Source organism: Artemia sp. Qi Xiang Cuo, unplaced genomic scaffold (assembly GCF_049724085.1).
Source record: "Artemia sp. Qi Xiang Cuo unplaced genomic scaffold, ASM4972408v1 HiC_scaffold_3386, whole genome shotgun sequence".
NCBI lineage: Eukaryota > Metazoa > Arthropoda > Branchiopoda > Anostraca > Artemiidae > Artemia > Artemia sp. Qi Xiang Cuo.
This window is the reverse complement of record NW_028300811.1, coordinates 1121781-1344280: the sequence shown is the minus strand read 5'-3', so window position 1 is coordinate 1344280 and position 222500 is coordinate 1121781. Positions and strand designations below refer to the sequence as shown.

General features: G+C 34.7%; 2 protein-coding genes across 3 annotated transcripts; one reads left to right on the top strand and one right to left on the bottom strand.

The window, feature by feature from the left end:
• The first annotated feature begins 4926 nt into the window (after positions 1-4926).
• Positions 4927-119298, top strand: LOC148938343 (xyloside xylosyltransferase 1-like). Of its 2 annotated transcripts, XM_089107874.1 has the most exons (4): positions 4927-4963; positions 10385-10527; positions 89750-90103; positions 118815-119298. In XM_089107874.1, exons 1-4 carry the CDS (start codon positions 4957-4959, stop codon positions 119139-119141), a joined length of 831 nt encoding a protein of 276 aa, XP_088964000.1. In that variant the 5' UTR covers positions 4927-4956; the 3' UTR covers positions 119142-119298. The 2 variants fall into 2 exon arrangements, with proteins under 2 accessions (XP_088964000.1, XP_088963999.1); XM_089107873.1 differs by lacking the exon at positions 4927-4963 and having other exon boundaries at positions 10317-10527.
• A 6478-nt stretch (positions 119299-125776) lies between these two features.
• LOC148938342 (uncharacterized) lies at positions 125777-126472 on the bottom strand. Its single transcript, XM_089107860.1, has one exon. The coding sequence runs from the start codon at positions 126470-126472 to the stop codon at positions 125777-125779; it is 696 nt and encodes a 231-aa protein (XP_088963986.1).
• Positions 126473-222500: the final 96028 nt, after the last annotated feature.

Genomic DNA, 222500 nt, shown 5'->3' with positions numbered 1-222500 from the left:
GTGGCCAAGTATTCTTTGTTTTAAGGATTTTGTTTTCTCTACCTCCCACACGGACAAGCTTTGCTTTTTAGGGGAGGCAGCAATAATTTTTTGTTGATATGTTTTGTTTTTTCAATAAATCCTTCTTTTTCTTTAAACACAAAAGAAACAAACACACACACACACAAAAACATACACACACATTTTTTTTCATTGAAATGTAACACTTGGAATATTTTCATAGCGTTGTGGCTTGTCATTCCTATACTTTGTTGATGTTTTAAGATTCAAATTCAGGATTTTTTCGTTGAAATGTAAGACTTGGAATATTCTTGTAGCGTTTTGATCTGTCAATGCTCTGTTGATCTCTTTCACTCTGTTGATCTCTTAAGGTTCACTCTAGAAATTATTTTCACTGAAGTGTTAGACTTGGAATATTTTCGTAGTAGTTCACCTTATCGCTGCTACACTTTGTTTGTCTTTTTAGGTTCACTTTGGAATTTTTTTACTGAAGTGTAAGACTTTGAATATTTTCGTAGTAGTTCGCCATATCACTGTAAAACTATGTTGGTCTTTTAAGGTTTACTTTGAAAATTTTTTCATTGAAGTGTAAAACTTCGAATATTTTTGTAGTAGTTCACCATATCACTGCTACACTCTGTTGATCTTTTAAGGTACACTTTGGAAATTTTTTGCTGAAGCTTAAGGCTTGGAATATTTTTGGAGTAGTTCACCATATCATTGCTTCCCTCTCTTCACGCTTGCACGTTAAATACGGAATTTTTCCGCTCACTCTAGAGACTTCGAGTTTTTTCAAAGTGATATATCAGGATTTAACCTGACTCTATTACGCAATACTGACATTTCTGTTTTACCTTCAGAGTTTCTTTATCGAAGTGTGAAACAAAAAATGCTCATTTGGTAGTTCACCGTGTCACTGCTACACTCTGTGAACGTTTCAAAGTTCATTTTGGAATTTTTTCATTCAAGTGTAAGACTTGGAATGGTTTTTGTAATATTATGTTGTGATTTACATTATCGCTGCTACACTCTGTTGGTCTTTCAAAGTTCATTTTGTATCTTTTTCTTTGAAATAAGAGACTTGGAATATTTTCATAGTGTTATATTATGATTTACCTTGTCACTGCTACACTCTGTTGATCTCTTAAGGTTCACTTTGGAATTTTTTTATTGAAGAGTAAGACTTGGAATATTTTTGTAGTAGTTCACCATATCACTGCTACACTCTGTTGATGTTTCAAAGTTCATTTGGAATTTTTTCCTTGAAATATGAGGCATGGAATATTTTCATGGTGTTATGTTATGATTTACTTTCTCACTACCACACTCTTTTTACGTTTAAAGGTTCACTTTGGATTTTTTCATTTGAAGTGTAAGACTTGAAATATTTTTATAGTAAGGTTTGTTTACGTTAGGTTTCTCTACGTTTAGGTTTCCCTACATTTAATTTACGTTCATTTAACTTAGGTTATCATGAGCGATCACGATCAATGACAACAGACAGCAGAGTGTATTAGTGACAAGGTAAATCATAACACAACACTATGAAAATATTCCAAGTCTTTCATTTCAACGATAAAACTCCTAAATAAACTTTGAAACATCAACAGAGTGTAGCAGTGATACGGTGAACTACTAACAGAATATTCCAAGTCTTGCACATTAATAGAAAATTATTAACAGTAAATCTTAAAGATCAACATGGTGCTACGATGGTATAGCGAGCTAGTATAAATTTATCCAATATCTTACACTGCATTTACAAACTTCCGAAATGGGCCTTAAAACATCAATAAAGTGTAGCAATCGTGTGTAGAACTAATACGAGAATATTCCAAGTGTTAAACTTCAACGAAAAGATTTCCAATCTGTACTTTTAAAGATCAACAGAGGGTAGCAGTGATATGGTGAAGTACTACAGGAGTAATCCGTATCTAACACTTCAGTAAAAAAAATCTCAAAGTAATCCTTAAAAGACCAACATATTTTTACAGTGATATGGCAAGCTACTATGAAAATATTCCAAGTCTTGCACTTAAGTGAATAAATTCCGAAATGAACCTTAAAAGACAAACAAAGTGTAGCAGGGATATGGCGAACTACTACGAAAATATTCCAAGTCTTACACTTCACTGAAAAAGTTTCTGGAGTGAAAATTAAAATATCAACAAAGTGTAGCAGGGACAAACAAAAACGCTAAGAGAATATTCCAAGTCTTGCATTTTGAAGAAAAAGTCCTGAATTGAGCCATAAGAAATCAACAAAGTGTAGCGGTGATAAACCACAACGCTATGAAAATATTCCAAGTGTTACATTCATCAACAAAGTGTAGCGGTGATAAGCCACAACGCTATGAAAATATTCCAAGTGTTACATTTCAATGAAAAAAAATGTGTGTGTATCTTTGTGTGTGCGTATCTGTTTCTTTTGTGTTTGGGTGTTTGTGTTTGTATTTTTGTGGGTGTGTGGGTGTTTGTGTTTTTTTTTGTTTCTGTGTGTGCGTGTTTTTGTGTGTGTGTGTTTTTGTGTGTTTTTTTTGTGTTTGCGTGTTTTTGTGTTTCGTGTTCGTCTGTCTGTGTTTGTTTGTGTGTTTTGTGTGTGTGTCTTTTTGTTGTGCGTGCTTGTGTGTGTACGTGTGTGTTTTTTGTATGTGTGTTTGTGTGTTTTTTGTTTGTGTTTGTGTTGTTTTTTTTGTTTGCGTTTGTTTGTGTGTGTTTTTTTGTTTGTGTGTTATGTGTTCGTGTGTTTTGTTTGTGTGTTTGTTTACATGTTTTTTTGTGTATGTGTGTTTTTCCGTGTGTGTGTGTTTTTGGGTCTGTGTTTTTTGCATGTGTGTTTTTCATTGTGTGTATGTGTGTTTTTTTCCTTTGTGTGTGTTTTATTGTTTATGTGTGTGTGTTTGTGTGTATGTGTGTGTGAGAGAGTTTTTTTTTGTTTTTTTTTGTTTTTGTGTTTTTTTTTTTTGGTGTGTGTGTGTTTGTTTTTTTTTTTTTCTTGGTGTTTTTTGTTCATGGGTGATTTTCATTGTATGTGCGTGTTTAAGTTTTTGTGTGTTTTTGTTTGTGGGCTTTTTATTCGTGTTTTTTTGTGTGTGTTTGTTTCGTGTTCGTGTGTTATTTTGTGTGTGTGTGTGTATGTTTGTTTTATTTTCGTGTGTTTTTTTTTGTGTGTGTGTGTGTTTTTTTTTGTTCGTGTGTGTTTTTTGTGTGTGTTTTGTGTTCGTGTGTGTTTTTGTGTTTGTGTGTGTTTTTTTGTAAGTGTGTGTTTTTGTATGTGTGTGTGTGTTTTTGTGGCTGTGTTATTTTTGTTCAGGCGTGTTTTTCATTGTGTGTGTGTCCTTTTGTTTTGTGTGTGTGTACGTGTGTTTTTTTTGGTATGTGTGTTTTTGTGTTTTTTGTGTGTGTTGTGTGTGAGTGTTGTTTTTTGTTTATGTGTGTTTGAGTTTGTGTGTTTTTGTGTGTTTTTTGTGTGTGTGTGTGTTATGTGTTCGTATGTTTTTTGTGTGTGTGTGCATTTTTTTGTGTGTGTGTGTTTTTTGCGTCTGTTTTTTTATGTGTGTTTTTCATTGTGTGTGTGTGTGTTTTCCTTTTTGTGTGTTTTTTTGTTCATCTGTGTGTGTTTGTGTGTGTGTGTTTTTTGTTTGTGTGTGTGTGTTCGTTTTTTTGTTTTTGTTTTTTTAGTGATAGATTCTTTGGCTATTGTTTCAGCTAAAAAAATCGATTCAGTTGACTTTACTACTCTGTATACAAATTTCTCACTTATTTAGTATTCGAAAAATTGAAAATGGTCCTAAAAGAATCTTTTCTTTGTCTAATATTGGATTTTGGAAAATTGAAACTTTTAATAAAAAAGCCCGATGGATGAACTTCTTTAGAAGTACCATTAATTCAAGATGTTGTAGCTTGAATGTGATTTATGGTATGTGATTTATTGGAATTTCTTCTGTTTAATACTTTCATAAGATTTAATGGTAATTTATATAAACAAACTGTTGGCATTCTTATGGGTGGGAAAGCGAGTCCATTCATAGCGGACTTGTTTTTAAGTCAGTTAGAATAAGAACATATGATGAATAAAATAGCCCAAGCAATGTAAAATATAACCTTTGAAATAATAAAAGATATCTGGACGATCTCTTAGTAATAAATTGTGCAGAGTTTATTGAGATAAAAAAAACATTTATTCACAAGAGTTAATTCTGGAGCCTAGCTATGGGACAGGACACTCTGACCATTTCTTAGATTTAAATATTAATATTTCAGATAATAGTAAATTAGTTTTTAAAATATATTATAAAACGGATGATTTTAATTTTGAAGTAATTAATTTTCCATTCCTTTAAAATAACATACATTCAAATATTACTTATTCAGATTATTATTCCCAATTATATAGGTATGCAAAAATTTTTAGTAATTACACAGATTTTAACAATAGATGTAAAAAGCTTAGCCAAAAACTGATCTTAAGGGGTTTTTCTGCCAAAAAAATCAGTTGGCAATTTAAAAAATTTAGTTTTAAGTGTTATGAACTCTTAGGTAAATATACAAAAAATTGTAAAAAAATGCTGAATGATATTTTAAAATTATTTCTCTTTCGCTTTTCTTTTTTGGAATTTTGAATTTGTACGTTGTTTTCAAATAGCTCGAAGAACTTTAAATCTGTAATTGGCTCTGGATACCAATAAAACATTTGTTTTATAACTCACATCTGGACCAGTTTTATTTGTTCCAGAATGGTCTTTGCTCAGTGACCTCTGGGATTTCAATAAGGAAAGAATGAAACTCATTTTGTATGTAATTTTGAACAGTTTTACTAGTATGCATGTATTTCACAAGTTTTACCTAACATAGGGATACCGTGAAGATCTTATGGTAGCGGCTCCACTGTGCCGAGTAAAGAGAGTAAAGCCTCGAAACCCGTTAAGGCAGGTGATATTTCTTCTGAAGAGCCCTAATGAAAGGTACTACTTGGAAATATTTCGCTAGATTTAAGGTACTTTTGCTTGTAAATTTACAGCGACTTTCATTTATTGATGAAGACTTTGAATGTATTTGGATATTTCTATTTGGTTGATGTTTCGGTTAAACTGTTTGGTCCTAGGTAGTTGGATAGATGAGTGAGATAAAAACCTCGTTCAAGTTCACATTTATCTCAATTGCTGGATTAGGATGACAGTCTTTTTCTTCTTCTTCTCTCTCTCTCTCATTGTTTTGCCAAGTAATTACCTCTAAAACACTATATATATATATATATATATATATATATATATATATATATATATATATATATATATATATATATATATATATATATATATATATATATATATATATATATATATATATATATATATATATATATATATATATATATATATATATATATATATATATATATATATATATATATATATATATATATATATATATATATATACATATATATATATATAATCTGTACAAGTGGGTATAGCAGAACAACATTTATACAATCCTTCATTAACAGTTCCCTGTTTAAATTTTCAAATGCTCCTCTTAAATCCAAAAAGCTACATACAACTTACCTTCCTTTTTATTTATAAACGTATCAATTAAAGACTTTAACGTAAAAATTTTATCAATCGGACCATGTCCCTTCCTGGATCCTGACTGCTCCACGGCTAACCTTTCAGTTTTCTTCAGCCAAGTTCTAAGTCTGTTTTCTAATACATTCATCCCTAGCTTTCCTATTGTGTTACGTAAATGTATACATTTATAATTTTCTTTTCCCTTTCTTAAAAATTGGCACTCCTGCTGCCAGAACCCACTCACTAGGAAATTCCAGATCGACGAACTGCTGTAAATATAAAAGAAAAATTTACGGTGTTACGGTTCTACTATACTTCCATAGAGCTTCTGGAAAATCATCAGGACCAGGAGCTGAACATCCCTTTATGTCTTTTAAGCTTATCCATGCATCTTCTACCCTTACTGGCTTGATTAAAGCATTATATTCTTCCTTCATAGCGCCATAAACTTGATCTTTGAAACTTTTTTTTTAATTACCTTCAAATACACACTCATTTACCGTTCTATCCTTGCCTCTCTGATTAACTCGACCAGGTATCTTGGCTTGTCTCCCTTCTGGTAGAACTTGAAGTTTTCTTCCAAAAAACTTTGCTATCCTTATCCTTTAATGCCTGCTCTATTTCTTTAATATCTTCTTCTTCTTTCATCTTCTTTCATTTTCCAACTACTTTCTTATTCTCTCTCCTAATTTTTTGTTATGCCAATAAATTCTTATATCAAGCCCCTGTTTCCTGAAGCCTGACTACATTTAACTTTTCTTGTAGCCTAGCTTTTAACTTTTACTTTCCATATCCAAGAACCTCCACTCTAAATTCCTAACCTCAATTATATATTATATATATATATATATAAATATATACATATATATATATATATATATATATATATATATATATATATATATATATATATATATATATATATATATATATATATATATATATATATATATACTGCTACTGTTGCTGCTACTAGCAAAACTAATATTTTTAATGGTAATATGCTACTACTCCTTTTCCTAGTATTTATGCTATTACTACTGATACCCTACAACTGAGATTAAGGATATAAGGGTGAAACTTCCAAATGAAGGCAGGAAAAAATATTCAATAGATCAAAATATTTTTATTTTTAAGTAATTTGTTAAAAGCGTGTAACTGCAATAACTCAAAAATGACTTAGGGTCTCCATTTTTGAATTTCAGGGTGTGTTAAGACGGATATTGAAATAATTCCAATTTATGACTTCAAAAACTGTGACAGTGACTTTCTTTAGTTTTGAGTACTTGTGGCTACATGGACTCGTGAATGGTAGTAATTTTTAATATGACTCTGGCTACTTCTTGCAACTCTGAATGCAACCAGACATGATAGTGACTACTCGTAACTATTGTTCAACGCAATTTTGACTACTTATATCTGCCGTTACTAACTACTATGACTTCTTGTGATCACAGCTCTGACTACTTTTGACTCAACATTGACTTCTTGTGATCTTGACTATTTGTGACTATGACTATATGTGGCAGTAATTACTCACAGCACAGCCACTTTCAGCTGTAGGTACAACTACTTGACACTGCAACTTTACTTCTAGTAGCCTTAACTCCTTGTAAATGTTGCTATTACTAATGCTGCTACTTCGTTTGAGACTGTTATACTTATAGCACTACTTTGTATACTACAAATAATAGTTCTGACACTACTACCACTACTACTAAAACTAATATTAAAACCACTGCGCTAAGTCATAAGAGTTGAAATATATTCATGTCGTCGAAATCGCTATTGGGTAAAATATCTAGTAAAAATAATACGATTTAAAATTTGAACTCTCGGGAAAGTTTATGGGAACTATAAATTTATCAAAAGACATTGTGTGTAACCAGAATATTAAAGGGTATCGATCCAATATATCAGGAAAGGGTAAGATTATTAATTTTTGAAAAGGGATATCTGCAACACTAAAAAAAAATAAGCTTATAAAATTTAAATTTAAAAGACATATTTTTGTGGGACGTTGAACTGTATCTAATGGAAATATATTCATTCATGCTTTAATGATTAGACCTTCCGAAAGTATCAGCAATACATTAGGAAGGTTTAAGCGAAATAGGGTATAAGTCATAAGGTGCCCTATAGGGTTTCAGGGCACCACATGAAAACCAGATGGTAAGAGGAACGTCTTAGCAAAATCCCCGGTGAGGCTCTAAAAATGACTTTTGGAGCATATTGGGAGGGAGGTAGATTGACAGAATCAAAAGACATGTTGTGTAATTAAGGTTTTTAGAAGGAGTCATTTGTGATTGCTCAGGTCTGTTTAAGGCCTTAAAATTGAAACATTTGGCAGTGGTTGAGGAATTTTTTGAATTAAACAAAAGGTATTGTGAGCACATTTTTTGTACTTTTACTACTAATATGTCTAATACATCTATTATTTATATTACTACTGCTAATAAAACTACCACTGCTACAACTACTACTACCGTTATTATTAATACTTTAGCTGCTAATCCTACTTCTAAAACCACTACCGATGCTAAAATTATGAGGGTGTAACTCTTGGAGAATTTTGAAGAATATGTTGAGCTGTTTAAATATATAATAAGCACATACGAGATGTCAAAACTGTAGCAAAGGTACTTTAAGAAAGGCCTAGATTACAAAGTTAAGGTTTCCAAAGCATGCTGAGGAGGATGTTTAAAAAACTAAAAGGCACTAAATTCTTACCACATTTATTGATCCTATTCCTTCAATTTCTACTATATTTATTACTGCTACTATTACTTTTACAATTAATGCTAACAGCATTTCAAAGACTAAGGGTATCAAGGTAAAATTTTGAAGAAATATGTAAGAAGAATGTTATCTAAATTAAAAATTACTATGGACAAGAATTTTGTCAAAAGGATATATTAGTAATTTCTTTGGGAAAACTTCGAGCGTTAAGTTTGAACTTTCAAGGCTTGGTTGGAGGGGGCTGTCGAAACAGTAAAAACTACTGCTACTACTATTACAACTAAAACCACTATTACGACTGTTATTACTACTACTATAAATGCTACTGCTATTAAAACTACCATCACTACTGTTACTAAGTATTGTGTATGTTGAACTAAATACACAGAAACAATGTTATGACATATTTTCAAAAAGACTTACCTAAGATATCTCAAGAATGGCTAAGGTACTATATTAAAACTTTCAGAGTATGGTGAGTATGATTAGGAAATACTGAGACTGTTTCTGAGACTGATCTAAGCTACTTGAAACTTGTGCAAGTTCTTGTGGATGTAACTACTTGTAACTTCAATTGCAGCTCTATACCGTTATCTTTACTGTCACTATGACCTAATACTACAGCTTTTACTACTATGACTACTGATATTACTATTACTATAACTGAGAGTACTAGTTCAACTATTGAATGAAATTGCAAAATTTGAAGTCAAACCTAAGGGTATTAATTTACTTACACATAGGAGATTATCAAGGCAGATGTTAAATTAAATACAAGGAAGATATTTGCTGTTAAGGTTTTCAAAAGGTTTTTTCAGACATCTTAGAAACGGCAAATAAAATAACGTAGAAATTTATTCTAGTAACCAATCCATCCAAAGTTATTTAGTATTGTTTAAATTTCCCATCCATTTTATCAATAGAAAAACCAAATTGTTTGTTTTTAGACAGAAGAGACGAACACTTTTGGAGAACCAGGAAAGCCAATAAGTAAAACTATAAAGATTTTTCAAATAAAAAACCTAAGTCGTGTGGAATTAAAGATATACTAAATTGGGTTGAAAAATCCTAAGTCATCAACAATAAACACGTGAAACAACTAAACAACCAAAAATTATAATAAAGAATCTAATTAAACTAAAATGGATTGAACCTATCTCGAATGGGAGCAAAGGTAAGGCCTCCTATACCTTTTAAAGCAAGGAAAGTTATCTGGACGCTGAAACTGAACGTTAATTTGCAATTAAATATTATTAAAAGTTACTAAACACAAAATATATTTGCAACATTGTTTCTTTTGTCGTATTAGTAAATTCTTATTTCTCAGAGTTTAAAAATCCCCAACATATATCAAAATTTCTTTTTGAATTATACTAAGTACTTTCAGTAGTTTTGATTAACATTTTGTTTGTTTTTAATTTATGTTATGAGGAAAAAGTCGTCCACTAAAATGAGACGTATTTGAAGGGAAGCATAAGTAAAGTTCAAATTTCTAGTTGCCAAGGGGGACAATAGAGCAGGGCCTGTTTTAGGTATCTTCTGTACGATTTAAGCTTAACCTCGTGATTCATTGTAATTTCTTTTCTTTTTGAGTTTCGTTTTTTATTGATACTAATTTGTGTTCTGTCTACTCTTGACTCACTATTTGAATTCATTTACCTTTATCTTTCCTTCAAAATTTGGTTATATTTACCTTTTTATTTCTGTGCACTAGAGTCTTATAACAGCCTTCACAAAAGAAGTTAACTACAAAAAAAACACCCATTATTATAGAAATTATCACAATTTTTCTTGTTTACCATAAAAACCTGTTTCTTGAAAACTTTATATCTTCGTTCACATTTACTTTTCAGATTTGAAACCTCTTTCTTAATGTTCGTTGCATATTCAAAATGAAAAAAAATTTAAAAGTAATAATATTGTTTGTTCTCGGATTCATCTTAGTTTATATATTGATAAACCTGAAAAGCAAAACGAAAACTATTAAACATTCGAACAATGAAGTTTTCCAAGTGATTATCATGAGTTCTACTAGGCAGTCTGTGCTTAAGTCTTTTAATATAACATCATTCGCAGTCGTTACTCAGCTGAAAAAGTTTTTGGATAATCTTGTCAAGTATTCAAAAGACACTAGAATAAACTTAAATGTTATAACGAACAATGAGGAAACAAATGTCATGAGAGAGACCATTGAAGATGTTCTAAAAAATAGCGGCCAGGTATGCATTAACATGGATTAGTAGTATTACTGAAAGTGATATTTATCTTAATTTTTAGTTTATGGGACTTTATCATAGAAATAAAAAAAATTCTTGCAACTACAAAAGTAGACGGAGAATGAAGGTGAGGTGAGAGTATTTTTATAATACCTAGTGAGAGGAAGCGATTGTTGAGATACACTTACTTTAAACAAATAGACTCTAAACTAGCTAAAATTTTAAAAGACAATCAGCAAATAAATTACTGATATTGACCTTTGACTTCAATTGTCTTACATAAAAAAATACCAACTGAGCATTAATATTTTTTGATAAGCATACCTTTAACAGGATTTGGGTATTCTCAGTGTCATTTTTTTTCTATAAGTTCGGTTTCAGGGTTTCTTGTTTGCACTTAATACAATGGATTCGTTATTTATATTGCAAAGTCGAAACTTGTTAAAATATTTTCGGTTTTCAGTTATATTAAATTCAAAATGAACAAACAATTTCACCAATAGGTAATATATTTTACCAAAACTTTCCTTGTCTTATTACCACTTTAAGTTCCATGCAATACCATTTTCCCAACGTTCAGCATTTTCTAAATTTCAATTAAATCCAATTTCAAAAAAAGAAGTCATTCGCAAGAAAAGTAAAGAACCATGTTAAATATTAAATCAGTAAAATAAATTTCTATGAAAATCCAAACACATATAGACTAGAAACTGCAATTACAAACAGAAATTTGGCTACTGGAAAATTAGCATTTTGGGAACAGCAATGGGAGTTATGGTCAGGTGATGTAATAGCTTTAATCAGTATGACAGTACCCATCCTGTTGTTTATAAAAGACATCCTTATGTTTGCAGAGAACATATGCAGTTGCGTGTCAAATCTCTTGCTCTATTTAATAATTGTGTTTCAAGAACATAAGAACTGCCCTCAATATTGTATTCTTTATTTCATCAGGATTTCGCTTCTTTCAAATACTGATGAGATATTCAAGTGAAGTCAGATTACGGAGTATCTTTTAAAAATTTCTTTGTAATTAGTTGAAGAATATGGCAATTTTTCTTTAAATCAAATCAAGCAAAATCTGATGTTATTATTTTTAAGTTCTTAGACAATTATTAATAACAGATTATATTCCCTTGTATTAAAAATATTAATTATTTTGACCATGTGTCATGCCTTTTTTATTGTATCGGTACTTCTTTTTGCCAAAGTTGAAATACTCTGATTGTTCAAATTTGCCACCAATCATACAGCTTCTATACTTCAACTCTCTCTCTCCCTCTCAAAACTATATTTTTACAATATTTGTTTTACAAGTTTTAAAAGTCTTTTAAAATGCTTTATTTCCTGCGTGTTCTGCATTTAACATAGATTTTCCAATAAACTGTCTAAACAAAAATTTTTTAAACCTTCACGAAATATATATTCCGTCATAGAAACACAATTTGAGTTGAAGGAAAAAAAATTACATTGTCTACTCGTAAGCTGCAATTTCAAAGCTTATTAAAAAACACATAAAGAAGCTATTTCATCCATGGTTGGAAATTCTTATTAGCCTAGAGTTTAATTCTTCAATTTTCCTACCTCACAATTAAATTGAAATTTATAACTTTTATTTTTGCTACTGTATATGTTCATTTTTCCTCTTCTTTTACTGTTTTATCTTCCGTCCTTCTCAAGCTTTTTAATACAAGTCCTCATTTAAAATAATGGAAAAGTAGTCAGTTTTGAATTAAATATTGGTAATAAAGTCAGAAGAACAACCGTTCCTTTATAAAATAAATAAAAAAAATTACTTTTTTAAGGTACGATCCCTGACCTTTTTTAATTCTTTAAAGAAAGCAGTTTGGCTAAGGGAAAGAGCATTTCAAAGATTTCCCATGAATTTTATATTTCAGCTAACCTTTGAAAGTTAGAGTTATCTAGATGTACTGAATTATTGAAAATAAAGAAAAACAATTATCGACCCAGTCATTGTTTAAGTAAGCGTGTTTGAAAATTAATAATTTTATTTCTAAGAGAGATGTTTTTAATTTTATTCTGAAATCTACCAGTGTTATGGCCAGTAAAATATTACTGAACACAAGTAAGTCAATGTTGTTTTCCTTTGCAAACAGATATTTTTTTATTAAAGCATTAATTTTTTAAATCTAAATATAAAGGGTAGTATCATAAGTCTGTCTGTCTGAATTTATTTTGTATATATATATATATATATATATATATATATATATATATATATATATATATATATATATATATATATATATATATATATATATATATATATATATATATATAAAGATACAGGACTTTAGTAACTTTAGTAAATATATAGTAAATATAGGACTTTAATCTTTAAAACATTCCAAAGTGTTGGTTTTTGCATTTAATATGGTGGAATTGCTATTGAACATGAATAGTGCTCTAAACTCTTACCATCTCAAGAGCAGAACAATATTTGTGCTTCATTGAAAAAAAAAAATGAATGTGCATTGTCAGCTTAATATATGTTTGCTTATATTTATTCCTTAAAGTCTTAATAGTTTTCGGTTTATTAAAATTAAAAAAGTTGCATTGTCAACACTACTCATATTTTTTTTCTTCTTATTTTGAGTTTGAATCGGTTATTTATTGCCTATTTAACATGAGTAGTGCTCTAAACTCTTACCATCTCAAGACCAGAACAATATTTGTGCTTTATTAAAAAAAAAACAAATGAATATGCATTGTCAGCTTAATATATGTTTGCTTATATTTATTCCTTAAAGTCTTAACAGGTTTCGGTTTATTAAAATTAAAAAAGTTGCATTGTCAACACTATTCATGTTTTTTTCTGCTTATTTTGAGTTTGAATCGGTTATTTATTGCATTTACTGTTCGTATTGGGTTTTGTATATTTATTGATGGTGATTTGTTGTAATTTTACGGTTGGTAGACTATTTGATTTGATGTCTAACATTTTGTGTTCAATTGAGTCCTTTACTTTTCCGCGTAATACTTGTTGCGTTGAATTTATTTTAAAGTTAATCTCTGTTCGGTTCTTGTTGGCATAGTCTTTTTAAAGGAAAAATAAAATAATATTTTATGTTCCTAAGGTTACTTATGAAAGAATCGATAGTTTGGCATGTTATTTATTTGCTGGAGAAATTTTTTCAACAATTTTTATAACATATAACCAAATTTGGATTCTTGACATAAATAATATTATTTAATTTATCTTTATAAATCCTCTACCTGACTTGTAAAATAACACTTAGTTCCTTCACCAAAAATCCCATCCATTGTCTTTGACAACCTTGATAAGGTAACACCCTTTTAATTTGTTGAAATTGTAAGAAACTAGGTAATTTTACTAGTGGCCCCGAAGGATTCAACCTAAAACCTTCAATTGTTTTTGGATATTACTGAGATGGCTTATTTGCAACCGGCACACAAACAGTTCCTTTTCATTTAGTTTTAAACCAATATTTATTTTTTGTGTAGAATGAGCATATTGAATAGTTGGGGGGGGGGGGTTGACAAACCCAGTATCTCTAAAGACATAGCTACTGAGCCGTTCAACTATTTTGAACGATATGGCTTCCTCAAAATTCTGATTGGAAGTGTTTGGAACGTTAAGGACTAAGGAGGAGGGCCGCTTGCCTACAATCCTACAACCCTTTTAAATATTTAAATAGGTACTTGAGCTTTAAATTTAAAATTGAAATTATGTTTTTCAGCCATGATAGAGCACCATCGCCTAGGATGTTGATTATATGCCCTTGTGAAATCAGCATGCATATAGTCTTTTATTTAAAAGAAAATCTACAAAACCCTTCCCTAAGAGCTTCACCGTAATTTCCTTCTTCTCTTTAGTTATAGTAACCGTTGAAGAAGTATTAAATTTACAAACAGAGGGTCTTCTAGTTAGTTCAAAATCCGCCACATATTGCCCTGGACTGTCCAACTTAATAATGGAAGCCGTTCTAGAAATATTGTTTTGTCACCCTTTTGAAATCTACATCCTCACATATCGGTTGGATTTCGTTCAGCATCCACCAAAATACTTCTTTAAAGTTTCGCCTTAATATCTTTAGGTTGTGTACTATCAGTAGTTGTACTAGAGTTAGTGGCAGTATGCACATACCACCTTTGGTTTTCTTAAAAATCCTCTTCAACACAATGTGAAAGTTTCAAATCAATATTATGAACTGATCCTAAAGCATTGCTGATACGTTCTCTTGACTACAAATGAGGACCTAGTATGTTTCAGTTTAGTTTAATGCAGTTTTAATATTGCCCAGATTTTCACCTTAATACCCTTAACCTCAGTAGTAGTAGTAGTAGTAGTAGTAGTAGTACAGATAGTAATAGTACTAGCAGTAGATATCACATTAGTAGCCTCAGCCTCAGTAGCAGTAGCAGTACCGGTAGTGGTTGATGTTGATATATTTATTTATCTTTAACAACAATCAATATACAAAAATCAATATGATTCACCCAAAACCATTCGGATGACGTGGGGTGAATCAGGTAAAAAAACACATAGATATAACATCTTTTAAATTCACTATAATACGAAAGAAGGAAAAAAAGAGAGAAAAGAAATGAAAGAAAAACAATAAATAAAAATAAGAATAATACTAAAAATACTACAGGGCCAGCAATTACATACCATATCCATGCTCTTGGGTTACAGTCACCAACCAACTGAGAATTACAACTTAATTTAGATCAAATCTCCTCCAAAACAAACAAAACTAAAGTTTATACTTGCTTATTAATTTTCTTTCAATTTTCATTTAAAATCCCTATTTTTAATTATCTCCATCTTCTTCATATCATAATCCAAATTATTCCATAGTAATAATGATAGAAGCAGTAGTAGTGTAGTACGTTGTTTTGTGAGTAGAATCAGTAGTAATAGGATGCAAATATTGAATTTTGGCTTGTTCAACACCTTCACAACAACTCTTTTAAGTCTAAGGTTCATACGCAATACCATTCTTAATATATTGCTTATATAGACAACCTCCATACAGATAAAGTATTATGATTCAACTCACCTTCCTCCCTAAAAATTCCATTAAAATTTTACATTCATTCGCTTATGTATAGTTTTAATATTAATCACAATAGTAGAGTTAATATTTTGAGTAGTTTTATAATAGTAATAGCACTAGAAATAGAAGCAGGGTGGTTTGAAAAAACAGCCTTTTGGTCAGTTGAACATCCCTCTCATCAAGTCCGGGAAATTTCAACTGAATTAAATTAGCCATTGCTACGACAACGGCAATATTTCCTCTTTCTAACTTACATATTCATATCTTTCTTGTAGATTTCATCTTAATGCTCTTAGCCTAAAAAGTAGTTGCAATAGAAGTGGTAGTTGGAGTTTTAGTAATAATTGTAGCAGAGATTGTGAATGGTATATTCATAATACTATTAGCATTAGCGTGCACATATTACATTTTTGTCAATTAATCTTCCCTTCTTACCAATCATTGAAAGTTCCGTCTTAATACCTAAATCAATTCTTGAGATATACCCTTTTGACAATCTGAATACCGATAGTGTCTGTTGATTTAGTTTACATTTGCCCATAACACTCCCTCAGACTTTCATCTTCATAAAATTAGCCTGAAAATTACTAGTATTGCAGTAGTAGTGGTAGTATTAGGAGAAGTAGTAGCAGCACTGGTGCCTTTTTAGTAGTAGTAAGAACAGCATTATTGAAAATAGTGGCTTGTACATGTTGCCTTTGGTCAGTTGGACGTCTCCTCGAGATTCCCCTGACGTTTCACCTTGATACGGTGAGATGTCACAAAAGTATTATTGATTTGCCCTTTTGACTGATTTTTGACACAAGCCTTATCATAATGCTCCAGGCCATACAAGTTGTTGTAACTAAATTAGTAGTATTTGAGATAGTAATAGTGACAGTACTGACTATTATAGTGTTACGTTTAGTTACGTTTTTCTCAATTAATCTTCCCCTTTAAGCATTCTCTGAAAGTTCAAGCTTACTGTAACACCAAAATACATTCTTGAATTACTTCCATTTGACATTCTCCATGCAGAGAGTGTGTTTTGATTCAATTAAAATTCCTCCTTAACATTGTGTCAAACTTTCACCTTCATACATTTAGCCTTAATTGAACTAGTATCATAGTATTTTTGGCAGTAGAAGAAACTATATTATCTGTAATATTGCTTTATTATTAGTAGTAGTAACAGAAATAGCAGCAGGATTAATAGCAATTGTAATAGAAGTATATCTTGCCTTTCGTTCGGTTGATCATCCCGCTCATGATGCTTCTAAAGTATTATGTTGAAACACTAGGTTATTTTAGGATATTCCTGAAAGACCTCTCCAAGTAATCTGCATTTCCTTTAGTTTTGATTTAGTCTCAACAATCCGCTCATAGTTTCTTCAGGTACTTCTTTCAATATCATCAGTTTTCGTGTCACTTTCTACAGACTCAGTTATTTTAGCTGTAGTAGTGGTAGTAGTAGTAATAAAAGCTGTGAAATCAGCAGTGTAGTAGTAATAGTAGTGGAGCAGAAACATTGCTTTTTCGATTAATTGATTAACTGCTTTGTAAATCTCTTGTTTATATACCTTTTATATCGGTTGTCGTAACGGTTTACTAAGTTCTCCAAGATTGTCAATAGCTTCAATATATGGTCTGTATTAAATAGCGTAAGATTATACGTACAGTAAAGTTAAGGTAGCTGATAAGCCGACACTAAATACGTAGGTAACACATAAACGCAAAACTTAGACGAATGCAAAAGAGGGACTATTTTTAAAAGTATACGTTTGGCCCGAACTCCCCTGGAATAAAAGTTTCAGTGATTGGCTTTTCGACAAGGCCTGGGGATGAAATGAGCTTCACGATATGTTGTAGTCCTAAAGCATCCCTAGAAAGAAACCTCGTTGAAATATAAATGACAAATCAAGAAAGAAATTAGATAACACCAAAGCATTTAGAATTTTTAGTTCCAAATACCTTTCATATTCCCCCCTTATTTTAAGTTAAATTCCCCAAATTTTGCCTATCTCCTTAACACTAATACCTCAAACCTTAGTTAAATTCAAAGCATTCCATATATTTTCCAAAGTATTCACTTAAGGTTCATACTTTTATTTTTATTTTTCGACTGTTAAAACCCGATTTGGCTTACAAAAAGAACCACAAAATAAACTAAAACTATAAGTCATTGGACAACACTTTTTGCAGTGTTGATCACGGTATTGTTTGCAGTGTTAAGACCAGGTCACTGCTTGTTAGTATTCTGATAACGGCAGCATACTTAGGAAAATTACAATTACTACCAATCACCCAGGTTTAAAAATTTAAAGAGTTCGGTACATAATAAATTTACACTTGTTTCTCCTGAATACGAAGAGGTGTTCGGCTCACTTTTCACCTCACTAACATCCTACGACATACTATAATAAATTTCCGTCTTTAACACACTTATATAATATAAAAGAACCATATTAATAGCGGGAGTCAAAATTTGGATATGTTAAAATTTTAGTTTTCTGTATAAACTTTGAACTAGACTTGTTCCCTGTACTCCTAAATTTGGTGACCACGAGAAATGATAGGATTATTTATAAATGCAAATTAAAGTTAAAAGAAGCAACGAGAAAGGTTAATGAATTCTGAAAATACCACTGGTGAATAAATGAAATTGCATAAAATTATGAGTAAGACAGACAAAATAGACATATCAAACATAGCAGTTTGATTGGCTTACCATGATGCAATGACGTCAATATATCATTTCCGATGTATTCCCTGGGGTTTAATTGCTGCGAATTCCCTCGGTTTTTTTACCTATTTTACTAACCCACGGTTTGACTCCTGGCAGTATTACTGGGTATTATGTAATAACATTGGGTAATGAAAAGATTGATCAGGTGGGCAGCTTCACTTACCTTGGTAGTATTATTAGTAAAGATGGTGGGAGCAGTGAAGATGTCAAAAGTTGAATAGCAAAGGCTCAGTGTGTTTTATCACAGTTAAAAATAGTTTGGAACAATGGGAAGATAAGTTTGCAAGCTAATATTAGAATATTAGAAGCTACAGTGATGACAGTGGTCAAATATGGTTCTGAAGCATGGGTGCTCAGAAAAGCGAATGAAGATTTGCTAGAATACGCTTCTGAACAGTTATATCTGTAGGAATAGCAAATTTTGACGAGACAATCACTGAGATGGTTACCTCCTATCCCTAGTTTTGCATTCAAGAATAATTGATTAATGGTATAGGTTCCCTGGAATGTTAGGTACCTATTTTACTTCTTGGTTAAAAGCAGTGGTTCCTTGAGTTACCTATATTTCTTCGACTTTGTCCCTGAACTACCGCTACACTTACGTTTAAGGAAATATTTTTATATGCTGACCTAACTGCTTTACGTTATTTACAGAATTTCCCAATTCCATAGTGACTGGTTTTATTTTGGTTACCTGCTCAGAATTATCCAGATTCTGAGAGTTCTTGACAGTACTTCTAGTAACCTTTTTGTTTTATTTCTGCAACAGGAAAACTCAGTTTGGTTGTATTACAATCATTATCATATATGGATCACGAAAAGTCCATTTTAGCCCTTTCCCGGTCAAATTCTTTATATAGGTAATTTCTCCCTCTTCTAGACTTTCAAGCTTTATATTGTGTCTGTTTTTTTATTTGACATGAACTTGTCTTAATCTTTCCATCTCCTTGTGACAAACACTATGGAGGAAAAAATCTGTTGGATTTGGCTAGCAGTGAATGCTTTTTAACTTCCGTAGTCTTTCGGCTGCGGTCACAGCAACTTTTAAACAAGATAGGATATGGATTGGCAACTGAACATAAGCAGGAATCGTGGAAATTTTGTGGTAGATGAGACAGCGCTATTGAGTGCCAGTTTATTACTTGTAATATAATCTGACCAATCAGACTTTGATTCATAACAGTAAGCTTTGCAGATGTTTCTGCAAACCTTTACTTGGTTTTCAAATTAAGCAATCGTAAATGGGTTATAACCGCTAAAAATCGGTGACCAATCATGTGCTTAGCGCAGAAATCCTCCACCATTTTAAAATGGTATCTTGCGTGTTATCAGTGCGCAATATATAAAAAGAAACAAAATAGAAAAACATATTTTCATTTAAAAACTTCAAAACTGACTTTGTGGAAATATTTTTAACACAGTCAAAAGCAGCACTTTTTATGATTTTGATATTGTTATTTTGCTTTAACCACTATTTAGACGGTCATTTAAAAAAAAAAAAAACCTGTCTAAACATGCTTTGTGGCAACACTCCTCGTAGAAGACATTTATTTTATTGACCGTGAGTCAGTTTCTTTTTGTTGGTGTGACAGTCATCATCAAAAAATGCTTTACACATTTCCATTATGCTAATATACATTTGGCAGTTGGTCATCCTGTGAGAATTGTACCTTTAGTGATGATTATAATTATAAGTGTAGACAAAGCAATCCATGTAAATTGCATAGAAAATATGCTGTGCAAATTAAAGACTGTAATTCCTGTCTTGGAGATTTGTGACTCTCATACTAGAGGTTTTCCATGTTCCAATTGTCACGGTAATAAATGTGAACAATGGGAAGACACTTACCCTTGCATGATTGCAAAAAACCCTAGACGTGAGTTCAGTTTATTTTCAAGAGACTGGTTTCTTCATGGTTTTAAATAGTTTTAGGAAGAAGAACCTGGTCTACGCTTCAATTGCTGGATTAATAAGAGAGTCTGGTTTTTACGACCTCGCTGTGAAGGTATCGGCCACAATAATTATAAACCTACATACTTTAATTTGGCTGTTAAAGAAAGTGATTCCTCATATGTAAAATTGGTGTGTGACAATTCTAGAATGAGCAAATTGAAACACGTTTATTTTATAATATGAATCAGAATAATATTAATGACTTTACAAGGAGATTTAAGAAAATTAAAGTTACAATATATTGTAGAAATTGTTACCCCGACTTTGCATGCCAAGATAAATACAAGTTAAATCCTAACGAGCCACTGCTACTTATCGTTTCTGATGATTACATATACGTAAAAGAAGAAATTTAAAAAGACACAGTGTTTTTTGTAAATACAAATTTTATTAATAAACAAAACTAAAAGGCAAAATACTTTGTTAATAAACAAATCATTTCAGTCTTAGGGCACCGAAATTTATATTATAGAGGTTGGAAAGAGTATTTTCAACTAGAAAGTCCTTCAAAAGAGGATTGTCACCATAAATGTTGAGGAATTCACTGTAAATTTGTCCGTGAAATCGAAAAACAAAAAAATAATAGTGCATGAAATACAGCATTTGTTTGATAAATCTTGTACTCACTTCCAATTTTGAATAATAGATTTTCCACTATGCTCATGAGTATTTTGATGTTGGATCCAAATTGCTACCTGTCGAAAAAACTGCTGGAAAGAGAGACTCTATATGTGATGATCGAGAAGCAGTGTCTTGCAGGGGTTTTGGCCCTCTCATGAGTCCACTACTACCTATATGGGTGACATTTTGAGGTAGTAACGGACCATAATCCCCTGTACGGCTAAACTCTGTGAAAGGTAGTAACCATAGCCTTGAAAGATAGGCCCTGTCTCTTCAAGAATACAGTTACACAATCTGCGCAAGACCAGGGAAATTAAATGCTAATGAGGACGCCCTCTTGCGCCTCAAAGTAGCAGGCGCTGCTCTGTATGTAAAAATGTGCGTTAATATTATTCTTTTTTAGATTGTAGACGATGCAGAAATCATCCTGCTGGAAGACAGGGACGTTCAAATATACGAGATATTTGCTAAGCTTATCGGCATCGCAAAGGGTTTTAACGAGGACTTTGAGGACCTTCCGGAACACGAGCCAATTGGGGAAGCATCCGGTGCCACCCGAGAGCTCTGACCAGCTGTATCGGCCGTTAACAACGCTACCGAGATCCTATTTTTGGACAACCACGAAGTCAAAAAGGAAACGTCCAGGGGCAGCTGTACGGAGGAAACAGTGCAATTCCCTTAGAAAAAATTTTGACTACACTCCTCCTGCTCCCCCTCTACCAACTATTGCGACAAACAAAATGGTTTTACACCAATAACCATGGCAAAAGAATCATAATCCCAGAGGGAACAGAGCTATCGAGTGATAGGCTCGCCATGTTTAACGCAACACAAACCATTGAAGCTTGACAAACTCCGAGGAAAGGGAGGAATCGTTATGCACCAACTAATGGGTTACGTTACCTTTCCAATGAGCTGAACTCAAATGTACCAATTAATGGCTTACGTGACCTGTTGCATGGGCTGACATCACAGAAGAGTTCACGCCGAGTGAAAAAGCAATGAATTGATAGTATAAAAGCAAGTTTTGTAAATATTACAGTTAGTTGAATTCCGGCTACGGATTAAAACGGTTCATAATAAATTTTTGACTTACTTTGTAATATACACCGTATATTAATTGAGGTAGGCCTATCCTACCTATGGAATGAAGGATTAGGTGCACCGGGCCTACCTACAGACATAGCGGAGCAGACTACCGAAATTATAGAACACCAAGAGTTAAAGCCGTGGTTCTCTTCTGTAGAATCATCAGAGAACCTTAGGACCTATAAAGAAATAAAACTATTTTTTGGTCTTGAAATTTATTTCAAGATAGATTTACCAGCTGAGTGCCTTGGGGTGTGGTTGTAGCTCAGAGGAAATAACTTTCCATTTCGTGGTTGTTGGAAAGTATTTAATAGAAACAGAAGTTTAACGGAGTTGGAGTACTCTTGCCCCTTTTGTAATCAGGGTGTTGAGGATGTAAACCATCTTCTCACGCAGTGTTGGAAGCTTTCAACCCTAAGACAGATATTTGGAAAGGAACGCCCCTTCTCTCCCTGGTATTCTTGAGTTGAGGGCAGAACCCGTGATAGACGCAGTTTGCAGCTACCTTAAGGAAGTTTTGAATTTAAGGAAAAGTGTGCAGTTAAAAAATGACGAGATGAAACTTTTAGTTGTTTGTATAAATTTATTTTCTTGTTTCAATAGTTTAGTTGAAGTTCATCATATTTGTTTAGTTGATTGAATACTCAATCAACATATGGCCTTTGACTTTTAATTACATTATCTATCTATCTATATATCTATCTATATAGTCATTCATGAGTGTTACTCTTTTGACAACCAATATATACAAAATATGTTTTGATTTTGTCGAACACTCTCCTAAATATTCCCTGAAGTACTAGGCTGAATCTCTTTCGTAATATTAGAAAGTAATAGTCAAACATGCAAACATTTTTCAATAACATACACTGTGTGTAAACAACATGCCTAATTTACAGCCCTTGTCCAGTGGGCGTTGAGGGGAGAGGGGATTGACATCCCGAAAGGCACGAGTCCTAGACTTTTCAACAATGCCGAAGATACTAGATATTATGAATTTTTGATTTGATGTTTGTTTCGTGAACTGATTGGCGTTTTGGGTGGCTAGCTTCCCTCAAGTAACTTTTGTTTCTAAACATGTGCACAATAACTCCCAACGTCATCTCAAATAATCCCCATACGAAGTTTATACGACCACCTATTCCATTAAAACCTCATATACCCCTATTAAAAATATGCTACGGTTGCCAAAGGGCTCGGGGAAGGCGGTATGTAAACGCTGCAGGCATTGTTATATATTTTTTTGATTATTCTGAACAAAATGACTATCTCATAAGTTTTATTAGATTCTTTTGAAGAAACGAGGAATTTGGAAGGGAAGACTAGGTGTCCTCTATCACTTTTGACCCTTAAATGGGAACTAAAAGTTCCAATTTATAACTAAATGAGCTTCCTTTAATATTTATACTACCATCCCTTTCATAAAACCCTTATTTGCACTTGATGCATCAATTAAAAACATTGCTCTCAGGTTCTTATGGGTTGGTTCAACCTGAAAGGCCTTGTTTATATAATATTTCAACTATTTTGGGCTAAATGGTCATCTAAAAATTTCTACAGGATATGCTTGGGGAAAAGAGAACGTGGTGGGGCTAGTTGCTCCTCTATTTCTTTTGACTCTTAAATAAGTGACTAAAAATTCTGATTTCCAATCCAATGAGAACCAGTCGATGTTTATACGACAACCCCTTACTCAAATACGTCATATGTAAATAATGGGCAACAAGTATAACTTAAAAGCCTTTCCTTGAGGGCTATGGGGGTTTTTAATCATCAAACTGATTTTTTCTGGACCCTTCAATGAGGCCGAAAAAAATTTCATATCAAAATTTTTATTGTGTGTATTAAAAGAAATTAATGATGGGAGGGGGAGCTGGTTACCACTCAATAAATTTCAACCATTACAAAGGGCACTAGAACTTTTCATTTCCAATTAAATGTCCCCCTTTCAGAGCTTATATGACAACTACCTCTTTACCAAGTACCTTTATCAAAGTCCAAGAAAAGAATAAGACATTGTACAAACATTATTATTTACCTAGGCAGCGTTATTGTGCTTCCTGTGATCTAAGTACTATAAATATATGTTTTGATTTTGATCATCGTTCCTCTAAACATTCCAGGAATGCTTCGCTTTACTAACTTTAGCTTCACTAGTCGCAATATTTGTAGTTGTATTAGTAAAATCAGACGCAATATGCAAATAGTCCCTTTTCTTATCAACATCACCCTAAACAAAGGCTCAAAGTTTCCATTTAATTCCTTAAATAGCATTTTAGGAATGGTGGAAACATCCTTTAGACAACCTGTATTAGCAAATAGTTTTCAGCACCTTAATGCTGTTCTTTTTACAGAAAAATTAAAACAGAAGACTGGGTTTTGAATTAAATTTAACAATTTATTTAAATTTAACCCTTTTATCTTTCGAAGTATTTTTAACTTTATTAGCATAGCGAGTTATGATTTTGCTCAATTCTGTCTCAGCGTTTCATAAGAGTTTTCCTTCAATATTTTGACCCTTCTTAGTTTTAGCATTAGTGGCAGTAGTGACATTTGTTGAAGTAGCAGTACTAAAAGTAGTATTGTAACAACTAAAAGATTTTAGTTCAATACATCCTGGAAAAAGCCACGTTTGTCTCCACTTTAAATTCCAAGCTATTACTAAGATGTTGCTGGTGCGGAATTTTGACAACCTACTTGTATGCAGTGTGTTTGAACTTATTTCAACCCCCTTGATATTTTAGTAGTTTTCACCTCCATACTCAAACTCTTACACAACACATAACAAACAAAAGGAACCACATAAATGAATAAATAAATAATAAAACGGGTAAAACTTAAATTGAATTTACAAATAAAGCTGAATACGAACATAAAATATTTTACTATTAAATAATACATAAGACTCAAAAGGAACATAAATTATGTGGATAATCATGGCAAACAAACATACAACCTTTACTAATATAAATGAATAAATAGATGTTAAAACAAGTGAAACTCAAATTGAATATGAAAATCAAACAGATCGTGGTAACGAACTGTAAGTAAGAAGCGACCCGGCTCAATAGTAACCGAAACTTCAAAAAACAGAATATTGATGCCAATAGAAACATCAAAAGAATCAGATTTTTATGCTAATTTCAAATATATATATTTCATCCAGTTTAGTTTTACTCATCAAAAGTTAAGCGCCTGAGAAAATTTGTCTTAATTTCGAAAAAGTGGGAAACACCCCCTAAAATTCAAAGAACTTTGATGAAAATCACACCATTAGATTCAGCGTATCAAAGAATCCTATTGTAGAAGTTTCAAGTTCCTATCTGCAAAAATGTGGAATTTTGTATTTTTGTCAGATGAAAGATCACCCATGCGTGTTTATTTTTATTTATTTTTTTCCCAGGTGTGATCATATCGATCCAGTACCCCTAGAATATCCTAGAACATCGTAATTTCTGCTCATTTGAACGGAAATTAAAAGTTATAGTGCCCTTTTTAAGTGACCAAAAAAATTGGACGGCAACTTGCCATTTTGTTCAGCCTAGTCAAAAATCTAACAAATATGTCTTTGAAGATGACTTAAACCCCCACAGTTCCCGGGGGAAGGGCTGCAAGTTATGAACTTCGTCTATTGTTTACAAACAGTATTGGTTATCGGCAAGTATACCGACGTTCAGGAAGGATTTTTTTCTGGTAGGGGGGGCTGGAGGACGGGGTTACGCGGGAGAATATTTCTTGGAGGATGTTTCCTTGGGAGAAGGGACATTTCTAGAAGGGGATGCCGGATTTCCCAGCATTATTAAAAAAACCATCAGATATTAAATAAAAAAAATAAGTTATTTCAATTGAAAGTAAGGAGCAACATTAAAACTTAAAACGAAAAGAAACTATGGCGTATATGAAGGAGTTCGCTCCTTAGTCAATACCTTGCCCTTTACGCTAAAGTTTTTTTTTAGAACTTTCAAACAAGCTATCAATTCTAATCAACCGACCTTTGTGATGCAGGGGTTTGTGATTCGAACAAAATTTGAAACTAAGCGTAAAGAGCGAGGGATTAACTAGGGGGATAAACTTTGTAATATATTTAATAAAGACATACGAATATAGAAGTGAGTTACGTAAGTTAATTCGTAAGTTATGTCAGAACAAAATTTCGAAAAAGCCATTTAGCCAAAAAAAAGTAAAATTAATATGCAAATTTTGTTTTAATTATTCATGTAGCCTACGGTGAGTCAAAATCAAAACTGTATTAATTCAAAAACGTTCATAAATTAAATTAAAAAAAAATTAGATAAAGGCAGTGTGGTCACCGAAATAAAAAAAAACAAGTTTTTTAACTGAAAGTAAGGAGCGAAATATTAAAACTTAAAACGAGCTGAAATTATTCCTTATATAAAGGGGCTGTCCCGTCCTCAACACCTCGCTTTTTACGCAAAAGTTTGACTCTGTCTCACAACTTTATTTTCTAAAAAATAAACAACTTTAGCCTAAAGAGGGAGGCGTTGAGGAGGGGACTTTTCTTTCATATACGGAATAATTTCTGTTCATTTTTAGTTTTAATGTCGCTCCTTACTTTCAGTTTAAAAAAAACTTGTTTTTTTTTTAATTTAATCAAACTTTAAACGAACAAAAAGTCTTTCACTCCTTAGGAATAAATATTTACCCAAAACGAACATAAATTTATTTAAAAAATCATGGCAAACAAACATACAGTAGTTACTAATATAAAACATAATAATTAATATTAAAACAAATAAGACTTAAATTGAATATACAAATCAAGCTTAAAACGAACAAAAGATACTACTAAAAAGACTTTGGCTACTGGCCCCTTCCCTAACTATAAAAAACCTAATGCGTCTTAAGTAATTTTCACTTACTGGAAACCACATGTGTTATGGACAGCATTGGAAGGAACTAATAAAAATTAAAATGAAGATTTTTTATATAAGGATATTAATTGACAGAAGCTTTTCAGTTCAAGATTTTATTTAAATGTAATTTTTATTTTATTTTCAGTATTGTAATAACAGCAAAAGATATATCTGTAATATAAGTCGTTTTGAGTAAAGCTTCAATGACACATGAAACTCTATGCTTTAACAGCAAGGGATGGGGACAGTACCCAAACTTTGTTTGTAGTGATTTTGTTCATTTTAAGCTTGATTTGATTATCAGGGCTGTTTTTTACACGGGTTGGTTTGAATACTGAAGTTATAAAATCGAGTTTTGCCCGAAGAATTCTGCCAAAATACAGGGTCAAGTATTGTCGAGTAGCCAACTTTGCGCAAAAGTTTCAAAAATTCCCTAACACGTGCATCAAATATATTCTCTTTGAACCACTTTTTCAGCTATTCTTTTTATTTCTACTAACAATTGCCATTTTTTGTCGTTGTTTTGTTTATCTGAGTACATAGTTGAGTGTTGGTAAGTACTTAGACTTATCTTGTCATTAACTAATTCTAGTCACTCATTGAACTCCCCTTACCTATTTTTTTTCTAAGAGCCATTTTTCTTTGAAATTGGGCCGTGTAGGATTGATTAAGACTTTATATTCAGGATCGCACTGAATACGTTTTGAAAGTGTCTGAATCAACCCCTATTTTGTCAAATTAACCCCAGGATGAAAGATACAAGTGCAAAGAGAGATACAAAGAAGGTTTATAGCATTAGATACATAGCATCTGTGTTAAGCCTAATGATATATGCTACGACTTTGCTATTGAGTTAAACATAGAGCAGTTTACATTTTTAATTTGCGAAAAAAGTGAACATGCTACTCGATTCTTTTTTTGGCACTCTTTCCTTGTCTCATCTTGGAAAATGAAGGCACAACCTTCGATAGACTGGATGACTAAATACCTTCAACAGAACAGTGAGATTTCTATCAGATCCTCCGAGACAACACGTCCTAGAGCAAGTAGTTTTAAGGACGTAGTCGTATGGAGATTCTTCGATAACCTGGCCTTAGTCAACGCTAAATGTTAAATCCCTCCGGATCGTAATTGTATAACTAACAAAATACTTGGCCGAGCTGTAGTAACTTCTCCTAGAGTGCTTGCCAAGAAAGACCTGAAGCAAGTGGCCTAACCAACATCAGCAAAACGTAGTCAAACTGTAACCGCGGTCCGTTTTGGTAGTTTGACAGGAAACTACCTACCTCCAATTTTTGTCTTTCCAAGGATTATTTTCCAGCCACAGATGCTGAGGGATAGGCCCGTTTATACTTTGGGTCTTTCTCATTTAAATATTGGGATTAGTTCTGAAAACTTCTTGGAGACAATGGAATGTTTTATGGAGCCTACGAATTCATCAAAAGAAACAAAAACCTAAGCTTAACAGGACAATAATAACAGTCACCTGGACATCCAAGTAGTCAACTAATGGAAATAAAATGAGACAATTCTAAACATCTTCCAAACTCACTTCTCGCATCACTTGCAACCTTTAAATGTTTTAATCCATAGACCATTCAAAAACTGCTGAAAAACAACTTTAATGAGTAGTTGAACCTTCATCCAGGTTAACGTATCTCTATATATAAGATAGCAGAACTCAGCCATGTTCCATATCTGAGAAGTTCCATGCCTCTGAACTACCGTGCCGACTTTTTTGCTGCTTCGGTTACAGATCGACAATTGCTTGATAGCCATTCTCAGCTTGTAGAGCCAGATCCACATAAGTCAGAAAAAGGTGTTGATGAAATCCAAAAACCTTCTGTAGTTTTTCCATAGCTTCCAAGCTACTAACACCATTTCCCCGTGTGCCATCTACAACTACCAAGGGTAGAGGAGAAAAAGAGGAAAAACTAGAATACTTACAGAAACACTGGAAAAAAAATAGAGCAAATGGATAAAAATAGAAAAAGATCTCAGAAGAAAGTTGTGGGTACCCTTCCAAAGATAAAAACAAATCTGATGGTGGCTGACCGGGATAAAGATAGTAAGGATGAGCTACAAAATGTCTATTCATGGATGATAGTTTCAATGAATCTCTACTTCTCGGAGAAGCGGAACCAGAATATGTGTTTAACGTAAATATGTTAGCTGCTGATAGATTTGTGCTTGTAATATTTGTCGTCCGAAAAGGAAACTTTTTTCATGTTCTATGTGAAGGAGAAAGTTGTTATGATAGTGTGACGGTGATGTTGCTAAGAATTTGGGGCAAAATTTGTTTTTCTTGATCCTATTAACCCGGCTTCTGTTTCAAATACATTCTAAGGCCACACTGGCTATACATGACAAATGAAACTAAGAGAGGAAAAAAATAACAAAATAAAAAATAAAATAAAAAATTTGAGAAAACTAGGATTTAAACAGCCAGTGGCGAAACATGAAGAAGAAGAAATAAGCAAATATTTCGACAAGGACCTCCACCAAGTCGTCCTCAGTGCTAAGCAAAAAAAAGAAAGAAAATAAAAAGAAAATAAAGAAAATAGAGGCTTTCGAAGTCTACATCACAACGCCAGAACAAAAACTAAATAAAAACCAGGTTCGAATCAATGAAAAAGAAATCTACCAAGACCATTGAGCAATAACCCTTTGTTTTGCTGCAGCCTTAGCTGGCCAACAAACTCGTTCATCATTTGATGTCCAAATAATTTTTCTCTAAATATACCGGGCGAAAGTATTAATTGAGTCCTTCAAAATTAAACTGTCGTAAATTGGGCTTATTGAAATATCTCCAGTATCTCTATTTATTGCAAAATTTCGGTTTTTGTATTTTTTTTATCTCAATTAACTCTTTAAAAGTTTGTGGTAGGCCATTTACAATAGATATTAAGGTTTCCTCGTCAGAAAGAGCCAAGTGGGTTGGATTTTCGAAAATATGCAGGGCCAATGCCGAATCAAAGTTGTCATTGTTATTTTTCAATCTCAGGAATTTATCTGTTAAAATTTTGTGTTCATGCAAACGTTCACCTAGTTGTTGATGGGTCCTACCAATGTAAAACTTCCCACGTGAACACGGGACTCTGTAGACACCACTACCCAGTATAGGGTCGGTTTTATCCTTTCCTGAGTTGAAAAAATATTCAACTTTTTGTTCAGTTTTGAAAGAAACAGAGATTATGTTTTTTTTTAATTTTTCCAAGTTTATCGCCAAGTTTCGGGATGTATGGTAAAGTGATAAAAGTTTTTTTCTCAATTGCCGGGGAAGTGAACAAGGGGGACGGGATCCCTATTTTCTTGTTTTATCTTTTTTAATCGTCTGTCTATGATATTTTCAATAAGTTTTATTTGGTAACCATTGCAGAATAGAATATCCTTGACATAGTTTAATTAAGAAATTATGTGATTAGAAGAACAGATTTTAAAACTCTGTCTACTAAAGAGATTATTACCCCTCTTTTCACAGAAGGAGGGTGATGTGAAGAGAAATGTAGATATCGACCATTATGGGTCGGCTTTCTGTAAATGGAAAATTCAAGGCTGGGAGCAGTTTTTCTAATCAAAACATCCAAGAAAGGCAGCTTGCCTGAATCTTCGAGTTCCATTGTGAACTGGAGATTTGCATCAAAAGAGTTCAAATGTGCCAAAAAAATCTCTGGGCAGAGTTTTGTCCACGTTCTCAAACAGAAAGGATATAATAAACGAAAAGATACCAGATAGAGTGTTTTAAGTGGAAACTATTCAAAGCAGAGTGTTCTATAAAATCCATGTAAAAATTTGCCAAAAAAGGAGACAAAACAGTGCCCATGGATAGGCGCATGGTTTGAAGGAAATTTTTTTTTCGAAATTTAAAATACGAGGGAAACTTGTTTCAAAGACGAACAAGGGTAATTTTTGTGTCAATTTCCAAAGTTTTGCAAATTGACCAAGCTAAACTTTCCAAAGTTTTGTAATCCGACCAAGCTGAACTTTCCTCTAATTTTCTTTGTAAGGCCTGCTCACATTTATGGACATCGCATGAAGTGTATATTGAGACTGGATTAAAACTAGATAAAATAGTTTTTTCTGTTGCACTTTGATTTTTTAACTTCTCAACAAAATCTATTGAATTTTTTATATAGGATTTCTGTGTGCTTAAAAGAGGCTCAAAATCGGTGGCTAAGAAACTTCCTATACACGTAGCTGGAGAACTATAAGATGCTACATTAGGACGTAACGGAATATTTTTTTTTGTGAATTTTAGGCGGACCATAAAACTTTGGGATTGAACAACCTTTGGGGTAAAATTTTTTGTACATTTGAGGGGTAATTAGTCTACTGTCTTTCAAATTTCCTTGTTCTTTTCTTAACTGCTGTGTTTATTTGTCCGTGGGATCAATTTTTATTTCTTTGTGAGTATTTTTATCCATTAAAAGGGTGTTAACATTTATTTCATAATCTGCAAAATTCATAATTACAACTTTATTTCTCTTGTCCATTCTAGTAATCACTGTATTTTGTTCTTTTTTCAAGTTTCGGAGGATTTTGATTTCGTCCTTTGATTTAGTTGAAAGAGAAAAAGATGGACTATAATCAAGAATACTCTTAACAGTTTCACCTCTGAGTAGGTTCGGATTTTTGACATCACCATGAGAGCTAAGAATAGCAGACTCCACGCCCGTAATAATTTCTGATGTGTTTACGTGTGTTTGAGCCAATGCAAATTTTGGTTCTTTTGAAAGAATACCTAGCTCCTTGGAGGTACAAACCTTAGAGGATAGATTTTCCAAAGGAGGGCCAGGACAAAATCTAGGAAGGAAAATCCGTGTTTGTTGAAACTGTTGAAATTCCAGCTTTGAGAATTTTTCCGGTAAACGAGTTTTTGCTAATTGGAATATGCGTCGGAAAGACCTATGTGAGATTTCTAAGATTTGGTGAAAATCTTGAAGGGACAAAATCTGATATAATAAAGATTTGAAATTTAATATTTTATTACTAAGGACGTATCTTTTGGATCTATAGTATTTTAAGATATGTGTTAAAGTTTTGAAACCCATTCTCTGAATATACGGGCCTTCAGATTGTTTGCCTAAGTGTAGGTCGAAGTGTAAAGAAGGTGGAAGAATTCGATATCTTTTGCATATAAAAAATTTAATAAAAATATAAAAATTTAGTAGAGTTATATAATATTTCGTACCTTTATATCTGGTTGGCAGAATATTTCTTTAGAGTACTCCGCAAGGAATATTTTCTAGGGGACGAGCTCTAGAAATTATTGCATTAAAACCCTATTAGTGAAATGAACAGGCTTAAAAGTTGGCGAGGTGTAATAACCAGCTTCACTAAAATAACAATTTTATATTGATCAATACAAACTAGCCGGTGCTTATTATTAAAATTTAGCAGTCAAAATGATAAAATTAGTAGAATTAATAAAAGATAGTTGAACTTACTTCAAAAAGATCGGAAGGAATTCGGCAAAACTTGCCTTCGTCTGTTTAACAAAAACATCGCCTCCTAATTCTAGGAGGTCGGGCCTGCCCACTGACTAATTAAGGGCCATGGACACTGACCATGCGATGGTAGCATAATGATTAGCCTCTTGATTTGGAGCTGAACTGAATGGTCTGACGAGAGACAGCCTGTCTCCCCTACGAAATTGAATTTAATCTTTAAGTGAAAAAGCTTAAATATTCTTGGAGGACGATAAGACCCTATAGATCTTTACATTTAACTCTTTTACTCAACGGTTGGTAAACGGGCAAAAGAAAAGAATGTTTGAAGTCGATAGGAGAATAAACACTCTAGAATGCATATACATCAATAAATGACCATTGATCCTTAGATGAACATAGAGTAAGTTACCTTAGGGATAACAGCGTAATTCTTTTTGAGAGTCCAAATTGACAAAAGAGTTTGCGACCTCGATGTTGGTTCAGGGATCCTACTCGGTGCAGCAGCTTAGTTAGGCAGTCTGTTCGACTATTAAACCCCTACGTGATCTGAGTTCAGACCGGCGTAAGCCAGGTTTATTTTCTACTCCCAAGACAAACCCACCCGAGATAGTACGAAAGGACCTACCAGGGTTTTATCAGCTTGCCAGACAAGTGCATTAGATTTAGGATCTATTTATAAGGAAACCTTAGTTGATAGCACGGGCATAGATGATCTATTTTATTTTTCGTCAAGTAGTTATGGTTTTAGTTTCAGTTGCTTTTTTAACAGTACTAGAACGAAAGGTGCTAGGATACATTCAATTACGGAAGGGTACAAACAAGGTGGGGATTTTGGGAGTGCTCCAGCCATTTTCCGACGGGATCAAACTCTTAAGTAGGGAGGTATCACTTCCGTCAGTTTCCGATTTTACACCCTATTTTGTAGCTCCTGTGTTCAGTCTATTTCTTTCTTTCTTCTTATGGAAATTAGTCCCATTCATATCCTATGGGGCGAAATTCAGTTTATCATTCCTTTTGGTTATTTGTGCTATTTTCTAACTCTAAATACTCTCTGTTAGGAAGAATTCGAGCAGAAACTCAAACAATTTCTTATGAAGTATCTTTGATTATTATTATTCTTTCTCATTAAATATTGTTTAAAAATCTTGACTTAGTAAGATATTTAGTTAAGACCTCATATTTAGGGTGGCCCCTATACTTGGATCTCCCCCTAAGAGTCTGTTGATTTATTACAATCATGGCAGAAACCAATCGTACCCCTTTAAATCTGGCCGAAGGTGAGTCTGAACTAGTGTCGGGTTTCAATACAGAATACATGGGGGTCGGCTTTGCGCTCATTATATTATCAGAATACACCAGCATTCTCTTTATAGCTCTACTATTTAGCATCGTTTTCGGGGGGATAAGTTTTTTAATATTTTCTTTGGTTGTCTATTTTTATCTTTGAAGACGGGGTCCTCACCCCGTCTTCAAAGATATAAAATTCAATAGAAACTCTATTAATAGAGTTATACAATTTAATAGAAACTCTAAAAGATATAAACCCGATTAGCCTCATATTTATAACTCTATTAAATTTTAAACCCTCCTAGGAGGATTGTTCTAAATGAGATAATGATTTTATTTACCCTTTGAACATCAAACATTCCAGGGTAAATATAAATCAATATCTCTGTGTTATTACAGATACCCTCCTAGGAGGGCTTAAGTAAAATTTAATATATAGATATAATTTTTTTCACATTCACCAGTTTCTTATTATTCTAATAAGAGTGATGAATGCAATATACTGAACAGTATATATATTAATAATATATATGTATATACACATAGGCTTGGCTTCTAAGTAAAACCCCTCTCGGACATGTAGGTCTATGCCTAAATGTCCGAGAGAAGGGGGGGGTACTACGAAGTCAGCGTACGTGTACTACGTTATCACATTGATATACCGTCTTTGATATTACTATCATTTGTTTTTAAACAGATTAATTAAAAAAAAATTTTTCACAAACAAGTTCTTCAAAGAAAAGTAAAGAACTCCATTAAACAAAAATTTGAGCAAAAAAAAATCAAATAATCCACTAAGCGTGAAACTACCACAAATCAGTATCGATAAATAAATGAAACCCAAAACGAACAGAAATTACAATAAATAACCGAGTCAAACTCAAAGCGAGCAGAAATTAACATAAACTGGACCCAAAACCCCTATGCCTTCCCACGGCCAGACCATAAATTGCACTTTACTGAAAAAAATATAAATGTTTTTACTTTTATAACTTTAGGAAATCAAACGATATTAACATTTTGATTACTAAATATAAGTATATGTATACTAAACAGAAAATGCAAATTCATTTGTATTTTTCCAGTAAAGTGCAAATTATGTTCTGGCCTTGGGAGGGCATAGGGGTTTTGAGTCCAACTTATGTTAATTTCTGCTCGTTTTGAGTTTGACTTGGTTATTTATTGTAATTTCTGTTCGTTTTTGGTTTCATTTATTTATAGATGCTGATTTGTGATAGTTTAAAGCTTAGTAGATTATTTGATTTTATTTTTGCTCATTTTTTGTGTAATGGAGTTCTTTACTTTTCTATGAAGAACTTATTTTATGAATTTTTTTTAATTAATTTCTGTTGGTTTTATATTGACATAGTCTTTCCAGTGAAAAAAAAATAATACTTTAAATCTTTTTGTTTTTTAAACAATTTATAGTTTGGCCTGCTATTTGTATGCTGGAGAAAAATTTTCAGCCATTTTTAACAACATACAACCTTTTAAAAATCTGGACACTAATAGTAGTGTCTAATTTGGTTTCATACCTCCTCTAGTTGACCTGAAATGGAAAACTTGATACCATTCACAAAAAAATCTGTTTACTTTCTTTTGATAGCTTGGATATACTTACGCTATTTTGATTTGATTAAATTTTAAGAGCAGAAGTAGCCCCCAAAGTTTTAACCTAATACCCTCAGTCGTTCTTGGAATACTTCTGAGATGCATTATTGGGAATTAGCATTAACACAGTGCATTTTGATTTAATCTTAAGGCAACATTTAGTTTTTAAACATAAAGGGAAAGGGTGGACGTGGGAGGGGGATTAGTTTCCCTCCAATCACTTTCGACTATTAAAATGGGCAACAGCCCTCTCTATTTTCAATCAAATGAGCCCTTTTCGAAGTTCCTATAACTGTTCCTTCGATACTAAGTGTTTGGGGGAATGATAGGCATGGGGGGAGGGGGCTTGTTACCCCCCAATAACTTTCGACTATTAAAAAGTACTAGCCCTCGGAATTTCCAATCGAATGAGCCTGTTTTGATGTTCCTACGACAATGCCTTCTATAAAAACCTTATATGCACTCCGGGCATAACTTATAACCCTTTCCCTGAGGTTTGTGGGAGAGTGTCCTCCTCAAAAACATATTTTTTATCTGTGAATCAACCACACTGAAAAAATAGCTATCCCAAAATTTTGATTGGATATGTTCTGGGGAATGATGGGCGGGGGGGGGGGGGGGGCTCGTTGCCCTCCAATTACTTTCGACTATTAAAAAAGGCACTAGAAGTCTCAATTTCAAATCGAATGAGCCCCTTTTGAAGTTTCTACTACGACCATTTCCATATGAAGTAACCAGCTCCAAAGGGAAAAATATTAAATAGTACATTGTGCCAACATCGTTCTTATATGCCCTCAGGGCATAAGTTAAATCCCTTGCCCCGAGGGTTGTGGGGGAGTGTCCTCCTCAAAAACACAATATCTATCTGGAAATCAACTACGCCGAACAAAATAGCTATCTCAAAATTTTGATTGAATGTGTTTGGGGAAATGATGAGCGTGTGGGGGGGGGGGGTCTAGTTGCCCTTCAATCACTTTCGATAATTAAAATGGGCAGTAGTCCTTTGAATTCCAATTGAATGAGCCTGTTTTGAAGTTTCTACGACAACGCCTTCTATAAAATCCTTATATGCCCCCAGGGCATAACTTAAAACCCTTGCCCTGAGGGTTGTTGGGGAGTGTCCTCCTCAAAAACACATTTTGTATCCGGAAATCAACTATGCTGAACCAAATGTCTATCTCGTAATTTTGATTCGATATGTATGGGAATAATGGGCGGGGGGGGGGGCTCGTTGCGCTCCAATCAATTTCGACTATTAAAAAGGGCCCTAGAACTCTCGATTTCCAATCGAATGAGTCCTTTTGAAGTCTCTACGACGATCCCTTCCATATGAAGTGCTCTGCTCTAAATTAAAAAAATATATGAGGTACATTGTGCCAACATTGTTCTTATATCTCCTCAGGGCATAACTTAAAACCCTTGCCCCGAGGGTTGTGGGGGAGTGTCCTCCTCAAAAAGATATTTTCTATCTGGAAATCAACTACGCTGAACAAAATGGCCATCTCAAAATTTTGATTGGATGTTTTTGGGGGAATGATGGGCGTTGGGGGCTAGCTGTCCTCCAATCACTTTCGACTATTAAGAAGGGCAATAGTCATCCCAATTTACAATCGAATGAGCCGTTTTTGAAGTTTCTACGACGAATCCTTCGATAAGAAGTGCAGGTCGAAGAAAGAAGAAGAAAGAAAACACATTGTGGCCACATCGTTCTTCACTTAGGCAGCACTAGCGCGCTGCCTATGATATCACATAGAGATATATAGAACACTAATTATACGGCAATTACTTCATTGTTTATCGAAGATTTAAGGTTCCTAGGGGTGGGTTAGTTCCCAATTTTTCCTTTACATTTGATCTTACTCTTCTTTAAACCACAAGTATACTAAATTAAGTATTTAAACAAACTTCTATCAATCATTTAGTTCTTATCATACTCGTTACATTGAATCTCATTTAACAACTCATTGTGATCAGTTTTTATTTAGCGCTCATTCCTCGGTATTAATTTCCATTTAAGTAATTTCTATATCAATCAAGTAATTAATAACAATGCAATAAAATTTGTTTCTCCATTAAACGTCGTATCAATGTAAATCTATTAGTGGAATCTTTTTTTGTAATTTTGGGTCAATTTTTACTTTCAAATAGGATTATTTTGTCGTGGGTCCACCTAATAATGGCGGTCAAGAAATGGGATTCAACCGCTCGCTGGGCAGACTGCTTCCAGTTACCTTTAACTATTACTTGGGGATAGGGATTCTATACAGTTCAATTTCATCATCTTCGTGTACTAGTAGGCAATATGGGGTATAATTGTCCTTCTTTAATCATTCGGATGTGTTTTTATATTTTAGTAGATCGGTGCAGATGATCTGTCACTTTTGCAGGTCGCGGTGAAAGTTTGATTCTAGCTGGGCTGTTTACTTTTTTTTCAGGTCATATGCAAGACATTCTTTTTGCTTAGTGATGCAGTGATTGGCATTATTACTCTTACTTCTTAGGGATAGCGATTGAGAAGATAGGGGGATTACCCTGTGCCATCATCCACGGTCATACAGGGCCCTAGAGTAAATATTTTAGATGAATAAGGGGGATTTGATACAAGAGGGTTTTATATTAAGAAGGGTGAAATCTGTACTCAACTTAAATTTCTTGGCTAAAGTTTCTTTTTTGTGGTTAAGCGACTAGGATTAGATTGTCCCCTAGAAAATATTTCTTGTGGAGTACCCTAAAGGAATATTCTGCCCAACCAGATATAAAGGTACACAATATTATTTAACTCTATTAAATTTTTATATTTTTATTAAATTTTTTAATATTTATATTATATTAAATTTTTTATATGCAAAAGACCTCGAATTCTTCCACATTCCTTACGTTTCAAATTGCACTTAGGCACACAATCTGAAGGCCCGGTTATTCACAGAATGGGTTTCAAACTTTAACACATATCTTAAAAGACCAAAGATCCAAAAGATACGTCCTTACTAATAAAATATTAAATTTCAAATCTTTATCATATCAGATTTTGTACCCTCGAGATTTTCACCAAATTTTACAAATCTCATATAGGTCTTTCCGACACATATTCTATTTAGAAGAAACTCGTTTATTGGAAAAACTCTCAAAGCTGGAATTTCAACAGTTTCAACAAACACGGATTTTCCTTCCTAGATTTTGTCCTGGCCCTCTTTTGTAAAATCTATCCTCTAAGGTTTTTAAACCCAACGAGCTAAGTGTTCTTTCAGAAGGACCAAAATTTGCAATTGCTCAATCACACGTAAATACATCAGAAATTTATTACGGGCGTGAAGTCTGCTATTCCTAGCTATCATGGCGAAGTCGAAAATCCGGACCTACTCAGAGGTGTGATTGTAAAGAGTATGCTTGATTATAGGCCATCTTTGTTGCTTTCAACTCAATCAAAGAAGAAATCAAAATCCTCCGAAACTTGAAAAAAGACAAAAACACAGTGATTACGAGAGGGGGAAACTCAGTTGACAATTATGAATTCTGCAGGCTATGAAATAAAAGTTAACACACTTTTAATGGATAAAAATACTTACAAAGAAATAAAAATGATCCCACGGACAAATACACACAGCAGTTGAGAAAAGAGCTAGGAATTTTAAAAGACAATGGACTAATTACCCCTCAAATGTACAAAAAATTTTCCCAAAGGTTGTTGAGCCCCAAAGTTTTATGGTCTGCCTAAAATCCATAAAAGATATTCCGTTACGTCCTATTTTAGCATGATAGAGTTCTCCAGCTACCGGTATAGGATGTTTCTCAGCCACCATTTTTAAGCCTCTTTTAAGCACACAGAAATCCTATATAAAAAATTCCATAGATTCTGTTGAGAAATTAAAAAATCAAAGTACAACAGAAAAACTTTTTATCTAGTTTTGATGCAGTCTCTATGTTTACTTCATGCGATGTCCATAAATGTGAGCAGACCTTGAAAAAGAAAATTAGAGGAAAGATCAGCTTGGTCGGATTACAAAACTTTGGAAATTGATAAAATAATGACCCTTGTTCGTCTTTGCAACAAATTTCTCTTGTATTTTAAATTCCAAAAAACAAATCTTTCAAACCATGGGCCTATCCATTGGCACTGTTTTGTCTCCTTTTTTGGTAAATTGTTACATGGATTTCATAGAACAGTGTGCTTTGAATAGTTTCCACTTTAAACATTCTATCTGGTTTCGTTTTGTTGATGATATCCTTTCTGTTTGGGGACATGGACAGGACTCTCTTAGGGATTTTTTGGCACATTTAAACTCTTTTGATTCGAATATTCAGTTCACAATGGAACTAGAAGATTCAGGAAAGCTGCCTTTCTTGGATGTTTTGATTATAAAAACTGCTCCTAGCCTTGAATTTTCCATTTACAGAAAGCCGACCCATAATGATCGATATCTAAATTTCTCTTCACATCACCCTCCTTCTGTGAAAAGAGGAGTAATAATCTCTTTAGTCGACAGAGTCTTAAAAATATGTTCTCGTAACCATATAAATTCTGAATTAAACTATGTCAAGAAGTATTATATTCTGCAATGGTTACCCAATAAAACTTGTTGAAAATGTCATAGATAGACGATTAAAAAGATAAAACAAGAAAATAGGGAGCCCGTCCCCCTTGATTCATTTACCCCGGCATTTGAGAAAAAAACTTTCATCACTTTATAATACATCCCTAAACTTGGCGATAAACTTGGAAAAATTAAAAAAAAACATAATCTCTCTGTTTCTTTCAAAACTGAACAAAAAGTTGAACATTTTTTCAACTCAGGAAAGGATAAAACTGACCCTGTACTGGGTAGTGGTTTCTACAGAATCGCGTGTTCATGTGGGAAATTTTACATTGGTAGGACTCATCAATAACTAGGTGAACGTTTGCATGAACACAAAATTTCAATAGATAAGTCCCTGGGATTGAAAAATAACAATGACAACTTTGATTCGGCATTGGCCCTGAATATTTTCGAAAATAGGACCCACCTGGTTTCTTTTTCACGAAGGCAACCTTAATATCTAGTGTAAATGCCCTACACAAACTTTTAAGAGGTAATTGAGATAAAAAATACATAAACCAAAATTTAGCAATAAATAGAGATTCTGGAGATATTTCATTAAGCCAATTTATGACAGTTTAATTTTGAAGGACTCAATCAATACTTTCACCCGGGATATTTTGAGAAAACCTGCTTGCACATCAAATGATGAACGAGTTTTTAGGCCGGCTAAGGCTGTTGCAAAACAATTTATATAGGTTAACAATTTATGTATAGGATAATAGCTCAATCATCTTGGTAGATTTCCTTTTCATTGATTCCAAACTGGTTCTTATTTAGTTTTTGTTCTGGCGTTGTGAGGTAAACTCTGAAAGTTTAGATTTTCGTTGGTTTCTTTTTCTTTTCTTGCTATGACTGTTTATTTAATTTCTGTTCGTTTTGGGTGTAATTTTTTCTTTAAGATTATTTTTGGGTCTTTTTAATTTTGATATATTATAGTTTTTATTTCTGCTGATCCTAAGCTTAATATCACCTTTCTTTGAAAACTTCTTTTTCAAAAAGTTTGTTTTTATTTAATTTCTGCTCATTTTGATTTCCAAAGTTTAAAGTTTTTCAAAATTCCCAATTTAAAAATTATTTTTTTGTCAACTTCAGTTTGATTAAAGTATCAACACTAGTGTCAAAGTAAACAAATTAATGTAACAAAGTATCACAGTAGGGAAAGTATCAAAGTAAACAAAGGATCAAAGTAACAAGAAGCAACTTGCATAATCTAGAGGAATGCCCCATAACTCGTAAATTGGAGAATACAAGTATCAAAGTTATCAAAATAGCAAAAAGTAACTTGCATAACACACAGCCGTTTACCATGGAGCTTGGGATCTCAATTCCGGAGGTACAGTTTTTTTGCCTTTGAACTATATTGAACAAAATGGCTGTCCCAAAATTTTGATCGTATAAATTTAGGGAAAAGAGGGCATTGGGGCAGTTAATTGCCTTCCGGTCCCTTTTGGCGAAAGAAGTCAAAACTACAAAAATGAACTAAATTTTACAGTTTCCAATCGAATGAAATCTTCTGCAGTTTATACAGCCACCCTTTCAATAAGAACCTTTTAGCTTAAATATCAACCTTACAGATTACAACACTTTCCCCCTGGGTTCTGGGATGTTGCAGTGACCCCGTTGTTATTGTCATCTGATCTTTGGAATATTTTTAACAAAATGGTTATATCAAAATTTCGATCCGAAATATTTGAGTAAATGAGGGTGTGGGGGTCAATTTGCCCTTCATGCCTCTTGACGGTTAAAAATGGAACTTAAACTTTCAAGGTCCGTTCAAATGATCCTCTTCTGAAGTTTACAAGACCATCCCATCCATAAAAATCCTATATATCTCCAGGTTATAACTTTTAAAACGTGATTTCTGGCTCTTAGGGGGGGGGGGCTCTTTTGACCGTGGAGTTTTTGTCATGTTTTCTTTGAAAGATTTTGAACAAAATGGTAATCTAAAAATTTTGATCGGATATATTTGAGGGAAACGGGTGAGGAGGAGGTCTAGTTGCTCACCGATTATTTTTGACTCTTCAAATGGTACTATACCTTTCAAGTTCCAATCAAACGTTTCCCCTTTGAGGTTTATACGACCACCATTTTCATAGAAACCTTATATACTCCCGAACATAGTTTAAAACTTTTGCCCTCTGGATCAAGGGGTTGCAAATGCCGCGATTTTTTTATTATCCCATCTTAGAACTATTTTGAACGAATATACTCTTTCAAAATTTTGAACAGATACATTTAAGGAAAGAAGAGTGTGATCTGGAAGGGGGTTAGTTGTCCTTCAATCACATTCTACTCTTCAAAAGGGTAATAGAACTTCGAGTTTCTAATCAAATGAGTTCCCTCTTAAGTCCTTACAATCACCCCTTTCACAAAAACGTTATATACATTCAGGACATATATTTTAACTTGTGCCCCCTGTTATCCCCTATATCTGGGCGGGGGATGTTTTGACATTGAATTTTGCTATCTGATCTTTGAACTATTTTGAACAAAATGACAAACTTAAAATTTGATTGGATAGATTTGGGGAAAGGAACGCGTTGAGGTTTTGTTATCTTTCGATCACTTTTCACTACTAAGAAGTGAAATAGAACATTCAAATTTCAATCAAATGAGCCCTCTCCGAACATTATACAACCACATATCCATAAAAACCTTATATAACCCTGGGGTTAAATTTTCAACACACACCCTTGGGCTCTGGGGGGTTTTGTTCATCTAGGTTTTTACTATCTGACTTTGGAAATATATAGATAAAAGTGACCATCTAAATTTTCTTATCGAAGGCATTTGAGGAAAAGAGAGAATGGGGCTGCTAGTTGTCGTCTGATAACTTTTCACTCTTAAAAAGGGCACTAGCACTTCGGATTTCCAATCGATTGAGCCTCCTCCAAAGTTTTTACTGTCACCCCTTTCAATATGATGTGCCTCTGGGAAAAAATTAAACATTGAAGTCTTATGACCTTTAATAGAGATAAAACTATAGTGCTGCCTCTATTGCCTCCGTTAAAAAAATTTTTGGCATTAATGAGAAACTTGCATAAGTGACAGATGTTACCATGGGGATATTAGGGGTTTTTTAACCCCTGACTCCGTAGCTATTGTACTGTTTATTTTGTTAATGGTCTATTTTTAGCAAACCGGTTAGCTAAAAATTTTAATTGGATGTTCTTGGGGATAGGAATTCACTAGGGGAGCGGGGTTGTTGCTGATCACTCTCCGACAACTTCACACTCCTAAAAAGGGAACTCAAACTTTTAGTTTCCAATCAAATCAGTCATTTTCATATTTTTTGGGACAGTGTTTTGAACACAGATGATATTAATAGAGATTCCAGAAATTCCATAGTATTTGTTAGTGCATATACGGACTGTTGCTGCAAAAAGCGTACAAAAATTACTGGATGGATAAATCAACCTAGCATCTAATGGATTATTCGTGGACTGCTCCAGTCTATAAATAAGAAAAACAAACTATGGACTAATCACATAAATTACCCATGCATAGCAACGCTTGAGAAATATGAGAATTATAATTAATGTCTTTGATCAATTCTACGAAAAGTCAAGAGAGATTATTTTAATGAGAAAATAGAAAAAAGTGGAAAGAACTCTCGTAAAATATGGAAGGTTGTAGACTCCATACTGCGCCCCTGCAGCCCTTCCCCTGAGCTTCCATTGAAATTATATGTTGATGGGGAAAATCTAACGGGACCAGAAAGTGTTACAAATGCATTGGGAACATTTCTTGCAGAGGTTGGCAAGAAATAGCAGATTCTGTTGGAAAGCCCAGCAAGAATTTTAAAGATTACTTTGGCCCGGCAAGCTTCAAGTCAATTGCACTCGTACTTGTCTCTCCATCTGAAATCCTCTTAATCATACAGAATCTGTGAAGCAATTTGGCTTCTGGGTTTGACAGAGTACACACAAAATTTTTAAAAGTAGTTGTCTTGTCTATCATTGAGCCCCTTGCTTACTTAATAAATTTGTTGTTGCAAAAGACTACTTTCCCAGAATTGCTAAAGAAAGCTAGAATAATTCCCCTGCACAAATGAGGTTCTCGACTTGACCCTGCTAATTAAATACCTATTTCTATTCTTTCAGTATTTATAAATTTTCTTAAAAACATATGCAGCAGCAGCTACTCCTGTTTTTGGAGAAGAAAGGTCTTCTTAATAATCACCAGTTTGAGTTCAGACCAGGGCGCTCCACCCAAGATACATTAAAAGCTTTAAGTTGATGGATAGACCCAGTTCTGGACTCTGGTCTACCACCTGCATTGGTTCTGCTTGATATCAGAAAAGCATCTGAAAGTATGTACCACTCAATTCTCGTCGGGAAACTGGAACATGTAGAAATACGAGGCAAAGCTTTGGATTAGTCCAAATCTTATTTTAGGGACCGCAAAATTTGTGTTCGAGAAGATCCAAGGAACGATGTACTCGTCAACTTTGGTGTCCACCAGGGCTCAAGTTTAGGCCCGCTACTATTCCTAATCCATGTTAATGATATAAGTTGAGTGATGAGCCCCACACAAACTAATCCTCACTGCAGTAAACTAAGCCACGATGGAGATTATTTTCAGTCAAAAGATGATGACGATGAGCTTGCGGCCTTTACCGATGATTTGACGCCTGGTTGTTATGAAAAGGATAAGACAATGCTCATGTATAAGCTGAGGGATGTTCTGGAGGAGACATATCTCTAGATGGATGCTAACCGACTAGTCATTAACGTTGATAAATCTTGTGTTTTGTTTTATTCCCGGGTTGGAGGTGTCGATCCGGACATATGTTGTATCCAAAATTTCACAGGTATGATTAGTCGCCCAGAAAAAGCGCTTCATAAAATATCTGCGAATCCTCCTTGATGAGAACCTGTCGTTCCTGCATCACATCCAAACATTAGAGCTGAAACTATCCTGTAATCTTGAAAAATAAAAAAAAATCAAGCACAGCTTGCCGCAGAAAACATTTGTCCCTCTGTAAAACGCCTTCATAAAGCCCCATTTATAGTACTGTGCAATGATCTGGCAGTCTAAATTCAAATCTCATCTGCGAAACCTGAATTCTATTCATAGACAATGTCTCATGTTCAGTGGTAAAAATGAAGAGTGCTTGCCACTAGAGTCTTTGCATCAACTGTCATGCTTGACCTTTCTGTTTCAATTTCTTGCTGGTGAGCTGCCATTTTCATTTAAAAGATTATTCCGGCCTATTTCGAACCATCGTAATTTGCAGACTCGATCGTGATGAAACCAGCACATACCCTTTGACCCGACTGTAAGATCAGATTTCGCTCCAAATATAACCTGCGCAAACATATGGAATCTGATCCTGGAAGAGCTGAGAGGTAGGAAGTCCCTTGCGTTATTTAAAGAAGAGTAAAACTTTTGGCATTACAAAAGAAAAGTTAGAGTAGACTGTGATAAATAGTGTAAAATATAATAAAAAAAAGTTCAAGTTTAAAATACAATTTACTAAAGTATTTTTTTTTTATTATAATTTATGATGATATGGCTTCCCATGGGAAAAGGAACAGGAAGGTAATGATTATTTTTTTTATTAATGAGAAGTAATGTTGTGTCTGGAAGTAAGAGCGGTGACCACTCTGAGTATTATGCTGAAATGATATTTATTGGGGTTCTTGGCATCTAGAAATGGACTGCTTATTTTGTATTATGTGCTATTTACTTTTTGTCTCTGTAAAAAAAACAATTGAATTGAGTTGAAAAAAGAAACTATTACATGAAAACCTAATAAATTAACAATAGGCAAGTAACAAAACTTGTAGCCTTTGACTAAAACAACAAAATAACAAAATGTTGTATATGAGGTTGTCAACCCTAGAGGCAAAGTTTTTTGCCTTTGTCATATAGAACTAAGGCTGTCTGCATTAAAAAACCGTCTCCGAAGTTAACATAACGCCCCCTTCCACGAACTTCATATGTTAACAATGGGCAACTTGCATAAGTTACAATCATTGTACCAGGGGCTATGGATGCTTTTTCGACTCCCTTGTTGTAGTTGTTTGAATTTGGGACTATTTTGAACAAAAAAAGCCTCTTCAAAACATTTAGCGGGTCACATTGGAAAAAAGAGGATGAGCAGGGAAGGTGGAGGTTGGCTACCCTCTGAACACTTTTGACTGTTAAAAGAGGCACAAGGATTTTTGATTTTCAAACAAATGAGCCTCTTTCAAAGTTTATACAGCCATGCCTTCCATAAGAACTTTATATATAATAATTGGGCGGAGAGTCGGTCCACGGTAGGTCAGGGGTCAGCTCCCATAACTCTTAGGAAAAACCTTGGTTTTTTATTTGGGGGGAGGAGTTCCAGCCATGAAGGGCCAGGGGTTAACTCTAATAAGTTTTTGACTAAAATATAGTCAATTATTTTTTACGTATAGGGGAATTGGGCTTTCGAGGACCAGGGTTACCTTCCTTAAGTTTCGGAAAAAATTTTACTTAAAATATTTCTTGGGGAAGGAGGGGGTGGCTGGGTAACAGAGGACCAGGGGTCATTTACCACTGGTTTTGAAACTGAATATGTTTAATAATTTGTTTGGGGAGGGTGTGGGACAGTGAGTGCCAGGGGCTAGCTCTCTTAATATTAAAAAAAAGTAGAGTTAATGAGCTGTTTTTTGCTTCGGGATTGTGAGGTCAGACTATGGAAGGAGGGTCAGGAGTCATCTCCATTGAGTTTAGAAATAAAATATAGTTAATAAGTTCTTTTTAGTGGCGGGTCTGGCTTATCTTATTTTTGAAGTATTTTCAAAACCTGGTCATAAGAACCATATATGCTCATTGGGCATAAATAATAAAACGTGCCCCGGGCTCTTGAACTATTGTAACAAAATAGTCATTTTAAAATCTTTACCGGAAGAATTTTTCGAAAAAAGCGAGAGCATTGGAAGAAGGTAGCCTTTAGGTGGTGAAGAGGAGCTAGTGGCCCTCCAATTATTATTAACTCTTAAATAGCGCACTAGAAATAGTAGATTGTACCTTCTGGATACTAAAACAGCCATAGAAAATTAATACTACAACGGCAATAGAAATTAATACTACAACGGCTATAGAAAATTAATATTAAAACGGCAATAGTAAATGAATACTACAATGGCCTTTGGAAATTAATAGTACAACAGCTATAAGAAATTAATACTACAACGGCCATAGGAAATTAATAGTACATCAGCCCTAGGAACCCCTGAAGCAAATCAATTCGAATGAACTTTATCAAGTTCATCCCCTAGGGCACTCTTGAGGTTGAATGAACTTTATCAAGATCATCTTCTATTGAGGTTGAACGAAATTACTGAACTCTGAACAAACCCGAACTGGGCAATTTTTATTTTCCTGATGCTATTACAATACAGATCTATAAGTGAATATCAACTGAGGTTTTAAGTGTTTTATATTAAAAGACACTGAGAATAGAATTTTAGAACAGAATGCTTAGAAATCTAGAACAATCCCTAGAAATCAAGTAGCAGGGGTGGGGGGAGAAATGGACTTGACGACGCTCATAGGGGATAGGCTATACTTTTGGAGTTACTACAAATAACTTTTAAAAAATACGAAATAAGTTTCATGCTCTATTTTACGCAAAAAGTTCGATGAAAAAAACGCAGTAGTGAGGGGGATATGGATTTGGCGATGCCCATTACGGGTATATTGGAGCTACAAAAAAAAGCCGCATATATTTTTGGCGATGATACGACAGTCCTTACTCATCAATGAATCAACCTCCAAAGGCCCCAATGCCCCTTCCTCCAACTCCCCCCATTTTCTTATATTTTTTTGAAGCTTATTTTTTGAACTTTTTTGAATTTTTATTTTTTATTTTATTCCATGAAAAGAAATCCAGTAGAGAGGGGCTTATGGATTTGACGACGCCCATACTGGGTACACTACTGGAGCTCCTACAAAAAGTCGTATACGTTTTAGGCAATGATACCGCAGCCCTTAGTCATCGATGACCAAACCTCTAAGGATGCCAATGCCCCCCCACCTATTAACTTCCTCTCCCCAATTTTTATACTTTTTCGAACTTTGATTTTTTTATTTTCTTAACTTTTTTTCAACATTGAAATTTTCAACTTGTTTTTTACATGTCTAGGAATGACATTAAATATACCTAAAAAATCACATTTAATATTTCAATAATTAAGTGAAATGTCATTTTGACTTGTTTTTTATTCAGTTACCCTTTCACCGTTACTGAGAAAGGGTCGTCCAATTTTAGTTTTGTGTTTTTATTTTAAGGTTTGGTTTTTTATATTTTGATAAGTTTTATTCTGCAGTGAGGACGGTCAAGTGGAGGTCTTTACGGAAATGTTGTATATTTTTTAAATTTTTCTACTGTCTCTTAATTGTCCTTGTTTTCATCCTTTCTTCTCGATTTTATGTTTTATTTAATATTTTTGAAATACAAAGACAAAATTATATAAATATGTTAGTCGTGAATTTTACTATTAGAAAAATAATGTTTGTAGTTGCAAATTTATTTTTTTTCTCCCTTGAATTTCTTTGGACTTTCTTTTTGAATTTTCTTTAGATCTCATCGTCATGTTTCCGGTGTTATTATTCAAATGAAAGCACAGGAAAAAGGAAGATAGTCTTCGATGACCCAAACTCCAAAGGCCCTAATACCCCTAACTCACCCCTCAAACTTTCTAATCCCTTCCAAAATTTTTCCCCCCTCCTCATTTTTTATACTTTTTTAAGTATATTTTTTGTTACTTTTTTTAATTTTTATTATTTATTTTTTATATTTTTTAACATTGGAATTTTTTTCAACTTTTTTTTACATGTCAAAATAAAATGAAATATACTTAAAACAAAAAATTTTTCATTTAATATTTTTGAAATAAAAAATGAGAATGATATAGATATGTTATTCGTGACTTTCACTATTAGAAAAATAATGTTTTAGTTGCACTCTTCTTTCTTTTTCGGACCGAATTTTTTAGACTTGGAAACTATTCAAATTTAGTTTTGATATTTTTATTAATGTAGACGTACTATTGGTACTCTATGGCTGGTCATTGACAGCACCGATATTAGAATCTCAATATCATTGAAATAAAAGAAAAAAAAACTAAGTAAAAAATGAAAAAAGAATAAAATAAAAATAATAAAAATGTCATTACAAATGTGATTTTTAAGAACTAAAAATCACGAGTATCATAAGCATTTCATTTTCATTTTGTATTTAAAAATATCATAAGTGAATTTCTTTGGGTTTTTTAATGTTTAGACTGGTGAACATGGTTTTTGGATATTTCTTATGCGGCCAACCAGACGTACTTTATGCCTGGTCATTGACACTTCCTAGTTTATTGTATGTATTCAATCAGTATCTTTAGTATATTGGAAGGATAGACACTTGCATCATATTTAAAAAGGTGCGGATGAAATATTCAAAGAAAGTTTGTCCACATGATAAGGTTGTCGTTGCGTTGAATACTGACAAGGACAAATATTTGAACTATAAAACAAGTACTAGTGGTAACATTATTGGAAATGTATGCGCGCGCTGTCATGACGGTAACAGATTGATTTACTTTGGACTACCGAAACAATTCGACATCGCTGATGGGGGAAATTTAAGAGTTAAATATCCAGAGATCATAATGCTCAAAGTTAATGCAAACATAAAAATAATAGTTGACGAGGAGAGTCAACTTCTTGCTTAGGGTTCTGGCAACACGTTACCTGTCAATAGATCCTATTGCCGTCACTCGGGTATTAGTATTCAAATGAAAGCAAAAGTAAAAAGAAAGGCTTATTTCATAAACCACATCTTGTCTACGTGCCAGAACTGTTACCTATGCAAAAATAATTTGGTAATAGACACTGAAATCGAAAGATGAATAAAAAGGGCATTGGCAAAAAAATGTAACAAAGGGGTATAAAGCTGAATTGATGGAGAACAAAGGGCATGTGAACTTTATTACTACCATTGATCGTGTACCAATTAATATAGTCAATGAACCCAATAATACGAATGATGAAATGCGTATTCAACCTTTGGCCAGACATAACAGTAAAAACTGTGAATGACTTAACGTGGATTAATGATTATTCTAATGGTTACGAACTAAAAAAAGACAATACTTAGACAATCAAGATAGTACAGGATGAATTATTTTATAGAGCAGATTCAAAATTTCCAAAGTTGTTCAATGATATTGTGTAATAATGTATGTAACATTTTTTTATGTTGAGATTCTATATGTGGTTATTTCAATAAAAATATTTTATGCATTACTTTTTTGGTTTTCGGAAAATATTAGTTTTACGATGCGTTAGCATGTCAATCTTTGTTCTGTTGATGTTCAAAAGGGTGCTGCTCAAAATGTATTGACTCTTAAAATAAGATGGAAATAAGCAACTGCATTATTCAAAATACAAAACATATTATTCGAAATACTTTATTGCTTGAAATAAAGATTAGAAAATATGAAATGGTGTTACTGAAATTCCATTGTTCCTTGAAATAAGATGAGGAAACATGCAACGGTGTTACTCAACATGTATTGATTCTTAAAATAAGATCGAAAAAAGCAATTACATTATTCAAAAACCAAATATATTATTCGAAATACTTCATTGCGTGAAATGAGATGAGAAAAAATGCAATACCTTTACTCAAATTGTATTGTTTCCTGAAAGAAGATGAGAAAACATGCAATGGTGTTGCTCAAAATGTATTGATTCTTGAAATAAGATGGAAATAAGCAATTGCATTATTCAAAATACCAAATATGTTATTTTCGAAACACTCTATTGCTTGAAATAAGATGTGGAAATGTGCAATAATGTTACTCAATATGTATTGTTCTTTGAAATGAGCTAAGTATATACAATTGTGTTGCTCAAAATGTATTTATTCTTGAAATATGATTGAAATAAGCAATTACATTTTTCAAAATACCAATTACATTAATTGAAATACTTTATTGTTTGAAATAAGATGAGGAAATATGCAATGGTATTATTCAAATTGTATTGTTTCTTGAAATAAGCTGAGGAACATACAATGGTGTTGCAAAAAAATGTATCGATTCTTGAAATAAGATGGTAATAAGCAAATGTATTATTCAAATCAAAGTGTGTCATTTATTGAAATAAAGTGATGGAACAAGCAATGATGTTGCTCAAAATTGATTCTTGAAATAAGATCAAAATAAGCAATTGCATTATTCAAAATGCCAAATGTATTATTCTTGAAATAAGATGAGGAAATATGTAATGGTGCTACTCAAATTGAATTTTTCTTGAAATAAGATGAGGAAATATGCAATAGTGCTGCTCAAAATTTATTGATTCTTGAAATAAGATGGAAATAAGAAATTGTATTATTCAAAATACCAAATATATTATTCGAAATACTTTATTTCTTGAAATAAGATGAGAAAATATGCAATAGGGTTAATCAAATTGTATCGTTTCTTAAAATAAGAAGAGGAAACAAGAAATGATGTTGCTCAAAATGTACTGATTCTTGAAAAAAAGATGAAAATAAGCTATTACATTATTCAAAATTCTAAATATATTACTCGAAATTCTTCATTGCTTGAAAAAGATGAGGAAATGTGCAATGGTGTTATTCAAATTGTACTGTTTCTTGAAATAAGATGAGGAAACATGCAATAATGTTGCTCAAAATGTATTGATTCTTGAAATAAGGTTGAAATACGCAATTGCTAAACACAAAATACCAAATATATTATTCGAAATACTATATTGCTTGAAATAAGATAAGAAAATATGCGATGGTGTTACTCAAATTGTATTATTTCTTGAAATAAGATGAGGAAACATGCAATGGTGCTGCTCAAAATTTATTGATTCTTGAAATAAGATGGAAATGAGCAATGTTCAAAATGTATTGGTTCTTGAAATAAGATGAAAATAAGCAATTGCACTATGCTAAATACCAAATATATTATTCGAAATACTTTATTGCTTGAAATAAGATGAGGAAATACGCAATGATGTTACTCAAGTTGTATTGTTTCCTGACATAAGATGAGAAAAGATGCAATGATGATGATGCAATGATGATGAGAAATAATGCAATTGCTTATTACCATCTTATTTCAAGAATCAATACTTTTTAAACATAGCTTTCCAACTTGCTTCAAGAATCAATACATTTTTAGCAGCACCATTGCATGGTTCCTCATCTTATTTCAAGAAACAGTTTGAGTAACACCATTGCATATTCGCTCATCTTATTTCAAGCAATAAAGTACTGCAAAATATATATTTGGTATTTTGAATAATGCAATTGCGTATTTCAATCTTATTTCAAGAATCAATACATTTTGAGCAACATCATTGCATGTTTCATCATCTTATTTCAAGAAACAAAACAATTTGAATAGCACCATTGCATATTTCCTCATCTTATTTCAAGCATTAAAGTATTTCGAATAATATATTTGGTGTTTTGAATAATACAATTGCTTATTTCCATCTTATTTAAAGAATCAATACATTTTGAGCAACATCATTGCATGTGTCCTCTTCTTATTTCAAGAAACGATAAAATTTGAGTAACACTATTGCATATATCCTCATCTTATTTCAAGCAATAAAGTATTTTGAATAATACACTTGGGATTCTGAATTATGCAATTGTTTATTTCCATCTTATTTCAGGAATCAATACATTTTGAATCACATGTTTCCTCATAATATTTTAGGAAACAATACAATTTAAGTAACACCATTGAATATTTCCTTATCTTATTTCAAACAACAAAGTATTTCAAATAAAATATTTGGAATGTTGAATAATGCCATTTCTTATTTCCATCTTAGTTCAAGAATCAACTCATTTTGAGCAACACTATTACATGATTCCTCATTTTATTTCAAGAAACAAGACAATTTGAGTAACACCATCGCATATTTCCTCACCTTATTTCAAGCAATAAAGGATTTAGAAAAATATATTTGGTATTTAGGATAATGCAATTGCTTTTTTCCATCTTATGTCAAGAATATATACATTTGAACATTGCTTATTTAAATCTTATTTCAAGAATCAATACATTTTGAGCAACACCATCGCATGTTTCCTCATCTTATTTCAATAAACAATGCAATATGAGTTGCACCATTGCATATTTCTGAATCTTTTTTCAAGTAATACAGTATTTCGAACACTATATTGGGTGTTTTGAATCATGCAGTTGTTTACTTCAATCTTATTTGAAGAACCAATACATTTTGAGTAACATCATTGCATGTTTCCTCGTCTTGTTTCTAGAAACAATACCATTTGAATAACACCATTGCATATTTCCTAATTGTTATTTTAAGTATTAAAGTATTTAGAATAATATATTTGATCTTGTTGAATAATACAGTTGCTTATTTCCAACTTATTTTAAAAATCAATATATTTTTAGTAACACACTTTTAAACATTAACAGAATGACAATCGACTTGCTATCGTACCCAAAAACTAATATTTTCCAAAAACCAACAAAGTAATGCATAACATATTTTTATTTAAATAACAACATAGAGAATCTTAACATAAAAGATATGTTACATAAATTGTTACATATTATTAATATCATTGAAAAACTTTGAAAATTTTGAATCTGTTCCATAAAATAATTCATCCTGTTCTCTCTTGATAGTGTAGGTATTTTCTTCTCTTAGTTCATAGCCATTAGAATAATCATTAATACATTTTGAGTTATTCAAAATTTTTACTCTGGTGTCAGCAACAGGTAGCATATGCGTTTCATCATTGGTATTAATGAGTTCATTGACTATATCTGCTGGTACAAAATCAATGGTAGTAATAATGTTCACATGCGCTTTTTTCGCCATCAATTCATCTTTATACCCTGTTGTTATATTGTATGCCAATGCCCTTTTTATTCTACTTTCGATTTCACTGTCTATTATCACATTATTTTTACATGGGTAACAGTCCTGGCACGTAGACAAGATTTGGATTATGACATAAGCACCGCAGTGAGCCTTTTTTTCTTTTACTTTCATTTAATACTAATACCCGAACGTCGGCAATAGGATCTATCAATAGGTAAGGTCATTCCAGAACCATAAGCAAGAAGTTGATCCTCATCTTCAACTATTTGTTTTATGTTTTATATCTCTTTGAGCAATATCATCTCTGGATATTTCACTCTTGAATATCCACCATCAGCAATTTTGAATTGTTTCGGTAGTCCAAAGAAATCCAATCTCTTTCTGTTATGGCAGCACACTCATACATTTCCAATAGTGTTACCACTAGTACTTGTTTTGTAGTTCAAATATTTTTCCTTGTCAGCATTCAACGCAACGACAACCTTATCATGTGCACATACTTTCTTCGAATATTTCATCTGCACCTTTTTTAATATGATGCAAGTAACTATCCTTCCAATATACTAAAGATACAGGTCGGAAACATACAATAAACTAGGTACTGTCAAGGGCCAGGCATAGAGTACTTCAGGTCGGCCGTATGAAAATATCTAAAAACCATGTTCACCAGTCTAAAAATTATAATTGCCAAAGAAGTTCACTTGTGACATTTTTATATAAAAAATGAAAATGGAATATATATGATACTCGTAATTTTTCGCTTTAAAAAACATATATGAAATGATGTTTTATTATTTTTTATTTTATTCTTTTTATTTTTTTTAATTAGTTTTCTATTTCTTTTATTTCAACGATAGTAGAATTCTATGATCAGTGCTTTCAATGACCAGCCATAAAATACCAATAGTACGGTGACATAAATAAAAACATAAATTTCATTAATTTCAAAGTCCACAACATTTGGTCCAAAAATGAAAGAAAAGTGCTAATACCGACATTATTTTTCTAATAGTAAAAGTTACTGTTAACATATCTATATCTTTCATTTTTTGTTTCAAAAATATTAAATGTGAATTTTTGAGGTGAAGTATACTTAGTCATTTTTAGATATTTTAATAAAAGTTGAAAAAAAATTCCAATGTTAAAAAAAAATTAATAATAAAAATTTAAAAAAGTAACAAAAATAAACTTAAAAAAGTATAAAAAATGGAGGGGGGTACCAAGTTTTTGGAGGGGGTAGAAGGTTTGGGGGAAGGGAGGAGTGGAGGTATTAGGGCATTTGGAGGTTTGGTCATCGATGATCAGATTCTTTTTTCCTTTACTTTCATTTGAATACTAACACCGGATAAATGACGATAAGATCTATCAACGGGTAACGTGCTACCAGAACCATTAGCTAGAAGTTGCCCCTCTTCATCAACTATTATTTTTATGTTGGCATTATCTTTGTGCGGTATCATATCTTGATATCTCACTCTCAAATATCCTCCATTTGCATGATGGAAATCCTTGGGTAGTCCGAAGGAATTAAATTTATCACCGTCATGGACACGCATTCAAACATTTCCGATTAGATTTCCACTAGCACTTGTTTCAGAGTTCAAGTATTTTTCTATGTCAGCATTCAACTCAACGGTGATTTTATCATGTGCATATAATTTCTTTGAATATTTCGTTTTGAATTTTTTTTAATATGATGAAAGTGTTTATCCTACCAATGTACGAAAACTACTGATTTAATACATACAATAAACTATTTAGTGTCGATGAGCAGCCGTAGAGTACCATAGAGACAGCCGCAAGCATATTTCATGTCATTTTAAGATATATACTAAAAATTGAAAAAATTCTTGCGTTGTAGTAATAAGGCCCCACTAAGGCGTTCCCAAATCTTTGCAAAACAAATTCCAGAACCATAGCCCGTAATTGTTGACTGATCTTTGTTATATTCCATGTACAAAAATACTGTTTGAAAATATATAATAAACTATGTTTTGTCGGTCAGTAGCCACTAAGTACCACTAATACAGCCATAAAAATAAAAAAATAATTAAATAAAAGTTGAATAAGTTTTCACGTCCAAAAAATTTCTAATCAGAAAAAAACAAAAGTGCTACTGCAAACATTATTTTTTCAATAGCAAAAGTCACAAATAACATATCTATATCATTTTCAGTTTATAGTTCAAAAATATTAAATGTGATTTTCTTTTGTTTTAAGTATATTTCATTTCCTTCAGACATCTAAAAAAAGTTGAAAAAGCTTTTATGTTAAAAAAATAAAAAAGAGTTAAAAAAAGTTAAAAAAATCAACGTTCGAAAAAAGTATAAAAATTGTGGGGGGGGGGCTAAAAGTTGGGGGCACTGGGGTCTTTGGACGTTGGGTTCTTGATTGCTAAGGGCTGTTGTATCATTGCCTAAAATGTTTACAACTTTTTTTTAGCAGGTCCTATAGTATACCCACTATGGGCTTCGTCAAATCCATAAGCCCCTCGCTACTGGATTTCTTTTAATGGAATAAAATAAAAAATAAAAATTAAAAAAAGTTCAAAAAATTAACTTAAAAAAATATAAAAATGGGAGGGGATAAAGAGTTGGGAGGGGGAGTAGCAATGGGGCTTTTGTAGGTTCGGTGATTGATGACTAAAGACTGTCGTATCATCGCCTAAAATGTATACGAATTCTTGTAGTAGCTCCAATATACCCACTATGGGCATCGCCAAATCCATAACCCCCTCACTACTGGATTTCTTTTCATTGAACTTTTCGTGCAAAACAGAGCACAACACGTATTTTGTAAGAAGTATTTGTGGTAACTCCAATAGTATAGCCTATCCCTTATGAGCCTCGTCAAATACACCCCCCCCCCCGCTGCCGGGTTCCTAGGGATTGTTATAGATTTCTAAGGATTATAATCTAAAATTCTATTTTCGGCACCTTTTAATATAAAACATTGAAAATCTCATTTTATATTCACTTAATGATCTGTTTTGTAATAGTATCAGGAAAAGGAAAATCGCCTTGTTCGGGTTTGTTCAGAGTTCAGTAATTTCGTTCAACCTCAATAAGAAATGGTCGTGACAAAGTTCGTTAAACCTCAAGAGCGCTCTAGGGGATGAGCTTGATAAAGTTCTTTCAACTTGATATGCTTCAGGGGTTCCTATGGTCGTTTTAGTATTAATCTCCTATGGCTGTTGTAGTATTTATTTCCTATGGCCGTTGTAGTATTAATTTCCTATGGGCATTGTAGTATTAATTTCCTATAGCCGTGTTTGTATTAAGTTCCTATGGGTGTTGTAGTATTAATTTCCTATGGCCGTTGTAGTATTAATTTCCCATGGCCGTTGTAGTTATAATTTCCTATTGCCGTTGTAGTATTAATTTCCAATGGCCCTTGTAATATCCAGAAGGCGCGATCTACTGGAAATTTTCATATGCAAATGAATTATCTTGCTCAAAAGTTTATACAACCACCCCTTCCACATGAAGTGAAACTAGGGGAAAAACAACAAAAAATTGATGCCTCATGTAATTTACTATGTTCAACGTCATGGCCTTTTTCTCTGATCGATTTTATACCTTTGTGAAAATTCTTGTGCATATACAACGTTTTTTATTTAATTTAACTTTGTGTTCAATATTTACCCAAATTTCCACCTTTGTAATTTCAGCGCTAGAAGTAGTCACCACAGAAAGATGATTTGTAGCAACAGTATTAGTAGCGGTATTAGTACTAGTAAAAGTAACAAAAGTTGTAATAATTAATGCATGCAGATTTTCTCCTTTTATCGATTTTGTCATGCCGCTCATCATTCAATGCAATTTTCAGCTAAATACCCTCAGTCATTCAAGAATTATACCCTTATGACAAAATTTACGCACATAAGTGATTTCAGTCAGTTCAACACTTCCTCACCATTTTTTTTAAAGCTTCAAATAAAGGGTCTTTTTTCCTTTTTGACAACCAAGATCCATCAAGACGCTATTTTTTTGTAGTAAATACTGTATGTAAACAATGGCCAAATTGTATAACTTACAACATTTGCCCAGAGGGGTGTGGGGCTTAGCATCCCATGAGACCTATCCAATTGACTTTATAACTTTTTTATTTAATAATCCAATATAAAAACACAAAGAAAAAGTGGGGTATACAAAATTAAGAGAAAAATATACTTTAAGAATCACTTAAAGCACTATTCACGAAAAAGAGGCAATAGGTCCGGCTTTACTTAAGCTGACTTGCACTTAGCATGGAATCCAATACTATCCGAATGATGGAAAGGACCCCAGATTCATGATTATTTTTAATTATTGTTCCTAGAAGGAAGGTATAGGAAATATTTACAAAACTTCAAATTGTTTTATCTAAGACGTGACATATTTCTTCCTGTCAGGGGGAGATATACTTCCAACTTCTCCAGAGTTTCATAGCCTTGCTCTGACTTAAATGAAATACACGTATCAAGAGGTGCTCGAAGTAGACCTAAGAATCATTACGTTTGATTCCTAGGCATCTTGATTGACGAAAATCTTTCCTTCAAGCATCATTTTAACCTGATTAAAATGAAAGTCTGCTGGAGTCTTAAAATCCTTAGAAAGCTCAAACACATATTTCCAGAGTCAATTCTTAGAATCTTGTTCTACAGCCTAGTTCAGTCTTATGTTTCATATTGTTCTGTTATTTGGATGTCAACGCTTCCCTCGTCTCTGATGCCACTTTCAAAACTTTATGATAAAGCAAGGACTCTTATTAGGGAAACTAACCGATCTTCACTTAAACCCTTGCTTGATTTGAAATATCTGTTTTCTTTCTTGTTCTTCTTTCATCTTTTTACAGTTGCAAGGCCATCTTCCTGCTGCTCTATGTAATAATATATCTTTTGTTTTTGATCAATCGACTTATCATCACCGCACTTCCAACAATTTACATAATGTTCATACTCCATCAGTGAGGTCTGACTTCAACTCTCTGACAACTTGCAACAGGATTTAAACACGCTCCCTGTGTCTGCACGAAGCTGCCACTCGTTTGGTATGTTCAAAAATTATGTTAGAGATTTTCTAGCTAGTAATTAAGTTTTTTTCGGTTTTCCTTGGAGTTGATGCCTCTGGATTGAGCTGGATATTTAATTTAGTTGGTGAATTCATGTGTTATCCCCTGTCCAACATGTCATTCTGGGGATTATTAAGGTGGGCGACTGGATTTTTTTATCTCCTGTTTTTTACCGGCCATGGTGCCTTACGGGGGAGATTTTGCTGATGTAATGTTTTGTTTATGATTTTTATTGTTAAATAAAGAACTCACTCACTCACTCACTCAAAACACAGGTAACGTGGGATGTAACACAAGACAAAAAAAATCTCTCCAAGATCTTTCCGGCAAAATTTTTCCAGATTTGGTACAATCAAACAATAATAAGACAAGAAACTTTCAACTATTTGACATCTTATTGCCTCTCTTGTCTGACGTTACGTACGAGTAAACTATGCTCTGAGATACATAAATGAATCAATTTCACTTAATAGTAGAAGTAGCGTTAGACGCAGAAACTGAGTAACTACAGTTACTTGTCTACTGGTACTACAGTTACTGCAGTTATAATTCACACTTTGAGCCCACAATTATCTTGAGCAAAATGGCTATCTAAAAATTGAGATTGGATGAGTTTTAGGAATGAAAGCTACTTTTGGACGAGTCGCAAGGTGTCGGTGTTTAATATTTTTTCAACAAGCACTTCGCTTGGAAGTGGATCTGGAAGTTGAATAAAAATTAATAATTTTCATAGCTTTGAAAGAGCCAAATGTTAAATATATCAAAGGGAAATAAGCTCTCTCTCAAGCTCTTTTTCCACAAATAAAATTGAAGAAAATTTTGAGACAGCTAATTCGTTAAAAATATTCCAAAGATTAAATGAATAAGCCTGAAGGGCTCATTAATTACGCAACAACGCCTAGATAAGGACTGTAAGCTTTTTTAGCTACCCATAGTTAACATAAAGGGATTTTAATGTAATATGAGGACATAGTTGACCCCGGGTCTCCAAAAGGTCTACTATATTAATTTAAAACTTTAATGAACTGTTGACAGGGATGCCAAAAACATTTAAAACACTCTTTCAGCTTATAGTAGCAATATATATAGCTGAAATAATAAGGTGTTGCCGAAAATATTTAAAACTCACTTTCAGCTTATAGTAGCAATATATATAGTAGAAAAATAAGGTGTTGCTTGTAAGCAGTGTTGAGTCTATATTCAAGAGGGAATAGAGGGCAACCGCCTTCCCTCTACTCTTTTTCCAGAGCTCCCTCTACTCACCAATGACACAATTTTACTCACCACCGACACCACCAAAAATTTTTAAATTGATGATTTTTTTCAAATTAGACATTAAGTGTAACGGCTCCGGGGATGATATGCCTATGGCCCAACCCATTTGAATTTGTGGGGTCCAATACTGATACTAATAAATCAGTATCGTACCGATACGATCCCACTAAAATTTGCCGATAAATATTTCTAAAAAAAAATTCTTTTACCCGAAGTCTATACCCCTTGCTCTTTTTCAATATTCACACTCATGTTTCTCCCTTGTATATTACACACCAAAGTATAGCCTAAATTTATCACTGTGGATTTTAAAAATTATGCCATTACAAGAAATGTTTGATTTTCTTTACCTATTCTGATCAGCAGCTTCTTAACCCTAAAATGAAATGGTTGATATTTCCAGAAGTGAGGAATAAGAAAAAAAATAATCGAAGAAGCCGGTTAAGTTATATAAACACAAATCTGTGAACATTTGATTGAAAGGAGCGTAAAGTATTTATTGAAATTGATTATTCAAAATCCAAATTTAAACAACAGGACTTTGAAACTTAATGATTCACATATTAACTTGAAAAATTTACTTCACATTCATATGAAATGGTCTCTCACTAACAAATCCTTGCTAAGCCCATTAGAGACAGGGATTGCAGCTAGAGTTTCAAGCTTAAAAAAGGGATTTACAGAATAAGTCGACAAAATCTTACAAATGTGGCAATGCTGATACTGACAATGCTAAATTTCCAAGGTAAACAGATAAATTTTCAAAGGTGTTGGCACATGGTAATGAAACCTTGGAACTCCCCCTCTAACCACCTTAACATATCCCCTCTCCCCTTTAGCTGGCATATCCCCTCTCCCCTTTAGGTGGATTTTATGGTTTTAACCAATTGAATCTTCGATCTTTTACCCACGCAAGTGAACATTCATTAAGCAGAAATATATTGTCAATTGTATTCCTTTTAGTCATCTTGGTTGAATATACACGTTCTTGAAGTCACAGCACATTTAGAACGTTGCTGCGCCAGGTGTGTATTGACAAGTATTGACTACAAGCATAATTTGACTTCATTTGACTCACTCCTGCTACCCTCTCTACCATTGCCAGACTTTATTAGCAGCCCCACCCCAAAGGACTGGAAAAGCAACAATTACAAGAGAATATCTGATGCCCTCCTTTTGACAAGTTGCTCACAAAATAAAGACAAAAAACAGTGGATAACTGAAATATTTTCCAATAGTAGTAATGACATCATCCCTCATATTGGCCTGATAATTTCAGTAGGCCGATACATCAGTTGGGTCCTAGTCATGGCCCCAACATTCCCGGGGCAGGAATTGCAAATCATGAGCTATACCGATTTTTTACATGTAGAAACAATCATTAGGAAAAAAAAAGAAAATGTTTGATTATATGTATATTTGAATAGGCTAGGGTGTTAAGATCAAACTTTGGAGAAGGCTGAGGGTAATTTTAAACTAAATTAAAAGGTGCTGTCCAGTTCATCAAAAAGAAGAATGTCCAATATCTGAAGGTCAAATGTTTTGGTCATGTTGCATGAGATGTTAAAACGCGGTTGAGGGGCTGCCAGTCCCCCGCCAATGCCATTTTAGCTACACTTCCTCCAAAATATATTTAATAAGATTTTGAAAAAAACTTTTCTTTAAAAAAAATTTAAAAGCCAAATAACTATGCCTTTGGGTAATACATAACACCCAAATATTTTGAGAGGGTTCCAAACCTTTTCAAAACCCAAATTTTATATGCTGGTTGTCAAAAGAGCTCGTCAACCATATCTAAAAAACTGCTGAGGGTATCGTATTAAAATTGTCTTGGTATTTGAAAGGGATTTTAAGGAGCTACAAGATGGTAAACAGCTCCCCATGCTCTATTTAGATTTTTTTTCCCCTTAACACATATCAACATTTAAAAAAAATTGATTTTTCTCAAGATAGTTGAAAGATCTTTTAACCATGCATCTGAGGTTGAAACGTCCCAAAATATGTGGGGCAAGAATTGAATATTTTACAATTTGCACTTTTACATATGCAGGTTTAACATGAGGATTCTGAATCTTTCGGAAAATAAAAATAGTATAATGGTGATACTTTGAGGATTACTTTTTTTTTAGATAAATCACAACATACTTTGCCAATACATTTTATAAAGAAAAGTATCAGCAATATCTTTGGCAATATGTCTTTAAACAATTTTTATATAACAATTTTTTACCATGATTAAACACTACTTTCCTTTCTGTATTCTATACCTTCATGGAAGATTTTTCGGAAACTGATAAAGTGAAAATCCATTGAATCGTCTTATATTTCATTCCATATGTTAGGTATACTATTAAAAAGAAGTAACTTAAAACAAATGACCAAATAAACAGTGATCGACCCAAAACATGTACTATGCACATTTCCCACCAACGTGGTCTATGTTTCACCAACAGATGCTGTACACTCCTCAGAAACAAGGCTAGAAAACTTATTGGATATGTATTCACAATAATTTTGTCAAATGTTTTTGTCCCTTAGCTTCTGCACATCGAATGCTTTAAGAGCTGTTTTATACTTTACAATAGTCTTTAGCTTCAGCTTAAAACCTGTAATTACCTGTAACAAACTCGTTCATCATTTGATGTGCAAACAGGTTTTCTCAAAATATACCGGGTGAAAGTATTGATTGAGTCCTTCAAAATTAAACTCTCATAAATTTGGCTTAATGAAATATCTCCAGTATCTCTATTTATTGCTAAATTTTGGTTTATGTATTTTTTTATCTCACTTACCTCTTTAAAAGTTTGTGGTAGGGCATTTACACTAGATATTAAGGTTGCCTCGTGAAAAAGAAACCAGGTGGGTCCTATTTTCGAAAATATTCAGGGCCAATGCCGAATCAAAGTTGTCATTGTTATTTTTCAATCCCAGGGACTTATCTATTGAGATTTTGTGTTCATGCAAACGTTCACCTAGTTATTGATGAGTCCTACCAATGTAAAATGTCCCACATGAAAATGGGATTCTGTAGAAACCACTATCCAGTACTGGGTCAGTTTTATCCTTTCCTGAGTTGAAAAAATGTTAAACTTTTTGTTCCTCCAAACATCGTCTTTGTCACCTCCTGATTAAGAAATGGTCAAATTGGCTTCTTGTCAGTAGAAAGGCCTCATTAGCTCGTGACAGCACACCATATATGGGCATAGAGTCCCTAGGGAGATGGTTTTCTCACTGAGAATGAAAAACCAGGATTTTTCTCACTTGAAAAAACAGGAATTTTCCCACTTTTATGGATGTTTCTTGGACGGTTATGAGTGTTGGTCAATTTATTTGATGTTTTTCATGGATGTTAACATCAATTTATGCCTGTTTTATGGTTTATGTCAGTGAGAATGGAAAAACAGTATTTTTCTCACTTTGATGGATGTTTTCTGGATTATTGAGTCCAACGGGGACCGGAGTCAATGACACTTCTTACGAATGTTATGATCCATGAAGTATGAAACATGATCACGTGTTTCCTTCTCAGCCAATCAGCGAGTCGGTTTAGATATTAGCGGCGGAGGGTATATGAGGAAAGGATTTTTCTATAGTTTTTTTATTTGTCTTTAAATAGAATTCAAAGGAGTGAGAAGAACAATTTGACTTTACTCATTTGGATATATATATTTGTGCTGATGATGAGTGGAATGTTTACCCTATTAGAAGTTGATAGTGGAGTTGATGGTAATAATACAAGAGCACCAAACATTGCGGTGGAAATCACGAGAGGATCACGGCTTTGTCTGGAATGGGATGAAGTATATGCAAGATATGTGATATCCTTGAGCAAATTTAAAATGGAGTATCAATTTTGTTTTGCTGCAAAAGTTGATATAGCACATGTGAATTGACTTCAATGTGCTTTAAGTGCATTGGTGAAACATATTGAACACAATAAACTCTATTGCTAATTGTACATGCATAGTATTATTGTTGTTGTTGTAATTATTTAATAAAATTGTTTCAAAATCGAAAATGTTCTCTTTCTTTTCTGGTTAGGGGCTAACGAATGAGGGCTAGTCTAGAGTCAGAAGTCAGAGTGAAAGGATTGAAAACTGAATAAATTTGAGAAAGAGAGAATTAGATCAAATCTAGCGTTTATGGAAAAACTTTGACTTTGGATGATGATTTTCTCGAGTTATCACTTCAACGCAGGATATTCTCTCGCCAGGGAACACTTGACAATATAATGAGGAGTGATTCTCCCCCATTGGATTATTGTATGAAACTTTTAAAATGTGATTCAAATGCTTATACTCAAATTATTGATATATTAATTTGAACAAAGCAGAATCATATCGTGGATATACTTTTGAAAACATTGCCAATGGATTCAATGTAGATGGCTCCTCCTTCGAAAGAGGTAATTTCACAGAGTCACTCCTCTCCCCATTCCTCCAACCTGAATTTATCGAGCGAGGACGATCAGTTTCGTTTTAGCTGTGAGAGAGTTGACATCGGAAACCGAAAAAATGTTCTATACATGTCCATTGTGCATGTGTACTCTTGGCAGTTGGACTCAATGTAAGAATTGTACAATTATTGATGACTATAGTGAAAAGTGCAAATTATGTAATCCTTGTAAATTACATAGAGGCTATGCAGTACAGATTAAAGGATGTAATTCATGTCTTGAGGATATTTGTGACTCTCACCCTAGAGGGCACCTGTGCTCCAATTGTCACTATGATAAATATGATCAGTGGGAGAATACTTACCCCGCTATGATTGGAAAGAATCCCAAACGTGATTTTAGTGTATTTCTACGAGATTGGTATCGTCGTGGATTTAAATTATTCTGGGAAGAGGAATCTGGTCTACGATTCAACTGTTGGGTTAACAAGACAATTTGGTTTCTACGTCATCGTTTTGACGAAACTGCCTATTATGGCTATAAAACAAGTGATTTTTATTTGGCAGTTACCGAATGTGATTCACCATTTGAAAACACTGTATGTGATATTGCTTCAAATCGACAGATTGAAACTCGTGAATTTCATAGAATGAATGCAAATAGTATCATTGACTATACAAAGAGATATGACAAGAATGAAGCTACATTATACCGTAGAAAATGTGACCCTGACTTTGCAGTCAATCAAGATCAATATACAGTGAATCCAACTGATTTACCGGCATTAGTGGTTCACGACAGTTGCCTATACACCGAAGAAGAAATCTAAAGTGAAGATTTAAAGACATTGTTGTATATATATATGCATTTTATTAATTAACAAGATCAAACAAACTTTTTAAAAACTTTACTCTTAGGGCACTGAACTCCATACTGCATCGGTGCGACAGGATAGCTTCCACTAGAAAGTTATTCAGACATGGATGGTCACCATAAATGGGGAAATACTGCTGGTAAGTATAGCCACGCCATTGGAATACAAAACATAGTAGTGCATGGAAGCCACGGCTTTTAGTCGTTAGATCCTGCACCCTTTTCCGATTTTGAATAATAGTTTTCTCACTGCTCTTTATAGAGTTGCTAATGTATGGCGTGTAAAATCACGAGCCCATAACAAGATGGTAAAAATATTAAATCGACTTTAATGTATGACAGACGTGCAACCACAGAAACATCAATATATTTGACAGGCTGATACTGTCAATAATTAAAGTACTGCTGACTCTTTGAATATTTCCAAGAAAGTCGAGGTTAGACAATAGGATTTGTACTGGGACATGTAGGCGTCCATATTAAATACATTGATTATTTGACTGGTGTTCATGGTGTCAAGTCTAGTGGAACACTGCCTTCGGGAGTGACTTCCCAATAGGTTTCGAATTGTTTTAGTGAGATTAGTGCAATACTCTCAGCTAATGGGTCGGCAAATGTACACTCTAAACGCAAACTACCCGTAAGTACTATACTCATATCCTGGGTGCCATACAAATTCAGTACAATGATAGCATGTGTTTTAGCAAACATATCTTCGGTTATACGATTTTCAAATAGTTGAGAGTCATGATCTAGGGTTTGCAGGGTCAACTCATACAATCCTCTATAGGATTTATCAAAAGGTAGATTTTAGATTGGGATACTGTTTACTTTGCACAAAATAGATAAAAGTCCAAACATCTCGAATTTATGGGGGCATTCAGTCCATGATCCTATTGCACTAGCACTTTTTGCAAATGCCAAAGCGAGTTTCGACGGAATTTCGCCATTGATAAAGGATGAATCGGTGAAGGTGCGTGACCCCATGGCAATATGACGTTGATTGGTGATTGTATGAGGAACAAGTAGTTTAATATTATTTCCATTGGCTCTCAGTTTTTGCACGGCCAGTGCAACAGAACTCATGACCTGTTGTTTGCGTACATGAAGTATTGCCGAGGTGAGGGAGAGACTTACATCAGGATTGGCAGCAAGTTCTTTTCTCAATATGAAATTGGAGGGTGCAAGCGTCAGTTTTATATCCACTTTAACATTGAGCGGCATCCATTGGGGTATATTAAATATTTCATGATATATTTTTCCAACTAGATGTAATTGGCTAGTTGTAGCATTTTTAAGTGCATCTGTACTATCAGTATCAGTAATATATTCATATCGTTTGAAGGTGCCTCTCGATTTCTTGTATGACTTGGGTGTCATAAGCATGAATTGCATATAGCTAGTATAATTTGAGAGATTGTTGCTTGTGCTCACCAGTGTGCCAATGATGTAGACACTAATTTGACGAAATAAATTATGTAGTATACAATTTTCATAGGATATTCCATCGGCCCGAATTGGCATTGTATTATTGGATTTCCGGACTTTCATTTGTAAATCCATAAATGTTGAAGACATGTCCATAAAGTAGTCTTCATTGGAATAAATTTGAAAGTGGATATTATCGGAGAGGGGTTGTTGAGGATAAAATTGTTCATAGTATCCGTGCTTAACACTCACATCAACATTTTCAGCATTGAATAGATTCACTGATATGGTGATTGAAAGTTGGGTATCCTAATATGTTAGGTAGGACATCCTAGGGAAACAAATCTAGTTTTGATCTAATAATTCTCTTCCTGTGAATCCTTCTGCTGTTTACAGTACTTGTCTTCTTTTTCCTTCTTCTCTTTGACAAGAAGGATGATGTCTTTCGTTTCCGACCTGAGTGGAGACTGATGAATGATGCATTGTTTCTCGACCTTTTTAAACCTTTACCATTTTGTTTTAATTTCTTGCCAAGGGTTCGCGCACTGGACCTAAGATTTTCCGAAGCACTTTTTTTAAAATCCTTGCGAGAGCCCCAATCGTATAGTGTAGAGAATGCAAAATCTGTCACAGCCGGTACAAGATATTTTCTAGCCAGCGGAAGTGAAGAGCGAAACAGCTTAGCAAACCAACTGCCAAGACCGTAGCCAGACATTGACGAGCGACCCTTGTAATAGTCCATTCCATTGCCCTGTTGTCTTGGGCCAAGAGTATTAACATATCAGTCAATATCAGGACAAGTGAATACCACTTTTTATTAGACATCTTATTGAATTTGAATGATTGGACGAAAATGGCCTGCAATCACATCAAAAACCATTGAAATTGCTAAAGAATCCATTAATTCGGTTAGTGGTTTTGACTGTCAGATTTCGATACAGTTAGTTATAACAGTACTATACCTAACATGATCTATTCCGTAGCGCTGAATACACTTTCGATTGGTTTTTCATTACACAGCTCGCATTACGTGGCCTCTTTAATCATCGAACCGAGATGTTCACAAATGAGGCGTAGAGAAATATACAAGTGTCCGTGGAGAAGGCAGGCGGGTAGTCAGCAAAAATGAAATTAGTGTTCCCGGCACTTTTACCGTTGATTATATTGAGCTTAAAGCCAAGAACATCCTTTAGGTTATCATTGAGAATAACCTTTTCGCTGGAAATATTTGAACTAATGTAGATCTTACCCCCCCTCCTTTGAATAGTTGAAATGAAAAGCTCCTTTTTTACGAGCGGAAATTATTTTATTAATAGAACGACATAAATCCTTCATACAGGTGAGTTCCTCATAGGGTAATTCAATATGGATAATCCATCCAATTGATTTTTTGAATTTGTTCTTGATCACTTGAGGGTGGTGGTGGCCAATCATAGGGTCTAATTTTTATTTCATATTTACGATCCTTTCTCAGGATGTCATAGGTATTATTGAGAATACAGTCGACAAGAGCCACTTCATACTTTCCCTCGTCGAATTTGATGGTGGGAGAGAGTTTTGTCCAAAAATCACTTGTTTTATTCAAGTAATTGCAGAGAGGATCGGAAACAATGGACATGAAAGTCACATAGAAATCACTGCGCATTATCAATATTTTCAGCACTGACCCAAGAATCAAAATCTGAGTTTTATCCTAGCCAGCAAACAAGTAACTGTCTCGTGCCCCTACGAGTATGACTCATTAATATCTTTTCAATTTGATATATTTCACTAGTGTTTCTAACTTTTTGAAGTTCATATTCATAAAAACCGCCGAGAATCTCGTCATCTTTGGTGTCTCTCAGTCGATAAGTCGTGGGCTCGGTGTCCAGGATTTTGGACACTTTGAAAAGTTCGGTTCTCCATAAAAAATTCCCCTTTTCAAAAATATTGGTGGTTCTATTAATTCGAACAGTATCACCAACATTGAATTTTTTCTTCACATTTTTTTTCTTTTTCACCATTGGAATACTGCTTTAGAAAAGCATCAAATGTATTTTCATTGCAGTGAACATCCCGAGGGCTTGAGTTGAACAGAGATCGATGAGGTCGATGGTTGAATATCAGCATGATTTTATCTAAATCATGAATAAAAGCCGATGTATTTTTCAGTGTACAATATCTTCAAATTAATCGACGAATCGTTCTTATTAATCGTTCAGCCAATGCGGCCTTTATCGGACTGTGACTATGATAAAGTGTTGTATTATATTTCAATAGAAGCTTTTGCACATGGGGATTAACAAATTCACTGCCACGATCCGATTGAATTTTTCTATATGAATCCTGTTCAATAATACTTTTAATTGCCTGAGCAACATCAACACTTCTCTTTGACCTCAGTGGAATGTCATAGGCGTAGCGACTAAAAGCAACAATTGCAACCAGAATATATTTGTGGGGTGCAGTGTGATACTGTTGAAGTGCGGCTAAAGTTAAAAGATCCGTTTGCACTACATACAGAGGGTAAAAAGGCTCTAGTTTGTTAATGTTGTTTACCGCAAAGCCTGTTATTCTAATGTAGTGTGTAACTCGATTAATTTCATATATACTCTTTTGCATTTTTTAATTTGGTGCCGGAGACAGCTCTAGAAAGCGTTTTGGGAGAACTTAAACTTCCTGCTTCACCAAAATTTTCATAGACAGCTTGCAGAACTTCATCCATTTTGAACGTAAACACATAGTGTAATTTCCACTCCCCTTTTGCACACTGGAGGGTGAATCAATTCATCTTCGCTTTTGACTAGCAGCCACAGGTGTTGTAAAATCATTGCTGCTGCTGCTAGTATTTTCCAATATTGAATCTTCTTCTTTTTTAAATGGTGGTGTTGGTGTTGTAGGTGGACTATATTCTCTAAGTTTCTGAAGAATTTGCTTATTGCCAATAAGACTTTTGGGGAAGTTTGATACACTTATAAAGGCATATAAATTATCGTCAAAGGCTAAAAGTCCTTTACGATTCATCACCATGTAACTAATTAAATCAACTAGATTATAACTTTTTTCCTGAATTATAATTCGTTTCCCTGTGCTAGCGACTTGAACTTGTTCACCAGTTTCCAATACGAGATATGATAGGAATCTTTTACTCTGTTAACGATAGGTGACTGACAATAGGTTTGCAATTTTCGATACAATCGAATTCAAGTCTTTCTCCTTTGATGCTGCAGCAGAGTCTTGAGGTGATATTTCCTGATTGGAGGGATCGGTAACAATGGCGGCGGTGGGTCTCTCACGATAAGGTTTATGTTTGTCAACACGCCGCAATGCATCTTGAGGTAAAAGCAGTTTTTTGTCATCGGCAATATTCCCATCATTAATGAATTTGCTTAGATTGTCTTAAAAATGTTCGACGGGCGAGAGGACAAGTTCAAATGGTGTCAATTTATAGGGTTTAGCCATTCTCTCTCTAGAGAAAACAGTGTACAAGTCCTGCAATCATTTGCAGTAAAAGTGTGAAAAAGCTACTGCCCACTTGAAGGAGTCGTTTTCTTTAAAAAAATTTTCCCTTGTTTTTACAAGCCAAGGCGCGTACAGTGGAACGATGTTGCTTTGTCTGTTGTCTAACACATTCTGACAGTTGAACATTGACTTCCGTTAAATTAAAACAAAGTTCAGATATTAGATAAATGAATTCATTGTCAATACTATGTTTAAGTATAGCTTTCCTAAGCAAGGGTTTTGAAGTGCTTAAAACGGAAAATAAATGCCGTTGTTCGTGTAGTTTCTTCAGTGTCATAACGCCAACTAATAGTCTTTTCTACTGGTCACCGGAAGATATACTGTAATTTCATTGTCGAAAACGTCGGTGACTACACGTAGGTCCTCGGGTATGCTCTGATTAAGATCCAGCAAAATGTAACCGTAGGGTTTATTAGTCGCCTGAGTATACGCTGACAACAGACATTTATGGGCGCCGGGGTATATCTCTTTATTGAGAGTTATTAGCGAGCTAGAATCACGAACGAGTCGATAAATAATATAGATAGTGAAGTTCAATGCAAGGGTTTGCATACATTTCCTCTGATGAAACAGATTGTGCAGAACTAGGGTTATGGAATTGTGTTCATGATGAGAGCGAGCGGTGAACAGTCGTAGCATTTCCTGTGAGAACTGTTCAATGGATTCGGCCAAATTATCAATAATCAGCCACGATTTCAGATCAATATTATTGAAAATATCAAGTCCCCGGATGAATTGTATTGGTATGGTTTTAGCAATAGCTTTTATTTGATCATAGGACTCCTGCCAGATACTATAGCAATTGTAGATTTTTTTCGGCTTTTCCAAAAACATTTTATCGCAATTTTGAATTATTTTAGCTAAAAGTTTTGTTTTCCCCGACATTGAGGGCCCACACAGAAACGATCTGAAGGGTGTTTTAAATTGATACATGTTGCTGCTGTTGCCGCTGTTGATAACAGTCGGACTATAACTAACTGTAAATCATGCGTGTCCAATGAATAAGTAATAGTAGTAGCAATAATTTCCCCACAGATCTATCTAGTACGTTAACAAGAACAGTTGACAAAATTTCATGGCAGCATTTATTTCGGCAACATGAAAACGTCTATTTAATCGACGTGAACAACGATAAAAATAACACTTTGTGTACAACAAAAAATAAAAACACTTTTTGTCCATGAAGAGCAATAACACTTTTTTGTACAACACTTATTGTCTTTAAACACTTTTCTGTACAACAACAACACTTTATGTACATTAGTAGCAAACTTTTCTGTACAAAACAAGAGCACTTGAAAACAACACTTGAAAACAACAGAAAAAAAAACACTTGGAACATGAACTAGCACAGTTGAACATTATGAATTTAAAAATGGGGTCCCCCCCCCGGGGCTGCGGGGCCGAAAGCCGGCCGGTCACTGGCGGGACCCCCCCCCCCCCCCGAGGCCGGCCGTGGGAAGGGCCCCCCCCACCCAACACCCCCATCCCCGGGGGCCGCAGGGCGAAAATGGATTGTACACAATAGTTGTCGTCACTGCTGCTGCTACAGGTTAGTTGATGTTGGGTTAGTTGAGGTTAGATTAGTTAATTTATGAACGGGTTGGGTTAGTTAATTTATGAATGGGCTGGTGGTGGTTAGTGCTTGGGTTAGTCAGGTTAGGTTAATTTATCCAGACCAAGTGGATTGCGATAGTCTATGCGTTTAACTCGGTCTGAAAGACGATGGTAGCCATATGGCAGGACACTCAGACCATTCTCGAGCACATAAACTTTGTCAGATATACATGACATTGCATTTTTTTCTACTCTCACAGCATAATTTCTATACTGTAGAGAGCGAATTGCAAGCACTTATGCTCTCGGCACTAGGCTACTTTCTACACAGTCTCTGTACACGCTCATGTTGAAATTGCTCTTTACAAAATGTGCAGACACCCCTTTACACGCCTTCTTTTCATCCCCACTATGTGTTTCAACGAAATAAACTTTAGGGCCCGGGAACACCCCCCTGGATATCAAATCACTCCCCGTCTCTGATTTTAACATTAATAGTTGGTTGGGGGCTTGGCGTTTCACCACCTCGGGGTAGAGGAATTGATTCCAGTTGGTGAAATCCATCCGCGAGCTGATGTGTTCCCCCTTTTCTAGATCACCCAATAAATCCTCGGTCCCATTTACCTTTAACAGCAGAGAATCTGTATCCCCATAGTAAACTTGAACCTACCCCTCTCGTGGCCATTGCACCTTGCACAAATTGTAAAAAAACGACAACATGAGCTTTTTGGAAATTTCCAGTACTGAACTACCTCCTGCTATATTCTTGTTCAGTACCATATTTCGCTTTCGCCTGTGTAGAAGAACCATGCCAGTCTCTATGCTCGTGAGAGATGTAAAATTGGGATCGGCAATAATTCGTGCACACTCTAGAGGGTCAGTCACGACGTCGCAGCGAGATCTGTTACGTACAATTTCACCCATTTTGCCAAACGCTGAATTTAGAATCAGTTTGTACATTTCCTTCTCCACCTTTGAGTTTGCCCTAGAGCGTTTATCGACAAAAGTGTCGATAAACGTTTTCAAATATGGTCGCTGATTGAACTGCAGGACCCTATGTATTTTGGTGATTTTGAAACCATTGTTCACCATCCAGTGCAAAAGCACATGGTGAACAATGATATTCTCCTTAGGGTCCAAATCAGCAATCAGTTTTTGCTTAGAGGGAGTCCAGTGCATCCCCATATCCTCAAGCAATGATCGATTGTAGGGGCTCAATGAGTCCCTGTTCACGGGTCGATTGATACAGGGAAAAGCAAAATCTTTGACGGAGTCGTGAAGCGCCAGAGGAATGTGACCGTCAATTTCAAAGAACCATCCTTGTGGCCCATTGTCCTCGACGGTGGTAATGTCGGGGAACTCACAAGGATTCTCAAGCCATTGATAGTTCCCACACGGCAAAGAGTAGTGAGACATTGCCGAGGGGTACAATGAGTTCATGTCCAAGAACACTGCATTTGACTTTGCACCGGTGCTGTTTTGTCCGCTCGGATCGGTTGACAAGACGCGGTCCCCATGAAAAACATACCCTCCCCTCATTGAACGCTCTACAAAAAGGTGCTGATCTACGTCGGTGATTAGGCTTATTTCCTTCCTACTAATTTTTAAAATCAAATCCATCACCAAATGGGGTGTGGAAAAATAGTAGCCTATATCTAACCCGAACTCTGAATAGATTTGATCTGTGTTCTTGCAGACTATATCCAACAGAGTTAAAACGTCACTGGCCAAGTACAGTCTACAATAATCCCACCCATTTTTACAATCCCCCTTAGACCACACCTTCTTGGCAAACTCATAGTCCTCGGCTGTGCATTCACTACTGGTCAGTGAATTGTAAAAAGCTTCAATTGGAGGTAGTTTCACCTCGCTTAAGCGATCGCCAGAACAGTAATAGTCGTATGCGTATACACCTTTGCAGGTCAACAGGTCATACATTTCACCGTCTGGAAAGTGCTGGTTAAGCAAGGGAAAGCTATCAAAATTGTCGCTTTTCTGCACATGAATCAATTGACTAAATGCCTTGGGAAAAAAACTAAAAGAATCTAAAAACCTGATTTTATTCCAACACGTATGCCCATTATCCACTGCCTGCCATTTCAGCTCAAAAAGCAACAACTTCTCGGCCAATTTGGGAATAATGTAATAGGTAAATGAATTGTTTACCCATGGACTGTCGACTCCCCCTCCCTCCCTGTGCATACGTGCCAGTGCCGGTAAAATAAATTTTAAGTCGTAATTTGAGTTGTGGATAAAAACAGGGATAAAAAACTGCTGGCTAACATTTAAGTTACACGATTGATGAGCAACCCCTCTAAAATTACTACCCCCCGAAGATAGTTCCTGCCACTAGTGATTATGATATCTGACTTTCCCCCTCCCACCACCTCTTTTCCCTTTAGTCCTCTTATCCCCCTCTAGAAACTCTCCCTTACAAACCCAACATATTTTTTGATTTTTAATCGCGAGACGATCCTCTGCAGACAAAAACCATTGGGTAATTGGCATTTCTCAAACGAGAAATATCACCATTAGCTGTGCCAATTAGTTTAGTCAGTGCCTTGACCATAAACTCCCACTCATCCAACGTTTCAACTATTTCTAACAACCGCATGGTGCTAGAACTGTCTCTTTGCGCATGAGCATAGGACACTGCCATAGCTTGATGTTCTTTGACTCGGTTTGGAAATTGGGGATCGTTCACCTCCACCAGCTTAGCTTCACAGTCCAAAGATATTTTGTTGCATTGGAGGAGGGTGTTTTGGAAATTTTTGAAACGTAAAATAGACCTATCTCCTGAAACCATTTCCATTGTATGATAGCCATGTTGGATACAACACCTCATATGATTTTGCAGCTTTAATTCTGTCCAAATTTGAGAAAAGCATATCGAACAGCTGAAACGTGTTCCCCCATTCTTACCCTCCCCCAGAACTCTACTAATGTCTGTAATAGGATTAAAATGGCCAATTGAATTGGCAAAGTCACTAGATGGTGGTGTATACAACAACCAAACCCAGTGTTTGACCAAATCAATTGACGGGACCCTTACAGGGAAGACCACCCCCTCCTTTTTTGAACGAACCCCATCTTCAAATTCAGTTTCATACTGAACCACAGTAATGCCGATATTTAAATGGGCATTAGCCCTTTCAAAAATTTCAATAGATCTTAGACTCACTGGGTATTTTCCCTCTAAGCAAGAGAAATCTACAATTGAAAAATTGGACCCTTCCTTCCCATGTACAGCCCAATCTTCTAAATTCGTCTTGGTAGCGTCACGTGCTATAGGCTCGAATGCTGATATGAGGAAAGCATAATTGAAACATTTTTGACCTGTTTCAAAACAGATCCGCTGGACACCTTTACAACCTTCTAGATCTGGATTATATTTTAAAAACTATTGCCCTTTCCCCACCATCTCTTAAAATAAAATCTTTCTTAAATTTACAAATATTCACACTTAAATTTTCAATAAATAAAACTGCAGACCCGCTCCCATTTTCGTTAAAGTTCTCAAGATGCGCTATAATTTGACCTACCCACTCCGAAAAAAACACCCTCAAAATTTTCTAAATTTGAATAAATTAAACGTATCTCGGAATGTACATAATCATAATAAACTTCGCTTTTCCCCTTATTTAAATAAAACCCCTTTAAAACAATTGAAACCTTAACTGAATCCCTCCCCCACCATAGAATTTGGTTCCAGCAGTGCACGAATTTTATCTAAATAGGCATGCACAATTTCTACGGGATCAAACACAAATTTTCCCCCCATAAGTGAATTAAATGGATCCCCAAAAGTCGCAGTGTAAACAACTATTGCATTTAAAATTGTGTTGGACAGCTGAAAGTCTGGAAAATTCGTGAATTGGACATTACCCTCCTCACCCTCTTGTATATCATCAACACTCCCTCCACATTGTTCAACAATATTTGGGGTATGCGAATGCTCCACTTCAGTTGTTTGAAGTGGATTCGTTAGGGTATCGGAGGCTGGAGGAGGAGGGTTCCCCGTTAATTTGTTTGTAAAATCTTCCAAAAGCTGTAGTGTATTTTGACTCAAGTCTCCCTGCTCAACTGTGATATTATCTACATTAAAAAGAAAATCATTTAAAAACTCATCAATATTAAACGGTATTTGAGTGTCAGGGAAAATGTTATCGTCCCATGTTAAATTGTTGGGGGACTCCACGTGTGCCTCCTCTCCTCCAACTGATGATGATGGCGACAATGAATATGGTACCAATGGCTCATTTTCCTATAAATGAAAAAATAGCTTATTTTCAAAGTGTTCAAATCATCCCTACTGTTTTTAAAATTTGGATTATTATTTACATATTATTTAAAACGCGCTTAGTAGTAGTAGTAGTAGCAGTATGCACATAGTAGCATTTGGTTAATTCAACTGAAATAAAATTCAACTTAACGAAAATCTAAAACCCAGCTTTACATAGAAAAACAAAATTCTATTTTGTTCAAACAACTCCCCTCAATTTCCAATATTTATTGCTCCTCCCTCCGAGCCGGCCCAGTGGGCCATCGCAGCACATCCCGTGGCGCTTTCCCGCGGCGCTTCCCCCGGTACTTCTCGGGCCCACCGGCGCTTCCCGACCGCCACCGCGGCTCCCAGCCGTTTAAAAAATGTCAAAAAAAAAATGCTGTTAGACTGCATAAGTTGTTTCTCTCTCTCTCTAATTCCCTACACTGGGATGTCTAGGACTCATTGGCTTAATTATTGTAAGCCGCGTATGTTCTGTTCCATGCGTATTCTCAAGAAAACACTACAATTAAATGGGATACCGTTAACTCTAATTGCCAATGCTAGGCCCTAAAATCTTGGCAAGTTGTAAACTGTCAAAAATATTATGCAAATTAGAATCCATATGTGCAATGAGATAAATGGGATAATCTCTGTCTTTCCCCATAAAACTATAATATTCAATTGTGAAAAATAGCATTTTGAGTTTCATAGTGGAGAGATAGCAGTAAAAACTAGAAATTACCTAAAAATATTATTATGAGATATCGAAGAGATAGCAATAGTGGGGGGAACAGAGAAAATAGTAAAGATTAGAAAAAAAGAGCAGTTTGACATGCAAAAACAAAAAAAAATTACATTATATTTATATATCTCTGAGGGAGGGAGGGGGGGCAGAGAAATTTAAAACAATGGTTGGGGGTGAGGGGTTAATATTTTAATATCCCTGAGATATACTTTTACACAGTGTTAAAAATAGTGAAAAAAAGACTAAAAAGACATTGGAAGAAATAGATATATATTTCTATGAGATAGGTAGGAAAAATGCTCACATTTGCAAATCCTGGCTGCACTTGAGTGCCCGAAGGCCCAGGCAAAGCATGCTGCACCATCGGCGGACCTTGTGTTGGTGGGGCATCGACTTTACCAGGAGCGGGACTCGCCATCGTGTAGGAAGCTGCCCATTCACTTTTGAATTTCCTGCTAGTGGATGGACCATCGATGTCACAATCCTGCGCAGATTGGGCTGCGGCCCGGGCAGGTAACACATGTTTAGGAGGCTTCGGCCAGCGACCATATTGGACAACTGTCGCCTTTGCAGGGGGCATATTATTACCCCTTGCTCTCTTACTGGGTGGCGGCGGGCATTCTTCACAATCTGTCGCCTTCGCAGGGGCCGCATTATTACCCCTTGCTCTCTTACTGGGTGGCGGTGGGCATTCTTCACAATTCGCCTTAAAGAAGAGAAAAAGTTAGTATCGAAAATAATTTCCCCCTTTTTTACAGAAAGAAAATTAGTACCCCCATCCACATAATTTGTCTAGAAAAGCATTTATCACTAAGAAAGCCCCCCCCCCTACGCCGGCATTTTCAGTAAAGCTAAAACTAAAAATATACTAAACTCAGAAATCAAACGTTTTTATTACACAACTTGTGAAAAAAATCATGAGAATCAGTAGTCTATAGCCTTAGGATAGAAATCAATGTTTCTATTTTTATCATTTAGAAAAAAAATTTAATGTTCCAGTCTATAGGCTTTAAATTAGATAAAAAAAAAAGATTGTTAACCCAGCATCCTATAGGCTTAAATTTTGCAAAAATTTCCTATTCAATTTACGCATAATATAAGCTTCATGCAACTCCCAAAGACTTTTTCTTTCTAGCCTTGCATATCAAAGTTAAAAACCATAGTTTTCACGCACCTCTCCTGGGAATATAAAAAAAAAATTATCGAAAGAAAGCTTGAAAAAAATTAAAAACATGCCTAGAGACGCAACGCATATATTTACACATTAGTTTTCTTGTCAAAGGGTGTACATTTCTACACAACGAATCCCCCCCCTTACCTTTCATGCGAAGAAACAGTTTGTTTTCATTTTACAATGATGGCGATAGAATTGAGGCATGTCACCCCCCCCCCCCAACCTTTCAGCAATGTCCTAAAAAATATTGTTAGACCTTAATTTGAAAATAACTCGATTCACTTCTTCAAATAGAGATTGCATAGGCCTGCGCTTAATAAATTGATTTTGTCTGAAAACCCGTTTTAACTTGACGGGAGGAACAATCCATTTGGATGTGTGAAACTTTTTAGAGGAAGTGCTTTAAAAAGGGTTACAGCTAATTTTAACCTCGCGCTGGAGAGCCTAATGTCAAACAGAGCGGCATAATGCCTTAAGAATTGACGGAAGTCAGTGGTCGCTTTTAGCTAGGATGTAGAATGCTTAAAATTTTATAAATTTAACGAAAAAAGAATTATTTTTATTGCGATTTTTACCGTTGTAAAAACAGTGGGGGAGGGGTTAGGTTTTGAGGGTAAAAACAACATATTTTATGATTTCTATTGAGTATAAAGATAGCATGGAGGTGTTTTGGATTGTGTGGGGGGGGACTTAGATATACTGGAGGGTGACCAAGGAAAATAATTTTATTTTGAAAATAAAAATTAAAAATGTACTAACATTGCTAATTGTGGTTGCCAAAGCTTCAAGCTCATCAATAATATTTAGTGTTATATCCATTGTCAGGTTACTTTACTTTCTAATAATTTAATCACAATGAATGCCCGTTATATATTAAATTTCAAGGGTGAATTGTTATGTAACGGGGAAAACCATAACTCGCTGATTGGCTGAGAAGGAAACACGTGATCTAATTGTTTCCTATTCCTGGAAACTCATAACATTCGCCTCTAGCATGCACTTGGCCAAAACAACAACAACAACAAATACTGTTTCCTATTTCTGGATCGTAACATTCGTAAGAAGTGTCATTGACTCCGGTCCCCGTTAGATTCAATAATACAGAAAACATCCATCAAAGTGAGAAAAATACTGTTTTTCCATTCTCACTGACAAAAACAATAAAACAGACATAAATTGATTTTGACATCCATTAAAAACATCAAATAAATTGACCAACACTCATAACCGTCCAAGAAACATCCATAAAAGTGAGAAAATTCCTGTTTTTTCAAGTGAGAAAAATCCTGTTTTTTCATTCTCAGTGAGAAAACCCTCTCCCTAGGGACTCTATGCCCATATATGGTGTGCTGTCACAAGCTCATTAGGCCTTTCTACTCTTGTCATTTCATCAGAGGAAGCCCAAGTTTTCTTGTTAATTTTTCGGTAAGAAAACCACGAGATACCAATAATTGGGCCATGGCCTAAAAAGAACAACCCTCTTACTGCTAATTCTGCTCCTGCTAATACCAATCCTTCTATGATACTATCACTATTAAAGCCAAGTGTATGAAAGTAAAAATTTGAGAGATACTGAGGAAAAATGTTAACTAAATAAAAAAACCCACTATGTGCAGGGAAACTGTCAAAACGAGTATTCTTGGGAATTAATTTTGGTACTAAGTTTGAACTTCTAGAGAACATTTACATGGAAAGATTAATTGACCAAAAGGCAATATGAGCTACTACTAAAACTAATACCATTGCTACTTTAACTGCTGCTGCTTCTAAAATTTCTGCTAATCAAGTACTTCAACAACTGCTTCAGTGGTATCTACTTGCAAGGCTAAAAGTAATAAAATGAAAAACCGTCAAAAAGGGGGGGGGGGGCAAAAGGGTGCATCAGCAATTTTTTTTCAACGATACCATATCAAGATGAAACTTCTGAGATTTTACGAGCAGAAAGTTCAACTGACCAAAAGACAACATTCAAATGCAAATATTGCCGTTAACACTTCTGCTACTACTACTACTACTACTACTACTACTACTACTACTAAAACAACACCATCACTACTGGTACTATTTCTCTGACTACTACTAGTACTGCCATGATAGTATCGTTATTAAGACTAAATATTTGAAGATAAAAATTAATGAGAATATTGAGGGAATATTTGATCTAAATCCCAACAACTATATGCATGTGTATTGTCAAAAGAAAATATCACAAGGAGGAATTCGGCTATTAGGTGAAACGGTCTGAGAATATTTAAAGCGAAATATCAATTAACTAAAAGGCAATATGTACAAGTTACTAGTAACACTGCTACCGCTGCTAATTTAAAGTTGAATGAATTACATTTATTCAACCAAGAAATAACGATTAAAAAAAAATTAACTTGTAGCTAGATTTCCAAGAATCCTGAAAACTCATCTCATTCTAATTTTGCAATATAAAATTCGTAGAGAGTTCTGGCTAACCTTGTATTTTCATGGAAAGCTGAAAACTTGCCCAAAATTTTAATTGGTGGGTAAAAAGAAATTGGACTTTCCAAATGGGAAAGATGGGTTCTAATGGGTTAAGATATTTCCTTTTGATCTTTTAAACATTCCTCTAGACAAGTTCTGTAAGTTTCAACTTTATACAATCAGCCGTTATTTCTACATGAATTTTGAGTTTTGTGTGTACATGTTGTGTTATTAAAATTAACAGTGGTAGCAGTGTTATATTTAACTTGTACTTATTGTCTTTTGGTCAATTGATATTTCCCTTTAAACCTTCTCTGACAGTTTCAACCTAATTCCCAAAATTCTCACTTTGATGCTCGCTTTTGACGACAGACATGCATGTAGTTGTTGGGATTTAGATCTAATATTCCCTTAAAATTCTCGTAAATTTTTATATCTAAATATTTAGCCTTAATAATGCAACTTTCATGGTAGTACTGGTAGTAGTACGAGAAATAGTAGCAGTAGGAATAGTGTTGTTTTAGTAGTAGCAGTAGAAGTAGTAGCAGCAGTATTAATAGCAATAGTTACACTTAAATGTTGTATTTTGATCAGTTGAACATTCTACCCGTGAAATCTTAGAATTACATCTTGATATAGAGCCTTAAAAAAAATATTGCTGATGCACTCTTTCGACCACCCCCCCCCCCTTTGACGTTAATTTCATTATATTTATTTTAGCATTACAAGTAGATACCACTGAAGCGGAGGTTGCAGTACTTTATTTGCAGATATTTTAGAAGCAGCAGCAGTTAAAGTAGTAATAGTATTAGTTTTAGCAGTAGCTCATATTACTTTTGGTCAATAAATCCTTCCCTGTAAACATTCTATAGAAGTTCAAACTTAATGCCAAAATTAATTCTAAACAATGCTCTTTTTTAAAATTTCCATACACGTAGTGCTTGTTTTTTATTTAATTCAAATTTTCCCTCAATATCTCTAAAATTTTTACTTCCATACACTTGGTTATAATAGTAACAGTATCATAGATGTAGTGGTATTAGTAGGAGCAGAAGTAGCAGTAAGGGGGTTGTCCTAGTATAAGCAACAATGATAAGAAGATTAGTATAAATAGAAAAAGTAGTGTTTAAATATTGTCTTTTTGTAAGCTTAGCACCCCCCTATTATTGCTCCAAGTGTATCATCTTGATACGGTAAGCTGTTTTAAAATTATTTCTGATACGCCCTTTCAGTACTGTGTATAAACATAGTAAATTTTGACTAAGTTCAAGTTTCTCCTCAATATTCTCTCGAATTTTTACTTCCATAGGCTTATCCTTAATAACACTAGCATCATAAAAGCAACAGTTGTGGTAGAAGCAGTAGTAGCAGCAGTAGGTCTGAATTAATAAAAATAGTAGCAACATTAGTAAAAGCATATTTAATTCCAGTAGTAACCTGACTATGTTGCCTTTTGGTCAGTTTCAAATTCCCTCAACTTTTGATTACTTTAATGATTTACTTCAAATTTCTTTCCTATATTTTCTAAGATGTTCCTTTCAATATCCTCAGCTTTGGTAGTAATAACTACTGAAGCAGTAGTTTTATTGATAGCAGTAGGAGGAGTAGTAATGGTAGTAGTATTGGTATTGATTGTTTTAGTTTTAGTTGCAGTAGGTCAGTTCCTGTACCTGAGCACGACATTTTAGTCAAATGTGGTGATTTTATTGCTAAAGCTGGTAATAGCCATAGCTATGGACCAGAAAAGATGGAAAACATGGTTTGGGTGTCATAAATGATAATGGTGTGTAATTGAGAGATATGTGTGCTAGCCATGGATTAATTATTGGTGTCTCGTGGTTTCCCCACCGAGAAATTAACAAGTATACTTGGGCTTCCTCTGATGAAATGACAAGAAGCCAAATTGACCACTTTTTGATCAGGAGGTGACAAATACCATGTTTGGAAGACGTACATTCCTTTCGTGGTTCTGATTTGTTCCCTGATCACCAACTAGTGATAGCAGGTTTCAAGCTGAAGCCAAAAACTTTCATAAAATATAAAAAAAACTCTTAGAGTATTTGATGTGCAGAAGCTAAGGGACAAATACATTTGACAAAATTATTGTCAATGCGTATCCAATAAGCTTTCTACCTTTATTTCTGGGGAGAGGATAGCACCTGTTGGTGAAAGATGGACCAAGTTTGTGGAAAATGTACAAAGTGTAGCTAATGCGACTGTTGGTGTAGCTAAAAGGAAAAGAGAACATTAGATAAGTGATTCTTCTTGGAAAATAATGTCGGTGAGGAAAGAGGCAAACGTTCAACTAGACTTCTGCGACCTTGGTGCCACCTCTTAATCTAAGGACTATCTAAGGAATAAGTGACAAGAAGGCTATAAAAATCAACAAGGCTTTAAAAAGCTGAACTAGAGCAGATTTTCGTTGCTTCCTTAAGGCAAAAGCCACCACCAAAGTATAAGCTACTGCTAGTAAAGGTGATAGCAGGGTAGTTTATTGTATAGCAAAATACATAATAGGATATTTAAAAATGCCTGCCATTGTAATTGAGAGTAAATTGAGACGACTGCTAAAGTGCAAAGATGAAATCGATAAGAGATGGAAAGAGTTTTTTCACAAAATTTTAAACTTCGATCCTCCTGCAGATCCTGCACACCTCCCAGATGGTCAAATCCTTTTCCAATTAGACATAAGAGGAGAGCCAATTATTTAAAATGAAGTACAGACAGTACTAAGTTAACTAAAGAATGGAAAAGCAGTGTTAATGGTATTAATGGTATACATCCTGAACAAGTGAAATACGGTGCTAGAGCTGACCCGCTGCACCAAGTGTTAATGCAGATATGGGACACTGAGGATAGTCCCACAAAATGGAAGAAAGCGGTGGTAGTAAATCTATTTAATAAGGGTAGAACTGCTGATTACAACAATTGGTGAGGTATCACCCTAAGTCTGTAGAAAGCAAAGTTCTCTGCCCAGTACTTTTGAATAATATCCAGACAAAAGTTGAAGCCACACTCAGAGATTAACCGCATGGCTTCCGACCATGCAGGTCATGCACTGACTTGATCCTTAGTCTCATAATACTTATTGAAGAATCAAATGAATGGCAGACTTAAATCAAAATTATTTTCATCCATTCCGCGAAGACTTTCGACTCACTCCATAGAGATTCAATGTGGAAAGTATTGTGCTACTATGGCTTTCCTGATAACATTGTCAAAATTATAATGGCGATATAATGACATTTTAACAAAGAATTATAATTATATTATATTGTCAGAATTATAATGGCAAGCAAATGTGTGCTGTTCAAACTGATGATAGGGACTTGAAGGAGAGGTTCAACGTCATTTCAGGCTTTAGGCATGGTTGTATTTCGTCCCCAGTACTGTTTACAATGCTCTTTGATTTTATCCAGCGAATGTGCAACTTCATTGGTGGCACCCAGTTGAATAAAAATGGTACTTTATTTAACGCTGACGTCGCAGACGATATAACTCTCATTTTCCGCTTAAAAGAGGAGCCTTAGTACCACATAAATGAGCTCTTGAAAGTAGGTGATCGAACAGGTTTGGCAATAAGTACTCAAAAGATAAAACCACTCACAATAATGTGAATAAGCCACCTGTTCTGCCACTGACAGATAAAGCAAAAGAAATTAAAGAGATAAACATGAATATATATATTGGGAGTCTAGTGCACACCGATGGAAGCCCCGAGTATGAAATTACCACACGGACCAAGTGTAGAGGGAGCTTGTTTGATAAGTTAAGAAACGTTTGGAGATGTACCACTTTCTCTTTGATTCTGGAATTGAGGCTCTTTAATTGTAACATCCTATCAATACTAATGTATGGTTCTGAAAGCTGGGCACTGATAAAACATCTAGAGAAAAGGATTGAAAGTTTTGAAAGTAATTGCCTTTGACGGATTCTTGGTATCAAGTGGGTTAACTAAATCACCAACTCATTCATTATAAAGAAGACTGAACAGCCACCCGTTACTGATGAAATCATAAGCAGAGGACGATAATGGGGACACATGGTTAGAATGTTCAATAATCGTCTGCCTCATGATGATTGGTGTTGGACTTCACCAGGACTTCGACAGTACGGATGACATGAGGGTATACTTGGGTGATGCCTAGAAAAAGACGCAGCACTTTCAAGAACATCCTTTGAGTATCTTTGCCCAGACGCTAGAGAGGTCATCGTAGAGAGGCATCTGTGCCACCTTATGTGCTGACCGGCGTGGGAAGTCCTAATTCTAAGTAAGTTAGTTGTAGTATTGTGCATATATTGGCGTTTTGGTGAATCGATCATCTCTTTTACCATTTCTTGAATTCTCCAAATATATATACTCAGTCATTCTTAACTTACACCCTTTTGACGATCCTTATACACACACAGAGTTTTCCTTTAGTTCAAGTTTCCTCTCAAAATTTTCTTAAGGGCTCTTCTTAATTTTGGAAAGTAAACGACATACATATGATCCTTTCTCAATTGCATATACCATATTTAAATAATGGACAAATTTCTATCTTCCATTTTTCGTCCTGAGGGCTTTTAGGGGGGAAGGGGTTGATTTCCCAAAAGAATGCTAATTGGGCCTTTCAAATATGCTGAACCAAATAGTTGTCCCAACATTTTCATAAAATGTGTTTTTGAAATGAAAGGTGTAGGGGACAGGAGTTGGTGGCCTTGTAATTACTTGTGACCCTTAAAAAGGAAATAGAAAATATCAATCTAAGTAAAAAATTTATTTTCTCAGTCATTCCTAAGTTACACCCTTTTGACTATCCCTGTGCACACACACTCTTTTGCTTTAGTTCAAATCTCCCCTCAACGTTTTCTTATGGGCTCTTCCTTATTTTGCAAAGTAAACGACGTACATGCCAACCTCTCTTCGTTACATATACGATATTTAAACAATGGACAAATTACCTATCTCCCATTTCTTGCCCTGAGGGCTTTTAGGGGAGAGGTGGTTGATTTCCCAAAAGAGTAATAATTAGGCTTTTCATATATTGTAAACCTAATAGCTGTCTAAACATTTTCATCAAATGTAATTTTGAAAATGAAAGGTGTCGGGGAAGAGAGTTTGTTGCTTTCTATTTACTTTTGACTCTTAAAATAAGAAATAGAAAATACCAACCTAAGTAAAAATTTTATTTCCCCTGGGACAAAGCCTGCAACCCTTGCCCCCTGACTTTGATGTGCTGTGTCAACACTTGATGCATGTAATACAATGTTCAGACTATTTTCAATAAAATGAGTATCTAAAAATTTGATTGTTTGCATTTTTGGTAAAAAAGGCTTAGTAGGGGGGGGGGTGCTTTGTTGCCCCTTCTCACTTTTGAATATAAAAAAAAAGTAGCAAGAACTTTTAATTTATAATTAAATGGGCCTCCTCCAAAGCTTATACGATAGCCTCTACCATAAAATCCTTAAAACTACAACTTTCAGTTTTCAATGAAATGGGTCTCCTTGGAAATTTCTAAAACCAACTCTTCCATAGAAGCCTTGCTTAAGATCAATGGGCAACTAGCCTTATCTATAGCCCTTGCCTTGAGGCCAGGGGTTGATATCCCCAAAGATTTAGTTAAGAACCTTCAAACTGTGCTAAAGAACATGCTTATTTCAAATTTTGATTGGACATTTGTCTGGAAATAAAGGACGTGGATGGGGGAAGGTTTTGTTACCCTGCACTAACTTTATAATCCTATAACAGCACTAGAACTTTCAATTTCTAATTGATTGAGCGCCAAATTTCTGTTTATGTATTTTCTTATATCTCAAATGCTCCCTTAGAAGATTCCTCTAAATTGCTTCTTCAAAAAGAACTAAATGTTCAAGGTTTTAGTAAATATGCAGGACCAAGCTGAATCAAACTTATCAATTTTGTTTTTATTTTCAAAGCTCAGGGACTTATATATTGACATTTTGTATTCATGCAACTGTTCCCTTAGTTGCTAACGGGTCCAACCAATGTAAAGTTTTCCACATGACCACGGGACTCTTTAGACACCACTACCCATTGTAAGGTTTGTTTTGTCCTTTCCTGAGTTGAAAAAGTTTTCAACTTTTTGTTCTGTTTTGAACGAAACGGAGAGATTATGTTTTTTTTTTAAATTTTCCACGTTTGTCAGTGAGTTTTGAGATGTATGGTAAAATGGTGAACGCTTTGTTCCCAATTGCTGGACTAAATTAAACAGGGGCGAGGGCTCCCTGTCCTTCTGCATTACCTTTTTTAATCATCTATCAAAGGTCTTTTCAATAAGGTTTACTGGATAACCATTGCAGAATAGAATATCTCTAACATAATTTAATTCAGAATTTAGATGATTACGACGATATAATTTTTAAACTCTGTCGACAAAAGAAATATTTACCCCCTCTTTTCACAGAAGAAGGGTCATTTGACGAGACATGTGGATACCAACTACTATGACTCTGCTTTCTATATATAGAAAATTCAAGGCTAAGAGTATTTCTTATATTTAAAACATCCAAAAAAGAAAGTTTTCATAAATCTTCTAGTTCTATGGTGAATCAAAGATTCGAATCGAAAAATGTTCAAATGTGCCAAAAATCTGCCAGAGAGTCTTTTCTATATTCCCAAACAGAAAGAATATCATCAATGAAGCGAAACCAGAGAGAGTGTTGCAAGTGAAAGCTATTCAAAGCAGATTATTCTATGAAAAAAATGTAAAAAATTTCCAAATAAGGAGAAAAAACAGTGCCCATGGATAGGCCCATGATTTGAAGGAAAAAAGTTCTCGGAACTTAAAATACTAAGAGAACTTTTTGCAATGATGAACAGGCGTCATTATTGTATCAATTTCCAAGGTTTAGTAATCTGACCAAGCAGAATTTTTTTCTCATTTTCTTTCTAAGGTCTGCTCGTATTTATAGACATCGCATGAAGTGTACATGGAAACCTCATCAAAACTAGATAAGATGGTTTTTCTGTTATACTTCGATGTTTTAACTTGTTAACAAGATCAATGGATTTTCTTTGTATAAGAGGTCTGTGTGCTTAAAAAATGCATAAAAATGGTGACTATAAACTTTCCTATATCTTTATGTGGAGAACTATAACATGCTACGATAGGACGTAACGGAATATCTTTCTTATGGATTTGTATATTCGTCTTGATATTCCACCGCTGAATGATCAAATTTCTTGTTTTCTCACCTATTTGATTTTATTTTTTCATTTATAAAATCCTTTCCTCTATTGCTTTCTTACTTTAAACTAATTTATTCATCTATACTAATGTAAATTGCATTTTAATATAAATTGATAACCTTTTCTATCTTTGTTTGTTTTGGGTTTCATTTATTCTTCTATACGAATTTCTGTTCGTTTTAAAACTAAAATATTTAATTACTTGACTTTATTTGTCTTGAGTATTATATTGCTCTTTACTTTGCTTTCCGAAAGTTTCTTTAAAAGTTATATTTTTCTAATGATTGTCGTGGTTTTAAAGTAGTTCAACATATTTTTACTCCTACCGAGGTTTTCACTTAAGAATAAATATATCCAATCTTGAATTAAATTTCAAGTTGCATCAAGAGTTCTGTTACATTTACGAGAAAGATTAAAATATCGTATATGACTGAAAATGGAAGAATAAAATGGAAATACATCAGGGACATCACTCAGTTGTCCTCATTCTTGAATCTTTAAACTGTTTTATTTGCGACTTCTATATTGGTTTTTACTAGCTGTAGTGTGGAAAATTAAATATATTTAAGCAAATCTGTAGGTGCTTTGTGTTTTTTTAATTGAGTGGAATCCCTGTCCATGTGTCCAGGGAACTGAAACTGAGCAGTCTCAATAGTAGTCTAATGTAATATATATAAACTTTAAAAGTAGTTAAAATTACAAAAAGGTTCAATTTCTATTCTCGGGTAGTCTCGGTAAAATATTCATGGAGTCTCAGTTGCAAGTAGTCACAATTAGTGAATGAAAAAAAAATCGCAGTCTCAAGTTGTTACAGAAAGAGTGGTCTACCTGAAAGTTTTAAGTTAGTAGCATTGGCTGTTCCTAAGAAATTACACTTATAACTGTTTTGCCATGGATGGACATAGTGTCTTTTAATAAGTTTTAGCATCTTAAATGTTATCTGAAGTTTCACTTAAATTCCTGAAATCTTTTAGGACACACCAAGGATGAAATACTTCCCATTTTCCAAATAATTCATCCTGTAAATAAACAGTTAGTAAGCTGCAGAATTTACATCCCTTTTTCATGAGGCTGGGGGGCATCTTATAACCAAGGGCAAGGAAATTTGACCTATAGATCACTTAGAATTAAGTATTATTTCAAAATTTTTATCAGTACTGCTGTTGGTATTTAAACAAGATAAGGAGGTAGGCGTTTTGCCTTAAAGCTATTTAAAGTATCTGGCTCAGTATGTTCTGAAACTTAACTTTTAACTCTCTCACACATTTTGAGATTTTATTGATTCTTCCTCTTGACCACCAGCTTGCAGTCATTGTTCATTTATCTGATTATAAATCTTCTTTCATTTGTTACCAGGAGGAGGAGTCATGGTCACCGGTTTTGTTATAATCAGAATCATAGATAGTCAGTGTCACAGTCGTAATTAGTCGCAGTAAGAATCGCTAGTGGTCGGAGTTGCAATGATTCAGAGTTTGACCTATCAGTGTCGCGGTCACAACTAATTACAGTTACAATCAAAGTAGTATCCATATTATTAAAAATAAGAAGAGCTGGAGGTTGGAAAATTATTAACTCTAAGAAGACCTAAAATCTTGGTATTGAGGCATGAAAATAAAGTTGTAACAAAATTGTATATTATTGCTGTAGTTGTGGTAAATTTACTTTTTGGAAATCTAAAAAAAAAACTTTTTGATTTAGAAATTAAATTTTAAACGCAAAAACTAAGCTAACTCTAATACACAGTTTTTTCAAAACTGTAAAACAACATAATTTTTTTTACAGCTGAAAATTATAAAATTACAGCCGTTATCATCTCTAAAGCCATATCACCATGTAAAACCTGAATAATATTTAGCCGATTTTGTTTTTCATTTTCTAAGTTTGTCAGTCGGAGAGTATATTAAAAGAAAATAATATTAGTCTTTAGATTTTGCCTGCCAGTAATGATTTATCTCGGGGTTTAATTTCATCGTTATTTTAATTTTACGTGATACTATTAGTCCAACAATTTCTTCCTCAAAAACTAATACATGGTGGCACGTGGAGAGTTAAAATTATAAACTTTTGAAGTGTTTTTTAAAGATCAGTTGCTTTAAAAAAACTTTGATTTTACAATACAATCAACAAAGACTATTTCTTTATCTTGCAAGTTAACATTACAGATTTGTGAGACAATTTGAAGACTATGTTTTGTTTTATCTAGTTCCATCATTTTTAGATTACATATGAGTTAAAGACATTGGAAAAAATACAAAAAATCTACGACGTTGTCATATCCAGGTCAAGACACTTTATCGGGAATGATGATGATTTTTCAAAAGAAGGAGACGTTACGTTTCACTTACGATTTCTTTACCATAAGATCTTCACATATGAAAAAGCCATTGCTCTTGACATTGACACAGAATTCAGAGCTCCATTTCTTGAGCTTTACAATCAATTTGAAAAGATGAATAAGGAACAAATAATTGGAATAGCTTACAATCAAAATTCTTACTATAGAACAATGTTCAGAAGTTACAGGATTAAAAATCCCGAAACTAGGATTGGAGACTATCCTCCTGGTTACCCTGTAAGTAAAAATAATATGTACCATAGTATATATCATCTTTTAGTACAAATAGAAGAAAATTGGTTATGAAACTGGGTCTAAGGGCCTTAGCTTATGAATTAAAAAGCAAAAGAAAATGCTGATAAATTACACAAGATTAGTAAAAATGACAAGTAGAAAATAACCTAACATCATAAAAAAGCTGCCTTGCATGAACCAATGATGAAAAAATTAGGTGAAAAAAAACGTTTTTTTTTTCAATGCTAAAATCTTTCGTCTTGTATTATTTCTTCTAAACAGCAAGTGAAGTTTATTTTAATCCTTTTGTCAACTTGGTATTTAGTGATATTCTACTATTTATTTTGATCAAACGCATAAACTACAATGCATAATAGTGACATTATTAACAAAATGTAGCTTTTAATTCAACTTCATAATAATGGCAGTATCTCCAGAAAACCCTCATCATAAAATTGTCCAAGATAACTGATACTTACGACAATGTTTAAGTTTCTCTGTTTTTGCTTACTTTCTTTTCTGCTTCTCTATCCCTCTCTTTTTCATACTTTTTTCTCTTTATCCCTCTATCGTTTCCACTGCGTCAGTTTCAACCTCTTACTCATCCTCCTTTTAAATACAGTTTTTTCTCCTTCACTCTTTCTCCTTCTCTACAAAAAGACAAATAAACGACCAGCCCGCTACTGCCCTAAAAACAAAGGGCAAAAAAAACCCGGGAAAACCCCTTTAAAAAAATATCCTTGTAATTGAACCATGTGAAGGTCATGTACCAAGGTACTGCTCTTTTAAGCCGATATCTCTTTCAAAACATTGTTTGAGGCTTGGCGATATTTCTAATTCTCCTGATTTTTTGATGCTTATAATTGGTCTAAAATTCATCAATTCTGCAGTTAGTAGCCAAAAATCAAGAGACCCAGGAACAAATAATAAATCATTTAATAGGGGGAACGCAACCCAAATAATAGAAAAATATTTTAAAAAAATGATCCATTACATTCAGCCATACAAAAACCATTTTTTAGAATAAAGCAGCTCCTATCTTAAAAAAGGTGTATTTTACATTTTCCATAAAGTTTTATAACATGTTTAAGTATCTTTGTTTGGTTTGTTCTTTTCTATGGAGTAAGCCATAAGAGCTGATAGTTTGAAATTCTTAGGAAGGAATCACTAATGTTAATATTTAAAATTCTAGTGTCCTCTTTGTGAATTGGAAGAAATTGTGACACATCTGTTGGGTGTTTCTTGCCATATTCAGTAAAAAAAAATTCTAGATCAACTCCAAAATAATGAAACAGCCAACAATTTTAAAAGTAAGGAAAAACCTGAAATTCAGCTTTTAAGTTCGAGTGGTAGTAAAACCGTGTCCTAGCATATTCTTTCCTAGAGATGTAAGTAGTGTTTATAAACCTTTTTTATTGTGCTTATGAAACTTTTTTTGTATAGACAATTATTTCAGAGCTTCATTTAACCTAATTTATTCTTCTGAGGCTTGATTAAATTTTGTTAAATTAGATATATTGAAATTTGACTATTAGATATTAAACTGTTATGTTGAAGTGCTAAAGATCTTAGATTAATATGGTCAAGTTAGAGCTCTTGAAATTAGAAAACTGTTAATTTTTAATTGATACTGAATCTCATCTCTAATCTCCTTATAGTTGTAAGAGGATCACAAAGCTAAGACTAACTAGTTTGGGATTGAGGTGGACTTTTATTATTTTAAAATTGACACGGTTAGGCTTTCAATTATTTCTGTACCTTTTGTAAAAGGAGTTTTGATTTTTCCAAAATAATATAGTTACTTACCAATATTTTTTAAGAATGTTCTTTGTCATATCTATCTCATCGTTAGTGTCTTACATTATGTGTTATATGTTATTTGCCCTTTTAAATTCTAATAGTACTACAAATAATGGATTTTTTTTTAATTTTCTTATAAGAATTCATCACGAAATATCGTGGCTGCCGCTTGTACACCTCGTTTAAAGGAAAAGTAAAAAATGATTTCTTCAATCAAGAGAAGAAAAGAAGAAGATCAATTCAATCAAGAGAAGAAGATCATTTTTTATCTTCATCAAGAGAAGATAAAAAATGATTTTGTTGGTGCAATTTTTAAGATAAAACTAATAAACTCCACATGACTCACAAAACAATCTTTTTACCTAGGTATAACGTTTAATTACCATAAGCAGTTTGAAGTGTTGTAAAAAGCTCATAAAAGTTGTGCAAGGCTTCCATTTGCTTTATGATGGGTTTTTGAACTGACTTTCATTGAAGATGAAACATTTACGAGGTATGCACAAGTTTATTACAGTTAAGAGAAATCAAAATTTGCATAAGTCCTTAAGGGCAAACGATCGGTTTTTATGGCATTTTGGGCATAATAACATCGTAGGCAATAGGTATCAGATTCAAAACCAGCGAATTTATTTTAAAAATAATCATTCTGTTTTTTGAAGAAAACTAAGATGGTTTAAATTCAAATAGCTACATCACTTTGCTTTGATACCCTTGAAGAAAGCATAAATATCTTGTGGCAACGAATCTAGCAATTCATTGAAATCATTTACCTTACATGCATTGTTGTTAAGGATCCCTTCATAAAGTGGGTAAATTCGAATTTTTGGTCTTTCAAATTCGGGTTTTGGCAGGACCCAGAAATTTTCGTATGCCTGAGATTTCAGTCAACAGATATGCCGGGAGTGTGGTGTTAAGCAACTTTCCTGGTCATTGTTGAATCCCCATTTTAACATCAAGGTCTCTAGTCTGGTGAATAACTTAGGTGCATTCAAAAGGTTTTCATTCCTTTTCAAATATGAACATCCATCTAATACTACTACGAACAACACACTTTGATACCAAGTGAATATTGGTCAACATAGCTAAGCATGTTCATCCTCAATTGAAATTTATTCAAACCCTTCCTCTTAACCTTCTAGGAAATTCCAATTTCTTTTAACTTGTTCCTTACGACATCCTCCTACCCCAACTAAGGAACATGATTATTTGACCTTTGACTGCTTTTCGGTTGAACGGTAGCCAATGAGGACTTTTAAATCTTTCATCCCAAAATCACAGAACGTGTCCTAGCATAATCATCCTTTTACTCATTTTTGACATAGAAAGTGAGATTAAAACAGAAGCTTTATACAGCCTACTGTTTTAGATACGGTTAGTCAGTTGGCAACCCAAAGCACATACTCTGTAATAAATTTCCCTAGAAGACACCTAGAAAATATATTTTTACGAATGACACAATAAAAAAACCAAATAAAAGTACCACAAGAAATAATACTATCCAAAGCTCTTGGGACAGGGACTGTAAAATATAAAGTTTTTTTTTAATATATCGTAATAATCTTTTGGAGGGAGACAAATTTGATCCTGGAGTCTTGAAAGGCTAAGAGTATGAAGGTGAAATTTTCAGGAATAGATTAAAAGGATGTTTAACTGAATCAGATATCACAACTTGCATCCACAATATGAAATGCATGCATCTCCACTATATTTATGAAAGCTAATATTTGGGTGTGTTTTTTGGAATTTTGACCTGAAACACAAGAGAATGTGTGCAAATATTTTGTGAAAAAGACTCCAATATCTCAGGAACAGGTAAAAGTGGTATATTGAGACCTTCGAGATATTCCGCGACACAAATTAGACTAGAGTCAACGAAGCTATATGAAAGTATGTGCCTATTTTCATTTTTTAGAATGAGGAGCAACGTGGAGTCCACGTCTGTGGTGAGCGTTGTACTTTCAGACACCTTCCCCTGAAAATTTTTGCAAAAGGCGATAATAAACGTGTTTTAAGTAGTCTGGAAACATATTTTAGGATATTCTTTTATAATGTTGGCAAAAAACTAAACAATATAAAAGTAAGGGCTGTATTGGCCGGCCCGAAGTTTTCTATAGCAATTTTTTTTCCAGGAGTAATGAACTAAATCATTATTCAAAAAATGGTGGTATACATTTATCTTTAAACACTTTACACAATACGAAATGAAAAAAAGAAAATAAATCAAGGGAGAATAAATTTCATCTGACAGTCCTTCTTCTATTTCTGTTCTGTGGTAGACGCTAACTTTTGGATTCGTGACACCTAGTTTGCTTGGCGCGAATCTATCATTGTACACTTACCTTACCCTCTCAAACTCCATGCAAAACTAGCACTATGGTAATTCTTGCCAAAAATATATTATTTTAACCCTAGATTGGTAAGCATTCGTCAATTTTACGACCCAAAACACGTTTTCACGGTTACCATGGAAACGGAAGCATTACGCAAACCTACCTCCCACATATGCTAATATAATCATTAGACAGTGGTTGTGCCATCATCGGCGTTTTGTTATCTGAACTGGTTGGGGAGATATTAAAGGTGAGACGTAAAATTTACGAAAGCTTACCATCTCCTTAACTTCTTTACCTGTTCAGGAAAACTGATTTTTTGATTAAAATTGTGTAAATACTAAGCCTCTTGGAACTATTTGGTCATATCAGTTCCCTAACGTTGTTTACAAGCTTTATAGTAAATTTCGTCAGGTATAGCATATAAAAATGCTGAATTTGGTTATTTTTCGATTTAACCTATTTTTTCCCCAATCTGGGGAAATAACAAAATATCACGCTTGACAATAGGTTTACATCGATTGCATTTAATGAAGACATTTTGAAAGAGCCGTATTGTCTGACGACAGGTGGGAATGTACGAAAAAACAATCGGGATGTTTTGGAAGAGCTGCTTTTGAGCAAAGGGAGAAATACACGAACCTGAATGTTTTGTTTCAATCAGGAGCTGACTCTAGTGTCTGATCTTGCTAAGCCATCAAAAATGGTTTTGTTTCGGTCAACTTGCCATGACGGTACCTTTATCACATATCCAATCCAGAAGCATGAGACAATTGACTACTATAATAACACCAAAGGCTTTGTTGAAATATATAACCTACTGTGTAGTTTAAAATCAACCGCTCGGAAGACGAACATGTAGTCCATGTGCATGTCTTGTGGGTTGATCAACATCGAGTGCATCAACACTTATGTCATCTATTCCTTTACTATCTCCAAATCTGGTGGAAAACCACATTCACAAAAGGGCTTTGTGAATATTCTCTTCAAAGAGTTCAGACTCAATGTCAGTCGAACAATGGAGGTGAAAGGAGAAAAATGTTTAATCACGTCTATGAAAGGGAAAAGACTGACCTGCAGCCTTTGCCCAGTGTGCACTCGTCAAATGACTACCCAATTTTGGCAGCCACTTAAAAAAAATGTGTTGTGTTGTGAACAACATACGAAGTCATGCATATCACGTGACTGCAAGATATGACACCAATATTTTTTGTTACTGAAGACATTATTTGGATATCTGCTTTTGATAACTCCAACTTACTTTTAAAATATACTTAAATGATGAATTTTAAAAGTCAATGTTTCTTCAAATAGTATTCTACGAAAGCTTACAATTTACGTAACTTTTTGGGAAGCTTGTCTTTCTAGGGTTAATAAAAAACCAATTAAAAATGTGTAATTTTGATTTAAAATTCTGGTTTTATAATTTAAAGCTTATTTTAAATGTTTAATGACAATATCTCAAGAAGAAGAAAAACTATTAAGTTGAAACTTAGTTAATGTCAAACCAAAAAACGCATCCTCTTTTTTTATATTATAGTCAGTACTTATCTGCAATATCTTAGGAGCAGTTTAGGGTGTTAAGTCAAAAATTTATACATATATTGTGAAGAATTTAGGATTAAATTAAATAAACTATTTACCTCCAACTTGCCAAAAGAGTGTTTGTGTAATATTGCAAGTGCGGGCATGAGTTTTAGTTTGAAATGGCTTGTTTACAGAAAAATTTGAACCATATAAGAGCTTCAAATGTGTTACAACTTTGTCATTGAAGTTACTCTTCAATGTGGCTTGGGACATTCCTATTTGTGGATGACCAGATAATAAAACCTCAGGATAAAGTTATTCGAGTGTTCAACGGGAAAGGACCTGGCGATTCAGTAGCCCAACTATATATTCAAATTATAACTTTGAATGCTTCAGGTATTAGAGACTAAGTCTCAGGACTTTGGCAATTAGGAGGGTTTACTGGTAGTTGATATGTTGATAAATGATACTCAGATTGAATAAAATTTTGGATGCGGTTCTTTTTTTGTATTGTTCACTGTAATGCCCCTTTTGCAAGACATAAGTATGGCCATTTGTTAGCTCACACGAGCATTATGCGCTTATGTATGTTGTAAAGCTTTTCTAATTGATAAATAAATACTGAATTATAGGCAGCGCAATAGCGCTGCCTAAGTAAAAAACGTAAATTTTAGTAAGAATTTTTTTTCTTCTTGGTTTTAGACCAGGTCACTTCGTAGCGAATGAGTCGTCGTAGAAACTTCGAAAAGGGCTCTTTCGATTGAAAATTGGAGTGGCTTGTGCCCTTTTTAATAGTCGAAAATGATTGGAAGGCAACTAACACCCCTTCCACGCCCACCATTTCCTCAAACACATCCAGTCAAATTTTTGAGATAGCCATTTTGTTCAGCGTAGTTAATTTCCAGATAGAAGATATGTTATTGAGGAGGAAACTCCCCCACAACCCTCAGGGCAAGAGTTTTAAGTTATAGCCATGGGGCACATAAAACGATGTTGGCACTATGTATCATTTATTATTTTTTCCCTTAGGCCAGGGCACTTCGTATCGAAAAAGTTGTCGCAGAAACTTCGTAAAGGGCTTATTCAATTGGAAATTAGAGTGGCTTTTTCCCTTTTTGATAGTCGAAAGTGATTGGAAGGCAACTAACACCCCTTCCACGCCCTCCATTTCCCCATACACATCCAATCAAAATTTTGAGATAGCCATTTTGTTTCACGCAGTTTAAAGTTCAGGAAATTATACCTTTGAGCAGGATACTTCCCCACAGTCTTCAGGGCGAGGGTTATAAATTATGCTCTGGAGGTATATAAGGTTTTCAATGAAATCTTCGTCGTAGAAACCTGAAAAGGGGCTCATTCGATTGGAATTTCAAAGGGCTTTTGCCTTTTTTAATAGTCGAGTGTGATTTGAGGGCGTCTAACCCCCCTCTCACGCCCACCTTTTCCCCAAACACATCCAATCAACATTTTTATATAGGCATTTGATTCAACGTAGTTGCAAGTTTTAGAAATTAGGTCTTTAAGGATGACAACCCCCCCCCCCACAGCCATCATGGCAAGGGTTGTAAGTTATGCCCTGGGAGCCTATAAGGTTTTTATAGAAAGTGATATTATAGAAACTTCAAAAGGGCTTATTTAATTGGAAATTGAAAATGCTAGTGTCCTATTTAATAGTCGAAAGTGATTGAAGGGCAACTAACCCCCTCTCTCGCCCATCAATTTCCCAAACACATCCAACAAAAATTTTGAAATATCCATTTTGATAAACGTAGTAGAAAGTTCTACAATTTAGGTTTTTTAGGGTGATAACCCCCTCAGAGCCCTCAGTGCAAGGGCTGTAAGTTATACCCTGGGGTAAAATAAGGTTCATATAGAAAGTTGTTGCAGAAATTTTAAAAAGGGCTCATTTGATTGAAAAATGAAATTGCCCTTTTTAATAGTCAAAAGTGATTGGAGTAATTAAATAGCCTCTCACGCCCACCATTTCCCCAACGTAGAAGAAAGTTTTTGAAATTCGCCATCAGGAGGGGGGGAAAGGTTTTCACCGACATATAAGGTTTTTATTGAAAGTGTTGTCGTAGAAACTTCAAAAGTGCTCATTTAATTTAAAATTAAAAGAGCTAGGGCATTTTTTTTTATTGTTGAAAGGGATTGGAGAGTGACTAACGCACCTCTCACGCCCACCATTTTCTCAAACACATCCAATCAAAATTTTGAGATAGCCATTTTGTTTAACGTAGTTGAAAGTTCTTGAAATAAGATATTAAAGGATGATAACCGCCCTAATAGCCCTTAGGGTAAGGGTCGTAATTTATGCCTTGTGGGCATATAAGGTGTTTATAGAAAGTGGTGTCGTAGAAATTCAAAAAGGGCTCATTCGATTGAAAATAGAAAGGCCTAGTGCCCTTTTTAATAGTCGAAAGTGATTGGAAGAATTGAAATTTTTATAGTAAAGATCGATGTGGATATAATGTATTATTTTTTTGTTGTTCTTGTTGTTTAGACCAGGGCACTTCGAATCGAAGGATTTGTCGCAGAAACTTCGAAAAGGGGCTCATTCGATTGAAAATAGAAAGGGCTAATGCCCTTTTTAATAGTCGAAAGTGCTTGGAGGGCAACAAATCCCCCTCCGCGCCCACCCTCGCATTTGTTCATTATGTTTAAAAACTAATTGTTGCATTAAGATTAAATCAAAATGCACTGTGTTAATGCTAATTCTCAATAAGGCATCTTAGCAGTATCCCAAAACGACTGAGGGTACCATGTTCAACTTTCGGGGCTACTTCTGCTCTTAAAACATAACCAAGTCAAAATAGCGTAAGTGTCACCAAGCTATCAAAGAAAATTCAAAAGGGCTAGTGCCCTTTTTAATAGTCAAAAGTGATTGAAGGACAACTATTGCCCCTCTCACGCCCACCATTTTCCCAAACACATTCAATCAAAATTTTGAGATATCCATTTTGTTCAACGTAGTTGAAAGGTCTGCAAATTAGGTCTTTTAGGATGATAACCCCCTCAGGACCCTCAGTGCAAGGGCTGTAGGTTATGCCCTGGGGAAGTATAAAGTTTATATAGAAAGTTGTTATAGAAATTTCAAAAAGGGCTCATTTGATTGGATATTGAAATTGCCCTTATTAATAGTTAAAAGTGAGTGGAGTAATTAACCCACCTTTCACAACTACCATTTCTACAAAAACATTAAATCAATGTTTGATGCGATAGCCATTTAATTCAACTTTGTTGAAAGTTCTGTAAGTTATGTATTTAAGGATGACAAACCCACAGAGCCCTCCAGGCAAAGGCAGTAAGTTATGCCCTTGGGGCATATGAGATTTTTATAGACAGAGTTGTCGTATAAACTTCAAAAAGGGCAGATTCAATTAGAAATTGAGAGGGCTAGTGCTCTTTTTAATAGTCAAAAGTGATTAGAGGGTAACTAACCCCCTCTCACGCCCATCATTCCCCTAAACACATCCAATCAAAATTTTCGGATAGCTATTTTGTTTAACTTAGAAGAAAGTTCTGGAAATTGGGTCTTTGAGGATTACACCCCCCCCCTTCCATCCCTCAGGGCTAGGGTTTTAATTTATGCCTTTTGTATCATATGAGGTTTTTATTGAAAGCGTTGTCGTAGAAACTTCAAAATGGCTCATTTGATTGGAAATTAAAAGGGCTAGGGCATTTTATTATTGTTGAAAGTGATTGGAGATAGATTAACGCCCCTCTCATGCCCACCATTTCCCCGAACACACGTAATCTAAATTTTGAGATAGCCATTTTGTTTAACGTAGTCGAAAGTTCTGGAAATTAGGTCTTAGAGGATGACACTCACCCTAATTGCCCTTAGGGTAAGGGTTGTAATTTATGCCTTAGGGGCATATAAGGTGTTTATAGAAAGTGTTTTCGTAGAAACTCAGAAAGGGCTCATTCGATTGGAAATCAAAAGAGCTAGTACCCTTTTTAATAGTTGAAAGTGATTGAAAGGCTTGAAATTTTTATAGTAAAGATCGATGTGGGTATAATGTATTATTATTTGTTGTTGTTGTTGTTTAGACCAGGGCACTTCGAATCAAAGGAGTTGTCGTATCAAATTCAAAAAGGGCTCACTCGATTGAAAATAGAAAGGGCTGATGCCCTTTTTAATTGTTGAAAGTAACTGGAGAGCAACTAATCCCTCTCCCATGCTCACCCTCTCATTTGCCCATTAGGTTTAAAAACTAAATAGTGCCTTAAGACTAAATCAAAATGCACAGTGTTGATGCTAATTCCCATTAAGGCATCTCAGCAGTATCCCAAAACGGCTGAGGGTATTATGTTCAAACTTTTGGGGCTACTTCTGCTCTTAAAACTAAACCAAATCAAAATAGCGTAAGTGTATCCCAACTATAAAAGAAAGTAAATAGATTTTTTTTGCGAATGGTTACAAGTTTTCCATTTCAGGTCGACTAGAGGAGCTATGAAACTAAACTAAACAATACTATTTGTGTCACTATTTTTATAAGGGTGTATATTATTAAAAATTGCTGAAAATTTTTCTCCAGCATGCAAATAGTAGGCGAAACTATAAAGTCTTAAAAAAACGAAAAGATTTAAAGTATTATTTTCTTTTTCCCTGAAAAGACTATGTCAATATAAAACGAACAAAAATTAACCAAAAGATAATTTTCCACAAAATAAGTTTTTCAAAGAAAAGTAAAGAACTCCATTAAAAAAAATTAGCAAAAATCAAATCAAATAATCTACCATGCGTGAAACTACCTCAAATCAACATCGATTAATAAATGAAACCCAAAACGATTAGAAATTGCAATAAATAACCGAAGCAAACTCAAAACGAGCAGAAATCAGAATAAGTTGGGCTCAAAACTCCAATGCCTTCCAAAGGCCAGAACATAATTTGCACTATACTGAAAAAATACAAATGAATGTTCATTTTTAGTTTAATATACATATACTGTTATATAGTAATCAAAATGTTAATATTATTTAATTTATTAAATTTATGAAAGTAGAAACATTTAGATTTTTTTCAATCTTTACTATTAGTAACTTACTAATAGAACTATCCATCTTTACTAATATTACTATCAAGGCAAGTGAAGTTGTCCACCTGATGAATCGTTACCCAGCGTTACCCATTCGTTACCCAGTGTCACCCTTTCATCTTCACTTATTCCTACCTACTACAATTACTACTACTAACAACTCACCGCTGCACCAAGCCGCCTGAGGCCACCAGAGCTACGCACGCTCCTCCTCCATCCCAATCTACTCAAAGCCTCCCTTTTTACACCCGCCCACGAAGTTCCTATTTCCTTTAAATCTTTCTTTATGACGTCCTCCCACCCCAGACGGGGGAAGGACCTGCTTTCCGTTTAGCCCCAGATGGTTGGCCGAAAAGAACAATCTTCGGCAATCTGTCATCCTTCATCCGCACCACGTGCCCTAACCACCTCAACCATTCTTTCAATATAGCCCCCAGAGAGCGGTATTGAACCACATTTTTCGTATAGACTAGCTGTGTGAAATACGGTCAGTCGGCCGGGTACCCAGAACGATACCTTAAGCAATTTCTCTGGGCAGCATCTTGCCAAATCTTCATCCGCTTTTCGGAGCGTCCGATAATTACCACACTCACTTTTATCAACTTTCTTATAAAGTTTATTAATTTAGTTAAAATATTTTATTTTTAATACGATAGTTATTTACTTCCCTTTTTCAAAAATCCTATTAATAACATACAATAAATTATTTATAACGTACATACAACAATATTTAATAAAATCATTTATAACCTACACATCAACTTGAGAAGTATTATTTTTGATTTCTTTTAGTAATGTTGATCATTCATCCTCACACAACAACTAGCCATTCACATCCTAGGTCTCACACACTTTTTCAGTTTCGTCTATATTTGTTACTTCAACTCTATCTCGGTTAATGAAGTTCTCAAAATGTTAGGCCTATATCGCTTTAGATATTTAAGTATAAATAATTGAGACAACATTACTATCTTTAAATCAGACAATTCAGGATTGACTTGTCCCTCTCATTTTATTGAAGTGCCATTACAATAGTTTACTATTATGCAGTCTAGCTGCATCTTTCAGGTCCTCGGCAATTTTATCCATGTCCTCAACTTCACACATACTTATTTAATATTTGAATTCTGTATAAAATTGATTTAGATTTCTTTTGTTTTCATACAATCTCTCTCTCAGATCATTCTTTTACAAGTCCTTTCTCCTTTCTATTAAAAAAAAAGCTTTTTAACTCATATTATTATATGCAGGTCTATCTTTCTTCCCTACTTCACATTTAGCAACTTCACAAATTATTTTCATCAAATTATCACAAACATATTTAACATGATCAAATTTTAAACTCAAGTTTAATATTCAACTGGTACTGTAAATTTTATCTCACCGTCTCATCATGGAGTCTCCGAACATCATAACGTCCCGGTACGTAGTTACCCGTCAGATATAGCAGCTTTTAATTAACACTAGACACGACACACTTTCAATAGTCTGTATAACGTACTGTTTTCTTGTCCTCCACAAAATTTACATATTCTGGGAGACAATCTCTCCCTATTTCTACCAACCTGGGTGTTAAAATATTAGAGTAATATAATAAGATTTCTACCTGGAACCGTGTCTCTTTGCTCCTGTAAATAAGTAAAATTCATCTGAGTCACCAGTGTATCAGTCAGTCGGTTCTACAGTGGCTTATACTACTATAACTGATACACTGAACTTTCTATTCATAACAGGAGCAATTAGTATTCTATTATTAATACCTTACCAGCCTAAACAAGACTTACCAGCGTCTTTGTTGACTGTGAGCCCTACTCACTGTCTAAGTACCTCATACTTCAGGCCTGACTAAATTAAGTCTAGCTCATCTAATTTCATGTGTCCGCCCCCTGGGATATGAGTTTCTGAAACTCCTAATAAGTCCAGTTCAAATCGTCTGAATTTGTCAGTCAAAATGTCGATACGAGATTCATTTTTTAACGTCATAACAGTCAAAGTTATAATTTTCGTGTTATTGAAATCATTGACATTCTTATCGCCTCAGGAAAAGCAATAATCTTGGATCCAAGTGCAAGACGGGGATCACACATCTTCTCAAATCCATACAAAAGCGCTTAAGTAGGATGAGAGCCAAACAGCACGAAGCACCTGGGACCTCCTAGACTGGAGGCTTTTTGCACTCCGGGGCCCATCGGGGTCACACCATGGTGTTCAGCACGTGGAGATGCTCCTCTATCAACAAGAGTCGAAGACCTTCACAGACAGTCTCACGCCTAGTACCTCATACTCAGTATATATTCATGCCTACAAATATTATTATACTCTTGGGAGGCACCACATAATAGATACATTATCGAGGACGAGGTTTTTCAGCCCACAGACGCCCATCAAACAGAACCCGCCCAGACGACGTGTCCAATAGTCAGACTCCAGTGCGAATGCTGCGTCGGTTTCGAGGCTATAAGGTCCTCGAGGGGCACCACTCCTCAAGTGGGACTAGAGTTGACTGCAAGGCCCCCAGTCTTGCAGGTACCCCAAAAAGGTCGAGGCAGCCCTTTGTAGATGCCGTTGTCCATAGATCTGGATCTAGCCGCCCCCTTCCACAGATGTCCTCCCAGTAGAGGATCCTCCCGCGATGGTGTTCTGCATCACGCAATTTAGCCCATTACTGGGAGAAGGTTTGCAACTCATGGGACCTGTGGACAAACCAGTGGGCCCTTTTGATGGCCATCGAGGGCCTTTCCTTCCTCCGCCTGTATTTATTACCCTGGCGAGGGTGCCACAGATTCTATTATGGACCCCCAGGGACAAGGTCCCCCCTTGGTCCGTGCCTCCTATGGAGGTACCCTACATATGCAGATAGCCCCCTATCGCCACCTGGGGACACGCTGAATGGCCTGGGAGGCCAGTGCACTACGCTCATGTGTGTAGATGTGTGTTGTTTTTTGAGAGTATAACCTTGTGAAAACCAAATCAAAAACAACTGCCGTTTTCTGCTAAAACCTATCTCTGAACAAAGGGTAATTAACATAATTTAAGGCCATTACCTGGAAGCTCTGGGTGAAATGTTAACTTTAGAAGCCTAATTTTCAACATTTTGCTGGAGACCTTTCAACATTTTTGAACAAAATGATTACCTAAAATTTTAATTTTTTTTGTCTCCATACCCGGGCACTTCGTATCGAAGGAGTTGTCGTAGAAACTTCGAAAAGGGCTCATTCGATTGAAAATCGAATTATTCCTAGCCTTGCTGACTTAGTCTTCTTAACATTTATATTCAGCTTATTCTAGCACCTTGAGCTCTAAAAATCCCTAAATATTTATTGCTTTTGCTCACATTTTCATCTAGGATGCTTAAATCTTCTGCATAATCTAAGTCCAGGAGAGTTTTTCCTCCCTATTTGATTCCGTGGTCTTCCATTGGATTTCCTGTTCTTCTAAAGCGGAATCCATCAAAATGATCCATGTAAAAGGGGATAGAACACAATCTTGCTTAACTCGTGATTTAAAAAGAAACCAGCTACTAACCTCATTTCCTACCTTAACCGCAGCAGCGCTATTTTCGTATATAACACTAATCACTTTTATGTATTTGTCTGGCATACCATAAGAAACTAATACATTTGCTAAGGTTCTTCTATTAACTGCTTATAATCTATAAGACTGAGGACCAAAAGTGTTTGATAATTTAGGCGTTTCTCAATCATTAATCAAAGAGTGAATATTTGGTCGACACATTGCTCACATTTTCTAAAACTGTACTGTTCTTCTCTTAAAGCTTTGCCTACAGCATCCCTCAGTCTAACAAGTGCAATATTACTCAGTAATTTGCTACCTATAGAGATGAGACTAGTGCTTTGATAATTACCACACTCACTCCTATCACCTTTCTTACACAGTGGTTTAATTAAGGTTCTCCTAAAATCGATAGGTACCTCCCCTTTTTTCAAAAAATCATATTCATAATGTTCAGTAAATTTTTCTAACCTCAGAGCCACCATATTTAAGAAAGTCAACTACCATCTAATCAGCACCTGGAGCTATATTCTTTTTTGATCCTTTTAGTACTGTCGCTAATTCTTCCTCATGAAACAAACCTTATTTCACATAAGGTATCACAAGCTTTTTCATTTTCTTTCATATTTTTTCTGCAACTCTGTCTCGGTTTATCATATCCTCAAAATGTTCTGTTCATCTCTCTTTAACTCTTTCCATAAAACTAATTGTGGCAAGGTTCCTATCTTTAGCTGGGACAAATTAAGATTGACTACTCCTCCTCTGCTAATTTATTAACATGCCTGCTCAATATTTTACTATCATTACGTCTAACTGTATCTTCCAGATACTTGGGAATTTTATCCATGGCCTCCAATTTACACCTCCTTAGTTCGTATTATATTATTTTCTCCACTTTCTTTAATTTCTTTTGTATCTGCCTCATATATCACTCAGATGATTCATGGACGAGTCCTTTCTTCTGTCTATTGAATATTAACTTTTTTCACTAATTTTTCTGGCTGTGGTCCTAACTTTCTTCCCTAAGACACCATCGGAAACATCAAAAATTGTTTTCCAATCATTATTCCATTTATCTTCCCCGTTATCAAATTTTAGACTCTTTATAATTTAGTATTCAAGTGTTCCTGGAAAGTTTGTCTCAAATTCTTATTATGGAGTCTATCTTCATTATAACTTTTTGGGAGGTATTTACCCTTCCAGAATTTCAGCTTCAAATCAATGATAGACACTACCGGATGATAGTTTTACTTTTACTTTCAATAATAACACATTTATATACCCTAGTATCTTGTATTGATCCTACCAGTATTCGGTTTACAATAACATAATCAATAAGGTTTGCTGTTTTACCATCACGGTGAATACTATGTTAACTAATGAGCTATTTTATTACCAAAGACCGCATTAGTTATAACTTGATTGTTGTATATACAAAATTACAACTGTATGTATCCATTACTGTTTTCTTTTCCAACACCAAGTTTACCTAGGCTAGGATACTATCTATTCCTATTTCTACCAACCTTGGCGTTAAAGTCCCCTAATAATAACACCTTATTTCTACCTTGCACCCTGTCTATTTGCTCCTGTAACTGTAAGTAAAATTCATCTGAATCTCTAGTATCTGCGTCAGTTGGTTCTACTGGGACATATGCTGCTATAACTGATACCTTGAACTTTTTATTCGTAAAATGAGTGACTAATATTCTATTTTTAATACCTTCCCAGCATAAGCAAGAAATAACAGTACCTTATTCATCATGATATGTGGCTTACAACCCTTGCCTTGTGGGATGAGGGGGAGTGTCCTCCTTAAAAACATAATTTTTATCTGAAAATAATCTACGCTGAACAAAATGGCTATCTCAAAATTTTGATAGGAGGTGTTTTGGGAAATATTGGGAGTTTAAGGTGTGTTAGATGCCTTCCAATCACTTTCGACTATTAAAAAGGGCAGCTGGAGGCTACTCCAATTTCTAATTGAATGACCCCATTTTGGAAGTTTCAACGACAACTTCTTCTATACGAAGTGCCCTGGTCTAAAGGAAACAAAATAATTAATAATACATTGTGCCGACATCGTTCTTATAGGCCCCCAGGGCATAACTGGCAAAACCCTTGCCCTGAGGGTTGTGGGGGAGTTTCCTCCTCAAAAACATAATTTCTATCTGGAAATCAACTACTCTGAAAAAAATAGCTATCTCGAATTTTCATTGGATGTTTTTGGGGAAAAGGTGGGTGTGGAAGGGGTGTTAGTTGCATTCCAATCACTTTCGACTATTAGAAAGAGCACAAGCTACTTCAATTTCCAATCGAATGAGCCCTTTTCCAAGTTCTATGACAACACCTTCGATACGAAGTGCCCTGGTCTAAAGGATAAAAATAATACATTGTGACAACATCTTTGTTTACTTGGACAAGTGAGCATCTCGCTATATTCTGCTCTGCGCTGGCGTCATGCAAGTATTCTGGGGTGGATTGCAGAACTATATTTCGCGATGCAGTGACAATGACATGGAAATTGATAAGAAATATCTGTGCGTTGTGATTTTTACAAAACAGTATCGATTTTGAACTCGAGAAAATGTTTAGTTAAAGCTGGTGGTCAGATAAATGCCCATAAGGACGGTAAAAAGGAAGAACCAATTAGTGAACTACACGACTACTATGTCCTTTTCGAGAAAAGAATATTAGAGGTGAGGTGGTTTTCTATATGTATGATCCTTTGGAGGTCCCCGAACCCAGTTTTAAGGCACGTGCAGATATGTCTCGCCGGCTGTTAAAAATCGAACGCAAGTTGGAAGAAGCACTGAACATAAAATTCGAAACGCGAACGAAATCATCCGTGAAAGGTGCTGTATTTGCGAACAAGGAGATAGCGGACATTTCTGAGAAAAGACTGTTCTCGGTTGTTGTGGCTAATCAACCTGAAGTATTAAACCTCATGGAAATAATTCAGTTAATTGAGAAGTGTGGCATTAGCGATACTGATGTTTGTATCAAGTCATCAAAAATGTCTTTGGCTGATAAAAGTTTTCGACCGGTTTTGGCAGAAAATATTGCAAAAACCTGAAAAGTCATAATGCAAGATCAAAATTGACCGAGCCTGTCTTTATCGGCGTTGTGAAAGGGATACCTAGTTGTGTAGCAGAAAAAGACTTAAAAACTGCCTCACAAGAATGCACAAGAGCTATCCTAATTGGAAGCTCGTCAACTTTCAAAATGTAATTTCCGACCGAAAGTGCCCTTTTCTCTGCAATCCGACACGGTGTTTGGATCGTATGTGATTTCTGTTGGATAGAGAGATTCCTGTTTATTCCGAAGGCTGCTACAATTGCCAACATTGTGGACACGTAGCTTCCGATTGTAAAAATGCGGCAAAGTGTGTTAGATGTCCTGGAGGACATACCTCCAGTCGTGAGCAACCGTGTTCTGCCCCTATAAAGTGTGCAAATCGTGGTAGTAAAAGACATCCTTTTTATAGTATCAAGTGTAAGAAACTAAATGATATTTAAAAATTTCCTAGCTGTCTCACCAACTTATCCGTTGTTACCCTTGCTGAAAGTTTTCTTATGCATAGTGAACGAAGAGATGTCTTCCTGCTATCATATTGATTTGATTATTCATAGCGAAAATAAGTTTTAGTGCTTAAATTCTATTTTTCTTTGTATATAGTACCCTGTCATTTCTCTTTTGGAGTCGGGTAAGAATGACATTTCTAAGGCTATTGAAATTTTGACAAAACAACATTTCACCTTAATTTTAAGTTATCCATTTCTTTTCTCTGGCTTTAGTTCTGAAAATACAATTTCTGTTATTTGAGTAGAATTTTAAACCATATCAAAGTTTTTTTTCAAAATTTAAGAAATGTATTTGCATTTCTTTAAAACCTTATAAATTGGGATATAGCAGTCATGAAGATGAAAACAATATTGTTGTACTTCATTGAAGCAGAAGATCTATTTTGTAATACGTCCTGCATGCTTTACCAAACAAACTTTTATCAATTTCTTCACGGTATCAAACACAAAAATTATGCCAACAGTAAGTGGAACAAAGCAAGGATAGAGAAAAAAGCTACTGCTTTGCTCAGCATGTCTGTGAATATATAGGGGATAGGGGAATATGCTCTATCTTCCTTTAATCTGAAAACTTTCTTGTTAATAAAGATAATGTAACTGTGTCATTGAAATCTTTGTACTAAATGGTTTTATCCTTTATTTAAATTCTTATTAATGTTTGGTAGTGGATATATCCTTCTGTGTCAACAAATCCATATAAATATATTTAGACACCACAGAAAAAATTGCTGAAGCCTACTGTGAATATGCTGTCTGTTGTGAATTCCCTTAAAAAAGTTAAGTCACTTCTAAAATAAAAAATTATTCCTAAATATAAGTTTCACATGTTGGAAATGTAAATAAAGTGCTGTTGTAATATAATTTAAAATATATAGCCTATTGCCAATGCTATAAACAAAACTTTGCAATTATTTTTCCTTGTAATATTTTTGTATTTTTCTAATATTTTTTCCAATCAAAACTTAGGTCATACTGTACAATTTCATCATTTTGAGAAAAAACAAATAGCCTTAAATAGCCCATACTGAACCCAATCATGGGAAATGATAGTACAATGCAAGCTAGCATAATAGATCAGCAGCTTCATATGAGAAAATAGGTTAATAAACTTAAAACAAATTACCATTAGATACCTTATTTTATATTCTTTTCATGCATCGTGCACCTGATCTTCCCTTAATGGTCCTGGATATATCCCTAAGCTAGCCTATATAAAACTACTACACTGCCAAAGAAATTAACTTAGTCTTTATTTTTTCTCAATGATCCTAAATCTTTTTCATTCGAGAGGATGCTGTGAAACTAGTTCAAACTATATATTTAGATGTATCAAAGTAGGTTAGATCCTAATCTAAATTTATTCTTGCTTGAACTTCATAAAGCACCTTTTAAATCTTGAGTTAAATTGCAAAAATCTCCTAAGAAATCTTTTAAATCTCCTAAATACCATTTTAAATGATTAACTGCACCACAGCAGTTTTTATTTTAACCTCAAACCCAAATCAAATTGAAAAAAATAGCAATATTTATCAAAGCCTAGCCTATCCTAGTCTAGGCCTACAAATCAAGACAGTCTATACTTACTACATTCTTTCCTGCTGATGAAAAAATTGGAAAAAATGTTTTCCAGAGAGATTCCTTAAGGATTGTTCTGGGTACCCAGCTGACTGACCGTGTTTCAAACAATAGGCTATACAAAAAATGTGGTTCAATACCGCTCTCTAAGGCTATAATGAAAGAAAGGTGGATGTGGCTAGGACACTTTGCGTGGATGAAGGATGACAGATTGCCGAAGATTGTTCTTTTCGGCCAACCATCTGGGGCTAAATGGAAAGCTGGTCGTCGCCGTCTGGGGTGGGAGGACGTCATAAAGAAAGATTTAAAGGAAATGGGAACTTTGTGGGAGGGTGTAAAAGAGGAGAATTTGAATAGATTGGGATGGAGGAGGATTGTGCGCAGCTGTGTTGGCCTCAGGTGGCTTGATGCTTCGGTGAGTTGTTAGTAGCAGTAGTTAGCTTACTAACTATTCTGGATAGGAAAGATTTATTTGAATGCTCAAAAAAGAGAATTAGCTCTTATGAAATAAAAAAAAGAAATTTTGGTATGGGGGGGCCGGGTTTTGACGGGGGAGGGTGAGCCCACTCATATATATTATGATTTCTGTTCGTTTTAAGTTTTAATATTACTCCTTACGACTTTCAGTTGGAATTTTTTTTTTTCTGATTGTTTTTCAAATAATGCTGGGAAATCTGGTACCCACTTAATGGAAAATTCCCTTCCCCCACGAAACATTCCTGCATGGAAAGATCTTCCCATTTAAACTTCTGAAGACTTTTTTCTACATGGAACTGTCATGAATCTTCTTTTATTTGCATTACAAGTTTTAAAACTAAGGTTTAAGAGTCAGTCAAAAATAGGGAATTTGATGATGATATTTTAGTATAGAATAAACATAAGTATGTAACTTTACTTCAGAATACCATTCAGGAAAACATAGATGATATGCATCTCCTTCCCGAAGCTTTTAGACTGTCTTTTTTTGTACCTAAAACTAAAGCAGTTGCATTTCATAATAAAAAAAAAAAACCCTCTCTAAACTCTTAATGAAATAAGGGAATACCATAGCTTATGAGCAATCAGTTTGTTTCCTGAGTATGACCCTTGGTTCTTGATTGGAATGGAAATCACACTTGCTAATATTGGGAACTTCAATCCAAGAAAGACAAAATATCCTAAACCAACATGCAGGATACAAGTTCGGGGTTTCACCAAAGTTGATTATTTATTCTCCTGAGATTGAAGTTAGACATAAACTGGAATTCCAAATTCAACCTTTTGCAAATATTCCTGTAGTTTGGTTCAATACCTTAGAGCAGTGGTTCTCAGCCGATTTTACAAGCTAATGTTGAAGTAAATAAATAAATTAGGCTAAAAATGAGCTTTATATTAGTTTTACATTAGTTTTTTACATTATTTTTACAAGCTAATTTTGAAGTAAATCAATAAAACAGGCTACACATTAGTTTTAAATTAGTTTTTACATTAGATTTACAGGCTAATGTTAAAGTAAATCAATAAATTCGGCTAGAAGTTAGTTTTACAATTTAATGTTGAGTTATATTAAATAAGAAAACCAAAAAGTCTTCTATATAACTTTGTTCATACTTCCCTATAGTAATTTGATGTTTAAAAAGTCATACAGAAGACTATACCATTTCCCATGTTTAAGGAAACATAATATTTTAAATTAATTTCATTTTCATGTTCGTGGCCTCTCCCAGGCCATTCAGTGTGTCCCCAGGTGGCGATAGGGGAACGCTCTTCATATATGTAGGGTACCTCCATAGGAGGCACGGACCAAGGGGGGACCTTGTCCCTGGGGTTCCATAACAAAACTGGGGCACCCTCGCCCGGGGTCATAAATACAGGCGGAGGAGGAAGAAGGCCCCTCAAATGTACACTCAAAAGGGTCCACTGGTTTGTCCTAAAGTCCCATGAGTTACAAACCTTCTCCCAGTAGTGTGTTAAATTGCATGGTGATGCAGACCACCATCGCGGAAGGATGCTCTATAGGAGGACAACTGCGGCTGGGCGTAAGATCCAGATCTATGGACAACGGCCTCTGCAAAGGGCTGCCTTGACCTTTCCGGGGTACCCGCAAGACTGGGGACCTTGCAGTCAACTCTATTCCCACTTGAGTAGTGGAGCCACTCGAGGAAATTATAGCCTAGTAGACGAAACAGCATTCGCACGGGATTCTGACTAATGGACTATTTTTCTGGGCTTTTTATGTTTTGATGGGCGTCTTTGGGCTGAAAAACCTCTTCCTAGCTAATTTATCTATTATCGGTTGCCTTCCTGTAGCAGCATAATATTTGTAGGCATGGTAAAGGTAAAGGAAAATATTTGTAGGCATGAATATATAATGATTCGGAGGTAATAGGCTTGTGACTGTCTGTGCAGGATTTCAACTCTTGTTGATAGAAGAGCATCGCCAAGTGCTTAAAACCATGTTGTGACCAAGATGGACCCAGGATTGCACAAAGCCTCCGTTCATGGAGGTCCCAGGAACTTCTTGCTGTCCGGTTATAAGCCGGCTTAAGCACCTCGGTGCAGACTTGAGAAGATATGTGATCCCCGTCCTGCACTGGTATTCGGGATCATTGCTTTTCTTGAGGCGAAAATAATTTCAATGATTTAAAGAACATGAAAATTGGAACTTGGAATGTAACGACATTAAAAAATGACTATCGTATTGACATTTTGACTGACGAATTCAAATGATTCGAACTGGATTTATTAGGAATTTCAGAAACTCATATCTCAGGGATTGGAAGCATTAAATTAGGCGGTATAGCATTTATTTACTCAAGCAGGAAGGATGGGGTACATGGGGGAGTAGGGCTCATGATGAATAAGGAAGCTGCTAAGTCTTGTTTAGGCTGGGAAGGTATTAATAATAGAATACTAATTGCTCATTTTATTACTAGAAAGTTCAGGGTATCGGTTATTGTAGTATACAATCCTGTAGAACCGACTGGCGGAGATACTAGTGACTCAGATGAATTTTACTTGCAGTTACAGGAGCAAATAGACAGTGTCCCAGGTAGAAATATTATGTTATTACTGGTAGATTTTAACGCCCAGGTTGGTAGAAACAGGGATAGATGGTATCCCAGCCTATGTAAATTTGGTGTAGGAAAAGAAAACAGTAATGAATACACACTTTTGCAATTTTGTAAGTATAACAATTTAGTTATAACCAGTACGGTGTTTGGTCATAAAATGTCTCATAAGTTAACATGGTATTCACGTGATGGTAAGACAGCTAACCTTATTGATTATGTTAAAGTAAACCGAAGACTGGCAGGGTCAATACAAGATACTAAGGTATATAGGAGTGCTGTTATTGATGTTAAAAGTAAAGATCACTATCTGGTAGTGTCAAGGGTTAATTTAAAGCTGAAAAATCGGAAGGGTAACTACCTCCCGGAAAGTTATGATGTTGGTAGACTCCAGGATGACAATTTGAGAGAACGTTCCAGGAAAATTTTAATACTAAACTTGAGAGTTAAAATTTGATATTGTGGAATGTGGTTGGAATAATTTTAGAAAAATAATTTGTGAAGTTGCTGAAGGTATATAGGGAAGAAAGCTAGAACTGCAGCTAAGAATATTAGTGAAGAATCTTTATGTTTGATAGAAAGGAGAAAGGACTTGTACAAGAAATATCTGAGTGATAGATCGTATGAAAACAAAAGAAATGTAAAGAAAGTTGAGAAATCATTAAAATATGAACTAAGAAGGTATGAAGTGGAGACCATGAATAAGATTACCGAGGATCTCGAAGATGCAGCTAGACCGCATAATAGTAAAATATTGCACTGCCAGGTTAAAAAATTGAGAGGGAGTAGTCACTCCGGACTTGTCCCAGTTAAAGATAGGAATGGGGTCGCAATTAGCTATAAGAAAAAACTAAAGAGAGATGGGTCAAACATTTTGATAATTTGCTTAACTGAGAGAGTTGCAGGGAAAGACATAGAGGAAAATAAAAAAGTTTGTGATACCTTGGATGTGAAGGAAGTTTTGTTTTGTGAGGAAGAATTAGCGACAGTACTGAAAGGATTAAAAAATAATAAGGCTCCAGGTGCTGATAGGGTGGTAAATGAGTTTCTTAAATATGGTGGCTCTGAGATTAGAAATAAGTTACTGAAGATTATGAATATGATTTTTGAAAAAAGGGAAATACCTAACAATTTTAGGAAAACCTTAATTAAGCCACTTTATAAGAAAGGTGATAAAAGTGAGTGTGGTAATTATTGAGGCATTTGTCTGGTCTCTGTAGGTAGTAAATTACTTAGTAATATGATGCCTTTTAGACTCAGAGATGACGTAGACGAAGTTTTAAGAGAAGAGCAGTGCAGTTTTAGAAAAGGTAGAGGATGTGTTGACCAAATTTTCACTCTTAGGCTAATAATTGAGAAGTGCCTGAGTTTTCAAACACCATTGGTCCTCAGTTTTATAGATTATGAGCAAGTGTTTGATTCTGTTGATAGAAGAGTTTTAGCAAAGGTCTTATCATTGTATAGTATACCAGACAAATACATTAAAATGATTAGTGTTGTGTACGAGAATAACACTGCTTGCAGTTAAGGTAGGAAATGAGGTTAGCAGCTGGTTGTGTATTAAATCAGGAGTTAAGCAGGGTTGTGTTCTATCCCCCTTTTGTATGGATTATTTTGATGGAATTTGTTTTAAGGAGCACAGGAAAGGCAATGGGAGACCACGGAATATAATGGGGTGGGAAAACTCTCCTGGACTTAGATTATGCTGATGATTTAAGCATCCTAGATGAAAGTTTGAGCAAAATGAATGAAGTTTTAGAGGTTTTGCGAGTTCAGGGTGCTAGAATTGGTTTGAAAATTAATGTTAGGAAGACTAAGTCACTGAGGCTTGGAACAAGTGAAGATGAAAAGGTGACGTTGGGTAATGAAAAGATTGATCAGGTGGGCAGCTTCACTTACCTCGGTAGTATTATTAGTAAAGATTGTGGGAGCAGTGAAGATGTTAAATATAGAATAGCCAAGGCTCAGGGTGTTTTTTCACAGTTAAAAAAGTCTGGAAGAATAGGAAAATAAGTCTGCAAACCAAGCTTAGAATATTAGAAGCTACAGTAATAACAGTGGTCAAATATGGCTCTGAAGCATGGACGCTCCGAAAAGTGGATGAAGATATGCTAGATGTTTTCCAGAGAAATTGCTTAAGTATTGTTCTGGGTACCCGGCTTACTGACCGTATTTCAAACAATAGAATATACGAAAAATGTGGTTCAATACCGCTCTCTAGGGTTATAATGAAAGAAAGGTTGAGGTGGCTAGGGCACGTTGTGCGGATGAAGGATGACAGATTGCCGAAGATTGTTCTTTTCGGCCAATCATCTAGGGCTAAACGGAAAGCAGGTCGTACCCGTCTTGGGTGGTAGGACGTCAAAAAGAAAGATTTAAAGGAAATGGGAACTTCGTGGGCGGGTGTAAAAAGGGAGGTTTTGAATAGATTGGGGTGGAGGAGGAGCGTGCGTAGCTGTGTTGGCCTCAGGCGGCTTGGTGCTGAATGAGTTGTTAGTAGTGGTAGTACTAGTAAGAAAAACATTATTATTTTTGTGCCGACATCGTTCTTTACTTAGGTAGCACTATTGCGCTGCCTATGATATTTAAAATTGTATGTATGTAAAAGTTGTTCAGTAGCTTATAGATGTTCTTTAGAAATTGCTCTAATAGCTGTGTTGTGTCTTTTATTCTCTTCCTAATATTAATTTTTTGTCACTTTATCTCTACTCCGTCTCTGTTTAACTTTGTATTGTATAATGGGTTAAAAATAAATAGATAAAAAAATAAATATCACCTAATTTCATGCTTCCTACCCCTGGAATATGAGTTTTTAAACTTCTAAAAAGTCTATTTTGAATCGTCTGAATTCGTCAGTCAAAATGTCAATACGGTAGTTATTTTTCAATGCTGTAACATTCCAAGTTCCTAATTTCTTGTTCTTTAAATTATTGAAATTATCATGGCCCCAGGAAAAGCAATAATCCTGGGTACCTGTACGTGATGGGTTCCAGCACATCTTCTCAAATGCGTACCGAAGCACTTAAGCTGGCATAGAATCGGACAGCCAGAAGTCACTGGGACCAACAGAATGAATAGAGGTTTTATGTAATCCTGGGTTCATCTTGGTCACAAAATTGTTTTCAGCACTTTGCGTTGTTCTTCTATCAACGAGAGTCGTAATCCTGCACAGAGTCTCAAGCGTATTACCTTCGAATTATTATAAATTTATACCTTTAAATATTATGCTACTACGGGAAGGTAACCCATAGCAGAAAAATTAGCTAGGGAGATGTTTTTCAGCCCAAAAACCCCTACCAAACCAGATGAAGGGCAAAATAACTGTCCTTTAATCAGATTCCTGTGCGAACGCTGTTTCATTTTCTAGACAATAATTTCCTCTAGGTGTGCCACTCCTCAAGTGTGAATAGAGTTGACCACAAGATCCCCAGTTTTGCATTCACCCCAAGAGGGTCAAGGCAGCACTTTGCAGAGGCCTTTGTTCATAGACCTTGATCCTACGCCCTGCTACAGTTGTCATACTATAGAGGATCCCCCCACGATGGTGTTCTGTATCGTCATGCAATTTAACCCATTACTGGGACAAGGTTTGAAATTCACAGGACGTGAGCAAACACTGGTGGTCCCCATTGAGTTTACATATGAGAAGCCATTTTCCTCCTCCACCTATATTTATGGGCCTAGGTAAGGGTGCCCTATTTTCTATTATTGACCCTAAAGAATATTTGACCAGTCCAATTTTCAATCACGTATACCGTAACATATATACGACAGCTGTTTAAATTTTCAATGGCCTCGATTTCCTTTATTGATTGAAACAACTACTAATACAACTAGTAAAAACTCACTGCAGCATCAAACCACCTGAAGCCAACACAGCTACGTGCGCTTCTCATTCATCCTAATCTATTCAAAGCTACACCACAGTTCTTTACACCCTTACACGAAGTTTTAATTTCGCTTAAATCTTTCTTTACGACCTCTCACCACAACTGTGGACGATTTGTTTCCGTCTCGGAAATGGAACAGGCTTCAGTTATTCCTTAGAACTACTCCTGCTAACAACTTACTGCAGCACTAAGCTACCTCAAACCAATAGAGTTGTGCACGCTCCTCTTCCATTTCAATCTTTGCAAAGCTTCCCTTTTTAATGCGTGGAATTAAGTCCCAGTTTCCTTACTTTCTTTCTTGTGACCTCTTCCAATCATACTCAAGGATGACCTGCATTGTGTTTCTCCCCAGGTGGTCCCAAAAGAACAATCGTGAATGATAGCATGTTATCATTCACACGCAGTAAATTAACCTTTGTGGATTAATTTAGTGAGTTAAGTTTATTAATTTAGTAAACTAATCTTTAGCAGATTCTAGTAAGGGATGAATTCAGCAGTAAATAAATATAGCTGTTTCTGACAAAGTTTTATTTCTGCTTAGTTAGCTTCCTTCATCCTGTGATATGATTTTATGGAATACAGATGAGGCTGAAAACTCCCAGTTTACGGTTTTCTGGTGATTATAATGGTGGTAGTTCATTTTAATTTTCAAGTTCTTTTTCGAAGGTCCGAATTAAACCTTTACTTTTACGATAAAGTGAGATGAAGGTCAACACTCATAAAGCACCTTTAAATGAAGAAATTTTCCTTAGAAGAATTTTTTAAAGTGTATTTAAAGTTTTGGATACTATGTGCCGTGGCTCACTATATACTAGGTTGCAGCTACTATATGAATAGCCTAGAAAAATAAGACTTATTATAATAAACTATGTATAAGTACTTAGGCACATAAACTACTTTAAATAAAAGAAACTTTAAGAGAATTAGATTTTCAACTCCAAATAATAAAAGAAAATTTAATATAAAATAGATAGAAATTCTAACATATGTAACACCATTGGAAGGATTGGAGCTCTTCAACTTTCGCAAACAAAAAAGAATTGCTTAAAATAGATAAGATATTATTGTAAAAAGAGAAAAATTTCCGATTCGAGGGCTTTGCCCCTCCTCTCCTGCGTCAAAAATTTCGTGGAATCGATGAAGCTAAATTAATCCATTTTTTGATTAAACCATATAGGATTTTTGACATAGATAAGTGCAAGGGCAAATAAACTGAGTTGTTCTATTGATTTGCCCCCATTCTCCGACCGACAAGAAAGAAGCGGTGGCATACAGGCTCAGTCAAATTATCTTAAGCATGATACACCTAGAACATATAATATGAAGGACAATTTCGTTCCACATTGTACACTGATTTGGAACGATCTCTTTGAGGACGCTACTCCTAAAGTTTTCTCTTCCGACTCCTTCAAAAGAAGATTCAAAATCTATCTAGACCCTTGGATCGAGCGATGTGAAAAAATAGTGACAAATCAGATACGTAAATGCAGCTGGCGCCATGAATTTGTGAAAAAAAAAGATAAAATGAAAAGCTTCCTGTTTTAACTTTTCGCAAAAGATGGTATGGACCAGCAAGATTAGGAACGTCATACGCTTTTAGAGAGGGTAAGCTAGACCATTAGACTATCAAACTTTCTTGCAATTTTCTATAACTTGTTCAAATATTAAAATAATTTTCAAGTTCCAATTTTCAAATTAATATCGTAAAATTAATTTTTCTGACCAAACGGCGTCCAAAAGACCGTGATAATTCAACTTATTCAACAAGTAATTTCAATTAAGTACAATAAACTATATTTAATGCGTGGTAAGTCTGCGTCTTTAGTACCCTCATAGATTACCCTAGGCCTAGTGGCTATTGGCCTCTTACTGGTCTAGTGACCATGCAATTCGTATTGCAGGACTTTTTCAATATAATTAGGTATCTCTTCATGCAATGAAACATATAGTCGCAATATATTCAACAAAGTTTAGCTAAAGCCTTCCGAAAATACTAACCACGATTTAAGAAAATTTTAGAGAGTCACCTATTCAAGGTTTTATCTTAGTTTACTTAACCATGATTAATAAGCATCTTACTCTTATCAATTTGAAACATTTTTAATTATGTTTTAACAATCACGTAAGTAAACAACCTTTATCTGTGTTTAGGGTCCTTTGTCCGAGAGGCGGGAATTCTATTCCTGGTGTGGCCGGTTATTTGGCTTGGGATGGGGTCAGTGGTGTGACCTTCTAAGCTCAGCCAGATTTGCCACAGCTCTAAATAGGTTCCTTAATCTTGGTTCCTTACTCTTTCCTCATGCTGGGGTGTCGTTGAGAGTATCGTCAGCCTTGTTTTTCTATTTTCAAAAGATAATAAAATACATTTATTTGTTTAATTTATGTTAATGTGTTTTTTAGGGCTTGAGTGCAGGAGTGATGCTTCTAGATTTACAAAAAATCAGAAAAAGTACGGAATTCAACTACCACTTAACAGACGGTGGTTTTAAGTCTCTTTATTACAAGTATAACATGACATCGAAAATTGGTGATCAAGACTTTTATACACTTCTTGGAGCAGAATATCCTTATTTGTTTTATATACTGAATTGTTCCTTTAACCGACTAATGAGCGGTTCGCTTTTGAGCAACCCATTGCATTATAAATATAATAAATGTGATGAAGAAATCAAAATCTACCATGGCAATGGAAATTCTATTATTCCAAGTGAATATTTCGATTCTTAGTTTAAGTTGTTTTTGAGGTCATCGTGATGTCCATCATCGATAAAACTCTATGCCAAGCCATTATGAATAAGAGTGAATCAAGTATAATCTAAAATAGTGATCACATTTCAGATTGTAAAAAACAAAAAACTGCCGTAAGTAGAATGCGGTTAGTTGAATTTTGAATAAAACCTGCTGTCAAGCTTTTTTTATCCATTTGTTACGTTTTGTTAAGTTTATAAGGCTAAATGAAAGCAATTTTTTGTGATTTGGTGTGTTTGAGGAATTGGAAAACTGTCAGAGAGCTAAATTATAATTTTTAGTTGCATCGAAAACAAACCCAGCAATTAATAAATAAATGTGAATATAAGAAAGGCGGATTACTACAAAAAACGCTGCAAATTTAAAAAGAATTTTTTACCCCACAAATGATGATTACTTAGCCTTTGACGTAAGCTTCTGTAATGCAAGAGCTCAATTCAATTTTACTGAAACTTCACAAATTAGAAAATACTTAAATTGTGGTTAGCCACTGATTTTTCTTTTTTTTCAAAGATAGAGATATAAATGCACAAATACCGTAAATTAGTGAAAAATTTTAAACAAAGACCTTTGTTCAACAGAACGATTTAAATAGTTAAGCTCTGTGCTAAAACAGTCTTAAAAATAATGAAAAAAACAAGTTTTTTTAACTGAAAGTAAGGAACGACGTTAAAACTTAAAACGAACAGAAATTATTCCGTATATGAAGGGGCTGTCCCCTCCTCAACGCCTCGCTCTTTACGCTAAAGTTTTTTTATTGTTTAAAAAATAGAGTTGTGAGAAAGTCAAACCTTAGCGCAAAGAGCGAGGCGTTGAGGAGGGGACAATCCCTTTCATTTACGGAATAATTTCTGTTCGTTTTAAATTTTAACGTCGTTCCTTGCTTTTAGTTAAAAAAATTGTTTTTTTTATTTAATTTTTGAACGTTTTTGAATAAATGAAGGTTTTTATCTCGGCTCACCGTACATAAATAATTAAAACAAATTTTGCATATTATATTTGGTTAAATGGCTTTCTCGAAACTTGTTTAATTTTATTTACGAACGTTTTTATTAGTAATAAATATACGTAACTTAGAATTAACTTACGTAACGAACTTCTATATTCATAAATTTTTAACACGTATATTAGAGGGTTTGCTCCCTAGTTAATACCCTGTTCTTTAAGCTAAAGTTCGAATTTTTTTTCCAGTTCTTTAAAAATGACCTCTTAATCACAATCAGTTGATCAGTTGAAAAACTTGTTTTTTTTTATTTAATTCCTGATCTTTTTCTTTAATAATGCTGGGAAATCCGGCGCCCCCTTCATAGCAATGTCCCTTCCCCCATGAAAACTTCCTTCATGGAAAGATCCTTCCATATAGCCCCCGACCCTCTCCTTCCCCCACCTACCAGAAAAAATCTCCTCTGAAAAAGTCTGTATACTTCCCAATAACCAATACTATATGTTAACATTGAGTAAAGTTCATAACTTTCAGCCCTCCCCTGGGGACTTTGGGGGATCAAGTCATCCTAAAAGACATTTTATCATATTTTCGACCATGCTGAACAAAATGGCTATCTCAAAATTTTAATCGGGTGACTTTGGGAAAAAATGAGAGTGGGAGGGGCCTAGTTGCCCTCCAATTTTTTTGGTCACTTAAAAAGGGCACTTGAACTTTTAATTTCCGTTCGATTGGGCCCTCTCGCAAAATTTTAGGACCACTGGGTCGATATGATCACACCTGGGAAAAAGAAAAAACAAACAAAAAAACAAACAAATAAACACGCATCCGTGATCTTTCTTCTGGCAAAAAATGGAAAATTCTACATTTTTGCAGATAGGAGCTTGAAACCTCTACAGTAGGGTTCTCTGATACGCTGAATTTGGTGGTGTGATTTTTTTTAGGGGGTGTCTCCCCCTTTTTCCGAAAATAAGTCAAATTTTCTCAGGCACGTAACTTTTGGCGGGTAAGATTGAACTTAATGAAAGTTATATATTTGAAATCAAAATTAAAATCTAATTCTTTTGATGTATCTATTGTTATCAAAATCCCGTTTTTTAGTCTTTCGGTTACAATTGAGCCGGGTCGCTCCTTACTTACAGTTTGTTACCACGAACTGTTTGAAACCGATAATATGAGGGCTACTCGAAGCTCATAAAAGTTTTTGTTTTCAAACAAAACTGTTTTGGGATTTTGGGAATTACAAGTGCTTAGTGAGGTATGTATAACTATGTCATTATATTTTCTTTGTATGAACCATATGCTGAAAATAAACTATAAACATTTCCTTAATAACAAAAATAGAAAATAAGGGGCCAATTTGTATTGTCGTTCCTCTGATCATTCCCTTAATTTTAATCGATTTAAATACCGATTGTTATTAATATTTTACTGTTGATTATTAAAGGGTTTTCCGTCCGTTGTACCATTACTTTATATATACATATATATATATATATATATATATATATATATATATATATATATATATATATATATATATATATATATATATATATATATATATATATATATATATATATATCACAATGCAAGATCATAATTGACCGAGCCTGTCTTTTTCGGCGTTGTGACAGGGATACCTAGTTGTGTTACAGAAAAAGACTTAAAAACTGCCTCACCAGAATGCACAAGAGCTATCCAAATCGGAAGCTCGTCAACTTTCAAAATGTAATTTCCGACCGAAAGTGCCCTTTTCTCTGCAATCTGACACGGTATTCAGATCGTATGTGATTTCTTTCGGATAGAGAAATTCCTGTTTATTCCGAAAGGCTGCTTCAATTGCCAACATTGTGGACACGTAGCTTCCGATTGTAAAAATGCGGCAAAGTGTGTTAGATGTCCTGGAGGACATACCTCCAGTCTTGAGCAACCGTATTCTGCCCCTATAAAGTGTGCAAACTGTGGAAATAAAAGACATCCTTCTTATAGTATCAAGTGTAAGAAACTAAACGAAATTTAAAAAATTCCTAGCTGTCTCACCCACTTATCCGTTGTTACCCTTGCTAAATGTTTTCTTATGCATAGTGAACAAAGAGAAGTCTTCCTGTTATCAAATTGATCTTATTATTCATAGCGAAAATAATTTTTTAGTGCTGAAGTTCTTTTTTTCTTTGTATATAGTACTCTGTCATTCCTCGTTTGGAGACGGGTAAGAAATACATTATTATCATTGTGCCAACATCGTTCTTTACTTAGGCAGCACTAATGCGCTGCCTATGATAATTTAAATTGTATGCATGTAAAAATTTTTCAGTGCCTTATAGCTGTTCCTAAGAAATTTCTCTGATAGCTGTGTTGTGTCTTTTTTTCTCTTCCTCATATTCATTTTTTTTTTGTCGTTTTATCTCTACTCCGTCTCTGTTTAACTTTGTATTGTATGATGGATTAGAAATAAATAAATAAACAAATAAATATCACCTAATTTCATGCTTCCTACCCCTGGGATATGAGTTTTTAAACTTCTAATAAGTCCATTTTGTATCGTTTGAATTCGTCAGTCAGAATGTCAATAGGATAGTTATCTTTTAATGCTGTAACATTCCAAGTTCCTAATTTATTGTTTTTTAAATTATTGGAATTATCTTGGCCTCAGGAAAAGCAATAATCCTGGGTTTCTGTACATGATGGGTTCCAGCATATCTACTTAAATATGCACCGAAGCACTTAAGCCGGCATAGAATCGGACAGCCAGGAGTCACTTGGACCACTAGAATGAATAGAGGCTTTTTGTAATCCTGAGCTCATCTTGATCACAACATTGTTTTCAGCAATTGGCTTTGCTCTTCTATCAAAGAAAGTCGTAATCCTGCACAGTCTCAGGCCTAATACCTTTGACTCATTATATATTCATACCTAAAAATATTATGCAACTGCGGGGAGGTAACCCATAGTAGAAAAATTATCTAGGAAGAGGTTTTTTAGCCCAAAAACCCCTACCAAAACATATGAAGGGCAAAATGACTGTCCTTTAATCAGATTCCTGTACCACCGCAGTTTCATTTTCTAGGCTATAATTTCCTCTAGGTGTGCCACTCCTCAAGTGTGAATAGAGTTGACCACAAGATCCCCAGTCTTGCATTCACCCCAACAGGGTCGAGGCAGCACTTTGCAGAGGCCGTTGTTTATAGAACTTGATCTTACGCCCTGCTACAGTTGTCATACTATAGAGGATCCTCCCATGATGGTGTTCTGCTTCGTCATGCAATTTAACCCATTACTGGGACAAGGTTTGTAATTCATGGGACATGAGCACACATCGGTATTACCCATTAAGTTTACAAATGAGGAGCCTTCTTCCTCCTCCACCTGTATTTATGGGCCTAGTTGAGGGTGCCCCATTTTCTATTATGGACCCTAAGGAATATTTGACCAGTCCCATTTTCAATCACGTATATCGTCACATATATATGACAGCTGTTTAAATTTTTAATGGCCTCGATTTCATTTATTGATTGAAACAACTACTAATATAACTAGTAAAAACTCAAGGCAGCATAAAACCACCTGAAACCATCACAGCTACGTACGCTTGAAATCCATCCTAATCTATTCAAAGCTACACCACAGCTCTTTACACCCTCACAGGAAGTTTTGATTTCGCTTAATTATTTCTTTACGACATCCTCCCATCCCAACTGCGGACGACTTTTTTCCGTCTCGGAAATGGAACAGGCTTAAGTTGATCCTTAGAACTACTGCTGCTAACAACTTACTGAAGCACTAAGCTACCTCAAACCAACAGAGTTGTGCACGCTCCTCTTTCATTTCAATCACTGTAAAGCTTCCCTTTTTACTGCGTGGAAATAAGTCCCAGTTTCCTTACTTTCTTTCTTGTGACCTCTTCCAACCCTATTCAAGGATGACCTGATTTTTTTTTGTCCCCAGGTGGCCCAAAAAGAACAATGTTTGATAGCTTGTTATCATTCACACGCAGTAAATTAACCTTTGTGAATCAATTTAGTGAGTTAAGTTTATTAATTTAGTGAACAAATATTTAGCGGATTCTAGTAAGGGATGAGTTCAGCAGTAAATCAATCGAGCTTTTTCTGACAAAGTTGTACTTCTGCTTAGTTAGCTTCTTTCATCCTGTGATATTATTTTATGGAGTACAGATGAGGCCGAAAACTCCCTGTTTACGGTTTCTTTTTTCAATGTTCAATGGGTTAATTAACAAATGAAAAGAATAAATCACATATAATCAAAATACTCAGTCCATTCCTGGTTGACGAGACCCAAAATCTTTACAATTTAACATAATACGCAGAATGGTCACCACTCCTAATCTCAGACACAACCATACCTCTCAATTTCCAAATAACTAAAACTATTACCTTCCCGTTCCTTACCCTTAGGGGAAACCACCCGTCATACTTAAAAATCATACATTTGTACTTTAAGTTTACTACTTACATTTGATTCTAATTTTTTTTTATATTAAATATTCATTTGTAATGCTATTAAATGATTTTTTACTTTTTTTTAAGTGATGCGAGGGAGCTCCTACCTCTCAGCTCTTCTGGGATCAGGTTCCATATCTTTGCACAAGCTAGTTAGGAGTGAAATCTGATCGCACGGTTGGGGTGAGGGGTATTTGCAGGTTTGATGATGATCGAGTATGCTGATTATGCTGGTCTGAAATAGGTCGAAATAATCTTTTAAACGCAGATCGCAGCTCTCCAGCTAAAAACTTGAACAAAAAGGTAAAGCATGATAATTGATGCAGGGACCCTAATGACAAGCACTCTTCATTTTTTCAAATTAATATCAGGCATCGTTGATGAATTGAATTCAGTTTTCGCATGTGGAATTTAAGATTTGATTGCCAGATCTTTGCACAATACTGTAAATGGGGTTTTATAAGAGCGTTTTACAGGAGGACCAGCGTTTTCTTCGGCAAGCCGCTTTTCAGTTTTTTTATTATTCCCAAATTCCGGGATAGCTTCAACTCTACTGCTTGAATATGATGCACGAATGATAGGTTCTCATCGAGGAGGATTCCTAGGTAATTTGCAAAATGCTTTTCTGGCTGATTAATCACACCTCTGGATGTCTGGATACCACATGTCTCCGGATGGACACTTCCAACCCGGAAAAAAAAGAACGCAAGATTTCTCAACATTAATAACAAGTCGGTTATAATCCATCCAGAGATACGTCCCCTCCAGAACCACCCTCATTTTAGACATGAGCGTTGTCCTATCCGTTTCACAGAAACCAAGCGTGGTGTCATCGGCAAAAGCCACGAGTTCATCATCTTCACCTTCGGACTCGAGGGAGTTTTCACCCTGGCACAAGTAACAGCAGCGAAGATTTGTTCGTGCCGGGTTCAGCACTCGACTCAGATTGTTAACATGGATCAGGAAAAGTAATGGTCCTAATATTGAGCCTTGGGGGACACCGCAGTTAATGAGCACATCGTTTCCAGGATCTTCTCCCAAATAATCCTGTGGTCCCTCAGATATGATCTGAACCAATCAAGCATTCCTGATATCAAGCAGAACCGCTGCAGGTATTAGACCAGAATCCAAAGTTTTGTTTATCCATAAAGTTAACGCCGTTAGTGCATCCTGTGTGGAGTGCCCTGGTCTGAACCCAAACTGGCGATTATTCAGAAACCCTTTCTTCTCCAGAAACTGGAGTAGCTGTTGTTGCATAGGTTTTTCAAATACTTTTGCAAAAACTGAGAGGATAGAAATAGGTCTGTAATTAGCCGGGTCAACTCGAGAACCCCCTTGTGCAGTGGAATTATTCTAGCTTTCTTTAGCAGTTCTGGGAAAGTGCCCTTGTGCAGAGACAAATTTATGTGATAAGTAAGGGGCTCTATGATTGAAGGGGCAACTGCTTTTAACACTTTGGAATGTACTCGGTCGAACCCAGAAGTCGAATTGCCTCTTAGATTTAGTACAATTAGCAGAATTTCAGATGGAGAGACAGGTGCTATTGCAATTGACTTAGTGCATGCCGGGCCAAGGTAATCTTTAAAACTCTTCGCGGAATTCCTAACAGAATCTGCTGTTTTTCTGCCCACTTCTGCAAAAAATGTTCCCAATGCATTTGCAACGTTATCTGGTCCTGTTACTGTCTCCCCATTGACAGATAATTTAGATGGAAGCTGAGGTGGGTGGCTGCAGGGACGCAGTTTGGAGGTAACAACCTTCAATATTTTCCGAGAATTTTTACCACTTTTAGCTATTTTCTCACTAAAATAATCTCGTTTAGCTTTACGTAAAGCTGATCGAAGACATTTTTTATATTTTTCATATCTCTCCAGCGTTGCAATGCATGGGTCATTTATATAATCCATCCACAGTTTATTTTTCCTGTTAATACACTGGATCAGTCAATGGCTAATCCAAGGGCTTATGGGTTGATTCTTCCGTCCCGTCTTCCTTGAACGCTTTTCGCATCAGCAATCCATATATATTCTCATGAAAATGTTATGAGATTCCTCAAATCCTGAATTAACATCATCAGAATTAATAACACTTTCCCAGGATGTGCTCTCCAGATTCTGATTAAGAGTTGTCAAGTTCTCGTCATTCAGTTTATGGGTAGTGAACCCCTGCTTAAGCGAAGCATTAGGCTTTGGATATTTATGTTGTATGTTGAAATTTGTAAGCAGAGGGAAGTGATCTGAAGTGTCAGATAGCAGAACTGAGGATGATGTTGGAGGCAGAGTCGAAAAATGTTGTCAATCATTGAGTGGGAAGTGGCAATTACTCGGGTTGGAATCGTTGTCAAGGGGTACATATTCGAATCAGACATCATACTAAGCAGATCTGTCGAACCGGCGGATAGAGGAAGAGTAAGATTGATGTTGAAGTCCCCCATTAAGATAGCTTCATTCCCTTGTTTTTCTAGATGATCCGATATTTGGCTTAAGTTTTCCAAGAATGAAGAAACAGATCCTGCCGTTTGGCGGTATACTTTTCCAACTGTTAATTTCTTCTGTGAAGGTAAACATATTTCCAGGAAAATTGATTCATAAATTCCTTCTATATTCCGGGTTAATTCTTTGTTAATGCATACCGAGTACTCTTGCCGTGTGTAAATAGCTAAACCTCCTCTCTTCAATGCTGTTCTGTGCAAAAAATGGGAAGTATATCCAGGTATTTACAGAAGGGTATCTGTTTGTCTTGTTAAAAAGGTTTCGCAAAGTCCGACTACATCTGGCTGCAACTGTTGACAAAGAGTCGTTATATCCGCGAAAGAGTCGTTAGCATAACCCTTGACAGTTCAGTTGAAGAACAGTGAGCTGAGAGTCAGAGCGTCCCGTACTTAAATTACACACTTTTTCATAACGGCTTCTAGGAAAAATACTTTTATCAAATAACAGGATATCTGATTCATTATTAATTTCTAAATCAAAAATATTTTCTAAATCAAAAAAAGGTTCTTCCAGCTCTACTAATCTAGCATTACTTTGGGTTGTTGACGAGGAGGTACCCCCGGGAGGATTAGAACAGGAATTCATTACTTACCAACATACTGAAGAGAGACAATGGCTCTACCTTTGAGAAGAGCATTAGACCACTCTGAAGTTTGTAAATCCGAACTTTTTTTATAACTCTGGAAAAGAAAAACAAAGCAAGAAAATACGGAAAGGAAAAACATCTCATTGGATAAACAGAAATCAAGAATATGCAAGCAGCAAATTACACATAAACACTCTCTCATGGTGCAGTTATAATACTTTTTAAATTTAATTTTTTCATCAATTTTACTACTCTAATTTCACCAATATTCTCTCCTAATTACTTCAGTATTATAGCTGCCCCACAAACCTCACAAGATATTAACGAAAAAAAAGAGAAAATTCTAAGCGTCCAAATCAGAATCATTCGCATCGTCCGAGCCAGCGCGGGGAAGCTTGAGCGGATCGTAGCATTCGTCTGGAAACTTCATCCACTGATCCGTCTTTGATTTCTTGGTTTCTAACCAAAGTTTGATCCCTTTTTGGATCAGACGCGTTTCCACTATTTTCTCACTCGCTATTTTTGAATTTTGTAGCTTATAACCAAGTGATAAAAGTTCTTTGCGTCGTTTCCCGAGATCAGCTGGCAAGTCAACATATACACTAAAACCGGTTTTTTTCGGTTTACCACACTCTTTCTTTATTTCTGACCGATCAAAATTTTCAAGGCTAGCGAAAATCGGATCAGTGGACTTTCCTCGTTGCGCGCTGTTTCTCAGTGTTGGACCACTAGAGCCAGACGACTCGGCATTCGACGGTTTCTTCGAAATTCTGTATACCATATCATCCGTATCTCATTCGCAGTAGCTATTCCGAGTTTTGATTCGAAGGAACCAACTACTTTCTGACGGAGATCTTCGCCATCTGAAGATTCTAGACCGTGGATAACAAGATTATTTTTTCTCGAGGATAGTTCTGACCGATGAGTGTTCGATTTAACTCTTAAAAGCTCGGATCTGAGCGACCTGTTTTTCGACCGTAGAAGTTTATTTTCCTGCTGGAGCTTTGCTATTTTCTGCAGGACTTCGTCCATTCGGTCATCAAAATTTTGTTTCGTGAGTGCCATAATTCTCGACTATAATGCCACTATGCCTTCGAAAATTTTCAAAAAAACATGGAGTGATACCTACTCGCAAGGGCCCCTGTATGGTAATAGAACCAACTATACTCGGGGCCCGCTTTCAAAAAAATAGTGTTTGAGAAATCAAAATTTGACGTTTCTCCGACCAGCGTTAGTGAACTATCCAATCAGTAATTATCCAATCTCAAATTCACCAAAAACTTCAAGAAAAATATCCACTTCTCGCCAAAATTCTATCACCAACGATAGACTGGTGATTAGAATCTTGAACTAGAAGCTTGAACTAGTTCAGACACCACCATATGCATCCAGATAGCGAAAATGGTGAATTTCAAACCCTGCGGCAATTGGAAGGAGTTAACCATATCAAGGACAGGTGCTTCTGAAGGCTAATGAGCCTTATCAAGGCCAGGAATTCTTGAATGTCACCGTACTCTCTAGCCTTGAGTAGTGCAATGACTTAGTTGCGCAAATTCAAACACAATCGATTTCTTTTTAAAGTTAACTCTATTATCATATAGTTTTAACTCAGGACATAAATATCCAGATAAAACCAATTGACAATAATATGAATAATTTTTTAGTTTGAATAAAACTGGTAAAGGGCTGAAATTTTAATCGCTTATCAACTAATGGTAAATCTGAGGGAATGACTACTATTACGCCACATCATATAAATGTCAGAATAGGATTAGTATATATTCAACCTTCACAAGTTGATTGATTAGATTGACCTAACTTCACTATTTGGCTGTGATTGCTATAATACACGAGAAACAAGTGAGGAGTGCAGTCAACATAAAATAGTGTTTAGTATTGGAGTATGCATAAAGTTGAAACTAATAATGTCGTAGGCGCCGAAAAACGAATTTTATCATAGAAATCCGAAACAAACCTTGTAAATTCAGAAAAATCCTGAGAAATCAAGTAGTGATGACGTTATAAATCTGACAAATTAATAAATTCGTCCATATTAAGCCATGTCCGAAACCCCAATATTCCTAACACCCCTCCCCCTCCCAACATTTTGCCCCACCCTTTTTTTTCTTTTTTAGGACTTAGAATTTCTTTACTTAGAATTTTTTGGACTTAGAATTATTTTGACTCGGAATTTTCTGGACTCAAAATTTTTGGAACTCAAATTTTTGGACTTACAAGTTTTTGAACTTGGTACTTTTTTGATTCAGAATTTTTTAGACTTAGAATTTTTAGACTCAGAGTTTGTGGGACAAAAGAAGACACTTTGAAAAAATTTCTAAGGTGAAATGTATTAAAACAGAAGACACTGAAAAAAAGCTTTTAAGAAGAAATGTAACAAAATAGAACACACTAAAAAACTTATTTTGTATTACCTGCTCGATGAGTAAACTTTTAGAGAGTGTTACCTGATAATTTTTTGGGTTACTATTACAGTATATATTATTAAAAAGGCGAGAGGAGCTAAAATATATTTAATTATATATGTAAATGTTTATGTATTGAAGAATCGTTCTGGAACAAGGGACCTAAAAAGACACCTTTTTTAATGAAATTTTATTATTAAAAACGCTGTGAAATCATGAAATCACAGAAAGAGCACATAAAACTCAACAAATGAAAAAAGATAAAATATGAAAGGGTCTATAAAAGATACAAAACAATATAAAATCATGAAATTACAGAAAAAGCAGTTAAAACTCAGCAAATAAAAAAAAAAAAACCTGAAGAGGCTTCTGGAGGATGAAATATAAACAAAAACATACGTGAATTAAAGATAGACAGGGTCCTACCAGACAATTCCAGAGGAGGGTTGGAGGGTTGTTATTAAAATTTAAGCCTTGTTAAGATACTTTGAGAACTTTTTAATAAGAATATTCATTTCCTTGAGTACTTGTTAGAATGTCACCTCCTCCAGGGAAACAATTCCTTAATGTCCCCCACATTAATTTTTACGATATAGCTACAATGACATTAGTTGACTGCTCCCCCCCCCCCTGACAACACATTATAACCTCCAAGAAGATTCTTCAAGACATTTCTTGTAAAAAATTATGTGTCAATCGGATGTTTCAAGTTTTTGCAAACCAAACTTATCATAATAACCTTCAAGACAGTCCACACAGCTATGGTACTACACCCCCCTCCATCATTCAAATGGCACCAGCCCTAAATACCTACGAAAGTTTTAACTCTGTCGCTCCAAAAATAAGCATCTGAAATCTAAATTACACAGTTTTTTTTACATGAACAGCGAGAACTCGATATTTCATTGCTAAAAAGTGTTACTCCAACTCAAAGCACGCCACACAGTATTTAAAAAATTCTTCTTGAACGAGCCTACTACTGATTTTCATTGGCTTTATAAAAATGGTGACTTGATGACGCCCTGTGATATTCGTCATCAATGTCTAAGGCTCGAATACCCCCAACAGACATATTTCCTATTGCCAATATTTTCCAACAATTCCCAACCTGTACCAAATTATTATTGGTCCTCTGGCGCTCTCTAGCACCTGCACCTTCACTCCTAAGACAGTTTCAAGATAACTGTTAAAAATCTCGCATTATGTCCGTTGGTTCATGTTTTCTCAACCCAAGCTTATCTTGATGCCCCACAAAGCACTCCACACCATCACAGCTTTATGTGCCAGCTCAATTTGTCATCCTCGTGGCACCATCTGCCCCTAAGCCATTTTGAACCGTTTCACTTCGAAAATAAACTCATGAATCTAATAAAACATTGAATTTCGTAGCAAAGAGGAGTCAACTGTTGTTTGCTAGCGTGTGATACTCCAACCAATTTTTTTCAAAAAACTAAACTATCATGGCTCTGTAACCCCCTTTACCATCGTTCACATCTTCTCAAAACACTTTTTCAGACATTCCATGTTCAAAGTTTTACTTTAACCCATTCATTCGAGTTTTCGCAAGTAATTCACTTCACAGTACCAAACTATAACTACTTTCAAGCACCCCTGCAACACACGTCATCATCATTGTAAGCGTCTTCAAACGTTTGAAACAAAAACACACACACACACAAAAAAAAACACAAAGAAAAACACACATAGACACACAAACTCACACACACACACAGTCACACATAAACATACACACAAAAAAAAACACCCAAAAAAACACCCTCACGAAAACACACACACAGAAACACATAAAAACACAGACACACACACTTTTTTTGTCTGAAAACACTTTTTCAGATATTTCATGTTAAAAGTTTTATTTACGTCACAGTACCACACTATATCTACTTTCTAGAACCCTTACGATACACGTCATCATCATTGTAGTCGTCTTCAAACGTTTGAAACACACAAACACAAACACACACACACACATAAAAAAACACACAAAGAAAATCACATACAGACTCACAAACTCACACACACACAAAAACACACACACACACACACACACACACACACACACACACACACACACACATAAACACACGCATACAAAAAAAACACACACAAACCAAAACACACACACGAAAACACACAGACAGACACAAACACAAAAAACACAAACACTCACACAAACACATACACAAACAAAAACAAAGCCTCACACAAAAACAGACACACGAAAAAACACACACAAAACACACACACACACAAAACACGCACACATACACAAGCACACACACACAAAAAACAAAACAGATAAATAAAAAGTATACACACGCACACACTCATATGTACACACGTACAAACACACACACGCAAACACACACACAAACACACAAACACACATACACACACAATAACACACACACACAGAGAAAAAAACAGATACATGCACACACACACACACACACATACACACAAACACACACACAAACAAACACAGGAACACACGCACACACACCTATTGCATAGAAGATAGAAAAAGCTATACTTCGATTCTGAATTTCCCCCGGAGTTGATACCGTGCACTAAAAATACTGGAAATAAGACAGAGTAATGCAATAACATATATTCTATTGAAATTATTGCATGTTGAACATCATCATTAAAAATGAGCACCTTAAATCTTCTCATAAAATTCTTCCTCGTTTTTTCTCATGAGATGTCAAATATTTCCATTTTTGGAGGAAGGGTGGGGGGTATACACAACTTTTGAAAACCATCTCATACACTTAATTGTAGATAATGCCGGCTTCATGAAATGCATCCATTGGTAAACCCATGATGGGATCAGTAACGTCTGATGAAGTTTTGTTTTACATAATTCATACTTAATCTCCTTGGTGATATTACCTGTCAATGCCCTTTTTATTTTAGTTGGATTTTCATTGTCTAATACGAAATTGTTTTTGTATTGATCACAGTTATTACACCGTACATAGCACTAATCACTTTAATTTATTTGTCTGGTATACCATACAAGGATAAAACCTTAACTAAAGCTCTTCTATCAACAGAACCGAACGCTTGCTCTAAACCTATAAAACTGAGGACCAAAGGTGTTTGACAACTAAGGCACTTCTCAATTATTAGCCTAAGAGTAAAAATTTGGTTGACACATCCTCTAACTTTTCTAAAACCGCACTGTTCTTCTCTTAAAACTTTGTCTACAGCATTTCTCAGTCTAAAAAGTATCATATTACTAAGTAATTTGCTACCTACAGAGACCAGACTAATGCCTCGATAATTACCACACTAACTTTTATCACCTATCTTATAAACTGGCTTAATTAAGGATTTCCTAAAATCTTTAGGTACTTCCCCTTTTTCAAAAATCATATTCATAATCTTCAGTAACTTATTTCTAACCTCAGAGCCGCCATATTTAAGAAACTCATTTACCACCCTATCAGTACCAGGAGCCTTATTATTCTTTAATCCTTTTAGTACTATTGCTAATTTCTCCTCACAAAACAAATCTTCCTTCACATCCAAGGTATCACAAACTTTTTCATTTTCCTCTATATTTTTTCCTGCAACTCTATCTCCGGTTAAGAAAATTCTCAAAATGTTCGGCCCATCTCTCTTTAGTTTTTTCCTTATCGCTAATTGTGACCCCATTACTATCTTTAACTCGAGCCAAGTCCGGATTGACTACTCCCTCTCAATTTGTTAACGTGCCAGTACAATATTTTTACTATTATGCCGTCTAGCTGCATCTTCCAGATCCTCGGCAATTTTATCCATGGCCTCCACTTCACACCTCCTTAGTTCATATTTTAATGCTTTCTCCAATTTCTTTACATTTCTTTTGTTTTCATACGTTCTATTACTTAGATAATTCTTGTACAAGTCCTTTCTCCTTTCTATTAAACATAAAGCTTTTTCACTAATATTCATAGCTGCAGTTCTAGCTTTTTTCCCTAATACACCTTCAGCAACTTCACAAACTATTTTTCTAAAGTTATTCGAAACATCTTCTAGATTACCAAATTTTAAACTCTCAAGTATAGTATTCAACTGTTCCTGGAAATTTTCTCTCAAATTCTCATGCTGGAGGCTATCAACATCATAACTTCCCGGGAGGTAGTTACCCTTCCGATATTTCAGCTTTAAGTTAATCCTTGACACTACTAAATGGCGATCTTTACTTTTAACATCAATAACAGCACTCATATATACCCTAGTATCTTGTATTGATCCTGCCAGTCTTTCGTTTATTATAACAAAATCAATAAGGTTTGCTGTCTTATCATCACGTGAATACCATGTTAATTTATGATCCATTTTATGATCAAACCTGAAAGATGACAATAGGATCTATCAACAGATAATGTATTACCACAACCATTAGCAAGAATTTGACCTTCATCGTCTACTAAAACTTTTAGACAAGCATTCTCTTTGAGCACTATCCTCTCTGGAAATAATACTATTGCACAACCAGCACCACCAGTAACTTTGAATTTTTTTGGAATTCTAAAGGAATTTAACTTCTTAGTGTCATGACTGAGCACGCATACATTTCCAATAAGATTGTCATTAACGCATGTTTAATAATTCACATATTTCTCTTTGCTAGCACCAGCCCTCAACCCCTAAGAATTTTAACCCTTTCGATCCGAAAATAAGCTTCTGAAATCTAAATTAAACAGTGTTAATTTTACTTGAACTGCGGGAAGTCAATATTTCATTGCTAAAGCGTGTTACACAAATACAATTCACGCCACGGAGCATTTAAATAAAACTTCTCAAACGTGCCTACTACTTATTTTCACTGTTTTTATAAGAAACGGTAACTTGATGACACCCTGTGACACTTGTGACTATTATGTATGCGTTTTTCTAACGCTTGAATAGCCTCAACGGACATACTTTGTACTGCTATTATTTTACAACAATTCCCAACCTGTACCACACTATTACTTGTCCTCTGGTACTCTCTAAGACCATCACCTTCGTAAGTTCATTGGTTCAAGTTTTCTCAACGTAAGCCTATCATGATGCCCCACAAAGCACTCCACACCATCACAGCCTTACGTGCCAGCTAAATCCGTCATCCCCAATGCACCATCCAACCCTAGGATATTTTCAACAATTTAAATCTGAAAATAAATTCATGAATTTAATTAAAAAATATATTTTTGAAATTAAGTCACCTGTTCTTTGCTAGCGTGTGGTACTCAAGACAATTTTCGTAACAGAACCACACTGTCACCGCTCTCTGACCCGCTCTACCATCATCCCCATCTTCCCAAAACAATTTTCAGACGTTCATGTCAAAATTTTTACTTCAACCCATTCATTCGAGTTTTAGAAAACAATTCATGCCACAGTACCACACTATGACTACATTCTAGCACCCCTGCGACAAACGTCATCATCATCGTAAGCGTCTTCAAACGTTTGAAATACACACACACATAAACACACGCACACAAACACACAAAAACACACAAAAAAAAACAACACACAAGCAAATTCACACACACAAACACACATACACACACTTACAAACAAACACACACACAATTAAACACACATACACAAACACAACCACACACATACACAAATACGAACACACACAAACACACACATCCAAAAACACACAAAAACAATCACACACACAAAAACACACACAGACACATAAACAAAGACACGCAAACACAAAACAAAAAACCAAAACCACACAAACACACACAAAACAATCGCATGCACAAAAAATATACACACGCACATAGACGCACAAACACAAACGTACACACACACACACAAAAAAAACACATACAAACACACACACACAAACACTCACACAGAAACAAAAACAGACAAACAAAAACACGCACACACACTCACAGACACACACAAAAAAACAAACACATACAAAAAATAACACACACACGCACATCACAAAAACAAACACACAAACACAAACAAACATATATACACACATTCACCTTTTGCATGGAAGATAGAAAAAGTTATGCTTCGATTCACAATTTCCTCTGGAGTTGATATCGTACACTAAAAATACTGGAATCACGACGAAATAATGCATTAACATATTTCTTATTGAAATAAATGCATGTTGAATATTTTCATTAAAAATGAGCACCTTAAATCTACTCATAAAATACTTCATCGTGTTTTCCCATGAGATGTCAAACATATCCATTTTTGGAGGGGAGGGTGGGGGTTATACACAACTTTTAATAACCATATTATACATTTTATTGTCGATATTGCCGGCTTCATGAAATGCATCCGTTGGTAAACCCATGCTAGTAACAGTAACGTCTGATGATGCTTTGTTTTTTATCATTCATCTTTAATCTTCCTTGGTGATATTACCTGTCAATGCCCTTTTTATTTTACTTGCAGTTTCATTGTCTATTACGACACTATCTTTACATAGATCACAGTTTTGACCATTGGATGTGATATAATATTGATACGTTTACAATGATATGTTTGTTTTCTTCTTCTTGTATTCTTTCAAATGCTAATACCTGAAAGATGACAATAGCATCTGTCAATAGGTAATGTATTACCACAACCAATATCTGGAAATAATACTCTTGTACATCCAGCACCACCAATAATGTCGAATTTTTTTGGAACTCCAAAGGAATTTAACTCCTTAGTATCATGAAAGCTCGCACATACATTTCCAATAAGATCATCGTTAAGACTTCTATCATAATTAAAATATTTTTCTTTGCTAGCATTAAATGCTACGATAAATTTATTACGTGGACAGGCTTTACTGGAATACTTCACCTTCACCTTCTCCATTATGGAACTAGTGACTTTTGCATGGAGTTTGTTTTTCATCAAATCATTTTTAATCTCCATGCTGATAATGCGTGTTAGTGGTTTTTTCTTTTACTTGCAGTTTTATTGTCTATTTCGACATTATTTTTGCAAAGCTGACAATTTTGACATCTGGATATTATATGGTGTATCATATTGATAGAAGAGTAGGCATGTCTTCTCTTTGTATTCTTTTGAATGCTAATAGCTGAAAGATTGAGATAAAATTCATAAAGAGGTAATGTGTTACCAGCATTATAAGCATGAAGTTGCCCATCGTCGTCAACTAAAAGTTTCAGACTAGCATTCTCTTTGAGCACCATCATCTGTGGAAACGTCACTCTTGCATGTACACCATCACTATCAATGAAATTTTTCGGTATTCCAAAGGAATTTAACTTCTTAGTGTCATGACAACAAACGCATACATTTCCAATGTGATCACCACTAACATTTGTTTCATAATTCAAGTATTTCTCATTATCAGCATTAAATGCAACAATAACTTTGTCATGATCACACATTTTCTTTTTTTTAATAAATACTAACAAACATTTACTCAACATAGGCTAGGTTAGGTTAATTTGGGTTAGATGACTTGTCCTCTAACCTAACTTAACCAGTCCTAGCCTGCGTTAAGTAAATATTTCTTAGTATTAATGAGAAAAACTTTTAGTTCGAAGAGAAAATTTGTACAAAAAATTGTTTCATCTAAGATAAATTTGTTTTCTTTGGTGGGAAACTTGGCACTATTAGAACGGTCATATGGTATGTTAAAAGAAAACTGATACTATCTTGAGTGATCGTTCTTCATTATTAAAAGAGAGTTCACTGTGTCGACATAGATTTTCTTCAGCAAATATTATTATATTCGGTGTGATTGACTCGGAATATCTCGGAGTGAAACATTTCTCTATTGGTGTTATTTTTAAGTGGCATTCGTATAGTTAGATGAATAATACTGTTAAGTTTATAGCTGAAATGTAATCTCAAATAAAATATGTTTTTGTATGATACAAAATAATGGTGTTGAACATTAAATTATATAAACCGAAACGGTTTTTAACATAAAATCATAAGACCATGCCATGAAATTGGTTATGAAATAAAAAAAGTAAAAGAAGAAATTTGAAAAATATGCAGTTTTTTTGGTGTGCGAGCTGTCTATGTTAAGGAAAACGTGCCGATTGATAATGTCTTAATTAAAATTTGATAAAGACATTGTATTATTCAATTTGGAAGACTTCAATTTTTAAAAATACCCACATTCAGTTCATGAGCCTGAAGATAAAGTTCGGTATTTCTTTCAATGGGTACCAGAAAGTATACCTGATACGAAAACACGCATCAGATACTCAAAGATTTAAACTTTTGCTCCTTCTATCAAAAGGACTGAAAAAGCTGGTTCTCACTTCTGCCCCTGATTCCACTAATTCACCTCCAAAATCCGTCAATTCCAAGATTTTTTTTGCGATTGCTTTAGTTGTAATCTATGGCTGGTCATCAAGTATATATACTTTATTATAATTTTTTGATCAGGATAAGTTGTAAATTGGATGGATAAACATCCAAATCTTATTTTAAAAAAATCAAGATGAAATATTCCAAGAAGATTTGTGCTCATGACAAAGTTATTGTCGCACTGAATGCCGATAATAGGATATACTTGAATTATGAAACAAGTGTTAGTGGAGATTTTCGTGGAAATGTATGCATGCGTTGCCATGGCACTAAGAAGTCAAATTCCTTTGGAATACCGAAAAATTTCATTATTAGTGATTGTGGATATGCAATAGTGGCGTTACCAGAGATGATAGTGCTCGAAGAAAATGCTATTCTGAAACTTTTAGTTGACAACGATGGGCAACTTACAGTGCTGGTAACATATTACCTCTTGATAAATCTTATCGTCTTATTTCAGGTATGAGAATTCAAAAGAATACATTGCAAAGACAGGCCTACTCTTCTATCAATATAATAAACCATATAATATCCAGGTGTCAAAATTATGAGATTTGCAAAAATAATTTCGTAGTAGACAATGAAACTACAAGTAAAATAAAAAAAGCACTTGCACGCAATTATCAGCAAGGAGATTAAAAATGATTTGATGAAAAACAAACCCTATGCAAACGTCACTAGTACCATAAAGGAAGAGGTGAATGTAAAGTATTCCAATAAAGTTTGCCCATATAATAAAGTTATGTTAACATTGAATGCTAGCAAAGAGAAATATTTGAACTATGAAACAAGTGTTATTGACGATCTTATTGGAAATGTAAGCGTGCGCTGTCATGAAACTAAGGAGTTAAATCCCTTTGGAATTCCGAATGAATTCAAAATTATCGGTGGTGCTGGATACGCAAGAGTTTTATTTCAAGACTTGATAGTGCTGAAAGAGAATACTAGTTTAAAACTTTAAGTAGACGATGACATTCAATTTCTTGCTACTGGTTGAAAACAAGATGAAGTATCATATGAGTAGATTATAGCTGCTCATTTCTTATGATGATATTCAACATGCAATTATTTCAATAAGAAATATGTTATTGCATTACTTTGTCTTGTTTTCAGCATTTTTAGTGTACGCTATCAACTCCGGAGGATATTCAGAATCGAAGAGAAACTTTTTCTATCTTCTATGCAAAAGGTGTGTGTGTTTGTGTGTTTATTTTTGTGTATGTTTCTCTGTGTTTGGTTTTTTGTGTGTTTTGTTTGTGTTTGTGTCTATGTGTGTTTTTTTTTGTGTTTTTGTTAGTATGTGTGTGTATGTGTGTGTGTGGGTGTGTGTGTGCGTTTGTAAGTTTTTTGCTTATGTGTGTGTTTTTTTGTTTTTGTGTGTTTGTGTTTGTGCGTGTGTTTTTGTTTGTGTTTGTTTTTGTTTGTGTGTGTTTGAAACGTATGAAGATGCTCTCAATGATGATGACGGGTGTCGCAGGGTTCCTAAAAATTAGTTATAGTGTGGCACATTGGCGTGAATTGGTTGCGAATACTTGAATGAACGGGTTGAAGTACAACTTACAACATGAAATGTCTGAAAAGTGTTTCGGAATGATGGGGACGATGGTAGAGGGAGTCAGAGAGTGGCGATAGTGTGGTTCTGTGACGCAAATTGGTTGGAGTATTTCACGCTTGTAAAGAACAAGTGACTTCTCTCTGTCCAAAAATATATTTTTAATTAGATTCAGGAGTTTATTTTCGAAGTGAAACGGTTCAAAATGTCTTAGGGTGGGTATGGAGCCACGGGGATGACGGATGTAGCTGGCGCGTAAAGCTGTAATGGTGTTGAGTGCTTTGCAGGGCATCATGATAGGCTTGGGTTGAGAAAACATGAATCAATGGATTTAAAGCGTGATATTTAACAGAAAAATATCTGAAAACTGTCTTAGGAATGAAGAGGGGGTGTTAGAGACTTCCAAAGGACCAGTAATAGTGTGGTACAGGTAGGGAATAGTTGGAAAATAATGGCAATAGAAAATGTGTCGGTTGGGGATAATCAATCGTAAGGAAAATGCATAAATAATGATGACGAGTGTAACAAGGTGTCATCAAGTCACCGTTTTTATAAGAACAGTAGAAATAAGTAGTAGGCAGATTAAAGAAATGTTTTTAAATACATTGAGGCATGAGTTGCATTGGAAGAACACGTTCTACCAATGAAATATCGAGTTTCCGCAGTTCAAGAAAAAATAACACTGTTTAATTTTGAATCCAGAAGCTTATTTTTGGAGCGAAAGGGTTGAAAACTTCTTAGGGGATGAGAGTTGGTGCCATTTAGATAATGAACGGGATGTTATGCCATAGCGGTGTGGAGTGTTTTGAAGGTTATTGTGATAATTTTGGTTTGCAAAACCTTGAATTATCCGATTGACGCATAATTTTAACAAGAAATGTTTTGAAGAATCGTGTTGGAGGTGATGATATTTTGTCAGGGGGGGAGTCAGTCAAGTAATTTCATTGTGGGATGAACTATAGCTTAAAAGTTAAGGTGGAGGCATTAAGGAATTTTTTCCATGGAGGAGGTGAAAATCTAGCTATTACTCAAAGAAATGGATATTTTCATTACAAAACTTCTCAAAGTGTCTTAGAAGGGCTTAAATTTATCTCTAATAACACCCCTCTCCTCTGTAATAGTCTGCTAGGACCCAGCCTTTCTTTACTTCACGTATGCTTTTGTTTATATTTTATCTTTAATATGCCTTTTCAAGTTTTTGATTTTTTTTTTCATTTGTTGCATTTTAACTGCTGTTTCTGGGATTTCATGATTTTATTGATTTTTGTATTTTTTATATGCCCTTTCAAGAATTTTTTCATTTGTTGAGTTTTAAATGCTTTTCTGTGATTTCGAGATTTTCTAGCGTTTTTAATAATAAATTTTTATTTGCAAAGATTTGTGTCTTTTTAGATCCCTTGTTCTAAAACAGTTCTTCAATACATAAGCATTTACACATTTAAGTTTGTTTCAGCGCCTCTCACCTTTTTAATAATATATAAGCTAAGAGTAACCCACAATATTATCAGGTAAAAACTCTCTAAAAGCATTACTTAACGAGCAAGTAATACAAAATTTATGAAATTTCTAGTAATCAATTGCCCCCCTCTGCGTGTCAATTGTTGCAGGTGCATGGAAAAACAACGGCAATTGTTATGGAACTCCTGTGACGTAAAGGGGATTGTGTTATTGCATAGTAATGGCTATCATGTAAAAAGTATTTCTTGGAACAGAATATTGGAAAGGGTTTCATGGGCGACTTGAAAAGGCACAGTTCTAATGGAAGAAAATTGACCTTTTGAGTCCTCGCGGAGTAAAGAACTATAGAAAAAAGAAATAACTAAAGAATAAAAGAAAGAAAAATGTGTGAAGCGTTTCGGGTGAAAAATAAAATTTCATTAAGATGAAAGGAGGAAAACAATGTGTTGAGGGTTTCGAGCGAAAAATATCAAAAAAGGTATTATTTAGCAGTGATGGTTGCGCAATCATTACGCGACCTTACATAAAGTGCGTGCCACCATTTAGTTAATGAAAGAAAAAAACTCTGTGCATTTCAGGTGACAAATAAAATTTAAAAATAAATTACGTGAAAGTGTTGCACAATCATTACGTAAGGTGTGTTTCGTGCTCAGTTACAGTCAGGGATTCCCCATTGGTTAGAGCTGTCCGTTTAAAACGAGCGAAATCGTGTGACATCATTGGAGTCTAGAGGCGTGTGTCGGGACCGCATTGCGTAGGTATGACGACCTGACCGGTTGGTAGCTCCACTTCTCCAACCCTTTAAACCATAGGGTTGTGTCGGATAACGTCAGAGGGTATGCCGTAGAAACAGCTGACCGCTTTTTACAGGTGCGAGGGGTCAAGAGCCCCATGCCTAATGGGCTGCTTGAAACCCAATGCTATTTTCCTTATCTGTGTGCTAGAAATCCAATGCTATTTTCCCTGTTTTAATTTCCCTATCTGTGTTGCAGAAAGAGGGCATGTTGTGACGTCAGAGGGCATGTTTTAGAAATCCCATGTTAATCAGCTATGTGACCGCTTGTATTCCGAGGCCACTTGCATTCCGGGACTGCTTGAAATCTCATGTTAATCCGCTATCTGACCGCTTGTATTCCGAGACCGCTTGAAGCCCAATGATATTTTCCCTATCGGTGTGCTTGAAATCCAATGCCATTGTCTCTGTGTTAATTTCTCTCTGGGTGTCACAGAAATCCAATGTTAATTTTCCTATCTGACTTCCAGAAATTCCCTATTAATCTCCCTGATATTAATGTATGTGTATTATACCGACCACACTCCAATTAATTATATTGTGTCATAGTAGCAGGGAATCTTGCCAGGGCTGTCATGAGAATTTTGCATAAATGTAGTGACGTCAGACGGCATGCGTTTAAAATCCTATAGAAAAAGAGAGGGCAAGTTCTGATGTCACAGGGCATGTTGCAGAAATTCAATGGGAAAGGTAGGGCATGTTGCAGAAGTGCCTAATGGGAAAGAGAGGGCATACGCTTGAAACACAAAGGGGTGTCTTGGATAATTTCGGAGGGCACCGGTAAAATTAGCCGACCAAATTGTACAGGTGCGAGGGGCTAGAAGCTTCACATATACACCCCCTACAGAACTCATGGAAATGCCATGTTAACCTCCCTGTTATTACTATATATGTATTATACCGACCACATTCTAAGTGATTATATTGTGTCATAGCATCTGGGAATCTTGCCAGGTGAGAATTTTGCATAAAATAAGTTACGTCAGAGGGCATGTTTTTAAATTACCATTTGAAAAGGGAGGCATTGTCTTTGATATCCAATATTATTTTTCCTATGGCTGTCGTAATGTCACAGGGCTCTGCTTGAAATCCAAAACTATTGTACCTATGGCTGTCGTGAGGGCAGAGAGCCTGCCGTAGAAACTAGGGTGGTTATATGCTTGAAATACTTTCCATGTATTAATTTTACTATTATTACTATATGTATATTATACCGACCACATTCCAAGTAATTACATTGTGTCAAAGCATCTTGGAATCTTGCCAGGCGAGAATTTTGCATAAATGCAGTGACGTTAGAGAGCATACCGTAGAAATGCTATGAAAAAACGGAGGGCATGTCTTTGAAGTGCCTAATGGGAAACTCCTTGATACTCAGCCATCCACAATACCATAAACCAAATTCCAGACGACAAACATCATAAATTCTCCTGAACCGTGTGTTCCATTTAATGTTCTTAAGACCCATTATTAATCGCAACATAAAATTGATCTGAATCAAAAACATATCTCTTTTTCCAAGAATTTTATTAAGAAGCTTACAAAAACATGCTCTCTGAACTCTACAACGTAGACTTTGCAGCCTAGGAATAAACCAAATACATAAATCAATATATTTACTCAAAGAAACCTGGTGTAGGGGTGCACCCTAGATTGTCCCAAACCAGTGTTGTAATCAACGCCTCAAAATGTGTTACATTTTGAATAGCGTTAGCAACAAATGGCCAAGTTCAGCCTGACATAAATAGATTTTATTCCAAAAGTTCATTTATTGTGAAATGACTGCCTTGGTAGCGAAACTTTATTTTTTCTTTGAAAAGCTGCCTTAAGCAAATATAATTAAGAAAAGTAGACGGGTCGTGTATTGTGGTAAAGCTTTCTAATTTAGTTAATTATTAAATTAGTAAAAACATATATGACGCAAATATAAAGTTTTCAAAATACCACTTTTTAAGATAAGGATACAAATTTTCATATATATACCCCGATTTTTGGGACTGAAGGCAGACTTTTTGACTTGCCGGGTGAACCTCTGCCCGTTTGTTTTCTCATTAGAAATACCTTGGACTTTGTCTTATAATCTTAAGTGTCTAAGTATCTTATTTATATTTTATTGTTGTTTTATTGAGACTTGTGGGCTACTTGGGACAGCCAGTCCCATTAGCCAGAATATATCCGATTTTATTATATGGTAAATGAATAAAAGTATTGTATTTTAGACGAACTCTCTACGATCTATTTTCAGCCTCTCGAACATACTCAGTCGGTACGCCTCATTAGTTCGGTCATAGCCTAAGGCACGCTACCAAAGTTCAATTACCTTAGAACCAGAGTTTATCTCCCCTATAAAGGGAGAATAAAGGCATCCACAACTACAACCCCCAAATACCAAATAATAATACTTCATAACAACTGGTGGTCACTAGAAAAACTGGGTCGAGAAGGCTAGATAAAAACAGTAAATTAAAAATAAAATGGCTTTACCAGAGGAAAAGATGACTTCCCTATCAACAGTGCTTGAAATTGCAAAAATTATACCAGAATATGCGGGAAATTCAGATGTAGATGAATTTATCGAAAAATTAAAAATTTTCGATGAACTAACAGAATTGGTTGAAGATAATGTCAAAGAGCAATGAGTTGCGGCTATATTAAAGGAAAGTACTCTTGAATATTTTGAAGAAATTAAGGAAAAAGAGCGCACGGACATCAGTGCTATAATTGAATCTTTTAAAATAAGATTCATTTAGACAAGCATCTCCGAGAGGCTTAGAACAGAGGTAGTGACATTCGATACCTCAACTAGTATCAGGGAATATGCAGAAAAAATTTGTAGATCCGTGTGTTTACAATTAGAAAAAGGCAAAAACGACGAGTCAGCACAAGAAGTACGACTACATACTTTTACCCAAGGGTTACCAAATAAGTTATTAAGACTAATATTATCGCGGAAACCTGAAAATTTTGAGCAGGCTATAATACTAGTCGAAACAGAGGTAAAAATTGGCGAGGCTATGAAAAAGTTTGACCAAATGTCAATAAATAACACAGGAGCCCAAGAAAGTAAAAAATATGAAAGGGGACAGAAGAGGATGAACTTTGAGGAGCCGAATCGTGAACCAAAAAGGCATGAGGAAGGCCAATCCTTCCCACCATGGACTGACCCCTCTCCATTTGACGACCAATCCCATGGTATTAGATCCTTAATGACTTGGAATACCAAGTATTATGGACACCCACCTCCTCCTCCTGAGGAAAATTATAGAGCAAACGGTGGCAGGTCAAGAATATATAGAAATAGATAAAGACCCCACGAGTAAGGGAAAATTACCAAGCAATATAGGAAAAGATTCATTTGCTACAATTGTGGCAAACCAAATCACTATGCGGCAGATTGCTGGCATAAAATACCCAAAGAAGGCCAGACGTACAAAACAAAACACCAGTTCAGAACGCAAGGGGACAAAAATTTAGGAAGACAGGGAACAAATAATACTTGGCAAACACCTAATAATATTCCTGAATTTTGGCCTAGAAGGCAAAAAGTTAATAATACCCAGGGTAAAAGGAGCAGCGCTGAAGAAGACTGGATAATCTCAGAAGGTTTTTGCCAAAGAGTGAGCATTTAAAAGGAGAAACCAGTCTGTAAGGGTTGACAGAGATGTTTCCTTACAAAGACCCCTATATAGTTTAGAATGCTGCGACACAAATGCAAATAATAATAATCTACCGATTCTGCGTTGTTTTAAAATTGAGTGTTTTCAAAATTTACCATGTTTACTAGATACAGGCGCATCTAAATCATTAATTCGAGAGGAAGTCTTTAATAGGTTTCCTTCTAGTCTCAAAAATAGAGTAAGCAGATGCCAGAATACCATGATATCAGTGACAGGGCACAAGCTGACAATTTTGGGAGAATGTCCACTGAAATTCAGTGCAGGAGATAAAGAAATAACAGTAACAGTAATAATATGCAAGCAGCTATAATTTCCTTGTATTTTAGGAGTAGATGCCATCAAACAATATGGGATTGTATGGGAACCCATATCCAATACAATTACAATAAACCAGTAAAATGAAAGTAATAGGCAAATTTGCGTAACAACAAATAAGGAAAGTGAAGAGTTGAATTATAACCTAAAAATAAGTGGAAAAATCACAATAGAAGGGGGAACGACAGCTCAAGTTCTAGCTACACTAAATGAAAAAGATGGAAAGGTTAAAACGATGGATGCCGTGATAGGGGGGTACCCCATAAGAGAATACCCAATGATTTTCGTGGACAATCAAGTTATAAAATTGAAAATGGTATAACATACTTAAAACTATCAAATCTAAGTAATGAAAAAATAAAACTGAACCAGGTACAACTTGGATCAGTAGAAAAGATTTAAAATTCAGAAATAAAATCTCTAAACAGTCCAGAATCGTAAACTTCACTTCTAGCCACGAACATTTATCCTCATTAAAACTGCAACCACAAGAAGAGTATGGAATGACGAAAACGGATTTTTTGCAACAATTTGATTTAAAACATTTACTGGAAAATGTATAAACTAGGGTGGAAAATATTCTTTGGGATTTTAAATGGACTTTTGCAAGACACAAATCAGATTACGGATTAACTCACTTAATCAAGCACAAGATATCAACAGAGGCCCCTCCAATAAAAAAGTCACCGTATGAAACACCTTATCATTTAAAGCCATGTCTAGATAGCTAAATAAAAGAAATGGAAGATCAGGGTATAACTGAAGAAAGTATTAGTAATTGGTGCTTTCCGTTAGCGATAGTCAGAAAAAAAGATGGTACTTAGAGACTATGTATAGACTTTAGAGCAATAAACGCCGTCACGGTTAAAGACGTAATAAAAGTACCAAGAATTGATTTAATTTTAGATGCGTTAGCGGGTTCAAAATATTACACTAGTTTCGATTTAATAGCAGGATATTGGCAAATCGCTTTAGATGCAGAAACTAAGCATAAGGCTACAGTAATCTTGGATGATGGCAGAACATTCACATTTGAACGGATGCCATTTGGCTTATCATGTAGTCCAAATTGTTTTAGTAGGCTAATGAATTTGGTGTTAAAAGATTTCGAACCAGGGAGGAAAAAAGATACTTTGGCTTATTTAGATGATGTAATTCTGTTTAATGAAAACTTGAAAGAACATATGGTCGGACTTAGAAAAATACTGGAAAAGTTTGAAAAAGCTGGCTTAAAATTAAAACCAGAAAAGTTAAAAATAGTGGTAACAAAATTAGTATTTCTTGGACACCTGATAAACCAAGGTACTATTTCACCAAATCCAGAAAAATTTACAGTCATAGAAAATTTGCAGCCTCCTAAAGATCAAAAAAGCTGCAGATCAGTTTGTGGGCTATTAAGCTATTTCAGACGATATATTAAAAATTATGCCACAATAGCACAACCGTTGACGAACCTTTTAAAGAAATCAGGTAAATTCGAATGCCCAGAGGACGCAAAACAAGCGCTAAATGAAATAAAAAGGCAACTATTACTGGCACCAATACTTAAATTACCAGATTTGTCACAAGACTTCTGTTTGCAAACAGATGCTTCGGGGTACGGTATTGGGGCCATATTATTAAACATCAATTCTGAAGGAGTATAATCAATAGTTCAATACGCCAGTAGGTCACTGACGGAAGCAGAAAAAAAATAATCGACAGTTGAAAGGGAGTGTTTGGCAGTTATAGTATTTACAGAATATTTTCGACAATTTTTACTTGGAAAAAAATTTATATTAAGGGTAGACCAAAAATCATTAGTTTGGCTACATACGATGCAAAATACTTCAGCCCGGCAGACACTGTTGACACTACGTCTGCAAGCATATTCATATACTGCAATATATATAAAAGGCCGTACAAATATTTTACCAGACTATTTATCACGAAATCCAGACAACAAAGAAAATGCGATAGCAACCATCCAGAACAAACTGAAAGGGGTAGAAATACAGTCTAATGAAAATACTTGAAAGCATCAAAATAAAGATAATTTTTGTTTAGCAATGAAATCCTTTTTATCAAAAGGAACGGAACTGCCAGACCACTTTGAACATTTTTTAAAGGAACTAGATAATTTTGATCTGGACGAAAGTAAAAATCTTCTAGTAAGATACCATAGACCATTCCAAGAATATAGAAAAAATGACTTAAAAATTATTCCAGTAATTCCAAAATCTCTGAAAGGAGAAGTTTTACAGATGGCACATGCAACGATTGGGTGTCACATGGGAGAAGCAAAAACTATGGGGAGACTGACGTGAAATTTTTACTTTCCAAAGATGTACTAAAAGTAAAAGCTTTTATACAAAGCTACCAAGAGTGTGCCAAACAAAAGTCACCACCAAAGACCCCTAGGGCTGAATTAGGTCAATACCCCACTCCTTCAGGGGTAGGAGAAATAATATCAATAGACATGTGGGGATCAGGTGGAAGATTACTAGTTTCCAAGAAAGAAAACCGGTGTGTACTTATCATAGTCAGCCATACTCATTCATATTGGTACGCTTTTCCAATTCAGGAAGAAAAGACAAAAACTATTGCGAAAGATTTGGTAAATCGCCTATTTTTGAAACACGGGATTTTCCCTAGAGTTTTACTTAGAGACAATGGGCCATGTTTTAAAGCCAAATTATTAGACGAAATTACAGAATATCTAGGGGGTTAAACGATGGTTTACCTTGTCTTACCTTGCAGCAACTAATGGGAAGGTTGAACGTAAGCATAGGGAATTAGCTTACATGCTGGGAATACATGCGAGAGAGGAAAATGAAAATTGGGATGAACATTTACCATTTGTAGTCTTTGCAATAAATACGGCTTTTTCACGTACCTTAAAAGAAACGCCATTTTTTTTCAACACATAAGAGATCCCAGAATTTGTTTAAATGAAATGGAAAATGACAGAATATATTACAACTTAGACCAATATAAAGCAAGAGATGGTAATGTGAATGAAAAAAGCTATGGAACAAGTTAAAGACAATCTGGAGGATGCGAAAACAGAACAAAAAGAAAAATATGACAGAACAAGCAAAAATAAAACGAGTTACTGTCTAGGAGATTTGGTTTATGTTCACAAAACGAATCTAGAAGAAACAAAAAAGTTAAAACCGAAATGGGACGGACCTTATAAGATTACAAAAATTCTACCAAATAACTTAACATATGTTCTAAAACATCAGCATAAGGAAAAGGAAGAAGTAATACACAATAATAGATTGAAAAAGGGATATTTTTCCAAACCGTGGAAAGCAGAGCCTATACTTTCGGAAGAAGAAATAGAAGAAACGATATCACCAGTATATATAAGAAGAGCATATGAATTTTATGACCTTTTTAATGACCACAACAGTTGGTAGAAGTGGAAGGAATTTTTAGCACAGACTTGGCTGCAAAGTTTCCACAACAAACAAGAAAAAAAAGAAAAGTTCAATATACATCGGATACAAGCGATGTATGCGACATAGAAGAGCCTCAAACACAACCTACTGGCTTAAGACATAATAAACCAGAGGTTAAATCCAAGGAGGAAGAAAAATTGGAAGAAACCAAAGAAGTATCTGATTTTCATACGCTAGACTCACCTACAGTCGTAGCGCAAAAATGGCTTTTGGAACAAACGCCTTCTACGAGACGCGAGCCAACAGAATGTGACACAGAAAATTCTTCGACAGAAAGCGATATAGCTAAACCTGGGCCATCGTCAAGAAAACCTTCTTTGAGAGAAAAATTATGGAGAACAGTGAAGAAACCAAAGGGGCAGGAAGAAGTTCCTTAGTCAGCAGCACAAGTCGCAAAAACACTCATGAAGAAGGCTAAACACAAAGAGAAACAACGATTAAAGAGATTTGACGAGGCAACAAAACAGCACTCGGACTCAGAGCCTTGCAAACCACACTATAGAAATCACGGAAAAACTTGCGAATATTAAAAAGAAGAAAAGCAAAAATTTGGAGTCCAAAAATCGGACCAGGAAACGGAGAAAGGCAGAACAAGCACAGCACCCAGCAGATTAATATTTGAATAAAATAATAATAACAAAAAAAATATTAAATAAAAATCAAACGAGTATAAAAGCCACTAAATAAATATCTATATTTTCTTTTTAATCGGTACATAGATAACATCAAGTTTCCTTCAAATACATATCGCCAGTAAAAATTATGAACGTCACATTCCAAAGTCAAATTATTATTTCCAATCGGAAGTGACATCGTAGGTTCCTACAACACATTTTGTTTCCAATATGAGATAAGACTTCGTGAGCGGTGAAATTGACAAATGCGATTCGTTTGATATGCATATTGAAAAAAATAATTTTTTTTTCGGGGGGAATAAGTAAAAAAAAAAAAAAAAAAAAAAAAAAAAAAAAAAAAAAAAAAAAACAAGGAGGTTGGTCTACAGAAATGGGGTCATTGGAAGCTAGCAAATTTGGAGTGAGCTTAATCACTGCTGGTGTCTCGTTGTTAAGTACATGAAATGCATCTACTGACCTTTGACTCTTTGAGGTGACACTTTCAGTCGAATTTGAAAAAAAAAAATTGTTTTGAAGAATTTTAAAATAATTATAATGGGAAAAACAGCAAGAGTTTACATTATGTGGCCACTGCATGTACAAGCTGGCTGTAATCTTATTATAATTAGTTATAGTCTAAGAGAATATTTTTTATTAGTTACAAATGGTAAAGAAAAGAAAAAAAAAGAAAAAAGAAAGAAATTTTAAAGAAGCGCTATAAAGGTTTAAGCAAAACTTAGAATAAGCTTAGAAAGCAAAAAGAGTGCTAGGTAAAGGAAACGAAAAGCGAAAAAAAAATTAACTAAAATAAATTATAACCTAAAAACTTACCAGGAGGTAAAAGCCAACGACAAAATCCATTAAAAATCAGCCAAAAATTAACCCCATCGTCACAAGCAAACCACAGTTCATTGTTCAAGATAATAATTTTAACTCTAGCGATGTATTGGATCTGAGAAAACGAATTGGCACAGGAGATCCCTAGTTTAAACAATTGGTTTTCACCTGTGCCAACCCAAACACCCAAATCCCAAGCCGTCGAACCTTTAACAGAAACTAAACGTATCCACTTTTTATTTAAAATATAACCTTTCACAACAGCAAAAACTCGCAGCAATGAGCAAATTCATTCTTGTAATTCTCCCAAATTCAAGCTTATCAGTAAACCGCAGACTACGGAACAACGTATTCAAATCTATTCAGCCTTGCCAATGAGATTACTTTCTTTCTTTTCTTGGCAAAATGGATCGTAATTAAATTTAGAATAGAATCTGCAACCAGTATATCGTAAAAATTCAATTTTTCCGAAAACATGTGTGCTAGAAAATTTTGCAAAAAACCCAAATAAAAATGCTCTAAAAATCGACTAAAAAATACAATGCTTTTGAAATACTAACACTTTTGGACAGAGAAACATCAATAACTTCAGACAAAAACAGGTTGCAAAAATTAAACAAATCGTCTAAGTTAAAAATATAGCCAGACGGAAGTGAAGTAAAAGAAATTGGCTGACAAATGAACACAAGTTGAAGTCGAAATTTAAGGCAAGACAACTTAAAGTTGGGAATTTAAAGCGAAAACATTTATGTTCGATTATATGTATTAAAAAAAACAACTACCGTACGTAAAAAAAAAGAAGAAAAGAAATATGGAGATAAGGATATATTCCTTGGAAAAGAACCACCTTTTTAATAAAGGGAAGAGCCTATGGGAAGATTTTAGATACAAATAAAGTACAAATAAAGTACAACATAAGTACAAATTATACAAATAAAGATACAAATAAAGATACAAATAAGTGTAGATATACATAATATATTGTTGTGTCGGTGTTCTTAATAAACCTATTAGATTGAACAGAATCACAAGGAAAACTGCTGTTGAACCAACCAGACGCTTTTTATGGTGATCAAGCACCAAATAGATATTACTGAGGTGAGGGCACAACAAGAAGGTAAAAATTCAGAAAATTCCATCTCAAGCTTTTTCAAACTGATTTTCAAGCTACAAATTTAGCTATTGTTGAATATAATTTTGAAAAAAAAGATATATATTCTTATAGAAAAGAATAAACCTTGAATATGTGAATTACTACAGTTAAACCTAGTATTATGCAAAAAAAAACTTGTCTCAGGTTTTTGACAACCCTTGAGCACACGTAACTGCTTTAATGAGCACACGTAGCGCGTAGCGCATAGACGTAGTGTGATTTTTTTGTGCGCATCATAGCGCATAGAACTGTAATTATATTTGCAAACTCGTGTTACTAAGAAATGAACAATAAATCGCTCCCCGGGAAAAAAAGACTTACCTAGGCGGAAGAGGAAAGAACCACTTATTATAAAGGCTTATTAGCCTGAACTTGGGGATATTTCATAACTGCTTTAATGATTATGGGATTGATTATATATGTTTTTAAATATTGGTATTATAGGAAACATCAAACCCCAGAGGGAAGGATGTAAGAACCCCTGTCTGCACGAAACCATAATCTCTCGCAAAGAAATTAATGAATTTCAAAAAAAAAGAACTTTTATCTGCAACCGCAGACAACGGTTGGCACTACGAGTGCATAAATATGAAAATAAAAGAGTACGATAAATAGTGAAGCGAGTTCTTTGATATGACAGTAGTAATACTTTTGATTGTAATTAAATTGGTATTTTGAGCGTTTTGTAAATTGAAAACAAGAGTTATAACATATTTTAGTGTTCCTTTTGAGAAATTTACTTTGAAAAAAAATGCTTTGTGTATATTTAAATTACTATATAATGTTTTAAAACAACTTTTAAAACTTTAACCAAATGTATTTTTTGATAAATGTTGTATCTAAGTTTTGTTACTTAACAATGCTTGTGTAAGTTTATTACACAATGCTTGTGTATATACTATGTTTTAATTTACTTTAAATTTTAACTAGTGATGTAATGTTATATGTAAATGTTTGACCTCGATTCAAAGTATTAATAATTTTTATATTGTAAAATAATCTGTTTAGTATTAGGTTTGAAAGAATAATCCAGCAAGAAACGTAATGTTTCGATTAAAGCGGGTTATTATTTTTGGAGTAATTAAAAAAAAGTGGAGAAAGTAATTAAAAATAATTAACTTTCGAATGTATTGATATATACGAAAATATGAGTGTTTAATATGATATTTTGAGTGTTTAATAATTAATACTAATTTTAATATGTAAAGAATATAAATACAATTAAAATACAACCAGAAACGGAATGTTTCTATTTTAGCGGCACATTGTATTTAAAAAACGACTAAGAAAATAATTAGCCTCTTACTTAACAAAAAAAAATTATTTGTATATATTAGTGTGATTTTTTTCCTTATGTATACAAACGTTAATGCTTTGTTTGTATGCTGATATCACTTTTTTTCTTTAGATCACAGACCTTGTTTTTTTTACAACCTATTTTTGGTTAATTTTTGCCGATACCAACCAAATTTGGATGCAACTTCAGCCAATTTGGGTTCATGTATGATTCTAATATCAACCAATTTCTGGTGCATTGCAAGAGCTTGTAGTTAGCATAGCCCAAGATAATCTTTCTATCCAGGATCGAAACGTTTACCTTGTCCGAAATCAACATCAACAGAATCCAATAATAAGTGAGATTTTACTACCAATTTATTCGCTGACAAGTGAATTTAAATCCGCAATTTTCAATGCTTAAGATGTATAAGCATATGACTTATAGCCAACATATTCATGTAGTTAATGTAAAATGTGAAGAAAATGTAAAAAGTTGTGTTTAAAGAAATCTGTTGTTACATACAAATTGTTACACATTGACTAACCAAGGCATTTCTAAAATGAAAAAAAAACGGTATATCAGCCACGTCACACAGATAAATTAAATTATTAAGGGGAATTAAATTTAAACTCAAATAATTAATAAACTTGTCTAATATTATTTGAAATTTAATTTTAGTAAAACCATTAATATTATGTTTAAGCCGCTTGGGGTCAAGTTAAATCAGAAGGTTAATATGAAGAATGTAGAGATGAATGCTCAGTCTTAGAGACAGATAAAAATAGAAAAACGTATAAAATCCAATTTGAAATCGCTCGACAAAAAAAAAGGAATATGGCCTACAATGGACAAGAAATATAACCCTAAGGAAACCCATTGGGTCTTGATGCAAATAATGACCCAAAGATGGCAGCATAATAGCTTTAAACGAAATTAATTTGTTTTAAAAGTAAAATATTGAGAATTGGGACAATTCTTCTTTAAATGGGGAGTATTGTGGTAAAGCTGTCTAATTTTGTGAATTATTAAATTAGTAAAATTATATATGACTAAAATATAAAGTTTTAAAAATACCACTTTTTGGGATGAAGACACAAATTGTGGAATGTGTGGGCTTTGAGGGACCTCGCTCAATAACCAATTTCTTGGCTAAATGTATAACTTTACGAGAAGAACGTGGTTCGGTTTTTATATATATAACCCGATTTTTGGGACTGAAGGCAGACTTTTTGACTTGCCGTGTGAACCTCTGCCCGTTTGTTTTCTCATTAGAAATACCTTAGACTTTGTCTTATAATCGTAAGTGTCTAAGTATCTTATTTATATTTTATTGTTGTTTTATTGAGACTTGTGGGCTACTTGGGACAGCCAGTCCCATTAGCCAGAATAAATCCGATTTTATTATATGGTAAATGAATAAAAGTATTGTATTTTAGACGAACTCTCTACGATCTATTTTTAGCCTCTCGAACATACTCAGTCGGTACGCCTCATTAGTTCGGTCATAGCCTAAGGCACGCTACCAAAGTTCAATTACCTTAGAACCAGAGTTTATCTCCCCTATAAAGGGAGAATAAAGGCATCTACGACTACAACCCCCAAATACCTCAAATAATACTTCACAACAGTATCTCAAGAGCACAAAAAGGGTTTCAATCTCCAAAATGAACTTTTTGAGGATTAGGTATCGCATCTATGTGATGAACCATAAGCCTTAAGGGGTTTTTTCGCCATCCAATTGTTAGCTAACAATGTTAGCTACCAAAAATATGTTTGGACGGCGGAAACAGAATTGTTAGCTAACAGAAATAGTTAGCTAACAATTCGCAGAAACATGATATTGGGCAGGAAATTCAAAGAAAAATTCTGACCAAGATAGTGTTGCTGTGAGTTTATCTGAGCTTGATAATACCCAACTGATACAAAAGCTTTGAAATTCAATTAATGGAATATTTCAAAGCATTCATATCTTATAGAAAAAAAAAATATAACTATTAATGCCAGCAAGTGAAACAGACACAAAACATTTTATTATTTGGCAAAATGTATTGAATTTAGGCAAAAATTGAAATACCAGGGCTTAAACGTTCTTACATTAACTGTTTAGTGCATTTACATAAATTAGCCTCTGTATGGAGGAAGTGGATCAACCTATTAAAAAATATAATTTGATGGAATAATATAAATCGTCAGATTTTTTAGAGTATTCAATTTATATGACTACGTGGCAATTTAGTTGTTTTTCTATTTTTTCAAAGGAATAATCGATTTTTTTTTTCAATGATATTAACAGAAAATATATTTCTAATAAAATAAAATGGGAAAGTAAAAAAAATAGCAGTAGTCATCGATTCTCTATCAATATTTTGAGCATAAAAGTACCCATCTTGCTTATTTTTGTATTTTTTGCTTTAAATTCCCCAACAATTTCCTTCAACAAGCATTCGATTTGTTAGAGAAATCTTCTAACAATGTTAGCTAACAATTTTTAGTTGGACGGCGGAAAAACGATTGTTGGGAAAAATGTTAGCTAACATTTTTCTGTTGGACGGCGGAAAAACCCCTTTAAAACTTGACGGACAAAAATTCATTCCTGTATATAATCTTGTCAAAAATGAAAGGAATATACTCATCCGGTGAATAAAACTTCGAAGTAAATGACTGTATTAGCTGCACTTTTATTATATTTGGTGACTTATATATTAACTTACTTTCTTATGAAATTTCTGATACTTTAAGTGCAAATGCAAATTTAAAACTCCGATTTCCTCTGTAGATCAGAACAGAATTTACGCTTCACAGAAAACAAAGTATACCTTAAATGTTTTCACTTATTTTTTTTAATAAAAAAAAAATTATCAACATTTTAAGAAATAAAAATTAGCATAAGTATGTTAAACTAACAATATGCCTTCACCTTTTTCAGTAAAGTGCAAGTTATGTTCTGGTCTTGGAAAAGCTTGAGGGTAAAATGCAATTATGTCAAATTTTAAAAAGGTATGAGTTTTGTCTGCCTTAATCATGTTAGTTCCTGCACCTTTTGAGTTTAACTCGGTTATATATTATAATATTTATTTTATTTTGTTTTATTTATTAATTGATAGTGATTTGTGGTATCATTACGCGTGGAATATTATTTGCCTTTATTTGTACTCAATTTTAACTTAATTGAGCTCTTTATATTTCTTTATAAGATTTCTTGTGGAAAAAGATTTGCAATTACTTCCTGTTCGTTTTTTACCAAAATATTTGTTCATAAGAAAATTAATATTACTTTAAAACTTTTTCTTTATTGGACAGTTCATGGTAACAAACTGTAATTAAGAAGCAATGTGGCTCAATAGTAATTGAAATTCAGAGAAACAGAGTCTTGGTAATAATACATACATAAGAGAAAACAGCACAAACAGCGCAATTTGGGCAACAAACAGCGCAAACAATCAAGTGATTCTAATGAAAATCACACTATCAGATTCAGTACATCAGAGACCCTAATGTGGATGTTACAAGGTCTTATATATATATAGATGTGGAATTTGATTTTTTTCCAGAAAAAAAAGATTACAAATGCATGCTTAATGATTTTTCCCCTTGGGGTGATTATATCGAACCATAGATCCTAAGAGATAAAAATAGGGCTTATTTGACTGTACATCAAAGGTTATAGTGCCCTTTTTTAAGTGACCAAAAGTATTAGAGGGCAGCCCCCCCCCCTCCTGTGTCCTTTTTTTCCAAAAGGTCAGCCGATCAAATAGTATGATGACAATTTTTCTCGGCATAGCTGAAAAATCTAAGAACTGTGTCCTTGAGAACGACTTGACACCCACAGTCCCCAGGGGAAGGTCAACAAGCTATGAATTTTACATATTGTGTGCATATAGTATTGGTTATAGGGAAGTATCGAGAAAAAACGAAAAAATAGTAAAGAAGAGTAAAACAAGAATTTTATGAGCCAGTGAAAAATGTTGACAAAATAAAAATATTTCGGTCAAGAGCTCCGCTTGACCATCCTCTTTGCACGATAAAATAAAAAATAACTAATAAAAATCCAAAAATGATATAAAAAAAATTAAACTTTAAAATAAAACACCACTAAAATTTGACGACCCTTTCCATGTAACGGTGAAAGGGTAACTGAATAAAAATACAGCACTGAATGCCAATTAGATTTTTATGTTATGCAAAGCTTTTTTAAAGCTAAACACTTCACAGGTAAGACACCATCACAGATTAGGTTAGGTTGCAAAATAGGGTTTTGTTGGTTTAAGTAAAACGATCAGAATTATTTAGTTCAGTATAAATTGGGCATAAGTATGTTTCCCAAGTGTCTCTATCGAGAGCTACCTTTTGGTGGATGTACTTTTTTGTTTATCTCAACTGCCTCCCTGAAAACTTGCTTGAGACCTTTAACTAGGGCAATAATGGAGGTGTTGTCAGATAAAATGAAATTGTGTCGATTGTAATACACATGTTGAGCATAGGCGGAATCAACAGTCGCATGCCTTTGTCGTAGGTCTATAGCTGTGTCGATTAAGGAACGGTGTCCCAGCAACCTCTCCCCCCATTTCTGAGGGGTTCTTCCAACATAAAAACCATTGCAAGTTTTTGAACAAATTCTTATAACACGATCAACTAAAGATATAACTACTCCTCTTTTTACGTAAAAAGGGTGGTTCGAAAAGAAATGCAAATACCTATCATTAAGTGTAGGTTTTCTATTAATCAAATATTGAAGGATGAGAGATTTATTGAAGATAAAGAAGCCTAGAAAAGGCAGTTTATTATTATCTTCCAGTTCCAAGGCGAACTGAAGGTTAGAATCAAAAGGGTTAAGATGAGTCAAAAAAGTGTTATGTTCTATCTCTCCATGATTCCATTTAGAGATAACATCATCGACAAACCAGCCCCAGAACCGATATTTCAGAGTGAAAGTTTTCAAAGTGAATTTTCAGTAGATTACATGTAAAAATTGGCCAAATAGGTGAAAGGCTTGTACCCATTAGGAGGCCTAGGATTTGGGTGAAAAATTGATTATACTGCCGAAAATATGAGGAATATTAACTGGAAAGGCAAACAAGTCGCATAATGGTTTCAATAAATAAAGTTTTATAGTCCATCTGGTCAACATTATCTTCTAGTTTCTTTTGAAGAGCAAAATTTAAATGTTGCTCTTTTGACTTAATTTTGTATGTTATTTTGAAAAACTTTTTTTTACTTAATACTTTATTAGAAGTGTTAATACTCTCTAAATTGGCAACACATATATTTAGATTTCCGCTTTACTTACAAGTACTAATCACCCTTTCTCCGTCTTTTTTAGACCCCCATTTCTCACTTGTTCTTTGCTTTTCTCTCTATTATCTTTGTATTTTTCGTTACTTCTAACTAATTTTCTCTTTTTGACTTTCTTTACTGTTTTGACTCTTTTTAAAAAAAAAAACTTTGTCGCACCTTGATACGAAAGTAATATTTTAAGTTTTTAACCTTTCTTCTATAGTTTAGGAATTTGTTTTTATATTTAATGTATTTTCTATATCAGTTTTTACTCTATTTGTTCTAAAATATGGTTTTGAAGAATGTAATTTCCTATAAAATGTGCTAACCTTTTTTGCTCTATTATTTGTGAACCTTTTCTTATCCAAAATAAGGTCTTATGTCCAAGAATAGTAGTAAAATTGGGAGTAGAAATAAATTGTTTTTAGAATTTGACATTGACCCCGCCTTTAATATTAACCAAAAGCAATGATATGTGACGCAAAAAGACTTATCCCTTTATATTATTTTTATCAAAGATATAAGGATAATAATAACTTAATAATAAAATTATTATACTTAATTTTATTTTCTAAATTTACTTGATTTATGCTTTATTTTTTCCTACTTTTATAATAGATGAAATAAAATTTTAGTTTTTATACTGTTTTTTTAACATTCTTGGTAACTTAAAAATTAATTGAATTATTTCTTAGCTTTATGACTCTTAAAATAGATATTCAAATCCCCCCCATACCTTTGGACTACCAGTACATAATTTGCAATCTACTGAAAAAAAAAAAACCTAAAATATTTTGTTTATATCTTCAATAAATAAAAATTATTCGAACTTTAAGAAATAAATATTAGTAAAATGTATAATAAATTTAAAATCCATAGTTCCTTGATTTTTCACTCTATTTTTCAGCAAATTTCAAATTATATATATTCTTGAGAAAGTCTGATCTTAAAATTTAAATAAATCCAAGGAGTTTAAGCGTATCCAGGTTACCAAAGAGCCGAGATAAAATTTTTCGGAAACATTTCTAAGTTTTGTTTATAAAGATTATACTTGACACAAAAACACATTCTTCAGCTATGGATCACATACATAAATGTCTTCACAGGAGAATTTGGGTATATTTCTGAATAGGGAGGGAAATAGGAAAATATGGCGGGAGAAAACTCAAGAAAAAGTAATATAAAGAGAGAATTGTTTTGTAAAGGAAAAAAATCGTAAATAAAGAGAAGCAAACGAAAAGAAAGAAATGTTATAAGAGCTTATAATTCTAGGATTGTTATGTTTAAATATCTGTCTTACTCATACAGATACATTTTAAATTGTTAGACACTACAAAATTACTTAAACTAAAATAAATTTATATTAGAACAGAAAAAGAGGAACTGAAAATTAGAATAGTAGTAGAGAAAAAAAGAAATGTGAGAGAAGAGATGGATAATAATTAAGGGGTGTTACAGTAGTGCACTATACAATTCTCCCTGACCCCTGAGTCACTAAATCACCCCAATACTACTGAATATACATCATTTATTCACTAAGCTGTCACTCTTACCAAAACAATCCTGTCGCAAAAGTGAGATTAGAATCATGAATTTTAATTTAAGGGTTAACACAGAGAATATACATTCTTTTCTTAAATGGATGCTTATGATTTCGTCATGGCTTGTTAAAATGGTTATTTTTCAATATGAGTTTGAGTTAAAACTCTATGTATTCTACACTGTGAAGCTATCAATTAGCTCCAAATCAAAAGGATTTATAGATTCTATCAGGGTCACATTGAAGTTTGGGTTAGCGAAGCAAGTAGTATACTTTTTGGGGAAAAAGAATAGAGCTAAATCAAAAAACACTATCTGTGTAGCCTGCTTGTTATCAAATAGCATACCTACAATGTTTTGGAGAGGAAAATTGGAGTGGGAAAAAAACTCTTAGGAGTGGGAACTAATGTTGTTGAATTGGGAGGAAGAAATGTATGCTTTTGATTTAGTCATGACTTATTAAATGAGCCTTTTGTTTAATGAGATTTTGAGATATTTCCCTTTGTATCCTAGACTATGGAGCTGTCAATTAGCCAGATCAAAAGCAATTTTTGATTCTATTCAAAGTTTTGGGTTTGTTTATGTTTGTTTCAGATTAGTAAGAGAGTATAATTCAGAAATACCCTTCCACCAACTTTTTATCCCCTACAACAGATACATCAAGAAATAAAATCATCCTACATTGAGGAATTTTTTTTCCTGGGAACGCTGCTAGGGCTTTCAGATTCAACATATCAGCCAAAATATGAGTTTGGCAAAATAAGAAGACAAGGCTATTTAAAAAAGTCTTGTATAGGCTAATTGATGGAAAAGGTTCCGAATATGAACGAAAAATAACCTAAATTGTACCGTAGTGCCACTAGATGCCTCAAATCCAAAATGGAGGACGAAAATATAAGCTTGTAAAAATAAGAATACATGGCCATTCGAAATAATCTAATATGGAGTAGTCGATAACGCAATTTGCGATTATGAGCCTAAAAATAACCTAAGTTGTATTATAGTGCCACTAGGTGCCCCAAATCCAAAATGACAGACGAAAATATAAGTTTGCCAAAATCAGATGGCATGGCCATTGAAAATAGTATAGCTTGAGGCAGGTACCATTGCGATAACGCAAGTTCCAAATATAAACGCAAAAATAACCTATATACTACTGGAGTACCATTAAATTCCTCAAATCCAGTATGGTGGACGAAAATATAAGTTTGTCTACATGAGAAAACATGGCCATTCAGAATAGTCTAGTAAGGGGTAAGCACTATTTCAAGTTCCGAATATGAACATATAAAACAAACCAAGTTGTACTGTAGTGCCACTAGGTGCAACAACTCATAAAATCAGTTTTTCATGGAGCATACCCAGTTATACGGTAAATTCCAAGTCTTTTAATTGATTACTGAGTATGAAAACAAATGGAAAAGCACTTTTGTATGGAACAAACTCAGCTAGTAGGTAAATTTTCAATGTCCTAATCGCTGATTGAGCATTAAAAATCTAATAGAAGCACGTTTGACTACAATAAACTATGGTAGTTGATAAATTCCATGTGTTTTAGTTGGTGAGAGAGTATCAAAAACTTAAAACACTTTTGACTACATTAAACTCAGCTACTTGGTAAATTCCAACTCATTGGAATTGATTACTTACTATTAAAAATTAATGAAAAAGCTCTTTTGCTTAGAACAAACTCAGCTACGTGGTATATTCTAAATCTTTTAATTGTTACGGACCAACAAATATTACTATAAAAAAGAACTTTCGCTTCAAATAAACTAAGCTACTGGGTAAATTCCAAGTCTTTTGATTGGCGACTGAGTATCAAAACCTAATAAAAAAGCACTTATACATAGAACAAACTCATCTACTTGATAAATTCCAGGTCTGTTTAGCCGATGATTTAATATAAAAAATTAATAAGAAATCATTTTTGCTTGGAAAAATCTCAGTTACTTTTTAAAACTCAAAGTCTGATAATCGATGAGTAAGTATTAAAAATTATTAAAAAAGCACTTTTACATAGAACAGACTCACCTACTTTCTAAATTCCAAGTCTTTGAACTGATGGATGAGCATACAAAATTAATTGAAAAGCACTTTTTCATAGAAAAAACTCAACTACACAGGACTTATGTAAATCATAAGTCCTTTAATTGGTAACTGAGAATCATAAATTAATAAAAGAGCACTTTTGCATAGAATATGTTCAGCTACATCCATTCGGTCAAACAGATGTAGAAAGAGAGAGACAAAAATACCTACAAACACATAGACTGTGACGCAAAATCCTACAAACCGAGACCTAGAGACCGGCAAAGATCTGATGAGACACACAAACACAGACAGAGAGGCAAAAATAGCAACAAAAACACAGAGTTAGACACAAAATCACACAATGAGAGACATATAGAAACGCAAATATGTGCTCATATGCACACAGGCACAGAGAGAGAGAGAGAGAGATGAAAATACCTACAACACACGGAGTCAGACACAAAATCCCAAAAGGAGAGACATAGAGACAAGCAAACATCTGCTCAGATACACAGGCATAGAGATAGTGAGGAAAAAATACCTATAAACTAACAGATTTAGACACAAAATTAAACAAAGATAGACATAGTGACGATTGAAAATTGACTCAGACACACAGGCAAAGAGCGAGAGAGAGAGAGATAAAAATACATACAACATGCAGATTCTTCACTACCAAAGAAAATAAAAATAGTTGAAGTTAAAACACCATGAACAATAAGTCCCATAATCAATTTGGGGTAAAATAGGAGTCAGACACTATCCTCCCGGAAATGTAGATCATGCAGTTATTGATGCTCTTTTGAGTGCCATAGAAAGCACTCGGAGCCCTCGAGATTTCATTAGCGATAAGTTTGATTACAAATTTCATAGAGTATTGTATGATATTTTCGAACAACTTGATTTGGATAGAATGGCTAGAGATCAGCTCATTGAAAAATTTTATAGAAATTTGGACAACATTTTTGAACAAATTGATTTGGATAGGATATGTTTTTCCAGATAAAAAAGGGCAATACGATGCCCTTTAAAACCAGTTCAAACCAACAAATATCAACTCTTTTAATCATTACTCCTAGCTTAACTACTGGAAGGGAACCAGAAAGAGACTTTAAAAAAAATAAACATCATCTAATATTTTTGTGGGAATTTACGGAAGTTTGCCCTTCGTAAATCAGCTTTTAAGACAAAAGTACCCTATTAATAATTTGTAAATTTTGTATATTATTAAAACTGTATGTATGCATATAAGAAAATTGCTCTCCCATAATTCAATTTACATTTTCATGAAAAATTATTAAAATCAAAAACCGATATATGTGCAAACCTATGTTGGTAGAAGGGATCATATCATACCTACGCTTATACAAGAGAATGAACTCAGATAATTGATAAATTTGTGTGTTTTAATTGCAGGCTTATTACCATAAACTTAATGAATTTACTTTTGAAGACACAAAATCGCACAAAGACAGACATAGAGACAAGCAAACTACCGCTTAGACACACATGCACAGAGAGAGAGAGAGGCAAAAATACCTAAAAACACAGAGTCAGACAAAATCATATATAGTCAGATATAGAGACAATCAAAGATCCGCTCAGACACACAGGCATAGGGAGGGAAGCAAAAATACCTACAACACACAGTGTCAGACACACAAAGATGCAAAACAAATTTCACTTCTATTCTTATTTTTCCAGAGAAGAAAAAAGTTTCTAATTAAGTTCTAAAATTTTTTTAACAAGAGAAAAAAATTCAGTTCTATATTTTTCCATAGAAGAGAAGAATATTACACTTCGATTCTGAATATTTTCCAAAGAAGATAAAAAAAAGTTACACTTAACTTCTGAATTTCCCTAAAGAAGAGAAATAAAATTTCCACTTATGTTTTTTAGTTTTCTCAAAGAAGAGAATAAAAAGTTTCATTTTGTTTTTCAATTTTTTCTAAAGACGAGAAAAACTTCCACTTTATATCTAAGTTTTCTCAACGAAGGGAAAACAAAGTTACACTTCGATTCTGACTTTTCAAAAGAAAAGACTAATTTTCACTTTAGTTCTGAATTTTTTAAAGAAGGGACAAAAAAAGATCAAATTCAATTCTGTATTTTTCCATAGAAGAGAAAAAATTTTACACTTCGAATCTAATTTTTTCTTGATAAGAGAATAAAAGTTCTACTTCACTTCTGAATTACCTAAAAGAACAGAAAACAAAGTTACAATTCAATTCTGAATTTTTTCAAAGACGAGAAAAAGTTTCACTTCACTTCTAAATTTTTTTAAAGAACAGAAAACAAAGTTACCTTTCAATTCTGAATTTTCCAAAGAAAAGAAAAGTTTCAATTCAAATTTAAATTTTTTTAAAGAAATGAAAAAAACGTTATCAGTCCCGAATTTTTACATAGAAGAGAAAACCAAGTTATCCATTCTGAATTTTTCCATAGAAGAGAAAAAAATTACACTTCGACTCTGTATTTGTCCAAACAAGAGAAAAAAGATCCATTTCAGTTCTGAATTTTTCTCAATAAGAGAACAAGTAACACTTAGACTCTGAATTTTATTCCAAAGAAGAGAAAAAGAAAATACTCTTCGGTTCTGAATCTCCCCAAATAAGAAAAAAAGTTTCTTCTTAATTCTAAACTTTTATCAAAGCTGCAGACGGTCATACACACAGTTACAAACACCAGGGTGCAGCCAACCTAAAACTGCATGTTTTCTAAAATTACTACATTCAAATTATGTTCATTTAGGTTGGCCCGCCACCAAAAGTAAACCTAAGTAAACCTTACTTTAATGAACCTAACTGTCTCCAGGTATGTGTCTCTGTGTATTTGTGCGTGTGTGTGTGTGTTTGTGCGTGTGTCTGTCCTTTTATCTGTGTAGTTATGTGTCTGACTGTATTTTTGTCTTTTTATCTGGCTCTGTGTGTCTCTGTGTATGATTTTGTATCTGTTTCTCTATGCAAGTGTGGCTCTATGTGTTTGTGCGTCTTTTTGTGTCTCTGTGTTATTTTGTGTGTGTGCACCTCTCTCCTCTCTCTCTCACTCTCTCTCTCTCTCTCTCTTTCTCTCTGTGTGTGTGTCTTACCTTTTGTCTATAATTGCCTGTGTGTTTTAACATCTGTTTTTCTGTCTTTGTGAATATATCTGTATGTACGTTTGTGTTTTTCTGTCTGTGCGTGTGTGCCTCTGTGCATTTGTGTGTTTTTTTGTTTGTGTCTTTCTCGTTTTGCGTGCCTTTGTGTCTGACCATGTGTTTGTCTGTCTGTGTGTCCTTCTCTCTGAGTGCGTTTGTGTCTCTGTTTGTTTGTTTGTGTGTGTATGTGTATCTCTCTCTGTGTCTTTGTGTTTAACCATCTGTTTGTCTGTATATGTCTTTGTTCCCATCTGTCTGTGCTTAGATGTCTTTGTGTATGTTGTTTTTTTTGTCTGTCTGTCTGTCTGCCTGTCTCTCTCTCTCTCTCTCTCTCTCTCTCTCTCTCTCTCTCTCTCTCTCTCTCTCTCTCTCTCTCTCTCTCTCTCTCTCTCTCTCTCTCTCTCTCTCTCTCTCTCTCTCTCTCTCTCTCTCTCTCTCTCTCTCTCTCTCTCTCTCTCTCTCTCTCTCTCAGTGACTCAATTCCACAGTGTCTGTCTCTCTGTCTATGTCTGTGTAGGTGTATGTGTTTTTCAGTGCGTGTGTGTCTTTTTGTATTCATTTTCCGTTTCTGTCCCTCTCTCTCTCTCTCTTTTTCTCTTTTTGTGCCTTTTTGTGTCTTTCTCTTTCTCTCTCTCTCTTTCTGTTTCTCCCTGTCTCTCTCTCTTTATCCCTCTATCTCTCTCTCTCTCTCTCTCTCTCTCTCTCTCTCTCTCTCTCTCTCTCTCTCTCTCTCTCTCTCTCTCTCTCTCTCTCTCTCTCTCTCTCTCTCTCTCTCTCTCTCTCTCTCTCTCTCTCTCTCTCTCTCTCTCTCTCTCTCTCTCTCTCTCTCTCTCTCTCTCTCTCTCTCTCTCTCTCTCTCTCTCTCTCTCTCTCTCTCTCTCTCTCTCTCTCTCTCTCTCTCTCTCTCTCTCTCTCTCTCTCTCTCTCTCTCTCTCTCTCTCTCTCTCTCTCTCTCTCTCTCTCTCTCTCTCTCTCTCTCTCTCTCTCTCTCTCTCTCTCTCTCTCTCTCTCTCTCTCTCTCTCTCTCTCTCTGTGCCTGTGCATGCACTTATTTTTTCTGACTGTGCTTGTGTATTGGTCTCTTCTCTTTCTCTGTGTATCTGTTTGAGTTACCGTCTGTTTTTCTCTATGTGTTTCTGTTCATGCATGTGTGTCTGTGCATGTATGTCTCTGTGTGTTTGTCTTTCCGTGAATGTGTCTCTCTGTATGCGTGTCTGACTTTCTTTAGGTGTGTGTGACTCTGAAGATTATCTCTCTCTTCCTCTCTTTTTCTTTCTTTCTCTTTATATGCTTTTGTGCCTGTCTGTGCTTGTGTGTCTCTGTGTGTTTGTGTATGTTGGTTTGTATTGGTCTGTCTCTCTCTCTCTTTGTGTCTGACCATCTGTCTGTCTGTGTCCACCTGCCTACTTGACCATCTGTTGTGTATGTCTCTCTGTGTGTATGTCTCTGTATATGTCTTTTGTCTGTCTTGTCTGCCCTTGTGTCTCTGTTTGTCTGTTTATGTATTTGTCTGTCTCTTTGTGTCTCCATGTATACGTTTGTGTCAGTTTATTGGAGTATGTTTGTCTCTGTGTCTTTGTTTTTCTATCTTTCTTAGTGTTTTTCTCTGATTGTCACTATATATGCGAGGTATGTGTGTCTACACGTATGTATTTTTTTTTCTCTCTCTCTTTTGCTCTCTCTCTCTCTCTCTCTCTATCTCTCTATTTCTCTCTCTCTGTGCCTGTTTGTCTGATCATTTGTTTGTCTTTCTCTTAGTGTTCTTGTGTATGTTTGTGTGCGTATGTGTCTCTGTATATTAATGCTTGTTTCTGTTTCTTTCTTTTTGTGCCTATGTGTCTGAAGTCTGTTTGCCTTTCTCTCTGTGTCTCAGTGTATGTGTTTGCGTCTGTCTCTCGGTGTATGTTTGTCTTTGGGTATTTGTGCCTCTACCTGACTCTGTGATTGTTTTTTTTTGTCTTTGTATATGCGTGTCTTTGTGACTACGCGTATGTATCTCTGTGTCTTTATTTGCCTGATTGTCTCTCTTTCTCTGTGTCTGTTAATTTGTATGTATATGTGCCTTATTGTCTGTTTGTCTGTCAGTATTTGTCTCTGTGCCTGCATGTGTGTCTGTCTTTGTGTACATATTTGTCTCTTTGTGTTTGTGTGTGTGTGTTTGTCTCTCTCCCTCTCTCTGTGTTTTTGTATCTGAATGTCGGTTTGTCTATCTATGTGTGCTTGCGTGTTTGATCATCTGTTTGTCTGGTTCTGTGTCTGTCTCTGTAAATGTTTTTTTGTCTGTACCTTTGTGTTTCTGTGTATTCGTAAATGTGTGTTGTGTCTGTTTCTCTCTCTGTTTTCCTGTTTGATTGGTCGTCTGTTTGGCTGTCTCTGTGTCAGTCTTTTTGTGTTTGTGTGTGTTTGTCGGTGTTTGTCTTTGTGTGTTTGTGCGTGTGTCTGTTTCTCTCTCTCTCTCTCTCTCTCTCTCGCTCTCTCTTTCTCTCTCTCTCTCTCTCTGCCTCTCTGTGTGACCGTCTGTATGTCTGTTCATATTTATATCTTTGTGTGTCTCTATGTATACGTGTGTCTGTCAGAGCATATGTGTTTTGGTGTATGTCTGTTTCTCACTCTCTCTGTGTTCCTGTGTGTCTGACCTTATGTTTGTCTGTCTTTGTGATTATCCTTGTGTTTCTTTGAGTAGGTTTGTGTGTTTTTGTGTTTCTGCGCGTACGTGTCTTTTTGCGTTTCTATGTGAGTGTCTGTCTTTCTCTCTGTATGCTTTTGTATCTGACAGTATGTTTGTATCTGTGTTTGTCTCTCTGTGTTTCTGTCTGTCTGTGTAGGTGTGGCTCTGTTTTTTTAGTGTGTCTGTCTGTCTGTCTATCTGTCTCTCTCTCTCTCTCTTTCTCTCTCTCTCCCTCTCTCTCTCTCTCTTTCTCTTTGTATGTTCATCTGCCTCTCTCTGTTTGCTTTTGTGTCTGACCACCTGTTTGTCTGTCTGAGTGTCCGTTTCTGTGTATCTCTATGTATGTGCATATTTGCGTTTGTGTCTCTGTGTGCTTGTGTGTGTTTTGTTTGCTCTCTCTCTCTCTGTGTCTGACCGTCTATTTGTCCGTCTTTGTGTTTTGTGTATGCAAATGTTTCCATATGTCTGTTCTTGTTTTTCTCTGTGCGTTTGTGCATGTTTCTCTGTGCCGTCGTATGTTTCTCTGTGCGTTTGTATGCTTGTATTTTAGTCTATCTGTGCCTGTGTGTCTTTGTGTATATCCTCTCTCTCTCTCTATCTTTCTCTCTCCCTATCTCTCTTTCTCTCTCTCTCTTCATCTCTCTCTCTCTCTTTCTGCCTATGTGTCTGATCGTCTGTCTCTTTCTCTGCCTTTGTGTGTCTAAAATTCTGCGTGTGTGTCTATCTGAACATGTTTGTCTCTGTGTTTCTCTCTCTCTCTCTCTCTCTCTCTCTCTCTCTCTCTCTGCGCTAGTGTATTTGTATATGTCTGTCTCTCCTTCTTTCTTTGTGTCTTTGCGCCTAGCGGTCTGTTCTTCTCCCTGTGTGTGTCTCTGTGTTTGCCTATGTGACTGAATGTCTATGTTTGTGTGTTTCTGCTTTTTCTTTTTGGTGTTCTGTTTCTCTCTTATCTCTCTGTGTCTGTGTATCTGACAGTAGTTTTGTCTTTCTATGTGCGTCTGTGTGTCTGCCCATCTGTTTGTCTGTCGCAGTTTATGCTTTAGTGTATGTCTGTCTGTGCTTGTGTTTCTTTGTGTGTATATCCCCCTCTCTGAGCCTTTGTGTTTGATAATCTGCTTGTCTGTCTCTGTGGCTGTTTCTGTGTGTATCTATCTATCCTTGTGTTTCTTTTTTTGCTTTTGTGTCTCTTTGTGTTTAAGTGTGTGTGTCTCTCTCTCTCACACTCACTCACTCTCTCTCTCTCTCTCTCTCTCTCTCTCTCTCTCACTCTCTCTCTCTCTCTCTCTCTCTCTCTCTCTCTCTCTCTCTCTCTCTCTCTCTCTCTCTCTCTCTCTCTCTCTCTCTCTCTCTCTCTCTCTCTCTCTCTCTCTCTCTCTCTCTCTCTCTCTCTCTCTCTCTCTCTCTCTCTCTCTCTCTCTCTCTCTCTCTCTCTCTCTCTCTCTCTCTCTCTCTCTCTCTCTCTATTTGTTTTTGTGTGCGTTTATGTCAAACCATATGGTTGGTTGTATGTGTGTCTCTGTATTTGTATGACTGTGTATGCGTCTGTGTCTGTCTTTTTTTGTGTCTTTCTTTGTTTGTTTGTCTGTGTGTCTCTGTGTTTCTCTGTGAATGCGTGTATGTCCGCCTGCCTGAGCGTGTGTGTCCCTGTGTGTTTGTCTGTCTCTCTCTCTCTCTATGTCTGTTTGTGTGTTTGATAGTATGTTTGTCTGTCTCTTTTTGTTTTTGTTTGTATTTTTCTCTTTTTGTGTCTCTGTGGGTTCTTGCGCGTGCCTCTTTCTCTTTCTGTGCCTGTGTGTTGGACTCTCAGTTCATCTGTCTGAGTGGTTGTGTCTGTTTTGTCTCTGTGTATGCGTATATATTTGTCTGTTGGAGCGTGTGTGTTATTGTTTGTCTATCTCTCTGTTTTTCTGTGCCCATGTGTCTGACCACATGTTTCTGTAAGTCTCTGTGAATGCGATTGTAAGTGTATGCACGTAAGTATCTCTGCTTGTTCGGTAGTGTGTCTGTCTCTCTTTCTAAGTATTTGTGTGTTTGATTTTGTGTCTGTCTCTCAGTGCGTGTTTGTCTTTGTGTGTTTCTGTGTCTATCTGACTTAGTATTTGTCTTTATATATGCGTGTGTATGTGTCTATGCGTATATATCTCTGTGTATTTATTTGCCTTTCTGTCTCTCTTTCTCTGTGCCTGTGTATTTGTGTGTGTTAATGTGCCTGATCGTCCATTTGTGTGTCAATGTGAGTCTCTGTGCATGCCTGTGTGTCTGTATGTGTGTACATATGTGTTTCTGTGTGTTTGTGTGTGTGTTGGTCTTTCTCTCTCTCTGTGTCTTTGTATCTGACTGTCTTTTTGTCTGTCTATGTGTGCCTGCGTGTTTCATCATCTGTTTGTCTGTCTGTGTGTCTGTCTCTCTATATATTGTTTTGTCTTTGCCTTTGTGTCTCTGTTTGTTCGTAAATTTTTATGTGTGCGTTTGTCTCTCTCTCTCTCTGTGTCTCTGTGTCTGATCGTCTGTTTGTATGTCTGTTAGTCTTTTTGTGTTTTTGTGTGTGTGTCTGTGTATGTCTCTGTTTGTTTGTATCTCTCTCTCTCTCTCTCTCTCTCTCTGCCTCTGTGTGTTACCGTCTGTTTGTCTGTCTATATTTATGTCTCTGTGTGTCTCTATGTATGCGTTTGTATCTCTCAGAGCGTGTGTGTCTCAGTGTGTGTCCGTCTCGACCTCTGTGTTTCTCTGTGTCTGACCTTATGTTTGTCTGTCTTTGATTTTTTATCTGTGTTTCTCTTAATATTTTTATGTTTATCTGCGCGTATATGTCTCTTTGCCTTTCTTTGTGAGTGTCTGTCTTTCTTTTTGTGTGCTTGTGTATCTGACAGTATGTTAGTCTGTGTGCTTGTCTCTCTGTGTCTCTGTGTATCTGTGTATGTGTGACTCTCTTTGTTTGAGTGTGTGTTCGTCTTTTTGTGTTCTTGTGTGTGTATGTCTGAATCTCTCTCTCTCTTCTGTTCTCTCTTCCTTACACTCTCTCTCCCTCTCCCTCTCTCTTTCTCTCTCTCTCTCTCTATCTCTCTTTCTCTCTCTCTCTCTCTCTCTCTACTTCTTTCTTTCTCATCGTTTATGTGTCTGACCGTCTGTTTGTCTGTCTCAGTGTCTATGTCTGTGTGTATCTTTGTATGTATGTATTTCTCACTATTGGTGCGGGTGTTTCTATGAATTTTTTGTGTTTTTTTTTTCTCTCTCTCTCTCTCTCTCTCTCTTTCTCTCAGTGCTTGTTTGTCTGACCACCTGTTTGTCTCTCTGAGTGTCTGTGTCTGTCTGTCTCTATGTATGTTTATCTATGCTTTTGCTTCCCTGTGTGTTTGTATATGTGTGTTTGCCTCTCTCTCTTTCTGTGTGTCTGACCGTCTATTTGTTCATCTTTGTGTCTTTGTGTATGAATTTGTGTCCATCTGTCTGTTCGTGTGTTTCTCTATGTGTTTGTGCGTGTGTCTGTGTTTATCTCTGTGTATGTGTATGTGTCAGTCTATCTTTGCCTCTGTGTGTTTTTGTAATCTCTCTCTCTCTCTCTCTCTCTCTCTCTCTCTCTCTCTCTCTCTCTCTCTCTTTATTATCCCTGTGTCTATATGTTTCACCGACTGTTTGTCTATCACTGTCTCTTGTCTATCTTTGTGTGTCAATGTGTGTGTGTGTGTCTGTCTGCACATATTTGTCTTTGTGTCTTTGTCTCTCTCTATCTGTGCTAGTTAATTTGTGTATGTCTGTCTCTCACTCTGTCTGTGCGTCCGTGTGCCTCACCGTCTGTTCTTCTGTCTTCAGGTGTCCTTGTGTTTCCGTATAAGACTGACTGTGTATGTTTGAGTGTTTCTGGTTTTTTTGTTTGTTTATATTTCTCTTTTCTCTCTGTGTCTGTGTGTCTGACAGCATGTTTGTCTTTCTATGTGTGTTTGTGTGTCTGGCCATCTGTTTGTCTGTCTCTTTGTTGGTCTCTGTATATGCGTTAGTGGATTTCCGTCAGTGATTGTGTTTTGTGTGTATGTGTGTATGTCTCTCTCTCTCTTTCTGAGAGCCTTTGTGTCTGATCATCTGTTTGTCTGACTCTTTTTCTGTTATTTTTGTATCTATCTATGCTTGTGTTTCTGTCTGTCCTTTTGTTTCTCTTTGTGCTTAAGTGTGTGTGTGTCTCTCTCTCTCTCTCTCTTTCTCTCTCTTCCCCCCTCTCTCCCTCTCTCCTTCTCAATTTTTCTCTCTTTTTCCCTCTCTCTATTTCTCTCTCTCTTTCTCTCAATCTCACTCTCTCTCTCTTTCTCTCTCTCTCTCTCTCTCTCTCTCTCTCTCTCTCTCTCTCTCTCTCTCTCTCTCTCACTCTCTCTCTCTCTCTCTCTCTCTCTCTCTCTCTCTCTCTCTCTCTCTCTCTCTCTCTCTCTCTCTCTCTCTCTCTCTCTCTCTCTCTCTCTCTCTCTCTCTCTCTCTCTCTCTCTCTCTCTCTCTCTCTCTCTCTCTCTCTCTCTCTCTCTCTCTATCTCTCTCTTTTAGTGTCCGTGTATTTGGGTGTTTGTAAATGCTTGATCATCTGTTTTTCTGTTGTGAAGTGTATTTTATGGTATTTGGGTGTTTTAGTCTTAGATGCCTTTATTCTCCCTTTATAGGGGAGATAAACCCTGGCCCTAAGGTAATTGAACTTTGGTAGCGTGCCTTAGGCTATGACCGAACTAATGAGGCGTACCAACTGGGTATGTTCGAAGGACTAAAGGTAGATTGTAGATAGGTTTTCTAAACCACAATACTTTTATTTAATTAACATATAATAATTACAGATATAGATTTTACTGGGACTGGCTGTCCCAAGTAGACCACAATTCTCAGAAACTATAATAATATATAATAAGATACAGACACTTACAATGATCCGACAAGATCCCAAGGTATTTCTAACGAGAAAATAAACGGGCAGAGGTTCGCCCTGCAAGTTAAAAAATCTGTCTTCAAACTCAAAAATCTGGGTATATATATGAAAAACTAACCATGTCTTTCCGGTACATTGATACATTTAGCCAGGAAATTGGTTATTGAGCAAGTTCCCTCCAAGCTTACACATTCCAAGATTTGTATCTTTATCTTAAAAAGAGGTATTTTGAAACTTTGTTTTTGCGTCTTAATATATTTTTACTTAATTAATAATTAACTAAACTAGAAAGCTTTACCACAATGCTACCCATTTCAAGAAGAATTGTCCCAATTCTCAATATTTTACTTTTAAAACAACTTAATTTTGTTTACAGCTATTATGCTGCCATCTTTGGGTCATTATTTGCATCTACCCGCAATGGGTTTCCTTAGGGTCCTTTTTCTGGTCCAATATGGGCCATGTCCTTTTTTTTGTCGAAGAATTTCAATTTGAAATTTATCCTTGTTTCTCTTTTTCTGTCTCTAGGACTGAAAAATACTCTTTTTACCCTTCTTCATATGCATCTTTTGTTTTAACTTGACCCCAAGTGGCTTTAGCATTATATTAGTGGTTTTGCTTAAATTAGATTTATATTAGAAAAGTTTTATGAATTTTTTTGAGTTTAAATTTAATTTCTATTAATAATTTAGTGTATCTGTGTGATGTGGTTGATATACCGTTTATTTTTCGTTTTAGAAATGCCTTGGGTAAATTACACATAACATTTTTGATTTTTTTAAATTTTCACATATTTTTCAAGCACAAAGCATTTTCACATATTTCAATAATATAAGCCATTTGGGCTATGTAGCATATCTTCTAGGCCTAAATTTAGTTCTGATTTTATCTCACTTTCTGATGAACTTGTAGTAAAGTCTGTAATACTGCTATAGTTTCCTAAATATCAGTTGATCAAGTATGGTTTGGTTTCTGATGTTATGAGATGATAGTATCAGGATATATTGAGGTGGCTTCAAAATTTGTTACTTCCCAAAAATGTGTCAAAATAGGATTGAAAAAAATGGATCCAAAAGGATGTTACGAAAAATTTGATTAAAAAAAAATAGCAAAGGCTGTATCTAAAATAAATATTCACATTAGAATATACATAAAGCATAATTTGTTACCTATATATAGTAAAAAGAAACACTTGAAATTTGTATATATCACTGCATTTTTTTTTTAACGAAAGTAAATTACTTTTAATTACTTTCTCCTCTTTTTAATTACTCCAAAAATAAAATCCCGCTTAGATCGAAACATTATGTTTCTTAATGAATTATTCTTTCAAACTTAATTGTCGACGGATTATTTCACAATAAAAATTATTCATACGTTGACTCGAAGTCAAACCTTTACATATACATTAAATCACTAGTTAAAATTTAAAGTAAATTAAAATATAGTATATATATATATACAAGCATTGTGTAATAACTTACACAAGTATTTAAGTCGCAAAACTAGATATGTTATTATACTACTGTTAAAACTTAAAGCATTTTCAAAAATAAAACACGGTATAGACTAGTATTAGAATTAATTCCAATCATTGTTTTGTTAATTGCTTATGAAGTACTAATCTAGAATACTTCTTGAATGATATAAAAATAAAAACACAAATACTTAACATTTAATTCACTATATTTACATGGATAGTTTAGGTTATATATATATATATATATATATATATATATATATATATATATATATATATATATATATATATATATATATATATATATATATATATATATATATATATATATATATATATATATATATATATATATATATTAGCAGAAGTTATGATGATACAGAACTTAATTGTTAAAAAAATAATAATTATGTACTCTAATAATTTATTTAATCACTGCAATATTTATTCTTTGTACAACTTTTAAATAAGTCCGTCAAGACTTATAAGTCGTAACTGCAATTGAAATATTTACAAAAAAACTCCACTCTAACAAATATATTTATACACTATAAATGATTAGTATGATTAGCCTCTATATAAGGGCTTGGCAATAGTTCATATAGCATGATTTTGCTATCAAAAGTTACATATTTACAATTTTTTTTTGTATATGATAACAATTCCATATTTATAAAGGGTTTTCAAAATGTCTTTATAACTGTATATATTTTCTCAACAACATTTTGTTACCACTATATAACTTTCCCATATATGAATATATACATTTTCTTATCTTTTTTTTACAACTTTGGTTCTACTTTGAACCAATTTGAGTCATTTAACTGTCATTAGCTTACAATATGCCTATTTGTTTATTCAGACTTTTGAGCTTTTTAATTCTTTTTGAATTTTTAGGTACTTGAGACAGTTTTATAATGTTTTTGTCTGTAATCTTTTTTTCTCTAGCTTTAATGTCCTTTTGGGTTAAGGCTTCATTTACAGTTTGGATCTGATAAGTCAAATTTTTTTTTTGCTGTTCACCTTATACCTCTTATGCCATTATCAAATGGCTCTTGCCTGTACTCTGAAGGTTTGCTTACCAGGACTGCCTTCTGGTAGCTCCTTATAACGTTTCCAGGTCCTCTTGTCATGGGCTACATCTAAAAGGACTATTATGAACCTGCATACACAATAATTAATTATTTATAGTATTGCCACACTTTTTGATTTGTTGCCACAATTTTTTCTTGGGTTATTCCTTTATCAGAAAAGTGGCCCTTTTGCAGAAAAAATACCTGGCCTTCATGGCACACAGTAATTTGTAACATACATAACACACAGTAATCATGGCAAACAGCTCGGTAGTATTAATACTACTCATTTTGTACTTATTTAGAACAATTTTCATACTAGTTTCGTCCGGCAAGTTCAATAAGTACGTATAACAGAGTTTAACTGACTCCATTCAGTTACTTTTCCTTTTCATACCGTCTGGCTATATTTCCAATTTGAACCCTTCTCTTTTTTTTTGATTCGTTATTTCAATGGAGCCTAAGGTTTTTTTTCCAAGTCTTTTCCCGCTTTTTCAGTAAAATAGGTCTTTTTTTTTAAACCTATATTTATAAATTTCACGTATTTTTAAAAACCTTAACAAGTGTTTATGCTGATTGCCCTTCTATGGTCCAATTCATTATCTCCATATTTTTAAGCTGTGGGGGGGATGTCTAATTTTTGCAATCTGTATTTTTTAAAATTATTTAAATTTTTTCTTCCGAAAGTTTTTGTGTTAGAAAAGTACTGTAGTTTTTCAGCTAATTTTTTAAACACTTTTAATTAAGTTTTGCCCTGTATTTGCTAGTTCTCATTTCTTCCTAGAAATGCAATTTTTACGATATACTGGTTGCCAATTTTATCCTAGCTTTAATTGCTATTTTATTTGCCAAAGAAAGAGAGACAATAATTCCCTTGGCAAGGCTACATAGCTTTGAATGTGATTTCCACTATCTGTGGTTTATTGATAAGCTTAAATCTGGGAACGTTGTATGAATGAATTTCTGTTCATTACTGCAAGTTCTTTTGTTGTGTAATGTTATATTTTATTTTCAAAGAAAAAGTGGATACGTTTAGTTTGTGTTAGGGTTCAACGGATTGGGATTTGGGTGTTTGGGTTGGCAAAGGTGAAAACCAATTGTTTAAACTAGGATTCTCCTGTGCCAGTTCGTTTTCCCAGATCTAATACATCGCTAAAGTTAAAATTATTACCTTGAACTACTGTGGTTTGCTTGTGACGATGAGGTTTATTTTTGACTTACTTTTAATGGATTTTGCCGCTGGCTTTTACCTCCTGGTAAGCTTTTAGGTTATAATTTATTTTTATATCGCTTTTCATTTCTTTTACCTAGCACTCGTTTCACTTTCTAAGCTTATTCTAAGTTTTGCTTAAACCTTTTATAGCGCTTCTTTAATTTTTTTTTCTTTTTTTTAGCATTTGTAACTAATAAAAAAAATATTATATTAGACTATAACTAATTCTAATAAGATTACAGCTAGCTTGTACATGTCGCGATTCATGTAAACTCTCGCTTACTTTCCCATTATAATTATTTTTAAATTTCTTCAAAAATATTTTTTTTTTTAATTATCCCCCCAAAATTTATTTTTTCAATATACATATCAAAAGAATCGCCTTTTAATGCTGATTTTAAATTTGTATAATTTAATTAGTTTCACAACACCTATTTATAAGTTACGTGGTCTTATTAATTTCTTTTATGAAACGAAGCCTAATTCGTTTTGACAAGTCTTGTCATTAAACCGTTCGTGAAGTTTTATCTCATATTGGAAACAAAATTTTTGCAGGAAGCTATGATGTCACTTCAGATCGGAGCTAATTTCTTTTTTTTCTGTGATTTTTTTTTCTGGTAATAATTTTTAATGGCGATATATATTTGAAGGAAAACTTGATGTTATTTACATACCGATTAAAAAAAGAAAATATAGATATTTCTTTAGAGGCTTTTTACTCGTTTTATTTTTATTTATTTTTTTTCCGTTATAATTGTTTTATTCAAATATAAATCTGCTGGGGGCTACGCTTATTCTGCCTCTATCCGTCTCCTGGTCCAAATTTTTGAACCCAAATTTTTGCTTATCTTCTTTATATTATTTGCAAGTTTTTCCGTGGTCTCTATAGAGCGGTTTACAAGGCTCTAAATCCAAGCACGGTTTTGTTGCCTCGTCAAATATCTTTAATCTTTGTTTCTCTTGATGTTTGGCCTTTTTCATAAGTGTTTTAGCTACTTGTGCTGCTGACAAAGGAACTTGTTGCTGCCCCTCTGGTTTCTTTACTGTTCTCCACAATTTCTCTCTTAAAGAGGGTTTTCTTGGCGATGGCCCAGGTTTAGTGATATCGGTTTCTGTACAAGAATTATCAGTGTCACCTTCTGTTAGCTCGCGTCTGGTAGATGGCGTTTGTTCCAAAAGTCATTTTGCGTTAAGACTGTAGGTGAGTCTAATGTAAGAAAATCAGATAATTCATTGGTTCCTTCCAATTTTTCTTCTTCGGTGGTTTTTACTTTTGGTTTATCATGTTTTAAACCCTTAGTTGTGTTTGATTTTCTTTATCGCTAGTATCCGATGAACATCGAATATTTCCTTTCTTCTCTTGTTTGTTGTGGAGAGTTTGTAGCCAAGACTTCACTTTTTAAATAAAGCGAATTACCTTACAATTTTACACAATGTTGAATCAGGGAAGCACTTAGGACAAAGTCTCATCCCTTCCCCTTGAATCCTAAATGTTCTTGAATTTCTTGACACTTCTTATTCCAACTATCAAATAAGTTCGTTTTTTTATTATTCCCAGTGCCAAAACAAATTCTTATTATCCAGTCCTCCCGCCAACTTTCTTAAAAAAACACCCACACATATGCCTGTGTGATGTGTATCATATTCTCGTTATACCAACTCTAACCACTATTTGTTTCATAAATCTAAATTGTTTTAAAAAATTCAGGAAGATACTTTATGCATCTCTGATTTCATGATGCCAACTAAAGAGATAGATAACCAGGGTTGCCACCCTGACCTGGAAGAATTTACTAAATCGGAGAGGAAAAATTTACTAGATTGCATCTGTTTTGACTAAATGCTCAAAAAAAAAATTGAAAAAAAAACTTGTAGCCAAGCTAAATACTCCTTTCACTCCTCCCTACCTTTTTGGTCATTAAAAAGGTCATAAAATTCATGTGGTCTTCTGATATATACTGGTGTGTCCTCTACTTCTTCTTCTGAAAGTATAGGCTCTGTTTTCCACTGTTTTGAAAAAAATCCCTTTTTCATTTTATTATGGTGTAATACTTCTTCCTTTTCCTTATACTGATGCTTTACAACATTTGTTAAGTTATTTAGTAGAATCTTTACGAATCTGCAGGCCCCATCCCATTTCGGTTTTAACTATTTTTGTCCTTCCAGTTTAGTTTTATACACCTAAACCAAGTCTCCTAAACAGTAATTTGTCTTATTTTTGCTTGTTCGGTCATATTTTTCTTTTTGTTCTTTTTTTGCATCTTCCAGATTGTCTTTATCTTGTTCCATAGCTCTTTTTATTCGCATCACCATTTCTTGCTTATATTGGTCTAAGTTGTAATATACTCTATCATTTTGTATTTCATCTAAACAAATTCTGGGATCTCTTATATGTTTAAAAAAAATGGCGTTTCTTTTAAGGAACGTGAAAAAAGCCGTATTTATTGCAAAGACTACAAATGGTAAATGTTCATCCCAATTTTCGGTTTCCTCTCTTGCATGTATTCCCAGTATGTAAGCTAATTCCCTATGTTTTCGTTCAACCTTTCCATTAGCTGCGGCCAAATAAAACGATGTAAACCATCGTCTCACCCCCAGATATTCTGTAATTTCGTCTGATAATTTGACTCTAAAGCATGGCCCATTGTCGCTAAGTAAAACTCTAGGAAAAATTTCGTGTTCCAAGAATAGACGGTTGACCAAAACTTTCGCAATGGTTTTTTTCTTTTCGTCTTTAATTGGAAAAGCGTATAAATATGAATTAAAATGGTGGACTACGGTTAGTACGCACCTGTTTCTTTTCCTGGAAACTGGTAAACTTCCTGCTGTTCCCCAAATGTCTATTGACATTAATTCTCCTACCCCTAAAGGGGTGGGGTATTGACCTAATTCAGCCCTAGGGGTCCTTGGTGGCGACTTTTGTTTGGCGCACTCTTGGCAGCTTTGTATAAAAGCTTTTACTTTTGAGTACATTTTTAGAAAATAAAAATTTCCTTCCAGCCTCCCCATAGTTTTTGCTTCTCCCATGTGAAAGCCAGTCGTTGCATGTGCCATCTGTAAAACTTCTCCTTCAAGAGATTTTGGAATTACTGGAATAATTTTTAAGTCATTTTTTCTATATTGTTGCGATAGTCTATGATATATTACCAAAAGATTTTTACTTTCGTCCAGATAAAAATTATCTAAGTCCTTTAAAAAATGTTCAATGTGTTCTGGCAGTTCCGTTCCTTTTTATAAAAAGGATTTCATCGCTAAACAAAAATAATCTTTATCTTGATGATTCGAAATATTTTCATTAGACAGTATTTCTATCCCTTCCAGTTCGTTCTGGATGGTTGCTATCAAATTTCCTTCCGTATCTGGATTTCATGACAAATAGTCTGGTAAAATGTTTGTACGGCCCTTAATATATATTGGGGTATATGAATATGCTCTTAGACGCAGTATCCACCGTGTCAGCCGGGCTGAAGTGTTTTGCATTGTATGTAGCCAAATTGATAATTTTTGGTCTACGCGTAAAATGAATATTTTTCCAAGTAAAAATTGTCGAAAATATTCTGTAAAAACTACAACTGCCAAACATTCCCTTTCAACAGTCGAATATTTTCTTTCTGCCTCTGACAGTGACCTACTGGCGTATTGAACAATTGATTCCACTCCTTTAGAATTTATGTTTAATAATATGGCTTAGTTAGTTAGTCCGTAATCCGCTTTGTGTCTTGCAAAAGTCCATTTGAAATCCCAAAGAATATTTTCCACCCTAGTTTTTACGTTGTCCGGTAAATGTTTTAAATCAAATTGTTGTGAAAAATCAGTTTTTGACATTCCATACTTTTCTTGTGGTTGCGGTTTTAATGAGGAAATTTGTTCGTGGCTAGTGAAATTTACGCTTAATTCTGGACTGTTTAGAGATTTTATGTCCGAATTTGAAATCTTTTCCACTGATCCAAGTTCTATCTGGTTCTGCTTTATTTTATTATTACTTAGATTTGATAGTTTTAAGTATGTTATACCATTTTAAATTTTTATAACTTGATTTTCCACGAAAATCATTGGGTATTCTTTTATGGTGTATCCTCCAATCATGGCATCCATTGTTTTAACCTTTCCTTCTTTTGTGTTTAATGTCGCTAGAGTTTGAGCTGTCGTTCCCCCTTCTATTGTGATTTCTTCGCTTATTTTTCGGTTATAATTCGAATCTTCACTTTCGTTGTCTGTTGTTACGCAAATTTGCCTATTGTTTTCATTTGTCTGGTTTATGGTTATTGTACAAGATATGGGTTCCCATACGATCCCATGTTTTCTGATGGCATCTACTCCTAGAAAACAAGGAAATGGTAGTTGCTTCCATATTATTACTGTTACTATTATTTTTTATCCCCTGTGCTAAATTTCAATGGACATTCTCCAAAAATTGTCAGCCTGTGCCCTGTCACTGATGTCAGGGTATTCTGGCATCTGCTTACGCGATTTTTGACACTAGGAGGAAATCTCTTAAAAACTTCCTCTCGAATTAATGATTTAGATGCTCATGTAGCTAATAAACATGGTAAATTTTGAAAACGCTCAATTTTAAAACAACACAAAATAGGTAGACTACTATTATTTGCACTTGTATCAAACATAGTAAACAATCTAGGGTTCTTTGTAAGGAGAATGCTCTGTCAACTCTTAAAGTCTGATAATATCCCTTTAAAGTCCCCCTTTTTGGCTAAAATTTTCTGGGATTATACCAGTTTTCTTAAGCGTTGCTACTTTGACCCTGGGTACTGTTAACCATTTTCCTCCTAGGTCTAAATTCAGGAATATTATTAGGTGTTTGCCAAGTATTATTGGTTCCCTGCCTTCCTAAATTTCCCCCCTGCGTTCTGAACTAGTGTCTTGTCTTGTACGTCTGGCCTTCTTTGCGTATTCTATGCAAGAAATCTGCTGCATAGTGCTTTGGTTTGCAAAAATAATCGCAATACAGTTTTCTCTTAAATTTTTTATTTGTTTCCTGTTTACTTATAAATATTTTTTATCTTTTTTTGTTGGTTCCCCAGCTCTCTTTCTTTGGTGGGGAGGGTGCCCATATTTTCTATAGTTATTAGCTGCTAATCTCTCAAGGTCATGGAATCTGTCAGCTTTTTCCCTATATGACGACCCTCGGCCTCCGTCACGCCTTTTTGGTTTACGATTTGGCTCCTCAATGTTTACCCGTTTCTGTCCCCTTTCATATTTTATACTTTCTTGTGCTCCTGTGTTATTTATTGGCATCTGATCAAACTGTTTCATAGCTTCGTCAATTTTTACCTCTGTTTTGACTAGTATTATAGCCTGCTCTAAATTTTCAGGTCTCCGCGATAATATTGGTCTTAATAACTTTTTTGGTAACCCTTGGGTAAAACTATGTAGTTGTACTTTCTGTACTGTCTTGTCATTTCCGCCTTTCTCTAATTGTAAGCATACGGATCTACAAATTTTGTTTGCATATTCCGTGATACTATTTGAGGTATTGAATGTGACTACCTCTGTTCTTAGCCTCTCTGAGATGCTTGTCTCTATGAATCTTGTTTTAACAGATTCAATTAGAGTGCTGATGTCCTTGGGCTCTTTTTCGTTAATTGCCTCAAAATGTTTAAGGGCGCTTCCCTTTAATCTGGCTGCAACGCATTGCTCTTTGACCTTATCCTCAAACACTTCTGTTAGTTCGTCAAAAATTATTAATTTTTCTATATACTCATCTACGTCTGAATTTCCCGCGTACTCTGGTATTATTTTTGCAATTTCAAGTACTGTTGATTGGGAAGTCATTTTTTCTCTAGTAAAGCCATTTTATTTGAATCTACTATTTTTATCTAGCCCTCTCGACCCAGTTTTTCCAGCGACCACCAGTTGTTGTGAAGTGCATTTTATTGTATTTGGGGGTTTTAGTCATAGATGCCTTTATTCTCCCTTTACAGGGGAACTAAACTCTTGTCATAAGTTAATTAAACTTTGGTAGAATGCCTTAGGCTATAACCGAACTAATGAGGCGTACCAACTGGGTATGTTCGAGGGGCTAACGGCAGATTGTAGAGAGGTTGTCTAAAATACAACACCTTTTATTCAATCAAAATGTAATAATTGCAGATATAGATATTCTACTGGGACTGGCTGTCCCAAGTAGACCACAAGTCTCAGAAACTACAATAATATATAATGAGATACAGACACTTAGAATGATCCGACAAGATCCCAAGGTATTTCTAACGAGAAAATAAACGGGAAGAGGTTCGCACTGCAAGTCAAAAAATCTGTCTTCAGTCTCAAAAATCTGGGTTAGGGTGAAGTCAGAAGCATATCAACCAACTTGGTTCGCCTAGCTTCCCATCTTATAAAGTTGCATTGAGTTTGTGTAACAGCTCTGGCAGTAGCGGTGTATGTGGCAATGTCAAATTAAAGCCACTATTGGTCCTAGAACATAGTAACGTAATCGAGTAGTTCCAAGAGTTCTATAAGCTCTTCCTCACGTATATTACTACCAGTACTACCCATGGGGGATAGTAAGGGCCACTTTGTTTTTTTCCAGGGCGCCGCGACATTTGTTACCACTATTACCTCTATAAACACCTCCATGGAAGGAGGAACAGGCCCTCCTGTCAATACTGATACTACGATTATTCTCAAAACTCGTTTCCTAACCCTGCCATGGTTCAGGGAAAATAATCTAGTACAGTAGTAGAAAAATAAATCACTTTTAATTCTTAACTTCTATTCTTAAACATTTGCATTATCACTTTTAAACTGAAACTCTAAAGACGAACTCTGAACATGGTATAACTACTAAATATTTGAACCCAAAAATGAATCATAGCACTTGAGGTGGGGCTCAGTGTGATGAGGGCCAATACAATGTATTAGGAGTCCAAATCTAACTTATGTTTCCCATACGTTATCTTTCAATGACCAAAATCGGCAAGACAAAAATAGCATTTTAACCACTCTTTTCATTCTTGTGAGATTATTGCCTTGACAAGGAGAATTTAACTGGAAAATATAATTATACTATAGGTTAATCTATGTAAAAGGGAAACATTTATCTGAAAAAAAGAGCATGGCTCCACCACCTCCCCCGTAAGATAGATGACCACCCACGCACCGCGATGGTCCACCTTTATAGGACAATATAAGAACACTATTAACATTATAGAACACTGAACGTCAACTTTCCAATCTCTGTTAGCCTTCTGTCTTCCATCTCTGACCAATGTTGGTGCTACTGCTTCCAAGGCTTGGTTCCAGGTAATTTTCCTTCCATGTTTCTTTGTCAAACAAATCGAAGCTGCTAGCTTTAGAGCCCTCCACATCAAGTTTGTGATCTTTAGGAAGGAAGATACATCAGATTTGTGTAATATAATCGTGCTAATTTATCTAATCGTTTTGTGGCAGCGGCTAAGGGTTAATCACACCACGCCCACGAGCATAATAAAAAATTCAAAGAAATAATATAGGGTTTGGCTCATTACTAACCAAAGTCTATTAGCAGGATTAAATAAGAAATTTTCCTGCTTTCACAAACTTACAATCAGGTTCTGACATATGCAACGACTCCAGCTGACACGAAGAGAATGGCTAAACTAGCCTTTTAGCTTCCAAGGTTGAAAACAACTCCACATCTCAATTAAAAAGCAAATTGAATTTATCAATTTTAATTTATCCGTGGCTGGAATTAAAAGTATCGTTGAAATTCATTGAGGTGAAGGACATTCAGGTAAAAATCTTAGCAAACCATGAATCAGTGTTGTCTGTTTCCAATAAACACACTGGAACTGGACTAATCGAATGCAGAACGAACGTCGATGCCAGCGAAGATAAAACTGGGATATATAACTGAAGGAATAAGGTTTGGAGAAATTAATTGTTGATTTCCATGAAGAGTAAGAACGGTGAATGTGGTTACTGGGTAAAGGTTTGGGTGAAACATAAAGAGACTGGTGATGGAATCGAGTATCACCCCGAGACCCAAAATTGGAATCGCTAAGTCTTGGTAATGGGATCACAAGTAGTTCACCAATTTTGCGTTGAGAGAACTGGCTATTGTTTATATATTCCCACATGGGCTCGTCACCCCAAAAGAGACCAAACATTCTTTTGGGCCAATAGGAACAATTCTATCTTCCTTCTCAAGTCCTTCTAATCCAAACCAAAATTCGATACCTCCAAGATTTTCTCCATCCCGTTGTAATCCATCTATTTCTACCTTTTGATTGTTTCTGGTTATTCCCAATATTTGATGAATCTCTTCATTCCCCGCTAAGCTCGTTTTGTAATTCTCACAAAATTTTACTCTCCGCAACTGCAAACTGAATCTGCAATTTTTTTCTTTTTCGCATTTCTTTTTTCTTTTCTAATATCCTTAACTTTTTCACTTGCACAAAATAAATCATGACTAAATATGAATTAGACTCCAATTTCCACCATCTTCGACTGCTTTTCTTTAATGTAGTCCCTTTTTGTATTTCTTATCTCTTTCTTTGTTTTCTTTTTCTTTTGTCGTAATAATAAAGGAATCGTAGCAAATAGAAAATTGAATTTACTTCGCATTTTTTTCTCTCTTTTAGGTCTCTTCATTTTTACGGCAGAAATAAATAACTCGTCATTAAATGGGAATTGAATCAACACATTTGTTTTTTTGTATTGGACCAGAATTTCTCAAACTTTTCGTCGGGATACACACACGATTAATTTTGTTTTCACTTTTCTCTTGCACTCTGAGTGATCGATCATTGGATCTACTTGCACCATATTTGTTACATGTGCTTTGAAGTTTATTATTTTCTAAGGACTTTACCGAAAAATTGATTTCATGCGTCTTATTTACAATATTAAGTAGCCTGGCCACTTCCACATTATAATGTACCAGATCATTGGCATTCCGAATAGGAAAATCAAGCATTTCATTTTTTAGACAGGGCTGCTTCTCCAATTTTGTTGTATGTGTTGCTCCCCCTCTCCTCCTAGTCAATGAAGTAGCATGTATTTCAGTCTTAGCACTTAATGTTTGACAGTTCTAATTTTCTCACAATCGATCGTTTGACAAATTATTCTGGCCATCCGATGGGTTTTAAGTTGCTTTTGATAATATGCACATTCCAAATTTCTCAAACGAGCTTCTGTTTGATATTTCCTTATTTTTATAAATTCTTGGTGATATCCTTTTTTCAATTCCTGTATTTTTCCATAAATTCCCTGTGCGTAATTTCGCCTACCTCCCTCCTTTTTTATTTCGCAAATAACATTTTCCAAGGTAGATTTCCGTTTACTACAGCCTAGGTGCGAGCTTTCACCCCTACAGCCAGTTTATATCGGTGGGTTTTCAAGTCAAATATTTTCATGGTGGAATGGCATTATCTTTTTTCAAAATTTGTTCTATGTCCCGACTGAAGACGAAAATAAGCCCAGTATTTTTCAGTAATGTCGTCTTATTAGTTAATCAATCGTGGCTAACTCAGCAATTGCCACACACAAAAATGACGACACGCAATTACTGCTTCAAATTATCAGTGTCGCGCAATAATATTCAAACATTCGCTGAAACACCCGGAATATCCAAACCTTATTATCAAATAACAATCTAATTTACTAAAAGCAAATCTTCGACGAATGAAATATATATTCGAAGAGTGAAATAACAGAGGTTTGATGAGAGAGTAAACTGAACAAACAATCGAATATTCTACTAATGGATTAGCTGGATTGAAAATCACACACGGAATACCACCCTGTCAAAAAAAAAACCATGTGTCGACCCCATATACTGGCTACTCCAAATGTAATATACAGCTAGGCAGATTACACCAAAAAGACAGACTTTTCTCACCTTCCTATCAAAGGTACACAGCAACTCACAAATTTTGACTAATTTGACTATCAATATTCGCATAACTTTCGGCAATAAAGATTATCTCAACCTCCACTAGATCCACTCGAAATATAACCAAACTTTCACTTACTCCTTATCCGTTGTCACCTATTATTGTTTGGTCTAATACGGAGAGATTTGCTATTTGTCCTCTTAATTTACCTAAGGCTCAATCTTTCAATTATTTCAACTTCCCTATCATGAAATTTGTCAACCTTCCAATTAATTGTGTGTTTCGGTTGCTCTTTAATCCTATGTAATATTTTATATCGTAAGAACTTATGCTAGGCTATACCCCGCCAAATTTTCTTAAAATTATTTAAATATATGTGTTTGTTAACCACACTGGTTTTTAAATTTGCTGTTACTCTTATAGGCTATTATTTTAGAGGCTAAAAATTAAACCTTAAACTTCGGAAAAATCGGGTTCTTTTCACTATCAGTGCTTCGAAAGCTTGACAGAGTCCCTGTCCTCAGTGTAAAGGCTCTAGCAGTTGCGGTGTATGTGGCAGATTCGAACCAATGCCACAACTGGCCCCCTCTAGAATGTTGTAAGTTGATGGAGGTTCCAAGGGTTCTACTAGTTCTTTCGCACTGGATTTACAACCAGTTGGAATATGATAAGTGTACTTTCTATGGAGAGAGCAAGGGCCACACTATTTCACTCGAGGTGCCCAAAACTATGTCACCACTAATACCTCTATAAATATATCTTTGAAGAAGAGAACGGACCTTCTTGTCGATACTGTAATGATGAAAATTCTCAAAACTCTCTTCCTAACCTCAGCAGAGCTTGGGGAACAATTTATTACATCTGCAGCACAATAACTTGCTTCTAAATCTTAATGTCGATTCTTACACTCTATATATTAAATCTTTTCAACTTTAACTCTAAAGACAAACTCTAAACATGGACTAACTACTAAATTTCTTAACAAATAAACTAATCTTAGCACTTGGGGACGGGGGGGGGGAGTTCAGTGTAACGCAATACCAATCAAGAGTTTTAGAAGTCCAAATCGAACTTACTTTTCGTGAACATTTTCTTTCAATGACCAAAATCAACCCGAAAAAAATAAAAATTCAACCACTATTTTCTCTCTTTTGAAATTATTGCCTTATCAGCCAGAATTTTGCGTATAAATTATAATCAAACTATAGGTAAATCTATTTAAAAGGGAAAAGGGACATTTATCTGAAAAAGAAAACAGACACGGCCCCAACAATATAAATCTGCCGACACAATCGAACCATTTTAGACCTAGAACGGTTTTATTCATCGGAATTCATAATTTTTTCGTCAAATACAAAAACAAGATAAACTGGCAAGGATTCAAATATTTAAAAATTTGACTCTTACTGCAACGAGATCATTAATTAAACCTCTTGTATGTTTGATATTTCACTTTTTTGAAGGAAAACACATGACTCGTTTATCTCCCGTTATTCTTAAGAATAAAAAATCCTCAGCATACACATTTACGAGGGGCCACCAAGGACCTTTTTTTTAAAAGGAGTACAATCGTAGCTTTCTCATGCATGCTAATCAAATGGTGTAGAATATTTGAGATTTTAAAAATGGGAAAAACGCAAAACAATTCACAAATTGGGAAAATTTATGTGTAAAGAAATTAATTCCAACTGCACCTGGTTGACCATATATGTAGTACCCCCGCCATTGATTCAAGCATTCAGATGGGGAACTTTATTAAGGGAAATTAACAAGTGGAGTTCCTAGCCCCTTACAAATGTTTCTAGCTGGCAAAATTCCCACCCAGGCAATATTTGGCACGAGCAGGTGTCACAATTTTAGGCGAAATTTGTGTCCTGGCAAGATTTACAGGATTTCAGTTTCATATTATATGATTACTTGGCATGTGGTCCTTATAATAGAAAATATTAATAACAAGTGGAGCTCCTAACCCATTGCAACTGTTTTTAGTTTGTGAGATTCCCACCCTGGCAAGATTAGGCATGTCCAATCAAGATTTGGCACGACTAATCGCAATTTTAGGTAAAATTCCCAGGTGTTTCAACTACTTGGAATGTGGTCCATATAAAAGAAAAGTAGTGATAATAAGGAGAACCCCTTGCAACTGTTTTTAGGAGAGATTTTCCTATTTTTGACAAGAGTTCAACGTCCTTGGTAAGATTTCAATGGTTAGGTTAGGTCAGGTTTTTTTCTATGACAGGTCCCCTTTGTTTTTTTGGGACAGTCCTCAGATATCACGCGACACGCCACCGTTTCAAAAGCATGTTAAACAAAGCGAAACACCCTCACCTTTAAAGGGTCAGACAATTGGAGCTACTAGCCCCTCATACCTACGCAATGTGGTTACCAGCTCAATTGAAGGGAGCACAGTTGCCAATACTACATGACCGACCCCTTTGGACTCCAATGACGTCACCAGACTTACCCTGTTTCAAACCATCAGGTCTAATATGCTTGAAGCAATTCTACGTAACCCTGCCTCAGGAACCCATTTGGGAATCCCTGCTTGTAGCTCACACCTTACGTAATGATTGTACAATAATGTCACGTAAAACCTTTTTCATTAACGTAGTGGCGGTACAAACTTTATGTAAGGTCATGAAATGATTTCGCATCCATCACTGCCCGATAATACCATTTTGACATTTTGTATCCAAAAGCCTCAAGACATTTTCTTTTTCGGTGTTTTATTTCTCGCTCAAAACAACTTTCATTTTTATTCTAGAGTTTTTAACCCTGCCAATGGTACAGCGCCCCAAACAGCTCTTCCATGAAATCAATTTCAATATTTTCTATCTTGAACCATATTCTAAAAATAAAAAATTGCATGACACCTGAGATTACCCATTTTCACGAACTCGTTAAAACGGCGTGTTTACTGCCAAATTTGGCACGCACTTGGAAAACATCTACTTCCAGGGGACATGTGCTTTCAAGGTATTTTTAGTAATAAAGGGGAATGCGTGTTTTAATTACGTAAACACCTAGGTATGAGAGACACGTCTCAAACAATAAATCTTAAAAACAAAGACATTATAAATAAAAGCTAATTGACAAGCAATAAAACACAAAAAATACAGCTAAAAACACGACAAAAAATAAAAAATGAAAATGTCGTATAATAATACACGCAAACAGAACAATATATTATAGAAAATCAGGCCTTCTAGCCTGCGACCCAGGAGTATATGGGAGGAGGAATGATAGTAGATACAATGTAGGACATATTAAGAACTTCTAAGGAAAATACCCATTTCACTGAGTACCTGTTAGATTTTCAACTCTTCATTGGGGAAAATTCCTTAATGTCCCCTTACTAACTTTTAAGCTGTAGTTCAACTCACAATGCCAATACATGACCCCCCTCAAACCCTAAAAAGACTTTTAAGGCATTTCCTAATAAAGATTATGGTTCTAAATCCCATGATTCAAGTTTTGCAACCCGGCCCTATTATGATGCCCCTCAAAACACCCCACACTGCCATGGCATTTCACCCATGTGACAAACCCCCATCCCCTGCCTGACCTGATATTAGTGATATATTTAAACCATATTAGGTATTATTGAAGGACTTTTAACGAAGTGCACCATTTCATTGAGTATTGTTAGATTTAACTCCCCCTCTAGCGAAAAAATTCATTTAAATAGTGATGCTTTTGAACCATTTTAAGAGGTATTATTGAAGCATTTTTAGCAAAATGCACCCTTTCATTGACTATTCTTGGATTTAACTTCCCCTCTAGTGAAAAAATTCATTTAACACCACCCACCTTATCTTTAAGCCAAAGAGTATACCAGTCAATGAATGGTAAATTATGCATGATATTAAACATCCCCCTCACATCGCTACATCTCCCCAAAGAAATCTTACCGGCATTTCCTAATAAAAATTATGGTTCTAAATCCCGTGATTCAAGTTTTTGCAAGCCGGCCTTATCATGCTGCCCCACAAAACACTCCAAAATGCCATGCAATTTCACCCCTGTGAAACCCCCATCCCTTGGGTGACCTGATATTAGTGAGATTTCCAATTTTTGGCACTCGTTAGAATGATGCGTTACTTTCCCAATTTGATAGACTCCGGGGGACATTTGCTTTCAATATATTAATAAAGTGAAATGCGTGTCTTACTCGTGCTAAAGACTACATATTAAAAAACACAGAAAATGAAAAGAAAAACAAATTGACAGGCAATAAAACATAAGAAAGATAGCAAATAACACGACAAAAAATAAAAGATGAAAATGTCATATTATCATATACGCAAAAAGAGCCATCTATTATAGAAAACCGGGGGCTTCTATACTGATACCCCAGAGTGTATTGTAGGGGGAGTGATATTAGATGGAATTAATAACATATTAAGAGCTTTTGAGGAAATACACCTTTTTCATTTATAATAAATTCATTGATATTTCACAATATCCTAACAATAATTTCAAGCTCCCACCTAGCATCCTTAATTTTCAGAGGGCGCATTGATAATTGATATAGTTCTTAGGCGTTATTGTAGCTTTGAAAGGATACAGAATAGCATGCCTAATTTAAGGAAAGAAGAAGGGAGAGGACTCCAGGGGAGCGGGGACCTTCTCTGAGGTAGGGGAGCGGTTTTCCTCCGTCACCAGGTCAACACTGAATTTTTTTTATCGTTACGCAAAGCGGTAATTTTCAAGCATACATTTATTTTTATCCAGCCTCCACTGAGGTACCAACCTGCTTACTGCTCACCTCCGAAGAAGTGTCCAGTCCCCCAAGTGGTTTGTATCAGCCCGACGCACCCACGTGGCACATGTTTCTCAGTAAAAATATCAAAATGCGCAAAGGATGGAAATTCTTGTTCCCGCCCATCCCTTGCGCTGTGGGGGAGTTTTGCAGTATCGTCTCATTCCAGGGACGAAATCCGACCATTCCACACGATGAAAGGACGTTTGGTCAATGTTGACCCATTCCAAGGGGACAAAATCCGGACTTCAGCTAGGCGATAAAGGAGTTTAAAAAGGGTCTTTCTCGAGATAACATAAACATTAGCAATAATAGGGAAGTTATAATAGAATTTCTAGGATATGAATATATCCAAAATCAAATCATCCAAGGTTTTAGCGCTCAGCTAGCAAGATTTGCGCAGTGGTAAGATTCCCGCCCTCAGCAAAATTCCTGCTACAGCTTTTCTGTGAGAACCCCAGGATTTCTGTGACCAAGTCTAATCTGAATGACGCAAGTGTATCTCGCAAGCTAGACTAAAAGGACCCCATGGGACCCCCCCTCTTCCCAAGCACGGCACATACGCGGATGGTGTGTATTAACAGCGGTACACATCTTAAGCATAGATATGGAATACACTGCCTTTCTGGGCTTGAATATTTCATTGCGATAAGACACATTTGTTTCTCACTTAATGCTTTGTGAGACCGTTAAAGAATATGATTTTTTCCTGGAACACCAACCATTCTTGGGTTTAATATTTCTTGACAATAGGTAATAATAACGTTGTGCTACCGTTATGACACAAGTCATTATCAGTGTAAGAGTCCTCTAACATTTGAAACATACAAACGCCCACAGACAATTTCTTAGAAGTAGCATTTTTTCGTTATGATGACAACATAGCTGCTAGAAGTAACAATCTTTCTGTCAAACATACACAATTTTTCTTAGAAATAGCATTTTTCGTTATGATAACATTTTTTTTGCCAGAAGTAGCAAGTTCTCTTTAACACTAACGAATTTTCCTTTCGAAGTATCAACTTTTTTCCTTAAAACTAACATACTTTTCCTTTACTCACTCAAGTTTCTCTTAGAATTAAAATTTTTCATCAGTGATAACATGTTTTCTGTTCGAACTAGCAAGTTTTCTGACAGAGATAAAGAATTTTTTTCTGAGAAGTAACAATTTTTCGTCATAACCACAATTTTTTTGTCAGAAGTAGCATGTTTCCTTAAAACTAACAAATTGTCCCATCGAAGTAACAACATTCTTCCTTAATACTAACAAACTTTTACTTAACATTAGCAGATTTTCTCTTGGAAGTATCAACTTTTTTTTCATTAATATTAACATCATTTTACTTAACATACTCAAATTTCTCGTAGAAATAACATTTTTTATCACTGATAACACGTTTTCTGTTCGAACTAGCAAATTTTCTGTCAAAGATACAAATTTTTCTCAGATGTAACAATTTTTTGGTTTATGATAAAAAGTTTTTCTGTCAGAAGTAGCAAGTTTTCCTTAAAATTAACGAATCTTCTTTCCGAAGCAACAACTTTTTCCCCTTAATAGTAACAAACTTTTACTCAACAAACTCAAATTTTTTTTCGAAGAAACAGTTGTTTTTCTTAGGAGTAACAAATTTCTTCTAATAGAACGAAGTTTCCCATCAAAGTTACCAAATTTCTCATAGAAGTAACAATTTTTGTCAATTACAACTTGTTATATGTTAGAAGTACCAAGGTTTTTCTGTCAAACATACCTAATTTTTCTTAGAAATAACAATTTTTTTAATTATGATAACAAGTTTTCTGTCAGAAGCAGCGAGTTTTCTTAAACACTAACCAATTCTCTCATCCAACTATCAACTTTTTTCCTTAATATTAACAAGATTTTAATTAGCACCCTCAATTTTATCTTAGAAAGGACATTTTTGGCTGGTGACTACACGTTTTCTGCTGGAACTAAAAAGTTTTCTGTCAAAGATACCAAATTTTCATTAGAAGTAACAATTTTTAATTATGATAACAAGTTTTCTACTAGAAGTAGCAAGTTTTCCTTAACAATAAAAAATCTTCTCTTGGAAGCAACAACTTTTCCTCCTTAATAGTAACGAGCTTTTATTTAACCTTATCAAATTTATCTTAGAAGAAACTGATTTTTTCTTAAAAGTAACAGTTTTCGTCACTGATAACAAGTTTTCTGTTAGAAGTAGAAGGTTTTCCATTTGTTATCTCTGGTTTTCCACCAGAGATAACAAATCTTTCTTGGAAGTGACAATTTTTTCGTTTATGATAAAATTTTTTCTGTCAGAAATAGCAAGTTTTCCTTAACAATAACGATGCTTCTCATCAAAGTAAGAAATTTTTCCTTAATACTAACAAATATTTCACCTAACATTAAATTTCTCCTAGAAATAACAAGTATTTTCTTAAAAGTAACAAACTTTTTTATTAACTCCATCTTATCCGTCGAACATAACAAACTTATCTTAAGAGTAACAATTTTTCGTCACAGATAACACGATTTCTGCTAGAACTAGCAAGTTGTCCAGCAAAGATAAAAAAAAATTCTTAGAAGTAAAAAATTTTCGTTGGTGATAACATCTATTCTGTCAGAAGTAGCAAGGATTAGGGGGGGGGGGTGTCAAATGGTTGTAATGCCATGGCAGTTTAAAGTGTTTTGTGGGGTATCATGATAGGGCCAGGTTGCAAAAACTTGAATCACGGGATTTAGAACCATAATTTTTATTAGGAAATGCGTGACAGATTTCTTAGGGGAGATGTAGCAATGTCATGGGGGTGTTGAATATTATCCATAATTAACCATGGTGGTATGCATTGTCATCGACTAGTACACTCTTAAGCTTAAAGATAAGGTGGGTGGTGTTAAATGATTTTTTTCGCTAGAGGGGCGGAAATCTAAGAATACTCAATGAAATGGTGCATTTCGCTAAAGGTCCTTCAATAATACCTCCTAATAAGGTTTAAATGTATCACTAATATCAGGTCACCCAGGAGATGGGGGGATGGTGCCTCATGGGTTAAATGCCATGGCGGTGTGCAGTATTTTGTGGGGCATTAGGATTGGCTTGGGTTGCCATAACTTGAATGACGGGATTCAGAACCATAATTTTTATTAGAAAATGACTGAAAGATTTCTTTGGGGAGATATAGCGATGTCATGGGGGTGTTTTATATCACCCATAGTTTACCAACGTGGTATGCATTGTCATCGACTAGTATACTCTAGAGCTTAAATATAAGGCGGAAGGTGTTAAATGAATTTTTTGTTACAGGGGGAGTTAAATCTAACAATTCTCAATAAAATGGTTCATTTCGTTAAAAGTCTTTCAATAATACCTCTTAATATGGTTTAAATTTATCACTAATATCAGGTCACCCAGGGGATGGTGGGAGGTGGTGTCACATGGGTGAAATGCCATGGCAGTGTGTGGTGTTTTTGGGGGCATCATGATAGGTCCAGGTTGCAAAAACTTGAATCTAGGGATTTAAAACCATAATTTTTATTAGAAAATGCCGGAAGAAAGACTCGTTAGGGTTACGGGGGGGGGAAGTCAGGGAAAGTCATTTTGGGGTGAACTACAGCTTTAAAGTTAGGGTGGGGACATTAAGGAATTTTTCCCATGGAAGAGATGAAAATCTAACAGGGACTCAATGAAATGGGGATTTTCCTTAGCAGTTCTTAATATATCTTAAATTGCATCCAATATCACTCTTTCTCCCCTATCCTCCTGGGTCGCAGGCTAGAAGCCCTGATTTTCTACAATAGATGGTTCTTTTTGCCTATATTAATATAAAGCATTTTCATCTTTTATTATTTGTCGTGTTTTTTACCTGAATTTATTATGTTTTATTGCTTGTCAATTTGTTTTTATTTACAATGTCTGTGTTTTTAAGATTTGTTGGTTTGGAACGCGTCTCTCATACCTAGGTGTTAACGTAATTTAAAGACGCATTTCTCCTTTATTGCTAAAAATACCTTGAAAGCAAATGTCCCCTGGAAATAAATATTTCCCAAGTGTGGACCAAGTTTGGCAGTAAACTCGCCGTTCTAACAAGTGCCAAAAATGTGGAATCTCAGGTGTCATGCAATAGTTTATTTTTACAATATGGTTCAAGATAAAAAATATTGCAATAGATTTCATGGACGAGTTGCTTGGGGTGCAGTACCATTGGAAGGAAATGACCTTTTGTGTCTTGGCAGGGTCAAGAACTCTAGAAAAAAATATGAAAGGTGTTTTGAGCGAAGAATGAAACGCCGAAAAAAAAATATGTCTTGAGGTTTTTGGGCTAAAAATGTCAAAATAGTATTATCTGGCAGTGATAGATGCAAAATCATTACAGAACCTTACATAATGTGTGTACCGTCATTACGTTAATGAAAAAAGTATTACGTGACACTGTTGCACAATTGTTACGTGAGGTGTGAGCTGCAAGCAGGGAAGCCCCCATGGGCTCCTGACGCAGGGTTGCGTAAACTTGCATCTAGCATATTAGACCTTATGGTTTGAAACGGGGTAAGTCGTATGACGTCATTCGACTCCAAGGGAGTGTCAGGGAGTTTTGGAAAATATGTTCCCTTTAATAGAACCTGTAACCGCATTGCGTGTGTGCGAGGAGTTGGTAGCTCCGCTTATCTGACCCTTCAAAGGCGAGGGTGTGTCGCGTGGTGTAACATGCGTTTGAAACGGGTGTGTGTCGCTTGACGTTGGAGGACTGTCACAGAATAAAAAGAGGACTTGTCATAGAAAACACCTGACCTAACTTAACTCTTGCCAAGGACGTTGACCTCTTATAAAAAATGGTAATCTAGCCTAGAAACCGGTGCAAGGGATTCCCCTTATTATTAATACTTTTCTATTATACGAACCACATTACAAATAGTAACACCTGGGAATTGTACCTAAAATTGCGACTCCCGGTCGTTCCAAATCTTGTTTGGGCATGCCCAATTTCGCCTGGGCAGGAATCTTGCCAACTAGAAACAGGTGCAATGGGCTAGGAACTCCACTTGTTGTTTAGACTTTTCTATTGTAGGGACCACATTCCAAGTAATCATATAATATAAAACTGAAATCCTGTAAATCTTGCCAGGATACGAATTTTGCCTAAAATTGCGACACCTGCTCGTGTCAAATCTTGCCTGGGCGGGAATTTTGCCAGCTAGAAACAGTTGCAAGGGGCTAGAACTCCACTTGTTAATTTCTCTGTGTTAATTTCCCTATCTGACTGCTTGAACCAATGGAGGGGGTACTACCCATATGGCGAGTAGAAATGCGATTGAGCCCTTTGACAAACGTCCTGAACATTTGATTGCAATGCTATTAAACAAAATATGAGCCCCTTATCTTCACCAACAGCTATATAGTTTTGTACCGCTAAGCCATTTGACCATTGATGTTTTACTTTGGAAGATGAATGTAATCGTGATTCATCACGTATAAAAAATCCTAATCTTCCCGCTAGCAATATTACGAATCTAAGGTGTCCCTCTCCCACAGAAACTAAATTATGTCTTGATGGGATGTAATGCAACACAACATCATAATATCGCCAGCCCCACTCTCCTACTTTTCTATAAATAAGAGTTGGTATTTAGGAAATTTGCGCATAAACAAATGGAGATAATCTATAATAAAATGTCAGCACAGTCCACGCAAAATGCCTATCTTCTTCGTCGTCTACATGTAAGCCCGGATATTTAACTCCATGGTACGTTTTACTAGTTGTCCTGACCAGAATGTGATTAAAAAAATTATGTCCGACCACCAAGAAACCTTAACCACCAACATTTAAGCATGGCTGAATAACCAGCAATCTCTTCAATGAGAATGGGATGTCTTTAACCCATAAACTCAAAAAAAAAATTCATCGTGAAATGGTCTTGATTTATCTGGTTCTATAGTCTCAATACGAGTATGGAGGGTAACAATATCCTAACTTACCCCATTGCAATACTGATTCATTACAAACCCCTGTTATGATAGTTAGCTTAATAAAATACCGTAATAGATTGACTAGTCCAGGATTTTGAATCTAAAAATATTTGCTATTAAACGTTATATGTATAAGAAATACTGCTATAGACATTAATATTTCTTAGTGCTCTCCTATTCTTCTAAAGAAACCATGTTTTTAGTAGTACGTCTACGCACGTCCACCCATATATATATCCACACACCCAGAGAGGAAATAAAAGAGAAGAATAAAAATCAAATATGAAGAGACTACAAGAAGTAAAAAAAGACAATAATAATAATAGTAACAAATAAACAGAGACAAAAACTGCTTCTTTTTTTATTTGTGCACATCTAACTTGCCAAAAGATAATTTTAAATATAAAAGACCAAATAAGGCTGGTTTAAAAAAAATTCACTCCTCTTTTTTAGGTGGTTTTCTCGCACGAAACAGGCAGCCATCAAATGCGATTCTGAACTTTTACCTAACATTAAATTTCTCCTATAAATAACAATTATTTTCTTAATAGTAAATTTTTTTTTAATAACTTCAACTTATCCGTCAAAGATAACAAACATATCTTAAAAGTAACAATTTTTCGTCACATATAACACAACTTCTGCTAGAACTAGCAAGTTGTCCAGCACATATAACAAATTTTTTCCAAGAATTAACAATTTTTCATTTGTGATAACATCTTTTCTGTCAGAAGTAGCAAGTTTTCCTTAGCACTAACAAATTTTCTAATCGAAGAAACAGCATTTTTTCTTAATACTACCAAAATTTTATTTAACACTATCAAATTATCTTAGAAGTAACAGGTATTTTCTTAACAGTAACAAATTTTTTTTAATAGTACCAACTTTCCCATCAAAGATAAAATTTTTTCGTTTATGATAACAATTTTTATGTCAGAAGAAACAAGTTACCCTTCACACTAACAAATCTTCCCATCGAAGTTACAACTGTTTCTAAATACTAACAAACTTTTACTTAACACTATAAAATTTCTCTTAGAAATAGCTAGTTTTTAACAAGTTATCTGTCAAAGTTAAGTTTCTCTACATTTAAATTCGGCTCATGTAATTTAGGTTATCATGAGGGCTCATGATAACCTATGTTAGATGAACCTAAATTAAACGTAGAGAAAAAATTGTTATTTCCAAAAAAAATTTGGTATATTTGACTGAAAACTTGTTACTTCTAACAGATTATTTGTCATCATAACAAAAATTGCTACTTCTAAGAAAAACTTGGCATCTTTGAGAGAAAATTTGCTAGTTCAAGCAGAAAACGTGTTATCACTGACGAAAGAATGTTACTTTCATGACAAAATTTGGGTGCGCTAAGTAAAAGTTTGTTAGTATTAAGGAAAAAAGTTGTTACTTCGAAGAGAAGATTGGTTATCTTTGACAGAGTTCTTGGTGCTGTTAGAAGAAACTTATTACTTCTAAGAGAAACCTGTTTCTTCTAAGAAAAATTTGGTATCTTTGACAGAAAACTTGTTAAATCTAACAGATAACTTTTTATCACTGACGAAAAATTTATACTTCTATGAGAAATTTGCTACCTTTTAAGGAAAACTTGGCGCTACTAGAAGAAAGTTGTTACTTCTAAGGGAAATTTAAGTGTGTTTAGTAACAGTTTGTTAGTATTAAGGGAAAATGTTGTTACTTCGAAGAGAAAATATTCTAGCGTTATGAAAAAACTTGCTACTTCTGACAGAAGACTTGTTATTATAAGCAAAAAAATTGTTACTTCTAAAAAGAATTTAGTATATATGACAGAAAACTTTTTACATATAACAGATATCTTTTTATCATTGATGAAAAATTATAAATTCAATGAGAAATTTGCTACCTTTGACGGAAAACTTGGCGTTATTAGAAGAAATTTGTTACTTTTATGAGAAGTTCTAGTGCGTTAAGTAAAATTTTTTAGTATTAAGAGATAATGTTGTTACTTCGAAGAGAAAATTTGTTAGTGTTAAGAAAAACTTGATACTTCTGACAGAAGATTGTTATCCAGCTGCGTTTCTGTCCGCTTTTCCGCTGTACAGAACTGTATAAGTCGTGTTGCTATTTACTGCTTTTAGCTTCTTTTCTCCACAGCCTTTCCACTGTCCTTCGGTCACTGCGAGGATGTCAAGCCAAAAGTTTTCGCACTCTTGTAGAACTTGCTCAGTTTTTGAAAAAGCCGAGATGGTCGTTACGTTCCATAATCCGTTACGTACTGGTTTATCCGCGTTCAGAAATCTGGTCGAGGGGCATGCATGGGTCGTCGTCATATTGAAATTTTATCCGAAAGTTTTCACTAAAGTTTCTTTAGCATAATATTTTTCTACCGGAGCGACTTACTAGGCCATGGCCCAACCGGTTTCTTCGACTCGGCTGGGGACAGGGACGCCAATCCCTGATCGAGGGGCCAGAACACCCGGTGCCTACCCAAGTTGCAGAGGTCGTTGACCAAGTCTGGATCTTCCACCCTTTCGCAGTTGTCCTCCTGGAGAGGACCTTCCCACGATGGTATCCTACAGTACGCTACAATTTAACCCATTGCTGGAAGAAGGCTCGAAACTAGCGAGACGTGTCTACGCGCCTGTGTGCCCTGCTCAGTGTTTGTCAGAGGTGCCTTCTTCTTCTACCACCTGTATTTACAACCCCCGGGCGAGGATGCCCTAGTTTCAATGATGGAGCCCCAGGGGCTAGTTCCCCCCTTGGTCCGTGCCTTCCTTTATGGAGGTACCCAACATATCTGTAGGACATTCCCCTATCCGCCACCATGAGACGCGCTGAGTGGCCTGGGGAGGGCCCCCTACTGAGAAGGTGACTCAGCAGGTACTCAGTACGTGTCAGCAGAATATAATAAAGAACTACCTCTTGCCTATAATAATTTATATTAAAGTTATTCTATTTACCTACGTTGTAGCTAAACTGAGTTTCTTTTTTAAATTTTAAATTTAAGAGATATTATTTAAAATCAATTTTTCTACTAAAAACTGCATTTATATGGCCAGTCTTGATGAATATCAGCTATCATAACAACTAGTTACAAGCATATATGCTTACCATTGTAGCATCGTAGTTCAGATTAAAGTATTTACATTATAAAAAAAGTAAAAGGTGGTTAATTTGCTTGAATTGTGAGGGATATACATTGGCTTGAAAAGCAAGAAAATTTGATCGAAGGGTGATATTCTGCATCGAGAGCATCTTTTTTTCGTTTTTCCACTCAGATAGCTGGGTACTGGAAAACACGTGCTTTTGTAATAAAAAAAATGCATTAAAATACGATCATTGGAATAACAAACCATTGAATATATTGGACATAGTTAGCTACTTGATTGTTTGAGGTTCGTCTCTCACTCACTCAAAGTAGAAAAAGCAGTAGGATTTTTCCTTTCTGTAGTCATAAACAGCGCAATAGCGCTGCCTAAGTAAAAAACGATGTTGGCACAATGTATTATTTATTTTTTGTTTTCATGTCAGGTCACTTCGTATCGAAGGAGTTGTTTTAGAGACTTCGAAAAGGTCTCATTCGATTGGGAATTGGAGTGACTAGTGCTCTTTTTAATAGTCGAAAGTGGTTGGAGAGTAACTATCCCCCCCCCCCATCCATGCCCATCATTCCCCTAAACACATCCAATCAAAACTTTTAGATGGCCATTTTGTTCAGCGTAGTTGATTTCCAGACAGAAAATATGTTTTTGAGGAAAACACTCCCCTACAACCCTCGGGGCAAGGGTTTTAAGTTATGCCCTGAGGGCATATAAGAGCGATGTTGGCAAAATATATTATTTTGTTTCATTTAGAGCAGGGCACTTCGTATCGAAGAAGAGGTTGTAGAAACTTCGAAAAGGGCTCATTCAATTGGAAATTGTAATAGCTTGTGCCCTTTTTAACAGTCGAAAGGGGTTGGAAGGCAACTAACACCCCTTCCATGCCCACCATTTCCAAAGATACATTCAATCAAAATTTTGAGATAGCCATTTTTTCAGCGTAGTTGATTTCCATATAGAAATTATGTTTTTGAGGAGGTCACTCCCCACAGCCTTCAGGGCAAGGGTTTTAAGTTATGCCCTGGGGAATATAAGGTTTTTTTTATAGAAGGTGTTGTTGTAGAAACTTCAAAACAGGCTCATTCGATTGGAAATTTGAAGGGTTAGTGCCCTTTTTAATACTCGAAAGTGATTAGAGAGCAACTATTCCCCCCCCAAGGTCCATCATGCCCCCAAACACATCGACTCAAAATTTATTATTCATATTATTCATCTATTTTTCATAAATTTTTTTTCTTTAGAGCAAGGCACTTCGTATCGAAGGAGTTGTCGTAAAAACTTCGAAAAGAGCTCATTCAATTGGAAATGGGAATGACTAGTGCTCTTTTTAATAGTTGAAAGTGATTGGAAGGCAACTAACACCCCTGCCACGCCCACCATTTCCCGAGACACATCCAATCAAAATTTGGCCATTTTGTTCAGCGTAGTTAATTTCCACATAGAAATTATGTTTTTGAGGAGGACACTCCCCCCAGCCTTCAGGGCAAGGGTTGTAAATTATGCCTTAGGGGCATGTAAGGTTACTATAGCAGGCGTTGTCGTAGAAACTTCAAAAAAGGCTCATTCAATTGGAAATTCAAAGGACTAGGGCCCTTTTTAATAGTCAAAATTGATTGGAGGGTAGCAAACCCCCCTCTCACGCCTATCTTTACCCAGAACACATCCAATCAAAATTTTGAGATGGCCATTTTATTCAACGTATCTTTAAGTTCTGTAAATTATGTTTTTGAGGATAACAAACCCCTCACAGCCCTCAGGCCAAGGTTGTAAGTTATCCCCAGGTGGGATTTAAGGTTTTAATAGAACACGTTGTCGTAGAAACTCTAAAAACGGCTCATTCTATTAGAAATTGAAATTCAAATGCAAATTCCCTTCTACGCCCACCATTTTCCAAAAAAAGAAAGAAAATGCAAATGCAAATTTGCCCAAGAAAAATACAAATACCTATCTATATGCGTAGGCTTTCTATTAATAAAATTTTTAATAAATCTTCTGGCCTTGAATTTTCTATTTATAGAAAGCCGACACATAACGATAGGTATTTGCATTTTTCTTCCAACCACTCTCCCTGCATAAAAGAGGAGTTGTTATTTCTTTGGTTGACAGAGTAATAAGAATATGCTCAGAGCCTCACATAGTCTAAGAATTGATCTATATTAGGATTTTTTTTTTGCATAGAATATGCTCAGAGCCTCACATGGCCTCAGAATTTAGCTATATTAAGGAGGTTTTATTTTGTAATGGCTACCCTATAAAAATACTTGAGACCATTAGAGACAAAAGACGAAAAAAGGCAGAAAAGAATGCATCTAATCCACAAACCCCAAAAGATACCTTCCCATTGGTGGATGATAAGAAACTTTTCACTGTTACCCTACATTCCAAAATTGAGTGATATATTGAAAAGAATGCTTAAAAAACATAATCTTAATGTCGCCTTTAAGAATTCAAATATTATACAGAATTTTTTCAACAACAGCAAAGATAAAACCAGCCCCATTCTGATTAGTGGCGTTTATAGAATTCCTTGTTCTTGTGGCTGTTTTTATGCTGGTAGAACCTGACAACAATTTGGGGAGAGGTTATCTGAACATAGGTCCTCAATTGACAAGGCCATGAGGCTACGTCGAAGGCCTGAGGTTTTTGATTCCGCCTTGGCGCAACATGTTTATGAGAGTCCCCACCATTTCATTTTGTTTGACGAAACCTCCATTGTTGCCACAGTTAAAGGTCTTACGCAGGTTTTCAGGGAGGCAGTTGAAATAAAATAGCACATTCAAAAAAAGGTAGCTCTTAATAGAGACACTGGAGAAGCTTTTCTAAGTCCCATTTATGACGAAATTATTAATTCTGATCGTTTTTACATACATCCACAAAATTATATTTTGCAATCAAACAAAATCTCGGATAATAATCGAACTGGAAAGAAATTAGCCTCTAAGAGTGCTTTACGTAAAATGAAATTGTGAAATGCCGACTTGTGTTTTTTATTTAGTTACCCTTTCCTCGTTACTAGGAAAGGGTCGTCTAATTTTAGTTTTGTGATTTTATTTTTAAGATTTGTTTTTTATATTTTTATCAGTTTTATTCTGCACTGAGCACGGTCAAGCGGATGTCTTGACCGAAATATTTCCATAGTTTTTCAATTTTTTAACTGGCTGTTAATTGTCCTCGTTTTGTTCCTTTTCTCGCGATTTTATGTTTTGTAAGGCTTTTTTTATAGAAGGCGATGTTGTAAAAACTTCAAAAAGAGCTCATTCAATTGGAAATTGAAACGGCTAGTACCCTTTTAATAGTCAAAAGTAATTTGATGGCAACTAAGCCCCTTCTCATGCCTACCATTTCCCCAAACAGATCCAATAATCATTTTGAGATATCGATTTTGTTCAACATAGTCTAGAGTTTCGGAAACTAGGTCTTTTAGAATGATAAACCCATCAGAGCCCTCAGTGCAAGGGTTGTAAGTTATGCCATGGGGGAATATAAGGTTTATATAGAAAGTTGTTGTAGAAATTGTGGTAAAGCTTTCTAATTTAGTTAATTATGAATTTAGTAAAAACATACTAAGACAAAAATACAAAGTTTAGAAATACCACTTTGTATTAAGATAAGGAATATATCCTGCCAAGTTTTGCTTAACGGGAAATTGAGAAATCACCACTTCCTAGCTATTGCGTCGGTTGGTTAAAGGAAGGTTTGGTTGATAAAAATGTATAAAAAATAAATTTTATGGGAAGGGGTAGACGGATACTAACTTTATGCCGGACTGACCTCTGGTCTGTTGTTTTTAGAAATACCTTGGAATCTTGTCGGATCATTGTAAGTGTCTAAGTATTCTATTATATGTTATTGTAGTTTTCCGAGACCTGTGGTCTACTTGGAAAGCCAGTCCCAGTAGAAAATATATATATCTAGTATAATTATATGTTAATTAAATAAAAGTATTGCATTATAGCCAACCTCTCTACGATCTACCTTTAGCCACTCGAACATACCCAGCTGGTACGCCTCATTGGTTTGGTCATAGCCTAAGACACGCTACCAAAGTTTAACTACCTTAGGGCCGGAGTTTACCTCCCTTATAAATGGAGAAATAAAGGCATCTACGACTACAACACCCAAATACCATAAATTACACCTTACAACAACTGGTAGCCACTGGAAAAACTGGGTCGAGAGGACTAGATAAATATAGTATATTGAAATAGAATGGCTATACCAGAGGGAAAATTGCTTACCTATTAACTGTACTTGAAATTGTAAAAATTATACCAGAATACGCGGAAAACTTAGATGTAGATGAGTTTATCGAAAAATGGAAAATTTTTGACGAAATAACTGAAGCGCTTGAGGATAAGGTCAAAGAGCAATACGTTGCAGCCAGATTAAAGGGAAGTGCCCTTAAACATTTTGAGGCAATTAAGGAAAAAGAGCCCAAGGACATCAGTACTCTAATTGAATCTTTTAAAACAAGATTCATAGAGACAAGCATCTCCGAGAGGCTAAGAACAGAGGAAGTTACATTCAATACCTCAACTAGTATCAGGGAATATACAGACAAAATTTGTAGATCCGTATACTTGCAATTAGATAAAGGCGGAAATGACAAGACAGTACAGAAAGTACAACTACATACTGTTACCCTAGGGTTACCAAAAAAGTTATTATGACTAATATTATCATGGAAACCTGAAAATTTTGATCAGGCTATAATACTATTCGAAACAGAGGTAAAAATGGATGAAGCTATAAAAAAGTTTGATCAGATGTCAATAAATTACACAGGAGCCCAAGAAAGTATAAAATATGTAAGGGGACAGAAAAGGGTGAGCTTCGAGGAGCCAAATCATGAACCAAGAAGGCGCGACAGAGGCCGAGGGTCGCCGTCTAGGGAAGTAGCTGACAGATTCCACGACTTTGAGAAATTTGCAGCTAATAATTAAGGAACATATGGACACTCACCCTCACCAAAGACAGATAGTTGGGGAACCAACAATGAAAGATCAAAAATATATAGATATAATCAGGAAGCCAAAAAACAATTTAAGAGATAATTTTATTGCTATTATTGTAGCAAACCAAACCACTATGCAGCAGATTACTGGCATAGAATACGCAAAGAAGGCCAGACGTACAAGACAAACCACCAGTTCAAAACGCAGGGGGGCAGAAATTGAGGAAGGCAGGGAACAAATAATACTTGGCAAACACCTAATAATATTCCTGAATTTAGGCCTAGGAGGCAAACGGTTAACAATACCCAGGGTCAAAGTAGCAACGCTGAAGAAAACTGGGATAACCTCAGAAACTTTTGGCCAACATCGGGTATTTAAACGGAGAAACCAGCTTGTAAGGGTCGACAGAGCTGTTTCCTTACAAAGACCCCTATATAGTTTAGAATGCTGCGATACAAATGCAAATAATAATAGTCTACCGATTTTGCGTTGTTTTCAAAATTTACCCTGTTTACTAGATACAGGTGCCTCTAAACCATTAATTCGAGATGAAATTTTTAAGAGGTTTCCTCCTAGTGTCAAAAATCGCTTAAGCAGATGCCAGAATACCCTGACATCAGTGACAGGACACAGGCTGACAATTTTGGGAGAATGTCCATTAAAATTTAGCACAGGAGATAAAAAAATAACAGTAAGAGTGATAATATGCAAACAGCTACCATTTCCTTGTATTCTAGGAGTAGATGCCATCAGAAAATATGGGATTGTATGGGAACCCATATCTGATTACAATAACCATAAACAAGGCAAATGAAAATAATAGGCAAATTTGAGGAGCAACAGAAAACGAACGCGACGATTCTAATTATAACCAGAAACTATGCGGGAAAATACCCATAGGCGGGGGGACGATTTCTCTAGCTTTATTGTTGTTAATCACAGAAGAAGGAACGGCTGAAAACATGAATATCCGGATAGGAGGATACGTTCAAATAGAATATTCCATGCTTGTCATGAGAATTAAAGTTATTAAGAATTAAAATAATTTCGCATGCTTAAAACTATCAAATGTACGTAATAAAAAAGTGAAAAGGAACCAGATAGAACTTGGATCAGTGGAAAAGATTTCAAATTCAGAAATAAAATCTCTAAACAGTCCAGAATTGAGCAAAAATTTCACTACCCACGAAAAATTATCCTCATTAAAACCACAACCATAAGAAAAGTATGGAATGTTGAAAACAGATTTTTGCAACAATTTGATTTAAAAAATTTACCGGAAAACGTAAAAACTCGGGTGGAAAATATTCTTTGGGATTTTAAATGGACTTTTGCAAGACACACAGCGGATTGCGGATTAACTCACTTAATCACGCACAAGATATCAACAGAGGGCCCTCCAATCAAAAATTCACCGTATAAAACATCTTATCATTTAAAACAATGGCTAGAAAGCCAAATAAAGGAAATGGAAGATCCGGGAATAATTAAAGAAATCGTTAGCGATTAGTGTTTTCCACTAGTAATAGCCGGAAAAAAAGATTATACCTTAAGACTATGTTTGTATTTTATATCATGGAATTCCGTCACAGGTAAAAACGTAATGAAGTATCCAAGGATTCAAACGATTTAGATTAGCTAGGAGGTACAAAATATTACAATAGTTTTGACTTAATAGCAGGACATTGGCAAATTGCTTTAGATGCAGAAACAAAGCATAAAGCTACAGTAATCTTAGACGAGTGAAAACGTTCACATTTGAACGTATGCCTTTCAGCTTATCATTTAGTCTAAATTGTTTTAGTCGACTAATGAATTCGGTGTAAAAAGATAACGAACCAGGAAGAAAAAAAGATACCTTGGCTTATTTAGATGATATAATTTTGTTTAATGAAAAACTGGAAGACCACTCGGTCAGACTTAGAAAAATACTGGAAAAGTTTGAAAAAGCAGGCTTAAAATTAAAAAGAAAAGTTAGAAACAATAGCACCAAAATCATTTTCTTGGACACCTGATAAAACATGGTAAAATTTCACCAAATCCAGAAAAATTTACAGTCTTAGAAAATCTACAGCCTCCTAAAGATCAAAAAAGATGCATATCAGTTTGTGGTTTGTTTAGAATTTTCAGAATCTACTTTAAATATGATGCAATAAAAGTAAAATCTGTAAACAAACTTTTGAAAAAATCATGTAACTTTAAATGTACAGTAGACGCAAAACCATTACTAAATGAAACAAAAAGATACTTATTACAATCACAACCCCTTAAATTACCAGTTTCGTCCCAAGACTTCTGTTTACAAACAGATGCTTCGGGGTACGGTATTGGAGCCATATTATTAAACATAAATTCTGAAGGAGTAGAATCAATTGTCCAATACGCCAGCAGGTCACTGTCAGAGGCAGAAAGAAAATATTCGACAGTTAAGAAGAAATACTTAGCAGCGGTAGTTTTTACAGAATATTTTTGACAATTTTTTCTTGGGAAAAATATCTTTTTACACGTAAACCAAAAATCATTAGTTTGGATTCATACGAGGCAAAATACTTCAGCCCGGCTGACACGGAGGATACTACGTCTGCAAGCATATTGATATACCCCAATATATATAAAGGGCCGTGCAAAGATTTTACCAGATTATTTGTCACGAAATCTAGATACGGAAGGAAATTTGGTAACAACCATCCAGAGCATATTGGAAGGGTTAGAAGTAATATGTAATAAAACTATTTCGAATCACCAAGATCAAGATGATTCTTGTTTAGCATTGAAATTCGTATTATCAAAAGGAACGGATCTGCCAGAGCACTTTAAACACTTTTTAAAGGACATAGATAATTTTGATCTTGACGAAAGTAAAAATATTTTGGTAAGATATCATAGACCATCGCAAGAATATAGAAAAAATACTTAAAAATTATTCCAGTAATTCCAAAATCACTGGAAGGAGAAATTTTACAGATGGCACATGCAACGATTGGCTGTCACATGGGAGAAGCAAAAACTATGGGGAGGCTAAAGGGGAATTTTTATTTTCCAAAAATGTACTCACAAGTAAAAGCTGTCATACAAAGCTGCCAAGAGTTTGCCAAACAAAAGTCCCCACCAAAGACTCCTAGGGCTAAATTAGGTCTATGTCCAACCCCTTCAGAGGTAGGAGAATTAATGTAAATAGACATTTGGGGGACAGTAGGAACTCCACCAGTTTCCAATATATGCAACAGGTACTCACAACCTGCATGTGGCCATTTTGACTCATACTTCAATGGTTTTTTAATTGAAGACAAAAGGATAAAAACTATTACAAAGGATTCAGAAAATCGTCTATTCTTGGAGAACAGAATTTTTCTTAGAGTTTTACTTAGCGACAATGGGCCATTTTTTAGAGCCAAATGATTAGACGAAATTACAGAATATCTGGGTGTGAGACGATGGTTTACATCATCTTATATGGCAGCAGCTAATGGAAAGGTTGAAAGTAAACATAGGGAATTCGCTTACATGCTGGGAATACATGCAAGAGAGGAAAATGAAAATTGGGATGAACATTTACCATTTGTAGTCTTTGCAATAAATACGGCTTTTTCACGTTCCTTAAAAGAAACGCCATTTTTTTGCAACATCTAAGAGATCCCAGAATTCGTTTAGATGAAATACAAAATGATAGATTATATTACAACCTAAACCAATATAAGCAAGAAATGATGATACGAATGAATACAGCTATTGAATAAGTTAAAAGACATTCTGGAAGATGCGAAAAAGAACAAAAGCAAAAATATGACCGAACAAGCAAAAATAAAACAAATTACTGTTTAGGAGACTTAGTTTACGTATACAAAACAAACCTGGAAGGAACAAAAAAGTTAAAACCGAAATAGGATGGGCCCAGCAGAATTTTAAAAATTCTACCAAATAATTTAAAATATGTTCTAAAGCATCAGTATAAGGAAAAGGAAGAAGTAGTACACCATAATAGAATGAAAAAGGGATATTTTTCAAAACCGTGGAAAACAGAGCCTATTCTTTCAGATGAAGAAATAGAGGAAACAATTTCACCAGTATATATCCGAAGACCATATGAGTTCTATGACCTTTTTAATGACCACAAAGGTTGGGAAAAAAGTAAAAAAGTAAAAGGAGTATTTAGCCCAGTCTTGGCTACAAACTCTCCAAAACAAACAAGAGAAAAAGGGAAATTTTCGCTGCTCATCGGATACTAGCGATGAAGAGCCAGAAACACAACATAATGGTTTAAAACGTGATAAACCAAAGGTAAAATCCAAAGAGGAAGAAAAATTGGAAGGAGCCAATGAATTATCTGATTTTCATACATTAGACTCACCTACAGTTTTAACGCAAAAATGGCTTTTGGAACAAACACCATCTACCAGACGCGAGCTAACAGAATGTGATACCGATAATTCTTCTACAGAAACCGATATCACTAAACCTGGGCCATCGTTAAGAAAACCCTCCTTAAAAGAGAAATTATGGAGAAAATTAAAGAAACCAGAGGCACAGCAACAAGTTCCTTCATCAGCAGCACAAGTAGCTAAATCACTTATGAAAAAGGCCAAACATCAGGAGAAACAAAGATTAAAGATATTTGACGAGGCAACAAAACCGCACTCGAATTCAGAGCCTTGTAAACCACACTATAGAGACCATGGAAAAACTTGTAAATATTATAGAGAAGATAAGCAAAAGTTTGGAGCCGAAATTCGGACCATTAAACGGAGAAAGGTAGAACAAGTCTAGCCCCCAGCAGATTAATACTTGAATAAAACAATTGTAACGAAAAAAAATAATAAATGAAAATAAAACGAGTGAAAGGCCGCTAAAGAAATATCTATATTTTCTTTTTTTAATCATTATGTAAATAACATCAAGTTTTCCTTCAAATATATATCACAAGTAAAAATTATTACCGTCTCGTAGAAAAGAAATTCAAATTTTTTTTGCCTAAATACTCATAAGTTCTCAGAGAAAAAAAAAATAAGCTCCGATCTAAAGTGACATCATAGCTTCCTGCAAAAATTTTGTCTCCGAGACGAAATAAAACTTCGCGAATGGTGTACCGACAAGACGTGTCAAAAAGAATTATGTTTCATAAAAGAAATTAAGTAAGGCAACGTAACTTTTAAATGGGTGTAACGAAACTAATTGAATTATACATATTTAGAATCAGCATTAGAAGGCAATTCTTTTGATATTTATATTGAAAAAAAAATATTTGGGGAGGATATTAAAATTAAAAAAAACGAAGGAGGGTAGTCTACTGAAATAGGGTCATTGGAAGCTAGCAAATTTGGAGTGAGCCCAATCACTGCTGGTCTCTCGTTTTTAAGTAAATGCAAAGCATCTACTGACCTTTGACTCTCTGAGATGACACTTTCAGTCGAATTTGAAAAAAAAATTGTTTTTGTAGAATTTTAAAATTATATAATAGGAGAAACAGCAAGAGTTTACATTAAGTGCACTACATGTATAAGCTAGATGAATCTTATTATAAATAGAAGATAACAAGTGAATACTTACCAAATAAGGACAGCATATATAAACAAGAAGCCGTAGATAAAATGAGTCACAATTTAAAAAGTAAAGTTTTTTCGTGTATAAATAATTTCACATATTAAATAAATTCACGACACACCATTAACAGAAATAATCTGGGCGAGGACATTGCAGGTGAAAGACACCAATGACAAGACCACTGGCATTTAAAAAAAACTGCTAAAGGTCTTGTCATTGGGGGGGGGGGATCCACCAAGCTAACTTAATATAGATCAGAAATAAAAGTAAACTTTGGAGGAGGTTTGAGCTGAATGTTCGTGTAAAGTTCCACATGCTAGGAGAAAAATAATAAGTATGTGGGAAATTTTACCCGGGCACTAAACCCATAAACCATTAGAACAGGGTAATAGTCAAAATATCACGAAAGGGACGAAATTTCACTAAATGACTATATAAAAATAAGGCACAAATTAAACTGAGGATAAATACCAGACGCGAATAAAATAAAAGATTATAGGGAAACCGCAGTGGGTACTGATAACCCCTATCTCTAAACAAACTTTGGCACGTACTAGGCACTATTTTTTTGGTAAAGTACCATAGACAAGGAATATGTGTCTGCGATGAAAACCACAATATTTCGCGGAAATCAGGATATCGTAAAAACTTACATTCTTATGAAGAAACGAAAACCAGCAAATGCGGGGCAAAACTTAATTAAAAATGTTCTAAAAATCAGCTGAAAAATACAGTACTTTTCTAACACAAACACTTTCGGACGGAGAAATTTAAATAATTTCAAAAAAATAACAGGTTGCGACAATAGACACCCCCCCCCACCTCTTAAAAATAAGGAGATAATAAATTTTACCATAGAAGGGCAATCAGCATAAAAACTTGTTAAGGTTATTGAAAAAAAATGAAACATAAATATAGGCATAGAAAAGACCTATTTTACTGAAAAAAAACGAAAAAAACTTGGAAAAAAACCTTAGGCTTCATTGAAGTAAATAATCAAAAAAAAAAGAAGGGTTCAAGTTGAAAATATAGCCAGACGAAATTAAAAGGAAAAGAAATTCAACGGAGTCAGTTAAACTCTGAGATACGTGCATATTGAAACTGACCGAACGAGACTAGTATAAAAATTGTACTAAATAGGTACAAAATGAGTATAATTTATACTACGGAGCCACCGTTACAGTGGTTAACTCGGGCCGAGATTAATAGAAATATTGGAGAAATGCTCCAAGTAGAGAGGAAAAAAAATTTGCTCTTTTATGTGGGAGTCCTTTTCCAAAACAAAAAAAATGACTAGCATGGCAAAGAAAATTAAAAGTAAGGCACATAATAGCCTTAAGAACCTAAGTTGAAGTCGAAACCTAAGACAAGAGCACTAAAAGTTGGGAAGTTAAAGTGAAAATAATCATTGTCACTTGTATGGCAAAAAAAATTACTGTGACCCATGAAGGCACGGTATTTTTTCTGCAGAAGGGCCACTTTTATGATAAAAGAAAAGCCCAAGAGGAAACTGTGGCCACAAAAAAAAGTGCGGCAATATTATAGATAATTAATTATTGTGTGTGCCGGTTCAGAATAGTCCTTTTAGCTGTAGCCCATGACAAGAGGACCTGGAAACGTTATAAGGAGCTACCAGAAGGCAGCCCTGGTAAGCAAACCTTCAGAGTACAGGCAAGAGTCAATTAATAATTGCATAAGAGGTATAAGGTGAACAGCTAAAATTTCTAACTAATCAGATATAAGCTGTAAAATGGAGCCTTATCCCAAAAAGACATTAAAGGAAAAAAAAGAGAGATTACAGACAAAGACATTATAAAACTATCTCAAGGATCTACCAATTCGAAAAGAATTAAAAAGCTCAAAAGTCTGAATAAACAAACAGGAATATAGTAAGCAAATGACAGTTAATGACAAAATTTGGTTCGAAGTAAAACCAAAGTTGTAAAACAAAGATAAGAAAATGTATATAATCATATATGGAAAAGTTAGATAGTGGTAACAAATGTTGTTGAGAAAATATATACAGTTATAAAGATATTTTGAAAACCCTTTATAAATATGAAATTGTTATCATATACAAAAAAAAAGGTAAATATGTAAATCTTAATAGCAAAACCATGTTGTATGAACTATTGCCAAGCCCTTATATAGAGGCTAATCATACTTATTAGTTATAGTGTATAAATCTATTTGTTGGAGTTGATTTTTTTTTGTAAATGTTTTAAATTGCAGTTAAGACTTATCAGATAAAATTCTTTACGGACTTATTTAAAGTTGTAAAAAGAACAAATATTGCAGTGATTAAATAAATTATTAGGGTACATAATTATTATTTGTTTTTAACAATTAAGTTATGTATCAACATAACTTCTGTTAATATGTGTATGTATGTGTGGAGGTATATATATATATATATATATATATATATATATATATATATATATATATATATATATATATATATATATTTTTTTTAAATACTTTAAGTTTTAACCAGTAGTGAAATATCCTATCTAGTTTTGCGACTTAAAAAAAATACTGTGTAAGTTATTACACAATGCTTGTATATATATATACTATATTTTTATTTACTTTATGTTTTAACTATTAATTTAATAATATATGTAAATATTTGACTTCAAGTCAACGTATAAATATTTTTATTGTGAAATAATCCGTTAAGTATTAAGTTTGAAAAGAATAATCCAGCAAGAAACATAATGTTTCGATTTAAGCGAGATATTATTTTTGGAGGAATTAAGAGATATAAAAGCAATTAAACTTTACAAAATTGAGTGTTACTTTCTACTATATATGTAAAACTTTATGCTTTATATGTATTCTAATGTGAATATTTATTTTAGATACAGCCTTAGTTTTTTTTTGGAAATCAAATTTTTCGTAGTCTCCTTTCGGATCCATTTTTTTTCAATCATTTTTTGACGCATTTTTGGAAAGTAACAAATTTTGAAGAAAGTAACCACTTCAAATGTATCCTGATGCTAACATCTCATACCATCAGAAACCAAACCATACCTGATCAACTGATATTTTGGAAACTATAGCAGTATTACAGACTTTACTACTAGTCCATCAGAAAGTGAGACAAAATCAGAACTTAATTTAGGCCTAGAGAATGTGCTACATAGCCCAACTGGCTTATATTATTGAAATATGTGAAAAAGCTTCGTGCTGGAAAAAAAATATGTGAAAATTTAAAAACCAAAAATGTTATGTGTAATTTATCCAAGCCATTTCTAAAACGAAAAATAAACGGTATATCAACCACATCACACATATAAATTAAATTATTAATGGGAATTAAATTTAAACTCAAATAATTCACAAACATTTCTAATATAACTTGAAATATAATTTAAGCAGAACCACTAATATAATGCTTAAGCCGCATGGAGTCAAGTTAAAACAGAATATGCACATGAAGAAGGGTTAAAAGATTATTTTTAAGTCCTAGAGACAGAAAAAAAGAGAAACAAGGATGAGTTTCAAATTTAAATCCTTCGAAAAAAAAAAGAAAATGGCCTATATTAGACCAGAAACATGACCCTAAGGAAACCCATTGAGGGTATATGCACATAATGACCCAAAGATGGCAGCATAATAGTTGTAAACAAAATTAAATTGTTTTAAAAGTAAAATATTGAGAATTGGGACAATTCTTCTTTAAATGGGGAGTACTGTGGTAAAGCTTTCTAATTTAGTTAATTATTAATTTAGTAAAAATATATTAAGACGCAAATACAAAGTTTAGAAATACCACTTTTTACTAAGATAAGGAATATATCCTGCCAAGTTTTGCTTAACGGGAAATTAAGAAATCACCACTTCGTAGCTATTGCGTCGGTTGGTTAAAGGAAGGTGTGGTTGATAAAAATGTATAAACGATACATTTTATGGGAAGGGGTAGACTGATACTAATTTTATGCCGGACTGACCTCTGGTCCGTTGTTTTTAGAATTACCTTGGAATCTTGTCGGATCATTGTAAGTGTCTAAGTATCCTATTATATACTATTGTAGTTTTTCTGGGACTTGTGGTCTACTTGGGACAGCCAGTCCCAGTAGAAAATATATATCTGTTATTATTATATGTTAACTGAATAAATATATGGTGTTATGGACAACCTCTATACAATCTACCTTTAGCCCCTCGAACATACCCAGCTAGTACGCCTCATTAGTTCGGTCATAACCTAAGGCACGCTACCAAAGTTTATTTACCTTAGGGCCATAGTTTATCTCCCCTAAAAAGGGAGAATAAAGGCATCTACGACTATATCACCCAAATACCATAAGAACCACATTACCACACAATCCCAAATCATCAGCTCATAATTTGTCCTTTGGATCCCCAGTAATCCGCAATGTTACGAGTTTACAGTGGTTAGGAATTAGTATTTGTTCTACACTCACTTTTTTGCGACTTCAAGTTCTGAGAGATGTTAAAGAAAAGTTGAAGATTGGATATGCGAAAATTGCACCTCACAGCGCAAAATATTCACGCCGAACTTTAGTTAAAATGTATTCTACATATTGTGACCATTCTGTCGTGTTTCACAGTAGTACATGTTTTTTAATGAATGAAAATCATTCGCACCAGATCCATTTCGGTTATTTTAGATATTGTAAGCTTTCGTTATACCTTCCGACTTCATATCGTAATACGCGTTTTATTGTGAAGCCTGGTGCTACCGACATTATCCAATTATTTTGAATTACTTAGTAATAATTTAGCCAGACACGCCTTTGTGTCCTTAGACCCAAATCATAATATTATCCGTGTGTTTTTGTCAGTGATTAAGGTTTAAGTTATATTTGTTTCTGTGTATTTGATTTTTTTTTTTCCTTTTTAGTGTACTTTACTCCGCTTGTTTTGTATAAAAGTGGGTTATAAATAAGTTATTATTATTATCAAACTCCAACTAATGAAAAGCTGACGGTGTGAGTCATACTCTATAAAAACTAACTGATTATTTTTTTCTTTATAATTTTATCTATCTTTATTTTATACTTTTTTCTTTTCTTTCTTTCTTTATTTGTTTTTTTTCTGATTTATATGTAATACAAAAACCTTTCTTTTTCAGAAAATATTTATTGATTTGAGACATTTCTCCTATAGTCGGAGAAAGTCATATTAGTCGGAGAAATCATCAAAGAACGTCCTTGTCAGCCGGCCATCAAGGGCCAAAGAAAAAGCAATTCGTCCCCAAATGGGATGCAAGGATGTCGTTAGGGAAAATTTAAGGGAAATTGGAACTTCTTTGGAACGTGTAAAGAAGGAGGCTTTGAACAGATTGAAATGCAGGAGGAGCGTGCGTGGCAGTGTTGGGCTCTGGCGCCTTTGTGCTGCATGTAGAGAGTTATTAATAGTACTAGTAGTAATCAGTCATAACTTGGTGTTCTTATTTATTTTTTTAGGTGTAAACCTAGGAGCCTAGCTAAACATAAAGAAACATGTTAAGAAAACAGTTCTTACTTCATAATATGCAGAATAATCATAGGAGACAGTTTTTGCATGGGGAGAACCCTTATCGTTTTTTTCATTGTTGCACAATTTTTTAAATAAATTTCTGAAAAATAAGCATGGATTCAATAAGTATTTTCTCCATTTTCAACCAATTCTATCTACATAGGATCGATGCCATCTAGATATATGGCATCGATCATCCAATCGGTACTCCACTGCGTTTTGTATATAGTGGCATCTATAAACACATTTTGTAGATCTCATTTATTTCAGCATGAATTTGAAAACTTTAAAAATGCTTATCGAACGCATGTTTTTTTTCAAAAGTTTTATAGAAAAAGTGTAAAACATTGAAAGAAGTGAAGATAATGGTTCTCCCCATGCAAAAATCTGTTAACTCTGATTATTCTGCATATTATGAAGTAAGAACTGTTTTGTTAACATGTTTCCTTATGTTTAGCTAGGCTACTAGGCTTACACCTTTTTTTAGTTTTAGTAATTAGGTGCTCAACAATAATTGAAAATACGATGTAATCTCACATGAAAGAACATGGAGGCAGAAATACCGAAACCATTAGTTACATTAAACTTAAAATACTAAAGCTGGAGAGAGAAATAAGTGAAGGGGACAGATTTTAAGAAGAAGGAGAGAGTAGAAGATTGAGAAAAGGCAGAGGTATTAAACCGTATGACAAATTAAAAACAAAGATTCTGGAAAGACTTGAAAAAAACACACCAACAAACAAACTAAATCAACACTGGCTGGAAAAAAATTTGCATAATGGGAATAAGGGAAGCACTGGAAAGATTGGAATGGAGGAAGAGCGTACGTAGCTGTTTTAGCCTCAGCTATAATCAGCTAAACTTTTTGTCAAACTGCAAAAAGTTTAACACAAAGTAGTTCTTGACAAATTCTAGTAAAGGCTGTATTGCCTTAAAGTAAAACTTCAGTGTGTGTAGACTAGTTAATTTTAGTCTCCCTTATTTTCACATACTGGTATACAGGCAAGTATGATTCGGGCCCTTCCAACCCAGGACTTCCACGAAATGCTCAAATTCTTCCGAATTCCTAAACATTAAGATAATTTAAACAGGACTGACATTATTCTTAAGCAAGAAAAAATTACACCCTAATATTGTAAAAACAATTTATCTTCAAGAGAGACTTGTCAGAAGTCTAAGAAATAAGTATATTTGCATAATAAACGGGAACCTAAGATACATTTATCTCACTTTGCATAAATCAAAGCATTAGTAACACCCAACCAGCCAATAGCTAATCTGAGAACTATGACATAATGCTACAGACCGGGTAGTTTCGTAGGGGACCAAGGGTCACATCAAGCATTTGGTTTTTGGATGCTCACTATGAAGTGTTTTTTCTTCACTCTTGCTAAATGCAAGCGACTATATCTCATTATACAGCTTACATGCAGTGAATAGGAATTATCAAAAGGCGACAATTTTTGCACGTAGCTTGATAAGCATATCCTGTTTTGTTCCATGGCTTGGGGATCGAGTTGGCATTTTGAAGAAAAGCTATTTTTTCTCTGGTACTTTGGATAGATTGAGCGGATGATCTTCAATTTCCTTGGGGGCGGCGGGAAAGCCATGGCAAATATTAACTTTGTCTTTGAGGGGACAATTTCTCTCCAATCGTCATATAAGGGTATACACTACGCTTTTTTTAAAGACTGTAAAACCGTAAAGTTTGTGTTAGTGGGTTTCATTCAAAGGTGAAGAAATTTATTCGTTGTATGGCAAGTATATTTTTATAATTTTGATAAAAGATTTGTAACTTGGAGCACGAATAGATATTTTCACAAGGACATATTATCTACAGATTCGCTAGGAGGGCCTTTCTATCAAAAGATTCGCTAACAGGCAGATGTTTATCACACCGAAGGATATGACATTCATGATCAGACTGGCCAAAATTGTTGTTTTGTGGTGGTGCTCTCAAACATCACTGAAAAACGGTCTTTGGAAACGCCATTTGATCGTCAATGCCAAGTGATTCTTCATTGCACCCTTCAGCACCCTTTAGACAAGTGCCAGCGCGTCACTGGGCCATAACACAGTGACAAAGGACCTATTTTCACAAGACGACCAAAATAAGGTCGGTTTCTTCATCCAGCTGAGCGTACGCAAAAATAAAATCCGTATCAACAAGCCCCCCCTCCCCAAGTCAGGTATAGAATTAGACTTAAATTTCCTACTCGCTGCTATTTGGATTAACAAAAATTTTATTTGAATATGCCTAATGTATTTATTTAAACATACCTGTTTTCTGTTGTCCACCCGCAAGCGTATGCAAGCCAAAAAGAAGAACAAGAAAAAGGATGGCCAGCGCTTTCGTAGCAGGTTGAATCTCTAAATACTTTAGTACATAACCTGTTTATGAAAAAAACTACAATACATAAATTCCCAAAAGTCAGATATTCTGTTCAAATTCCATCAACTGTAAACCAACTTCTATACAAGTTGGGTTCTACTCCTTGCTCGAAAGCAGAGTTGAGTGAGAATTCTTCTTCCTGTTCAATGAGGAATGGACGAGAGAAGGACGAAAGCAAGAACATACTTTCGCTGAAGAATCGAACGCAAGAACACAGGTTCACTGGAACGGATGACTTCTGTCCAGCTCTCGTCCTCGTGAAAGTGCACCGAAAGTTTCTTACTTTTTGTCAACAACAAACATAAAACAACTTGTTTCGGTGATCCAAACAAGGGTTGGTAAGCCAATGGGAAGTTGAACAGATTGCCCGGATCTTCATTTGCTCTGAGTCAAAATTAAAGTAGTGGAGACTCAAGATAATTATTAGTATTTTGTATTACTATCACATACGGTATAGGTAACTGACGATACCAGGACGATTATTAACCGAGCAAAAAATATGCCTATTCATCAATAAATAGCGTGTACAAAACGGAATAATATTTCGTAAGAACTACAGCCCCAAATAAGAAACTACAAAAATACAACACACAAATTATACAAGCGCAGAATTAAAGCTTCTAACAAGGAATTTGAAAAAAAAATTGCAAACCTTGATAAGAACAATTGTTTTAAAGAATATATTCCAACTTTTTTTTTTGTTTTTTTCTTTACTAGAAAGTAAATTTACCACAGGAAGGTGGGTCATTTCAATGGCAAAAGAACATTAAGAAAAAACAACCCTTTTTTCAAATTTGGTTTTATAGGTTGAACTCACCGTCGCGATTTCGTTTCTTGTGCCCACAACCTTATCCTGCGTCATTTTGCTAAACTCTAATGATTCTTCATCATCAAAACTGTATTTAAGGTCAAAAAATTCTCCCATCGACCATAGAGCTGATAGGGGCCGACGCCAGGAGGATGACGTCAGTACTAGTGAGCCATCTCTATTTGGCTCAATTTTGAATATTGCCGAATCGTGACAAGTATAAGTTGCTTCATCCTAAAACAAATAAGACAAATGTTAGTGAGCTCATGGCCTATCTCATTACACTAATTTAACACTATGAATACTCCACATTAGTAGCCAGCTCTTTAATTAAATGACATTTGATAACTATCTTAGTAATTAGCTAGTTACCGCAGTACAGAGACAATTTGATTCTCCTTTAGCAACAGAGGATGTGAGTTTAATCAGCTCTGTGATAACACTATCGATAAAATAATTTTTTTTAAGACGACACCAACGTGAAATCCAACACCCGTCGAACTGAACTGACGACAATGTTTTATTTAAAGTGGCCTTAATTATCTTAACATATCGGTTTTAAATTAGCCTACTTAGTGGCTTCAAACAGCAAGGAAAAGGAATCAATTTCGACACTTAAATTTGGTAGTCACTTATCTGGACCAGATTCATTTAATACTAAACTATCCAATATGAGAATGTGGAATAGCTTGTACCAAAATATTGACTTAGCCAGCTAAAATTACCAATAGTAATGACGCCTAAAAGCAAGAAATTATTTATACTAATAAATTCAGAATAATAAATCTTACACAGACCTGAAAAGGACAGAATACACTGAAAAGAGAATATTTTTTCTGAAAGGCTGGAATTTTACCAAAAAATTAAAATTATTTCAGGGGATGTGGTTGTCTATTGCTACATTTTCAGGTTCTCTTGTCGGTAAATTTGCCAAAGGACAAAGGACCTCTCCAGGGGGCTTAGTTATTAAGATCAACCAAGAATTTGGGGGTTGACTTTGACCTAATTGCTTCTATAAGACAATGAAATATAGTTACCTTTTCTGGGCTAGTCTGTCAATCAAGGCGGGTGACAGCGCAGAAATTTCCAAAGCGGCAAGATCAGTCAAATGATAATTCCTTTCAACGGATTTTCATTATTTTTCCAGCAGGTAGACTAGAGTATTTTTAGGGACTGACCTTTCCTATAATTAAATTAGACAATTCTGGTCCAATTAATAGAAAAAAAAAATTCATACTTCCTGATGATGCAAATCTCATCAAAACTGAATATCTCTATATCAGGCACAAATTGAAAGAAATTAAATGGTTTTTATAAGATATCTGGGAAATTCGGTGTCGGCTTTTAGTTTTCTCTCGTTTATAAAAATTAATATACAAAAACCGTTCGAAAATTGAGTTTTTAAAGGACATGTAAAGTCCTTTTTAAACTGAAGCTATTTTGATACGAAAGATTTTGAAAACACGTCCTCAACACGAACAGCAATTATTGTCAAAGAGAAAGAGAAACCCAAAACAAAAAAGAATGTAAAAAGCTATTGTAGCAAAAAACAAACAACAAGTAATAACACAAATGAATAAATAGATCTTAAAGAGAGTAATACTTAGATTGAAAATGAAAATCAAGCTTAAAACGAAAACAAATATCTTGCTATTAAAGTATAAATGAAACATAAAACGAACAGAAATTAAATAAAAGATCAATACGAACAAACATACAATATATATCAATGTAAATGAATAAATAAATCTTAAAACGAGTGAAACTTAAAAATAATATGCAAATCCAGTTTGAATTGAATAAAAATAACTAACGAAACTCAGAGAAGAGAGAAAGTAACAAAATGAAAAATAAAATCAAAAAGGGTGAAAAAACGAGGATTTTGTCAGCCAGCGAACCATGAAGAAGACAAAATATAAGCAAATATTTCGACAAGGACCTCCGCCAAGTCGTCCTCAGTGCTAAACAAAAACAAAAAAGAAGAAAAAAAAAACGAGAATCTAACCTTTCGAAGTTTCCTGTACAAAGACAGAATAGACACTGAATAAAAAAACAGGCAGGAATCAATGAAAATGAAATTTACCAAGATGATTGTGTAAGGATCTTTCGTCTTGCATTAATTTTGGCTGGTCTACAATTTCGGTTTTCATTAGATATGCAAATAGGTTGTTTTAAGTTTTTCGGGTGAAAATATTGATTGAGTCCTTCAAGATTAAACTGTCGTAAATTGGGCTTAATGAAATATCTCCAGTATCTCTATTTATTGCTAAATTTTGGTTCATATATTTTTTTATCTCAATTACCTCCTTAACAGTTTGTGGTACGCCATTAACAGTTGATATTAAGGTTGCCTCGTCAAACAGAACTAGATGGGTCGGGTTTACGAAAATATGCGAAGCCAATGCCGAATCAAAGTTGTCATTGTTATTTTTTAATCTCAGGGACTTGTCTATTGAAATTTTGTACTCATGCAAACGTTCACCTAGTTGTTGATGGGTTCTACCAATGTAAAATTTTCCACAAGAACACGGGATTCTGTAGACACCACTACCCAGTACAGGGTCTGTTTTATCCTTTCCTGAGTTAAAAAAATGTTCAACCTTTTGTTCGGTTTTGAAAGAAACAGAGAGAGTATGTTTTTTTAAATATTTTCCAAGTCTATTACCAAGCTTTGGGATGGATTGTGAAACAATGAAAGTTTTTTTCTCAAGAGCCGGTATAACTGAATTTAGGGGAAAAAGCTTCGAATTTCGTTATTTTATATTTTTGGATAGTATAACTATTATATTTTCAATTTTTTTGATTGGGTAAACATTGCAGAAAAGAATTTACTGAATTTATTGGCGCTTTACT

Coding starts and splice junctions, on each gene's coding strand:
- LOC148938342 (XM_089107860.1), bottom strand. CDS start 126,472: ATGGATTATATAAATGACCCATGCATTGCAACGCTGGAGAGATATGAA.
- LOC148938343 (XM_089107873.1), top strand. CDS start 10,330: ATGAGTTCTACTAGGCAGTCTGTGCTTAAGTCTTTTAATATAACATCA. Junction 10,528..89,749: donor TTCTAAAAAATAGCGGCCAG/GTATGCATTAAC, acceptor CATCATTTTTAG/ATTACATATGAGTTAAAGAC. Junction 90,104..118,814: donor ACTATCCTCCTGGTTACCCT/GTAAGTAAAAAT, acceptor TGTGTTTTTTAG/GGCTTGAGTGCAGGAGTGAT.